The sequence below is a fragment of the Anser brachyrhynchus genome, assembly GCF_964034855.1.
Source record: "Anser brachyrhynchus genome assembly, chromosome: 6".
NCBI classification, from domain to species: domain Eukaryota; kingdom Metazoa; phylum Chordata; class Aves; order Anseriformes; family Anatidae; genus Anser; species Anser brachyrhynchus.
This window is the reverse complement of record NC_137700.1, coordinates 12,222,442-12,510,799: the sequence shown is the minus strand read 5'-3', so window position 1 is coordinate 12,510,799 and position 288,358 is coordinate 12,222,442. Positions and strand designations below refer to the sequence as shown.

Sequence of the window (288,358 nt, the reverse complement as noted above, 5' to 3'; positions counted from 1 at the left end):
CATTACTCTGACAATCACTGGGCATGCTGACACCTATAAAGTAGAATAGAAAAGGAAAGTTTCTTTCTAACTATAGAAAACTGCACTTAGCTCTGTCAGCTTCATTACACTAAAGCGTTAGCAATGTTTTTTCACTTCTTTGCTTCAGAACAGCAACAGAATTTGTGCACCTCACTACACGGCCAAAGGACCTTCAGCTCAAATTAAAGTTCAGTCATATGCACAATTGAAGTTTGGCATTTTATAAGCTAAGAGTTCCTTCTGTTCCAGTTAACGAAGGCTAACTGGTCTTTGTCTCAAAGAGCTGGCAGACATCAGGAAGTCCCTGGCGAACTGGGTCAAGATCCCTTTTTGAGCAAACCCCTTGAACTGGTTCCATTTGCCACCCTCTTACCTCCGTCAGCTTTCTAGACTAAACTGGATTACCATGATCTTCTCAGACTAACATGTGACATCTGACCTAGAAACAAAGCCTTTCTGTCAGAGGAGGTTACTGTGCAACATGCAACTTACCTCAAAACAAACACGTTCAATTAGGCTAGAAGCTCCCACATCGTTACAGCATTTTGACCTGTGGATTGTTCTGCTGGGTACTCAACAGAAACCAAGGAAGTGTCTATCCTTCTTCATCTATCTCCCGAAAACAGAAAAAGTATAGTTTGACTTTCAATTTCTGCAAAATACCCAGAGTAGTCACGTGGTTTGTTGACATTGACCTCCTGCACACTCTTGCTTAATCCCTTCCAGAATATCCCAAAACAAATACAATACACACAGAAAGGGACAGGTTAAAAAAAAAAAAAAAAAAACACAGAAAGGGACAGGTAAAGAAACCGGAGCACGGTGATAGTATTATTGGCCAAACGTATTTCTTTTGTTCTAGATGCATTAACTTTAATTCTTCCTCAAGCCTTGTTTGCCTCGGGAAAGCTCCAAGAAACAAGTTTCTCAGCTTCTGAAAACCCTGGAGACTTCTCCCAACACTTTCACCTTTCTGAATCTGCTTCAAAATGAACAGGATTTTCTGAGCTCACCCCCTGCTTATCTGATTTTAAAAGTATATTTCACAGTTCTCAGCACCTTCAAATCTACATTTTCCTTTGCTTTGGAAATCATTTTCTGCCACCTAGTCACTTTTGAGCCATAACACTTTAAAAGTGCATTATTAAACTACAGCAAGACTTGCACAGAATCCTGCGTTAGACCAGAGCAGTACCAAGACTGCATCTTCTGCGCAAGTAGTTTCTTTTGCTATTGAAGAGTTTGGGGATTAGTTTCCTGTAGTGGCACAAATCCTTTGTTGCCTTTACATTCACACTTCAGTGACAAAGACTAAGATTTTAAATGTCTCCCGATGATGCTTTTCTTTTCAGCTGATGCGGCTGAAATCTTGGGCCAAGATCCCATGCTGCTCAACAGACTTGTGCAGTGGTGTGATGTTAAGGACCATGCCGGCGTTCGTGGAGAAGCAAATCGGCTGCTAGCATCAATCTTGCGTCACAACAGATCCCAAGTACGAGTAATTGGTCTGATGTTTCAACCTTACTGGTCTCCTATATTTTTAAAGCTTGCCCATATAGCTAGGGGTTAAATGTTAAACTGTATGTACAGCTATATAATTAAAAACAGGAAAGTTTTGGTAAAATGCCTCTAGTCTGCCTCAGTACTGATTGAAGAGAGGGGAGTAGGAAAGCAGTGCTAACTAGGTATCACACTGAAACAAGCAACCTACTGTCACTTGTTGACTTACCTACTGTCACTTGTTGACTTTTACCCCGCTTAAGGCTTGACAAATGCTAGGCAGGTAAAGCTTTTCTATTTCCATAAACAAATTAGTTTCAATCATAAAATTAAAATGATAAAAGATAACCCAGACCTATCCTGCATGCCAATCTCTCAGGAGTTCCGAAGAGCTCACTTATCTACCTACTGATGGATGAATCCAGTGTGATCTGGATCTGCCGGCATATTATATTAGAACAGGCTTCTGTTTTTTGCAAATCATGCCATTATACACAGAAATCCCAAATGTGCTTTACTCTGAAGTTTCGATGGAGTAGATACTATCTGCAAAGGCTTTGACAGAGTAAAACCAAACCTTTGCTGGTTTGAAGACTTAAATGAAAAATCAAAGTTCAAACTAAAATTCTTAAGAGACCACATATACACCTGCACAAACACCTTATACACATAATTGTAAGTACCAATATTCCAAGTAAATTAGACCAGCCTTAAGCAGACACATATGACTAGTGCCAAAAAGAGTTCTCTAGTCCCAGGATACATTCATTGCAAATACCATCAGCTTGTATTGCAGCATGCAAATCATTTCCATCTATTCAGAGACTGAAGAGAGTGCAATCTCATTTCCCTTTTCATTCTACTTCATTCATAGCTCAGATTTCAATCTGTGATATTTTACCTTTGCTTTAACAGGAAGTGGTCAAAGCAGTGCAGGAGGCACAAGGAGTAAAACTTCTGGTTTCCATGACTACAAGTGAACATGCTGCCCTGCAGAATGAAGCTCTGAATGCCTTGGCGATAGCATCTGCTATTGATCTAGGTATTTTTCACCTAAAAGTGTTTATTAATATGAAGATCTTGCACAGTTAAGAAACACTCATGCTGTTAATTTCATATGCAAGAAAAGAAATACTCATGCTGTTAATTTCATGTACAAGAAAAGAAATACTCATGCTGTTAATTTCATGTACAAGAAAAAGCATTATGGTCTAGATTTAGCTCTTAATCACCAAATAAAGGAAGTGACCCATCCAGAAAACAAGACCCCCAGAATTCAGGAATTGCCTGTTTTTTTGGCCAAGTAAAATAATCAGGTTGTGTGGACAGGCACAGTCTGCTGAGTGCTGTACGACCCTAGAAACCTACAGAAACACAAAATGGAAATAATGATGAGGGCTAGAGAAAATGACGAGAAAAGGTTTAAATGTAGACAGAATTAGACAGGGGCAAGCTATGGACTTGAATGGTCAGTGACGACTGTAAATAGAGGAAATAACATTCAGAAGACAGCCACTTGAATGAAGTAAAAAAAAAAAAAGCATAGAAAAAAGGACCTTATGGAACATGCAAATGAAACAGATAAGAATAAATGCTGTAACTACTTCTAGTGAGCTAGATTTTCAGAGATAGAGTACAACTTCTTTTCAGGTTTGTCCTGTATGGATTTTTAAATATGATCAGTCAATCTCAATTTATTACAATAAAAACAGCCACCACAAATTTACACACATCAAAAGAAACTGCAAGTCAACTTTAAGTTTGGATTTTTTTTTATATCAACAAGAAAGCAAGACAGGGAAGAGCCCATTTTCATGCTTAGCCCACAATTAAGCCTTTCACACTCATGTGTGCAACTCATTTAAATGACCTAGCTCTGATCATTAATACTTTAATCTATTATGGGTTTATTTTGTAGTGTGTATGTTATAGAGGGTTCCATCTTACAGAATGAGGCTACTGAAAAAAACACTCTATAGGAAATCATACAGAAAACCCCCAGTATAGACAAGATGCTCAAGTCATCCTTGTATAAGTAACTCATTTTAAATGAAGCCAGTCAGGAATTTTATTTAAAAGAGAAAAGCATGTTCACTCTTTGTAACCTTCTTTCCACCCTCTTTTTACATAAAAGCTCAGGTATTTGTTTACTTTTTTTTCAGATACCCTTGAAGCATCCTTTAAGGAATCACAGCTAGTACAAAGCTTACACAGACTTCTACAAGATGATAATACAACTCCTGAGGTTAAATATAATTCAATGGGTCTTTTGTGCAGTCTTCTTAATTCAGGTAACCTCATTTTAAGTAGTCTGTGATGAAAGGATGGATGTTTGTGATGAAAACATGCATTTTATGTCACTGAAACGTACCACTTGTGATGCTGCAGCCAGTGAACAGTAAAGATTAAAGAGGTTCATTCTTTACTTATCAGTAAAAATCCCACTCATGTGTTTTCTTCAGGAAAAGTAGCTTAAACCATTAGCTAAGTAAATTAAAAAAAATCTTTATTTCCAGTGACAGTCAGTGGCATAATCAAGTCCTGAAAAGCAAAATCAGAGCCTTAAAATATAAGCATCTTTGTCCAAACTCACCACATACAATTGTCTGGCAGTCCCAGGCTTTGCCTATACCATAGCATTTTTGTGCTCAAAGAAATAACCTGTCTGCATCATCTTACACAGGCAAGCACACATTTGTTCTGCCTATGCTTTGGGCAAACCAGAGCTGAGATAAAACAGCATCTTTAACAGTGCTGGATTAAATGCATAGCAACTTTTAGTAAAATGTCTGAAGGATCTGATTTCAGTTTCTCTCTCTCTGTGGCTAGGGAGGATTTAAAATTCTTCCTGCAAGATCAGACTGCTCCTGTAAGCACAGTGTGGCCTCACACAACAACTCACCATGTCTTTATACATAAACAATGGTTACCAAAAGCAATGACTGTGCTTAGGCAAAGACAAGAGAGCTGCTTTTCAAATCCTGGAGCTGCCCTTTATTGGCAGGCAAGCTGGATTTTGCTGTGCACTCCACTTTTTCCCCTTGTAGTCACAGGTATCTCACAGGGCTAAGCACTTACATCCTTCAGTGCAACTGTGCAGTATTCACACAACAAATCTATCTGTAAGACTTCTGCCAGAGGTGTACTTCATGAAAGGCTAACAAGGCATACAGGCAAAAAAGCTGGAGCACACACAGCCTATATTATATTTTCAAAGTACTTTTCTTTTGTTCAATCAGTTCTTGGAAGACAAATGGAGAAGAAAAAAGTCTTAACCTGTTCAACATTTTCAAAGGGTTAAAGAATACCTATCGAGAAAAACACATTTAAGTAATATTAGGGAAAAATTCGTACAGTGAGGGTGGCGAAATGCTGGAACAGGCTGCCCACAGAGATGGTTGATGCCCCAGGTCTGTCAGTGTTCAAGAGGTGTTTGGATAAGGCCCTAAATAATATGCTTTAACTTTCAGTTAGCCCTCAAGAGTTTAGGCAGTTGGACTAGATGATCTTCGAAAATCCCTTCCAACTGAACTAGTCTACTGTAAAGCAGGTCATTTTACACAGCAAATGCTCCAAATCTGTATGTTGCAACAACTGTCAGGAGCCATTATGCCATGGCATGTTACTAAAAGTCAGCATTTAATCTCCCATTCAGGTGATCTGAGACAAGAAATAGAAGAGGACAAGATTAAAGAAACCCTCGAACAACTCTGCAGTCACAGCAATGCAAATGTGGTCAAGGAAGCTGCTGCAACGTTACAGGTTTTGAAGGGAGAGCCACCCCACTAGCCCCTCTCCCAACCCAGAGCAACCTGTGCTGCTGCTGAGGCAAATGCAATAAAATGCCAGCTCGGCCAACGCTACCTTGCATTTGTCATGCTGCTGCACAACCAATGCTATTAAAGCCCAGGTACAGCTCCTGCTTTTAAAACTATGCATACAAAAATCTGGCCTACAGATACCTGTACCACTGCTGCTCTTTACTGAGCTACTAACACACTGCAGTAGGAATAAATCCTGTCAAACAAGTGGTCTTAGAAAACATTATCTGAGAGGCAACAGGTAATTACCATCTATAATACATATAAGCTGCTTGGTTTTGACAAATCAGGGAATCAATTGCAACTTTAATTTCTCGAAATCAATAGGACTTTAAAATCGCTGTAAAAACCTAAAGCTTGTATCATGCAACCCAAAACAACAGAGCTTTCAATTAAATGTGAGCTGTTGATTAAATAATACAAAGGGCTAATTGGACCAGTTCAACTCCTGCACACTGTGAATTAATCTGTGTACCCAGCTGTTAACTGGAAATTTCAGAACTCCCCATAAAACTGTACCTTTAAACCACCTTCCCCTCCCCTTCCACATTTTAATTTCTGCTTTTATAGCTCATCATGGAGTTTATGCCTGCTAATATCACAATCTATATTGCTAAGCATCTGAGGTCTCATCCTACATGCAGAGTTGCGGCTATTGAAACTGGGTATGATTTGCTGTAGAACCAACTTTTCCAGTAAACTGCAGTTAATGTCCAGACAGTACTTGGACAAGATACAAATTAAAGCTAGTTAGAAGTGACAGGTGGGCACGTGTGAAGATTTGAAGGTGGCCAGCGTTTCATTATGCCATCTCCAGTAAGAGAACCTAGGCTTAACTACAAATAATTAAAAATTATAGTAAAACAAATGTCTCTGAACATTTCTGTAAGAATTGTTCATGTTTAAAAAGTCACCTGATTACAAATATAGTAAGACCAGGATCTACTCCACAGCTTGTCCTTACAGGAACTTTCTGAAGTAGCTGCAAGTACGTTGAAGAGTCACCTTGCCAAGATCCAGGTGACTGAATTCACAACGTGGTAGTGGTGGAAACTGAAAAGCTAGGGAACAACGACTTTTTTAATCCAGCAGTAACACACTGTCTGTGGAAAAACGTTACAACATTTGTTCCTGTAAAAGCTTTCACACTTGGAAAACTCATTACCACTATTTAGTCCACTATATTTGTAACTGATCCATGCCACCAGATACCACTTCCAGGAGTACCGAGAAAGGGAACTTCACAAAACCATCCCAGACAAGTCACGCGGTAACAAGCAAGTTTTTGATTACATAGTGAGAAAAGAAAAACTAGATCTGAACTGTGTCCAGTTTCATCTAGCTTTAAGTATACAGCAATATGGGCATCCTACATCTCTCCAGTGTCAAAATAAAACAGCTTCATCCAATCTCAATTTGAGAATAAGATATGTGCTCGTGCCTAAACCAGGTATTAGGATGAAATATAACAGGGTATATACACACACACACCCTCCAAACAGCTGCATCTGAGTTGTCCTATTTATCAAAAATGATCCAGCCTTAACATTCTACAGTATCTATTCTATATATTATTTTAGAATAATATAGCCATTATCTACTGTCTAAATATTTTTCTGACCTTACTAAAATTCAAAGCAGTTTTTTTTTTAATGCAGTAAAGAAGAAATGTTAAAATTGTCAAAGAAGCAGATACAAACTGATTTATGTAAGCCTCATGTTCAAGCCTGTTACTTTCCCCTTCTGTACTCAGTAATTTCAGAATCATTGCTCAGACATGATAAACCAGATTGTAAATCACAGGAGTGGTAATTGGGCAACAGCAGTCACAATGCAAACAGTTTCAACTTTTTGGATATCCATAGACAGCATCAATATTTCTCTTCATAGTAGCTTTCACATTACACTTTTTTTGTGGCTTTCCATTAACAATTATGAGAAAAGCACCTTTCTCTTATCTATTATTCATCAGCCAAGACTGAAAAATCAAGAATCAGGTAGGTTCAGCAAGAAAACACACAAGTATTAGCAGACCTTTACCATTTCCGTAGTTATCCACAAACTGCAGTCTCAGTAGCCAGTCTAAACCTCAGAGAGGGAAACACTAGTAACTGGAAACAAGTCTTAGAACACAAACTCCACCAGTAAAAAACATTCGTTTTATTTAATCAAATAAGGCTTGAGAAGAAACATATACTGAAAGTCACTCAGAAAAGCCATATCAGAAGAAGAGCCAGAACCTCCGCTTCCACTGGCTAAACAACATTCAAGCTGAATGATAACCCACAGGCAGTAAGGGAAGGAAGAGGAAAGGATGGAATGGGGAGACAAAAAAAACAAGGCAATGCTAACTATAAACCATTTGCTGCATCAACCTCAACTTACTTGAGGTATAAATCTATCCACATGGCACTGTACAAAAGTCACCAGAACTAAAGACCCCCAAGAAGAAATATTCAGACTTCCAGGAGGCAACTGAAGCTCCTTTGGTCACTCTTTTCAGAGCTCATATTCATCCTCCTCCTCACATACAGGCTAGCTGTGTCCAAACGCAGATGTAACAGAAACAAAATAGCATATGCACAGTCAAAACATACTGAGAAATAAATACATTGCTTCACAGAAATAAATTGTGCTCGTTTCTGAGAAATAAATGATCACACTGATTGAAAGGTTTCCTTCTCAGTCCAGTTAATCAAGCCTGATCTTGTATTTAATATCTTCATTAGAAAACTTGTTTCCATTGTAGTGTTTGTGGAGATGTTCCAACTGCAACCAATGAAATCTCAACATCAATTTATCAAACCTCTCCTTGTGAAATTGTTGAATTGCTTCTTCAGGGCTTTAGAGCAGGCTCACACCCAACTACTTATTCTGACAAGACTTGTTTAAACCATAAGCTAAAGCTTTAGGCATGAAGTCACTGCAGGTCCACAGAGAAGGTGCTAAATATAACTTTAAGTAGAAAGCGGTAAGAAAGTATTCCCATTCCAAGTCTGAAATTACACTACCACTTGTACCACCTTTGAGGGTGTACTTCAAAGTGCCTAGGTGTAAACCAGCCTAGAGCCCCAGGGTTTTAAAAATGATACTGAAAAAACACAGAGAAGTTTATCCACAGTGAAAAGAGGAGTAAGTTCATGAATGTAAAGATCCTCAAATAGGTTGAACTTGCTCTCTTGAATTCTGTTCCAAATCACTGGAGTATTGATACAAAGCTGGTGTTAACATGGCCAAGGCCGATAAGAACAAGCTGTGGAAAGACAACACTTTAATTAAATTCTGTTTTGCATACAAACAATACTTCAAAAAAGAAACCAAGTATTCATTTGTCTTCAGGCAACTTGGCAAGACCGGCAGACAGGGGAAGTCTGATCAGTGACACCGGCCCTTGGTGGCAGCTAATTTCAGTGCATGAACTCCACTGATGTCATTGAAGCCATGATGATTTTCACCAAGTGTTGAAATGACTTCCCAGCACTAGGAGCTTTGTGTCACCAAAATGGCAAAGCAAAACATACTGCCTAGATGAAAATTTCAATTGAATGTTTCACAAACAAAGTTACATAGAAGATGCATCTTTCTTCCATTTTACATACATCAGATTATTATACATAACAAAGTAAGCTAGTTGATGAGGTGTTGTAAAAGTTTCAAGCACCAGAGTTGAAAGCAAAGGTTACTGGACACTGCTTTGTTGCTTGCAAAGTAGCAGTAACAGCAGCAAATTTTTGGCTGCTCCTAGTGGACTGGATTCAACAAACAGGTAGTACAGACATCAGATTCAATGCTCTACAGAAGAAATGTCTCTTGCTCTCTCCTTCAGCGATCTACTGCTATTTTTCCCTTGTTGCATATCAACCAAAGATAAAAAAAAATCACAGTGCACTTCTATAGATTTTACTTTCAGGTTTTTTAGAAGAATAATAGCAGACTGTTCTCTGCTCTTCTAAGGAAGTCAGCCATCCTTAGACAAGCTTCCTTTTCCTGTTGTGTCTCAATCACTGGCCAGAAAAAGAACTATGAAAGCTGCACTGAAATATACATGAAAAGTACAGCACTGTCTGTGAAGTGTTTCACAGACTAAGAGCTAGAAGAACATCTGGGCAATCAATACAGACACAAAGATTCTTACTGTAGATCAGTTTTTGCCAGTGAAATGTTCGTTAATACATGCATAATACATTAAAAAAAGGACTTGAGAGAGATTTAGAAGTTTGACTTTCCATGAAGGCCATGTACTTTGGAAATACAAGTATTAAATCCTTCACACAGACTACATGTAGTAAAATATCATTAAAAAAATATATACTTCTCTAAAAATTTACACTCAGGCACTGTAAAAAAAAGTTTGCTCTCCCTGAAAAAACAGGTGTCACTGGAAGCAGTAAACAATGTTTACTTGAAAACATGTTTCACATGGCCCAGAGTAAAACAGACAACTACAACTACTTCCAAGTTTTCAGTCACATACAAGTCTTTTACAGATAAAAAATCTACTATGTCAAGCATAGCAATACTTTTGCAGCCACTGCAGTCCTAATCCAAAGACTTTCAGAGAAGATTGGACTTTTTACTGAATTTCAGATCGACCCACAGGAAGGAAGGGCAGGAAGAAGAGTTCGGTTTTCTTCTAGTAAAAAAAAAAAAAATCATTTCAGCAGGAGTAGTTCAGTTTGATACAGTAAATTACTGTGAAGAAATGGTTCCAGTCAGCATATTGTGACTGACATTTTAACCCTGTATGAGAACACAAACAGAACTGACAATTTCATAGCTTTGTAGAAGACTTACAAAAAAATCAAAAATTGATATTCCACTAAAATGCATATTTTCTTATTAAAAAACAGATTTCAGTAATGATTAATGCTGAATTTGAATGTTTCTCATCAGTCTTGATAATAGCAATTAGGACTTGAGAGGAGCAGCAGAGCAGATGTGAAAGAAACTAGAGGAAGGGTAAAAAACCATCCAAAGTTAGCACAGAATGCTTGCTACCGACTGCATTTCAAGATCTTTGCAGGCAGTACTTTTCAAAGATATTACTAATCAATAAAAGCTAGCCATTTTGAAAGAGTTTTTTTCTTTTTATATAAATAAAGACTATTTACAATTTTTCAGTCAGGAAGCAGCATTAGGGATTCACGCTCCCTTGCCTGAAACAGAGATTTCTAACTTATAATGCTGTAGAGAGTTGGATTTTGCCTCTCTTAAGAAAACACTTGCATTTTCATAACTGCTTGGGTTACTCAAACTCTGATGGTGAACACAAGTTTCTACTCCTAAGACATCTACGTCACTCCCAGTCAAACAGAAATACCCCCTATTTCTGCACAACCGAGAATTAAAAAGCTAGAAAATCAGTGACTTTTTCTTCAGTTTCCAATGCCACGATGATTATGGTTGCTGGTATCTTGCCAAGCTGACCAGATGAATCTACTGCAGAGATTAAAAATATTTTCAAGGTTCTTAAAAGAGATCAGCAGGCCTTCTGAAGAGATTACAGCATTAAGACTGATGACAGTTGGGAGACAAAACAGAAAAATCTTCATGGTAATTCTTCATGGAAGGAGTTCACAGCAGTTTAATTTCTCCTTGCTACGAGTCTAAAAACAGTTCAGCCAATGACTTGGGAAAGTCCCTTTTTTCCTCACCACAGATCAATTCTGGTGCACTGAGTTGTCTCATTAGAAAAAAAAGGTAGACCGGTGTGTTTGGAGATTCTTTTTTGTATCAGCTTCTAACAAAAACCATGAGCAGGGTAAGATCCACATAAGGCCTTTAATACCAGGAGCATTTCACGGTCTGCGCATTTTTTTCCACCTTGGTGTCTGATTGAAAATAGTAAAATATACTTTTTGCAACACATTTGCTTTAGTATTCAGAAGGCATTACCTGCCTTTACAGCTTCAATATCAGAAATCAATGTCCTGGCTAGGAAAATCCCAAAAATCTAAAAAGAAAAAAAAAAAAACCAGCTGTGAGATGAAATACTTGCAATGTAGAGTCTGCAAGAAGTCTCTAAAGATTAGTGCAGAACAGGAACCTGCGTATTTGTTTCTATTTCTCTGCACTGAAGTCAATGCAACTCGTAAGAATAAAGATATACATTGATAAAGCACTTGCAAGCTCAGATACCATTTCATAGCCAGGATCATGTGTTGGAGCATAGCTATTACTACACAGTAGTACAAACAGCCGAATCTAGCACAAAGTACAACTGATGAGTAAAAGACGTTTTCATGTGACACTTCAGGAACATGCAAAATAGTATTAGACTTCTAGATGTCCTAAAGTTGGAAGAAATCCATTTTGCCAAGTTTACTTATAGCACTCACACTTACATACTGCTAAAATTACAAGTCTGAAGCATTTTAATTCATTCCATAACTTTGGTTAAGCCAAGTTACTATTCATATTTAAAATACTTAAGAATTCCACTTTCACAATTGTATACTCCACGTCAGAAACAACAGTTAGAGAAGTCCCAGATCCTTCTGAGATATTTAACAGCTTTGAAATTATAACATTCACTCAAGTTCTCTGGGAAATTTTCCTTCACAAACTGAAAATAAATTCAGAACTCGGTATACTTCTTAAAACATTCTTAGGAAAACAACAAAATACTGTGAAGTTCTGGAAAAGCCAGAAGATTCATTTTAGAAGGAGACAATGTGTCTCACTCCTAGTCATACCACAAAAAAGATTAATGCACAAGATAAACTAAATTTAAAAATAATACTGAAATACGCAAAGGGTGTCAGAGAGACTCAGGACACAAATAGGAACAACAATATCAAATGACTCTCAACACTGTCAAAAGTTTAGATTTTCTATCTTGAACCTCCTCTCCTCCTAACTGAAGGTGTTATTCTCAGGACAGCATCTCTCTATGAAAGCACTGGAAGCACTACTAATAGATACTGATAAACTATCAAAAAAGCAACAGAGGGCAGTATTGCCATGGCTGGAAAAAGGTATTTTGCCAGCACTATGTTCAACATATTTTCAGTTAAACTGAAAAGATTTTGTAGCGGATTTACAACTCTTATTTCCCACTTAAGTAAAGCAGTACCACACAAAAGCAACTTAGGCAAGTATACACAACTGCCACAATGAAAGCAGGATCCACCTTGAAAGAATTTTCATTCGATATGTTTTACTGAGGATTTCAATTCATTTTCTTTGACATACCAAGAATAGAAGAGGTACTGCAAGAAGTTTCAGCAACTCCATCTACTACTGCTACTGTCGCATCTGCAACCTGTTCACCAGCTTTCCTTCTCTTCTACTCTTGAGATTTTTGTGCTGTATGCTACAGTATTCTGAATAGCATTCTTAGCATGAAAGACGGAATTGGATTTCAGTCTTTTGTATTTGCACTAGAAGGCAGAAGTTATGATCTACTGAAATACATTACCATAAGATCTCCTGTCCCTCACGATATGTTGAAATGTGAGAGATGCATATAATTTTACATATAAAAATAATAGCATGTTGCCATGTTAATATATAATAAAATATATCATTATAATGTTTCAGAACCAACCTAAATGATTCTGTGATAATATAAAAATATGATACATTTACAATACAGTACAGTGGCCTTCATTTCTTTGAGAAGTAATTTTGCCTGAAGGAAATCAATTGATCTCATAATTTTACATTAAGACCCCACCTCTATAAAATACCCGCCCCCCCCCTTTCGCCCCCCCCCCCCTTTTTTTTTTTTCAATAGTGTTATCATACCTAAAAACATCCACCATGTCAAAATATTTACTGTCTCCCACCATAATTACTTTTACCCTCAGTGGATAACTTGAAACTTAGGGAAAAAAAAAACAAAAAAACTAACCTGCAGCAGTGAGATAGCTATGAAGACACCTGCAACAATGTAGATATTTCGGGGCAACCAAGCTTCCAGAGCAAGAATACAGCCTTTTATGAAAATCTGATCGTCCCATTGACTCTTGCTCTGCAAGAGAAGAAGAACTCAAGAACATCACTTTTCTGCTCAAGTTTATTATAACAACTCTCGGTCACATGAAGGGATATAGTAAAATTATGATTGGTCATTTACACAGTAATATTTTTAACCAGATTCCAGAAATACATGAAATACAGAAATACATATGCCCAAATTAACTCAAGGAATGTCAGGACATTCATATTAGTAACTTCCTGAAAATCCTACTATTAGAATACTTTAGAATTCGTAGAGAACGCAATTCAGAATTAGGATATTAGAACTAATACCTGAGACATTTGAAATGCAGGTCTTACCCCTTTTTGAAGCAGACTTTTTCTCTTTTTCCACCTTCCCACAGTACAAAGCAAAATCTCTACCATACTCTACTTGTAGCAGGATGTAGCACGGCTGATAAGCTCCCAGAATTTTGAACTGACTTATATATTAGCAATTCCACTGTTTTCATTATTTTGTCCATGCAGACACGGAACAGCAAAACAGCAAGATTCCAGCACCTTACCTTCTTTCTGACATCATAGCCACACTGTGTATTCACAACTTTTTGCTGCAAAACAAAGATTAAAAATATATCAGTTGAATTATACTTTCCTCTGTTCACATGAAGTCTTCCTGTCTTTTAAATTCACAAAAGAATCAGAACTGTCAAAACCAGCCATTTTAAAAAGCATTTTAGTAAAAAAATAAATAAAAAAACACCACCACCACCACCACCAACAACAACAAAAGCATTAGCAGAACACACCGGGGAAGTATAACAGCAAAGTATATATATTAGCAGAAAACATCCTCCACTAAAAATCCCGGCTTCTCCTGTTGCTTGGCTTTCATCCAGCAACGACTATTCAACACAAAGCATTAACAACTATACTGACAGCCTTCAGATAAGACATCTGCATTTCCAAGATCAAATTCATTTTATCTATTTCACATAACACCTAAACATTGAGATAAGAATAAAGGTATTACACTGATTTATTTACACCTGCAGTGGAGGAATGTGTCTTACAACTCCTTCATTTCACAGTGCTATCCTTATCAGTCAATACAAGTAACAGATAGCTGCAAGCTACTTGACCTCCCTTATGGTTGATAAATGAAAGTCTCACATAACCCAGCTCCAAGATAAAACTACTGAAGATGACAAAACGTTCCTGTTGTAAATTTCAAACAGAAACACAACAAACACCTTCCAGATCCCAACCACACGCAACCTAACAACAGCATTAAGCTCACGAGATGCAAATACATTCCTTTTAAGACATTTTTGTTTTTCCTTTGTATTAGAGTTATGAAAACCTATTTACTACACAATTATAGAATATTTCATATTAAGCATAGTGAGTTATATTAAAATGCTAGCAGTAGAATCTCAGATTAAAAAGATTTGAAGACACCCACGTCTCCTTAAATACAGCACCAACAACAGAAAAACTGCAGTGAAATAGCACTGCTCTAAATTACGATAAAAAATTACTGGGGAATCTGAACTTGGAATATTTTCCAAACAAAATCTTCCCTTGGATGATTTCCAAGGAAATCAAAAGCCTTAGCATAACCTACCAATAGTTACCTGCTGAACAAGGATTGCTGGATCGACCTTCTGAGCTACAAATGCTACAAAGCATTTTTCATCCATTACATCCATACAAAGCATTTTGCATCCATTAGCAGGTACCTCCCTACTTTTGCTTCTACTGCAAGGGTCAGGTTCCCAGAGTTTAATAAGCCGATCCAAACAATGAGTACCTGAATCTTGCCAAAACCAAAGAATTGACTCAGACACCTTAAACTGAGTTTGTGCATGAGCACTTTACTAGTTGCTGATAACTAAAGTCATCAGCAAATGGAGTTACTCCTACTTGTCTGGCAAAGGGGTGCTGTACAGTAATTCTAACCTGGGCAAGTGTACTGCTTAGACCATAGATAACATGCTTAAGAATTCAAGGCACTGGGAATAAAAAAGTATCAACAGCCAATGATTGCAGATTTAAGCCATACAAAAATAGCTTCTGAATTCCTGGTGGCAGACAATACATTTTCAGTTGTGTAATGGGTTGGCACATTAAGACTCTAAAAATGATGGAAGAGAAACAAAGGAATTTGGCTACCAAGATAGTAATTTGTGATCATTTAAAAGACCTCTTAAAGCCCTAGGCATCACACTATATTCAGGAAGCGCTTCCTTTCATAACTCTTCAACAACAGCAATACAAAGCTGTTATATATACAAATAAATACAAATACAAAGCCAGGAAAACAACTTACAGCAGGATCAGGTATACAACAGGAAAAAGGAACACCACACTTCTCACGACTTTTGCTTTCACTGCTGCAATTAAAGTATATGTTGAAGTCCCAGTCATCTGGACCTTGGGCACCACAGCAGTGGTTCTGCAACAGATAAACAAATGCTTAACACTTGGAGACATTTTATAGACAATTTATCCACTGAACAGCTCTCTGGAATGATATTTGGTCATCATCACCCCTTTCTTAAGGCTGCAAGGAATCAATAGCAACACCAGAGTAAAAAAAAAAATGAATAATCGATACTGTGGCTCTATGAAATCAAAGAAATGCATTTGGCATAATGCTCTTGGAAATACATGTCAACACAATGAGAAATTATCATAAAAATTGTCACTTTAAATGTAATTACCCAATGCAAATCTGTGTACATCCATAAACAGTGCAACAAAATAGGTCACATGGATGCCTTGTTCCTCACTACTTCCACATCAACCAAAACTGAAAGTTATAGAAAAGTTTCTCTAAATATGTGATTTGACCCTTAAATCTTCATAAATCAACAAATTTTCTCCTTGTTTACTCTGAAAGAGATCAAAATATTCATGAATACTTGCTTTCTTTTAAATTAGAAGATTTTCATACCCAAATTAACTGATACATTGTTAGTTCAATGGTTGGTCAGCTCTAGAATTGTTTCACACAAGTTTCTTAACCTAAAGAGTGTAATTTAATTACCATAATTACAGGTTAGGGAATCCAAATATTTCAAAGAATGTTTAATTCCTGAAACTGATGAAAGTTAGTTTCTCATTAAGTTATGCTTTGCAGTTTACCAGCCTGGTTACTTAAGGGTGTAAATCTTTCGCCATAATGTATACTTAATATGTTATATCAAACATTTTCCCGGTACCTCATGAAATTCCCTCCTCTCTTAGGACATCGCTAGTATCTGTAACATCTCTTCTCTGCCCACTGCTCATCGTCACACAACTTGTATTGACCTTTCTGTGAGACTGCCAAAACTTGAGTGAGTCAGTAAATGGATTCAGAAGTTACCAAGTGGTGACAGACACAGACGTGAACAGAGCAGAACTGTGTGCACCTACTTTTCAAAGGAAATATGACAAAAAGGAGCTGAACAGAATAGTCAGAATTGAAAAAACAATGTTAGGTCACATGCGTTTATAGTGAAGATGAAGAACGGGTTAATTTTTATCTTTCTAGTCCCTCCTCCCTCACTCACCTCCACCACTAAAAGGCCACACAACCACTAAACATGCTGATCTACTTTAGTAAGATAGAGGCTATGAGGACACTTACAGGCGTGAAAGTAAGGTAATTAGCCAGAGTAAGGAGCAGCCTACAGAAAGCTTTCTGGGTCCCAAGACACAACCCATGAAAGTCCCTAGAAAATGGATTTCAGTGAGGCACTTAAATATAGTGGTGCACTTTATCATTGAGCCCTTGCAAAGCTACACTTACTAATCAGTGTTGAATACCTTTTCCTCGGTACTTTCAGGTACAAATCAATGACAGGCTGATTCAGAGATTCTGATCTTTGTTTTTTCAGGTTTCTTCGATCATTAACAAGGCTAGTATGCTCCGTTTAGAAAGTTCAGCCTTTTAGTTTCATTGAAAAGTACTTAACTGGAGTTCAAATGTAAATCAGCTTAGCACGTTTCCCTGGGAGACTGCAATGAAACTAACCAGAAAAACAGAAAGAGTAACAACAGCATAGACAAAATTGAGACAGTTACTGGTGTTAAAAGTGGCCAGGATCATCTCTGGTGCCCTTGGCCATAAAGCAAATAGCACTGAAAGCCATCCAGGCAGCTTAGTAAGAGGATAGTTTCATGTACAATATTAACGCACGCAAGAGTGAATTAACAGGATAAATAAAGCTGCTGGCAATATATAACAGTTCAAACTGACATCCAGTCTAAAACCAGGGTTTGCTATCAAACCAAGCTGTGAGCACATATTTAACCATGATCTCCTATGAAAAAAGAAAAAAGACATAAACAACCTTTTTTAAAGGGGAAAATATATATAAAAAACCATCTTTTTACCTCTTTATAAAGTACTCACATATGTATTCTGTTTCTCTCCATATATATAGATACAAATAAATAAATAAATAAAATCAGAAGAGTTGCCCTCACTGGTTGTTTCTTGAGGAAGACTGGAAAAAGAAGCTAACTGAAAGCCACCAGGCCCTTACCAGCACAGGCCTTGCTATCTCCTGGTATACATCATTGTCTTTTAGTAACTGTGTATTTTAGGACCACAAGGGCATAAAACTGTTTCTGTCTTCCTTGACTGCATGTACTAGCTTCTCCCAGTTAACAAAAATCCTCTTTTGCTTCAAGATGAGGTGCTTCTCAGAAAACAAAAGACTCTCTTACTATATCCCTGTACAAGACTGCAGTGCCTCCTAAAACAAGAGTGCAGACAATCTAGTCAATAGTTCATTTGCACAACTTTTCCAGGGTGAGCAGTTTTTGTTGCTCAGTTTTTACTTCACCTGGTGCAACACTGATCAGAACAGGGGAACAAAAGTCAAGGTCAAAAGGCAGGTGGATGCTTGGTAAGTTCCCACACATGCACTTAGAAGGGCACTGTGTCTCAGCAGTCTTGCCTCTCTGATGCTTTCAATACAGAAACAGCAAAACTGCATTTCTGTCACATGGCACTACTATCTACAGGGTTTTATAAATCTGTAGAAACTACTTGCAATGCTGTAGAACACAAAGAGGATGACTGCCGTATCTACGTATTCTCTTAGAACACACAGGAAAAGTGACAGGATATGAACTTACTATTTTCTGTAGCGAATCAATGAGGTTCTGGAGGTCAATATCATCTCGGTAGGACTTAATGTTATTCTCAAAGAACTCCTTGACTCTGTCCCTCACCCAGTCCTGGAACAAGACAGCCAGAACTGCCACTGCCAGCTCCAACAGAAATATAAACACAATTGTTCCACAAAACTGTGAAAGAAAAAAGTCACAAATTAGAGAATAACTCTTTTGAATACATCCCCATTCCAACTCCATAGCTTCTTGGACAGTTCCCATTTTTATATATATTTTTTCCAGCTTAACTGTTTCTAAATCTAAAGCAGGAAAACCTCAATACAAAAACAAATGCTTAAGAGATTTCACAGTAGTCACTCAAGTTCCCAAGTTTTGTCCACTAAATATTTAGAAGAGATTAAGCTTTTAAGGGATTTTGTTCTCCCCAAGCCACAATATGATCTCCTTTCAGTAACTCCCAACTATGTTCCAGCACATCATATTTTGTGATACTATATATCCAATGTTAGATTCTGAAATACATACCATAAAAGCATCACTGCAATAGCTGGATGAGGAAAGCCAGACACATCTTCCAGGAGCAGGGAGGAAATAATTAGGTTTAAACCTACACTGCTTTTAATACCGTTCATTCATCACAGATGCTTGTCAGGGCAGTAAGTTCACCACATATGTTGTCACAAACTAAATGCTGTAAATTAATTTTCATCTGTCCCCCAGGTTCTTCACCCATCATTTCCTACTTTCACATACGTAATAATTCCCTCCTATAACAGTGATACTTACAAACTTCAGAAGGCAGATGTTTTCTCTCAGTGCTCCTACACAACCAGCAAATCCCAAAGTAAACATCACTATTCCCACCACTAAGACAAGCACCACTGGGTCCAGACCATGAAGACCGGTCACTTTTGTTAGATCAGACAACACACCCTGAAAAACAGGATAACAGAAAGATGACCACTATATACATTTTTCATTTAACATTCCTTCTGAATTGCCACGATTTTTACATGATTCCAAATGAACTGGTTGCAAATCCTTGAGCTTCCAAACAGTAACCCACTCAGACAAGTTTGGTCACAGAAGCATTATTGATAATACCAGTTTTCTTCACACCAGCAAAGGAAGTATTAACGCAAACTGAAAGCTATTAATTCTTTTAATAAGCAAATCCAATACAGTATAAACTTTTCAGATTACATTCTCCTACGTCTATCTGCCAAACAAGCTTCCACAAGATGGTGCCAAAAGCTCAGTACTATCACTGAGTATTCACCTAATTTCAAGGCAAAAGGACCAATTATTTATATTAATTTGAAATGCCTCGATCAGGAGAAGACCAAAGTCATTAAAAATAAAAAATCTTTCCAATCCTGATGTTTAGGTGGCAGATAGGGAGAGAGAACACTAACCACAAAGAAGGATACGGATGATGTAAGGGAGAGAAACAGGATTTTGATTTAGTTTTCAAGTGAAACAGATTTTTTCTTTTCACCATTTTAGTTATTACTGAGTAGTCTTTCAAGGGCTTCTCCAAAGCCTTCCCCCCAAAAAAGCAGAAATATAGTTTAAGCATTCCTTTCTCACCACAAATAAAATCCTCACAACAACAGAAGTTATCCTCTTCCAACAGGACACTTGCAATATACTTAATTTAACAGCAATGTTTTATTTTTTCTTCACTATCTGGAAATGCCTCTTATCTGTATAGCAATCTTACCTATTAAGCCTGTCCACCCAGATCTTAGGACAGAATTTCTGAGTCTATGTAAGTGTAATGCTAATACAACAAAGCAGTCATCTTTTCAAAATTATTTTAAGTTATATACCAGCTACTGTTATAATCCCATCAAATACATATAACACAAGACTTTACAAACACTTTACAATTACGTATTTACCTAACAAAAATACTGTATTGGAAATAAAGCATTAAAAGAAAATGTTTACATGGAGAAAAACTTCATCAGCTGATGAAAAGACACTGGTTAGCAGTACTCTAGTGATACGCATGAGTTTGTCTTCTTTCATAGTGTGGTTTACAACAGATCTTATTAGAGCCGTTAATTTAGTGATAGCAAGAAATAGGGACCTGGTGTTCGTGTTTTGCTTTGCTTTTTGTTCGTTTTTAAATCAAAACTGACTGAAGAGACAAAAAAGTAATTAAACAGTAGAGTTCAGGAATGCCTTGCCACTGGCTGGTGACTGAGTTGAAATATCCTATTAAGAATTGGTCATGGTTTATAGATTTCCCAGTATTCAAAAAGTCCTGGGAAGCAAAGGCATTTCTAGTCAGCGTCATCAGTGGCATTGTCATCCTTACAAACTGAGACCTCAAAGCTAGCTACCACGCTTGGTCTAGTGGGTAAACCGGAGTGCCACCTAATCAAACTCTGGCCTCAAAAACCCTTGTCTCAGACACTGCAAACAGGGAAGATGCCAAGACGAATTCAGTATCTTTGTACAAGCAGTAAGCTATGAAACTAGTCACACGAACATGAATAGGATGCTCAAAATTTCACAGCTGTTTCCAGCTATCTCCTTCCCACACCCAAACTCAAGCTTTTCTCAGACAATCTCACTTGTCCAAGCAACATCTTTTGTAGGAAAACTTCCTCTGATCAAAGGATGTTATGAAGAAAAGTAGGCAGGAACTGGGCTCTATTATTCACCCTCAGATGTTGGTTCACAAGTCCTCATATTCACATTTGATGTTTACAACGTTCTCTTTTCAAAAGAGCGGGGGGGTGCTAACAAAAGATGTTAAGTAAAAAATCCTGAAGGAAGAAAGGAAGTCAACAAGAAAAGTAATTCAAGGATTTAATTCAAGGATTTTCCAAAGACAAAATTTTTCAAAAGTTCAAAGACACTATCTTACCTCACTCATGTCTCTAAGGATGGTTCTGCCTGTATCATCTGACTTTCCCCTCTCTCCCCACCAACAATCAGGATTCCAAGATATCACCGATATTAAGACAGGCCAAAGAACTGAACTTGTGGAATTATTTATTTTCAAGGAAAAAGTAAATTCTTTCAATAAGCAGGTAGTTCAGCCTCCCCTTCTTCCCTGACCACAAGGCTGTTATTCCTACCTTGATTTACTTGAAATAAGACATCAGAAGTAGAGCTGAATTGCCTTTTTTCCAAAGAAATTCCAGGGCTGAATTTTGTATATTAAACAATGACACATCAAGTTTCATTAGAAGTGACATCTGGTACTAGTGCAACAAGCAAGCGGTTGCAAAAATTGGTACTTATAAAGCCCTTTGCAGAACAGGCCACCCTTCCCAATAACATCTAGATTTCTTACAGGTTCTTTTCTCATGCAGTGCTCATTCTAAATGTGTGCACATCAACAGAGACAGGAAACTGAGGCATACAGAAATATGACCACTGACCACTTGCTGAGGTCAGTGTCAAGAAAATTGAAAAATAAAACAGTCTTTAAGTCTTCTCAGTCATTTTTAACAGTGAATTAGGAGTTCAATTGTACATGCTTTGTTTTCCATTTCTTTTCACATTTGTAAGTGCTATACCTCCATCTCAATTGAAATACATCAGCAACAGAGGGCAAATATTGATTGCCTTGAAAAAACTTTAATACAGCCCACTAAAAGATGCCAAAACAGTTACAGTCTTGAGGTACATTAGTACAGAAGTTACGAAACATCCGACAAGGACAGCTGATTTTCTTACACTTACATTAGTTGGGCATTGATTGTCACCGTAACACTGTCACTGACTTACAACACAAGCTATGAGCATACCTTTAAACAGTTTACATGCGTACAGATGCACAGAGATCAGCAGACGAAAGAATAAGTAACCTATAATCATAGAATAAGTTGCATTAGGCTCCACTGTAGCAGGCGGGTCTTTTCCAAAAGTGGACATGGTATTTCAGTTGCAGTCCCCAGAGTAACAAGCGCTGTTGGAAGTCTCCTCCCCCGGCCACTAGCCACATCAGTGCTAATACAGCCCAGCACTCAGATGGCCTCCTTTGATATGCAGGCAGGCTGCTGACTGATACTCAACTTAATGAGCAGCCCAAGGTTTCTTCCACACAGAACTGCCTTCCAGGCAGTGAGCCCCCACCCAGCCTCTACTAATGCATGAGATTACTCCACCCTCGGCATGGGATTTTAAAAAAAATGAAAGTGCAAAAATAAACTTTCACAAAGTTCCCATCAACTCATTTTTCCAGGCTCTCAAAGTCCCTCTAAGCAACAGCCCTGCTTTCCAGCAGACTGCTCCCTTTCCCTTTATCAGTCATGAATTTGCTGGAATGAAGTCAGGCTGACTTGTCTCCAATTCCCCAGATATTCCTTTGTGTCCTTCTTGAAATGGTTTTATTGAAAAAAATTCAGACATGATGACTGTGTTATTTTGATTTTATTAGCAGTTTATTGCAGTGACACTCATTTCCTCTTAATGATTTTTGCAATGCTTCTTGGACACGGTACGAACATTGATCCAGTTTTTATTGTGTAGACTTAATTTTGTGCAGAAACTTTTACATGACTGTTTGGAATAGCAAAGCACATGTAAAGATGATAAGAATAGGCCAATTAGATCAAAAAACTTGAGACTGTATTAGACTCATCAGCAAACAGATAATGCAAATCAGGGTGGTAACTTATTTTTCTTAAGTTACTTTCAACACTTGACACAAAACACCATTCTTCTTTTGATATATTATCAGCTCAGAGACATACACAGGACTTAAATCCAGAAAAAAAGAACACAAATTAATCTGAATTGTAGTCATACTGGAAAAGATGACAAAAGAATGAACAAAGCAGTTAAAGGGACCCAATGTACTTCATGCTGCACTAAGAGACAGGATGTTTAAAGTTCTCCCACCACCTTTAGTTTATCTTTGGGTTTACCACTGCAGCACAGCTTCTGGAATGTTTTTCTTTTACTTCCCATCTATTGTTCACTGAGACTTATCTGCAAACACACAGATCCACACAGGCACATACAAAGACTATGACTTTGTGGCACTAATATGAAAGTGTCCACATAGAAAACTGGCATGAAAAATAACATACTGATTTCATGAGCCATTCAGAAGTCTAAAACCACAGGAAAAGCTTTCAAGCACTTATTTACAAAACAGAACAGACAACAAAAACAGTTCAGGCAAAATTTAAGAAAAAACAGGAAAAGTCAACAATTTTACTGAAAGTAAAAGCATTACTAATGTTAGCATACCATAAAGGACATTTGGCAAATGGAGCTAGTCGCTTCCAATCCCAGATATCATATGCACTTCTCCACAGAAGAGTTTGTACAGAGGAGATTGTAGGAACATGAGAATACAAACTGAAGACAAGTTTGACACCTTCCGTAAAACGCCTTCCATAAAGGATTGGAAACAAAATCCCTTTATAACAGAATAGGAGGTAAACGCATTTGTGCATGGAGTCAGTCTGCTTATTATGTATCAGTGATATAGCTGTGAGGATGTGTGCATACACACTGGGAGAGAGGAGGAGAATAAATGCATCGGCATTAAAATCATCATAAAACTTGAACTTCCAAGAAGTGGGGAAATCCCAGAACCTCACTATATGTGGACAGTTTCTCTATACAAGTGCTCTAAGGCAATGTTACACTACATAGGTAATGGAAGTGTACCTCCTCAGCAGCACAACTCAGTGAGGGCATCTGCCCTCTTCTGTTAATTAAAATGCAGATTAAGTCTTCCAGCCATTGTCACTTTTTCCGTACTGCATGCAGTTACAAAGCCATGCTTTTACATTTGTAACAATGGAGTGATCCATTCACTTCCATGCCTACACTGCCTCTTCTCTTGTGAGATGAGAGTTCAGTAGGTACATGCCTGCAGGCTTCCTCTGACTGAGGAAGTTCTTCAGCTGAAAGAAACCTTACCAAAATAAGCGTTACTTGGCTGGATCGTGTTCCCCAATTTTGTTCCTCTACATGGTCATACAATCACTTCTGCAACTCCACAGGGAGTAAAGTAAAAGATAACAGACGGACTTCAGATGGAAATACTTCAGAAATATGATCCCAGAGATGCATTCTAATTTTTTATATATATAAAACTTTTACATTCCTTTCAACACTATTCATTTCAAATAAAAGGAGGTGGGGAGAGAAGTGTATTTTAGAAAACATGTTTTCAAGAGAGAACCATTCCATAAAGACTATTCATAAAGATTATTCATAAAGATTAAAATCTTTAGTTCTCTTCAACCCTACTCTTACAAGTCTACAAAGAGGTCTAAACATTCAGGACACAGCTTAATACCCAATCGTGGGCAAAAATGAAACTCCAACTAACTTCAGTTTAGATCATCTGAACATGGTCCTGAGCTCTGATGCTACATTTAGTTCTTGGTGCTTCGTATCTACCCTTACCTTTTCACTCCATGCCCAAAGTCCAGCTGCGAGGAACGCCACACCAGCTAGCTAAAGAAAAAAAAAAGAACATTAGATCTAATCAGCGAGAAAACACATTCTCAAACACTTAGCCAGTAGCACTGTTGCTCAAGTAGAATAAATATTGTCTGCAATCCCAGATAATAGTAATGGGGCGTTCTTCCACATGAGTCGCTCTTAGAAAGAAAACCTAGAATACTTTTCTTCTATAAAATTCCTGCATTGTACGAACTACTTTTTGACAGTATTTTAATTTGATTATTCATGATTATTTGAGAGGGATACATTAGATTCCGAAATATTTAATGCACTTTGAGGTCATTCTGTATTTAGTCATGTTATAGTACCACTCCCAGACAGCAGGCATGCTTAACTTTCCATAACTTTGGTGTCAAGACTCAGATTAGACTCTTCCCTAATTACATACAATTTCTCATCTTTTTGCCTTGTTTGAGCCCTTTTGAATTAAGTTGAAGCAATGGTCAATTCACTTACTTTCAATAAGCAACAAATCTAATGCATAATACACAAACTCCACACCAATTCACATGCTTGCATAATAAATACTTCTGAATTATATTCATCCAAATTAAATGAGATCCTTGTCCTAATCTTGTATTCCATTTCTCCATTCTCAGGCAGTTTGTTTTTAATATCCAATTTCAGCAATCAAGCTAAAATGACCTCTACACACTGAGGGCCATCATCACCCTCCACCCAATCAATTACTTAAAATGGCATTCTGGCTCGAAACACCCATGTATCGAGTCCACTGTAACCATATGAACAACCGAGGTTACTCCCCCCACACACACACACACACCAACCAAGCCTACGTGAGCATGACAAGTAAATCCCTTTAAAACACCCTGAAAAGGGGATCCTTTCTGCTAGGAAAGGCAGTGCCTCCCATGAACTGAATGTGCATTATAAACAATTTCCTCTAGCACAAGCAAGAAGCAAAAAAATGGGACCCTCCTCCCCTCACACAACAAAGTATGTCTAGGTTTGAAGTGCTGCTGGGTTCACTGTCTGCTGCCTCTAAACTGCATTCGGGGTAAATAAAGCTTCTCTGAGTGCTCCATCAGGAGGTGGGGGAAAAGAAAGCCAGGAGGGCTACACGTGTCATCATCCATGCCATTCTGTAAAGATTACAGAAATGAAACAACTCTGTCTGTGCATGCAGTAAGCCATATGGTGGCGCTTAAGCACACAGATGAACAAACCAAACCCACAACTAATACGCAGGAAGAGTTACAACTAGGCAAAGCAGTGCTAAGTAAGTTAAATTTCCAGATGTTGCTTAATAAATGTCCTCTTCAGACTGGCTCTCTTTCATAATAATTACCCTCCTAAATAACCTGGAATGGATTCTTATCAAGTACATTTTCACTAGCATGCTTCATTCTCATTTCAACACAAACATTGCTCTCTTTTTACAGAGTGTTCAGTTTCACAAAACACTATTTTTGCAGAATTATTTCCGTGAGCACCCATGCAAACTGCAAGTGAAACTGAGTTTATCAGCAGAAATATAAGCTTGGTCTCACAGAATTAACACGGGTAAATCTAAAACTCAATCCAACTAAGATATAAGTGATTCAGAATTCTCACCGGAAGCAGCCAAAGTACAAAAAGTTCCTTTAGCAAAAAACAGTCAAGTATGACATTTTTGCTGAAGGAACAAAGACACCGGCTTCCATATTTATAGGTGAGATTACTTACTTGCAAATAGGTTGTCTTTGTAAAACAGTGGTTACTTACCCAAGTGAGATTTCTTTGATTTAAGTACCATGTGCAAGGTACTTAAAGTATCCCACTGAAAACTGTTGTAAGAGATCATGGCAACAAAAAAGTTAGCACAATCAAGTATACTCAATACGGAACTCTACAGAGAATTAGCCCGAGGAAGATATCCTCTCTGCTACTCTTGCACAAGGAGGCATTCAAGTGACTGCTGTGGGGCAGACCAGGGAATGGATCCAGCTTGAGCTGAAAAGAGTTTTAACCTTCATCAGCTCACTGAGCAGGCCACATGAATGGGAGATCAGGCAGCTGAGAAGTAGCAATGCTAACTTAAAGTGTTCCCGGGGGAGAGTGAGCAAGCCAGCTAGTTCAAAAGAGAAGCATGTAGAAGTTTGCCTTTCACTAGTATCTGAATAACTTTTAAGCAAGAAAAATGACTAGACTACCCAACTCACTTGTGTCGTTGAGTCACTTATGAGATATGATGCATAAAAGGTTGGATGGAAACATACACAAAGCAACTCGACTGTACCCCTTTGAACAGGAAACTAAATTAACAACCAGCGTTTGATCATTTCCTGCTTTAGAACTGAAAACTCCACAGCATGAACACACCGCATTGAGCTTTAAGCTCTGCTCACAACAGGTAGAATACTGACGCCAGGTCCCAGACACCAGACAGACAACCACTTACCTTAAACACTACCTGCTCCCAAGCACCCTTTGAATTCCTTTAACTATGCTATGAGGATCACCTACAAACAGAGAACTTAGCATCTGGTTTGTTTCTCCTATCGAGGTTGTAGCTGAACACAGCTCCAGCAGTAGGACCCTTGCACACAAACTGCGTCAGCCTGTTTCAAGGTCCAATTAGAAGTTATGGGAATGTATTCCCATTGAATTCAGTTTCAGCACACACAAAATGTTACTCTTAAGAAAAACACTTTCTCCAGCCCCTGGCAAATAGTATTTGACATCATAGCTCCACCCACATCGGACTAATCTGCAGCCTACAGCCCTTCCTTCCTTCCTATCCTTGTCTCTTTCCAGACTTTTCCTCTTGGGGTCAAGAAACAACCTGATGGTGGATTCTTTCCTCTTCCTGGCACAACCCTGCTGTTTTAGGTGTTCCTGAAATACAGCATAAGCTGCAAAAGCCAAGAAAGCCTGATATAGCTTAGTTGTTCTCTTACTTTTCAAAAATAAACTCTGGAAAATAATTTCAAGCATAAGAGATTTTTTTTGCCCATCATCTTCACGTTCAGCACAAGGCCACTACAAGTCTCCTATAGTACGAGTGAAAACTTTTTCCCCCCACCCAAAACCCTTAAGAACCAGAAACAAACAAAGCTACAGAGAATTAGAAGATAAAATCAAGATGACAGCAACTGAAACCTATTTCACTCTCTCCCTTCAATTCATTAGAGGGGCAATGAGTTTACACACAGCCTAAATGGCTTCAGAAGACAAAACCACATAATCCTTCACTCAAATAGCCACATCCTGGCCAACGTATAATCCTTGGGCTGCCCCAAAGAGACTTCAGCTGCAGACAGAAAAGCAACTAAGGCACTTCCTTTTACTCCAGAGGCCTTCTAAAGCAAAAGCCAAAGGCTCAGAGCAGCACCGCACAAGGCAGGGCCCCACCCGCCCCGCTGACTCCTCCGGCTCCCACAGCACCACTCAGGCTCGCCTTGCAGAATGACTAAGCACAGCAAGGTGCCAGAACCAGGCCCTTCCTCTCTTACAGCCTTCAATCTTTTAATTTCATTACCCCAAATGAAGCTACGTGGGGGGGAAGAAGGGGGGCGCCAAAAGCAGCTTTGAAGCTCAGCAGGAGGTCTGGCCTTGCTGCATGCAGTAGGGTGGTTTGACCAAATCTTCTGAGCATCCACTGCAGGGCTATCCTAATGGTTGCAATCCTGCCTCAACACTACTCAAAGGAGTGTATTTGGAGAAGTTGGATCTTATTAGCATGCTTAAAAGACAAGAAAACAAAGGAACTGCACATTAAACTCATGTCCAAGACCAAGCCTCCTTGTGACCTCCACTCCCTTTCTTAGAAGGGAAACCAAAGCACAAAGCATAGAGAAATGATTCTGGAAGCCAGTCAGACACAACTCCAGACCAGCAGAACTAAGGCTCTACTCTCAAGTTGTCCGTGTGGAAAAAAACACACACTTTCAAATACAGATTTCTAAAGGATGACAAAGCTGTGACCTTGCCATTATTACAATACTGTAACAGAATCATATTTGCCCCCTTTAAGTTCGGTATTTTTCTACTCTCATCTACATGAAATGAATTTGAAACATGACAAACTGAAGAAAAACAATCACCCACTGAAAAGCCTACATATTCTGTAAACTAAGACACCATATACTTTAAAGTTCACCAAGTTCACTTTTATTTTGAGCTACAACAGGGAAGGCAGAGGTACTGCATCTTTAGCAAGCACAACAGAAAAACAAATGCAATTTATCTATATTTACATGCAGATTATCTGGTTCATGAATAAACTGTCACGAGTTGAGACACTGGTGAGCTAGCATCATACCTCCGATAACAACTTAAATGGACAAAAAGGCTGTCCACGTGGCCGAGGTGTCATCTCTCATGCCCATTAGAGTGGCCACTCTCATTCTGGGGAAAAAAAAAAACTCACATGGAACTGACAGGATTTAAAAATATTGTGGCCAAAAAGCTGAATTTGGGATCAATTTCAAAATCCAGCTCCAGCTTGTAGTAACAAACCATCTGCCAGCAGAAAAGCTGGACCACCTCTTTCAGCCCCAGCCTGAGGCACTAGATTCAGCAGGGCTCCTGGGCCCAGCTGTGCACCTGATCCAGTGCAGCTGTGCTGCAACCACAGCATGCAACTTTAACAGCCCACCTGATGGAGCATTCACATCTTTCATTCCAGCAAGCAGATTTGAGCAGTTTACCCATGAGTGCCCATGCACCTGTCCTGCAAATCAAAAAATCTTGATCAAGAATAGCACTGCCTCCTTAAATGCTGGTTTTAATGTACAGTTACATTTCCCTTCTGATTTTTTTCTTTAGCCCACTCAGTTCTTTTAAGGCACATAGAAGCTTATTTACTTTGTTCTACACAGCACTGATTTGTCCGATTAAATGCATTGTTAGACTAGTCATCTCAACCAGCTTGATGTCATAGACTCTTGAACTACTGCATCAGCTAAGATTCATGCACTTGCTTATAAGAGTGTCTACCCTCCCACTCAATGTTTTTACATAGCCTGTTCTACAACTACAGCTGCCGCACTTGCTGCACTTACCAAAAGAGTTGTAGTTACACATAATTTACCAGGTCAGCCTGATGATAACTTCTCAGCAGAAGCTTTAGACCATTCACTGAGCAAGCTACCAAGACTACTAATACCTGCAGAAGAACAATTCTTCCAGAAAAAAAAAAAAAATCAATGGAAACCCACAAACTGTATTTCAAGTTCTCAACTTTTTTTGCATCTCTCAAAAAGATTCTCTATGGAAAAGAAAAATCTTTGGAATTTCATCATTAATTTTAAGAGAATACAATCAATATTCGAAAACTTGAAAATTTCTTAGGAAATAAAAAAATGAACTCCTGCAAAAAAGCAGAGACAAATGACTGATAGCATTCCCAATAAAGACAAAATAATTTTAGCTCTTCAAAGACTGTTTACCCAAACATTACTTCATTATTTATTTGCCAGAAAGGAAGAGGTCTAGCACAAACTTAATACATTCAGGGACAACAAAAAAATAATCTGTCCATTTCTCACATCTCTCACACTATCTGTTACTGAATGGATGCTCTTCTACAAAGTGGTTTCTCTGAAAACCAGAACTTCAAAGAACACAGCCAAATACTATTTCTCATACAGCGTTCTGCTACAGATACATGGGAGTTGTGCTATATAAAAAAGGTAAAATAAGGACAGAGCTGGTGGCATGAGGACTTAAGTTATGACACCTGAAGCTATGATAAAAATACTCAAATGATATGGGAAAAAATATTGCTTATGTTCAAACATTTGCTCTATGGCAATACTGTGGACAAGTAACACCACACACCTCTTTTCTGCCCTGTTAGCCACACAAGCCCCTAAGGGCTTAATGCTCCAGTATCACATTAAAACAGTGCACTAGTAAGCAAGTTGTGACAGTAGCAGAGTTCTGTGGTTTCCAACAGCATCCAGACGTTTCAGTCTCAGAATTAACCTAGCCCTCTAATATTTTTATTAGGCTGACTAAAGACAGCAGAAAATTCATGAGTAAGAAGCTCACGAGATTCCTGGCTTTCTTCTTTGAGCAGTGATCCCCTATGCTAAGGATCTTGCTTTGAACAGAAGACTAAGTCAGATGATCTCCAGAAGATCCATTCAAACTAGACTTTTCTACGATTCTAAATTAATTCAGAGTTTTGCCCATCACATATGCGTCTTTCAAAAAGGCTCATTCTTTTTATACTACCAAAGCAGCCAAAATGCACAAAAATGCTAATCCAGTTTACCAGAACTTTGTGGGTTAATCAAGCAAACCACCGAGTCATTATTGACAAGTATGAACAAGATTCTGTTGTCTGTAGCTTACATTCAGACTTTTTCCTCTGAAGTTAATACAGACAGATTTAGTCGTAACTATCTAGATCTTTAATTTTAGGGTCTAGGAAGATGGGGTGGTTTGATGAACAGTGTCAAAAAAATCAGAATTTATATAGTCTGCTCTAGCACAAGTACTGATCTCAGACAAGTCAGGATGAAAAGAATCAATTTTTACTCAACTTAAACAAGATGTTTCAACCACATACCATTATTTGATTCTTACTATCTGACCCTTCTGGCTTTGACAAAAATAGACATATTTAGAGGAGACTATCCAGACTATACAAGCATTTCAGCTCTGAATGAAAACATTTAACCCAAGCTGCTAGCATTGGGCAAAGTCCTTGTATCTGCACTTCATCGTGACTACCTATGCCTTACCATGACTTCAGCTTCCATTACTTCAGGTGTGATCTCCTAATACCTGACCTACGCATTCTGAAAAGAATTTAAAGGTTTAACTGATCAGTACCTTTGCCTTCACCACCCCTCAGAGAATACTATTTCTAATGCAAGGCTATATACTGATCTTTGAACAGCTGCCTTTCCTAAGGTAGGTGTTTTGGTCATCTTGACCATCATACTCATCTAAATCCACACACCTGATTTTGCATTCTTTGAATTAACAGTAAACAAACATTAGAGGCAAGCTAGTCCCTAATCAAGTATTTAAAGATGGCATCAGACAGTTTTGTTGTCCTGGAAGCATAACCTTCAAGATCCTGATTACATTCTAGTGCCCCAGAAATGTGTTAACAACCGGCAACTCCTTCCTTCTCTTCTGCACACTGTACTTATATCTGCACCACTCCAACACAAAGATCAAAGAAGATCTGAAGAGATATATTTGAAGACACTTATTTTAAAAAGGGAAGCAACCTAACATGCTACTTAAGTGCACTTAAAGACAGATTTAACCTTTGCCCAAACACACAACCAGTATTTAATGGCCTCCATCATCCAAAAGACAGAGGCCTTGTCATCAACAGCAGAGACTACTTTGTTTTGACAAATCCTTAAAGCAGATCTTTCCCTTCTGCATAAAAAAGACAATTTTCTCTGCTTCACTCATTTATCTTCAGTCCAATAGTAGGAGAGAAGGAAGACTGAGAAATTAGTATCCATATCATTTTCAATAATAATGACTTTTGTACATGGGTACTTTTGTACAGTTGCTTCTGCAACTTCAGAACACCAGGGACATATACTATAGATCAGCTTCCTGGTTTCAGTTAAAGATTTTAGACAGTTCTTGAATGGAAGTGCAGGAAATTAATGAAATTGAGGTACTCCCAAACTATTTCAGTTTCTACATTTTGTACTCACCCAGAAGACAATGTTGTAGCTGAAGAGCAGGTATTTGTACCAACAGCTGACCTCTGCATTAGAATATCGGTAATAGTGCATCTTCTATAACACAGCGCCTGCATAGAAGAGAAAAAAATTAAAAGAATCAGTCAAAGATTTTAAGAACAAAGGATTTTTTCCAGATCTTTCACTCTGTTAAGAAAGGACTATAGTAACCTATACCACATGTCACTCGGAAGTATGTTCAAAGTCAACTCACAAACTTTTGCTTACCCCAAACTCCTTTTAAGTATTTATTGCTTAATAACTTTATCTTCTTTAAGTGCACTAACATGGTAACAGGGAGGGACACCCAAAAAGGAAACTGGCTATATGACTGCCCTTAGATCTGCATCAGCTTTCTCACTCCCTCAAAGCCATTTTATCTACACAGATAGCTGCCTGGACTTTTGCAAAAAGTCTAAACACACCCTGTGGATTTTACATCCAACACCCCAGAGCTAGCAATCTGTTACAAGTGGTTACCTGGAAAACTTCAGTGTCTATGCTGCTAAATGCAACAGGGAGTTGTATTCCTTTTCGTATTTTAATGTTTCTTTATCAAAACAGTACACCACAAGAGGTTTTATTCTTAAGAACAAAAGCCACACCATCAGACAGCTGATTTGCTCTGCCGAGTTCTGTTTTCATGTTTTGTTATATGTGTGAGAGAGATAAGGTTCAACTGCAATTGTTGCTCAAACATTTCAGAGAACTAAATAAAGCTTTTTGTATTGTAGCTAACCCACTTCTGCAGAAATGCCATGTATAGAAAAACAGAGGACAAGCTCTTAAGATGAAAGCTTGGAAAGACAAAGCACTCACCCACCCAGCCAAGTTTCAGAGAACTGACCACACAACAAGCACTGCCTACAACAGACCTCATGCAGCAGCTCCAGATTTCAACCCTCCGTGCACTTGAGACAAATGTTTTCCTCCCATAAGGCATTTAGGAAATGCCTGCAACAGAAGCAAGCAGAGAGAATTTTCCAAACACCTCATCACTAAGAAACAGACTTCAAGGACTATGCTGACCTGGGCATCCACAGACAGCATGCAAAAACTAAGCCTAGCTAGCAAAGTCTGAAAAAGTGCCATGGAACGGTTAGCTGCAGATCATCACTGCATCCACAGTTATAGGAAGGCAAATACATTTCTTTTAGAAAGCAATCTGTAACTGGGTGTAAAAAAAAAAAATCCCACCAAAAGAGCAGGGAGAGAAACAAATACCCATCAGCTTTGAGAATCCCATTCAACAGAAGCTAAAGTAAGTTCTTCATTGTAAGTACACTACTGATCATTTTCCAGGACAACTATGAATTACTACAATCAGCATCATCTTGGAAGAACTTGTTTTTGAAATCTCATGACAGGCATTTCAAATCTTGCTTTACGCTTTTCCCTGAAGCTAAAGCCACACATACACAGATAGGACACATGACAGACATCTTCCGCCCAGGAAACTATGCACAGGGATCCCAGGTAGACTTTGATTTTCTTTCCAGAGTTCTCCCTGTCCCAGGCTTGGCTTCCACCTGCAATCAGACCAAGTCCTTGCATGGTCTAGACATGTTCGCCTCCTTTTTAACACCAACCAGAAAGTTTCTTGGTGGCCTAACCAGGAGATAGTTATCAGAAATGCAGAAACAGTGCAGAAAATCTAAAGAGAACATTTCAGTAAACACTCCATACTTTTACAAAGTTATGGGAAAAAAAATAACTGGAAAGTCAGGTGACCTGGTACAGCAAGTAAGACTGAAAGATTTGTGCACAATTTCTGCTTTTTCCAACCCAAGACAGCTGCATGTACATAAATTTTCAGATCCTACTGAAAATTGGCAGGTGTTATACTAGTTACACCGATCCACTTGATTGGAAATTGATTAATTTATATATAATAAAGCCAGACATCACCTAAGTAAACTTTAAGATTATGATACCTATGCAGGTTGTTTTAGACACATTATCCACAGGCAATTCTAGACAGCATCTTGAAAGACCCTTCAGCAACAAAATACTCTCTGCTCCCTCTTTCATATAAAACTCCAAGTTTGAAACACCTTGGTTAAGGCACAAAAGTTCTCTTGGTTGAAACGAACGTCACATGAATGCAGAAATATGCACGCTACCAGAAGTGCATTGCACTGGGCAGAGGAGCCCTTGTCCAGCAGTCGGGATGACTGCCTGACAACCTCACCGGAGAGAAGCAAGAGCTCAAAAGAGCCAGCATGTGGTACAGCTCAGATAAGTAATGTTCACAGTCTTAAAATCCTATTGTTATGACAGGAGGGCTGTCTTGAGAAAGCTGTACGGGTTCTGCATCAGTACTTTTTCACCTTTCCTTAAGATGAAACTGGTACTGCTGAATCCCAATTCCTACCTCTCCCTAAATCAATGCTGGGTTCACAGTAGCTGTGAAATATTTTATCCACTCTCTCAGAGCCTCCATGGATTCTCAGGGTAATTAACAGCAACATCCTCAAAAGCTTATCAATTTGTTACTGTTAAAAAAAGAAGCACAAATACAGATGAGGAAGAGAATTTTGGTATCACCATGTTTTTATATCATCATGTACAAGACTACTTGATGTAGCCTTTTAAATTGGAGGACTAGTGAAGAAAGCTTGCTTGAAAGCTACTATAAGAAGTTGAGAAACCTCCATATGAGATGGAATAAAACTGAGTTTAAATAAGATCTAAAACATTTTTTGCCGTGAACAGCTCTAATAAAGAGACTGAATGTGCACAATGAACTACTAAGCTGGTTACAGAGAAACAGCAGAAAGATTAAAGGACATATTGCACATTCTTACATAAACAATACCTGCAAAATTTCTCAGGCTAGAGTATGAAAATTCACTGTTAGAACCTTAGCTTGTTATTTCCATACTACAAAAGTTGAATCCCACTCAGTTTTAATCAAATACTGACAACAAGTTTTGCTGTCCAAAAACTCATCCTATTACTAGTTTTTATGGTCACGGCTTATTTATAACGAAAACCCAACAACTACAAAGAGACACCAGCTAACACACACAACCTTTGTACTTTAATAATGGAAGTGTTACTTTATGGCAGTATGGGCAGTAACTGGAAATTACTTCTCTAAATGTAACCCGGTCACACACATAAGCTGAGTTTTGCAACACACAAGATATAGACAGTTCCATTTCCTCATGCCCTACTTCAACTTCACTTACTGACATTTTCACCCCATCCAGCTTCACAGACAGTATTTATGCATCTTACAATTACAAGACATTGCAAAGAAAACTTGTTTGGACACAACTTTCTTAACATGCTTTTCTAAGCGTGCTACTGAGAGAACACTAGAGAAGGACCAAACAGTTGATTTTCCCAGCTTTGATTCCCTTAGAGTAAGTACATAGCTACATCTCTAGCTCTAAATGGCAACTCATATTTTAACAATCTAGGTTCGTACACTTGAACAAGTCAGCAAGTGTGATGGATCTGGGGAAGAGAGGGAGAAGAGAAGATGCTAGGACACAGCAGCAGAACCTCACTAATCTGAGCCGTGTTCAAGTCTCCGTTTGCCCCAGCACATATCACACAGCATACAGGACACAGCAAAGTGCCTCACATCACTACATTCCTTAAAAACGGGGTTCAGCTACACAAACTAAGAGCCTGAAAGTACAACCTGAAGCAGAAAGGCAAGCACAGCAATTCAGGAACCAAAATACAAGCGCAGTCTGAAGTCTTACTTTCTGTTAGGTTGCCCTCTTTGACACAAACTTGCATCCAATTATTCAAGTCCCAGCTGCAGAGGAACTCCGCACCAGAAGCATCAGAAGTGTCCTTACTGATAAGCACTGTTGCCTGCTTAAGTCATCACTCTGACCAACAACTTGTAACACATCTCTCTGCATTTCCCCATACAACTGTGGAGGCGCCCCAGCCATACCCATCACAGGACTGTCACAGGATGAAAAAGGAAAGTTATTTTTTTTATCTGCTCTTTATTTTCTTAATGCTCTGAAATGGCGGGGGTCCTGTACAACCAGCATGGGTTCTTTGTTGCAAGAAGCTGTTGTAGGACAGCACGTGGTTCCAGAGACAGATGTTTCCTCCTGAAATACCTATACTGAGAGCAGATTTGACTTACTGCTTTTGTTTCTCCACATCCAGAGCCTTTTGGTTCTTCTTGACAGACCACCAAACGCTATATGGAGAAGTATGGTCACTACTGATGTGGGACTGACATTCTGGCATGCGACATCTGAAGTGTAGTTATGTTTGACTGTTTTTTCCCCAACCCTACAAATAAAGAGGCCAAACAACCCACTCAAAGCCACACAGCCACCTTTCCCATGTTTATACTAAAAATGGTTGTGTTTCCTAGTGTAGGAAGCATCTGTTAACAGATAAAAATCTGCTACCTCCATACTTCATGTACTTTGCATCACAGGCTACATAACTATGGTTAGCAATACTACAAACTTGGAAGCTTCAGGCAGTCTGTAGGCAGCACTTACTAGTCACTTTCTCTACTGCATTTCTGACAAAGCAAGGCACTTTGTCTCAGCTGGCAGTTATCACCCACTCATGGCAACAGGAATTTCTAAAAATTAAATATAGAGCACAGCTGCTTTGGTAGAATTTATAACTTTGTTTACAGCTTTAACAAGGAAAAGAAGTTGTTGTTCATCAAGTGAATGCTGCCATTTCAAAAGCATTTCTACACCCACTCTTCCACTCTTACTTTCCAAATGCTAGAGCAGTGACACTCACAGTCTATAGATTTAAATCCTTACAAAACAAAGCTGTGATATATTAAACAATCTCTTGTGGATACGCAAGGAAATCCTCAAAGATACCAATCTAGAACAGGAACAACTGGAACACTAATGTGCATCTCTAAGTCTAGGTCCACAAACTCTTTTGAACCTCAAGAGGCATTATAGCTTTACCACGCAGACCTAAGCCACGCTCATGTTTCAGTTAAAGCCAGTGCTGCCACCGCACCAATTCCTCCTTCCCTGCCCCATCTTACAATCCACAGCCATTCGTCATCCTACTCAGCACAAGGGGACAGTCATACAGCGAATTGCCCAGCAAGTCAACCCCGCAATTTTGTCAAACACGATAAGAAAGCAGAGTTGAGCCTCCCAACCCACCTTGCCAGAGCCACACGGACACCAGCAGTGGACGCAGTCAGGTGGCAGCATGAGGACAAGGCTGGGAGGCCAGAAGCAGTGCCAGCTCCCGAGTGTGCTCAAGGAAATTCAGTACCACTGAAATGCTTTCTACGCCAGCGTCGCAGACAACACAACACAAGGCTAACACATGGAAACGGATGAAGCTGGGGGACACCGTACAGAAGTGAGGCAGGAGAAAAAAAATTTTGTAAGCTGCTGGTCGTTCCCTCCCCAACCCATCATCCACTAATACAAAGTATTGGGTCCACATGAACCTGGTGAAGGAAACGGACACCACCACAAGCACAGCACACAGAGGAGTGGGAAGAATTTTTTACAATATAGCAAGAGATGCACGTTGGCCTATTGCTTCTTTAGGTGTGCCTGCTTAACTCCACTACACCATCAACACCAACTGCCTAACACCAACTGCCTAACAAAAACATTACTTCATTCATTCTGGTCACTGTTATTACAAATAAGCATCATTCTTTTGGAGGTGCTCACTTAATAGTTTTTTGTGGTTGGGTTGTTTGTTTGTTGGCATGCATGCTTGTGAGTGAAGTGGAAAGACAGACATGTCCCTGACCAGGAGCAGCTCAGACTTTCTTTGGGCCTTTCTGAAAAGGGCACAACCAGGAAGCACCTACAGACTGCTCTTTTCAGAGAAACTGACCACAGCAAGTCATAATGATCAGTACAGTATCAGGTGCTGGGTGTCAAATCTTCACGCGTAAGGACTGAGTTTGGGGAACAAAAAGAAGAAAACCTGATTGGATTTACAGCTCTTACACATGTTAATCTGTCTCTGGAATGGGAGATAGCAGCACTTCTGATGATTCAGGAACTCTGTAAGGCTGTGTCATCTTCGTTTAGTAATTTTGTTTCCGAGGAACTCTTACAAGGGCCTCTAAAGGAATACACACTTCTCTTAAGGAGCAAGGGTATATAAGGGTATAGTATATTTATTTCCACTGCAATCCAAAAGAGCAGAGAAACATCTGCTCATTCTTAGAAGAAACCTGAAGATTATTCAGCAAAAAGGTTTTTTTTTTTTTTAATTTTTTTTTAACCTGAAAGACTCATTATGCAAGGCAGACATGGCTAATAGGTTATCCCTCTCTTACTAGAGAAATAATGGCCAGAAACAAATCTTTGAAGTTAATGGAAAATACGACCAAAGCCAGACAGATTTCTCAAAACATCATCTTCTGGGGCTCTTACTTCTGTAGTATGCTGGAGGGTCAAAGTCCTCACACTGTTTGAAGAACATTTCTGGCCCAACTTGTTCCAGCGCAAACTCTACACAACAATCCTCAGAACTGACCCAATCCCCTCTAAGATGGGAAGAGCTTCAGCTTCCAGTGACCAGGCTTTATTCACTGCAGCACAAACTGCAACTTAGGAAAACTTGTAAGGAACAGCTATCAGTGTTCCCAAACCCAAAACAAAGCAGCAGCAATTCAGAAGAGCCCCACAGAAGCTCTACAGACCGCTGACATTATGCACCTGCTTACGGCGAAACCAGCTACTTTTATGTGGACAAGTTGAATCAGAAATACCATGTGAAAGTACTCTGAACTCAGACTGACATTCAGAATACAGACACCTTGAATTCTGAAAATATACACGAGCATTAAGGAATATAATCTGATAACCTCTTCCGAACTGCCCATTTGACTAAAAAGCCACCAAATCTTCAGCACAAAAGCACTGCATTGCACAACTGCAATTCAAGAAGCCATTCAAGCTATTACTCACAGGATATTAGATCTACTTATTTTCTTAACCTAACAAAAATACAGGAAAGGAAGACTTGAAGAGGGCACACAGAATTAGCAGTCACTCCTGCAGCAATCAAAGACCACGAACAGAGGACAAGAGCACTTATAACAATTACTTCTCACAACTCTTCACACAAGCTACCAAAAGATACAGTCAGCTGGTCCTGCTTACACACTAGTCAGATCTTTATTCCCACTTAGCTACAAAAGCTACTAGTAATTCTAAAAAGCAAGCCACACACATGCAAAAACAGCTCCAGAAATTTCACATTTTTTCATTACCAAAAACTAAGCCCTAGTCAGAATGGGAACTAACACCACCACAGAACACAAGCATTGACTATGAAAATTCAATCTGCAAATATTTTCACCTACTGACGCTGAGGAGACAGAGGTACAACTCAACTCTGCCATGTACTGAATTTTACCAGGTTTATGGTATTTCTACTCTGCTGACTTCAGGTTTGCTACAGTAGTAAGTGAACAGATAGAAACTGTCTGCTCCAACGTGCAGCAGCCCTTGACAAGGAACACCAACTACAGTGGCACCTCTGACCCTGCTGAGGAGCAATCTGCTCAGAGTAGCTGACTGCACATAAAGCGTGTATTCTGTATGCTGACTTAAAGCAAGGGACAGCAGGGGAAGCAGAAAGAGAAAGAAACATCACAAGTAAAATGAGTCCAAAAGTCAGTGATTTTCTGAACACAGGCAGGAGAAAGTGAAGGATCTTTTCATAAGCTGTCAGGCCCTCTATTAATATTTGAGAATTGCAAACAACAGCAAGAGTATAAGATTTAGGCTTCACTGACCTTATTTTCTAAAGCACTATGGAATAATCCATGTTCCCATAAGTTAAAACTCAGAGTGATTACTAGGAAAAATTAAATCAACACTAGACACTTACCACAGCTCAATGAATGGCTCATTAACCCCTTGGAAGTGTTTGGAATAATCTTTCATTCCCAAGAAAAAAAAAAAACTATTACAGTTTCACCAGAACAGAAGCTTGCCTGCATGTTGTAACTTTAGCATTTAGAAACAAACCACAAGCTATGGTTGCCTTTTTCACTTCACAGAAAGCTCAGATGTTGGGAAACACACAAGTGTGTCACTCATTCTGACCAGGAGTTTATTCACTTCAGGGAGCAAAGCCTGTCAGAACAAGTAGCCAGAACAACTTTAGCAGACCAAAACCCCTCAGCTGCTTTCTCCCACCTCTTCTGAGCGCAGACATATCCACTCCCTATAACATTAACAGTAGCGGGGCAAAACTCAGTCTCAAATTAAAACCACCATATAATTTGATTTTTTTCCCTTGCAACAGAAGGTTTTGGAGTCTTGCAAAGCAAGCATTTTCGTTGAGGAGCCAAAACTGCCAGCATGAGGAATAATTTTCTTTAGTTATCCAACAGTAGAACATATTCCACAGACACCGCCTGCTCCTTCCCATACCTCCATACAGACCACAAGGCTTCAAGAACAAAACGGGTCCTCCACTTGCTGTACCACTTTATATCATAAGTCACAACTTGGAAAAGACAGGAAGCTGCCAACTTGCTTTGCTGACACATCTGCTCTTTCTTCAGAGGACAACATCCTAAACTTTTAGACATGTTGTGGCTTTCCTCCACTTCAGGAATGCCACTTGTTCTAGCCTCCTGTTACATTTCAGCCAAAAAGGATATCCCTTCATTTTCCTTTTTTTTCCTCCCCCACAGAGAAAAACAGGAGACTGATTATAGTAATACACACTAAAGGAATGACTAGCATATAATTTTTTTTATTCCTAAAAGTATGCCTTGCTTTGGGTATAACATGCAGTCTGTTTATGTCTGCATCATATTCTTAGCCTTTATACTGAATGTTCCTATATATTTTAACAATTTAAACAAGATCTCAAAAAGCAATGAGCTTGCAGAGAAGTGAACACACCTATCTGTGTGATACTAGTTACACTCACCATTTGTTCTGCTTAAGCAATGCTGCGTCCGCATCAGAGACACGATGTGGAGCTGAAGCAACTGAAGACTCAATTTTTCTCCCTTCCCACCCCCATAAGTAACAGTACTCCCGCTTTCAAATCCAGGAGGAACACGCACTCCTAACACACAGCCTCCCAGCACCATGGGATCCACCCTACCTGCGTCTGCAGCCCATTCACACGAAGCTCCCTGACTGTCATTGCCCTCCCCGCATGGCACACAAGCTGCGCTCAGCCCACACTTCGGAGAACCTTGTTTTTAAGTGCCAACCAGGATGATCGCAGGCTTGGGGAGCACAGGAAAAAATAGCTCTTTGTGGCCACGCAGACAGCTCAACAATGGTACAGTAATTGTTCTGCCTACCAACTGACTTTCTGGGAAAGAAAGGCACTTGTGTGACTTTCAGAACAGGACTAGCATGCGAACCTCTACGCAGGAAAATATTAGAGAAGTGACAAAACAACATTCAAACACCTTGTCAGCCTAACCACTGTCAGCTCTTCAGGAGACCACGTGGCTCAGCCCAAAGAAGCAAATGCTTCAGGAGATGTGGCAGATAGGTTTGCATAGCACCCTGCACACGCTACCACAAGGCAAGGAGAAAGAAGAAAGACCAAAGCTGCTCCAGGCTGCTAAGCCAGGGCTTGAAATGCTCCAGCCCTTCCCCCAGTAGCCAGTGCTCGCACAGGGTCATGAGAAACCGTCAATTGTTTGCTGGAAGACTCGCGTCCTCCCCAGGGGAAGGAGGAAAAACAAGCTCTGCACCTCGTGAGGGGCTCGCCAAGAACAACATGGTGTAGCAGAGATCACGGCAACAGAGGCTACGCAGCCATGCTGTCGGCGCTCTGTCACGCACAGACTTTGTTCTCTGCAAGCAGCAAATGGCAAAGACACCAGCACAGTGAGAAGGTGCAGAAGTGAGACACAACAGCCTCACCTGGGCCTTTAATCAAAGGAGAAAACAGATACCTCTAGGGGAAAAAAAAAGTAAGAACACAGGAAACTGCCATCTTAACATGCTGACAGCACTGCTGCTTACACAAGCAGCCCAGAGGAAAAAGAAGCACTAAAGACACCTTCCCTTCCCGTTTGTCCCAGCTGGACAAATCTTACAGTTGAACTCCCTCCTGCCCTGCAGAAGCAAATCGCTGCTGTGACCACTTTGTCCAAATACCCTTCACAGTCTCACACCTTGCAAAGTCACCTCATGCTCTTCTGGGGGTCGTCTCACTAATTCCCTATCTATTAGTTTCAAATCACACAACTTTTTAAGCAAGCCTTCTTCCTCTACAGGCTGGCCACGCAGACATACTGAAATAACAGGCAGGGTGAAAAGCTTTTCTGTTTCGTACCCTTTGTTATATATAGCTTTACCACTGTGTTCATTTTCATAACACCAAGCACTTCCCTGAGTACCATTTAATAACAAATTGTTGGGGGGGGGGGGGGGGCAGGGGGAGGAAATGAGTATCAAGGCCATGAGCTCCTTATCCTGGCAATCAGATGCCTGCTGTCATGAAAGTGACCGAAGTCCAACAACTCTGATGTCTTCCTTCAGATGTAAGTTACCTGAGGCTGCTCCCTTTACTCTCTGTTCAGGGGTTCCCAGATACCAGAATACATGTCACAGCACGGATTTTATATCCCAAAGCAAGGGCAGCCAACCCTTGCTACGCAGAACAAAACACTTTTTGAAATATTAAAATTTTCAGCTGCCTCTAAACACTGTGCTTCACTCTGCTTCCTGCAGCTGCTGCCACACTTAGAAAATGCTTTCCAGACAGATACAAATATCAAATATTTAATCTCTGGGCAACAAAACAAAAACCTTTAGAACAGGAAGACTGCTGGAAAGGGCTTTTGGGTGACAGGAACAAATTTGGTTTTGTAAACTACCAACTTGTCTGAAACAATCAAGCCAAATTAAAAACACATGAAAGCCAAAAGCTCACATTCACAAATGCTCAGCAAGCACCGTTAGCACCAAAGAAGAACTCCAACCCCATCCCGGGGCTTCAGCACAGGTTTTCAGAACGAAGACTCCTTGTTCAATTTGTTAGAACTGCCTGCTCTCAACACTGAGAGTGCACAGCTTCTTGCAATACCAGGGAAATCTGGTGAATGCGTGCCTACCCCACAGAATGAGAGGTAGCAAGGCCCTACCTTTCTTATGCCTTTGCCTTGGACATTCAGCTTCACAATGAAGATAGCCCCAGAACTTTCAGGTTTTGCACAGGCTGCTGTAAAGACAGGTACGCAGAAATAGCTCTAAGAAAATACATAAGACGACATTCCAGATAAGAACAGAAATCCACACATATCATGTATGAGGTTTACTAAAAGGAAAAGGAAAAACTGCTGTTTCTTTGCTCCCCAAAAGGAAGAGAGACAGGAAACGCTGAAACAGAACAAGTGCTGGTCCTCACTTCCAACCAAGGGCTGAGGCACAATTTGAGCCACGTAGGACATTTCCTCTTGCATTCAGCACATTTTATTTTCCTTTACTCCAAGTTTTCTGCAACAGATGATAACAGAACTCGAGAGGCGGTGTTCTGCCCAGTCTTTCACAATCTTCTTTCAAAGAAGGCTTCATTTCCAAGATTTGCGCAAACAAGGTCAGCAAAAGCCTGGTCATTCAATTCAGTAGTTTCAACTGCAAACAATGGAATCCCTTATCCTGTCAATATCGAGGATCACTATTTTCTGCAGGTTAAATCCTTTCTCTGTAATCCCCACCTGTGACATGCCTAAAATAGCAGAATTAACCCAACAACAATTTTTCAACTCACTGACCATACTGAAGACAGCTTTTGTTCAGTCATCCAGAGAAGCTGTTTTACAATGCAAAAAACTAAGACACAAGACCTTCAATTATATTTAATTACACAGTGGCTGTTTCAAAATGAAGTTGTGTGAACCTACAACACTTAAGGTTTTTTCCTCCCTCCTTTTCCTGAGCTAAGATCTGCTAAGCTAAAATCATATTTCAGTCATTTTGAGGGGACCTACACTATAAAACTTTAAAACCCCCACAAAACAAACCTCAATCTGCTTTACTCTGAAGATCTCCCACATTGCTTTTAACATTTCCTTGACTGGATGCTTTTGGCTGAGCATGAGCCAAAGGACAAAGGACAAGGACATGGCTCCTGCCCGAGCAGCGCTGGGGCTGGAAGGCTGCAGCAGTACCCTCCAGCAACACAACACCACTACAGCTCCAGAAGAGCCCTAAATTTTGGGGTCACGTAATACCAGGGAGAAAGACTCCTCTTTTGGAGGTATCATCAGGAGCCACCTGGAAGAGAACTGTTCCTCAGTTCCTTCACCTGCTCTTCCCACAGCAGCATTCCGCAATATTTATGCCAAACTAAAGAAAACTCATTTGTGCATTTGATTTATTGTTGGTACAGTGGAAAAGCTTAACAAAGGCACACAACAACCATAGTACATTCATAGATTTTGTGAATTGGACTGTTAGTAGCCTTGAAAATATACCACAGATGCCAAAATACAAAAAGTACAGAGGCCTCTTCTACCAGGAATGGGACGTTTTGACCCAGGAAGCCACAGTGCAAAGCAGCATGGCACAAAAAGCCCACAAGTAAAAACATTCTTGAATCACATGTGAGCTAGGCATAAGAGTCTCCTTTGTCTCATGTCTGAAGCTCACATATTTCACCATACCCCACCCAAGTGGATTTTTTTTTTTTTAAATCGCATAGAGCACAGATCAGACAAAGAACACCAGATTTCAGTGACTTGGGTTTAGTCCTAGACCTTACCCTTTAGCAAGGCCTTGCCAACCCATGAGTGAGACCATAAACAACAACAAAAATAACTAGCATGCAACTTATTTTTCAACAGATGCATTTACAATCTTTTGGGAAGCTATTTCTAAAAATTGCTGTTTCAGTGGCACTATGATTTTGAACATGAAAGTCTTTTAAGGATAGAGAACATCATCATGTTCTTTGCTCCCCCAAGGACAGAGCTAGAAGAACATGGCACCCTTAAAAGTATTTTCTTGCAGCATCATTAGCCAGAGGATACAGAACACCGTTCCAAGAACACACGTCCTGGATTTGTTTTAAAAAAATACACAATACCTGCTAAATAGTTCCTTCCCACCCAGCTCACTCCTACTTCACACCAGGGAATAGACCCAAACTCCCACCTGACCTCTCCTCTCCCACACAACCCCCCTGTCAAGCAGATGGCAGTACTATCTCAAACACCATCCACACCTCAGTATTTAAAGTCTCACACATTTATTGTTAGTATAAAGTTGCTCAGGAAGTCACATGCCTAGCTCACTGATGGAGATAGCTGGAAAGGAAATCAGCATCCCACTGAGCATTTATAAAAAATATATACCCTGTGTTTCCATCCTCAAAGAGCTGGTTTCCTTGCATTTTATCCAAAGCTCTAGGTCACAAGTTTCATGCCCCCTTGCAGAAGGAGGAAAAAAAGTGGTACTGGAAAAATCTGATCCTGCCAGATATCTTAAAATAGCCTCCCCACCACCACTTTTGAAGGCCTACCAAGGAAAGAGAAATACCAACACAAGTAACTTATCTTACTTTTAATTTATTATTTCTTAATTATTATTATTACTACTCAGAAAGGCTCCAAATGAAACCGCCTTAAGTACAAACTGAGTACAGGAGGTGAAGTTTGCCATATACTTAACAACCTTAGCCTTATGCAGACGCTTTGAAAGCGTAAAAATTCTCGTTTGTTGCACACACGGAAACAGGCCAGTGTTAGTTAGGCAGGTACAACACCACGGGGTTTGCTCTCTGCATCGTTCCAAGCCTCCTCCAGTCCAACTTAAACCCTCTCCCTAGAAAGGCAGGCAAACGCGCAAGAGCCGTGTCTCCCCTAAAAAGAGGGGAGGTTCGCACACAGAGAGGGATAAGTCCACACAAGCCACGCATAACGTGGTAGCTTGGCAGCAGCGCTCTGCAGCAGAAACACCCCGGAATAGGAGCCCGAGGTGGCTCCCCGGGGACCCTGGTGGCTCCCCGGGGACCCTGGTGGCTGTGGGGCGGCCCGGGCAGCGGGGCTCGCCGCCCACCATCTTGGGCGCGACGCGGGCCTCACCTGCAGCGCCGCGGGGAGCCGCCCGGCGGGCGGCCCAAGGCCAAGGGGAAAGCCGGGCGGGCCCGGATCCGGCCCGGGGGGGCGCTCAGGGCCCTGCGATTCCCGGCGGCACCTCGCCGCGGAAACAACTTCAAGCCGGCTCCCGGAGGAAGCCTGCCTCCTCCCTCCCTCCCTCCCGAGCCCCCGCCGCGGCGCCTTGAGCACGCCCGAAATGGCTGCCCGCTGCCGGGAGCGGTGAGCCCCTCGTCCCCAGTCGCGCTCCGAAACGCCACAATTTTAATGGGAAAAGGGGATTAGGGAGAGAGCAGCCGTGCAGCCCGCACGCTGCCCCGGCCGGGGGTCGGGACTCACCCGGGGCAGCAGCCTGCTCGCCAAGTTTCGCGAAGTTGGGAGGAGGGCGAGGCGGCGGCCGGCGAGCTCCAGGGTGCCTCGGCTAGTCCATGGGCACGGTGCGGAGACGCTGCCCGCCACAGCCACCACCGCCACGGGAGCCGCTCGGCGGAGCCGCACCGAGCCGCCCCACTCGCCGCCGGTTCCCGGTGCCGAGGCGGCGCGGAAATGCGCTGCCAGGCCACGCCTGCTCCTCGCACACGCAGCCGCCCTCCACACAAAGGAAGCCGTCCCCGCTGCCTGCGGGCTTGTCGCTGCCCCGAGCTTCCACCGGCCTCCAGGCGGATCCGTGCCCTCTCCCCAGCCGCCGGGGGAGCCCCGATTCAGGCGCCCCCTGCGACAACCGCCGAGGCCGGGCGGGGGCTGCGAGCGACACGGCTCCGCCCCGCCCTAGCGACCACCCCTCAGAGCCCCGCTGGAGGAAGCCCCGTGCTCTCAGCTTGATAATAATAAATATCATTATTTCAGACGATTTTTTAGCCGAGATGGCTGCGGGGCCGCCCTGCGGAAGAGGTTCAGAAAACCGCGAGCTCGGCGGCGGGCCGGGACAGGTCGCTGCAAGGGGCGGCCTCCCTTCCACCACCCTCCCCTCAGGCTTTCGTAACCACAGCGAGCGTGAGGCAATTTCGGGGCAGAACCCTACAAGCACAACCCGAGCGCTACCTAGAAAACCAGAAGCTGAAGGAAAAATAAGCAAATAAAGCTACCCGCAAGAGTGTTTTGAGTCGTCAAGCGTCCCGGGGTTTTTAATCTTTGCTGATGAGGCCCCGGGAAGGCAGGCGTGAGGGGAAGGAGTGGCTGACTCATGGTTTTTAAACCCCTGTGGTGAGCAAGTCAGAGCTCTCACCTGAGGCGGTTGCCACCTGGAAGGTGGGGAAATATCCTGCCTCTTCCATCGACTGCCTACCTCCCCAGGCCAGATCTGGCCACCGGTCAGCCGTCCAAACTGATCCTTGTGTGGAGCAGTCCCTGGACATTGCTGTTACCTGATGGTTACCTCAGCTTTTCTTGTCCCCATCTGTGTTTTGCATCTTGGCCTCCCTGGCCTCCCAAATAATGGGAGAAAGGCAGTCCTGGCCTCATGCGTAGATCAAAGGCAGTAAGGACTGCTCTGTAAAAGGGTTTCAGGAAGCAGGCTGCGTGTGTTGGAGGGCATACACTGAATAAAAGCCACAAGGCCCAGAACACAGACAGAAAACCTAGGCTTTCCTCTGGGGTAGCTCTTTGTACCCCAGTTTCTAGCTTAGATCCAAACTCCCACACACTTCTGCTCTGTGCCTTAAGATCTCCTTAACACAAGGAAAGGTCACCTTTGTTCTCTTCCTCATAGATAGAGCAAAACTATTTTCTTCAGTGCCTCACAAACTATGAAAATACATTGGTGTGCAATAAGGCGAGGCTAAGGGGGGTAGCTCAGCACCAGAGGCACTAGTACAGGCCTTCTCGTATTCTCTATGCTTCATCTGCCTCAGGGCTTGGAGTTCGGGGCTTAATTATTTCCCCAGATCAGCAGCAAGTGCTCCTCACAGAGATGGCAGTAATCTCACCAAGTGTTCAGCTAAACGCCAAAAGGAAGATTTGAGTGAATAAATTGGGTGAGTTTGGTTCTTCTCATCTGCGCAAGGCCAAGGCCGAGAACCAAAACCATGCTAGAGTTAAAAAGCTGTAGATGCGTAACTCCTGTCACACATACCTGTCTGAAACCTAAGTGCAGGTGCACCTCTGGTGGCATCGCCAAGATTCCTTCTCACCCCCTATATGCAACTGCAAAGAAATTCAAAGAAATGTAAATACAGAGGTTTTGATTGTGTCTTCAAAACTTCAAAACAAGAGATTGCATTTGTGAATGTCTTAGGTGCAGGCATTGTGAATGCTGGCTTACGCCAAAGGCATGAAAGACTGAACCCTTCCAGGGCCACAGCCAGGCTCAGCTATCCCCTGTCCCTCAGGCAGATACCATTTCAGGGATCCCATCTGGGACTGGAGAAAGGCATCTTTAATTCTACAGATGAACTTAAAGATTGTTGCATGCTAGTAGCTTCACTATAGTCTCTACTGCTTGCAGGCTTCCCCAAGCTTGCTCAAGGATTTTAGAAATCAAAGTAAAAAGGAATTGACAGATAAAGCTGAAAGAAAATGCTAGAGGAAGAATCACCTGAATGTTAGGGATGATCTAGGTGAAGAAGAGGAACGATGAAGGGTCATTGGATTATCAGGTAATGAAAAGAGGTAGAAGAGATCCTTTCCTCACCTCAGAAGCTATTCCAGTCACCTCGCGGAGCACTGAGCCACATCTCTGGTGACATCCAGAGCCAAGGCAGACGGCTCCAGTATGCTGCCAGCATAAGAGATGAGAAGACAGAGCGAGCAATAGTAACTGCTAAGGCTCAATGGGGGGGACAGCTTTAGGGTATACAGACTGTGGAATGAGGAAGGGGATCCCTGTCAGTAAAATAAGAATCTCCTGCAATTGAAAACAGTCTTGCAAACTGGTCAGTACTAGCAAATTGGAAGAATTTTAAAAGGCAGTCACTTCAGCAGAAGAGAGTGTAATAGCACTGCAGGAATGAAAATGAAAAATCTGATTTTTTACTGAACTCGTGCAGGCTCATGTTCATGCATAATTTGTCATTGCAGTTTCCTCTGGCCACTACAAACATTTCCTGAACTTAATGAATGATGCATTATGAGGAGTAGCTGGTGGAAAATGACAAGACTGGAGCTATTCAGCAATTCCGTACGTATTCCATTGTATATGATCAGCTTTTTCATTACCATCAAGCACAATTTTTCAGTGGAAGAAGTTTCTATTTATGCAGGAAGGTTTCTCGGAATCAGAGTTAAATTTGGAATTTGTGTGTGGTTTTGATAATTACGAGGTTAAGAGAGAGGGGGCTGTGGGGAAAAAAAAACACAGAATCATAGAATATCCCGAGTTGCAAGGGACCCATAAGGATCATCGAGTCCAACTCCTGGCACCACACAGCTACTGGGAAACTGTAAACAGCTTCAGATACTAAGAAATCAATAGCTGAACCTAAAAGAGGAAGTCGAAATAACCTGGGAAAAACCTTTATAAAATTTACGAGATCCGTTAGAAAAAGGAAAAATTTGCACGGAGTTATTCAGATATCAAATAAAATCAGAGTGGTTTAGACTGAACCGGTGATTTAACTTCATCCGTCATTTCTCCACAGCGTTCTCCATCTTCCCAGCGCCCTCTGCTGCTACCAAGTGGTTATTGCACCTGTCTACTCCAGCTCCTTCAAGTAAGAAGCCACTCACTCACTGGCAGCATGTGAAGTTAATACTGCCGAAGCATAAAACATTGGTGAGGATTACAGTGAGTCTGCTAATAATTTATTCTCTCCACATTCATTTAGAAACATTTATATGCCGCAAACTCCACCATTCATCACAGTATAGCTTTCCTTTAACATTTTTAAAAGGTTAAAGGTCCACACAAGTGAAAAGATTGCAAGAATAGATGTCTTTTCTAACAGCTTTCTTCTAGCCTAATGGGGACCTACAGTGTCCAGTTTCTGGCGTCTTTGTTATGCAAATCTTTTACTGCAGAAAAAAATCGGGTTTACTGCTGACCTTCGTTTTGGCTAGGGAAGCAGTGACATCCAGTGGCTTAGGGATAAAAAGAGCTTTTCTCATTCTTTTATTTCTGTCAAAGTGCATCACAGGAAACACATCAGAAAATGGCAGGGATCCCTTGGCATTCCCTTCTCGTTGTGGATATTTGCAAATGACACCAATTCCAGGCAGTTTGACAGCCGTGGGAATGGATAGCCCACACAGGGAAACAAATATGCAGAACAGGAAACAAATAGAAAACACCCTCTGAGACAGACCATCATTCTCACGAATTTAAAAGGACACTGCAGACAGGAAACATAATTGGCATTTTAAAAAGTTCAAGTAAAATGCACCTTCCTATATTAGACCTACCCCCCAGCTTACAGCATTTTCCTTCTCGTAATGTTTTTCTTCTAATATAGTTTCTGTCCTGAACAAAAAGATGAATGGCAGGCTTTCAGAGAAATGAACAAGGGGAAGGTGACTGAAGAAAAATGACTATATGGGAGTTTTGTTGCTCGTGCCCAGGATAAACAATTTTTCAATTAGTGTTTCCACCATTAAGAGTTTCCAGTAACCAACTAGGTATTCAACCTAGATGGTATATTTGATGCACTGACAAGTGACTTATTTTGTTAAATTAAGAAAAAATCAAAACATTATATATGTATAGGGAACTGAGCCAGCAGAGGTAGCTGTTGGCACAACAAAATCAACAACCATTAAAAATATTTTTTAGTGAACACTATACATTTAAAGAAGAAAATGTTTTCTTAAACTAGATATTCAGACCTTGCAGAGTCTCCATCGCTGGAAATACAGATAAAACTTACCTGTTCCTCTTTTATTATTTTGCTTTTTTATTTCTTTGAGACTGCCCATTTCAAACCCCTATTAACAGCTCCTAGGCACCACATATCTTCCATCCTCTCCACGTGTATTCTGTCAACACAAAGTTCAGAAAGGATGAGGCAACTCGAAGTAATCCCAAGGTTGGCTTAAATACATATATATATATACAGTTTATCAAGTAATTATTCTTCTGAACATTTTCAAATATCATTTAGACCTTTTGCAGCTCCAAATTTGAGTTGATCTCCAAAAGATGGGGTTAGAGAACTTTGAAATGTGGGTAAATTTACATAACTTTCAAATCAGTACACTGTCCCTTTAGCTGTTTACATGAGCTGTCACTGTGAACAGTGGCAAAAGGCACTCTCCCAGATCTGGAGGTCTCGTGTGGTTACTGTACACATGCCTTTGCTGAAGCTGACAGACCACAGAGAACTTGCAGACTCTGCAAGTATTTTAATAATAATCCTCAAAAAGACTCCATGGGTCTTCCCAAAAACATTTCTATGCTAAGTTGCACATTTCATCATGTTGTAGCATCAGTGATGTATTATGCTTAACAGCCACTGTACTTCAACTAAACAGTCTAAATGCTGGACATAATGGCTTCCTAACTCTATTTCCAGGATCACAAAACACTGGCCCTTTTGGTAGGATAACAGCAGGGCTGCAACCCCATGGCATCCTTCTCAGCGTGATCAAGGGCCTTGTGGAGTCAGAGTGGGTGGAATTCAATTGCACATCCACAAAATCATAAGTAGATGCTCTTTAAGTTTAGCAAGTTCTAAAGGCACTTCACTTTATCTTACATTTCTTGGAATTTATCTGGCTTTCAGCCCATAGTCCAAGGACTGTTTACGTATTTCAAATTTCATGTTTATGTGAAATGCATAAACAGCCCTTGGAACAAGGCCTGAAATCCAGATCTCTGAGATCAGTACCTTTTTGCCTATATTTGTGCAAGCTCTGTCCCCTGCAAATGGCAAAGCCTTACAGGTCCCACTGCAAGTAAAACAAAAGTCAGAACAGGAGTTGTGATCTAGAAGTCTCCTTCTACTACAAGTAAAATCTTTCTTAGTAGTAACATTGTGCATCTCTAAGCAGCAGTAGTTCCTAACCTTTCTAGCATCTCTTCTGTGTCTCCTACCCCTTGCACACCAAAGTAACAATATGTATACTGAAAACAAGTGTCAAACAAGCACTCATGTTATGGGTACTCCTTTTCAGTGATAAAAAAACAGGGCAAAAAGCCCGCAGACAATTCTTCATTTCTTGAAGCAAATTCTTGGCAGTTTTCTGGCTGCTCTGGATCCCATTCAGAGGAGCTAACCTCCACTTCATCATTTTGTACCTCACTCTTTTTGACACCATCATAAGCAACAGCTACCTAAAACCTAAAAACTAGGACCATGCTTTTGGCTTTTACACCAAAGATGTGAGAGCACAGTTGATTTAGATTTCTCGAAAAAAGAGAAAATCAAAAATCAAAACCTCACAAGATGGACTCTAGTCCCATCTTTTAGCCTTTTGAACACCTTCCTCTACCCAAACATTAAATGAAAAAGGAATGACTACAAGGGGGTTAGGAATCTGAAGTTTACTATACTGCTGTTATTATAATGCTGTACTTCCCTAACAGGGAAAATTGTCTTGGTATTTGCTCCTGCATACTAGTAATGTGTTATTATTTACATAGAAAAACGTTCTTTACCAATATCAGATACCTTTATACAACACCAGGGCACTTTTTTACTTAAGTAGCTAAACCAAGTAAATCAGCATACTTGAGAATATGTGCATTAGCATTTAGCTGAATTTTCTGAAACAAAGGTTGGAAGAGATAGACGAGTGATGTTAACCCTGCAAGGAGGCTGGATGGAGTTATCCTTGTTTGCTGCCAGGGCTCATTAGCTCTAGTTCACCACTGATCTTAGGGGCATAATTACCCAGGCAGCTCAGAACATGGTCAGAGACAATACATGGTTCTCTGCCCCATCTATGAATCCTAGGAGAGCATTTATGAAGTCCGTATCATGCAGTGAATTTGCTAAGCAATCAGCAAAATAGACTTTGCTGCCCTCTACCCTGCAAACTCCTGCTTCTTCCTCCTCTAAAAACAGTCCACCACAAATTTCAGCTGATAGTAAGCATACATGTCCAATTTGCATTTAGTCTTCAAATAAAACTTGAACATACAAATCACTCAAAATCCTTGCTGCTAAGTGCTGTTTCAGGCAATACCAAACAACAGACAACAAAGAGCATAAATATTTGCAGTTAAAATTAGGTCTGTCTGGACAGAAATATTTAAAAGTCAGGATTTCATTAATAATGATGAAATTTCAAAACTTGTGTAACTGATTTAACACAGACCAATGCCAGTCCTCAGTGTTTGTGAAGTTCTAGTTTTTGCCTTCTAGGTTTCATATAGCCAGTATTACTATCCCCGAGGCAACAGCACAAAGCTGCATCAGGGAACGTTCAGGCTAGATGTTAGGAAAAGGTTCTTCACTCAGAGGGGTGTCAGGCACTGGAACAGGCTCCCCAGGGCAGTGGTCATGGCACTGAGCCTGCTTTTGGACAGCGCTCTCAGACACATGGTCTGTGTGGAGCCAGGAGTTGGCCTCAATGATCCTTGTGGGTCCCTTCCAACTTGGGATAAGTCTATGATTCTAGTCTCCTAGAAACACAGACATGGTTAAATGTAAATGAAAAACAAAAACAAAAAACAAAGTGAAGACATTTCATCTACATAAAATTTTATTATCATTCAAACTCTGCATATACGCCATTTCTCCAGCCTTAGCAAAGCTCCCCTAGGTAGACAGGCTTTCAGTCAACTGTCTCTGACTGAAAACATCTAGGCTACGTCAGATTTTAGACCCAGCCTTTCATTAATACAGTCAGACACAAAAGGCCAGCTGAAACCCTGACCACCTGAAAGGCTGCAAAGCAACAACAACAAGGAAGGTTTTCATCAATTATTACATTTGAATAGAGAATCTTTCCTCTGTGCTGATCACTAAATAGTTAACAGGCGATTGAACTGCACGTTCAAGAAACAGATGCATTCTACATTTCAAGCTGTGATCAGAAAAACGTGCAACTATTTTTCTGCTTCTGAAGCTTGTGGTTTTATCTTCTCAGCAGCTTCAAGGACAGATGGAAGGCTGACTTTGTCACCAAATTCTTTCTCACGATGTTCCAGTAGAACACCCTAGTCAAAGACAAAAAAGAGAAATTCATACACTAATCCTGGTCTCTCTACAGGAGATCAACTGACCAGCAACTGAATAATGACAGAAAATAAACCTCTGGGCTCCCAGGAGGCATGAAAGCCTCCTAGATGGTTTGCAGTACCTGTCTTCCTGCCCCAATCACATATACACCTCCCAGGGTGAATCCTTCGCCTTCCAGGTTACCGCTATAGCCATTTTTCCAAGCACGGAAGAAATTTTGCCAGACTCCAAAGCGGAAGAGGCCCGACATCATCATTTTTCTCCTTCGTGGACCATAGAAGCTTCTCTGCAATGAGAAAAAAATCTCAAAGTGAAAAGGACTTTTCCTCCCAAATGAAAATCGGGATAACAGACAACCCGGTATCCAAGAAGGGCTGTAACACAGAAAAGATGAAAAGGCAGAACTCAAAAGCTATTTCACCTGAACTAATCTCTTTAACACATGAATGCTTGTGTCCAGACATCCAATCACTGTTACTGCCACCCTTCATGAGTTGCTTTTTTTCAAATGATCCACAGCTATTTAAGCACCACAGACATCTACATCCACATTGCTGAGAACAAGGGTGCTTTGTGATAAACATTTTTTCTTATTTCTGAAGTGTAGCAATATAAGTGTTGGTCAAGAGGTAACAGTGGTGCCAAGTCATGAAACTTTAACAGCCATCTGCTTAGTTTGCCTTTTTTAAAAATTGTTTCCTTCAAACAGGCACAATGGGGAAGGAAAGCAAATATACCTTTTAGTTGATTTTGAATATTAGGTATTCTTTTTTCTTCAAAAGCCAAGTGATTTTTAAATGGGTCTTTTGAGTTAAAGAGTAAGAAGATCCCTGGTTTTGTAGGACAGACTGGCAATACAGCACCTGTCTATGTACTGGGACAAGCCGCATACCACAATGTTGAATTACTTGCATCTTTCACCTTCAGACCTTGAGTCATACATTATAAACATCAACAAGTTACACAGCCAGTGGAAGAAAGTAATAAATATTAATAGGCTATATTGTTTATCTGTTAAAGGGGAGAAATAATCCTGCAAAAACATTATCAGTGCATAGCTACAGAGCGGTTTGTAAGCTGAGCAGGTTATATATAGAAAAGCAGAGCTAATTAACTTCTTAAACTACAATGCTACTAAATGCTTTTTCATTAAGAACACGTTCTATCTATATCATACAAGCTCTTCAAAGAGGACATCCATAAGGTTGTTTTTAAGCAACGTCCCCTGTCCCCCGCCAAAAACCAACGCACTGACTTCATTATACCTTTTCATCCAGAAAGATTTCTCCTTTGAAATAATGCTGAAAATCCTCCACTTCAGTCCCTATCTTCTCTTTCACAACTGCATAGAGAGGGACACCCAGCTTGGACAGCTGAGGTTTCAGAGAGGAAAGCTCAGAAGCCTCCTAAAAAAAAAAAAGGAACAAACATTTCAGGAAGTTAGTTAGAAGTTGGAAGCTAGAAAGCTTCACCTTGAATTCCAGAGCATCAGAAACACATACATTCTAGCTTGAAGTGCAAAACAAAAACAGACCTATGAATCAGACATTTAAGCTAGCTCTACTGCTAGGCAAGTCTTTATTGTGCTTACTGGAATTTTCTTCCCTAGGCAGGGAAAGAGACTTTTGGATCGTTCACTGGATAAAATATTAAAATCCTGGACAATACAGTTTTAATTCAAAGTATAGATTGCCTTGCTTGTGCCGGGGCTTCAACTATTTTTAAGTATTTACAGAACAGTGAAGAGATACTACCTGCATATCACTTAACTTTCCCAGGCCAGAATTTCACATCCTTTCACACCAAAGCAGGGAAACACATCATTATGAGCCTTTATGCAAAGCACTTGAGGGCTCCATGCAGAAGTATAATAAGCAAGTCTAGAGTTAAGTAGTGGAGTGAAAATGCACTCTCTGTCCTAGATCCCCCTGTGAAAACGATCAGGTCACTTCTTCATATACCTTCAGTATCTCAGAAGCAATAGCACTTTTTGTAGTGTGTAAGCACATAACGGTGTCAGCAGTCATCTGCTGACTTTTTTGTTCTGAAGGAACCCCAGCTCTCAGTTTGAACAGCAGCCTCCAAGGTTTCTCCAATGGAGGAAGGTCGTTTTTTTATTGCACAAAACTCCCAGAAAGAACTCCACGCAACAACAAAAAAGACCATTTACATCAACACCCTCAGCCAACTAATGAAATGCCTTAACTCAAAGGTTTGTAGGATATCTAGAACTTACAAGTACCAAGGAACACACAGATAGGGGTTAACAGAGAAGACAAAAGACATTAGAGAAAGACACCAGTACGTAAAAGGGTAGGCAGAACATTCCAGTTCACTACTCTTGATCTTTTTCAGAGGAAATGAGGAAGGATGAATCAGCATCACAAGCAAACAGTGAATAGTAAAGTGTGAGACTTAAAGGATCATAGCTTAGGCTTGTTAGAACTTTCCCCTCTTTTCTGATCTTAAAGACTTGCTAATTATTTTCTGTTTTCCTCAAACAAAATGCTTTATGATCCTCCTAGAAGGGAGGTTAATAGCAATTTTATCTGGATTTATACAGTTCAAAATTCTCACAATAAACAAAACAAAAATCTGTATTGTGACATAAGTGTACATGTCTGAAAAAATGATGTTCCAGGCTAGGGAAGTAGGGCTCCCTGTAGGATCAGAAATCACCATCTCTAGCGAGATAAAGATACCATGAAACCCTGATTATCCTTTTGTGTTTTGGAGAAAGGCATTTCAGCAATTTAGTGTGGGGGGCAGCGGGGGATGTGTCTCCTTCATTTACAGGGAAGGGAGAGAGCAAAAACAAAGTAAAGACATAGTTAAGTTTTAAAATGATATAGCAACAGGAAGCAAAACAGCCTCTTTTTGTGGGCAAATTACAGCATATAACAGCTGTATAGTTACTGTCCTTATTGTGGAGCTGCGACCATTCCATCCAGTCCATGAAACTGTTTTTCTTGCATTTGTTAAAAACAGACAAGCGCACCCTGGCAGAATACTTCCTCCCTCCATCAGGGCAAGGACAAGTTATAAGATCAATTTCCATTTTGTTTTGTCTCTCTCCTAGTTCAGCTATGGCTCTTCTGCTACTTTAGACTGCTTGAGTTGCATTTCACCTACAATATTTAGCAAGCCCATGGAACTTCTGCAACGGCTGAAGCACTGGATCACTACATGGCTGGATCCAGACTATGAGTAGTAGAGCTACTGTACTGTTGAACATATGCTATTGTAATAATAAAAAAGCAATCTGATGATTTAGGATAGAGATGATAAAGATAAATGACTCCCTATTTAAGTCTACAGCCCTCAGAATTTCTCAAAGGTACAAAGAAATAATTTCAGTAGGATTTGTGACATTACTTTGCAGTGGATTAATGGAAACGTCCTCACCACTGGTACCAGCTCAGTGATCGATAAAGTAGTATGGTCATTTTTCAAACCCATCTCTGTGTCCAGGGACATACACGTACCTTCTTGGTGCAGTCAACAAGGGCAAAGTTCGACATCCTTTCCAAAGCGTAAGATAGTGGGAAACAACTGTAGTTTGTCTCTTGCAAAAAAATAAAAACCTACAGCCTCCAGATGAACAGATATGGCAAGTCACCTGTATCGAACTATTCTAGCAGCTCAAAAGCAGTGACAATGGGGAAAGAAGTAGTTTACATACTATGGAGAAACCTTGATAAATAAACAAGGACAACTTTCTCAGGAGAAAGGCAAGAGTGAACTCACAAAATGATTTGAGTATACAGCAATCCAAAGTAACTTTAGTTTAGAGAATTTAAAATCTTTTTCAAACATTTTCACCTTTAAAATACAAAACAATTATTTGTCATAATTAGCTGAGCAGTACAGTGACTGCCTCTGTTAAGAGTTCGAAGTTTTGAACCAAAAGAAATAGAAAATTAAAATTTCTCCCTTCCTATTTTTTTCCTGCATGAAAAAAAAATCAGTTCTTTAAAATGGTCTCTTTACTACAACTTAGGAAGTTAGCTTTAAAAATAAAAACAACCAACCATTAATGAATTCCCATCTGACTCTATCCAAAAGTCACAGAGACAGGCACCCAGCACATTTTCTTCCTGCCTACACTACACCTGTTCAGAGAACAGAGTACTTTAATCTCTAACCTTTCTTAAGTCCTACACATACTTAAGTGGTTATTACTGATGGGAGCAGATCCTTTAATTAAGCGGTTACAATATAAATTACCCCATTTTATGGAGTAGTGAGTAACAACATAATAGCTATTTTCCCCCATAGCTATGAGAAAAATAATGGCCAAGGCGCAAGTTATGGCTGTTTCCAGGCACATTTTACATTCAAATTGCATTTCAAGTGTCGCCTCTCACCTCCAGCCAAGATGCCTAATGCCAACTTAAGGATCTCAATCTTGTTTCTCAACCCACCTTGTTATGAACCAGTACCAGTTTGCATACAGAGTCTGTGACGAAACATGGAGTTTCTGCAACAGACTTCTGCAAACAGTCTCTTTCAGACTCCTTACCTTCCTGCCTCCCCTTCAGCACCCAGAACAGTGAGGGACTCCCCTTTATATGCCCTCTTTTTTTTTTTTCCCCGATGAGCTTTATCTGATGAATTTCTTCCAGTCCTATCTTTGTCTGTTTTTGACTAGAGATTACCTGGCTCACAGGATTTATTTTGGGGATATGGAATATGACTATCTCATAAGACTCATTACTAACTGTATTTTGGGTAGTCTCCACTTCTAATTACTGTGGGCTAGATCCCTGGCAGATGTAAAAACATCAGGCACCAGTTGCCGTCAAAAGGAAAATACTCAGGACCTAGACTACACAAACTTGCTGCAAAGAAAACTGAAACTAAGTATGCTGTTAGCTGGTGACCGTTTGTGCTAGAAAACAAGAAACTTTCAGAAACTCCAGATGTATCTGATGACTGTCCCATTCATCCCCTCCCTTTATTTAAGGGAAATATATGCAAGTAGAGCTTAATTGCTCTTAATTGATCCCCAAACCCAACAAGTACCTCTCTGCACAAAAATCATCCAGGTCTTCGCACAGCCATGATCACTGCACCGTTCTTCTTCCATAGTTCTCCTGCTTTGAAAGTTCTTTGTTCTGTTTATACAGGAGAAATAGCATCAGCAATAATTATCAACCACTCTTATTTATAATGATTAATGCTTTGAAGACTAACATAAAGCACTGCAGAGAATTCCACATTCAAATACAGTTATATTACAGAAATTTTCTATGTGCCTAACAGAATATTACATGCTTTATTGATTTTTTTGGTGTGTGTCATGGTTCACCAACTGAATTACAATTTAAAATAGACCTTTCAGATAGACAATTTAAAATAGACCTTTCAGATAGACAATTTAAAATAGACCTTTCAATTGTAGCTGGTTTTCTTTCACCAGAATCATCTGCTAGCGAGGATACCCAACTACTTCCTGTAACTAGGAAAGACTAAGAAAAACTGTCTAGATTCCTAATGTGACCTGTGTGAAATCTTCTATCCCCTACAGAAAACCTCCAGTTAGGGAACATTAATCCTTCTAAACATACTTCACTCTTCTTCAGTGCTTCCAGCCCAAGCCTTACAGAGGGGTTCTTATATAAGCCCACTTATCAAAGAATGAGGGCTCAAACATCCAGAGTCTTACCTGATCCCAAAGTTTTTAGCTCAATCTCCTCCAAAAACTCCAAAGTAGCCTTTTCTGGCTTGGACAAAAATAAGTCTGTGTTAGCAAGGACAATCCCTGTTACAGCTGCACCAATGGCTCCAAGACCAACAGACCACAAGCCCATGGTGAAGATTCCAAAGTCAGGTAAAAAGGACATCTCTGGAACAGGAAACAAGAAAGCAGCTCTAACACTGAACACTGATGATGCCATACAAGGAGGAAATGGATTAAAACAACAACTAAAAACTCACATGGATATTTTGGGGTTGACTGAAGATGATCTGTATGTCTATTAGTGTCCTGACCTGGGTTTCAGGTTTCATCACAGTTCTGCTCCTGGCCCACATCAAAAACATCAGAAGGTAATCTTACCTTTTTCTGGTACCAGATTGGCAAGAACATTAGTGATTGAAGTCCTCAAAATACAATGGGGAGGAATGGGACAGAAGCATATGTGGGTAATACGGAACCTTTAATAAGATGGTCTCTATGTTAGCCAGTACCTTCAATTATTACAGTAGGACAGTGGTTTCTTTTTTTTAAAAAGTGTTTGTAAACTTATTTTTTCCTATTTTAAACAGTGCATTTTACAAACATACCACAGAAGACTTTAAAAAACCTCTGTGCAGCTCAGCATAACTGGTAATCTTTCCTGTTCCCTACAGTTACACACTACAACCAAAGCAGGCACAGGGCCAAAATTAGAGCTCAGAAGGTGTCCCTGCACACAAAAACATGTAGACTTGCAACCTTTTTATTAGGCACAGCGATCCTACATTACAGACATGTTCTGGACAGCACCTTTTATATGCAGACCAACTTCCCGCTCTTTCTAAAGCGGATCATGTAGAAATCTCATCAGGAACAAACAAGTTAAACTCACACCCATCAGTTAGAACGGATAACTTTGCAAGAGAAGCCCTTACATGTGCTGGCTCGTGATTTAAAAGCACAAATGCTGCTTGTTATTACCAGTGATTGGTTTGGTAGCTTTTTTTTTTTTAAAAAAAAACAAAACGAGCAGCCATGCTTCTCACAAAAGCCTTCGAAACTCAGTCCTGACCCTTGCACAAGTTTCACAAGCCTGGAGAGGGCTGACAGCCACCTTCCAGTGAGGCAGTATCAGTTCTGCGGTGCAGGAACGCAAGCTTAGTCCTGCCTAGGGGTCAGAATTCAAGATCCAACTACAAGCAATAACTGGTACAAAAGTCACTGAATTTTGGCAGTATAAGAAGTCACTGCCTGTCCACATCACAGCAGTTATGTGTTATAAAGGGCTGCAGATTTATTTCCTAAGTCACCCAACTTCAGTATTGCACAAATATTTTCCAGAGCCATCTGCAAAACCCCATTCCTTGATATACTGCTTTGCTGAGCATTACTGCCTGTATATATAGTTCTGTTCAGAAGAGATTTTCTTCCCCATAAATACAGGAAAAATATCACTGTTTTGAATTGCGACTAGCAGAGAGACACGCATCATCTTTATCTCCACAGCTACCTTTTGTGTCAGAGACACATTGCCCAGAATTTTCCAGGAAAAAATCTCCTTAAAGACTATTTCCATCCTTAAAGCTAGTTCCAGAATAATACTGATGATCAAATGCAACCAACTACCAATCTGCAGAAATCGTTAGAAACACTGAATAAAGTTTTATTTTGTTTTGCTTCTAACACCATACTTGGTGCCAAGGAAGACCTTATCGCAGTATCTAGAAACGTGAGCAATCCAAGATCCTGAGCAGGAAACAAGGGCAGTTTACACAAACATACTGCAGATAAGAGAACTTATTCTACCCAATTTCACCGCTTATTTCTAACACAGGGAACCCTTCCTTGTCCTTAGCTCCTTTGCCTACATAAGTTTTTCAGGCATAAAGTCATACTGTAACAACAACGTGTTGATATCTGCCTGTAACTCGTATCAGAGACCATTCTGACCCCAGCCTTTGGAATGACCAAAATGGAAAGTGTGCTGCTGTAACGCACCAGAATCCTTGCGTTAAAACTTAAAATCTCCTTGGCATACCCAAAAGGCTAGAGCCCTGTTCTCTCCCAGCATTGGTTGTCCAACTATTCCTTCCAAACTTCTCTGACCAAGACCTGTTTTTCCTCTTCATTCTTAGATACGAGAAGAGAGGGCAATAAATACCAAGCACTATTGCCATGCACGTTTCATTTGTATACTAAAATGCTGCCAAGTTGTTGGCAATTGACAAACAAGCAACTTCTCACACAGCTTTTCATTTCCGTTAGCGTTATTGTCATTGTTAGCATTATTAGCATTGCTGAAAGCCAGCTCCACTATTATTTTACATCCACTCAGTTGTAGCCGCGGTAAAGAGATTGTTAATCTTAGCTCATCTCTTCAGTCTAATTGGGCACAGCTCAATGACAAAAGAAAATGTACTAAATGCGCCAATCTTTTGCTATTTCACTAAGCAGGGACACGGGAGAAGCGGCTCTACAGGGATACCGAAATCCCCCCCTGCCAAGCAAGCACCACAGTGAGCCGCTCTGAACAATCCACACGGGAAAGAGCAGCAGGGGTTATTAGAAACCCGCTGCCCAGGCAGCTGGAGCCCCGACACATCCCTTGCACCGCTCTGCAAGCGAGGAGCCCACAGCACCACCAGCAGGGCGGGGCCAGCCACCAGCTTCCCCCCTCCTGGGGTGCAGCTTCCGAAGCAGCAGGTAACCCCAATTCCCCACCATCCCTCCGGCCCGACCACCACCCGGCGGGAGGGCAGGACGGGGCTCCCCAGGACCCCCCCAAGCCCCCCGTGTGCGCACTCACCCGGGGAGCCTCCGCGGCGGCCGGGGGGAGCTGGGGGCGCTCCGCCGCCGCAGCCGCCGCCACCCGCAGCACTGAGCGCCGCAGTCGCCCGGCGGCGGGTAGGAAAGAGCAGAGCTGCCCAATCCGCTGCCAGATCGCTTGGAGAGAGCACAACCGGCCCCCCCCCCCCCTTTTTTTTTTTTTTAAACTGAACCCATGCTTACCCTCTTCATAGGGAGGGTGGGTGTAAGGAACAGGAGGGAGTGCAAGCTTTCTTGAGGCTGAGAACGCCGTGCTAAGCTCTAAATTCTGAAGTGGGGGTTTTGTTTGTTTGGATTTTTTTTTCCTGTAGAACCATGCATTTTTACAATAAATATTTTGCTTATATTTCAGTCCATTCTACTTCAACACTCCCCAACCCTCCAGCACACCCAAACAACACAAACTGCTCTAGAAACAATTAAACCATCACACTGTTGGAAACAAGCTTCAATAGAGAGGCTATACTGGTGAATTAACTCGGTGTTAATGTAGTTTACCAGCACGTTACCAGCTTTCACGGTAACATCCCTTCACCGAAGAGCATTATTTTCTCTGCAACTATCAGACCAGCACACTCTCAACTCTGCTAACTTCTCCAGGTCTCAAAACCTCCAGAAGTGGATGCGCACTTCTCTTTACAGAGATGAGAGACTAAAGAGGGGGGAAAAAAGGGGAAAAACATCTTTTTGTGTGTTTTTGTGGTGGCCACAAGAGATCTCCAAGATAACAGTGACTTGTTTTCTGGTCTGTCAGTACTCAGCTAACCAAAATTTAAACAAGCTAAGTCTTAATCCTGCTCTAAGTGCCAGTTGATGGTCTTCACTTGTGTCAAGACAACCAATTAAAACATGGCTCTCTAGATGCCTCATTTCCCTCCCACCCACAACTAGAGAAAAAAATGTCATTAAGAAGATAGCTATCCTTAAACATTTATTTTAGCAGTGTAAACAGGACCCATTGCAGCTGTGACAAAAAATACTGGAAAGTCCGTGTATTCGAGTTGTCAGTAAAAGTCATGGTAGCACAGACTATCCTGCATACTTTTCTTAAGAATACAGCTGAGCAGAAGTGGAAACATTCAACCAGCACCGTCACAAGCCAGACCGCACTAGTACATAGCCCCTAGCCTAATGTCTTTCACCAGTTGTTTTTGGCCACTGCTTTTTCATCCCTTCTCTTCCCTCCCATCTTGAGCCTAAAAATCTTTCAGAGCTTTGTCACAACTTGCATATCTCAAACACAAATTGAGCTGATGATTTTTTATGAAACATTCTCCCCACAAATGAGTCATCAGGTTGCAAATATCTTTGTAATTAACTCCTTTTAAAGAAAATTTACAATTCACAATAACCCGGTGACATGCTCATCGGAATTTGATGAGCTTTTAAATACCCTTAAGGATTGCAAAATAGAGCAACCTATCTCACTTCAAAATCAGCTCTGCTTTACCCAGGGATTGGACTAGAGAACCTCCAGAGGTCCCTGCCAACCTACATCAGTCACCCTTTAAGCACCAAAATCAATGAACAAAGCAACCTCCTAACATTTTTGAAGGCAAGGATGTTTTTTTTTTTTCCCCAACTTTCCCCCCTTCTTCCTTTCTTTTCTTTCTGTCATTGTAAAGATCCTGCAAGAAATCATTCCTTGTGTCAACAGCAGCTGTCACCTTTTCAGGCTTCTTCCCAGCCTGCCCATTTCATTACCGATCTCAGCACAACATTGCACTGGGTCCCAGCTGAAGAAAAAATCACTGTGTCAAGCAAGCAAACCATACTCCTTCGAGAGCAAGTTGTTAGACCATATAACCTGCCCCATTCTGAGAACATTTTAAAGAAATCCAACATCTCGACTACACTTTCCTTTTGAGCAAGGGAGAGCTCTCATGCTCTTTCGAAATCTTCCATCTTGTGAGGGGCATTCAGAGGGAGCTCAATGTTGGCTCTGGGATGACAAATCTCTGCTCAAGCAGCGAACTAGAGACGCCACGCAGATGGGAGGCAGCACTGGAGCACAGTCCCACAGAAGCACCATGTGAGGATACTACAGGCTGAATTTGCTGCTGGGGGCCACAGCTGGAGAGCCGCATACTACGGGAGGCTGCAGAGGTGGGGAATGCCACCAGCCCCGCCGGCTGCACACCACTGCTCAGCAAACCCACAGCGCACGCTGCACGCCTGGCAAAGGGGTTCTCGGGTTTGAACCCTGCAGTAAATACTAAATATTAAGTTACATTTCCCCCCTTTTTCGCCTTCGTAGGCCTTAACTGTATTTTAACCTTCACGCTCCTCACGTTACAAGGAAATTGTAATTACTCGTTGCTGAAAGCACGACCACAGGCTAACCGACAGCAGCTCCCACTCCAGCCCAGGGGCAGCGGCACCGCGCTGCCGGCAGCACGGGCGGTGCCGTGCGAGCACCTCCCCGCGCCCCCGGAGCGGGTCAGGCAGCCCCGGGGACAGCCCGCAGGGACGCCCCGGGCATTTCCGAGCCTGCGCAGGGCGAGCAGGCCGGGCACCGAAGCCGTCGCCGCCCCGCCGTGCCTACTTACGGGCAGCCCGCGCCTCGCCGCCGCCGGGCACGGGGCGGGCAGCGCCGCGCCGCGGGCCCCGTCTCGGTCCCCGACCCCCCGGCGGCAGCAGCGGGGCCGAGGGCACAAGGCAGCGGCCAACCCCACGCGCGCCCCCGAAGGCCCCGTGCCCGCGCTCCCGCCGCCAGGCCCCGCCCGTAACCACCCCTTCTCCTCGCTCGGATCGTGGCCGAGCCGAGGGGGTCTGTCCCCCACGACATAAGCATTAGGTGCTGTGTTTAAATGCTCGGGAGGCGGACGGACTGCGGGTGAAGCCCGCGGGCCACGGAGGCAGTGACCTTACCATGGGAGCAGTACGATTAATGAGGCACTTAGAGGGCCTCGATAGCTAGATATAAATATACCGCGCTCAAGAACAGACTTGCTCAGATAAGCCAGCCAGTAACAACATGTCACAACACCACTTAGCGAACGCACTCTTCAGTTGCTCGTGGTCATTAGGCACCACTCCAGTCAGCAGCCCTGAGGACTTGCCTTTGCTGTCCTGGGACTATTTCCTGAGGGTTCTCGTTAACCTGGTAAAACAAGAAAGTACTAACGATGGCAGCACAGCCTGGCCTGTAATACAGCAGCACTTCAGGAGAATGGACTTAATCCCTCCATGGACGGTACCAGAGGGTCTACGTGCCAAATGATCAAAAGTCACCGTTTCTCAGCATGTTCCAAAGTCATCCTAACCCAGCAGCTTCTCTTACCTGGGAGTTGCCAGACAGACGCATGCAACTTACCCCTTGTTGATGGTTTCTGGAAATGCTAACTGTATTTATCATCAGTGCAAAGCTTGGCTTTATGAGGAACCTCACACAAACCAAGGTCCCTGCTAACTGGAGGCAACAGCACTGCCACAGTCCTGACCTAGCACAGACCGAGCTGTGCTCACTGGGATGCACCAGGAGCCACCACCCAACATCCACCTGAGCACCCTGGGGTGCTGCCACAGAGGTGTGCTGTGTCTCAGCCCTGCTCCTACAGCACAGCGCCACTGGACAGCAGCACTCAGCCCTCCTGCCCCATCACATCGCCCTGCTTAATGGAGTCACTCAGACACATCTATCAGCAATTTAAGAAAGAACCTAAGGAAAATTCGAGGTGGGAACAGCATTACCAGACTGCCTGAGAGCAAGCACTAGGGAGTCTGGTAGGACTGCAGGGTTTGGGGTTGCTTAATTTCCTCAGAAATGCAAAGAACTTGTATTTGCAAAATAACAGCAAGTAATCTCAATGATAAATTTCAGCGAAGGCACTCTACTTTGTCTCCTTAACAAGCACAGGAAGGTTCTCTGTAAACACTAAACATAATATGCTGAAATGGCTTTCTTGCTCTTTGTGAAAAAGAATCAGCACTAAAATATATGCATCTTTGTCACTGTGACACAGCACTCTTTGGGAAAACAGCATTATGACAAAAAGTGTGATGGACAAATTTGGTCAACCATCATCATATAATTAAAACCCTAGATTCTGCAGGCTGTCAGCATTCCTTTCTTCTGAATTTTATAATGGCCGTAGCTCCAGCTGTCAACATTTGGCAATGGTAGAATTGTAGCTCCCACTATTTTTGTTGCCATGCAACACAAGCTTTTTTTTCTTAATGATCCTTCTGCACATTACACCTCTAACAGTCTGGCAGCTGGCCTCTATTTAGAGAATAGAGGGAATTTGGGGAATAGCTGGCCTCAAGGAAAAAGAGCTATCACAAGATGAAAGCATCTTATTCTTTTCTCCAAGTAGAAGTCCCTGACAAGCAGTTGCAATAAGCAGTTAATCAGAGAAGTGACTCTGACTTCATTTATCCTTATTATAACAAGAAAACACAATGCAGAAAAATCTAAGCCCGCACACCTGGGATTAATCCAGGAAAATCTTCCTGCTTTAGTTTATAAAGCAGTGAACCCCTTGAATGCATGCACACTTCTAGTAGATACAGAACTCAAATATAAAGAGCATCATGAGAATACTTTAATCTAGCATTCTCTAAATTTCCAGACGCTCGCATTCCAGGAAAAGTTACTGTGTTGTGTGAGTGGAGTTAAAGCGGCAATTCTTTGTCCTCATTAGATAGCACTGCCTTCATTACTTTAGAAAGGTAGTGGGGTTTTGGCAGGAAAGCTGAATGGGAAGTTAACTTTGTTTCTGTCTTTCCCTCTCAATAATTTAGTTTGTCCATACAACTATTCAGATGTTAATTGCGCATTTTTCCTGTAAATGAAAGAAGTCTGACACACACTGAAAGAATATTTCACAGAGCAATAGGCACCAACATTTTCTAGTTCTTGGGTACTGAATAATGCTCTTAAAAAGCACATACTCTTCCTGCTTTCATAATTCACTTGCATAGCAGTTATACAGCAGAATGAGTACCATTCTGCAAACCGTGTATGTAATTAAGTTTCACTAGCATGCCAGTACATAAGTCATCTGGCATGCACTGTATCAGTATGCTAAAACATGATCCTAGCATTACGAAACTTTCAATTCATGTACAGAATGACAAAGCTGTGTGCTACTTCAGAAGTTAATTATTTCTGTTTCTTGTTGGTTCATGCTTCTATAGATCAGCTTTAGATTAAGGGCGTTGTTAGATAAAATGCGTTATATAAAAGACCTTTTCTATCAGGAAATACGGGATCTCAGAAGCAATGGGGTAACAGCAGTGGGCAGGATCTAGGTCCTATGACTCTGGAAGGATTTCCAGACTAATTAAGTCTGGACCAACATGCACGTGTACAAAAATACAGCTTGAACTTTTCACCCATTTCCTTCTGAGGGCATATCTACACAGATGCTGACACAGGTTTCAAACAGACCAGGCAGTAGTCATCTCACTTGGAGGATGTACATACTGACACAGTGCTTGCTTTCAACCTCATCCTGATTCTTGGGAAAGAAAAACAATCTATCAACAGCCTGGACACAGACCAGAGTTATCTCAAGTTAGATCAGGGCATGGTAGTCACTGAATAAACCACAGGACCTGCAGGTCTTTTGAATGTTTCATTCAGATGAGCACTTCATATTGGGAAAAAAAAAGAAGAGACTGGTGCAACACCATCCATCTGGACAAGAACAGGAAGAAAGAATTAGTAAGTCTTCTTAAAGGGTACACAGATGCATATACAAATCTCTTTTGGCAACAGCCTAATAAACACTGAATCACAGAAAAGCCTATCAGTTACTACAATAGGTAACCAACGCCTCTGGAAAAAGCTGATGAGGTCATTAAACCTTCTGTGTTTTTCAGTCCAGTAACTTCACACCAGACTGACTTTGCATTGATCCCCTTTTTATATCACCTTTTTTCAAAAACAAGTTTTCTTTAAGGTATGATGTTTTACATAATTACCATTCATGAAGCTCCCTCCACTTTCTACTTGTTTACTGTGTTGGCTCCAGCTAGCTTTATGAGTACTGAGATGCTCTGTTGTAAGGGTAACCTCCTGAACAAACATTAACCTTTCAAACACAAGCTCAGAAGCAACAGATACAGGAGTCACCTGCTCCCACAAAAGCAGGCACTCATGGGAACAAAGAGGAGCATTCAATCGATCCAGTAACTCAGGCATTGTGAGGCACACAGTTGAAACAGTCAAATACAGTAATAAGGAATTACAGAATTTATGACTGAGAAAGAAGTAAAGCACCAAAAACATCAGTTAAGTTCACCTACTAAGGAAAAATCTTCCTTAAACTTAAGTATTACAGAAGATGTGAAGATACAGTGAAACAGTTTCAATACTGGCAAAATCATTGCCTCAGTGGAGAACCCATCCTATGCTATGAATAGGACAATCCGTTGCTCATACAAATATACTTGCGAGCTTACATGAAATATATGTGCCTTTTTTTTTTTTGCATTGCTTAGTATAATTAAAGCAAAATTGAATCTAGGTGGTCTTGGTCTGTAGTTTACTTATCTTGTTTACTTAAGTGCTACCTGTACTATGTTTGTTACATTTTTAAAGTCTTCTCACATTAGGTAGGACACTGAGGTCAAGTAAAAATTGGTTATTACCTGCTACTCTGGTTATGAGAACAGCGATCAAGCTTCAGGCCCTACAGGCAAAAACAAGCTCTTGAGCATCCCAAAATACCCACACTGATACCACTGAAAAGGCAATAACTCCGTATTTGAGAGATCAAGGCATTGGAGGAAAATAGTTATTCTACAGCAGTCCTGGTTAACTGCCCACTACTATCTAATTTTTGTTAAAATCCCAACACTCAAAACTGTTTCTGTGCTTTCTCTTTCAAGTTGTTGGGACAAAATTGACAGGTTTCATCCTTTACTATAAACCTCAAAAGTCTAATAACCTTGCAATCTATACAAGTCATTAGTAAGGCCAAGGCTGCTTCTAATACTAATAGATCTAAAAGTGCCCTACATTGTCCTTAAGACAGCTCATTTCAACATTCAGTCAATTTATTTCACAAAGTTGGTTCCATATACCTAGCAATAGTAGTATAATTTCTTTTAATATATGCACTTACACAAAGCTTGGAGGTGGCCAATTTGTAAGATTTAATATAATCTGTTGATTTAGCTGTTATCAAAAATTGTTCAAGAACTAAAGAACAGAATGGGGCTTTCTATAAGAAATCTAGGCTTCTCCAGTAGCAAATGAGCTGCTCTTAATATTTAAAATCTGGGACAAAATTTCCATGACCTCTTCTGTTAAATAAGATCTAGGTTAGAAAAGCAAAACAAACCTACTATGAAAAGCTTTGATGTCAATCTGGGTCATTTTGACAGAACTTGGCTAGGAATCAAATAAACATCCCAGCAAGCCTCAGCCGTAACTCCTAGTTGTAAGGTAGCAATGATCAGGGTGCAGTAAACTTCTCATCCTGAAGAGGTACAGCCACACATTAACCATAGCCTTAGAGGTAAGCTCTTAATCTTCTTATCACACTGAACTATTTGTATGTGCAACTTTTTTTCTGCTAAAGCAAAACAAGCGTGTTTTATTCTCACACTTTGTTTCAACACTGCGAGTCTGTATTTTATATCAGCAATTATCCTTTGTCTCCACACAACACATCAACATAGACAAGGTCACAAACTACCTATTTCTAATGTATTCTTTCCATTGTGAACTTTTAAAGTGGTTGTGCTCATCTTTGGGAATGTGCTGTGTCTACTGAGATCTACAAAGTTTAATTTTCTTTGGTAACTTTCACTACAACAACTTGAAAGAAAAGCAATATAGCTAAGCACACAATGTCCATTCATCCAGCATCTTAAATGACTTTAAATGACAACTTAAATTGACAGGGATGTATATCATGCATAAAAATTAAACAGGAAAATGTTCCACTAAACAACATACATTTCACATCCACAGCATTTCTTCTGGTAGATTCAGTTTTTTTAAAAATGTGCATTCATACACCTTTAACAGGGATGTGAAGAACTTCCTGCAACATTTCCAGCAGAATATGTAATTAAACATCAGGCTTTCCTCATAGATCCAAGCTATTTAGTATGTTACTCTCTCTGATGATAAGGGTTTAGTCACTGATCCAGAACTTAAAAATTCAAACAGACTGTATATTGTCCTGCCAATATTCAGTAGTGGCCTGAACATTTTGTTCATAAGGTAAATCTGGTCAACTGTAGCCATTGCTTTAAGGAATGTATACAGCTTTCTTTCCTGATTAAAAAAGCCAATACTGTCTTCTTTAGAAACGTTTATTTGCTTTAAACATTTTTCCTCCTATATCCACTGCATTACTGCTTAAATTCAGTCTTAAGTGCAGCAAATACTAAGAATAGTTGGTAATAGGGGTAAAATTCAGGTACTTGGGGACACACCATTTTACTGGATTAAAAACAGGCATAATTTTAATGGATTTGTTTTTGTTTGCTGATCTTGATTTAGCCAGGGTTATATTTGGGTAATAACCAGTTGGCAGCGAGACAGAACAATGGGTGGTGTGAAATAGAGCACTAATGATGGAGAACATTTTCAAGGTCACCAGTTGCTATGCTGCACCACAAAAGCAGCATTTTAAAAGTCATGGGTTGTTCATTTATCATGCAGGTTATACTTAAAACTCAGATTTCTGGGAGGGAGGGAAGTTGCTTAGACAGGTAAAAAAGGTAAGACTAATCGCATTTCAAGCCACAACTCTTCAGGAAGTGATCTACGACATTCCCAATTCTTGTGGTTTTACCATTTTGATCCAAGAACATTCACATAGAAAAGCAGCAGTTAGCTCCCTGAAATGTGATTTGGCACATGCTTTTCTTATGACTCCTATTTTTCTAATAACAGACCACTCCCATGGGCTTTGGTTAGCTTAAGTTGAGAAAACACCAGGGAAGAACAATTACCAAAATCCTTATTAAATTACAGCATCTCTTCATGCATAGCATGAGACATTTATAAGCCTAAAAGGATTTATGGGATGTAAGTCTTCTTAGCTAGGAGAAAAGGAAACAGGTGAAGATAGAGAGACACATAAAAAGACCTACCAAGCCATGTAATAAGTACCCTAAATGCTAAATAGGGAGGGCAGTGAAGCAAAGAATTCTGAATTGTAGCCATTAGACCCAAACACCATTAGAGTTGGGTTTTTACTGAATCAGGGGAAGCCCTGGTTAAGCATGAGTCAGAGATGTGGCTCTGAACTGAAGGCATTTCTTAAAGAGCAAGATGCTAAAGAAAACCACATCATCAAAAACCATGGACTGAACTTGGATGAGATAGAGTAGGAAAAATGTTTCAATTTGGAATTAAGTTTTAAGGCTTACTCAAATTGTTTAATCATTTTTTTTCCTGGTATCTTAACTATTGCTTATCAAGCATTCAGTTTAAGAACATCTAAGTAATTGCTTAAACAGCTACCTTCACTGCTGTAGTTCATTTAGTGAATAGACAAGTTTTTCTCCCACAGGAAGCAGGTGTCAGTAATCCCCCCTCCATTACTCCAGGGATCTTTTCTCAAAAGGTCAGGAGCAACCTACTCATACAATAAAATACACTGACATATCCTTCCTAGAACAGCATTTCCTCTATATGCATGTGAAGAACTATTACACAATGAAGCCTAATATAGCTTTATCTGGAGATGCTGATTTTGTCAAACATGAAGCAAAGATGAATCAAATCTTTGTGATGTAACTAAACAAATCTAAAATGTCTAGAATTGAGAAATACATGGCTCTTCCTCCAGTGATCTTCAGTTCAACTCTAAAAAGCACTAATAAAGGAGTCCTAAGTGACTTCAAACAGCACTGCCATTAAGTATATTTTTAGCTCCATTACACCATCAAGTTTCAAGCCATCAGGTTTCCCGAATGTTTGCACTGAAGCTATATCCTAATACTATTCCCTTAAGATTGTTAGCATGGTTATCTTTAGGGAAAGTGGCAATGCCACTGTGATGATACATTGTCTTATCTGATCACTTGCCTCAACTACCCTGTATTTACTTGTGGTACACCCTACAATTACTTTCTTCTATTTCTCCACCTGTGTTTTTATTCCCAAGTTCTGTACGAATATTAAATAATCAACTCATCACTATATAAATAAAGCACCTGATCAGAACAAATGACTTACAGGATGCTTTCAGCTACCCCCAAGTAAACATGTACTGTTTGAAGCTCTAATACTAACAAGTAAAAACAAATATATGCAGTTTATAAATCAACCTTTTTTTAAATGGAAGACTTGGAATTACACCTCAAAACTCAACTAACAGAAGCTTTTATAGACTCTCTCCGCATTCTCTCCACATCAGTCAAAATTTACAACAGGCAGGGTTTCATAATCACAGAAGTAATCCTACATAAGGCAGGACCAGCTGAGTAGATACAAGTAATTGAACAACAACAAAAAGTCTAGGACTTCATTTGGAATATCACTTTTAATATAAATATTTTGTATACAAAAATAACCAAAACACCCTGTAGTTATCTCAAATCCTCAAGTTGTTGTCTACTCAATTTCCTGATAGTTTGGCAAGCGCTTGTTTTCTCTGCTCTGAAGTCATATACTCACAGGCTTCTAAAATATTTACTATAATTAAAGTCTGTTGAACTGTTTTTGCTTTTACCCATATTCTTCCATTCATTCCCAGCACCAGCTCAAATGGGTACAACTGTGACAACTCCTGAATTATTTCACATTTGGGAGCCAAGAGCCTGTAAATAAGATTAAAAAAGAAAGGAAAATGTAAGCAGTGCATTATTTCAGTCAGTAACTAAGCCGCAGCACTGGTATTATGGGAGCTATTATAACTACTCCAAAAGGTAAGATGATCCAGTTGCGTATCCATCCAAAATAGTCATACAATATCAGATTTTTCATTTTCCTCTGAAAATATATGCACTTAAAATACAGCACTTGTGAATTTATTGCTGTTTTTCTAACTAGATTCAGAAGAGTTACCTGAAAAATTTAAAGTAAATTGTTTCTTTTATAATAATTCTATAACTCTAAGTTCTAAAACTACTGTTTGACAAAGCAACATTTTGAAGTGCTGTTACTTACTAGTTTAACACCAGAGGTAAAGATTTTTCCAAACAACAATTCCCTTCTCCTCCTTCAGGAGGCAATACTAACACAATTAGATAGAGACCATTTTAGTTTTATATCATAACACATCTCACATTCAAATCAAGCTTCAATAAGCTTTTTCAAAGAGAAAAACATATCAAGAGTAAACAGTAATATACTGTTATTTCTTTACTCACATATATAGATGATGGGCCACAAACCAAATCATTTACAAAACCCAGATATGAAATAGCTACTTCGCATTTCTAGATTGCTTTTCCAAAGAACAGTCCCCCTACCACCTACCTTAATCACCAAAACAACACAGCTTGACTATCATTTACCTGTATCAGCTGGTACTTTCAGATAGTCACAGAAATCTTGTATTTACCACAGCATTAACCTAAGTAACTCCAAAGTTTGAAATACATTTCAAAGACTGAAGTGTTTCCTGGGTTAACATATCAGTTTTAAATGAAAATTCTACTTTTTTTTGTATCTGTATCCATATTTCAAGGTAACATTTTTCTTTGGAAATTATAAAATAAAGCATATTGATGTGAGAAGATCCCTTTACTTAGCGGGGGACGTAAATTTAGCTGACAGTTCTCTCATTAATCAGAAAACGAATTTTCATTTAAGCTTCAAGACAGTAGGTACATACTGAAACCACACCTTGAATGTTTGATTCCCTCAGGGATGGTTGTATTTTCTATACTGCCTTGGCAGCCGCGTTTTTTTTTTTTTAAAAAAACAGGTTACAACACAATATGGAAGAGCATCTGGATTTCTTCAGGGGGAAAAAATGTGTTATATCTGACTCAAAATACATGCATCTTCCATCCAGTAAAACTAGTATAAATGCACTAGAACAACTACGACTCATATCCTGATTATTGGTTAGTCCATACTTCTCAGAGTATAAATAATTGTGCATGTTCTACCTAAAACTACAACCTTACACATTAAGGGTGACTAGTTTTCTTGGTACTTACTTTCTTATCAGACCTAAGGAAACTTTAAAGAGGAATCCATCTTCTCCAATTACTCCCATGCCACTTGCTCTTCCACTGCTGTCTATACAGACCATCTCTGGTTCCATGTCTTTATTTGCTACAAGGAACTGACCATAAATAAGGTCTCCCACCTAAACCAAAGAGTGTCAGAAAGCAAAAACTATTACAGATGATCATACTGCACATTCATAAGAAATATTCTATTTATAAAGATCCTCCAGGATGACACAAAATAGTTGCAAAATATTGGTAAAAAAAATGAGTAGAAGTTTTTATTCTCTTCTACTAAAGACAACTTTCCATATGAACAATAATATTGTATCACTACTAGAATCTAAAAGACGTTTACAAAAAATACAGTATTTTATTTTATAGAGGTATTCTTCTTTTCTGTTTTGAAATACCAAGCATGAGTTCATCTCCTCCAGGACTTTAAGGATGTTAAAAGTCAAGTCTAAGCAGCTTACTCTTGTAACTGTTTATCAGGACCACAAGAAAGCCACACCAGCTTATTTTGTTTCCCTTTACAGTCCATTTTTACATGCTGGCGATGGTATTTCAGCTGAATGCAGAAGCAGTGACACGCACGTGCCATCTTTTCAGCGGTGTTATGAAACCACCCGTTTTCTCCCAGTATCAGCGTTAAGAGCTCGTTTTACAACCTCAGAGTGCCCCCTTCGGGTGAACATTACCGCACGACCAGCATCTACCGCTGGCAGCATTATGGAAGAGATAATAACAAAGCAACGTTTTTCTTTTGCCGCCCGGCTGACCCGGGCACCCCTGGGCGAGGAGGAGCGGTGCCGCCCCGCGGGCGCTACCTGCACGTTGGGCCGGTTCCTTTTGGTCGCTCCCTCGAAGGCCAGGTAGGACAGCGAGGCCTGCTCGCTCCCGCCGACGTCCAGCCTGAAGACGTCCCCCGCCCTGGCGGTCACGATGCCGATCACCTGGTCGCCCTTCACCGGCACGTACTGCGGGCAGCGACACGCGGCTCAGCCGGGGCCCAGCCGGGCCCCGCAGCAGCCCCTCGGGAGGGGCCGGCCGAGCCCTCCCCGCCGCCCCCCGTCCCCTACCCGCTTCTGCTGCGAGTCCACCCAGTAGGCGCCTCCGGCCGTCGCCCCGCCGCCGCCGCCCGGCTGGCGGTGCCGCAGCAGCCCGCACTTGGTCACCAGCAGCCCGGCCGCGCAGCGCCGCAGGCCGGGCCCGCACAGCAGCCGGCCCCGCGGGGCCGCCCCGGAGTCCAGCGGCAGCTGCTCGGCGTCGTGCTCGGGGCGGGCGGGCAGCAGCAGCACGTCGCCCGGCAGCACCACCTGCCCCACGCGAGCCTCCGCCGCCATCTTGCCGCTGCCCGCCGCCATCTTGCCGCCCTGCGCCATCGCCGCCGGGCCCCTCCTCCGATCGCCGGCCTCCCGCCGGCTACGTGCGCGCCGCCGCGTGGCGGGCGGCGTTGCTTAGTGACGCGGCGGCACGCGCTGCGGCCGGGCCGTTGCGACCGTTCGGGCCGCTGGGGTGCGAGGGTGGCGGCCGGGGGCAGCGGGCACAGGCCGTGGGCAGGGGACTGGCAGCCGGGGCCGGTCCGCAGGGGCAGTCCCGGGATGGAGCTTGGGGAAGGAAAGGAAGGCCCCGGGCTGCGCTTATATGAAGCCGGGGGGCAGCGGGTGTGGGTGGGGGCCGCAGGTGAGGGCGCTCAGGGCACTTGAGGTGCACCTGAGGGCCTGTCTGGGCGCCCACCCTGACAGCCCGCCGCCCCCTCCCGGCCTACCACCTTATTTCCAAGCAGTTTTTTAATGCTACGTGCCTAAACAGTGAGTGGGGGCACACAAAACTAAGCACTTTTCTCTGCCGTGCTTATTACAGTTGATCTATCATTCGAACGTTTAAGAACTAAATCAATATTAAATGTAAATAACTTCCTCTATTAACTGCCCGATTAAATTAGCTATAATAAAATAAGAGGAGTAATGTCATATCCAGTATTTGGTACCTGAGTCGATACTTCTTAAAAACCCTAATTTAATTCTGACATTGATGACTAATGTATGTCTGTTTGTTGTTAGTAGATCTGAATGGAGTCTCAATATCTGAAGAGATGCCTGGGAAGTTGCCTGAAAAAGGGACTGGCAGAGGTTGTAGAGCATCGGCCAGCAGACCCAATAGAGTATCTGGCACATTGGATTTATAATTACAAGAGAATCTTAGATGAAGAAAAAAAGGTGGATATATAGTGGATAAATAGGAAATGAAATGAAGAATATCAGATCATGTTTAGAGATAAATCACAAAAAGTTTAAGAAATTGTGTAATATAAGTTATGGGAAAGATGTTGAACAAATATTTTATGACAATATATTTGAAGGCTCTTTAATCTCTGTGTTTTTTAACTGATTCCGTGTTACCTCTGAAATAGAGAATGTTGGAGAGGATTGAGCTGAAAAAAGAACGGGAGGCAGCCCTGGAAGAACTTGAAATGTTAAGAAAAATGAAGGAGGAAGAGATGATGATTCAGCAGAAACTCGAAGAGCAACATCAGGTTAATAATATTAATAATAGATAATTATAAAAGCATATGATGTTGTAGAAACTTGTACTACTCAGTATGCCTTTATTCTCTGTATACTGATTTTGAGAAAAAGGTAACTAACATAAAACAAGTATTTAAACCTCACTTTTCTAAATAATAAATGAAATGACCAGTAAGCAAGTGGGAAGAAAAACTTACCTGTGATGTGGTAAGATGTAACCAAAAAAATGAAGGCATGTAAAGTAAAGAGGAAATACCTTATGACTTATGTGAGAAATAACTTAAAATAAGCAGACTGTCTTCTGTAGTTAGTTATGAACAAGAGGTGGTGTAAATAAAGCTAGAATTCAGTACAAAAACTTTTGACAGGCCTGCAAGGAGGCCTAGGAGTAATAACCACTCATTGTCGCAAGATATTTCAATGTAGTATCAGTAAGGCAAAAATGGTAATGAGAATGTATACACAATTATTGATTCCTGAAAATAGTTGGGAATCAATTAATCAATATTGCATATTTAAGCAGCAGAGGGCCCTGATTCTGTCCTTAGCTATTTGAGCATTCTGCTGACATAGCAGTTTAAATCCTATACTATGTGGACTTGAAATATGAGAACTAAAGACGACATCTGTGTTTGAAGTTGTCCTTCATGGATGAGGGTTGTGAATATGACCACTTGTGTCAGACAGCATGCATGCAAGAGCCTCAGTTGTGCATGCTGCTGTGTTAATGTAGATATTATTTACTGGATTTTTTTTTTAATTGGCTCACTTTCACGTGATCAAATCAAAAGTGTGATCTAAAATGTAAGCTAATCATATTAAGCGCAGTTTTACTAATTTGGAAACCAAAAGTTTTGTGCTAAGTGAGTAATTTTAAATAGTATAAACGAAGAATGCTCATACTAGACATGTTTTTTAACCCAATTCACAATTTTGATTTTGGTTATGTACTCAGGCTTGTTTTGATTGTATGCACCAAAAAGGCACGTGGAAACCAGTTGCTACGACATGACAATGTTTGTACTAACTGTTCACAAAATGCTACAGCAAGCAGTATTCTCTAGGCCCTAGTGTTTGTTGAATGTGAATGCTCAGATTATTTGGTTTCTAAAGTCCTGATGTAATAGGGCTTGCAAAGAGTCAACACATTATATTAGATATTTCCAACTGGAAAATGTAAAGGTTGATGAAGATGGTTAATCTAAATAGCTTATCATTTTTATTCATAAATTTGATTCTATATGATTCATCTGTGAGATGAAGTCAGATGATGGTGAGAGGACTTTATATTATTAACATAAAATTGTGTTTCATGCCTTTTTTTTATGTGTTTTATGCCTTTTTTAATATTTCAACCATGAAATACATTGGAAGCAATGGGGTGGGGAAAATGGACATGTATTTTTTTCCTGCTAATTTGTCCCTTCATTAAATGACTGCAGAGGGAGTTGGAAGAAGAACAGGCGAAGCTGGAGCTGCAGAATGAAGAAGACAAGATGCAGTTGCAGCAGAAGGATCAAGAGGTTTAAACCAAAGCTTAATCAACGGTTTAAAAATGCTGTTAATCAGATGTCTTTTCTAGATGCAGTCACTAGAGACAAAACACAAGGCAGAAACCCGGGGTTGTTGTATTAAAACAAATTAAAAAGAAAAAAAGTGAAAATTGGGGAAGAATGTCTAACCCCTTGCTTCCAGTCTGTGTTTTATACTTGAATTTTCATCTGTTGTATTAGGTTTCTTTAGTTTATGTTCAGAACAGAGCATAAATTTATTGCAAAATCTGGCTTAAGTTTGGCTTAACTTTTGTGAGAAAGTGTTATAACATAAACATGTCTAATTTAAATATTTATACAATAATGTTTTACTGTGTGGCAATGCCAAGTCATTTGCTGTACCTGGGAAAGGGACTATGGCTGGAATTGAGATGTCTTTTAGTTCTAAGATCCTTGTGGTTCCCAGGTATTTATGCTAACAGGAGTGCGTATACAGAGGTCTATGTAAATATATTGTCATATAATGCTATTTCAGTTAATAATATAGACGGATATTTGCCATAGTTAACTCAGTAAAGCTTTCAAATCTGAAACACTTCTTAAATTTACAGGGACAGCAACATTTTAGAGATATACATGTTTTTAGAGCACTGTTGAATTACTGATAGTGCATAATTGTAGAAAAATGACTGTGAATGTGACAGGGAAAACTGAATATAGAGAAATTTAAACCAAAAATTCCTGTTATTTAAAAAATGATAAAAATAGTATAGACAAGCATGGAGTGACCCCATTGACTAACACATTTGTGTAGCATGCATCTGAAATATTCTCTTTATATTAATACATAAAGTCATTTTAGCATATCTGAAGTATTCACTGTAGATAATTACTCATGACATGGAATACTTTTAACTGAAAACACATTTTCATTACCACAGGGAAGTGAAAAGACGATTGCTGAACTTACAGATAGACCTGGAGCACCTAATTTGACCACAGTTGAGGAGCTAGACGAGAGTGGACAGTTTGAGGTAAGTGTTTAGAAAGAATGAGGAGACTATAAATTATTAATTTTAAGGATTTGCTTATCTGTATTGACATACCAAAAGCTAAGACTGTTCTAGTTAAAGCTGTGCTGTTTCTCTCCTATGATCTTAAGGGATGGTATTTTGGCCATAATATTCAAACTGTCCTTAGCCTGTTGCCTGGTTTGTGTTAAGGCATTCTAAAAGTCTCTCTGCATTGGCTGGCGAAATCCTCAAGATTTGAGATGCATGCCCTTTTGGATTCAGATGTGCTACAAATGAAAGTATGAATATTCTCAAAGAAGAGGCAGCCTTCTTTTGCCATGTGAACAGATAGTCATACAGGACATGCACTAAATCATGAAACATGACTCACATTTGAGTGAAGTTATTTGTATTTTTCTGAGTGGTTCTGATTGTTGGTGCAGCAGAATGCAGTCTTGTGCAGAGATATCTGAGCAACTGTTTAACGAAAAAGACCAGGTACTAAGAGTGCACAGTGCTCATTGTGGCAAAGACCCACTGAGATTCTGGTTGTCCGAGCCCCATGCCGGTATGACTACTGCTTTCAGTACTACAGCTGTGACTGAAGTGTGATATACAGGCAACTTCCACGGCTGTATTTTTTTTTTCCTGTTTGTACTTTTATCCAGAGAACTGAGAGGACATCAGTCAACCTTCATTTATTGTAAGTCATGGCAGTACATTTAACAGTTGATGCCAACTCGTGTGAAATCTTCCACTTTATGTGCATTCACTGTAGATAAAAATATTGTTACGTCTGTCTTTTTTTCAGTTAAGAGTATTCCAAGTGGTGTTATTTGAGATTTTGGTAGATTTCCTTTTTCCTGTATTAGCCTTACTGATTTGCTCACTTGATTTCTGACATCAGTAGTACAATTCGAGCTCAGAACTTAAAATTGTGGTATTAATATGCTTTATGTTTAGGGTTACTTTAGTGAAAAACAGTGTTATAAGTGTTTTCCAAATATAATTGTGAATATATCTATGAATATACTTAGGGCCAGTTGTTCACAGTTACTTTGATATTGCCAAGAGGTAAATCTGATGAGTTCTCAAGGTCTTGTCTAGTCCTAATTTTTATAATTTTCTGACAATTGAATATTAAAAACTATTCATGAGGCTTCAGGCATATTTTATGTGTCCTTAAATAAGTGAATTGCAAAACCAGAAGTGCAAATGAGTACTAAACTTACTTGCTGCTTCTCGTATGTATCCTCTTCAGTTTTCATGCCTAATGTGGTTTAAAGTTGGATTATGTAGTCCTTTGATGATGTTATTTCAGCTTTTCCAGTGATACATTTGTTGTATTGAAATACAAATCAAGGACAGATCAATAAAATGAAAATATATACACCTGTACTGCTGAAACTGTTCTGTTCTCAGAATCATAATGCTTCATCCAGACTTACTGGATCTTATAATAAAAGTCAGGTGATTGTTTAATCTTTTTTTTTTTTCTTTTTACGAAATTCAGTTAATGCTGGCAACTGATAGACTGACAGAACTTTTTGTGTTCTTTTTAGACTGCAACAGATGTCATGGCAGAATCAGAACAAGAAAATTCCCAACCGATCTGAAAGCAGTAAATATATTTTCTATTCATTGCTTGCTGATCAACTTTCTATTCATTGATTGCTGAAGGGCAATGCCTTAATTTATGTATTTTATATATAGAACTGATTTGTATACCTGTTATTTCAGTTTCCTTGCTTTCTGGGTGTATGAAGTCTGTTAGTTCTGGCATGCCATGCTACATTTTTGCTCTTAAACCAGAGTAGCTGTCATGGATGACTTGAAGGAATAAAACTGGAGTTGTGATGAAAGCAGCAAATATATTTTTTACTTACTGCCCACTGATTCTTGGAGAGTAACAACTTAAAATTCATATGGATTTTACAGATATAATTCATGTATCAAGGTTGTTTTGGAGTAAGGGCAACAATATGATAATTTGAATCAATAATAAAGAAAAGCGAAAGATCAAAAAAACTTTACAAGAATTTGAAAGGTTTCTGATATTAAGAAAGCATGATATATATATATGTCAGGAGATGGAGAGTTCTATACATCAAACTAAACGCAAAAATTTAGTCAGAGGATTTATGCCATCTAGAAGTAACCTTCTCACTCAGTAGACAGGTGTACTAAAAGACCTTCTGCGTCTAACATAGAAATCATGAGGTACTTTTTTAACTCCAGGTGTTTGCTCTGGAGTTTAGATAAACCTTTCTGGTTATTGTGTGATATTAGGTGAGCTACAAGTGTCTGCATGTCCATTTTGGTTAATCGGGTCTTAAAATAATCTTCTGCATTTATCTTGAATTTGCAAGTCAATAAACTATGTCTGTGTTGATTATCTTTGCTAAATACCATTATTGGATTTCAAAGCTTCACATCTAAAATTTTGGAAGAATATTTAATATTTTCCATATCTATTTAAAAATCATTCTTATATCCCTTAAAAATTGCATTAATTCTTATCACAATTTTCTGTAATCACTGATACCTTGGTACAGGTTGTAAAGAATGTTTCATGTCTATTCATTATAAATGGAAAACACACCAGCCTTGAGAAATCCTCTGCTTCTTGGTTTAAAAGTGTCTTCATATCTCAGTGTCTTCTAATAGCACGGGTTACTGGACAATTAACATTAGGATATTGCCAGTATTGTATGATGGGATACTCTTTGTTACGAATTCAGTGCGTAGATAATGTATTTGCCATTCTTCAAGTGTGGGATGAAAGATTTTTTTGGGTAGTTTCACTTTAATTCATTTATATTATAGCTAGCTTTAAGATCTTTCTCTTTGGAAAATATTAAAAATAGGTATACCCAATAGGCAAAGGTCAATCGTGTAATAAATAAGGTCAAACATGTAATAAATATTTTTCTGCTCTAAATAACTTGTTCTGTTCATGCAGCTCATACTAGGCAGAACCCTTTCAATTTTTTAAAAGGTGTGCACTGTTATTTTTAATATAGTAATATATAGCTTTTTCCTTACATATAATAAAGTTGTTGGCCATTATTTAAAAAAATGCTATCACTCTCTTTATTGTCACATTGTTTTTATTGCAGACGCTGTTAATTGTTTATATGCCTTTTATGACATATATTTTCCCAAAAGGGAAAAATGGCATTACCCAGGTATAAATATTTACAAATGTTGATTTAATTTAACAAACTTAACAAAAATTAAACAAATTTAACCAAAAATCTTGTTATTTAGATATGTTGACTATGAAAATTTCAGCCTTCACATTTAGTTAGGACATATGCTTAAGTTATAAGACAGGATTTTAAACATGCTAGTAAATAATTCTAATTACTAATTCCAACAAGTGGCTTTCATTGTCTATTTTTTCATAACATTTGTGTCTTCCTTTTATTTGGTTATATGTGTGTCCACTAGAGTGCATCCTTAAAAAAAACAACAGAGGTGGCTGTGCCTGTTACAAACCATGATTATTTGTCATTTTATTTCATCTTGTTTTAATTGTGACTTTTTCTTTGTGATCTTTCCATTGCTATTTCTCATTTTGAGAATTTGAATTTTCAAATGGAAACTTTTATCAGAAAATTCCTTTAGCAAGGGTCAAAATAAAAAGGCAGATTCCAGTTTACTTATTCCTTTGCTGTTATATTAATCTGATCACGTACATCAAGTACATAAGAAGAAATAAGGTGTTCAAATATCGTTCAAGAGAATTCCCATTGTTCAGAATCTGATGTGCACAGACCTAGTCCACTGATTGCCTCCTGCAGCTTTATAGGAATTCTTATCTTAGATATGGGATCAGAGGGTAAAGTATTGTTGGTTCAATACTTTCTTAAGGTGCAAAACAGTTATAGGTAACTTGGAAATGTTACTGTAGTATACAACAGGGATGACTTCTGCTTAGTTGTCTAAGCTGGGATGGAAATGAAGACAGCTTAAAATCACTGCCTTCTCTTTCTGTACTTCAGTCTTTGGAGTATAGCTAGAATAGAGCCTGGAACAGGAGGAGACAAGGAGGAAGATACCGTTCCATTGTTACTGCAGATGATGTGATTCCAGAAATGTTAGTACAACTTAACTTTTGCATAAAATCTAAGGGTGTATATTGAAAAAACAAAACAAACAAACAAACAAACAAAAACCAACAACCTGCAATTACCTAAGTTAAGCTACAGCTTTCTTTTCCATCAGAGGCAGATAATAGAAAATGTTGGTGAAAATATCATAATAAATACTGACAGAAGATTTACGAAATTATACATTTTCCTTTCTTCAGACCAGGAACAGACTTTTTTGGTCTGTTAAAAGACCCCAAGTACAGATTCTCCAGAGAATGTGCTGATAGTGATGTACCCAATCACAGCTGTTCTCATTCCAGCAATACTCGAGCATAAGGATGCAAACAGATAAGAAGCCCAAAATAGGACAAAATGAATCAGTTTAACTACCAGTTATTTCATAAAGATGGAAATTCAGCTCTGCTATGCGAGAAACTTCTGCTGGAAGGAAAAATATATGTTGCAGCAAGTACATTTTTAGGTTATCATTTAACAGAGTAGGCTTTATTAAGTAAACAGTCCTCTTTCTTTTGATGGGTGATTTTCCTTCATAGTCTAAGTTCTAAAGAAACTGATCCTTTTGTAAGCAATAGCTTTTCACAGCAACTTGCTAATGGCAGTGAGAGTTGGATGAATTAGTTGGGATTAAATGTAAAATTGATTTCCTCTGAACTTTGCTAATACAGTTTACTTACATTTGAAGTCAGCTATTATTTGTTTTACTTCTGTGAAGTTTTCCTGTTCTTAGGTTAGTTAAAGAACAGTGTTGTCTACTGACTACAGCTAGAAGAGAGAGGCTAATCCTGATTTTACTGATATGGACTGATGCAAATTTTAAAATATCTTACCAGCTTGTTTGATTATTTTATTTTATTTTATTTTATTTTATTTTATTTTATTTTATTTTATTTTATTTTATTTTATTTATTTTATTTATTTTATTTTTTAGGTTTGTTTGGTTTCTGGCATTACCATTATCACTCATGCAGTCTTTGTGCTGTATACTTGTGTATTTGTTTCAATTCAGATGGTGGAAGAAACTACACTATTATAAACTTTTATGTAGATATTATTGGGCTAGTACTAGTGGAAGAAAGGCAAGATAGAGGAAGATACCATTTGAGATGTCACAGTGTAGCGAACTTTTTTAAGAAGCAGAGGGCTTTGATTCACGGAACTTGAGAGCTCTCAGTTGAATATCCAGCTTAAATACTCTGGATCTTCTCTGTTAACCTGTGTATTCATCATTATCATAAACCAATATCAGTGTTTATTGTAGATCTGAATTGCTGGGGTTTATACCAAGTTTTCTTTGAAATTTTTCTAGAAGATGCTACGTCATGAATGATTATATCCATTAAGGCCCTTTACTGGAGATACTCAGTGCTTCCATTTTATCCTCAGTTATATGGCACCTAAAGTCAATGGCTATTTTGAAAAAAAATTGGGACCACTAGTTTCTTAGAATAGTCCTTTGACTGTTTGAACATGAGTTCATGAGGGTGAGGTTGAAAAACAAACAAAAAAAACCACCACCACCACCAACAAAATGACTATATTAAGCCATTTGCCATTTTATTGTTAATACCAAGTGTGGTTGTATTATTACCCAAAAGTAGAGCAACAGACAAACAGTCTAGTAATTTAACAAGTAGAGAAGGCTCAGCATTGGTTTCTTGCTAGTTAATCTTATTCAAGCTGTTATTTATTAAAAAGGATGTTTTGGTGTTTCTGTAGTGACACAGAAACATATACCACACTAAAAATCGAAACTATTCTTCCCCATCAGTTTCGCATCTGGCATATTTTAAAATTTCAAACATACTTTAAACAACTATATGAAGTTTGGGCTCGATTTAGAATAAACGTTCAATATGAAACATTCAATATGAGACATACCATATGAAAGTTATCTGAATTACCTTACCCTCTCTAAAGAATATTTAGAAGGTTTTGGAGTCTTTTAACAAACTCTCGAAGGAGATTTTGCCACTTTTTGCATGTAGTCATTCCTGGATATAATAATTGGAGATGATATTATTAAGGATTTTTTTCCCCATAATCTTGGGAAAGTGGGTGTGAAAAACGTACTATTTTAGTTTGATGTAAAACCCATGGGCGTTTGAGTTCAGCAAATGTTTCTTTGGACAAAATAAATGATTTTACTCAGTGGTTTGTCTATAATTTAGATGTGATCTTGCAGATTCCAGATAAAAGCAGTAGCTTTTTCTGGGGGAGGAGGAAGTATGTCTGAACTTGATCAAATGTCTACTTCTTTTTAATGAGCTGAATCAAATTTCCAGCTCTGTAATAAATAGAGCTGATTTTTTTGTTGTTGATTGAAAAAAAAAAAAAAAACAAAGCAAAATATATACATATTTTTTGTTGTTGCACTGGGGAAGTAGTCTTTTAAGGATCTCAATTTTGTTCTCACCGAATTTGCTGAAAAAGCTCTGGTTGAAATCATTAGTAAGAGGGTTGTGCTCTCTACTAATGTAAGTTTGAATTCTACCTCTGAGAACTCATCTCTTCCTTATTAAACTTTTACTATACTTAATTTTAGAACGAGAAAATTGATTGATTCAAACTATGTGTAGGGGAAGACACTGCAGAAGAGAAAAGATTCATTGTGGCAAGGAGGGTGGGAGAGAGGGAACATTCTGACAATAAATCTTTCCCATTGCAGCAGCAGGGCACTGCAGCTCCCCTTTGCTCAGTTTCAAGTCACATTCCTGGGAGTGTGTTGGGCTTCTCCAATCATTCTGCTCCATTTCTACCCCACCTCCCGAATGTAGTTTCTTCCAGAAATGACTGGCTGCATGCAGACACACCTGTATTTGGTTCATTATTATCTTAAGCAATTTTGGTTTTGCCACTGATGTGTTTAGTAGATAAGTTTAAAAAGTGCTATTTATTTAACCGATAATTGTAACCCTGGAAACAGGATCTGTTGTTTGTTTCATTGTAAACCTAGCTGCACTGAAAAGTTACCCTTAGGCACTGACAGCTGAAAATTTCTAAAGCTGGGACTGCTGTGAAGTTCTGAGGCAGCTGTTCTTCAACATTTTTTCAGTGCTCATATGTGTCTATATAAGTCGAGTCTATAGAAAAAATGTATCACTATTATTTTTCTCCCAATGGCTTGAGCTATGTGTTACTGTGTTTGCTTGTATTTTAAAACTATTCAGGCAAGTTTCTCTACAAGAACTGTAAGTCATCCTTCTGAAACATTGTCTATTCTTATCTCAATAGAGCGTGTTTCTAAAGACATTAAATATATTTAGAATTGAGGTTTTCATCATTGCTCAGACTTAGGCCATAGGTAACATTCTCCTTACCCTTCTTTTGTGACTTTTCTGATTTTTTATTTCTTTTGTCTATCACCTGGAAACTCATCACAGTTACATGATAAATGAATTTGTCTTAGAATTTTTCTAAGCTTTGCTTGGCACAAAAAATCAAGAGAGTACAGACAGACCTGTATGTTCCTAAATATTTGGGCTGACTCCTGAAATACAGCAGAGAACTGTCAAGGCAGTTTTCCGTTTTTTGCTGCATTTTCTTCAGATATTCTTCAAATGACAAACAGCAGCTACAACTGTTGCCATGCTATTCTGTGACTACAAGAACGTTGCCACCTGTACACATAGAGGCTCTTGCAGCTGAGAGCAGTACACCAATACTACCTTTTAAATTTCTTTTATTTTGCAAAGACCATGTAAACTTTAAAAGAAAAAATCCACTGACTATTCTGTGTTTTGCTTTGTTTGGGAGGATAAGTAATTCGTATTTATTAAGATAAAATTTTATTACTTGTAGTATTTCAGTGTTGTGAACTGTAAACATAAAACCTTCAGTTTTGAATAGGTTCAAATATATGTGAATTCAAAATCTGGAAATGAATTTTGAGTTCTAATTTTCTGTCTGTGTAAAGAATACTTCATTTTCTAAAGAGATATGTCTGTGCTTACTGAACTTATTGGCAAGTCTCTCACTTGAGTCCTGGTAAAACATTTGTGCCAGTTGTGTGAGAATGTGTGCATGTGTCTTAAAAATAATTATACATTGCAATCGCTTTGCTGACCTTACTTCTAAAGGCTTACAGAATCACAGTGACATATTTTGTGGTACTGCAGAGGTGGAGAGGTAATGAAATAGAACTGATCAACCAAAACCTCTGAATGCCTCCTTCTTTGACCATTGCTGTTGGGATTCTAAGGCATTGATAGCAATTGGGAAGTAGTTAATAATAAACTACAATATGGGCATAGTATTAATTTTCTCATTAGCCAGGATTTCTAGAGGTACAGAAAAGAACATGTCTTTGAGGAGTTGGTTTATGATGGATGCCAATTTCAGTATTAATTTTCAAAAGAAAATACCTTCTGCCTAAGAGACAGAATTAATGGTGTGAATTTGGGAATTTAAGCACTCCTAATACAAAACTATTTGTATGAAGAGCTGGAAGGGATAAAAAGTCAAGAGATGAGAAAATATTAGAAGAAGGAGATATACCTAAGAGCAGTTCTTGCACTTGTTTAGTGCTGAGAACTACAACCCTTGTAGGGTAACGTTCAGCTTGGTAAAGAGTGTAGCTGCTAGATTTTTCCTTCTCCTTCCCTGCCTAACAGAGCTGCAGGCTTCAGTTTCCTTTTACAGGGCTGTAACTGAGTCTGCTTCCTTGAGAAGATGTAGTGTCACTGGTCCGTTGTGTGGAGTAATGTGATTTTGGAGTAATGTGATGAGCATGAACTGAATACATTGCAGAAATTTTAAAAAAAAATCAATCCTTAAGAACTACATTCTGAAGTTTATAGCCTTAATTTACACTGTGAACACTGACACCAGATCATAGTCAGGTTTATTTTGGTTAGTTTTAGTCCTTGTATGTTTCAGTACAACAGGAAAGGTGTGACATTTGTAGTCCTGACATTTGTCTTTGTTAAAAATGTTCCTGTTGTTAAGGATCGAAGCAAGAGGTCATTACACCTCACAAGTCCCACTTTACTTTTCAGGCAGACCATCTGGCAGAAAGCTAAAATCTGTCCTCACAAAAAAAAAAAAAAAAAAAAAAAGATAGTTACACATCTTCTAGCAGGGGTGTCTGGGTTGGTTTAGCATTCTTTGGTGGTTCTGCTGTATTTTCCAATAGAGAATGACTAGGGTGTCAGTCACAAAGAACATGAGGAGTAAGAAACCACTGCATGTACATATTTTTGTAACTAATAATTTTGGAATGATTAATAAATTATTTTTTTTTTATACTTTTCAACTTTGGTAATCCTACATGTGACTTATTAAAAATTTCTTTTTAAAAGGATATTACTGACATTTCACTCATGATAAGCATTCTGTTGCAAAAATAATAGCATAGAGAATATGACTCAGTTGTGCACTCAGCACACCTGTAGCTCAGAGCCTACTTGTTATAAGCACCTTCGGCTCATATATCTCATTTCTGTGTATTGTCATGATTAAGTGCTTCCAACCAAATTGTGATGAAAAAATACTTGTTTAGAAATGGAGAAAAAGGAAAAATTTCTCACGCTGTAGAAAAAAATGTGTGCATATATATTTACATTTAATCATATGAAAAAAATGTAGAGACCTCTTAACCTTTATCATTCCTTTCTAGTTGGCTATGAAACATTTTTTAGCCTAATTATTTTAATAATTTTTGGAAAACAAAACAAACGGGGGAGGTGGCTGGCTGATTCCTTGCACTGCACATGTTATGAGTTCTTGCTGCCATACCCCAGAGTTTCTTCTCAATACAGTATTTCAAAACTAATTCAAAAAACTGCAAGTCAGCCTTTCTGGAATGCAATTTAAAATGCCAATAGCATACAGTAATAGATGTTGGGCTTTATTTGTCTTGTCTTGAGAAATCAATTTTATTTATTTATTTACAAATCTGAAATATACTGAAAAAAATCCTGAGACTTGTAGTCTGTAAAACACCGGGCATTATAACAAAACTGTGAGATGGCAACTATGTCTATAAGCCTGAAGATATTATGGTGGTATTGAATTTTTCCATTCTATATTCCATCTATAAATAGTAATCCATAGAAATTTTTATGTGCTCCGGTTACTGTATGTATTTTTGTCTAGTACCGTTTATGCTCTTGTGTTGGTTGATGTTACGTGCCCTTCATCCATTAGTGTTCTCTGGTTAAGCACACATCTAAGAACATTTTGGCTGTGTTTTATTTAAGACTTGTTTATTTGAAACTGCTAAATGACTAGTTGGAGTGAAGTCTTTCAGACATAGATGAAAGATAATGATGTTTGCTGTCTGATAATATATTTGTCCAGCTCAAGTATGTGAAATTGCTACTTGAATGGCAGCCTTCCCTGGATGAACCAACTGGTGACAAGGTCAGGTTGGGGGTGTTTCTGAAAGACGTAACCAATCAGATTATGTACATAATCGGCACATCCCAGAGCAGTGGTAGTGCATTTGAGCTCTGTAGCAATGATGGTGGGAGTATTTCTGGAAACTTGTGAATAACCTCCACGGATAGGAGTAATGACTAACAAAGTTGTTGGTTGTATGTTGTATCTTTTTTCTCCAGATATCCATATAAGCCTAATTCTGGAGTTTACAGCATCGTGCAGTCATTTTCAGTCATGCAAAATTAAAGTAAAATTCTGCTATGCATTATTGACTAGATTAATACTGAGTATACAAGTAAATGTGTTTGCCTGGATCAAGCAATTTCCAGTATGCAAATATTTTCATTGTGAGCATAAATGAGCTACATCTGCAAATATTGGCTCTTGGGACTGTGTAGGTCAGGCTGATGATTGGACTTGATGATCTTGAAATTCTTTTCCAACGTAGATGATTCTATGATTCTATACACTGTGCGTATAGGGCAAGTATATATGAAGATTTTTGATTATTAAATGGTTAAGAAAAGTAATTTTAGTCCTATACCACATGAAAGAAAGGTTCCCTCTTGCATTATATATCTAGAAGAAATAAAAAGCATCTGAATTTAACCTAATGTTCTTTGTCAGGAAGCCAGAACTTAGGGATTCCACAACTATGTTCCTGCAAATAGGTTCCTGCAACCTCACTTCATGTACTAGAGTCAATATTTGTTTCAAAGTCCAAAGACCACCTGTACTGTAAACATCTGTGAACGACTGCAGCAAAAACTGTTGGGTAATGGCTATTTGAATGTATCAGTCTGTTTCCTAAGGTACTGAGGAAATCCTAATGGTTTACACCAATAATGTCGTAAGACATGTAAATGCAGACTGTACAGATCCCGAGCTGCTAGAAGACTGCTGTGTTACCCTAGCCAAATTGTTTTTGAGATAAAGATCTGTGGCTGTAATGGGATTTAGTCTGGACAGGTGATTAGACCTGTCATTAACAACAAGGAGTCCTAACTATTTGCTCAGAAAGGAACTGCGGCTCTGTGTGTGTCTGATGTATGATCACACTCCTTGCAGTTGAACTTAAGGGTTGTGCTTTGTTACGCAGCAAATGACAGTCTTTCCCAACTTACCATGACAACTGGAAAAAACATCCAAGGAAAATACATAGATGGCTTTTTGTAAGGTTTGAGGGAGACCATTTATAATTTAAGAATTTGCCATTCCTGTCCAGGACATAACTTTAACAATGAATGGGTTAAATTATTAAATTTATCATATATATCATAAGCAAAATCCTGAGTTATATGTTATCATGTTTGCAAACTAAAAAAAAGGCTTTTTGCTACATGAGTTGATGATGAAATAGGGCTCCATTCTATCTCATCATTTATGGAGGACCCTTAGAGGGTTTATGATTCTGTTGTAGCAGGCCTTTATATAAGGACGTAACACAAGCAAATGCTTTAATAGGAAAAAATGACAAAGACAGAACTATTATATACCAGGATGGTTTAATGCTGTTTAAGCAATAACATATTAAAAAAAAAAAAAAAAAAGATGTAAGTGAAACCTTAAACTTCAATTACTGTTGTTATTTTTCTACCTTTTCTGGTACACCAATTCTAATTTATGAAGACTGATTTAGGAAAAAAACAAGCAATTTTTTGTTATTTAACATTATTATGCAAGAAACTGAGGTGTCTATCTAAGGGCTGTTAAAAATGCCTGACTTTGTAAACATGTACTTAATTTACAGACCCTTGAGGAATGATCTCAGGTTTTAGACATAAACGGCTAGGACTTTTATTAAAAAAATCAACAGAAAACAAAGTAGTATTCAATTCTCCATAGTGGCATGGTTCTGGGGAAATAATGCTCCCATTGAAATTGCAATCAAGACTACATTTGACTTTAATAAAAGCAAAATTTAATCTCCAAAGTAACTTTAATTATTTCATAAGAAGCACCTCAGAGTTGCTACTTCATGGCCCTGGCACACATTACTTAATGACATTATGCTGAGCAACCTGCTTAGGTGGGTCCTGTTTTGAGCAGGGTGTTGGACTAGAGACCTCAACCTTTCTGTGATTCAGTGATGTGTCAGAGTAGAAAATTCAAGGTCAAACATGTGCAAAGAGGACAAGCACATAACGATACGTGCAAAATTAATTATTTTCTTTCTTATTAATAGTGGAAGAATCTGAAAAGACTTCTTTGGAAGCAGGGAGGAAGGTAGATGGGAGACAGCAGAGAATCTCTCTGAAGCTGAAATAACTGTGGATTAAGTCAGATAGAACACACAGTACGAATTTACTGTGAATTGGTATTGACTCAAAAATTTAGAAAAAGGCTCAAGGATGAAATCAAAAATGAATTGCTCATGGTGGTGTGCAGAGTTTGCAGGAGGTCCCGGACTCCAGAGTGAGAAGGAGAAGGGTGGTATGAAAGAATAAATGCTAGGTGATAAACATTCATCACAGAATACATAACATTTCCTTTCTTTGTGCAATCACTTTTTTTTTTCTGTCCCATAATATTTGATTTTGCCCTGAAAGGTTATGGGTCAGTGAAATTTTACACCTGCATGTCTGAGAGGCCTTGAGTCAGAATTTTCAGGTAATAATAGTTAGAGGTGAGAGTTTTGAAGCAGGTGGGAGTTCTGTGTTGAGTTCCCAATATACAGGCTCTATTGCTTTGCTTGTCATTCTTCATGCTAAAGAAATAAACCCAACTAAACAAATCTTCCTTATGTTAACTTCAAAAACTAAATACCCCCCCCAGCTTCCTTAACACAAAATATACAAGATAAATCTTTTTGTCAACAAATCAAAATGCCCTCAAAGACATCCCATGAGGCTTCCATAATTTAATGCTTATTTCTAATACGAAAAAAGATGACCTACAATAACTTCTTGAAAACACACTGTTTGTATTAATATTAAATACTTATTCTAAACAGCACTGATGAAACTGGTATTAGAATTATTTCCATAAACAGTTAGAAGACATATTTCTACATTTTCCACATAAGTGGAATTTATTTCTACATGTTCCACATATGTTAGGAGTAATTTCCTTGCATGATTTTGTAAAGTGAGAATAAAATAGCAAGATAAGAAACTTAACTGTTAGTCTGCTAAACAGTTAACATCTTATCTGATGATAAAGTTGAGAGAACAAAACAAAAGTATTTGGGAAAACACTTTCATATGTGTTATTTGTATTCATGAGGTATTCCTGTGTATTGTTAAAAGTTAAGCATGAGTTTTGGTCCTTTAATGATAACAGAAGTGTAGTTATCATGAAGTGTATGCTCTCTACAAATTGATTTGTTTTTCAGTGCTTTTGAAAGTTGTGGTGAGAGAGCCAATTGCAGAGCTTAAAGAATGGTTTTCCCATGCCTGATTCTTATCATGTAGGAGACCTGAGGAGTTCTTGACATAATTTCCTCATTACTCAAAAGGAGTTACCTAAAAGTTGCCACTGCAGTGAAATGGTACGAGCAAATTGAGTCTAAACCTGTACTGCTTCACCTGTACAGTGAAAATATGATTTTTTTGCAGGTAAAGTAAGGATGTCCAGTTCTTAAGGACAGCTACCTTCTTCCTTTCCATTCTGTTGTGGTAGTTTGGAAGTGTTTTATATCTAAGCTCATTTTTCATTTCTACAGATATCATTCATTCAGGTAGGCTCCATTCTCAGTGTTTTATAACATAAATAGGACATCAGTAGAGATATGTAGGGAGAAAGAAAAGAGTAAAAAGAGTAAGCAAAGGGAAAAAAAAAAGAAATGTGTCTTAAATAACCAAAAGGATGTAAGCAAGACAAGATGAGGGGAGGGGAACAAAGGATAAAAGCTGATAAGGGCAGGAGAGGAGAAGGTGAGCAAGTAAAATGAACTGATGAGACTATGTCATGAAAGGTCTAGGGTCAAGGCGATTTATCAGTCATATCTGTCTAGAGAATCAGCAGCATCAATAGCAGTCATTCATAAAATTCTTTTCTAAGTTACTTCTTGTTCACTTCGTTACTTCCAGGGCTTTCTCAAGGCTGCCATAAAACCGTGCCTTCCGACAGCTGACAAATGTTTTATGAACTAGAAGAGGGGTAGTTTTGCAGAACTGCTATGAGTAAAGGTAACAAGAACATGGAATGGTTCCAAACAGATTACAATTAATAGAAAGAGTTGCATTGCTATTCCAGTGATTGGGATTGTCATTACTGTCAACATGAATAAATACTGAGAGTATTAGACATTGTAATTTTTACATTACAGTTGTCTTGTCTTTAGCCTCATTTCAAAGCGCAGGAGTCATACAGCTTCAGAGGATTTTGCCTTTAGGTATCTTTTGAGTAAAGGTCACAGAATATAGTCTAAATATACTTAAAACAGTGATGGATAATAATAGGATTTATAAGAAGATTTGCAGAGAAACTAACTTTCTTAGGGCTCAGTACCACAAAGCTGTTCAGTATTGCAGTAAAGTTAATAGAAATTCTGGAAGCCTGTTACGCTAATAGATGAGTCACTATCTGTAAAATGGAATAGGGAAAAATGCTTATATCAATCATTATTTTACTATTTTTTTTTTGGCATAGACAGGAGATATACACATGATGGTAGAGCTCTATCTTACCTTTTTACAAATATTTAACAAGTCAAATTGTCTGCGAAGAGAAGCCAAATTAAACATTACCTAACCCTACACTGGTTTAGAGTCCTGGAAGATGTCCTGGAAAAGAACATGCTGAGGTGCTTCATGGCCATAAAGCAAACGTGTTGCTTTTGATAGTAAAACCACACCTGGAAGCAGTTCAAACTGGAGGTTTTACACAAGTTATGTGAAATGCAACTGCACAGCATTTCTAAAATACTATTAGCAGAGAGGCTATTGTAATGAAGGGTGACCCTCCAAAGGTCTCAAGGACAGATGCATTTAACTAGGCAGAAATGAGTTCAAAAGGAAGAACTGCAAAGGTAAAATAAACAGGGACTGCAGACTCATTACTTGTATGTCAAATTACTTGCACTCTTCAGCATTTTAAGAACTTGCGATTTTTATTTTTAAATAAGGTTATATGAGAGGAATAAGGTTGTGTGAGAGGCCTGTTCCTACATTTTGCTTAAGTGTTACCTTAAAAAAAAAAAAGGTCTAGTCCCAAACTACATTTTCTGTCCTTAAGTGGCATTGAAAAACAAGAAAAAGCAAAAACAGAAGCAAGAGAGAGTGGAAGTTACAGACTGAGTATTCAATCTTGTCTGCTTTTGCTGGAGGATTGCTTGTAGAATTAGAATGAGAACTCTTATGTGTACAAAATGAGTTTTTGTCAGAGGTGTTTCATCCGTTCCCCTCATGTCTTTCTGTGTTTCCATGGAGAAAAGCATTTGCATTTAAGAATGAATGATTATCACTGACATTATTTTACTTTAAAAGTTAATATAATTTTTTAATGTTACTGATTAACTAGAGTTAATATAAGTAGTTACTCTTTGGTCTTCTTCTTTTTTTTTTTTTTTTTAATTCCATTTTTCTAGGTGTTATTAATGCAGAATTTATTCAGACTGAGATAGAATCCTAGAGTCAGTGGGGTGATGACAGTTTACTCCAGAGAAAGCTATGCCTCATAACATGTGTCCGGTATGTGAATTCTGCATCATTAATTGCAACCAGTGCTTTTCATTCTCTGGCATGAATTCTGTGTACAAGAATACCAAGAGGTTGGTTTTTTGAAACAAACTATTCCATGTCAATGGTCATTAGAAGGGGGCCAGTGCTACAGCAGATTACTGGGGAACATTCACAGAAGTTGATCATTATTTTCAGGAATGTTGGCAGAAAGTGAAAATTGTAATGAATTCTTACATTAATATGTAACAACGCAGAAATATGAGTCCAAGGGACTAGTCTTTTAGAATAATACTGACAAAGAGTTTGAAGTAAACTAAGTTTTTAAACTGAAGAGCAGTAAGGATGTCATTGCTGTCAAAATTGCAGGGGCTATGGTACAAGCAGCATGTTATTTGTTCCAATCCAACCATCAGGTACTTTAACATCTGAGTGAATGATTAAGAGAGTATGATTCAGTGTTCATTGAAGTAAAGGGAGAATTTGATTTTGGTAGATCAATGGTTCGGTCTGAGGTTGAGACTAGAATGATTTCTGTAAATGAATTAAGAATAGTTAAACTTGTTTTGTTTTGTTTTAATGGTGCTGGGCATTTTCTGGGTCTGCCTCATGTAGATATTTGCACTTTTTTTTTTTTTTTTTGTATACAAGCTTACACAAAATGCTATCTGTCTTCATACCTGTCATACCATCAGCATATTCCAAATACTAGCCATCTGACTGAAGACATTTTTAGTAGTGGAACTGAATACTGAGTACCCAATTGTGGCAGTTAGTGTATTTCTGTGTAATGTCAGATTGTAATATGAGGATATGATTCTCAAAAAGAAAGTTAAGATGGATCTTAATTAACAGAAAAGAGGATGAATGAAAAGGAAGGCTAAAGTTGAAGGCAGAGGTCTGCATAAATGAGAAATTTGTCGTGTGCTATATCTTATCAGGTGTCTCTCGTCTCAAATGTGCAAGAGTAATGAATGAAAATGAAAAAAGTATTTCAGGAGAGAATGCTACGTTTCAAGAGATGAAAAGGGAAAAGTAAAATACAGTTACATAATGCAGAACAAACTTCTCCCAGTCTTTTGCTACAAAAGACGTGCATTTGCAGATCTTTTATCTATCCCTGTAAAACCACAACACACGGTTGGAAACACAACACAGATCCCAGAATAAGGGGAGACACAAACTGAAGAAGCAGATAAACTGAACTGTCAACAGTACTCCTGGATTACTTCATTCTCATTAGAGTTCCTATGCTATCCAATCTTGCATGGGTTGAATCTAGAATGTTGCCAAGAACAAAGTTAATTAGTGAAATATCCCCAAATTAACTAACTCCCCTACCAAGAAATGGGCTCTTCCATTTTCCTCACATGATTATCTGGGCACTTTCACTTTTCCATATATAGGAGCAGCCCAGGGACTGACAGATCAGGCTAGGTAGGGATACAGACTTCAGGCACATGCATACTCCTTGCATGCATGCACAGATACAAGCCCATGCTGAATTCACACGCTGAAATTCAAGTTAGTGTTACAGGTAGCAAGTGAAGACGGTGACAGTCCTGCTAATAAAGAACCTTCACCTTTAACAGAAGGCACTAAAAGTAGAACTCTTCAACCACATTTTAAAATAATCCACCTGGAAAAGCATCACAACCATGAATGGGCCAGTGGATGGTTTATGTGATTACACGCTGGATGATGAAGGGGCTTTCATGTTCACATCGGAGTCAGTAGGAGAAGGACATCCAGGTAAGAAGCCCACTGTGGCAAATACATAAAAGAAAAAGTATTTTCATTTTAACATTTTAAAAGCCTGAAGAAGTCTTAGAAAGAAGTTTTAGAAGCCTGAGGAAGTTTTAAAAGCCTGTTGTTAGTCTTATAGAAAGTCTTTGTAACAGTGATTTTTACATTATTTCCATTGGACCTTTTCTACATAGTGTATAAAACTGCTATAGCCAGCAGTAACTGCTATAACTAGAGAACTGCTACAACTAGGGTGCTTCCAACAGGACTTCATGTGCCTTTGCTGGGTGTGGGTTACAGTGGGGAGGGCAGTGGGGTTCATGGTTGCTACTCCTTCCTTATCATCTGATTTTTTTTTTTTCAGTAACACTGTGGAGACACTACTGTATCTGACAGTTCTGTATCTCTGATAGACTAGAATTTCACATATGGATAAGAGTGCATAGCTTGCTTCTCAAGTTCCATATCCTTAGGGGTCCTGTGAAACTGCCTTATATATGCTATGCTCTAAAACTGTCACCTATGACAGGAATATCTATGAGCAGGCTATTTTAAAGCATTTAAAAATCAGTGGTCCCACCAGCTGCATGTGGCAAAGTCACTGATAGATTTCCCCCCATTTCATCATCTGTGTATAAATGCAACGTATGGAATTGCTTAAGCAAATAGCAGACAGTTATTTGCTAAAATTTATGTATGGTCAGCAGAGCTGAGTTTGATTTTATAGAAAACAAATATTCATCTACCCTAAGCATGTACCTTTTGTCAACAAGTGTTCCCCCAAATGAATCCAAGGGACAATAAACTCTTTGATGTCCTGAAAAGCGTATTTATTTTAGAACGCAATTTGGCATCCTGTACTTTGTGCAAGGTTTTTTTTCAGATATGTACTCAGGTAATGTAAGTAAAGCATAAATGGTTGATGACATAGAGAACAAAACCATCAGAAGCGAGAATTTTATATCGATAATTCTGGTAGTCCTCTATAATATTAATTATTAGTGCAGGTCAAATCCATGGCTGATGCAATTGAGTCCATTGCTGTCAATTTCAAGGCAGCTACATCAGGTTAAGCCAGTTGGGGTTCTTTCTGATGTAACACCATCAGAAAATGACAACCATATTCAGTCCTTGGGACACAGGTCCCGTCTCAAATTTGTGTATAATTACATCCAGCAGCTGTAGAACAACATAGTTTCATGGAAAAAATAACATTATCCCGTAAGGTGATTTTAAATTGAACAATGATATTTCTGAAGATGACAGGTCACAACTGATACTACTCTCATCGTTTTCTAATCCCCTTGGGGCAACAATAGGTAAGTCTCAGAACAGGAAGAGATGTAATCCAACTTAGTCCCCAGGTTTAGCTTTGTCCCTTAGTTTCCTTTTCTTAACCAGTTCTCTTTTCGTTTTGTTTCTTGTTTTAGAATTTGACCTACTTTTCAGTTGTTATTCACATTGCCTTCTTTATTTCCAAAAACCCTATTGGCTCTCAGTAAGCCTTCTTTTAAGTCCTGTTAGCATTGTCCATCTCTGAAATGGATGTACATTTGAGAAAATGTTATCACTTGTTAGATTTGTATGCAGCATCTCATCTGGCAGAGCATGCCAGATCTCCGGGTATTTTGAGATTTATAGACCCAAGAGATTGGTTGAAGGAGTGGAAAGTTGAAATTTATTGGACTTTTTCAATTCTGTGATGCTTGTATTTTTCTAAGCAGCATAGGTCTTGATATAGAATACTGAAAACCCAAGCACCCATGACAAAAGAAAGAACCAAATCAAGTGAGAATAGGATGACAGTAAATAACTCTGGGTGGTCCTGCAAATTCTTTTTCCTGAACACAATCCGGCAATGGGTCTTAATGGTCTCATAGACGTGTCTAGTTTCTGACAGCAAATTGTCCTTTACTTCCTGGCCAAACCACCTTTTTCCTGGCTATGGTTTTACTCTAAAAGTGTAGACATGCCATTAGCTTTTTATCACCCAGGAAAATCTTGGCTGTTTCTTAAAACTGGGACCAGCGTCTGAGGCTTGGGCTAGTTGGGCTTTTGATGTTATCAGTAGCGCTAAACTTCTATTGTGAGTTTTGAGCTCCTCTGTTTCATATCAAATGGATAATTTGCGTGTTCTTGATTACTTCCCTTCTGTATGTGATAGTATAATTTTGCTAGAGGGCATTATGTGAAGTAAAGATCCTGAACCAGATCCTTGTCTGGTGGAAATTTGAATTGTTCTGATTATATTAGTTGAGGATTGAATGCACTCGTGTAGTCTTCCTTCATAATAAACAAAGCAGGGGAAATTACATACTTATTTATTTGAGTATATAAAGCTGCCTTGTATCTGTGCAGTACTTTAAAGCTTTGTGTAATTAAGAAGCTCAGATTCCATAGAAGCAAGTAATAGCTGGCAATAATTATCATATAGGCGTTACCAATGCTCTCCAAAGAAACCCAGAGAACTCTGTTTATCCCATCTTCTCAGTCCCACTTCTTCAAAACAATGTGGGTATAAAGTTTTGGACTCCCTTCCAGAAGGTCTTTAAACTTGGCATTTAGTAGGGTGAATTCCAATCTCTCGGAAGATTTACATATAACCTCCTTCTTTTTAATATAATAAAAACACATGAATAACACGTTTTTTTTCTTAGCTTTTTTTGGTCATTGTTCCATTTTGCTTCATCCAGAAATGTCTGTCCATGCTGCACAGTGGTTTCATTGTGCTTTGAAAGACATTGTGTGTTACTCTGATCCACAATGTCTTAGAGGTGCCAAACTGCTTAGAATTAATTCCTTCCCCTTTCTGGTGTGGCATCAGGTGGACTTCCCTGCAAACCGAATGTCATTCAGTTTTCCAGTAAGTATCAAGGAATCTCTTTTAAAATATGGGAAAAAAACATCTGCTAAAAGCACCTTCAGACTTTCAACTATGTTAAAAACATGCTTGTCTTCTGGATGTCCACAGAAGAAAAATTACACCCACACACCCCCAGGAAAACAAACCAGAACAAAAAACAAAAACAGAATATGCAGATCTTCCCAGCCAGTTGATGCTTGCATGTCTGATGTCTAACATTATATATACTTAATATATGTAATTGTTCTGTAAACTGCACAAAGAGAACATGTAAGATAAGCTGTTTAAACAGTGCAGTGTTAACACTGAAGTGCCACTGCCATTTTCAATTAGCACTCCTGAAGAGTGCTTTTAAATAGCAGTCCTTTTAAATAGGAAAAATGTAATACAGCACAATTCAGCTATATGAAGTCCTTCCAGTGAAACTTTTTTTGTTTGGAATGTTTATTTTTCGATGAAGTGTTCAAGATAAGTATCTATGGTTATTAACGGTTCATTTTTCATAAGAAAACTGAGAATTGCTCAGTTTCTCATATTTTGAGTGCATAATTTCACCTCCAAGTGCTGTTGACATAAATAAGGTATCCTTAAAAATAGTGCTACCCAAAGTGATTTTGATCACAGGTTTTTAAGAAAATAAACTTTACCTTTTGAAATGTTTAATGTTTATTATATTTACTGCACGATCAAAGCCAGAAGTGTGGTAGTACCTGTTTGCGGTTTCAAAGGGTGGAGCTTTTTGAATTAAATTTTTGGTTGCTACTGTTGTTCATAGATTTTATTTTTGATGCATGCGTGGGGAGATCCCAAGAACTTGCAGATATAACTGATTTTAGTTACAGAACATATAATTTTTAAGGATATAGCACTACTAACTGTTATGCTCTTAATGTAGTCTAGATTCACATAATAAACCTACAACCAACTATGCAGAAAGATGTTTGAAGATCCTCCTAATTTGTGGAGATCACCTTTGTTGTTGAATACCTCCTTTACTTCATAATTTGACAACTGGGCATTTTAATAGGGTTTATCATCAGCTCTCCTAGACTCATTCATTCCTTTTATAGTTAACAGGAGCAAGTTTTATGGACAGTTGGCATGTCTGCCATAAGGCTAGCTCTGTGGCATGGTTGGATTTCTTAATAAGAATTGATGGTTTTCTAATACTTTCCTGTTCGTTCAAGAAATCCTTAGACTAGACATTGCTTTTTCAATATTTATCTTACTGGATAGTAATTCACTTTGTAAGGATATGCATGAACTGCATTCTTACCTATTGTAATCAATGTTTTAGATGATAATGCCTCACCAGAAGTTATCCCTTATGCCTTCCCTGTGTTTTTTCTTTTTTTTCTTTTTTAAAGATAATAATAGACATATTCTGTCATATGTAGCAGCTATGAGAGAAATGGGACAGTTGAGATGAGGAATTTAAATAACAGAATGAAAGGCGCACAAAGCCTGCTAAGTATTGCTAAATATAGAAATGCCTGGTTTTATTTTCTATTAGAGACCTTTCCTAATAGACAGACCTTCAGTATGATGCATTAAGCAGCTGATCATCCTTCTAGATTTCTCTTTCTGGTTTTGATATTTGTGTCTGTATTTGTCAACAAAGGTGTCTAGTTGCACCAGGATTCAGATCTTGCACCAGCAATCAGATCATGCATGAATTATCAAACTCATTTGTCTGAGCCTATTTTAATCCAAATTGGTTATTTTCAGTGATTGAAATTGTCACATAGATTTTAAAGACCAGAAGGTCTTCTGATATATAATCCACACTGAACTTTATACACAAATAATGAAATTTCATGTAAGAATTCTTCAAACATATTATTAAACTATGGCTGAGTTTCATTCTTACTTTTAAAAAGATTTCAAAAGTAAGTTTTGAAGGAATAAGGGATCCTGCAGAATTCTAGATGGATTTGACTTTTTGAATCTTCATCTTTCTCTATTTTCAAGCTATCAAGTGTAGTTACATTATTGCCCATCAGACAGAAACTTTTCCCTCAGTATACTATCTTTCAGGTTTTTAGAGACTGTGACCCAGTACTGTTATTTCCTCAAGTAGGTTACCTTTCCTTCAGCCTTTCAAAACTAGATTGATCTTGATTAATTTCATCCTTTAAGGCACACTTTTCTGATTTTGAGATGTTTTTCTCAGTCTGTCCTAAAAACCTCCCAATAGCTTCTTATAAGTCCCCTTCAAATAAGGGGGCTTATAAAAAAGGTGGGAAGCAACTCTTTGCTCAATCGAATAATGACAGGATGAAGGGGAAAGGTTTCAAACTAAAAGAGGGGGGATTTAGATTGGAGGTTAGGAGGGAATTCTTCACTCAGAGGGTGGTGAGGCACTGGAACAGGTTGCCCAGAGAGGTTGTGGATGCCCCATCCCTGGAGGTGTTCAAGACCAGAGGTTAGATGAGGCCCTGAGCAACATGATCTAGTGGGTGGCATCCCTGCCTATGGCAGGGGGGGTGGAACTAGATGATCATTGAGGTCCCTTCCAACCCAAGCCATTCTATGATTCCATGATCTTTAAATACCACCACCAAAATCGAGTATTCCTGGAGCAGTCTCGCTGATTCTATTATATGAAGATAATTCCATTTTTGTGGCTGACTCCTCATCTGGCTTACTATCATGAGCTTCTCAGAGTAACACTTCGCTAAGATAAGAGTCTCCAATTCTGTGAAAGTAGACTATATTCTTTGTTCTCAAATGTTTGATGTGCTATTTCGTTGTGAGGGAAACAGAAAAGCTGCCTTTTTTTTTTTTTTTTAACCAATAACATGAAGTAGTGTAGATACTAATGATGTACTTCGTGAAAAAAAAAAAAAAGGCATGAAAACATCTTGCTACATGCACTTGCTGATTTTACTGCCTACTAATGCTCCCTTGAGACATTTTCAGGGAAGTTTTAGTTAAGAAATTAATTTCAACCTGCAAAATCTACGTAGGGTTCTTTGTACTGGATAGGCGCCATAAAGAAGAATGGGGACAAATTAGTAATGGGATTACTTGTGTTCCTCTTGAGTGTTTTGGAAAGTCTGCATATAATAAATGTTATATTACATACAGGCAACTTTTACTAGTATGGGACATTGACATCTAATGCAGATGAGACATGCTTCATGTAGGACAAGAACAGGATAAATTTTTTTATGCCATAGAAACTTTGCATGATGAAAAAAGACTGTACAGCAGTCTTAATCACTTGGAGTTTACTGCAGGGCATTGGACATGCACTAAGAAGGTCATCCTGTCCCAGTTGCTCTGCTGTCCCACCCAGGTAATCAAAACTTATGTATTTTCATCTTTTTTTTTTTTTTTTTGCTTTTCTGCTTGAAAATATGGCTTTATTGTCTAGTACAAAATTGAAAATGTGAAGAGAGCAAGCAGAGATACATTTTAATCAAAGTCCTGCTACCTTTGTCCCCAGTCTTGCTAAACAAGGTTCATTTGGAATTCCAACTAAATTGCAAGAATGGTATCTGATTCCTGTTTGGTAATAATTGTCCCAAATTTAGTAATCCACATACAGTCCTTGTGAGGCTGAATGTTCCACTGCAGGCTACATTTGCTAAACATATTTTGTGTTCATTCTTTTCATATCAAAGTGGTTAATATAGGAGATGAGTGTCAGAGTCAGATTAGTTATCTAGTTTCTGATTTTGTCCCTCTTATCTAAATGTACACCTTCCTTATGAGATACCAGAGAATTTATTTTGACTTGAGATTAAATGTAGAAAAACTCAAATGCCATAAACATGGCTTTCCAACAGATTGGGTTGCAAATGGCAAAGAAGAAGATGTTTATTTTGCCACACAGCATGTTATGGCAACACCTAAACATTGTATGCAATAATAGACATTTTTTTTTAGAAGAACAAAATTAAAATATATAAGAAATATTACAATTTTTAGGTGATATGCATTGTTATGGATGCTGCTCTTTTGTGTTCATTAGATTAGCTACATTATTTGATAAAGATTCATTATTCATTAAAAAGGTAAGAAGAAGAAAAAAAAAAAAGAAACAGAAAAGATAAACCTGAGATGAAACCTTTGTAGTTGGAATGTCACTGAGGATATACTCAACATTTACCTCAGGCAGACATTAGTTGGTAGCCCCTTCTTGTTTCCGTGTTTGCTCCTCACTCACCCATCTCAAGTGGGATGCAGAGATTAAGAGCAGATGACATTGCAGGATGGTGGGAAGCAGTGAGAAGAAGCAAACCTGAAACAGGTGCTTGACACTGAGCTGTGTATTATGTGTAGTGATTTAAACTATTAATCAGGCTTTATCAGCTGTGTAACTCAGGTAGAGTCTAACTTTCTGCTGGGGAGATGGAAGTTAGTGGTGGAATATTACCTTCTTGTTAGCATACTGCTGTGGCAGACAAGGAGAAGGCAAGGAGTAGAACGTTACCTCAGCCTCTCAGGTAATTCTATGCATAACATACTTGTTTCACACTGATGTGCAGAAAATTACAGGTGAGGTTGTAGTCAGTTTACACCAATAAGTAAAAGTTTCATCTATCTATTGGTTTTGCTTGCAGGATGTTGCATGTGACTTTTTTATCTAGTTTGCTTAAATACTTCAGTAGTAAGCAATAAAAGAATTCCTTACTAAAGCACTTACCTACTCAAATGGATGCAAACAGTCTACATTTTGTATTAAGTACCCTGGTTTGAATAACAACTTTGATGTCTTGCAGATAAAATCTGTGATCAAATCAGTGATGCTGTACTAGATGCCCATCTCAAGCAGGACCCAAACGCCAAGGTTGCTTGTGGTAAGTTGTTTGCTCGTTTGCTTTAAGTCATTACCCAGTCACTGTTCTTTTATTTTTGATATATGTGCAGAGAGCATGAAGGTGTCATGTGCTAACTCATTTTACTCTCAAAAAATATGTAAAAATTAAAAGTCTTCAAGAGAAGGAGAGACAAGAAGGAACAGAAGTTTTTACAAAGGCTGAAGCCTGGGCAGGTAGCAGAAGGATAAAATACTACAGAAGGACAGACAAGATTGTTGATTTTGTGTGTTGACTGAATATTCTGAGAAACAGATTGTATTTCATCATGGTGGATTTTTTAAAGAGTATTTGTATGTTGTTAAAAAGTACATTTTGTATGTTGTTGAAAAGTACATTTACTATATTTAATAAAGTCCTCATTTTTCAGTGTTAGACCCTGTAACTGCTTGTTTTCTTGATACCTCTTCAGACAGAGTTGTACCATCAACCCTCAGCTCATTTTCCTAGTTCATTTAACTAAACCCCATCGTCAAATTCTTCCTCCTTGGACTGAAGGCATGTTTTCAAAATAGATAATCACTGGAGAATTATTTAGCCTCAGAATATATCTTAGAGTGATTAAAGATTAAGTGGATTTAAAAATCACAGTTTAATACTACATTTCCCTAAACGACTCTGCATATCACTGAATCATGAAAGAAATTGGTTGTGGAAGGAGCTAGTATTGCCAAAGATATGACTGAAAAGTACGAATACTGTATATATCCAGTATATTTCTCTAAATCACCATCATCACAAACGTAGTTGTTTGTCTTAGTGGGCTGGTTATTCTGCTACTTTAATCCTATTTCCATCTCCCTTTTCAGAGACAGTATGTAAAACAGGGATGGTGTTGCTCTGTGGGGAGATCACATCTCTTGCTATTGTGGATTATCAACGAGTTGTCCGAGATGCAATTAGACACATTGGCTATGACGATTCAGCTAAAGGTTGGTGGAAAATCTTAAGAACTCCTTGAAGAGCAAGCAGTAGGCAACTGCAGACCAGGTCTGTCAGCACTTCCATAAGTGGGCTTTAGTAAGCCTGATAAAAACTGAATATCCTGTGTGAAAGCTGCTTATGTGGTGCTACGTGATACGCTTTCTGGCTTTATCCCTGTAAGTAGAAAAAAACATCATATATTAGTTAAAACTGAAAAGGAGAAGGCAGAATCCACTTTTATCCATGAACGTGAGCCACAGAATCTACCACTAACCCAAACCTGGGAGAACATGAATCTGTTATTTAGCAAGCTGATTAATGCATTTTGGTCAGAAAGAGAGGGACGAAGAAAGTTAGTTCATTTTGTTTTATCATTACGTATTTGCACTGCAGTAGCATCCAGAATTTTCAGGCAGAGAGCAGGTATTCACTGTACAAGGTTCTCTATTAGCTCTGAACAAACTCCTAGGCTGAGCAGTCCAGGTCAGGTTTGTGCGTTGTATAAATGACAGAAAAGACAAAATGATTTATATATCAGACACATTCCATCATCTGATTTGCCATATATCTCTTTATACACTATGGGTGTTCCAAAGATGCTGTTAACAATAATTACATCTTTTAAGGGCTTTTATTTAAAAACAGTTTTTTTCCTGCAATCCTTCAATAGCTATCAAATTTCCAGGGAGAATGTAGTGGGAGAATATTACAGCAACACATCTGCAAGTTACCTCTATTATGACATAGCAGCAGGGCTTTCAGAACATACTGTCAAATCCATTACTTTGTAAATCTGATTTTTACCTTAACAGCCTAATGATAAGGGCAGATGCAGTGACCCAGTAAAAAACACCTGCTATGCAGAAGTACACAAAAGGGTAAACCAATTGCACACAGACATATTGTTTACTTCTCTATTTAGCCTACTTAAAAGAGGGTGATGAGGATTCTTCAAATGGATCATACGCATATGGACGTGTATGTATGTTTTATTGGATGAACATGAGTTTAGTTAGCAGTTAGCAGTAGTTACAGTTTTAGAAAATGCTGGATTTGGAGAGATGCAAATTACTCTTGATATACCTAGTGAAAGGTGGAAAATTTTGCCACAATCATATGCAAGTCTTTGAATTTATTTTTTAAATCTTCCTTTTGGTCTTTGAAATTAATGTGAAGTCATTTCCTACTTCCAGATTTTCTGTGAGACTCAAATCCTATTTTTTTTTTTCTCTGTCTATGGCTCTCACACGAATTCCCATAAGAGATTTAGGTGCTTACTCTACATGTATTACAAATAATGTATCAGGGAGCAGATCCTTCAGTTGCTGTAAACAGCAGCTCATAAGAATTTGTAAAAAAAGGCTTTCAACATTGTTTATTTAGGACAGGCTCCCAAAGAGTCAATTTTTTTAAAAACTAGTTTTCTCCAGTTAGCATTTCCTAACCTGAGTTGGCTTGCCAATAGGGTGCCAATGCAAGAGAAAACAAACAGTAACAATCAATAAAGGCGACCCTGTATACCCTATCACCTCCTCAAAAGAATGAAAGTGTTGTATTGACAACAATTTAACAAGAAATAGTAGTTAGGTTGTGAATTCTGGATGTGGTATCCTTCAGAATGAAAAATGTGTTGTATGGTTACATATTACTTTCCTTAATTGTAACAGAAGAAAATAATTTGCCACTGTTCTTTTTTCTAAATAGGCTTTGACTACAAGACTTGTAATGTTTTAGTGGCACTGGAACAGCAGTCACCTGATATTGCCCAGGGCGTTCATCTGCACAGGGATGAAGAAGATGTTGGTGCTGGAGATCAGGTACACATGACATCACACCTGAAACATTAAAGCTGTTTGAATGGAAAGAGCTTACCCCATATCATTGCCCAGTTTTCTAAAACAAAGCCCATCTGAAGATTTGCACACTTCCATCTTGGGCTAGCCCAGAATAAAAAACATATCTTTATTAAAACAGTTGGAAGTTGTTTGAAGGCAGGCTTTTAAGTGGTGTTTGTCATGATACTCCACAGAAGTCAGGAGAGCTCTGTCAGTTTGTACTAGCTCGGAATGTGTCCTTCAGAAATTAACAATTTTTTTTTGCTTATGTTTTTCATGTTTTTGTTAAGGAGTTTTAGATTCCTCAGACCATTCATCTTGCAGCCCGATTTGTTTTGTACGATGGAATAAACAAAAGATCTTACCGCTTTCACAGAGCTCTTGAGATTTTACACAGCAAAAAATTAGGCGATGCTTCAACTGTCTGCAGCATTAGTACAATGAAGGCAAATATGCCAGAGTACTTTTAATTCTCCTTTATTTCCCAGAGGCAGAGATCTGTTTTATTATAGTAGGTGTTCCACATAATTAAGGCTGTCCAAGCTGTGTTTCTGTGAGCTAAATAACACATGTAGATAATTAGTGTGTGTTCCCAAGAGAAAGATGCTAACATAAAAACTCCATAACCTGACTGATGCCTGTATGAATGAGTTTAACATTTACAGTAGTTATCATTAGTAGTAATATCTAGTTTATAACAATGTTTTTGAGAACCATAAATGGAGATATCAGAGTCCAGGAGCCAAGCTAATATTGTTCAAATAACCCTTGAGGACTAAATTAAAATGTTTTTATGCTGTCATGGGGACATAATACTACATAAGATGAAAAGACACCTGACTTTCTTTGGCACTTTCATGGTCTCCATTCCTGTTGAATATCTACCTCTCTTTATTATTTTTACATCACAACATATGCTGGGTGAGGAGAAAGAAAATCCTACTAAGTGCTTAACAGATGATAATGTGATGCAGGGAATGTGACTGCATAATAGTAGAAGCTGTGACTAGAAGCATGCGGTATTGCAAATCTCAGGCAGGTACCTTAACTGTTGAATAGTACTTCTTTTATGCAACATCCAAATTCCATTCCACTGAAATGTCAGATGTGAGCTGCAGTAGAAGTTAGTGGCAGTATTCATACATAAAAGCCTCTACAACCTTTCCAGACCAGGAAGAACACCTTTTGTATGACAGAATAGCCCTGATATTGTTTTGCTCAAACAGATCTTTTCTTGATGAAACTTTTTTCAGAGAAACTTCTCAGTCTTTGTCCACATTTCTAGCCCAACATGGAAATGTTCAGGCCCTCAGTAAAAAATTCTTGGAATGCGGTTTGTTTCTCATTACACTGTAGCATGCTGGAGCCTGATCCCAGTTTAGGCTTCTTGGACTGTAATGTAAAAAGTAGAAAGTAAACCTGAGGGTACTGTTTACTTTTTGTTTCAGATGAAATCTCATAGCCTTTGGTTGTGGTGCTTTTTAACGGTAATTGAAGTATCTCTTCTCCTCCTATAGGGTTTGATGTTTGGTTATGCAACGGATGAGACAGAGGAATGTATGCCTCTAACAATTATTCTTGCTCATAAACTGAATGCCAGGTTAGCAGAGCTGAGGCGCAATGGAGAGCTTCCTTGGCTGAGGCCTGACTCTAAGACACAGGTAAATATTGCCATCATGCTGGTTTCTCTCTTTTACCAACAGAGTAGAAATCCAGTCACTTATGGATAGTCCAGGTCATTGAAAACTATCACTTTTTACTTTTGCAAAATGTTATATGTTTTTAAAGAAAAAATCAATGGTGTTTAGAGTATCAGGATTGCTACTGTATAAGCTACAAGTAGCAGATAAAGAACTTGCAGACTTATGATAGTCTCTTTGACTGTTGGAAAATGGTTAACCTGTATCAGAGTGCTAGATGCATTAACCATATATGGGTGATGGAATATTTAACCCTTTAGATCTAAATGCTCGGTGCTGGTTGAAAAAGTGACAGGAAATTTGAAGGATTTATTTGTATTTAGGGATTTAGACTGGCCTTTTTTGAAGATGCACTAAGAATGTAAATTTTTGAGGCTTGGGAGTTTAGCTAGAAATCCCAACCGAAAGGCGCATTGTGGACAGTTTCATAGAAAACCAAATTGTCAATATTGGGTCTTTTTTTCCTCACCACTGCAAAAATGAAGAATGAAGAAGTAGGGTTCATCCCATGGCAACAAGGTGGGCAGTGATCATTATAATATCAACATTGACATTCTGCTGCAGTTTTTCTCATGGAATAGCATAGCATGAGGTTTGATGTATATGTAGCTACAATTTATGGTAACTTTGGATTGCCTTTTTTCCCCCCCCCTTCTCCCTGCTCTATTCAGGTCACTGTTCAGTATATCCAGGAGAATGGAGCAGTCATCCCAGTGCGCGTTCATACCATTGTGATATCCGTACAACATGATGAAACCATTTCTCTGGAGAATATGCGCAAAACCCTTAAGGATCGTGTAATTCAAGCTGTTGTCCCTGCAAAATACTTGGATGAGAGAACTATTTATCACCTTCAGCCTAGTGGACGTTTTGTTATTGGAGGACCTCAGGTTTGTATCATATTATTTTGTTGTTTTTATCAGCTTGTCATTGTCAGTGGGTGTGTGCCTTAACAGAAATGCTCAGCTCGTCTGGCACATCAGTCCTAAGTTGTGAGAAGCAACCAGCTTATCCCTATAATTTTGTGTGTCATTGGTATTCTAGACTATGGACAAATGGAAAGCCAAACTTGAGCTGTAACTTCTAGAAAATCAACCTGTGGCAATCATGGCTGCATGCCAAGCAGAAGGCTACACATACGAAATTCTTCAGCTGTGCACTGAATTGCACCCATTAAAAAATGCAAGGCTTTGAGGTGTGCACTAAACTGCACAAATTTTAAAATATAGTATAATTACCTGTAAGTCAACCAGCAATACCTTTCCTACTCTTGTGGTGGAACTGTATTGCTTATGTTTGCATGTACAAACATAGGCATGTTGCAGCGTATGTCTGCAGCTTTTTAAGCCTGGGATAAGTTTCCTTAGTGTGGGTCAATCTGCTTGTGTGTCCCTGGCCTTACAGCCGCTATCATCACCGGACTTGCACAATTTACGATGTGTTGCAGCAATCAGAAAATTACTGTTTCTTTCCTTGTCTGTTATGTCTTGAACTTTCTGAGTACCACTAAGTTTTATTTTTAATAAAGCAAGCTATGGAAGGCTGTCTTAAACTGCAGCTCCATTCATCTAAGGAAGACGTGTACCTCACTTGGGGATTTTCACCTTATGTTTCCAAGCATAGTAGCCCCTTGAATTCTGGCTGTGCCATAGTCAGTCATTTTGCTGCTATCACCATTTTCCCAAAAGCAACACCTGCTGGTAGTATAAGGACGTCACAACTCATTGCGACAACTCAAGTGACTTCCACACAATTTATTTGTGCTCTTCAGCCCCTTTAAACAGAAATGTGCTTTTTTTCTTTTCACCTGTCCATTTCTCTTCCTCTCACTCACTTCTGCTGTCAAGTCATAAGGGCACACAAGGTATTCCCACTGCACCTGTCTGTGCCATATTCAGAAATTAAGGTTTGAGTCAAACAGAAGAACCCCAGGAGGACAGGGTCTTTTAGGCAAGCTCAGCTATCTGCAATTCAGATTTTCATCTCACTGTTTTCTTAGCAGAATGGGACAAACAGTGCCAAAGGTTTTATTCTGTGTATATGCTCAGTCTTTCTAAGAAAAACTTTGTCTTTCCACTTGTGTTTGCTATGCAAACATTCCAGCAGTTGAATTTTACTGGCATGATATTCTGTAGAAAAAGAATTTTAAACCTGCCCACACAGGTGGGAACTGAATGTCAAATTTGACTAGGTTTCCATTCACACCAGAACACTTAAGAATTTATTAAATAAGGGGTCAGACAATTAGTCAGGTAGTGATCAGCTAACCAAGATCGAATTAAAATATCAAATACTTATAAGGAGCAATCAAGATAGCTGCGCAGGTGGCTAGAAGGTTGTCTGTGTTTCCTTATTTAATATCTTACAATTTTTGTATATAAGTATCTGTTCTAATGTTTCCTTCTCAGTTACGTTTAACGGCATTTACTCCATACCTGTTCTGTATCGTTTGCATAAGAGTGTAAATATTTTGAAGCTGGAAATGTGTTTTTAGCATATACTTGTATGGCAGTCTCTGTAATGATACTGCACCAGAAGTGCTGAGTGCTAGCCTCCATGTAGTGGTGTATAAGGTAGCACTGGCATACCTTAAATTAAAGAAAAAGACTTAATGTACACACAACTTCAGATTTTGGCCAAAAGATATGAAAGCCTCATCTATTTTTTTTAGCCCAACATAAAATCTCTCAGTGGTTCATATATGGCATGTATTTTGTTAGCAATGTTCTGTATTCGGTTTGGTTGTGGTAGATAGATTGCATTTAAACCAAGGCTCCCATATTGTTCCCATATTTTTGAAGCAGGCCCTGAATGCTCTAGCTATCTAGGTGTAAAGCTTTTTGGTTGGCTACCAAACACTAGTCATGAATGGCTTATTTTACGAATCTGGCTTTAAAGAGCATTTATAGCCACTGTTGCAGCTCAGTGAGACGAGTTAATTCCTTCAGCTATCCCACAACAATCTATAAGTGGAGAACTTATATATGCATTGTCTTCTGAGGGCTGCATAGTCTTGTTTGAGAGTTATAATAAAGTGGATTGTAAAATGGCCCAATTCTTTTACTGATTCAGGGTGACGCTGGTGTTACTGGTCGAAAGATCATTGTGGATACTTACGGTGGCTGGGGAGCCCATGGAGGCGGTGCCTTTTCTGGAAAAGACTATACAAAGGTGGACCGATCAGCAGCATATGCAGCCCGTTGGGTGGCCAAGTCCCTTGTGAAAGCTGGGCTCTGTCGCCGTGTTCTGGTTCAGGTATGTTTTGTTCTGAATGTTGGTTTTCTCCAAAAGATAGATCATTTTCAGCTTTACCTTGAACAAATGTCGTACAAGACACTGTACTAGAAGCTGTCTTGCTGTTGGATTTGGGGCTGAAGAAAGAAAGATGTTGATGTGCTTGGTTCAAGACCGCTGTAATGTGGCTAATAGCGCATCGGCTTCTTGAAGCTGGGACATTTTACTTAGCTTTCATTTTATCGGCTGTTTTTCTAGACACTTCCTGAGCCCTTAACCCTCTGACACTTACTGTCATGAACGTGGGATGACTAGATAATGAAGAGGAAATTTGTCCAGAGACATCAGTATTTTCAAAGGTTTCTTTTTTTTTCTTTTTTTTTCTTTTTTTTCTTTTTTTTTCGTTTTTTTTTCTTTTTTTTTTTTCCTACAAATACAGATTATACAATTATACAATTACAGGACATGAAGCAGAGGCCTTTGGTTTCCTCAGAAGGATCAGGAATGAGTGCTTTGGTCTCTTGCATTCTCTTGCCCAGCAAAGTGCCATACTTGATAATTGCATTGTATTTTTGCTGTAGGTGTCTTATGCCATTGGAGTAGCTCAACCACTGTCCATTTCACTATTCACATATGGAACTTCACAAAGAACAGAGAAAGAACTGCTGGACATTGTGCACAAAAACTTTGATCTTCGGCCTGGAGTCATTGTCAGGTATGGAATCACATATATATGTAAATATCTTGGCGATCACATCTTAGAACTGATTACTTGAAAAACCATTAGATGTTACAATTTAATAATTAGCCTCTTAAGCTAGCATGGAATTGTTCTATGCGCTACAAAAGAGACTTTTTGTCAGACTTCATAGTTGATAGTTTTTATGGATCCACCAGTGTGCCATATCTTTAAAGATGACAGCTGTTTTCCAGTTTCATACACTTTCAGCCTTTGGCCTTATATAGTCTACAGAATTGAAATGAATAATTTTTTTATTCCAAGAATTTTAACTTTGTTGTGAAAAAGAAATATGTTTTGTTTTATGAAAGGAAATAAAGATACTTATTTTCCATTAAAATTCATAATTCTTGTAGCCCTAAAGTACTTCATGTTTAAGTTTTGTTGTCAGTTTTATAATTCCTATTTGAACATGTTCACCAGTGTGTTTGCATCTCCAGAAAATGCCTCCTAGATTGAGGGCGTGAAATGGGTATCAACATCAGGATTTTATTGATAAATACCATGATTATCATAATGTGAAGAATTTTCTCATCTTTTTTATTATTCACAGGGACTTAGACCTAAAAAAGCCCATTTACCAGAAAACTGCATGTTATGGTCACTTTGGAAGAAATGAATTCTCATGGGAAGTGCCTAAAAAACTTGTATTTTGACACTTGCTCTCTATGTTTAAAAACACCAAGGAAGAGAAGTCCACTAATGTGAGGATGCTTCCAAAAATCAAATCCGACCGCTTTGTATTCAAGAAATGGAATTTTAGATTTTAAATGGAGAGAAAGAAAAGGATATTTTCTTGGAAATTAATTTTTTTAACCCTCAGTGTCTTTCATTATCTAAGATATAAAAGACAGAGTCTTTTTTAATCAGTATAAGACAACAAAATGCAGTTTACTTTTTATTGCTGCTCTGTTGGTTCTTTTGATAAAGGCAAAGTATGACTCAGGTACTCAAACCAATGGCTGAACCTCAAACCTTTCATGGGCAAAGGAAAGGATGACTTTCCCAACTCTGACTAATGGTCAGCAGATCTCTTGCTTCTAATTAGACAGTGGGAAATCCTGGGGTCCAATTTCCTTACTGGAGTTAGCATTGCATGCAACTGGGGGTTGCTTTGATGGGAGAAGGCTGGATGTCACATAACTGTATCTCGGCCTCATCTGTAGAAGATGTTAACATATACATAATATTTAAATCTTCTTCACTGGGTATGTGCTGTTACTGTTGTGTTTCAATTACCTGTGTTTTTGAAACGTGTTCTCCTATAAAACAATCATACAATAAAATGCTCTTTCCTACCACATATGCCTCTTTTTTCCTGTTTTTAATGTTACAGTATAATGGTTGGCTCCACTTAGCCTCTTTTACTCTTGTAGGATTGTAGTTTATTAACAAAATTGAATTTTAGTATATTTTGGAATTGTGATATAAAGTTATTTTTCACTATATGTGATAATTGGTTAGTCTTTCTGATTAATAGAAACTTGGTGAAAATGTATTAGATTTTTAACTCGTATGTTTGCACTTGACAGTATTCTCTCCCTTACTTTTTACTCCCAAATATTAGGTTACGTTTATTGTATTGCTTACTAGGTTTTATGTGATTTTGAAATAAAATAAAGTGAATAGAAATAATTGCAAAAGCATTAAAAAAAAGTATATTGTGAGGTTAAAATTTGGACCACTGCCCTGTCCAGCAGTCTCTCACCGAAGAACTAGCCGCTAGATGGCTGTGTGTCCCTCTGCAGCTGAGGGAGCAAGTCTGCAGAAGGTATGTCCCCATTTGTGCCCGTGCTCGGCTGCTCGGTCCTGGTACCAGTACACTTACTCCTGCTGGAGATGGTGATGCCTCGCCTCTTACCAGCTTTAGATAACCAGTGTATATGGTGAGTTAGTTAGGTCACTTAACCTTAGCTTTATGGTTTGGTTTAAGCAGAAGCCTGTTAGCTCTTCTACACTGAAGTCCTGCCACCCCACGTTTCTCTCCAAATTCACTGTCTTTGTATAGTGTCACCAAAACAGATGTTGAGGTGGAGAGTGCCTGACTGATGATCATTAAAGAAAAGCTGCCATTTTCTCCTTTCAGTCCGTCACAAACATAACTTTGTCTGATCAAGCCAGAAGCTTTTCCACTTTATTAATTATACTAATGTGCTATATGAACTGTGAGTTGAGCAGAACAAGTAATAGGTTTAGGTGTAGCATCTGATCTCCTTGGGACTTAGAACATTAATCAGACCTGTGGACACATTTTGGCAGAAAAATATGTTAATGTACAGCTGCACCTTAAATAATTGTCAAAAATTTCCCAGGGACTATTTCCCAGCTGCATATTGTTCATCATGCAAGGAAAAAGATTGTTGTGTGTGTCAGCCTCAAAAATATAAATTGTTTGGGTCCAGGTCCGATCGGTCTGCCTAGAAACATAAACTTTGGCCTTCAGTATTAAAAAGCTGTTTTGCTAATGAACTTTTACCTATCAGTAATGTATACAGGGACTTTTTACTAATTAATGAGGATGTCCCTATTCATGCTGCTACAGAACTATTTTGTGGAAGCGTGTTATGGTTCAACTTACAACCCTTTATCAAGACTTCCCTGAGATGAAAGGAAAACCTATCTTTGTCAGGGCAATGGAGGCCCTGCTGTTGGCTTCGCTGGGCCAGGATCTCCTGGTCATAACAGGTTATACTGCAACTAGCAGAAGCAAGCAAACAAACACAAAAAGACACCTGAAAGAGTGCTGTAAAAATAAATGTGTTGCGTAACATGACATGAAAGCAGAACATCCCCGTCTCAACAAAAACAAACACCTGCAGACAAAACGAACAGTTCTACTCTGACGGTAACAAGAACAACCATTAATAAATTTGGTGCGTTTCTTAAATGTGCATGCATTCCTAGGATAGGTGATGTAAAGCATAAAACATATGAACCATAGGTTCTATATATGCTATAGGAGTCCCAAGAACAGACTCCTTGTCTGGGGGCTGGGATGTGTGGGCGGGCTGGCCTGGTGGCCCCGCAAGGCCAGGCAGTGGGGTGATGGTGCATGTGACAGGCGGCCTTTCAGGCGTGACACCAGAACCTGCCTTTTACAAACGGGGTCAGTCACATCTCCAGCATGTGAGCAGTGCCCAGATACTGAGTTAACCCACTAGTAAAGGATAGAAATGATCTAACTTGTGTGGCAATTTTGCTAGCTATTCAGCTTGTCCTATGACTAGATATGTGTGTGAAGTTCCTGGGCCCCTTGAAAAGTACAAACTACAAATGGATATGCCATGCTACTGATGATAGGATATACACAGGGAGTAGGTTCGTGTTCTCAGGACTTTTTTTCTTCTTCCTTTTTTTTTTTTTTTTTCTGCTAGAGTTGCTGCTTTGTTTAATTTGTATTTAATAACCTAGAAACTGGAAAACATAACTTGCCCTCTTTACTAAGTAGCTGAACTCTGGATGTTACAGGATAACAGCGTGCATCCCCTTGATCCAAATACATGTAGCCGTTATCTGTTGTTCTGAGCTTTCTCTTGTAGACTGAGATACAGGTTCGGGCCCTTTCAGCCTACCAACGTTGTCTATATGAATGTGCACGTGTGTGTGACAGACAAACACAGATGGATAGAGTGAGAGAGAAGGAGAGCGAGAGCAAGAGCATTCAGGAGAGTGCATAGAGTGAATCTGTTTACAATACAACATTAATTAATCTGAACATTTCCCAATGGGGCTGGCAGCAGCCACAGGGAAGCCAGCCCACCCCAGCAGTAAGGAGCACCTCCCCTTGCCCTCCCCAGCCTCCTCTGGCAGACTGTCCAGCGGCTTCCCAGCAAGTTAGGCAATGCCTGCGTCCCCCATCCCATCATAGTGTCCTATCACACCACTGCCTGGTGCCCGGCGTGGTGCAAACCGGCTGCCCAGCCAAACGCAGCCCCGTGCCTGGCACCAGCACTTCAGCTTCTAGGCTCCACAAGCAACGGGTAGCCAGGCCCTGATCTACCACAGCAAAAATGCGGTTCGGCTCCTGCCTGCTCTGGGGAACACTGCTTTTTGTAAGTTTAACAGAGTTTCTTACAGGTAAGATAATGCTGTTCTTAAATATGAATTGCAATTACCTAAAAAATGACTATCTTAATGAAATGAGGCATCCCACTTGGGAACCCAGGCCTGGGTAGCCACACATAGGCAATCAAATTGTAAACTATTTAGGGTAAATCGATACTTGCAGGGTTTATTCACATTTGAGCCCTGATTGCTACAGATATACAAGGTAGCACTAGCACTGCAGCACAGTGGCACAATTCCCATAGACAAGTACTGGTTTTTGAGCTTTGGGGTTTGTGTGTGTGTGTGCCGGAGGGGATCATTAACCAACTATGTACATGCTTCTCTGTTTGTCTTTTAGATTTTTCTGGAATTGGAGTTTTTGCCAGTCCAAGTGACTGCAAAAGTGCAACCATAGATGACGTGAATAAGTGTCTTGAGGTAAGAGGCTGGCTGTACTGTCCAAACCTGGAGAGGTAGCACACACCTTTTGCTGGTAGTGGGAACAGCAGGGCCCTGCCGGGAATGCACGCACAGTGGGACACGAGCATGCTTGCTTTGGCACTCCTGTCCCACTTGGTGGGAGGGGAGGGAGAATACAGGCATTTGACCTGCTGTGTCTTTGACCCTGTTACTGCTAGTCAAAAGCCTTATAGATGTATTTTGCAGTTTTGCTTTGCTCCACATATACAAAGGTGCTCGCACACAAACAGCCATCTCTTTTACCTCACATGTATAAAGTTTTCAACTCCACCTTCAAATATAGCATTAAATATTTTAAATATAAGTAAAGCTAGTTAACTGAAAGCCTCTGCTTTATGACTTTTTGCCCCTACCTTCTATGGACTAGGTATACCATAAGGGAGTGACCAGGCAGCAACCCTAGAAAATGGTAGAAATGGTATTTCTTTGCCACATATGTGTGATTGATGTCCATCGCTTTCACCAATGTCTCTTAAAGCTTCAAGACTAAGAACCAGAGTTACCTATTGCTGATGAGTGCTTCAGCATCTGGTAGTGAGAATTGCACTGTCCCTTTTTCCTGTGTCTGAGTTCAAAGTAATTGGTATCTGTCATAGTGATGGCAGACACTTGTGTTTTGGTTGTGGAGTTTACCACAGTTTTTAACTATCCACATATGTGCGTAGGCATATACATATGGAGAGGAATATATATATTCATATCCATGTAGAGCAACTGCTAGATAAAAATACAGAAACTTATTTGTTTACACACATTCACAAATATCTACATTTACACACATGCACACACAGAAAGCCTGTGAGATGCCAGCATTCACAGACAAGAATGGCAAACCAATGTTTTATACAGAAAGAAGACACACACAGCTGTTTACAATTATATATTTTCACACACAGAAGAAAAACCATCCATACCAGTCCTCTCTCTCAAGCCCAGTAAAATGGAAAAACCCTCTCGCTCTTTTCCTAAATCAATTCCCAGGCTTTTCCTTCTCAGCTTATCCTTTTTTCCTCTCTATCTCCATAGAAATATTCAGAATGCTTCCCTGAAATGGTCAAAAAAGGTGGACACGATTCCCTCAATCGCCTCATCTGGATGCTGCAAGAAAGTCTTGATATTCTGCGACCTAGTCAAGACAAATGTGAGACCCCTACAGTAGACATGTTCCTCTTTGTTGGGTGTTGAAAAAAGCAGCAGTAGAGAAGCCACAAGATTATTTTTTTTAACCTGCAATCAGAATGAGCTAAGTGCCCGCACTTCCTGAGGGACCAAAAAAAAAAAATTAAAAAAAAAAAAAAATCTCAACAAGAAGCCAGCAAGTAAGGTTGCTCAGCCACTGCTCTGGCAGACAGCTGGGAGGCACGGCAGTGTCTGTGCACAGCCCAGCTGAGCTGCTGAGCTGCCTCGCAGAGGTGGTGGGGCCTTGGGGTGGGCTTTTCAGTCATATTTTCCCAAGAAATACTTGGATAGTTTTACCCACAACAGTACTGAATGTCGGTGCTGTGATGAATGCCACTTTGATTCACTTTTAAGGCATAACTGGGGCTGGCGGGGACTTTGATGTCACAGTGACAAGTGATGGAAAAATTGGGTGTTGCAAAAAGAAAAAAAATAGGGCTTTAAGCAAACAAAAATGCTTACTTTGCCGAAGTCAGGTAGAGGGGAATTTGCTACCCAGCAAAGGTCAATGATCATGCATATAGTTTGCTTGGGAAGAGACTGTTATACTCATTTTCACTTGAATGTGTTTTTCTTCTTTCTATTTTCTTACTCCATCTGAAAGTTTGCAAGCATTCACCCCAATGCCCACAGCCTCTGGCCCCTAAGAACGGTGGGCTGGTGTGTGTCACCATCGACAGTGTTGAGTACTGCAAACCCATGTGCAACAAGGTAATAGTCACGGTTCACTGCTACTAGGTTGCTGGCTTTATTCATTAATTTACAAGTGCTTATTGTGTAATGCATCATTTTTCTTGGTACACTTTTTCTGCCCTTGGACAGGGAGAGGGTGTAGTGTTTGTATTGATCTTCACTGGCTGAATGTTTCTTCGTTTACGGTTACTGTGATGTATCCTAAGACACACCTGTTTTTCCCATCCTTGTTTCCCAAGGGTTATGACTTCCAGTTCCTCAGAAGAAGCAGGCTGTATGAAACCTGTGGCAACATCACTGGGTTTTCCTGGACGACTCAGATGGTTGGGGGGCAAACACTGGCTGTTTGCGAGCGTGAGTAGTTCTCAAACATCTGGGCAGAGGGATGGAGGATCAGCCTGTTTTGTTTTAAAAAGGGCGGCAAGAAATACAGCCTTGGCACGTATGAGGCTGTGAGGGCTGATGCTGGGCCAGCAAACTGCTGCACCAGAAAGCAAGTTAGTTTTAAAACTACCACAAAGGCCTGTGCTGATGAGCACTGCTATTTCAGGTTGGCTTAGCAAATAGGGCTTGCATGGCTTAGGATGTGGGATGGTGCACTTTTTTTAACTGAAAGCATTTATCGTCTTGCTACAAAACCTACACTGCCCAGTGGCTGTGTGACCAGCTGGATTGGCAGTGGCAGCACACAGCTGCAGTTTATCTTGCAAGTGTACTCGAAGAGCTTCAGTAAAACTGGCCAGCACCTGCAGTATTCACTGTATGTGCACACAATAAAACCCAGCTGCTGTCCCTCAGCCAGCAACACCACCATTTCATGTGGCAGCCCAAGGGTTTAAGAATGCTCCCATTGCTTCCAGCAAGCAGTCTGGGACCATCTGAATCCGTCATTATTTCCTTAATTTAAAAATAAACATGCATGCACATACTCAAAAATATGAACCTCTCTCTCCCCTATGGTTAATGAAAAATACTTGACTGTTGACTGTGTCTTGTAGCTAGAGCAGTTGTGTTTCCCAAGGCTTAACAAAACAATCATACAGTCACTTTATGCCAGGTTGAAGACTTCAGTCTGGAAAATGGGAACGCTGGAGCTTGTTTAAAGATTGGGACAAATATGCCTGGGTTTAGCTATGTAACTCAGCTGCTTCTTTTGTTGTTGGCTTTGATCTTTCCAGCCTCGGAGACGGCCGTGAGTGGAGCTGATTCTGCCTATTTCCCTGCCAACAGCAGCTGCCTGCACACATTAGCCTTCTCTGAGCCCGAGCAGCTGAACATTTTCCTCAAAGAACTTGCTGAGCAAGGCGTAGACATCTCCAACCATGACAAGCAGGCGGACTGTCTTATGTGTGGTTACTAGCACCGAGGATGGCAGACCCAAAACGCTTGTGCCACCAACCAAGTGGCTGTCTACGGTCGGACATGGGTATTTTGATGACAGAAGCAGAGCAGTGAAATCCCTGCTAAGGCCTGCAAACATACAGCTTGTATTTCATTAGAAGGTTAGCAATCATAGTCACCATTTGACCTCAGCTCTTGGGTAGAGGCTACATAGGCTAAAACTAATCACATAGCTCACAGTGGGGGCATTTCAAAGAAAGAAGATCACTTTTTTAAGCCTTAAATTTGTCTAAGCGGAATTATAAAAGAATTACAGTTGCTTAATGGATGTGGTCATTAGTTAAACACAGTAATTGTTTTCAGAAATCACTTTCTGTCAAGGTCCGTCTTTATGATGAAAGGGCCATACAGTGACTTACTTTCACCATTGCCAATCAATCACTGTTGTTTCTCTGGTGACCATTAAAGCAATGCAAGTCACAACAGCTGTGCCTGCAGGGTAACTCTTTATTCACACACCTGTGTACTTGGGGGTGAAATCAGACCTTGCATACAGGTACTCAGGGTGCTGTGGTTCACATGAGCTACAAACCCAAAGCTCTGTAGTTTGTTGGGAGACAGTTCAAATGTCTCTCACTTCGTAGTTATGAGCTTATGGATGTCCCACAGAAGTACATACCCTTAGGTAGAGTTCAGTGCACATCTAGCACTCCAAAAGTGCCCTGTGTGGTTGCTGTAACTAGATAATACAGCAAAAAAGTCATAGCATTTCAGGCCAGCACAAAATGCGAGAAATGGGATTGCCCTAAACTGATGAGCATTGATTGCCATAAACTATCTGATATTTTCATCATATCTTCTTAGGCAGAGGTTGTGGTTTCTGCAAGCTGTGGCTTAACTTCAGAGGAGGAATACAAAAGCAGATGACGTCTGGCTGATAATATGGTTGGGACAGGCTGTATATAGGGTAGAGCTCTAGGGCTTTGGACTGAGTGCAGGGCTGACTGGCTAAGATGCTCTGGTGTCAGCATAGTAGTGCTGGGGCAGCTCCTGGCCCTAGCCCAAGATTTCCAGAACTTCTGACTAGTCACCCTCTCCAGTATCCCCCCTCTTGATGAACAAAAATCCAAGTGATATTTTTTTGTCATTGATTCTTTCCAAGAAATATAAAGCCTCTTGTTCTTTCTCCTATCCATATCCTTCTATGAGCGCTCCCTCTTTTACACCACCTCGTATACCCCCGTGCTTGTGTGTACACTGGAAACCCAAAGCCAGAGAGTAAGAAGCATAAAGAGCAGCAAACTCTGGTTGTTGGCTGCCTGGCATGTACTGTGAGTGAAGGCCAAGACAACACAGCACTGGCAATCCAGTTTATTTGTGGAGCTGTTGCTACAGAACAGACGTGTATGTGAATTATGATGAAATCTAAACAGAAAGCTTAGTTATTGCTTGCTCGGTCTGCAGTGGAATCCAAGCTTGGGGTTTTGTTTTAATTTTCTTCTGTTGAGCAAACACTGAAGCCATGGATCTGAAGACAGCCAGCTCATCTGTTTGTGTTTTCTTTCTCTTCTTTACCTTTTCCCTATTCTTGTGAATCTCTCAGATACAGTGGTTACACTGTACATGATGTGTAATTGACCTTTACCTCATTAATCAGTTAAATGATTCAGATATATAACATTATTTAAGAAAAATTACACACTACCTTTCAGGTTTAGAATCCAGTCATTACAAGCAAAGAAAAAAAATCAGTTGCCTTTGGGCCCAGAACCAGCCAGTCATATGACTATTTGTTAACGCAGCAATTACACCAATGAAGGGATGACTTGGCTGCTTTGCCTGCATATGAACTATAAGGCAGTAACTTAAGTAGTCACTGTGTTGGTGAGAAAAATGCTGTAGTCTTAAAGAAAAGCAAATGTTTTTCAATCATGGGTGAGTTTGTTTATTTTTGGCAAAGAAATCATGAACAAAAATGAAGTTATAATGTCCTTGAGTCTTTCATTTCCAGCCAATTCATTATCAGCTGATACTCAAATGCAATATCTATCTGAAGCACTGAGTGCTTTCCATTATCGTTTTTCTATTGGTACTGAAAATATTTTTCTGTGAGTTATATTGAGCTATTCTAGTGACTTTCCAAACCATCTAACAAAAGAAAAGAAACACAACATCGGATTTTATGAGGAAATCAAGCCCATTGCTCTTGTAAAGTAACAGAAACTGTTAAATCTGTGCATCAGAAATCCTACTAATGGGCTTCACATAATGTGGAAGAAATAGGCTGGAAGGCTTTAATTTGATATTGCATGAATTGGATATTAAGCTGAAAATTATTTTTGTTATAAACTTGCAGAGAAGCTGTTTTGTTCTATTCCCACCATCCAAGTTATTATTTATATATGAGAAAGGGCAGTTGAACCAATAAGCCTATATGACACAGTTAAAAACTAAAGTAAATTTAATCACATTATTTCCCAGAGTAAATTTGCATAATGTAATTCAGGCAAATAGTTGCTCTTTGTTTGCATTAACTTCAAGTTGCCGTCTGGCCAGGCATGTCTGAGCATTGGGCTATGCCTCCTGCTCCTGCCCCAGCCCCTGGATGGGGAGGGCTTTGTGTTCTGACACAGGATTTAGCAAAGAGAAGAAAATTCATATAGAAGAAAAGAAACAAGCCAAAAAAAAAAAAAAAAAAAGAAAAAAAGAAAAAAAAAAGAAGTAAGTTTTCAGATCAGACAAAAGAAGCACAAGATACTTATTTATTGCACCATTGTCTGTTTTTTAGGTTTCACAGTACAAACTACAAAACCTGCTCCCCAGACTACACTGCTTGCTCTTGATATGTCCACAACTTGTCAGTCATCTCAGTCAAAGGCTTTGGCAATATTTACCATGTAACTATAGAGAGGCAGGCTTTACTGGTATTAGTTAAGGGAATACAATTCTGAACTGTGCTTTCTTCTCTTTCAGTCCTGTTTTCGGTCCATTATAATGCAAGAGAAGAAGTTAATCTAGGAACCAAGTGACCAATAGTGATTACAATGTAGACCAGAAAATGGAAGGCAAAGTGCTGAGAACTGTAGTAAAGGAAGACAAATTTCTACACATCCTCTTTTTACAGGAACTTAGCAGCAACGGAGTGGGAAAAGCATCACTTTGGGATAGATCCTAGGTAGTAACTGGTCCTGTGAAATCTCATAGTTTTGAAGCGTCCTATAAAGGGATGCCTGGCTGGCTCACACAGAGCCTTGCAGCGAGATCTGAGGCACACGCTTCATTCTCCAGATCACCACTGCTGCGGGGGGCAGGACCATAAGGAAGCTCATGATCAGTACTGTAGCAAAAATGACCAGCAGTATTTCCCATGGTGCCAGGATTGTTTCCACCACCTTTTCCTCCATGTCAAGAGTTGGAAGCTGTAAAGCAAAAAGCACACCACATTACTTTCTTGCAAATATGACTGTATAGATGTGTTTGTTTTACCTAGCAAAGGGATAGGAAACAGAGGTGTGAAGTCAGATTCATGATGTGTCAGGCGGTCAAACAATGCCTGTGCTGGATGGCATTATAGAAATGGCAGCTCTAGCACTTTTCAATCTAGTTCTTAATTTCATTTCTCAGAGTGGAGCACTGGTTTTGTTCTTGTGTGTTTTCCCATCAGCATGTGATGGGGAAAGTTAAAGTGTGTCACTGGGGGGGGGGGTCATCTTCCACATACGGACCACAGTTAGCAGATTAAAGACGTTACTGCTTTAGAAATGAATATTGGTAGTCACTTTTTGATATTTATCTAACAAATACATTGCCCACCAAGTAGGCAAATCAACCTGATGTTAGTGAGTAGAGCTGATAAAGTGTCTGAGGAGAAGGAGAGGGAGAGGAGGTGGGAGACAAATTGTGTTTCTCTGTGTTAAAGACTGGCTCACACGAGGACTGGTTCCAACTGGCATCAAGATGACACACCACCAGGGAGTACTTTTCTAGAAACCTTTTCTCAGGACCTGTCTTTTGCCAGCTGTCCAGCAGAGTGTTCTCTGGGGAAGGAATTTCAAATGGCTTTCCAGCATTTTAAGCTTTTGTTTTCCTGGTTTAGTTTAGTCCAACTTTAGATAAAACCCAACTGACTAGCTGGACCACGCTTTTTTGCACATCAAGTAGAGTAATATGTGAGTCAGCACAATTGACCTGCTAAACAAAATGGACGCCCTCTTGGTCTTGGAGAGTTGGGGAGTTTCACCTCACAGAGACGTTCACCTCTGTCACTTGTTAAGCCTTGTCGTGAGGAATAAGCCCACTTTCCTTGGCTGCAGGCCCCAGAAGAGTGCTCGCTCTCTCTTTTTCTTGTCACCCTTTGTTCCCTCAAGAGCTGCTGTGGAGGAGCAGCCTGCCCTTCCCTTGTGTCTCAGTGGCAGTGGCTGACTTTGGTGTAAGACACCATACCGGCACATGCCCCACAAGGCCGTGCCTGACCCTAGTGCAAGCCTTTGCCAACAGCCTGTTCAAATGGTGTTGGTAAGAACAGCCCCCCCCCCCCCCCCCCCCCCCCCCCCCAACCTGGAGCACCACCACACAAAGTTATGCTGACATCTACCAAAGCTAAAGCTGAGGATAAGAGGATATGATGATGGAAGGAAGGGTACTCTGTGAGTCATTTGCCATCAGGTATTTTATTTTATTTATTTTATTTTATATAATTTTATATATTTTTTATTTTTATTTTTTTACTTTATTTTTTTTTCTTTTCCTACAACGTAGGCTTTAGAAACTGTGTTTGTCAGAGAACTGCAGTGGATGCTCAGTAAAGAATTATGTGTTTTATGAATGACTGCAGATATATTTTAATGAAACCGTTAAGTCTGTATAAAATTAATTTCTGTTTGAAATACTTTTTATTGAACACACGTGAAGAGGCTTAGCAGTCAGGCCGTGGCATGTACTTGCAGAGCAGAAGCAGAGCTAATGTCTCACGACTTTAGTACCATAAAGTAGAAGTAAAAGCAGAGCAGTTAGGAAGGGGTTAGATCACATTTGTTTTGAGGCAAGGAGAAAGGACCGTTTACAGGTGTGCCCTAGTTCATCAAGGGCTGGCTGCAGCGCCTCAGCACAGGCTGAACGCCACACACCTGAACGCCATGATGCATATAAAAGGGGCGGCTGGGGGCAGCAGGGCTTTCCCAGAGCCCCTTGCCAGTATTGCCTGGGAGGAGGTTTCCTGAGGGATAGTGGTGCAGCCTGGGCTTCTCTGGAGGACGTCCAAGGTTTGTCTTTGGCTATTCAAAGTGGGGATATGGGGGGGGGGGGGGGGGTTCAGTCATTGAATCCTGATCCTTACAAGAAGAATAAGACGTAAGCAGGACTGAAGAAATATATTTATTTGGAAGAATTAGAAAAAAACGTGTATTTGGAAATTAACGAGCTGCCAACAATTTTGTACCTGGCTTAAAAGTGTTAAAATCACGCACAGTTAGGAGCATTGTACTGAGGTCTGTAAGGAGAAGCATCAGATATCTAATACCAAACCCTGGAGGGTTTGTTTGCGTGATGATGTTCCTTAACAAAGGCTAGCAGCCTGTTAGGCAGACTCTAGCTGGAGCTTTGCTGGGCTGCTAAACATGCAGGACTCTGTTACTTTGAGTCAAGCTTTTGCTCTCTGGTGTCAATGTTTTTGTACCTATGCTCTCTCCATTTGAGGTACCAGCTCAATCTTTTTTTGAGGGAAAGAGAGAGGCTTAGCAGAAAACCTGTTCTCCTTCCAGACTCAGCTGTGTCTGTGCCTGCCCTGCAGCAGTGCCGAGACCTTTCCAGAAACTTGAACGCTTGAAAGCTCATGTTAGGTTTTACGCTTCAGATTAATGCCCACTCCTACAAACTGGAGAATGCGATGGAGGGTATGGGTGAAGCTCCCCTAGCTCAGTGCCTGAGGCATGTGTGAGGCCTCCCCACCAGCCAAGCACATACCCGTGGCAGGATGGCTCTGGAATGCCACTCACCAGGCCTGTTCCCCGTGACACTCTCACCTTTCTTATGGCATGAGATTTTTCTTCTTCCCTCTGTGGGTGTGTGAAGGTAAGTGTGTGTGAGACCACTTACTCCAGGGGAGGCAGCTGTGGGAGAAGGGCTGCTCAGGGAGCTGCCCTGTACTGCTTTGTTGCTGACACAGCTGCATGGGTAGTATCAGAGGTGGGCCTTCTGTCCTCTGTCCAGTTGTCCTTGTCCATTGATGAATTCTTTAAATACCTTAATTTCTGACCTTGTGGTCTCTCTTTTTCTCCCTCAGGCATTTTCTGTCAATGTCTTGCTGCTTCTGTTTCTGTCTCTAGGTTTCGTTTTGATTCCTGCTGTTTATTTCACTCTTTTCCTCATTCCCCTCTTTCAGTTCTTCTGTTTAGACAGGCTATTATTCAGTTGTTGTCTGCATGGGAAACCCCCTGTCCTCACTTTCTGTGATGCTGCTCCCTCATCAGCAGATGGTGAAGGGAGAACATCCACTTAGAGTGCTCAGTGGGCCTCACACAGCAGGCTTGAGGTGATGAGGGTGGAGAGACCACCCCTTTCTGTAAATGCTGGCTGTTTGAGGAGGTCACACCAGTTAAACTGGCAAAAAAACAACTTTCAGTAATCTTCAGTTGGATTATATCACATTGTGTGGGAAAGAGATGGCATCCTGGATGATGGGAGTGAAGGTAGGCTCTGCTCTCTTCCTCTACTGAGAAAATAAGATGGGGTGTACTTCAGCACATGGGCAGTAGAAGCACCAGAGGAAGGCACCCTCTGCTTAGTCCCTTGCTGAAGATGACCTTGTTATGCTTGGATAAGTTGCTTGGATATGGTTGCTGTGTTGCAGTAGTGCCCCTGGCAGTAATGCAAAGGTCAGAAAAAACCCTATGCAAGTCTGTGGGAGAAAAAACACTCACTGGGAGGAGTCAGCTTTAGTTGGCCCTTCTGAGGAATGGAAATGCTCTGCAGGCAGAAAACAGTGGTGAGGATGATATAGCAGAGGCAACTGCACATGCACCCCTTTGGTCTTTTGGGGACTGAATAGGTCAGGAACTGTTCCTGACCCTCACTATATGATGAGTGGGACATGCCATACATCAGTATTACTCTTTGACATACCTTTCAGTAAGATGCCTTATAAATAAGTTAATTTTATGACTGGAACATGTCCCAAATGCAAATAGTCTGAAAAATAAGTCTGTTAGTCTGCATTGCTGAGCAATTAGCAGGCACTGAAGCTGGAGGCCATGACCTTCCTAAATGTTGCCTATCAGTGTCAGCTGGCCTGTTTCATTCAGTGCAGCTGCATAAGATCTGGAGCTGCTGCTGAGATAATGAGGTGTTTGTCACATTGTCAGTACTTGATGCACACAAGCTGTGTGGTTAAATCTTCCCAAACAGCCAGTAACCCTACTAACTTTCTAAACCTCTCAGGTTTGATTATAGGAGGGTATGAATGAAGAAAAATCAAAATAATGGTCAACCAAGATGTTGCTCTAGAAATATGTAAGCACTGCTGAGTTTCTTTCAGAATAAATACACAGCCACTGGAGCTCTGCAAGCTCTTTATCAACTAAAATCCTCATCAGTAAACATATCAAATCTGGTGTCTAAACCACAAATTATTTTGCAGTGAAGGATGCTCTAGATTATCCCCCAAATTTAACAGCTCTCCAGAAGAGCAAAGGCCTCTGTGATGGCTGGAGATAAATGCAATAAATGGAATGTAATAAATGACTTCTTTGGAGAAGCATACAATGACGAGGACATTTGAGAAGGAAAAATAATAAATTAATAATTAATATTAATAAAAAGTGGGGGGTTTCTGGTTGCACCCTCCATTGCCAGCATTTCACTTAAGATTTGTCTGAAGCTACGTACTAAAGATTTTCTTCTGAGCTACAAATGATGGAAGACCTCTCTGGACACTAAAGAAGGGGTTTTCTGAGTACAGTTGACAGACTTCTTTCTTAGAAAAATCATAATTCTATTCTCACACCCTTACACCCAAAACAGAATTATAACCTTGTGACAAGTCTGGAAATGAAGCTGGTATGCTTCATTAATTGTTTAATGCAATCTAAAGTAGGTCTTGTAAAACGCATCTTAAATAGCGGATTGCTTTGCTGCTGCCCTTATCTTAACACAGATCTGTTTATGAATGGTAATGTCTTTAAGATGATGGCGCACTCCTCTTGCAGAGGACTACAGGAGCAGGAAACAAAGACTTGCATTATGGTACATTTAGGTGATGCACTTGTCTGCCAGCCTACAGCCTGCTACAACACAAAAGCCAGAAACTATTTTGTCTGCTTGATTTGAAGCTTTTACTTATGATTCTTGGGGGGGGGAATCCATGTAATCTATTCTTTGACAAAGGCTGCTCTCTTCCAGTGAGGTGGATGGGCAGGGTCTGCTGAGACAGCTGTCTGGTGGCTTCTGCCCTGCAACTAATCTGCAGTCTTTCCCCACCAGCTGAAACTATTCAAGAGTGCTTGTCCTGCCTGCTGCAGGCATTGCTGTAATGAGTGTTATCTTTGATTTCAGCTGCAATGAACCTGTGTTTAAAAACAGCTATTTTTCCTCTGCTGATCTTGCATTTTCTCCAAGTTATTCATGAATATCTTTCCTAGGCTTAGTTCTCAAAAAAAATGAAAAACCTGATGAAAATCCAAATGTACTTATCTGCCTATCACAACTGGGGTGGTGTGGGGAGTTACTCTTCCTCAGTGCGATGAGGCCAAATGGTGAAGATTTCAACACAGTTATACAAAAAAGGCTGATTTACTAACTACAGAACTAGTGTTAAAGCTTTCACATAGCCTTCATAAGCTCATGGGATCACTGTAACATGAGAATGTCCCCGAGCGAGATGCTTGTGGGAGGTGGTGGCCTCCCAGTCTGTTACTTGCTCTCAGTTGTGGGTCCTCTGAAGATGCTTTGCATGGGGTGGAAAGATGATCTGGTATGTGAATTGGCATCAGAAATATCTATTTATATAACTCATCCTCCTCCAAACTTCAGAATACTTGACTATCTTGTAATATTTTTTCTCTCTACTTGGAAGGGTCACAAATCTAGTACTGCTGACCAACATCTACGTACAGAGAAAGCAAGTTTTAAACTCTTTGGGAGCCTTGTAAAGCTGTAAGTGCAGCCACCAAAAGGCAGAATGGATCAAAGCCTACAGGGCCTGTTTTGTATCATCAAATTGAGTTATATTCTCTTGTTTCTATCAGGCTATTCTCTTCAGTAACTACAGCTTTCAGTGTCAACCAAAAAGCATCTGAGTAAAAGACAGCTGGAGTTGAAGAAGAATGTGGACAAAGGCTGTTTGCCTTCCCTCATCTTGAATTCTAACAGAAAAGCTGCAGTTTCTCATCTTCCCTAACACAGTATTTCAGGTTTAAGCACATATTTACAGGGTTTTAGAAAGAACCAGTTCTCTGTAAATCCTGTGACTCTTGTATGATTGCTGGAGGTAAATAACCTCAGGCAGGGGGGAACCTCTGTGCTTGCAACAACAGAAATTCCCGACTGGTGAGCTACTCAGTGCTCCTTTTACAGAGTAAAACCCTTGTTGCTAAATATTTGTAAAGCAAGCATAAACATGCCTCAAGCTGACACTTGCTTAGAGGCTTATGTGACCGAGTATTTATGGAAGCACATCAAGGAAATTAGACCCTTGACTGATGTCCAAACAGGTGAATTCAGTGTTTAATTTTGTGCTGGGTGGCCTGCTCTAAGATTCCTGTTTCTAATGTTACTGGAAACTCTTGGCAGCAGCACTGGGGTTCTACCCCAATGTCACTTGTGAAGACCTGGCTGCATCAAAGAATGCCAGAAGTTTTCTATAAAGACTCTAGGCCACTATTGCACTGTTCACTAATACCTGAGGATCAGTCATTCCCTTTTCCTTCCCCATCCCAATGGGCATAGTCCTATGGTGTATAAGCTTGGATTTTCATTGTTATGGAAACACACTAAAACTAGAGCAGACAGTAAAAAAGGAACTATGAAGTGTAGTTGTATGACAGCTTTTGGGAATACCTTGGTCACGCTCCACTTTGTGTAAGTAAACAGGGCAAGCCCTACTTCTGCAGTGCTTGATTCCTAGTCTGTCTTCCTGGCAGAGATAAATACTATCAAACTGAATGAAAAAACAGGACTGACAGTACTAAGCAAAAAGGTAGATGAAATGTTAAAGACCGAATATTAGTTATTTCCTTACACCTACATTTGTTATTTTAGCATGTTGGCAGTCCTGCTAAAATACACCAATTCAGAATATCAGATAAAACCAGATATGTGGTATTGTGTTTCCGGTTTCGTGTGTAACAGGGCCTGCAGCTCTTTGTGGGAGGGGTTTTACAACTTAGATGTGAGAGCTACCTAGCTAGATGCATGGATTAACTGTTGCTTTAGCACAGCTGGAGCTGCAGAAGGCTTCCTGTTTTGCAGATGTGAACACTTCTTCTAAGCAAGTACTTGTTTTAATGGAAAAACAAGTCAAAAGGGCTAAACCTGCAACAATGAACTTGTTCTGCTTGCTGCTCTTCCTCACTCACTGATCAAAACCTTTAGACTTCAAGTGGAGCAAGTGAGTATTACCGTGTGCTGATTCTTGACCATAGCTGCCAGCTCCCCATCAACATTTAAAGATTATACACGTTTACACAATTTTTTGGAGAGGCCATCGCTGCTGCAGTGCCCCTAGTCTGCCTTGTAACAGTGTGTGGCAGCAGAAAGGTGAATCTCTATGCTAATTTTCTGACCTGAAGCCAGAGGTAGCAAAGAGTAGGAATGTGAAAAGTTCTGAAACCTGGGGTTCTTGCACACTGATAAACTAGAAATGAGGGTGATGGTCAAGAAAACTATCACTGCAAAAGTGTCACTTAAAGCTCCTGTAAAATCCAGAAACCAAATCCATCGATTTAGTAGCTTAGAGAAAAGGCCGTATTTCAACTGTATAAAACCTCAAAAATCAAACTACACTCATCCCTAAAGGTCCTACGCTTTCAAACGAAGAGTGTTCTGAAAATGTACCGAATCATAAAATTAAAAGAAATCTCTCTGAATTGGCATGTATTACAGATTTGCCTCTACAAGTAACAACTGAATGAAGTGCTAATTATAACAAATACTTAGGCATTCATTTTTAAAAGGATTTCAACCTTTCCACAGCATGCTGTAATTTAGTCTGATTAAAGTAAAACCAATCTAGCATTGTGAGTAAAGTCACTAAATACAAATGTAGTTGAAAAAAATCTTAAAATGAGATTTGGCTACAAAAATCTAATCTAACTTATAAAATCTTAGACATGATGAAGACAGAGCTTATTTAATAACACAAAAGCAGCTCAGAACACTGGGATTTGGCTGACGGTGCCTTTAGTTGCAGTACATTTCACCTTATTTTTCTAGAAAACAGGTAACTAAAATGAAAGTTAAAATAAAACAGAAGACTGTCTTTTAAAATATGTATGAATTGCTTTGGACATGCAAGTTCTATTTTTTTCTATATTTCACCTAGCAAGGCGTTTTTCGTCTTAGTTCCTGGCATGTTTGTTAGTTTTTTACTCTTAAAAGTACAGCGGAGGGCTATATACACCTGTATGCCAAACAGACATTGCCTATCCTCAAATGTTTAAATGCTTTTGGAGGGACTCATACAAGCTCAAGGTCTGCTAACTTTAAAAGGAAAATAAAGCATTGCCTTATGCAGTGCACTTGCTGACATAATCAACTATTTAGCAAACTGACTCTTTCGATATTAGCGAGCTTAATATTAAATACATGAATAGAAACTTTACATTTTGACTACGTGAAAAAAGTTCTAACTTTGCCTGAGGTGTGATGCAGATGAAGCAACAAATTTGAGTGATCCTGTAGGAATTTAGCTTTTTTCCATCCACTCTTACCTTGTTAGTGTCCCCAAGGTGCGTTGCAAGTCTCGCTGATGAAACTGAGTAGGTTTGTCTGGGCATCCATCCTCCGTCCAGCAGCCTGAGCGTGCACTGGAGCTGTGCTAAACCTGCTGGGGATCGTGAGGGCAGCGGGCCCCTGAGCCGAGGTGCGCAGCGGTGCACAGGTACTTGTTTGTACAGTGGTGCCTGCACCACCTCCCACTTGCTGGTTCTTAAAGTGGCACAATCCTTTTCAAAGTGAGGGCGAAGCAGTTCTGCCTTGACCATGGTTTGCTCAGGACCAGTAAAACAACACCCCGCTTGTTCACTTGTGCTCGAGCTGCTTTAGGAGACAGTCGCTTGTGATAAGTGATGGCTCTTTTTCTGCCCGGAAACCACTTGAGCTTTCTCTGTAAAAATCATATTTACTCATAGTCAATATTCTGATAATAACCAGTCAGAAGCTGAGTTATTAAGTGAGAGTACAGGAAGCCTTCAGAGTATGAAGGCTGACAGCCCCTAAGGTTGTTGCAGATTCAGGGGGTTCAGCTGCCCAACTCCCAACAATGTAGTTTGGTTCAACGCTTGCTACTTGTGAGCTTAACTTTAAGTATTTGAATAATCATGGCCGTGTTATCTATTACGGGGAGTAAGAAGCACATGGAAACCCCTTCAGGGTTGCTGTGCAATTCAGGCTCTACTCCACACTGGTGTGGAGGTGGCCTTGCATAGCCCCTAAGAACTGACCCTCTTACCTGTACGCAGTGCCCCAGAGTCATGACCATCACCTTTGGAAGTGGTGCTCTCCACTGGCTGAGATATTTGAAGCACACCAGTTTGGCTTGTCAGCATGCTGGGCGGTGTTGTTGTACACCCACAAGTGCTGGTACATTCACATAAGGCACAGCTGGTGTTCAAGGTTAGAATTGAGCAGATTAGGTTTTTAAAATATTTTCACAAAAGTTTCAGAAAATAACATTGAATAATCATTAATGATTGTTCTAGCCTTGGGCATTTTCTGCCTTTCTACAAATCAAAGGATTCTGTGCTGCCCTCTCAGTCAGATTTTGGAAATGAATGAAATAGGTGTCCAAATGCTGTATGGACTGGGTTTTCAGGTCGGGATCGCTGGTTCCAGACCTGTCTGCTGTTGGCAGGGTTACTGGAGGGACTGAAATGAAGCAGAGTAAGAAGTATTTGCTTCGGTTGAGGTTTTACATCCTCATCTGGTACCACAAGTAGAGTGAGTGGACAGGGTTAGCATCTGTAGCTGCAGGGTAACACTAAGTACCTTACCCTCTCCCTGGGGAGTCCACGGGGGAAAATGCCCAAATATTGGGCAAACATTTCTGCAATGGCACATGTTTGCTAGACACCCATTTTCTTTTACGTACTTGCATTTTTTTCTGATTTTGAAATGGTTCTGTAACCCCTGTAGATAAGCAAGGAGATGTTCTGATACTGAAGCTTAAGTTTCCAAGATAGGAGACATAAAATAAAAACTTACCATGTCTTTAAATGTTGGTGGGGGTCAAACTTCATTCTTAGGCTGATGTTAATCGTTGTAAGCTTCCTAAACTGTATTGAAATACGATGAGTGGAAAACTACTGCACGAGGTGATGCCTGTGCTCCTGTTTCCTTGTACTTGTGGCAGAGGTAGTTTCACAACAGGAGTCACGCAAGGCTGAAGGCTGTGGGCGGGTGAGCTGGTGGGTGCAGACATTTACTGGTAAACTGTAAAACATTTCTGAGTAAGAATATAGTTTGAAAGTGAAACAGTGCCTGCAAACTCTTGATTCCCCATTTTCCCTCGGCATACCTGTTTCAAACTGGGTTAGCATAGCAACATAATAATCTACCTAGACCTAATATGAAAGGATTCAATGTTTTATGTTGTGATTGTGATGCCCAGAAACAGTGCTCTAGTTAACAGCTTGTGGATCTTATCGCATGCTAAACAGATGTGTTGGATAAATGGAGGACTTTGCTCTAAAAACATTTCTTTTTATAGGTTTGGATAACTTTACCATTCCAGGAACAGGGAAGCAGTCCTATTTTGTATGCATTGTTGTGATGAAGAATCTGAATATTACCAGAGTGAATAATTAGGTACCTTGTGGAAGCAAACCACCTGCAGACACTAAATTGTTCAAGCAGAAAGGTGTCTTGGTCTTACATTGGTCCTGTAGTGTTAATCATCTGAAGTAAATACCTGTAAGATAAATTGCTTGGTTTGCAGAGAATAACAGCAAGAGTGATTCGCAGGCCATGACAACAAGCAAAGAGCTGAACAGAGGCCAGGAAGATTGGTATCTTTCCACAGAGCAGGTGGTGAGAATGTGTACCCAAATATTCCAGTAATTGAACTTAAGCCAGCTCAGCAATGCCGTGCACAGCCAGTTGCTGCTCTGGAATTGCAGGGATGTGCATGGCTATGGGGCTGCAAGCAGACCCCTCTCTGGCCCCAGCATTTGCACCAGTTGGGGGCTTGCCTTCCTCCCCCCACTTACCTTTATATGTTGATGGTTTGGCCTCCCCGTCACCCAGGGGGAATGAGGAGCTGGTCTGGCTCTACGCCTGCATGTTTCCTTGGTCGGCTCCCTGTGACCAAGCTGGGACTAAGAAAGCTCATGTGAGTGGGTGCAGCTGATAGTGAGGCGTTTGGCCTGGTGTGTATGGAGGTGTGCCTAAATGGTCAGCCAGCCTTTGCTCAATGTATCTGTGGAGCTTATGCAGAGCCTATGGTGTCTAAGCTATGCTGGAGTCAACTGCCCAAGAGGAAGGAAAAAAATTCACAGACATCTCTGGGTGCATCTGTTGTACTGCCCAGCTCTATCTTTGATCTTGGGAATGCCCAACTTTGGTTGGTGATTGGACCCCAGCAGCAAAGCTATTAAAAAAGCTTTGTTTTAAACAATAAATAAGCTTGAACAGGAGGGGACAAGCTCTGAGTGGTTTCTACAATGAGCACGGAATACAGGTGGCTTCCAAAACCCACATTTCCACTGGACTTAGCCCCAGGGAAATCCTGCTCAAGATTTGTACAGCTCTGAAAATGCCAGTGGTGCCTAGAAATCAGCACTGGGTATCTGAACCCATCTACCTTTTGGCTGAAATAAATTGACATTCCCATGGCTCTACTGATCTCACCAAACTCCATGGGCACTGTATCATCTTGTCTCCTGTGCATTTTCTTCCACACCACGTCCCACATGGCATGAGATGTTGGTCTTCTCATCCTGCTAACATTGTGTCAAGAAAGCCATTGGGAGTTGCTAGAGGTGCTCAAGCCAGGTGGCTTCTGGCCACTGCTTTTCAGGTATATGAGGATTAAAGACCTGCTGGTTCTAAAGCTTTCCCATGGGAAACGTTAAGATGGGTGAGACTCTCTTGTGGTAAGGTAGGTTTGGTGAGGGAAATCTGGGAACTAAGGGGATCAAAATACAACTTTAAGGCTCGTGGTTACAGAGGGATTGGAAGCTTTTGTAGCTGCAAGTCACTAGGTATGTGCTCAAGAGATCTACTTTTTTCTCTTGTAAAAAGTCAGCAGTTGAAGAGAGCATAGGAACACATGGGCAGTCTTACTGAGAGAGTCAGTGGCATTGGACAATCAGTAAGAGAGCAGACAAAATGGTCACTGCTCTCATTATAATGAGTCTCTTTATGGATGGTATTAGTTCAAAAGCCAGATCAGGCTGGGAAAGTAACTTTTATTTTTTCATGCTGTTATCTTAGTTCACTAGCTACAAATGAAGAAACAAGGGATGGGAAAAACAATTCCAGGGACCCTGCCAGACAGCAGCAGGAGGGAGCACTAGAACTGGCAGACAATAAGGCGATTCTGGTTGCACTTTTTGTTATTCCAAGTACCATCAGTGTACATCTCCACGCACTCCTCTTCCCCTTTGCCAGAAGGCTCGTTTGGATGCCAGTTGGTATAGCTCAGTTCAGCACCATCCAGGAACTGGAATTTGCCTGGAATTAGAGATTCCTTTATCCCTAGGTAGGCGTACTTATTGAACTGTTTCACAAAGTACAGAATGGCATCATTCTCGCCTGCGTTCCTTGGAGTGGCAATAGAACCCCCAGCCTCTCCACATTTTTTCACTGTAGCGTGGAAATCGGCTGTTTTCCCACTGGTAGCAAATATTTTTCCTTCAGATGCTGTTATTATTCCTTCCAAGTGGAGGACTGCAAGAACAGGTGGAAGCTGTTAATCTTTTGTGCATTGCTTTGTAGTTATTTTGCTGCCAACTGTAATTCCCACTGCCTATTTTCCTCCATAACTTTAAGTTAAACCCAGAAATAATTAAAGGAGAGGAAAGCTTAAAATCAAAGATTAAAAATAGAGAAAAGAGACAACCCCTAAAAGCTGTATCTTTACATTTAGATAAAGTATGCTATTATTCCCTCTGAGTCTAGCTCTACTGCACAAGCCTTTTGTGATGACTTGCAGAATATAGAGATAGTTGTCAGCCCTTGAGCGAGTAGGATCTTAGATATGATCTGTTTGTGGATGTTTTGGTATTTTTTTTTTTAGTATTCAGTTTCTATTAGGGACATGACAGATGCCCATGGAGCACTTTTGCATAGGCAGAGATTTTAGTCCAAGTTGGATTTGTTTGCAGCCATACTTCAGGGCTGTTAGCTAGGCATCTCTCCCTAGTTACAGAAAACTAATGCCCCCTGCCCCCAGTTTGTCAGTTATCACTCTATCTGCCACCAAACAAAACATAAATGTAATGAAAACTCTGAAAATTCTGCCTTTTCCTGAGAAGCCATTTTGTTGCTCATCTTCTTTATGTCCCCTAATCAAGCTACAGCAGAAAATAAAGGTAGATAAATTACCTCTTTCAAGTTTGGAAATCCGATCTTCTAACTGAAGGATAACATCTCCCATTTCTTTGCCAGGAAGTGACTTGAAGCCTAAAAACAAAATCAGATTATGCACTTTGTTTCGCAGTTTAAATCTTGGCTTTTAAGATAAAGCAGAGGTAATTGTGTGAAATTAAGATCAATCCTTGCAACTTGACCTGTTAGTTCATTGTTGTGTTTTAAATAAGGGATTATTTCATACATTAATATTTTTGATTATAAGGAACAAATTCATGGCAACTACTTGCAGAGATGCTTATGGAAAACGTGATTTAACGGGCTGGGTTAGTCTTTAATCTACAAATGTTTGAGACGGTCCAGGCAAAAGACTGGCAATTGCGCAGTGGGTTTGTTTGATTTTTTTTTTTAATGGTATTTTGGGACTGTTGACAGAATTCTTCAGGCTCTTCAAGCACTTATTCACAGTTCCAACCTAACACCTGGCAACAAGTTTTTAGTGCCCTGTTACGGAAAATGATAACCTTTTCTTGATGTGAACTGAGCCACTGAGTCATTAAGTAGGAGAGTTTTAAACATCTTGCTTCATACAGGAAATTAATAAAGATCTGATTATTTTTCATCAAGTAGAACCCACATCAATTCACATAACATAGCACTGGGTTTATGAAGCATAAAGATGGAACACAACAGTATATGTAAATACAAAAGGAGCTGGTAACTACAGGTACCTGATATAAAGCCTTCAGCTATCCCATTTTCTGGTAAGATCCTGAAACCGGGCACTGGAAACTTGTGTGCTGGGTTACCTCGAGCACAGTAGGGGAGCAGGAAAAGAGCCACTGCTAACATTCTGTGGAACATCTGTGGTGACAGCATTATTCAAAGCCAAATATAAAACAGTCTGGTTTACTCTCCTGTCTAGAGTCCTGTTAAAAAAAGAAAGTTTCAGAACTTTGTCTGGATTTGAAGTTTCTACTAAGATACCCTCAGTGAAATGAATGTGATTAATAGTTGTAAAGCTATGTTACTTAAGAGGTATAGAACAACAACAACAAAAAAATCTTGTCCCTCAACCCATTTTTATACAGCAGATACTATCATATGCCACTTTTCCCATGGAACAAGCTATAATTCCAGTGTTAATCTTACAGAAGAGCAACAGACATATGCTTTAGTAAGAAAGAAACAGGTTAAGGCAAACTGGGACACTCTTTCTTTATCAATTTAAGAGGGAAACAATTATTAATATTCACCTGTTAAAGTATCTTCACTGCAGGATATATCCTCTGTCACAGTATGCTAAAGTTTAAATAAAAATGTTGAGATGCAGATATCTAAACCAGAGAGGTTTGTGAACAGCTTGAGAGAATTAAACACATTTTGAAGAGAAACCTCTTTAAGGATGTTTAACTTACCTGACAGCTCCTATAAGAAATAGGAAAGGCACATTAAATAGTCTAATTTATAGGGTGTGTAACTTGAGATTCATCTTATCTATGGGAAATATCAAGAGTGTGTCATATGATATGAATTTGCACAGGAATAGAAATTTCATGACCTTTAATTTGAATGATAGGGGTTTTTCTTCAAGAGGTGAACACTTGAAATGTGAGTACAAAATTTGAGGGTACTTTGACTTGTAGAAACACCTTCCGCATGTTAGAAAAAATGGAGTACAACAAGCAATTTCTCAATACTTATCTGAAATACTTGATATTTCCACAGAATTGCTGTGTAAATGTTAAATTGCAAATGTCAGTTAAGATAAGCCAAAATAAGGAGTTTACCTGAAGCATAATATTCATCAGGAACACCCCTACAACGTTGTCACTTTCAACATCACAATAAGTCCTCTGTCTGTAATTATTGAAGACATGTAACTAAATAGAATCAAACAGTAGCAACAAAGCCAGAAGACAATAGTACATCACAGACTTAAATAAATAACCTACAGATTACTCTAGGGGAAGTTTATATATTACAAATAACAATTCTACTGTACTATGTAAGTAAGTCATAGTTTTATCCGACAGCAAAATCACCTTTGAGTGAGGAAAAAGCTGCTCTGTATCATTCCTGTAATTACAGAAGCCTCAAGGCACGGAGCCTCACTGAAATGGAAAATGTTGCCATGCATTTCTAAGTTAGTCTCAGCTAAGAGTTGTTTCCATCTAACTGGGACTTGTAGGAATGGAGTTTCAGGCTGTGTTCCAGTTCAAATGAATAGGTGGGATCACAGCATCCTTGTGTCAGGACAGCATCCTGATGTTGCATGAAGGCTAACAGCTAAATCGGCTGAGGAATGGGTGCTTTGAGGTTAGACAAGGAACGCGAGCAATATCCATACTGGCCTAAGATGCTACTCCATTGAAGCAAGCCTAGATCACCTCTGTAGGTATCCTGTACCCTGCACCCTCACAGGGTGTTACCACAGCAGCTAAGGTGGGGTCCTTTGCCATTGGTGTCATACCCACAGAGGCCTGATTAATTCCCTGCATTGTTTATCGAGTGCCCTGGAAAAGGCACCAGTCCTGTGAAAAATAAATATGCAATACCAGTTGTATGTGGGCCAATTTAAATTTGCATAAGTAAACTTTGCTTAAATTTTCATGCTAAAACTTGAAGTTCCTAACTTTTGAGTGTTTGATTTGGTCCTCTTAACGTTTTTTGGCTGAGGTTTTCTAATTGTTTCATGAAACAAACAGATTGTGAGGCAGTTACGTGGGGTCCAGATATGCCCTAGCAAAAGACACTGGCAGAACCTGGGTGTTTGCATCTATGGTGGGAATGACTTCAGCATTTCAGCTGCATCTGGCAGAAACTGTGGATTAGGCAGGTGTGAGAAGGGCTTGGCCTCTGTTAGTGAGTTTCATGTGCTGACTGATGGCCTGGGAAACCGAAGTCTCTCTGTACACTTCCTTCCAAGAAGAACTGATGTGGATTTGATAAATTGTAAACTTTTCTCCTCTCAATTTTCATCAGCATATTGATAAGATGGAACAAGCTAAAATACTTTAAAATATTTGCATTTCTACTGCACTTGTTAATGCTTAATAGAATAATGTAATATTCTTTATAATTATTTTAACTTGTAATCTATTATTTATAAGCTTTTTTTATTTTTAATCACAGAAACTCAACCAGGTTCAAGGATATGGGCCTCACTGAGGAGAAATAATTTTTGAATACTGAGAACTTTTCTTCAGTGTTTCTGCATCTATTGTTGAGAGGCTTTATAATTCCAGTGCTAGCGAAGCAAATTAAGGAGAATGACAGCTTAGTGTTATAAAATGTAGGTAGGTAAATAAAACATGCTGAGGACAGAAGTCTCTCAACACATCTTCCTTAGGTGCTTCAAGAAATACAGACACTGGAAATGAATTTTAGGTTATGAAAGTGGGTACATGTTCCTTCCATGAGCCTGTTTGTTAGCATTTCTTCTATATATTTAACCTCCTGAAAGGTGTGCGTATATATATATTTCCTTCATGGTGCTAGTCATACCATAGATAACTTTAAATTCTCTCCTTATTCTCTCAGCTTGTATTTAAATGATTCCAACCCTGTTTATATATATATTTTCTGTTTACCCTGCTTTTGTGCTGTTCTGCTGCTGTTCCCATCCTATCTCACCACCACCTGGTCCTGTACTTTCTGCATGTCCTTTTCTATGTGTCCTTGTCAGACTGCCCCCTTATGCCTGGGAGTAACAGGAGGAGCACAGCACATGTGGGATCTAGCATCTCCCCTCCCAGTGCTGGTGTCTGGCAGTGCTTCTCAGAGGAGAACTGAGGCTATTCTTGCTGAGCTTTAAAACCATGGAGCAAAGAATTCAGCAACATATGAACGCCTGAGAGGACAGCCTTCAACCTGGCATTTTGTTGAAGTTACAAGCAGCATTTTAGAGCAGAAAGTCTTAATTTTACCCGTAGACAGCATGATCAGTGTTTGTAAATGCAACCGCCATCTTGCTCTGCTGACCCAAGTCACATGTGGAGGATCCAAGTGGAGGTCACTGCGTGTCTCCGGTTTGTCACTTTGTGCAGCTCAGCTGAGAAACAGAGGAAGAAGTAGTTCTGTGTTTATAACAGGTAGAAAGCGAAACAATATCTCTTCAATGGTTCTTACTAGCAAAATAGCTTTCTAATGAGAGCAAGAAAAAGACCTCAAGTTTATGAAATAGTTGAAAGTATTTTTTCCATATATGCTGCAGTTGTCCACCATTATCTGCACAAGAATGTTCAGTTGTTCACTACTGTCCTTATGACCATAACTGCAAACACTGAAACTTCAAGGGTTAAGGTGCTCTTGGCTCCTGGGCCACAAGGGAAGACATGGGTGAAGGTTTCACTCCAGGCTTCACCTGGCTTATCACCCTTGAGCCAAATGCCACCAAACCCTAGTTTCCTAACAAGTACTTCAACTCAAATCCAAGTCCCCTTATTTTTGAAAGGTTCTACTCTAATTTCCAAACATCCTGTATTGATCATGCTTTAAACCCAGGTCTGTTTGTGCAACTGTAAGTTAATGCAATTTTAAATAGTAGCCTTCAACTTCAGATAATGAAAGTTACTTGCAATCTGACTCTCTTCAAGGTCTAAATAAACGTGTGTTACACCATTACACAATGCACTCAAGAACATTGTTTTCCTCTAGTTTAGAAGAGTTGTAGAAGGGCCATTAGCCTTTCCACCTCTTTTCAGTGTGGTTGCAAAACCAGCTAACAAATATCCTGGCAGCAAATATTTCTTCTCCTGCTTACACTCATTGTTCTAAGGAAAAGCTGTAAATAAATGTAAAATGTATGACTAACTTTTACCTTGTATTTGTAGCAGTGGTAGGATATTGCAGCATTAGGTACTGGTGTTTTTCCACCATGTATGGTCTCCTAGAAAAGAACAGAGGAATAATATAATTAAACTTAAAAATAAAAAGTATAAGGGAGGTACTGGTCAGTCTCTACAAGATAAGGTAGCCCTACCACCCTATGTCATGTCCTGTCAGTTACCGTACTCACAAAGTCAAATTTGAGCTCAAGTTTCTGATGAACAAAGGGACTTGTTTTCATCAGCTTTTCCAGAAAAATCAGGAAGCCACTAAAAGATGTTTATTTGTTGTAATCTAAGGTCAATTTCTTTACCTGTGGTAGGGATTTGTGGAGGAGTGGAGGGAGGTAATAATATTTCTAAGATGAAGCATCTATTAAATTACACAGTTATTAGAGGATATCACTCTAGATCAGAGATCCCCTCTGAAATTAATATCCATCATTTTTATGGCCAGACAACCCCCCCAATGTTAATTACATACTGTAATTAATAACAATTGTATTAAACCTATTATATGATACACAACCCTCTTGCTTCAGAAGATACTGAATTTTTGTGACCTTTTAACTTTCACTAAGATCTCGATTTTCAAAATCTGCTTTTATAACATTTGCAAAGTGAAAATATTTTCTGAATTGCAAGATCCTACTGTTAGATTGCTTATCTGTTATTACAAATAATAAAGACAAAAAAAAAACACTAAAAAACTTAAAAATGAAAAAGACTAACCTGGATTTTTCTGGGTCTCCTCACTATATACCACTGATACAATAATGAACAGGGACAATTTATTGCATTCCTTCTTTTGCCCGGCCTCCTCTCTCTTCATTAAAAACAAACAAACAAAATTTTCCATTAATACACGTAAATGCAAAAGTTGGATCTCTCACAAAAAAATAGACCAATTAAAAAAAACAAAAACAAAGAAATTGAAAGCATTTTAAACGTTATTTGAGAGTTTAAATTGATACGGTTACACACACATACACAAAATGCTAGCTAAAAGAACAAGATAGTCTGGGGATGCTTTTCTGCAGAATAGAAAATACCAATCATGTAACCTTCTACTGAATATGTACACCAGTAGTTAAAAATTGTTATACCTTCACCAGGCTTTTAATTAATTACTACACATGAATCCCATGAGATACAAATGAATTACAAATAGATCTGTAGAATATGGCTTTTACTGGGGAATTATTTCTTCTAGGCATGGTGGGTGACACTGGATTGTGTATTTTCTGAAGCTCATGATAGGAGATAAATGTCCATGCAAAAGAACATGGACACCATTGTTTAACAAGAAGACAGGAAACTAGCAGATGTTTCCTTGATATCTTCAGATTTACGCATGAGCAGTAAGTTGAGACTTTGGGCACAGAAAAAGGAGGGCCACCTCAGAATGGCATAAGAGGAAGGGTAGAGTATAGAAAGAGAAGAGCTGAGTATGACATTATAGGGAGAGAGTTTTTATGAAAATAACTGAAAATTGTTGTTTGCTTACCTGAATTGTTTCTGTTCTTGGAGTGAACCATAGACATTAACGTGCTGTCTAGCAGTTCTTTGACTTGATGAGTTTTCATTTTTAAACAACATGCGTGTGTTTGGTTGGGTTTTTCTAATACTAATGGCTTAAGCAGAAAGAAATTGTACTCGGCAACCTAGCTTAGATGCTTTGCTTTTGGATGTAGTAAAAATTAGCTTTTGACACAAAAAATGTTGTGTTTTTTGACTGGATAAAAAGCACTTAAGTGTCTTGAAGTATAAATCTGTTTACAGATAGATGATATATTATGATAAGTCATTTGGAAGATTTTACATATTAATGATTTTAGTAAGAACCTTTTATAATCATATTGTAAACATAGATGTGATGGGAATAAATCATTGATTAACCAAAGGAATAGGATACTCTAAAGATAGTTGGAGGTCTATGTAAATTAATTTGTGAATTTGTTTCAGATAATAAATTAGCTTGTTGGTAAAGTGATTTTTATTTTGGGGTTTCTCCAACATGATGTTGTTTTATGCCATTTAATCATCTCACTTTAACAAAAAACCTGTATGTTTGAAATACAAAAATTGTTAACAAGGTTTACTTGTTAAAATATTAATTATTACAATTCAAGAAGTAGAGGTAGTTTTAAGTAAACCTTAAAAATTTCTCTGGCAGATGCAGTGCAACATGTCAGAGTCAAACCTAAGAAAAGTAAAAGGTATTACTTTAGTCTTACCTTTTCTCAAGGTAACCTGAAAGTGAGATTTTTTTGTCGCGGCATGATCTATTCCCTTCCCATTTGAAAATTTTGGTGAAAATGGCATTATTGTCATAGGTTTCCAAGGAAGCTATTGTGTAAAGCAGTTTCAGACTTTGAAATCTATCCAGCTTGCTACTGGGCATACTTTTCCCATTTCCACAACCCTGTCCATTCTCAGATCAGTTGAAGTGTTGTGTGTGATGCTGAATGTGAACCGTCTGCTGCCAAAAGTATTCCCTCATCTTCTGTGTCTGAACATCCTAAAGCTTTTCTGCTCGACAGGGCTTGAAATGACCACATGGACAGATCCCATTTCTTCCCCAGGCAGGCTAAGGACAAGAGATGACAATGCCCAGAGTTAAGTCTAGGTTCAGACGGTCTCCCTGCACAGAGCCAGTTGTGGGGGAAGAGGAGAAGGAAAAGGGTAGTATAAAGTAAAAGTTTTTATGCCTGCGTTTTAAATTCAGTACTTTCGTTTCTCCCTCAGGTTGAGAGAAAATGAGCCCACAATGAGAATGAGCCCAGGACTTCCCCACTGCAAGGTGAGTGAGTGACAATTTGCTACTCATGGTCTTTGACTGAGATTCTACTGCCCAAATCAGCTACTCAAACTGAGTGGCAGTGGAAGTACTTTCTGAAAAGACTGTTCTGGATCTTAGGGGTTTTGAGTCATAGTCTGACTTTGTGGTTTCAGCAGAAAAATAGCTTTTCTTTGACTTGATTGAACTTCCAATCTTACCTCCACCCCCAAGATAGTGTGTGCTTTGTCAGTGGTTTGGGAGATGGACAGGCAGCCTTCTGCAGCGGTCATAGTTTCATGAGAGAATGTGATATTTTAGCAAAAAATGCAATATTTAATATTTTATATACATTTTATATGTTTATGAGGATCAAAAACAATGTTTATCAGTGTTTTATAGTTTCTGATTTAACTAAGAAAATTAATTGCAACTGGCACTGTAAATTTTTTTTGTAAAGAAAGTTAAATGCGGATGCTAAACATATCAATGCGTGCTTCAATATGACACAGTGCAAGCCCTATAATTCTAGGAGATAGGCAAATCCCAACACCTTAATTGCTCCAGTAAAATCAGCCTCTGTTCATCTCCTTTAACACAGAAATTACTAAATACTTAGAAATGCTTCCATTATGAAGCCAAAGGCAATTTTTAACCAATATCTGAAGCCAAACCTTGGAATTTTCCTCTAGTCTTCACAAAGACCCAGTGCACACAGACAGTCTGTTGTGACCATTGAATTCTGAGCTGTTCCCAACCCTCCAAAATAGAGAGAAACATATCAACTTAGGCACATTTTAATTAAGTTAATCACCTTCTACATTTGGAATTTTCTTAAGGATAAAAATATAGCATAATATGATTCGTTTAGATTTTCTGAGATAGAACAATATCAGAAATTGCATAAACGTGAAGCGTAGGTTGTTTCATTGTCTCCATACTCTCAGGTGCCTGAAACATCATTCTTTAAAATTCACAGATTGTGAGGCGATACTGGTTGCATTTTCTGTCATTCCAGTTCCCATTGGTGTGCATCTCTACACATTTTTCTGTCCCTTTGCCATTAGGCTCATATTGGTGCCAATTGGTGTAATTCAGAGGTGTGCCATTCATATACTCAAATTGTCCTGAAGTCTCACTCTCTTTAATGCCCAAATAAGCATAACTGTTATACTGTTCCACAATCGCCATAATAGCTTTGTTCTCCTCCTTATTCATGGGAGTTGCAAGAGTTCCTCCAGTCTTTTCACAGGATTCTAGAGCAGATGAAAATATCACTTTCTTCCCATTGCTGGCAAGTATTTTCTGTCCTGCTTTTGTTATTTTCCCATTCAAAGTAAGCGCTAAAACACAAAAAGAAAAGAGCTAGTTAGCTTTCTTATTTCTTGTGGCATATTAATGAGAAAGCAAAGACAGAAATCAAGATGATGAAGAGGAAATTAAAAGTTGTAATAGGAACAGAGGAGGGAATGGATGAGGGCAAGAATGAAAGTGAAGGGAGGAATAAAGATATTCAGAGTTTTACGAGTTCAATAGGTGTCCAATAAGTATATTGCTATGCTGCTTCTGACCACAGATGGTCTCCTCCAAGACAAGGATGTCATGCTAACAGTTACTATGTACAGTATCATCTCTAATAGCTGTGTGTTCTCCCTAAAGAGGATCAATTTTGTTTCAAATTTGAGCAAAGGAAACATAGAGAAATGATCATTGTTTTTGTGAACTCAGTACACAAAACTTTTTCTACCATCTTTAATAACTTCATTGCTGGTACATAGAAATGCTAGCAATAGGGTACAAGGCTGAGAAGTTCCAATGAATCCATGTAGAAAGTGCAACATCATTTGCAATATATATATATATATATGTGTGTGTGTGTGTATATAAACCAAATCCAAAAAAAAACCCACCATTAAGTGTTCCTGAGAACTCTGCATTTTATTCTCCTACTAAGAAAGTACCTTTCTTTACTTTGGTTCTTATCTCATGTTCACTACTGGAGTATACTTAAGTATATCTTGTCTTACAGTTGAAACATGAATGACTTTGTAAAATCCAAAGTATTATTCCAGGTTGTCTCATGAACAACCTTTATGTTACTTACTGGACATCTATTTGTACTGAGCATTATTATAGCATCTAAGTAAATTCAACTAATTCTGAACGATCTTAATAGATAACTAACTGCACAATTATTGTTTTAAAGATAACATAGAAAAACCAGATCTTATTCTATGCTGTCAATAGTGGGAGTAAGGATTTTAAGATTTAGCTCTAGTCAACCTCTCTGAAGCCAAAAATTAGTATGTGGCAATACAGAAAATGAACACAGGCCCTACAGTATTCCTAGAACAGCTCATTGGTGTCTCACATCAAGTTCTAGTTTTGGAATATAGGACCATTTTTCAAGTGTGATTTCTTTTCTACAAGTCTCAGTTCTATAATTAATTTTGCCCATTACATTTGAAAATGATTGATAGCTGAAAAAGTAAAAATGGAAAAATTACCTCCTTCAAGTCTGGAAAGTCGTTGTCTGAAATTCTCTAAAACATTGCTGAATTCAGTGTCAAGCGAAATAGGTAGACCTAAACAGAGAAACAGAAGTTATATAAGCAAGAAAAACTAGGTTCTGCTGATAGGAACTATTAATTGGATAAGACATAGCTATTTTCCAAAACTAGCTAGTGCATGATGTATTTTAACATTGCATGGGGTAAAACAAATATTTCCCAATACTTTGTCACTTTTTTGCTAATCTGTATTAAACAAACAAAAAAATAAATCCCTCTGAAATGCTCATAAATTCACTTCTGCATAGAGAAGGCCTAATAAAACTACAAAAGAAATACCTTTTTTTTTTTTTTTAATCTAGCTTGAGGTCTTATGTGTGTCATGCCTATGAAAGTGTAAAGATCATAAGATAAAGTATTTGCCTATGTCTTTGCCAGGGATAATTTTTCATTCTCATAATTGTTACTGAACAGGCACAAGAGATATTTTTGAGAGGGAGCAATTCCTGTGGCATTAAACAAAATTCAGCCTATATAATTTTCTTTTTATTCTGCTGAATGGATGCTTTGTGTATTTACAGTGGGATCTTATTTTAATTGGAACTGTAAATGCTGATATAGGTGGGTTTCCACATAGGTGGAGTGAAATACAGAGTCCATCCAGCACTGGATGTTTAAGATGGGAACTGACTGTACAGGTAGAAACTTATTTCATACCAATTTCCACTGGTAACAAAGGTCCTACATGTAGTACAAAATTACTGATATGCTTCTGTGATGGTGTTCCCATTATTCACAACTGAAACTAATGGGAATGTAGAAGCATGAAAGATGTTGCATCTGAGTTGCAGTGTTCCAACACTTATATGCTGTGCTTCACAGCCAGTGAAAAATAACATTACACCCAATAGAGAGAGTTATTTGTCTGACAAAACATTATATAGAGATCAGCCTTTTTCACTTGGTATTGCAATATCCCCTTTTTCTCATTTTTTACCTTGCAGCCCCGTGGGCACTTGAGGTTCAGGAAGCCTTTCTCTTCCAAAAGGCCACATTGGGCCTAGAACAGGTTCTGGAAAAGAGAAGCATAATTATATATATATAATCTATATAATGGGTGCATATTTGGGGAATTTCAGTATACGATAGAACTTAAATGTAACAAATTGCAGTTTGAGATTATGAATAACTTTGTTAGCATTTTAACCCTGATAATGGACCTGGAGAAAATATTTCCATATAGAAATAAAATTACCCAGTGCGAATTATATGCCTTACCAGACTACTTTTGCACATACCATCTTTGAATACTATAGAAACATACTAGGCACCTTTTAATTACACTTTAAAATGCATATCAGGATAACATTTTATTTATAAAAAAGAAGAAAAAGAAAGCTTCTATGCTTTTGTTATGTAATATGTAGCACTGGAAAGGCAATATGAACTAGAAAGGTTTATTTACTTGTTTGTATGTATTTCTATGTTTAAGTATTGATAAACTGCATTTCCCCTCTTCTCCCAGAAGAGAGACGAGCGCTAGCTTTTAGAAAAAAATTAAACTGACCATTTACTCCATTTGTTCTTTCCCTCTTCTGCCTACCACGACCACTTCCTTGAGGACACGTCCTTCTATGTTAGCTGCTTTTATTCATTCAGCCTTCATGACAAGGATTTTTTCCCCAAATTATGTTTGTTGCAGGCTGAAAGTATGGGCCAAAAGGTCAGGTAGAAAATCTCTCTCTGTATTTATTGGAACTGGAAATACGTAGACATTTAAATAAACCTACTATTGCCTTATTTTGTCTGAATGAAAAGACATCATAAAGAGTTTTTTTCCTTACTGAAGACTTACAGTTAGTACATATGTATTACAATGAAGACGATCACTATTCTTACTTAGTAGTTGAAGTAGTCCACCAACTCCAGGGATATCGGATAGCTCAGGAAGTCCTGGACAGTTGAATGCATGGCAAGGCACTAGCAAAGCAGCTGCTGCTGTGAGCATGCAGAATGAGTAAGACATCATGGTTGTCCAGGGCAGCTGTAAGAAAATGCACATATTAGTCAGGCAGTGATTCTGTAAGAAATGTAGGCATTGGCTTATATCATTGATTTTTTTTTGTCTCTTCTTGAAATTTGCATTCTTGCCTTGTTCAAATAAGGTGTAGTTTGAGGTATAAGACTCGTTTTGCTACCATTGCATAGCTTATACACAAAATTGTTTCTAGACTGATACAGATTGCTATACTTATGTCTCCACTATTCCCAAAGGTGTAACTGTCATTCTGTAATATCTTCTTTTTTTGATATCACTGACTATTTGTAGGATTAATCCTTGAGAAACGAGCTCAGATATAAAACTGATCAAGCTTAAGACATTACTTGTCTGTTAGGCCTATAATCATTCAATGAAACATAGCCGTATATGCCACCAACCTGAAAGGTGCAATCTGTTACAGTGGTTCTTGTGATATTTTGGAGCTAGTTAGCAATCTCTTTAAGCACAATATTGTTTAGGGACATTTATTTGAAATAAGTTTTACACAAGGGAAAAGTTTCATAGCTCTAGTGACATTCCTATCTTGTTTTGAACAAAATTCCACAAGCTTAAAAATGTCAGTTAGTCTTGCAGAAAATTCATGTTTGCTGGTTGGCAACAGGCCCATTCATCATATTTCAGCTTATTTCACCTTTCAGGTGTAACATTAAGTAGGGTTATAATCTTGGTGCTGAGATATGAGTAAAAAGCACTCTGAAATTACAGACAATGGCTTTACAATGCAGCTGCTGGGTATGCAGCATTGTCTAATGCTGTGTGGTTATAAAACCTGAAATGATGAAATATAAGACACCATGGCATGGAGATATCCAGTTATTATATGAAAAGCAGAATCAGAATCTCAGTTTATTATTAGCACCATTTATTAAATGGATAGTCTAAAACTGGATTGAGCTTTAAAAATAAGAAATATGGCTTCATCTGCAGGACTGACTTTATTGTAAAAGGCTTTTGACATTATCCTAGATCTGCATCAATAGTGATTATATTTAAGGGCAAAGCCCACTTGTTCATCTAGAGGCATGTCTAATTAAACTCAGCTCAATGGGACATGCCCCCAAACATAATATTTATGTCATAAATTTCAGCCTTAAGATGCATATAGAACTGTTTGAGCAATACTGTCTGTCTCTCATTGCCAGGAATATCCATCCTAATGAGTACATTTCAAATCCACCTGAGAACATACATGCAACATTAAAAGCACTGTTAAGTTGCATGTATTGAATCTGAGGTGGGATTCCTCCTGGGAATACCAGCTGCTTTAGGCTTTTTTTTTTGTGGTTGGAACTAGATGATCTTTAAGGTTCCTTCCAACCTGAGCCATTCTATGACTCCACAGAGCAGATTATTAAAGTCCTTATCAGAAGCCTACCTTAGGTGGCTAGGCATACTTATGTCCCTGAGATAAGGAAATGCAATTACAACAGGTACATTTCCTCTGGTGCTGATCATTCAGGGAATTACATTTAAATGGGCTATTGCACCCAGCTCATAATTGGATCATGATGCAGAGTCAGAGTTCTGATTAGTTAAATAACAAAATGGAAAAACAGTTCTTTGGTTTTAATCCAGTTTGAATGACCTTCATCTGTAACTACAATCTGGTGTCCTACAGGCATCTCTGCATCTCGTAAAATTACTAACATAAGAAAAGTGAAAAACTAAACAAAACCAAACAAAAACCCACCACCTATTAAAGGGAAATTTAATTTTAAAATAAATATGACCACAGAAATGAAAAGGAACAGGTTTGCCTTCTACCTGAAGTTCCTTGTGATTTATGAGAAGCAAATTCAACTTACCTTTCTGCTTCAAAGTGAAATGAAAGAGCAGCTTTCACAAGTCCCCTTTATATAGTGTGGTGCTTGTTAAATGACACTGCTGAAGTGGAGACTGGATAATCAGGGCACAAATGAGACTTTTTAGTTTTGCTTAAACACTTTTTATGCGAATACTGAGAACAATTTTAAGGGTTGATAAATTTAACTTTCTATTCTTATAAAAATAAAAGTTCTATATAAAAAGTTCAATTTTCTATTTTTAATGGAGAAAAAGCAATTAATCTAACAGATAACTCCAGATTTGTACACCCATGCAAAAGTTATAAAAATATAAAGAAACCTTCAATTAATCTAATTACTGCAAAGATATTATTACAATTGTTTTTCTTACCTGAAAAAAGAGCAGAAATGACATGTGGCCATGTTTTAACAAACAAGTTGAAGAGTTTTTAGTGTCCTTTTCTTTCCTTTAAAAAAAAAAAAAGCTTATAAAAGATCTATGTTTAAGTCTTTCCTGATATGCAGCAAAGGTTTGAATGCAGGTTAGTCATTTTTATAAAACCTCTAATCCCACTGGTTGAAATTATGGTAGACGAAAAAAACTGCTGTTAAGTGTATAAAATGTAGGTTAGATAGTACCCAGTAGGTAAAATGACTTGCTTGTGAATGCTGCTGTGGTTTGTGAATGGCACAGATATAGGGCAATTCAGCACAAGACATTGGCAGTTCTGTTTCTGAATGGCTGCAGACCTCTGGGGTACCTACAGCTCTGAGAAATTTGTGTAGCTGCAAGATAAGATTAAACTCAATGAATCTAGATTTTGTAAAGCAATATTTTAAATGATAAAGTGCCCAAGTTCTTGGGAATCTAACTTACCAGAACACGATCTCGTATAGATCCAGTTTCCAGGCAACTACAACAGTTGTAGTGGTTAATACTGATCTGTGGTGCTACCCACATACATCTCCATGCATATGCATGCAATTTTAATATATGAACAACTTTATAAATCTTTGCAGGTTAGTGCTACTTTTTCCACCGAACAGTTTGTACTTCACAAAATTAAATACAGAATTTCAAAATTAAGCAGGGAAGTCAATGAGACCCCCCCACCAGGTACACACCATCTCTGTTCATTCAGGAAAGCGTGGCATAAGCAAAACAAGGTCTGTAATGGCATAAGATGTATAAAAAAATGACAAATTTTGTACCCCCCCTCCCCCAATTAATATGAATTTCAGAACAATTCTTCTACAATGAGCCAGATTGTGCTTGCACAAATAAGCTGATAAGACATTGAAACATCATCCACCATGAATGATTACTTAGTCATTAGATTTACTTTGTGAAGTAACAGAGAATTAAGCAAAATAAATACACTGAAGAATAAGGCGGAAAGAAAGTAAATATTTTTTTTTTCAGCAACCTGGCAACCTGTAGAATAGCTAAAAGGCTCAGTATTCTGAAATCTACAGGTAAGCTTATGTGGCAATGGCTGAAGATTTTTAACAGGGTAACACCCACAAAACTCAGCCAGCATACCTGAGTGATTTCAGTGGAACCCGGATACTAAATCCTTCTTTCTGTCTTAAATAGAACAATAAGATTCCTTCTGAGGTCCCCTAACACAAGAATTATGCTGCATTTTTGATGCCAGAAAATAAACCTAAGCCCCACAAAGGCCTGTTCAACTGTTAGCAAAGGAGAATTTTGAAAAAAGATGGAATATGATTTTTAAAGATGCTGTGTATCCGGAAAGACTGCTGCTTCTTATAGCAGCAGTTCATTCAACCCTCAAAAAAAAGCAGTTTGACAACTAATAACTTCTAAGGTGCTTTCGAAAGCAAAACAAATTTCTTTTAGATAGCCTTCAAACCTCTAATTTTCTGAAAACAAGGTGAACTCTCCATTTTGCTCAGTTCACTGTTTTGAAAGGAGCTGATTACTAACGATGTTATCATAGCCTGATCTACATAAAGCTATACAGCACTCTTTCACATAAAACAATGTTGTGTAGCCATGCTAGTTTATTTTAGCAACCTGTGAGACATTAATCTTAAATGTGTTACTGTGCTGCAAGCTCCTGATATCAGCTGTCTTAGCTTGTCCTTGGCACAGCATCTGCATGGCAAGCAGGTATGGTCAATTCTCCATCTTCACCCTGTTCAAAGCAACATTCACGCTTGATATTTGTCTAGTATTTTCTCTGCAACCTATCTGCTCTGCTGCTACTGATCTTAAAATAGGCCAGACTTAGGTGCCCAAACCCAGTTTAAGACTCGTTAGTTATCAACTTAGGCCCGCATCAGAAATACAGGAACTAAACCTACGCCACCTACTAAGTAATGAAACAGTCCAATGGGTAAGTGCTCCCTGCTCCCCAGCTGCGGCAAGTCCAAACAATAAACAGGGGAAGGTCAACCGTATCCTTGTCTTTGGAAAATAAGAAACACTGATAAAATCATATTTATACTAGTTTACAGTGCATTGATATAGAAACAGGATGAAAAAAGTAGAGATTACGGTACCTTACTATACCTCTAGTAAGGAAATAATCCAAATTCTGCTGCTGGTAGGGCTTAAAACGTATCATTGCTGTGTACTCTAGCCTCATGCCACTTTAATTGGAAGATAAGCATCTCAGATGTAGAATGTAATTGCTGATGAGACGTATTTATATTTATAAACACAGTATCACAGACATGCTGTCATCTTAATAATACACTGTCATCTGGGGGGATGGATCCCAGGGCAGAGATTTCTAGGTCCAAGTGTGTAAGCAGGTGGATGAAGGAGGAGAGTGAACTGCTGAATACAGATAATGAGGTTCCTAAAGATAGGACAGTAGCCATAGGGAGCAGAGCTTGGGTGAGTGGGTTTTAAGAGCTGGTTTCATCAGAGTATACCAACAGGCCTTGCCTAGCACTGTGCTTGTAAATTAGAAAAAACTTTAGCTTAAGACAAAAAAGAATGCCTTTAAGCAATTTGATGAAGAAAAAAAGTGTCATCCCTTTCAATCTATTTTCTGTTCTAGGAAAAGTAAATTGAACCTGTATTATCAAGGAAAGGGGCGTCTGGGTTTTCTACAGCTTTTGTGAAAAAAAGCAGGCACAGTTCTTTCCAGTAAAAAAGTATATAACCTTAAAACTATGTTAACAGAAGAAACACTTGACCTTTGTTTTCAGATTATACCTGGTTGCTTCTTTCTCATACACCTGAAGCCACTGATTTAAACTACAGATTCAAAGCCAGCATACTAGAGAACATCAATAGTTCCTCAGTAAGTTGCAATAATTGACTTTATTCCCTGGAAAAAAATAATTAAGTAGTCTGGGGGAAAGGCACACTAACGATGTATTAGAGCTTATTTCTTTGTCCATGACGTGGGAGGTGATAGCCTTTAAGGCCTCCTCTGCCTCCAGAAGGAACATGTTTTAAGAGGCTGTACTCAATGTAAAAGTTGGAACACGTAGAAATACACCTGCAATATGGGTCAAAATTTGGAGCTTTTTAGAGCTACAGGAAATTGAGAGAATGGCTAAAGAATATTTAAGAACAGTTAGGAAATGGCAAATCATCCTTTTATTTTGATCCTCAGTAGCAGATAAAACTCTGACATAGTCATTTCATGGTAGAGACTGAGGTGCCAAGAAACTAGGCACAAGAATAAAGCGATGAGTCAAAAAGCTAAGTTATGAAGAACCAAGGGAAACGAGGCTGCCTTCTGCTCTGACTATTGGGTCCCTATCATGATGGCATGAGCTAAGTCTGAGGAGTCCTATTCCTGAAATAACAGTCCTGAGCCTGAGGACTTTTAATGGACAAATTCCTATAGATATCAAAAGGAATTTCTCTCAGGAACAAGCAGAGAAGGACTCTCAGGCCTAGCCCATGCTACGTACAGATTTATGTTTTGGAATACGATGTCTGAACCTTCAACAGTTACTGAGACCTTACACGTAACCTTTTGGCCATTTTCCACAAGCCAGACCAGGGAGTACACAAATCAGGAAGAACAGGGATGTAAGAAAACACCTATCACAAAGGCAACCTGAAAAGTATTTAAACATCAAGTTGATTTTCTCCTGATCTTCTGAAAAAGTGTTTATAGGAACTTATCAATATCTACAGAAATAAAGCCTCCAGAACTAGCACTTAAATAACTAAATTTTATGAAGAGCACATATGTAAACAGCAGGGACTATATATATATATATATATGTATATTTTAAAATGTAGATTTCATGTTAATTTGTGTGGGAATACTAATTCCCGGAGAATAGTGGAGCTACAACTTCTTGTAGTTGAAACAAACAAAAGTCCTGTACGAAGAATAGACAAAATGCCTGAAAACAACTATTGCTCATCATTCCTGCAGCCTCACCTTCCTCACCTGTGATCACTGATCAGGTTTTGCAGTTAGTATGACAAAATGTCATTAATGATTAGGCAGGACACATACTCTCCCCTTCTCCCTTACTATATTCTTTCTCCAAGTTTAGTAAAAAATTAACTGTCCAATCTATAAGTCAGCTTCTGTCTTGTCCCTTCACAAGCAAACAAGCAAAACCCCAGAAATGATCTCACTCAGACGTCACAACCTAACAATGATTTCTTGAAAGTCTGTACCTTTAGAGTTTCTGTAGCTGTGAAACAGGTAGCTTAGAGAGGTGCAATCCCTAAGATCATTGTGGAAGCCAGCTTTTCTTTTTTAATCTCAAAGTATCAGTTTTCTGTCCCATAGGCCATATTACTAGCTTTGTAATTCCTCCTTGCATCTTCCTTGCTAAGCATATAACCCTGCTTTGGGAATACTGCACAACGCTATGGGAGATGATTCCTAATACTTGTTCAACAACACGACAGAAATACCCACTGCAATGACAATCAGTAGTGTCATGATGGAATAAATATTGTCTGTCTTTACTGGAAATAATACAAAGAATAAATAATCACAGGGCTGTTTTGTCATGTTGTGTTCCCATGGAGATGAACTATACCTCCTCTAAAAAGAGGTAATAAGAAGCATTTTTTGCTTGAACAGCCACTGGCCAAGATTGCCTTGGAAACATATGCTCGTAATTCATATCTTGTTCTTATAAGCAGCCACCTGGCCCTTGTTGTCAATTTAAAATAAAGATAATCTAGTCTGCAGATAGCAAGAAAAAAACAAACCTTTTTAAGCTGTTGTTATGCTATTATTGCTGGGAAATGGCTCATTTAATGTCTCACTGATAAGTGTTACAACATATATATCCAAAAGCACTGCCAAAATTTTATTTGTGATTGAAAGTCAAAGTCCTTGGGAGAAACGTGTTGTTGAAAACACATGGCAGAAAATACAGAATTATAAGTGAAAATAATAAACTCACCAAGCTGCTGTTCAGGTCTGACGGTCACAGTAAAATGAAGCTGCTTTGCACCTTACTGAGGGGATCCCAACCGATAATGAATTTCCAGGAAATGCCACATTTCATGGTTGTTATCTTGTTATAAGCTGAAAACAAAGACAAAATAAGTATTACAGATGCTCATTTTTGCACAGAACTTTTTAGGAGACTGAACACAAAACTGTATGTTTTAGCTAATTGTGTTGTTTGATGCATATAGCATTTAATATATTGAATCTGTTTCATTTGTAACAGTACATTTTAGACTCTCATTAGTGCACAAGTATAGAGGGACACTTGTTATCTTTGTGATAGGTGATAGATATTAAGGCACGTCATCATCTCATTTTCCAAGAAACACAGAGCTATGGAGCACCTTACCAGGCTGGTGACACACAGCTCTGAGTCCCTCCAGTGCCTGCAAGTCAGCGTGGTGGCTTTGTGCTTCACCTCTGGAGGACCAGATCTCACTACCCAGAGGCAGGAGGGATGTGACAGTGGCAGCAAGTGATGCTTTGGGGCCCCATCACTTCCTGCCTTGGAGCAGTACTGTAACAGTGCAGGCACATGGCCCTACTTATAATGACTGTATCTTCCACTGATAAATCCCTGGCAGCTCCAAACCAGCCATGCTGGGTGCTGCTGGCAGCACAGCCAGAGCTGTGTGATGCCAAGGAAAGGCCGTGGACTTAAGTGCCCAAGGAAGCATGTTAATTTCCTCATCTTTTACTAGTACTTGAGCTGACCTGAAACTATGTAAGAAACAGTTATTAGAGAGACTTCAGTGTAGAAATATTCTTGGAAAATTCCTCTAAAGGATGAAGAGAAAATAAAGGCTTAGCTACAGACATATATTTATTAAAACCCTTTTTCTTTCACCCTGAGCATCCCCTGACTGTAGCTGGTTATCCAGGACACAATAATCTGGAGCCAAAGTACTATAGAGAGTTATTTTGTATTTTTTGCAGTAATTTTGTTTATTACTAAGTTTTAAAAAATCTTAGACTAAAAGGGTTATTGATAGAAAGGTGCTTATAGTTTTATTCTTTAATTACAAGCCAATTTCTTTGCTGAGTTCTCTGAAAGCTTTTGCAAGCTAAACTCTTAATGAAAATAAACATAGTTTGTTGAAATGCTATTTTGCTATATAGTGAGATTTGACCAAAACTATTCATATACAAACAGAGATAATAAAGAGGATGCAATTGTAAAAGTAAATAGGTTGAAAATGAGCAGATTCTCTCAAGAAAAGTATAGCTATTTAAAGACCAAAGTATCTTTGTTTGCAATACCTGTTACATTACTTCAGCATATGTTTTGAGATGCTCCCTGAAGAGTGAGGAATCACATTTTCACCACCTAGACATAAAAACAGCAAAAATTGAGCACAGAACTCTTCACATCCTAAATAGAAGCTTAAAACCTATGCCTGATGCCCTAATAAGAAATGTGACCTCTCCAAGCAAACATTTGCCATGCTTACATCCTTAGATCATCATTGCTAAAGCTATACTGTTGCTATACCATTCTGATTATTATTCTGTTATTATAATCTTGGCTATACTGAGGTCTTTTGTTCTGATTGTAAAATGTTAACACCGATCCCCAAAATCAGAAAGATTAACGCAATGAACCATATATATCCATTCATTCATGAGGATTAGAAGACTGCTGCAATGTAACTGAAATTGAAGCAGATGAAACTACAGCATTTTAAACAGCATTGCATCATCCAGTAGTATTTTTTCTTTGCTTGCTTCTATGAATATTTCAGTAAAATATCTACAAGGAACAGAGCAAAACAGTGGCAAGTTCTTGAATTTTTAGATTTTAACCATAAAAATATATTTTTTATACTGAACAGAATGATTCAGGTCATACTATATAAGGTAGGAATATGCAAATTACTTTGAGTCTAAAATGAAACAGCGCACTTCTAAAAATGTAATTTTCAGTGACCTTCAAAGGCAATTGGATACTTAACTGCCCTTTAGAAACTTCCTTGGGCATATAAGTTGAGAAGAAAGGAAAAACTCAGAGGATGAAGCTTTGAGAAATCAGTGGGAGGAAATTCTTTCCTCTAATCAGATATTGAGAGGGAAAAAAGGTGGGCTATTCAATCGCTGGTCGGGATAACAGACACTACTGTTAGTGTTTTCCTTACGCTGCGGCACAAGCCATTGCAACCTTTAGCACAAACTGCATTAAGAAATACATACCCATCTGTTTTATTTCGGCTGTGCAGTATATTTTCTTTTTTAGCTAGCTAATTAAAACCCCCTGGAGTTCATCTAAGTAGACAAAAAACAAGGAACAGATGAAGACCAGCGAAATAGAAAGAAAACAAAAGGGAACAAACAGAGTCCTAAAACCTCAGATTCTCTCTGGAGAGAAATGGGAGATCTGAATACTGCTCGAGGCCAGTACAATTCAAACTGAAACAGTTTAGTAGGTTCTTAAAACACAGCAGATTTAGCTTGCGTGACAAATCAGAGAGAATGTTTAATAACCTTGAGAACTGTAATAACCATGAGTGCCAACTACTTAACTAATAAAGTATAATTTTGTTATTCCATGAGGGTCACTTCTTACAATCTTTATAGCAGCCTTATATGAGATTTTGAAGATTAAATATTGTTTTTCTTAGTAAAACAAGGGAAACTTTATGAAATTATTAATAACCATCTGAGCTACCTGTTGATTTTTTTAAATTTGTTTTGGCGTTCACTGCTTTGAGGAATCATTCTGTGAGTTTGGCATGGAGAAGTCCAGCCCCCATGTGTTTAAGCAGCTCACCACCTGGCTAAGGAGCAGTTGTCCTGTTCTTACTGGCCAACCCGAACTACAGCCCGGCCTAGAGATTTCAGATCCATTCTGCAAAGCGTGACAAATGTATACATACCTGTACAATAGACTGCATATATCTCCATACCTTTTCCATCTGAAAGGCAAAACACAAAGAGCAAGTTCTGCTCATTGTCTCTCAGCTCCTGAAGTGCCATACCATGCAGCCACATAACCATTATCTTGTTCAAATATTATCTCTGCAGCAGTGACTATAAAAGATGTTACAGATTGCTGGCCTATCCATGCTATTCAGGAAATATAAACAGCAGCACAGCTATGGGTACCTTTGTTCATTGGCTGTTTTATTCCCATTCATTTTAGCAGATATGTGAACTTTCTAACATGTGCTGAATTCAATCAAGCCTTTTCACGTCGCAAGTACAGTGAGGTTTACCTGAAGTCTAGACCAATATTGTCAGATACATACACAAAATCACTGAGGCAGCTGTTGTCCTGTTAATAATATTTTCAATTCTTTTGCCTTTTTCCACATCTCTCCCATCTCCTGAAGTCCTCAGTGGTTTTTCACATCTATCAGCAGCCAAATATTTGCTTGTTTTCTGAATATTCTTCTGTATGCTCACGAGAGGGAAGCAGGTTGTAGTATTGCCTCTGTAAAAGCAAGCTATGATATCTTATAACCTCTGGTTTGTGAGGGAATGCACTCCAACAGAGCTATCTGGAACATCAGCAGCTGGCAGGCAGGAAAATAGTTGTCAGGAGTGGGTACCTACAAAAGAGTGCTTCAAATATGCTTGTTAGTAGTCTCATTGCTTGTCTGTCTTACCAGACTGTCTCAGGGGATCAAGCTAGAAAAATAGGTATAGCACAGGGTTTTCATAACTGTGCCTTTTCAGAGTGTGTTCACACGCCCTCGGGGCTAGACTGTGCAGTTGCAGCTGTGTGCACTTTGCACAAAGGAAGAAATACCTTGGGACTGAAGAGAGGGTGCAGCCCCTAGGCATGAGGGCTTAATGGCACTCTGCAGGGGCTTAGCCTCCTCCCTGTGACTCAGTCCTGCGCAGAGCCCAGCCTACTGAGTACACCGAGTGCCGCTTTCAAACGGCCAGTCCATTTCCACTGTTACCTTGGGCAATCATCTAAAGCTGAAGTGGATTTTTAAGTATTAACTTCTAAAAATTAGTATTCAAAACCTGCAGAGAACAATCGTACTTCTTGCAGTACCAGTGTTACCATGCAAGCGGTACACTGCATTTCTTTCCACCTTTTATGTTCTTTTATCTTTCCAAAATAACATACTGTGCCACTGTAACAGAGATAAATGATTCAAACTATTACACTTTCCTACAACTCACACAATTTCCTAGAATAAATGCTAAATTCAGAATTATTCTGAGAGCATTAGACAAAGATAAACTTCAGGGCTGCAGCATACAAAACCAGTGGAGAGCTCCCAGTAACTTGAGACAAAGGGTAGTATACAATATTCAGTGAACTAACACATAATACACTTAAGCACTATAGACACATCAGAAACATTTCTTTAATAGCTTTTACAACTGCTGTTGCGCAAAGAGCTGGCAGCTTTTCTTGCCACGCTATTCCTGACACTTAATCCCTATTTGTTAAAAATACAGATTCTGCCTTAATTACAGACTTTAAAACATGATATTAAAAGGCAATAAATATTTTCACCTCATTTGTAGAACTTTTCAATTGAAAGGCTTTTAAGCTTTGGTAGCTTCTTTTTTCTCTCTCTCTCTTATTTTTTTTCTCCCCACTGTTAAGTATGCAAGCTAGAGATGGTCTTTACTTTTGAAAAGGAAAGGTGCAATTCTCCAGATGCTGGCAATTGCAACTCTAAACTAAATAACAGGTACTAGAAGCAGTACTAGAATAACAGCACACAGAGGGCAATCTGGGGCTTCAAGATAATATTTGCTTTACTAGTTTTTGATGCACAAATACATGATTTACTTAGCAGGATTAGGAAGTAGTATTAATACCCCTTGTTTTCATCGTAGCTGGTAACAAAAGGTAAAATGGTAAAGAGGTTTAAAAAAGCATCCTTTTTTCCTCCTCCTTTTCTCTTTTCCTATCTTTGCCTTGCTTTCGTAGATACATATAGCTGTTTAGCAAGGGTAGAGACTGCATGAGGGGGATAGAAGGGTTAAAATGTTTTGGTCTGTAAGCAAAGCAGCATTGTGCAAACTGCTTCTCAGTGGGATACCCTTGCACAGGTGCCATTGGATCCATAAAGTGCAAGGTAGGAGATAATGAAGTACTCATTATTATGCTACTCAAGAGGTTTCAAGATTTCCAAGTAAATTTCAACTGCTGTGGCCACCTCAGTTTGTAGTAGTTGAACATCCCTTGTTTACATCAAAAACATGGTTGGGAATAATTTTTGAGGTGGCTGGAAGCACGCAGAGCCTTTTCTTGTGTACATCTCAAGCACAAGGTTAAGGTGGCCAAGAGCAGTAGTCCACCAAGTGCAGATGGGAGAGGGGGGAAAGGTGCAGAGCTCTGACCCCAAGAAAGCACAGAAAGCCTGATGGGAAAAGCTGCAAGGTGACAGCAGGACCCTGGTTTACTCCCTCCTTACCCTTCTCATTTCCTTGATGGGAACATCTCTGAACGTTTTTCAAGTACAGGCTCTCTGCAATTAGACACCTAAATGTGGGTTGACTACTTCTGTCATGTTTTGTAAACAGTCCAGGGTAAATTCCAGCTGCCTGAAGTTTTGTCTGTACTCAAACTCTCCAGGACTGGAGGAGGATGCCAGCCAGTTACACGCTGTGGAGTTTTCCTCCCGCTGCAAAGCCGCCTTGTGCAGGATTAATGCACAAACTCAGCTCTGTGGGACAAACTGTGCTGCTAGCTTTAGACATAAACAAACCAGAAAAAAAACAGAGGGCCAGGAAACAGGCTTCGCACCAGTCTGCCCTGCAGCACTGATATAAACAGCTCAAGCTACCAATGCCTGAAACATCACTAGGGTCACAGACCATAAAAAGGGGATGTTAACTGCAGGTGCCTGAGGATAAGATCATTCACTAGAGTGAATACAAAGGATCCAGTGCTGCTGCAACTGCTGAGAGGTTTGGCAGAGAGTTTAAAAGAGATTTGAAACTGCACTTAGGTTTCCAGACTCTCCTGCATTACTTCTTTTCTTGGATGTTATTGGCCAAACTACAATCCAAGAATTATTTTTCTTTCCTTATGTTGGCAAGCCCTAGGCTAAAGAGCCATATTGATAGTACGAAAGCCACAGGCTTCCCGGCATAACTCTTCTCTGCACATTTCACACAAGAAGGTGATGCCTTCTTCCATAGCAGGAAACAAGCCAAAGGATAAGGCATGTTTCTCCTCTGCTCTGAGCATAAATTATCCACTCCTCCCCCACATTTATAGTTTATGATTAAAAAGGAAAGCAGTAAGTACAAGTTGCTACTGATTGAAATAGTTTCCTGTTTCCATCTTGTAGTTCCCACAGAAAATTGCCACTTGAAAAATGAAAAGAAGGAAAAGAGCTTTTCAGAAAGCATGTTTTTTCACAGGTGACAGGATAGCTTTTCCTAAGCCTATACTTAGCCTAAAATTGTGCTATGTTTTAGAAAGATAAGCCCAGCAGCTGATTAACAAATGCTACTCTCATCTTGAATTACTTAGAAGCTCTGTAGAGGTCATATTAGCACCAAATGAGATGGTTCTAATCAGGGGCATAACAGCAAATACAGATTGGTTTCTAATTAATGCAAAATTAAGTGGTCATCGGGGATGCTGATTTAAGCCTCTAGAAAAACAATTTCAAACTCCCTTTTTGCTGTTCAGCATCTATTAAAGAACAGTGTTCCTAAAGAAAGAATGGTGTCCCTAACATGGGTGGTGAGAAAGGTCGGAACTGAGGGCACATCTGAGAGTATCTCACTGAGTTTAAAAGCTTCAAATAATATAACTTAAGCCAAAGAACTCAATGACTCAAAAATGGTCTGAATAGATGTTTACTTCAAGCAACAAATTCAAAAACTACATCTCAGACTTCCTATACACATTCTCCTGAAGGCTATATACACCTCTCACATACACAACCTAGTAATAAGGACAGTTATCTAATAACTTTGGACCGTATGCAACTGAGCCTACCTACAACATGAATATTCACCCTCTCCACTTCAATGAACTTCTTGAGTATTTTTAGCATAAAAATATTTTTGCACTTACCTGAAAACAGTTTTTCAGTCTGTAGAGATCCCATCTGAATAACATGTAGTGCTGTCCAAATGCAAATAATCAATATAAGGTTAGAAGAAGCTTCATAAAATTCAAACAAGTGTATTAGAAATTCAATGGGCAAAATCATGTAAAAATTAGTCTAAATTACATTTCAGAGCTGGACTCGAGACATTTAATGACATGGAAATTAGGAATAGTATATCTAAAAAATTTCTGTTGAAAGACAGCTTTCATTCATTTAGAACATATTTGTTTTAAAATCACTGTGTGCAATGAAATATCAAATATGTATCTACAAGCACTATCTACAGTTCTACAAGCAAGTGTATCTAACAAGCACTACTATATGTATTCCTGTCATTACTCTCCTAACTGTTACAGATCCCAAAAGCTTATATTGACATCCTATAATAGTTCGACTCAGTATGATTGAAGCTGTAGATGCAGTCTAAAAGAGGAATGCTGATGTCGCATTAATATTTTGCCACTTCATTTCTAGCATTGTGAAGCAAGATCAATTTTTTGAAATGACAAAATGAATGAAGTACAAGTGCCATAATAGATATAGCTGGTAACATGTAATTTGCAGGTTTTAATCTTTCCTCACTGTGATTACCTTTGGGCATCTGTTATTAGGTGCTACGTAGCTGATCTTCATGGAGGACAACTTGATGGTTTAGGTGACTGACAGTGGGAAAACAGAGCCATTCACATCTGCAAAATACTACATTAAATCCTTTTAAAATTCACAGATAAGACATTGTAATTCATTGGCTGGCCTACTGGAGGCATTGCTCTTAGTTCAGCTTTAAATGAAATGGTCACAAAACATAGCACAGTGTTTGTGGAGATAATCTCAAAGCAGACTTGCTTATTCTTTACAAGTAAATGCACTGGAGGCTGAATTACCACCGATCCTTACACCTAGAAGCACAACAGGACCATATTTAACTCTCTAGAATGTCTCTTTTTTGTCCTAAATTAACCCAAATCTGACTTTGAAATACTGTACCTTATCCTGCATTTTCATGTAATAAATATTGATTAAAATCTCCAGGCACAATTTTAAAAGTTCCTGTTTTCATAGCTGCAGGATGCCAATTAATGAAGGAAAGGAATGCAGTTCACTTGAGAAACTGCAGAGATACATTGCCAGTAATGACAAGGAAAATATACAGATCAGCAGATATATCATACTCTAGAAAATACATAACCTTTAACAATTGCAGTAATTGTTTTTCCTTTGTACTTACATATCCTGGTACAGATAAAGAACTGTCATTACTTACAAAGGTTGACACAAAATTAGGCAATGAAAATAATAGCTGTAAAACAGATGAGCAGATGAAGTAGATGGATACTGCCTAAAATGTCTCTCTTGGAACACAGCATTAGACTGTTTTAACTTTGGAGGTGTCTTAAACTAAGCTCAGTTAAGACCGTATTTTACACTTGACAACTCCTGGAGAATATATTAGAGCCTCAGTTTCTTCATGCTCCGTACAGAGCCTCTGTCTAGAGCAGGGTGTGAGCTTAGTCTCTGACTACATAAAAAGCTCTACTCCCTATTGCTGGCACAACACAGTTACACAACAACAGTTAAATATATTACCATAACGACAGACTACAGCAATACTTTCCATTTCAGTTGTGAAGGCTGACTGAGTAATCTAGGTGCTGTCTATTGCAGCATTTGAATTCGCCTCAACAAAACTGCAAACACACACACACGTGTAAAGACGACCTGTCTCCTGCGTGCAGGGAGCACAGCCAGGGCCTTCTAGACACACTTCAGGGGAAGGCTCTTGGTCACCTAGTAGGTCACCGTACTTCTCATAGAAGCACAAGGTGGAAAAGGTGGAAACAGTGGTGGAAGGTGGAAAAGTTATAAAGATAGGAATTAAAAACAGACTTGTGGAACAGAGACAGAGAGGAATAAGATGGGTCTTCTGTGAAGGCACAGTTCCAAATCATCTGCCTCATTAGCTGTAGACAGACACTTTTGTTTTATCAGCAGGAGAACACACCAATTATTATTTCCAACACTGGGCTGCTGTCTGCTTTGTAGACTCCAAAGAGAAACACAGAGAAAAAAATAGACGTGCACTTTTCTTCTCAGACTCTGAGGAAACCACATTCCCATGTGTGATGATAATATGGCCCAGATCAAGACATGGTCTTTGAACCACAATTCCACATACGAATGCCTGCTTGATTGATGCATTTTGCTTGGAATGTATGTTTGCAATGGAGCAGAAATACCATTTATTAGCTTTATCACTTAATAATAATCATTAGTTTAAAAATTGCCCATTATATTCCATAAACTAGTTTTAAATGCTCTATCTTAACTAAATTTCCATGTTTTTAAAAATGAGTTCCATGGTTTACATGTGTAAAATTTATTTTGGCTCACATTTTAAGTTCAACAACTCATGAAGTACAGATTAAGCTAACAGGTCAGACTGTGCTAGGCCACGAACTGGAAAACACATTTCAAATGTTAGTAGGCACCCTGTCCAGGGGATCATATTAGAGCTGGTGTGGAGTTCAGCCCTCCAGAAGCCTATATGAACGTAAGATCCCCAGCAGCCTATGTGGTAAGCACAAATTAATTCATAGTGATTGAACAAACAAGTCTATTTCATTAGGAGATTCAAAACTGAATGTCAAGAAAATGATTATAAATACATGCAGGTTCTGATTTTTCCAGGCCAAAAATGGTAACAAACTTCTATATCAACCAACTTCTATATCAACTGAGAACAAAAATGTTGGTTTTCTTAGATTTGTCAGCTCAAGATTTCACAGATAATTAAGGCCTGTGTATTTGAACAGTCCACATCATTCCATTTTCCAGATTCTTGTATTACCACACAGTCTTCATTTCTTAGATTATTTGGTTCTCCAGTATTCCATTTTGAGTAAGTTACAGCCCCTCCGCTCAGGTACACAAACCTGCCCTCAGTCTGTGCATCAGATATCCCTATATGAGCTTGCCTTGCAGGTCTCAGTAAGTCTTTTAAAGCTGTATTCTCAGCATCATTCCTAGGAGAAGCAAGCGTACTTCCAGCTCTCGCACAAAGGGATTTTCCATTTTCAAAAGTATCTTGGTTTCCAGTTGAGACAAACATTTTTTTACCAATGCTTCTGATGTTCTTTAAAATCAAAGCTAGAAACAAAAATGAACACCAAACAGACTTATACTATAAATTGAGGATGGTATAATTATATAACTATAATTATATAACTGTAGTTATTTTCCATAATATCACAGTTGTACTTTGCAAATAGTTAACGCCAGTTATAAACAGACTACTCATTGCAGTAGTAGGCAGAATCCAAAGGAAGTCAAACAAAATAAATATCTGCAAATAGCAAATCTGTGCTTTAAGAAAACCGGATTTTCACAAGACCTGGATCACGAGTCCTGTTTTAATATTTTTTGTTCCCAGTTCATGCATTATTACGGTTCTTGAATCAGGAACTTAAGGAACTCGTGCTCTAACGTAAATCACAAGCATGACAAAATAGCTCGCCAGGTTTCAATGCAAAAAACCAGAGATCAATTAAAATTCATGAAGAGGAACCGAGCTGCAATTAGGAGATCTTCTGTACCCATCAGCTTTATCACAGAAATTCATGGTATCACACAAAATAAAGCTGAAAGACTGTAATGAAATTCAGGGTTTAAAGCAATAGAGCAGAAAGAGGAGACACAGGGACAGCTTTAGCAAGTCTGTACAACCGAATATTTGTCCTGAAAATTTAAATAATCTCAGGAGAGATAGGAATCTGTAGCTCACACACCTGTCAGGTTTTCATGAAAAACCAATGGAAAGTGAGGCTTTTGATCATTTAGTAGATAAAACAGGGCTTGCAATAACTCTTTTGAAACGCAGTTGCTGTCTGTAACAGGCAAGTTATTTTAACTTATTGTCTCAAACATGTTTCCAGGAGCAGTGTGAAGTCCGTCCACCACCTTATAACAACTATACAAAAAATGTGACATATGCATAGTTAAATTTTCCCTGATACTGTGAGAATGGTTACAGCGCAATGCTCCTGTGGGCAAGGGAACCTCTGCTCACCTCCTGTTTTAGATACCCTTTTCTAGGGCATTGATATACAAGCACAGGAGAAAACGGAGATGGCTGAAGGGATTACTGCTACCAGCTGTTCAGCCTCTCCACGTTCTGCAGCTTCTTACCCCAGTTTCAGGTTACCATCAGCCTTTTCACACAACTATGGCTTCAAAGTTGTGCTTTCTGCAGGGAAGACATCCCCCTTGGAAGGATGATCAGAGCTACATGACTTGCCTCTGCTGATGCTTATGCTGTGCTAAATTGTAGACTGTGCCACTTCCTTCCAAATTAACCTAAGAACAGTAATGGACCCTGTGCCTTTCCTACTGCGGCATTTGTACCAGTATAGTAATGCAAGGATGAGACATTCTTTGAAAATTTTCACACAGTATCTCTTGAGAGATTACTTACAGCCAGGCTTACACAGACAGCATCCCAACCCCTGTCTACTCATAGAAAACTGTCTAGAACTGAGGCAGTGAGAGAGAGATAACACATCACTTAAAGCACAAATGACCACAGAACATTAGCCGGTCCCGCAGTTCATGTAACAAAGCCCCTGAGCTGTATGTTGGCAAAGAGATCCTTGAAGTTTGGCAGGTCAGTTCAGGAAGGATGTAAAGTATGCAGTGAGAAAGCATTTAAGTAATGACCATCTCCCATGAGCAACACAAGAGAAAATTGCAATATTTGTTTCAACCTACTGTTTTCAGTTCCTTCTCCAGCACAAGCATGCCCATCATATCACAAAGCCAAAAAGAAAACTAAAGAATGATTGTATCTTACCATTTTTGTATCTATTTAATTCATCTTCCAAAACCTTGAGTTTTGTTTCCAAAGCAGTTACTTGTCTCTGCAGGCCATCGGTTGCTACAACTAGAAGTTTATGGTATTATTTAGTAATTTATATTAAAACGACTACACAGCTACTGTCTTTGATGTAATGTGATGCCATGTGAGAGAACTGTTTGTTTTCCAGAGCAGAAACCACAGGCCACATTGCAGATTTGTTCCCTGGGAAACTGTGCCACTGGGAGAGCCGCATCCCTTAGTGCGATGGATGCTTGGGTGAACTTTGAATTCTCAGGGTTGACAAGGTCATTCCCTATACAGCTGGAAAAGCCCAGTTCTCAAAGGCAAAACACACGTGTAAACATTTTAAATGAATTAAATGTAAAGCAGAAAACGCACGATCAGTCAAAGAATGAAAGGAAAAATGCTGTTTATAATGTGAGCCAGAGGGTTTGTTTTTTCATTCACAGACAATAAAGTAATGACTCATTCCAGGCACTTTTTTCCCCAGTTATATTGGGCAACTCATCTCCTAAGTAACAGACAGTTTATCTTTCTGCTCTTCACACTTGTGTGAATCACACCTTCCCTCAAATGATGTTATAAGAATATCAGACATTAACACAAATATTTTAAGGAAAATATAATAAAAAATTGAAAACTAGATTATAGAAACATGAGAATTTCATTTCTTACTTCCTTGTTCTCCTTTTTGTCCTTTCTCTCCTCGTGGTCCTACATCTCCTTTCATTCCAGGAGGTCCTGCTTTTCCAGGAAAACCCTGCAGACCTCTCAATCCTTCTCCTAGAGTTTGATTTAAAAGAAAATGGTTTTATTGTTTTCTGAGACAATTCTCCCACCATGTTTTCTTACTGCTTGGAGGGAATGCCAAACACAGGAGTAGTTTAACAACAAGCAATGGTGTGCAGAAGGCACAAAGAGACAGAAGACACTCCTAGGAAGATAGGTTGCAAGGTCCAGCTGAGAATAGGGGATAAAATGGAATATGTTTGGGAAAAAACAGTTAATGTTGATAAATAAGCAGGAAACAGATGATGTGGGTAGGGCCATCTGTCAGTTTTCCTCTTCAAGGAAGCTTTTCAAGAGCAAAGTAAAGCCCCTACATTCTCACCTAGCAGCCACAGAAATAATGCAGAGCATAAGATAACTTCTTGGTCACCCATGATTTCTTAATACTCACTTGTTATTTTAAATTTTTATGAAGCACCGTAAGATGCATCTGCACTTTATTCTTGATGAACTTGTTCTGAGAAATATTCAATATTTGAGTTTTGTATACAAGACACAAAACTAGCCTCAAATTCAAAGTGACAGCTTTTCATAGAAACAATGGAGGCTGGGTATTCATTTTCTATGGAGATTAAAAAAACAAAACCACAATAAGATAGATGTTATCTCAAAAGAATAATAATATACAATATGCAGCTTGAACATCAAGGAAGCAAAAAATAGAGCATGGCCAGGAGTCCTAACTCAGTGGAAAGGAGGGGAATGTGGCATCTAGCAACATCCCCAAGGGACTACAGCACTATATTAACTTGTAATTGTCATCAATAACATTTCAATTCGTCTTTGTCCGAATCTTTAAATCTTTCATTATGGGTCAAATACTACCCTCACCTCTACCAGAAAATTGTTCCTGTGGAAATAATCATTTGCTAGGAACATATTTACCATTACTACACCATTACTTCAATGAAAAATCACTTCGATGGAAAATTCCTTACTACATCTATTTATGACAATGAAAGTCCAATGAAATAAACACTTGTTATTGCAGAGGTACACATGGTCTAAAACCAGCCACACACAATATCACAATATAAAATCACAATATATTATCTAGAAAATGAGCTAAATCATAATAAAGGTTAAGGATACCTCTGAAACAGTTATTTAAACAGGTAGTGCTGGATTTACTTATTTCAACTATGAAATTGCAGAGGGCAATCTGAGGATATGTGGCACTGAAAATGTGTATACAGAATATCAATATACACCACTGAAATTTTATGTCTTAGATCATATGCAGTGGTATTGGTACTGATGAGAGTTTGCTTTGATGTTGAAAAGCAATTATCTAATGCCAACCTCTGTGGTAAGCACCTGACAACACAGGATATGGTAAGAAAGCATACAACTCTGTATGTACTTATTAAATGTTTGGACTGAAATGATGTGGCATCTTGGGAGAGCTGGTGACTTGGTTCTATTGTGTGACAGATAGCACTTGCTGATCTGTTTGTTGTTTGCAGCAATTGTTTGACAAATCATGTCTTGGGGGAATTCAGTTGTTGGGACTTAGTGAGTTTGAAGCAATCCAATTATGATCATCAGATTAGTAGCCAACTCTAGCAAGCATGATTTCTGGTTTTGAGAGCCGGCCCCTGGAAAGGAAAAGCAGACATAATTTAGTATGGTATTGTAGGAAACTCTGTAAGTGGTTCAGAGTACAAATGGTACATTCAGATCAAAATCTCATTGCATCTCTGTTTTATGGGCTGTTGCGAAAATGTGGTTTTTATTTATTTATTATTATTATTACTCATTTCTTAAAAGCCAGGTATCCAGACTAGAATTATAAATGCAGAAAGTGCTTTATAGATAGCTTCCTGCAATTGTACAGAACCTACATAAGGTTAATGGGACAAAAAAAGGAGAAACGTTAAAAAAGAAAAATGAAGGAATGGAAGAAGTATAAAATAAGACTAAAGAGATGATAAAGAGTGTTAAAAATGAAGTATTGCTAAATGCTCATAGCTCTGTACCTGGGTCTCCCTTTTCACCTTTGGGACCATCTCTTCCATCTCTGCCTGGTAAACCATTGACCGCAGGAGCACTGCACTGAATTACCGGGCAGGAATACCTATTCTCTTCAGGTTTATCTGTGTTAACTGCACTTGTTAACATCATCGGTGAAATCCAAAGTACCAGGGCACTGAAAGGCTGAAGGAGAGTCATTGCTAGGTCCACAGATCTGCAAAAAATAAGGCAGATTCATACCACAAATTTCTCCATTTACATCATTTTAAAGGGTTGCCTAGCGAAGAGTTGCCTACAATGCTCAGAAAATATACTTGTCTTCAGTCAAAAGACCAAGAACAGGGGATAGTGCCTGAACCATTTCATGTATAAAAAACAGAAGAGAAGCAGCCAAGCTCATAAGAATCTGAAAATCTCAAGGTGTAATGAAAATACCTAATAGAAACAGTCATCCATCTCACATGCTGCAAATCCACTCTAATGTTTTCTTCATTGTATATGTAAACTTAAAACATTTCTCTTTATGCCAAACGAGTCACACACAATTACAGTTTGGGACAAATCCTAAACTCTCCAACTATTGCATCTCTGCAGGGATGCTTCTGTTCACAGCTATCAGGATGTCTAAATCTATTACTGATTAATCTATTTCTCTTAATAACGTCTTCACTGCCAGCAAACATCCACAGCTTAACAGGACAAAAATTTCATGTGTGTTTAAGTAGTTATGATCTGATTGCCTCCCAGTTTCTCCTTTCACACCTTGTACATTAATAAGATACATTTCTTTCTCAGTATTACACCTTAGAGTTGAAGTTCTCTTGGATTCCAGATCTGCAATACTTTGCTGCCCTCTCTGAGCAGAATAGTAACAGGCAATAACATCATGCTCTGCATGATGTTTCGACAAGTTGCACCACTGTAATTATCCTCCATTTTAATATGATAGCCAAATTCGATGCAATCACGTCCTATGCATTTTGTGTTTAACTGAAAACCAACCAACCAACAACAAAAAAACAAAAACCCTACGGCAAACACAAGCTGACAAACTTTTATAGTAAATGAGTGCTAAGTCAATTGACTTTATTTTCTCCCAGTTCTATCAGTCAATTTAAAATAGCAAACAAGTTTAAGGAAGTTCTGCTAGGTTAACAGAGATTAGGGTAAGGAATCAAATCCAGCATGAATATTGGTAATAATGTCAATTATTTCTCTTTAGTTTAAGCTTCAGGAAAAATTTCCCATGGAGAGCAGACTCCCTAGTCATGTTTTATCTGATAAAGTACAATGCAAAGCGTAATCACTAGCATATTAATTACTGTGAGAACATTATCATTAGAAAAGAAAAAGCAGAGCTTAAGAAGCACTACTTTTCTGTATACTTCTCTGTGCTGCTACTTTTAGGCTCAGATCAAAATCTGGAGCAATGGCCTATTATAAAATAAAATATGGTAAAGTATTTAGATGGTCGATATAACAAAGCTAGAATCTTAGTTTATATTTTTTAGCCAGCTTCATGAATGAAGCCAGTTCTTGTCATCCCTCTATGGGTTTCTTTCTGCTGGATTTTTATACTATGTTAATTATCCAGTACCAGGGAAGTTGATATCACTGCAGTCTCCCATGAACTCAGTAAGAAAAAAATACTAATAATGGTCCAATAAAAGAAAAATTGAAAACAAAATGCTAAGCTCACAGAAAAGTGCTTTCCCTAGAGAGAATCCCTCTCATACAGATCTTTGTTGTTTTTGCCTACTAACCTGCCCAACCTATGTCCTTCCTACAACCTATTTACCTCCCAGGTTTTCCAAGTTGACCACCCCATTTCTTTATTCTAGGAGATACAAAGTGCCTGTTTACCTTTGTGAAATTGGAGGCAGGGTTTCCTAGAAGCTAAGTCACTTCCCAAATAGATTAATGATAGTTTGCACCAACAGTAGTTTAGTTAAAAATGCAAAATGTTCCAAATTTCTCTGAAAAATCTAAGGGAGATAAAATAGGAAAAACAGATTTTGCAATCCATATTTAGATTTAGAGGAGATGGAGAATCCTGCATGTAGGATCATACTAAGTGTGGGTGTAACGACACTCCTTGGGTCCCGAGGCTTACACAGTTGCAGAATTTCTCAGCAGAGAGATTAAAATCAGACTCTGAAAGATGTCATGAAAATTCTTTTATATTTAGGAAGCTAGTTAGCTCTGGAGTAGATATAGGAGATACTATTTCAAGATATAAATCTCAGGAAATTCTTCCATTCCTCCATAAAAGGTGCTTTAGGACATGATTCACCCAATGCAGGTAAACAGTGGGGAATGGATCGTGGAAAAGGCAGCTAGGAGTCATTGCTCCAGTCCTAGTCAAAGCAGTAACAGCTCTGAGCCATCAGCCCCAAAATCTGAGTTTGACAGCACAGGACAGCCTTATTAAGTCAATCACTGGGAAACTGTTCCTCAAAAGTATATATTACATTTATAGGGGCCAGAAATTAAACTGACAGATCACATATTGCTAACATTCCTCCTCAATAGCTTGTCATGCACTGGTAGGGCAGCCAACAGAACTCCTTTCTAAGCAGCATGTCTGTACCTGCAAGGGTTGCAGGGCCTCAGTATGGTCAAATAGTTATCAGAGCAAAAGAGAGCTGTACTTACCAGCACCTTTACCTGATCAGTACACAGTGAAACTCTTATCACTCTGTTGGCTTTCCTGACAGCCAGCGTGACAGAACGTAGTAGAGAAGAACTGGAAAAGACACTTGCTGGATTTTTATCTTGGGGACAAGCCTGCCAAGAGGAAAAAAATCCCTTACATTTCTACTAAAAGCTGTAATTTTGTGCTTTATTTTGGGAAGAGGTGGCTTACTGGCTTATCTCTGTCTTGCACAACACTAGTGATTGCCTACTTCAACCTTACCACCCTATTTACGTGTCATTGCATATGACATTCTGGGATTAAGCCCTTTGATCTTTGCATGGCCTTGGAGAGATATTGACTGTGTTACAGTACAACCAACCAACCAACAAAAAATCAGAATACCTGCAGGTACCAAACATTTTGACTGCAAGATGTTTCCCCTTTATTCAGTCAATGGTTTAATTTTCAAATTGGTGATGAGGCTAAAATTCTCAGTAGAGCTTGCATGTCCATCCAATTATGGTACTATTGTGTAGACATGAAACATACTGTAGCAAAAATAGTGTGTCTGGGGGGATATTGCCATGGGTAGCTCTGCAAAATGAGTAACAAAATACAGTTTTGAGGAAGAGATGTCTCTGGCACCTCTGCTTGCAGAAAATTTCCTTACCTTGTGTGAGGAAGCCCTGTTTGACATCTCCAGCTGCAAAAATCAAATCAAAATCTCCATACCTGCAGCAGCAGGAGTGATTTTGTTCCTAAGGTCCTGTTTCTGGGGCTGATATTCTCCGATGTGATTGAGTCAGATACAGATGTTGTAGCCTGTCAGGCTGCATCTCTATCTTTTCTGTTCAGGAGCTAGAATAAATTTAGTGTCAGTAAAAATAAAATGAAAACATCAAATCAGAGCAGTGCTGTTTTTCAGATGTGATTTGCTAAAATCATTATAGACCCAATACCATTAAACAGGAGTTTGGAATTAGAGATGTATTTCTTTAAAAAGGAAGCTGGAATTTCCATACCAACCTTTGCTATTTTGGCTAAGAGCCTGAATGTGGTACCCATTTGCTGCCAACATGTGACATCCAAGGTTCATGTTGTCACCTTGTAACCCATGAAAACATCTGTTTTATTTTTCTGGTTTATTTATCCCTGTTGCAATTCTCTGAAGGTCCCTTGCCTGCAGAAGTGGAAGCATGTGGTAGATAGGGTTCTTAGCAATTTCCCTACTCCCAGTTCTCACCTGCTCAGAACAACAAACAGTATCATGTGAAGCATCTTTTTGAACTGTAGTTTATCACACAGGAGAAATGTTACTAAGCTGTACCACAACAGCATGTTTATGCACTATCCAAGCCTACGGGACTATTGTAAATTCCTGCATTTAGTGACAAATAAAAATCATAAGGGCAAGCGGTTCATTATTCAAAATTATTAGAAGGTTTTCTTCATGGAATTTGTCATTTCATTTTCTATCGCCTTATTTGTATACAGACTTCCCTTCCTCCAGAATTGAGTACTCAGCTCCTCACTATTTAGATGCTTGAATGTATCTTCTTTCTGTATATCATTCTTTGTGGGAATGGTCTTTTCTTATGTCTGTCTGCTCTTTGATGTATGGTGCTGCTCTCTGCAAATTTCCTTGGAGAAGCAAACAGCCCAGCACGTGAGAACACTTGGCTTTTGAAGTTTAAAGTTGACTTTGGAGCCATCAGTTTTGAGTGCTCTTCACCAGCAGCAATATCATATGGGAATAACAGAAGTGGGAGCTATATCCAATTATTTTCATCACAGCATAGCAAGGGTGACAGCTTCTAGAGGCTTGCAAAGGAATATATGGCTAAAGCAGTGGATAGAAACGCACAGCCAGCTCATTGATTCACTTTGATGTCAGACCAACAGCGTGCTCTTATCTCCAAACCAGGAGCTTAAAAAGTATTTCAAACTTTTCATGGAGAAAACTAGAGGCAGGATTAAAGAGTTCTGAAGAACAAGACTCTAGGAATAACCTTGTTTCAGAAAAACCTCAGACCAGGCATTACGGAGCACAACTCTTAATAGGTGCTCATACAGAGAGCTTAATTAAAGCCCTTAGAAAGATGTAAAGTGGAAGCTGTCCTGTGCAGGATCTTCTTCTTCTGAATTAGTAGTGATTTATCCCTTGCCTGTGTAACCTACCATGCATCCGTACTTCTGCACAGCAAGAAGGATGGAGCAGAGCCGAAGCTCTTAGTCTATTTCTTTTCACTTGTCAGCCAGCCCCAAAGACTATGTGGATGAATAGTTGTTTCCCGTGTTGGTCCACCACCTCGAGTCATTCCTCACTAATGGTAAAATCTTTGGATGTTCTGTGCCCACTCTATGTATTAAGAGCAAGGTAAAATTATCAATTGTCATGAGAGACGGAAATTTCTATAGCAGGACACACTAGGAACAATGCCACAGCAATTAACACAGATAAGTAGGAATAGGAATAATATTGTGATTAAAATTGTAGTCTCACCCTTTGTTCACTGTAGCAGTTAGTATAAGTATCAACATGTAGAAAAGTCCGAGTTCATGTTACTGGAGTCTGTCTATAAAAATAGAGACCTAAAAAAGTCATTCCCAGCAAGTTTCCAGTGGGTGTTAATGATAACCAGATATTCCTTTATTTATTTTTCTATCATGGGCCAAGTAGCCAGGAAACTAGGTACAAAACTGATAGCAACTCCTCCTCCCTTAAACTTTAAATGATTGCATTTTAGTCTGGACCTATGCTTATAAACCAAAAACTACTTCTGTTTTTTTGTTTTTGTTTTTTAAATTAAAAACAGACTCTATAGAGATGCTGGTCTATAGTTCAAAGTTAGCAAGACTGAACATAGTCTTTAGAGAAGCAGTAAGACAGTAAGATGAATCTGAAGCAGACCAGACAAAAACAAACAATTTTCTTCACTTAGAGGAAGTTCAGGTGTGTTTGAGGTTTCAGACAAAGTTCACAATTCACATAGCACCTCCTCACACAGGGAACAGATTGCTAAGAACACACATACTGAGTGCCTCCTTTTCTTTTGAATATTAGCTGCTTAAGCTTCCATCTACCTGAGCTAAAAAGCATCCACGCTTTTACAGCTCATAAAATATCATGTCTAATTTCCAGATTTTCACTTTACTTACAAAAGATGATGTAGAATGCCACTCCTGTAAGATGAGTTGCTCAGTTTGTTAATTGATAAGTCAAGTAAAGAATTCTGGACGTTTTTCTCTGTACTGAAAGAAAAACTTGTCAAACACAGGCCTCTCCAAGCACATGACAGATGAAACTCACATACTGTTGAAGTATCAGAAGCCGTAAATACATTTTACTTCTCAATTTAAGTGCACATTGAGAAAGATTTTGTGACAATTTAGATAAAAATCCAGATATAATTTCACATAGATTTGCTAGCACACAATAGTGTCTGGTTGTACTGAAAATTCTTTAATATGCACAGTAAAGCTTGCAAAGCATGGGGAAGTTACTGAGATTAGACACTCAGGGATGTGTCTTAGGTGTGATTATGAGATCAATTAAATACTTTTCCTGTTTCAGCAGGATCTTGCCTTTCTGTCTTTTAATGATTCTAGAAACGAGTCAGTCATTAGCAGGATTTTCAGGACTTGCATTTGCACAGCTGATCCAGAAGTCTACGACAAGGGAGAACAAGAGAGGTTAACCACTCAACTGAAAGCACAGTCGATAATGAATAAAGTGGCCAGGAAGTGACCTCTGGTGGACAGCAACAAGAGTGTTAAATATGCATATGTACTCGGGAGAGTAGCTTATTCATTTAACTACTTTACATCCACTGACTTGAATATCATCTAATATTATACCATAATCAAACTTTCTCCTTAAACCAGAATCATTTAATGCAAAAATTGGAAACCAATACCAGAATGGTCAAGTTTTGAATCATAAACTTTAGGAACCTCTGTATCAAAAAGGATTATTGACTTTGCATATAGTAACACTATACTTTTAATAAAGTGAACCAAAGGCAATCTTTCAGGTGATATAAAATTACAAGCAATTTCAAAGGGAACAGGGTCCTCTTTTGAAGGCATGCCAGTAATTCTACAAAGCACATGCTTTTCACAGACAGGGTGAGGTGGTGGAATCTGCCACTTTCAGCACACGCAAGGTGCTGATCACAGCCTCTGTACTAAATCATGAAAACTTTTATAGCTATGCACTAAAATACAGAACATCCCTAAAGACCTCATCTATTCCCAACTAAATGTTGCTGAAGAGAATTGTAAGCTTTGGAATTCCTTTTGATATTTTGGGGCCCATATTTGCAGAGTGCATGCACATTCCGAGAGACCGTGAACTTTGTGCAGATCTATGTGAGATTGCAAGCTCCCTCTTGGTGGTTAGAGTCACTTGCCCTTCCTACTGTTTCTCAGTTTCCACCTGGAAACTCCAAGAGCTTCTCGCATGGGTCTAACAGTAAATACTGGAGAAGGTTTGCTGTATAGAAATAACACAGTGGAATTGTTCCCAAGGAAAACCAGTCTGTCTTGGCAACGGTTGTCCTGGCAACAAAGTCTCCTAGCAGAGGATCATGGCCACTGATCCACAGAAAGTGATCCATGAGTCATTTTTCTCAGGGCTGGGGAACAGAGCTGAGAGCCCCCCACCATTTGGCTTTTCCCCCAGCTCACGTTGTGAGGAGCTCCTACGAGCCAAAGAAGTTAACTGGAATTCTGCCTTTCGACCATGGATCCAGAGCATACTAATTACAAGGCATATTAATAGGCAGCACCCTTACAGGCAATTTTTTTTTTTTTTTTTAGCTAGTCATGTTAAGAAGTGGCTTAGCTCTCCAGTAGGAGACAAAAATTGCACTGGAAAATAACTTTCAAGTGTAAGTAAAGACAGCCACGACAGTACTAAGCAAAGCACAGATAAAAGTAGCAGAACACGTTTCTGTCTAAGATCTTCAGAAGTTCATGTGAAAGCTTTGAAGAGCTGCACAGCTTTCAAAGGAAGGCTGCACTGCACTTGTAGCTGCACAGCCCCAGACCTGAGCCCAGCCGAAGATGAGGGCATGCATCAGACGCACATCAGGGAGCTAGAACCGTGAGCTCTTACCTTAGACAGTGCTTCCACGCTCAGCTCTCCCTGGCTGCGCGTTATGACTTGATTGCTCTTGATTGCTGAAGTGGCATTACTGCAAGTCTGTATCACTCCAGGACAAAGCATGTGCGATGTTAATCACAGCTCTTTCCCCAGCATAGCATATAGCTAGCACTCATTGATTAAACGAACAAGGGGTTGAGCAGTGAGCAGAAACTTCCACTACCATGATTTGAAACCGATACGTTATAAGAATCAGGAGAACTACCTGGGTCCATTCGGGCTCAAAAGGTCCATCACAAGGGTGAGGATGAGCAGGGCTGCACCAGGATGCCCGGGTCCAGAATCAGCAGGGCTTCCAGCCATTTCTCAGAAACGGATCTGAAAGAAACATTCCTGTTTCAGAAAACATGACTTTTTAATAAAAGCATTTTGTTCTGGGATATTTCTCACAGTTCATTCTACTTCTTTTATATGAACTATGCCAAACTATGCATATGATTATTAAGTCATGAATATTTGGACACATGGCATTTTCATATAAGAGGAATGCACAAGAGTTTATTAGATGATAATGCAGCCATTGCATGAACTAATCTTTGCAGAAAAAGATTTGAAGCAGAATAACTTTTTTTTCCAGCAGTTTACACTTCTTTTTCCATTACCTGCACAGTAAATGTTTCAGGAGGCTGTTAGGCAGGTGGACTAACAGAGACTGTCAAGGAGGGAGAAAAAAGCACCTGTGGCAATAAATCATACGGACTGAAAACTGCATAGAAAATACTTGGAGCTATGTAAAATCCCATTTCTAACCTAAACTAGTAAACAACTTGAAAAAATGAGCGCAGACATAAAAATTATGAACTGACTACAAATCAGCTGCAAACACATTAAAGGCCTGTATTTGTTCGAATACATTATTCATAATGAATAATTTGAGCAGTAGTTGTATGCAATTTATGTTGTATAAACTTAAGTAAATACTTGTAACCAAAAGCTGATTTAAGGAATTAATGAGCAATCTCTAAATAAAATTCTATTACTAAATAACTCCCTCCCCAAGTTGCAAAGCCATATGTTTCCTTCGGCATGTATTCCAATATTTCTATGAGCAGCTAAGCCTTGTAATGTTGGGATACTGACAGTTTATGCCTGATGAAGCTTTTGCTAAACAGGGGAAGAAACAATTGTTTTTGAGAAGTCCTTAAAGTATTTAAGGTTCAACAGCAACACCACCTGTACATAGGTTTACTGTATGTAGTTACATTTCTAATCAACGATCAATTTTTTAACAATTTTTGGTAAAGGAATAGAAGGATTTTTTTTGCCTCTACCAAAGCACTTCCACTGACCTCCTGCGCTCGTTTAGACATGAAACATAGAAATGAACATCTCAGGTGTTGCAATACAGTGTAGCATGTCTGCACAGTCTGAATTGATGTACCACACTGGCACATCAGTTGTGCTTTTTAGTGACTATAAGCAATTAAGAAATTCACATTTCACATGTCTTTTAGTCAGCTGTGTCAAAATCTTTTCCTACACACCATGACACGCTAATGTCATTTTAACTTTCAACAAGAAAACAGCTAAGTACTATTACCAGTTAGATACACATGCAAACAATAAGCACAACTTCACCAAAGACTTCTTTCTACACCCAGGATCTCCTTCCCCTGTCAACTCTTCCTTCCCATCACTACCTGGCAAAATATCTCTAATATGGGTACAAAAAAAAGCATGTCCACATACCTGAGGGACTGTGCTTACATCTCAGTCCACAGCTTTGAACTCAGTGATGGCTTCAGAGAAGAATAACTGGATTTGATTTGCACAAACTTCACACACTTCTGCACTAATTCTGGACTAAATTTGAATATTAGGTCAAACGCAAACAAGTCGTGCTAAAGCAATATCAACAGAGGCATTAGTAAACCAGGTGGTTTTGAACTGTTGGAGATAATGAAGAATGTATACAAATGAACCCACCCTCCAGCTATTACACCCCCAAATTGTTATCCAAACAGAGGGAAGAACTTCTGTGGCTTTAACAGTTAGGTGAGTTCTTACCAACAGTTGAGACACTGTAGAGCTTCCTATCGACTTTTTGGACTGTGGATTAAACACATACCAGTGATAATGTTGAACTAAACAACAAATCAAACATCTAACATTTGCACAGAAATGAAAGACCTACAATAACTCTAGTGCAGTATTTTGTATTACCTACTTTCCACTAATATTTTACCAGCTCTCTCATATTCACTTTGTCACGCAAATGGTACAAATAACTTCCTTTTATGTTTTCATTTATCTTCTGTTTCAAAAGCAGTTTTAGGGTTCTGAATAGCTTTGGAATAGACTCACAGCTTGTCACAGGGCAGATGCCATTTTGCAGGTTGAGCCTGTTTAGAGAAACACTCCAAGCTTTACTCCCTTGTTTGAGATGCATCCAGAGGTTGCTATGTAGCAGATGGGCAGTTAGGCAGAACAAGCTCTTCCTCCTCAGTGCCTCCTCTAGATCTGACTCTTGAATGCAAGGGCAACATTGCTGAAGTGCCTTTTGTAAATGACATGCACAATTACCCAACATTGTAGAATAAACCCAAATATATATATTTTTTAACCCCCTCCACAATGCAACTAGTTTATAGCAGCAACTAAACAACTAGCTGTTGTCATTAGTCTTTGATAGCACTGCTACTCAAATATCAAAGTTGTTTCATTTCTATAAAATGTGTCTTAGCATTTGAAAAATATTTGGTAATGAATTGTAACTGGTCTTAAAAGTTGCCAAAAATATGGAAGTTAACAAGATTTTTTGAAGCCAGGATTCTGAAACACTAGATTTTTCTAAAGAGAGTGAGCCAAAGATGTGTTGATACAATGAGAGATGCAAAAATGGGTTTGTTTGTTTATTATGACAGAGCTCCTTAGCTCTCAAGTACTTCTTGGTCACATCCCATCAAACGGGAATTTTGCAGCTCCAGTATAATAATAACTATTATTCTGTTAGTCACTTACCTCATATAGTCCGAATAACATTTACGTGACTAGTAGTTTGAACAGAATCTTCAGTGTAAATTGATGTATATATTAGAACAGAAAAAGTACTCCCTGTGAGCTGGCACAGACTTTTTTCTGTTAGTAATTGCTGCAGCAGACAAGCAATGGCTGCACTCTAGAGCCCCTTTCCACTAAAGCCTGAAGACATTCGTAATCTTTTCGAAAAGCCTGGTACCCCAAAGTTTTCATTGACCTCAATAAGAGCTGTAGGTTTCCAGAATTTTTTAAAACATACCTATTATTTTTAAATCCTAATTTTAATGTATTAGTTTAAATAGCATGTGTAAATGCAGAAATAATTCTGAAAGATGTGGAATAGATCCCCAGCACCTCCATACATACAAGAGAAGCCCTTAAAAACAACCATCTGTTTCCCCCAATGTTTTCTAACCTGTGTTTAGATAATCATAGGAGACTTCACAGCTCTTCATACATAACTGTGAAATGACTACTAAATGACAGATAATATAAATGACTACTAAAATGATAGACTACTAAATGATAGGTCATGGGAAGATTTATTGTTGCTAATGTCACCTTGCTGTAAGAGGGAATGTTCATTTTCTTTCAGTGAGTCACTACACAGCAGATGTTGTCTGTTTGTCTAACAGTGATAAGGAGGGCAGGACACAAGAAAATTAATTTCCACTGATGACAAAACAAATGATGGAAGAAAGTCATGTGGTTGACAAACTGCAGTATGACATCCAAGCAGGAATGCTAAAACACTGATGATGCAAGTAAAACCATAATATCATTTATGCAATACAGTCCAAAATGTTACTTAAATCTGATACACAGACAATATATTAAGTAACATGTACATTTATACCAAGTGACAAATAACCCAGGTACAGATAGATTAGAGGCAGAAGTTTTAACAGGATCCACCTTTCCACTTATGCATTTGTGCGTTGTTCTCTTTTTACCACTCTATTTATTTCTACTAATTCCCTGTCCGAGTTATAGGATTTTATTACATACATGCCTAAGCATTTCTTCTGCCTGTATAGCATTTATTGCAGGCAATGGTCTCGTTATGCCTACCTGCTACTTATTCTATAGCACTGGTCTCTGCTGACTTCCTTAGAAAAGCAAGCAGCTCAGCAGCTTGGCAATGAGGAGCTTTTGAAGTCTCAAGTCACCTTCAAAAAAATGGTTTTGAATATTTTTCCACTGGCAATCATGTCTTTTGGGAGCAGGAGAATAAGGAGGACCCAGAAGCACAATACATCTAAATTACTGTCAGCACAGCATAGCAGAGTGGCAGCCTCTAGGAGCCTGCTGAGCAAGGCCACGCTATTTCCCTGAGTGACCCACATGTGAAAGCACTGCATACAAATCCACAGCCAATTTGCCAATTTACTTTGATGTCAGTTCAGCTGAGTACTGCTATTCCAAATGAAAAGTTTAAATGGGTTTCCAGCTCTGTAGTTCTCTGAAAAGGGGATCAGGATCAAAGGGGTCCTGGAACAAGAAACCCGTTGAGATGGCCTTTAGATCATGGTGTTAGTAAGATCCTGGAGAATGACTTCAGCCAGATCTCAGAGGAATCTGTTTTAACTCTGAGAAATGCAATTTCTTGAAGGAATATTGTATTTCTTGTATGAAGTAATTGGCCGTGGTTTATGCCACCAGCATATCACCCACCACCTGCTGTGTGATAGTTTGGCCGCACAGCTCAGCTGTGGACAAAACAAAGCCTGCACCCTTTCAGATGCCCACATCAATTGCAAACCACATCTCTGAATCTAATTCACCTATATGATGAAGTGACTAATGGAAACTGCTGCACCTCTGCTACGCCAGCTTCTCCTACCTAAACAAGGACCTTATCTGCAACTCTCACCCTGGAAAGTGCACATTTTTTCCCTACTTTTATGACATGTTTGTTTACTCTGCAAGGCTTCTGTCTATAATTGTAAGCTACTCCTTTTATTTGTTTTTTGATTCCTTTAAGAAAAGGATGAACTATGCCACTCAGTTCTCATAAAGTCTTTAAATGTTGTCCTGTTTGGACCACACAGCCCATATTTCCCATGATCTTTAAGATTTCATGATCCAATGAGTTGAATCAAAGAAGCTGAAGAGAGTGAGATGAAGAGAAACAGTGCAAATAAAGCAAGTCTATACCATGATTTCATAGTATTGCAAACATTTGCATATTGCTCGCAAAACCACTAGACAAAGGCCATAACAACTAAAAGGAAACCCTAATCTTTTACTACAGGTGTAACGCACAAGATTGAACTTTACGGAACTTAAATGGAATTCCAGAATACATATATTCATACTCAATATATTTAAAATTTTCAGATGTTTGCGTTTATATCGTTTTTGAATAAATTGCTATAATTAACAGAGTAATGGCTTTTTAAGTCTTCCTTTTGGTTTTAGTAAGATTACTTAAATGGAAATGAGACATTGTTTTCTCTGCAAGTTTGCCCAATCAGGCTTTGTAAAATTATGTGATGGGAGGAGATACAATAATGAAAAGCTTTCTGTGCTATGCAGTGGATTTCTTCTTTAAGAGTGGGATAATTTAGACAGTAGTCAACTTTCCATGTAGACTGAGCAACTGCACTGACCTAGATATACTGGAAGTAAATTAATTACAATTTCAGGAGAAAATGCGGTCTCTTTTGAATCTCAAATCATCACTAAACCCTAATACTTCATTCATTAAGAGGGATTTCTCTGGTAAATAGCAACTGCTATGCGTTACTGTTTGAAATCACAAACTTCACTGCCGTACTTAATCTCAGAATATATTGGATTTATTGGAAAATGTGAAGCAATGATATTCTATTTATAGCAGTGCCATGATGATGAATGAGCACTACCTTAAGGTAAAATAATTATGGTGAGTTAATACTGCCTTATTAGAAACATGTCTAGACTTCGTCTTTATTACTAGCTAAGCTGGAAGGCTCCTCTGGCTGGGAAATTGCCACTGTTTTATCTTGGTCTCCCTATCTTTCTGTAGTATCCTGCTTGCCATCTCTGCTGCTCTGAGGAATTCTGTAAGGAACAGAAATGCAAATCATTACTTTCTCATATTTGCATAGAATGGCAATTAATTGCTCTTGACAATGACATTTCTAAAGAGGAAAATGTGGAAAGCAAGAGAAAAATATATTATTCAAATATCTGGCCTGAGAAAATGATGGCAAGAAAAGAAGTGTGTGCCAGTATGGCATATTTGCCAAAAGCTTCATCTGGGAGACATTTCTGCCATCCTCTCCAGGCTGCTTACATGGAAACTATGACAAGTACCAGTGCAAAGCCATAGAGAAACTCTAGGTATCTGATAGAAAACTACATTAGAAAACATCTTGAAAAGACACTGATATTCAGAAGCAACAACAAAAAGTTTTGCCAAGACTCGGGTAGAGTATATACTTACGGAAGACTTTTTTTTGTAAAGACTAATAAAGCGATTGTTTTGCTGGACAGAAGGGGCAAACCTGCCTTGCTTTGTGCCACTGCAGCTCTGGTGCTGATGCATAAGGCTGCCTGTTTGTGACTAGCGTGGATCCCTTCTCTTCCATTATGTCCTTTTCAGCTGCCTGCTAACACAGATGAGCAAATAAGTCACTATCAGTATCGAAAGGATGAGGAAAGGACAGAAGGCCTTGCTTGCTTCAATTGGAAAGGTTTAAATTTTTCTGCCTAAGTAACTTCAGTAAGATATAAAAGCGTACTGCCTTAACGATCTGCCCTAAAGGCGGTAGTCTTCTATCCTTCCTTCAGGCAGAGATGGATTGTATGACCTTTCACAACCTTTAAGCAGCCCTTTCTTCTATACTGTTGTTTTTTCATTGGTTTAATGCCTTAATAGTATTTTCTTGTGAGCAGCTTCATTTTATGAGTACTCATTCTCTTATGACACATACATTTGCGTTCATTACCATTTTTTCTTAACTTGGTAGTGAGAAATTTTCAGACCTTCTCTAAAGTTAAAATTAAATTTCTTTCCTCCAGCCATCTTGAAACATCAGATTTCTGCAGAATTTAACAGGAGTTAGAATGATGCTTCCAATAGGTCCAGGCACATTTAGTTTTGCATATCAAATCATTTTAGTTTTAATATAAGCATTTTAAATTGCCTTAATAATACTTCTTCAACTTTAAGCCATAGATGAAAATAATGTCATTTTTTCTTTACAATATTTTGAGTGTGCTTGGTAAGGATGTTAGCTAAGTATGCTCAGATAGCTAATGAATTCCTTCCTCATTACTAGCACCAACTTCTATTGGAAATAGTTCTTATGCCTACATAATTTCCTTTATTTTGGCCTTTCTTCTTGTTGATATGGAAAAAGAAAAAAATGACATTCTTATAGAGGTTTCCAGCTTTAGTTTAAAATATTGAGCTGTGCTATATATTACACACCTCCATATTTTGCTTAAAAAAAAAAAAAATGGTATGAAGGATTCTTCAGAAAAAATTCTGAAGCAACTCCATCAGGAACAGACTTCATTCACTGTCAGACCAGAATGGATTTAGATATGGTAACCGAAAACTGAAAGCTCCGTAATCATACTAAATCAGAAGATTTTATAAACCTTCAGAATAGCTATGCTCGCAAGTCTTCTAAACATACTCTGCAGGGTGAGCAGAACTGTACTAAACGTTAGTTTAGTGAAGAACAGTTGAACATAGTTGCGAGCAAGACAGATTGGAGAAAGATTTTTTTTTTGTACCTGGATGCCCTCCTGTCCCCCATTTCCTCTTTCTGTCTTTGCAACGCTGGAGCTGTTGCCAGGAGCTCTCATTCCCGGGGTTGACGTACTCGGCTTGGACGCAGCAGCACTGCTCCATCATCTGGTCTGGAAGAGGTAGTGAAAGAGCTGTTAGCTCTCCTCAGCTGCTCATGCTCTGTAATACATCTATACTAAATCAAGTTGCCTTGATTACCACTTTTTTTTTTTTTTTTTGCTGCCGTTTAATACATAGCATGAATAATGAATACTCCCAGTCAGCTCTTAAATAAACCCCTTAAGAAAGAAGCACTTAAAAAAAATTAATTTCAAAAATCACTTAAAATTTGGAAAGCCAAAGTGGCAAACTGAGGTTTTATTTCACCATCCTGTCAGAGCCTTGGCACATATGTACTCCCAGATGCATTCCTCCTCGCTCATAGTTGGGGGTGTGCAATGCCCCCTGAAAATAACAGGCCTTAGAAACGGGGCAGGTATCCAACATGCTTGGAAGCCTCTATTTCTCAAGTGTTAGGTGACGGGCTTGGCAAGGGCTAAAAAGCCTGGTAATTATGGGGGTATTTCTGGTAAGCCATTAAAACTGCAAAATTCAGCCCTTGTAATTCCATATCTTTATATTCCATTTTGCTGTTTCACTCGTTAACTGTAGCAAATGCCCAATCTGAGCTCACAGTTGCTCTGAATTCATGGAGTTTGTTCAAACAGAACTGCACTAACATCCAACTTAGTGAACTTAGATCTTTGTATTCAGCAGCCAAGAAACATGCATACTGGATCTATCAAATATACATTTATCTACCCGGCTGAGAAAAAGGTAGATACACACAGATAAGCTGTGTTGTAAGTATAACACCAATGTAACCCAAGGCCAGAATTATGAAATCTCAACAATAAGAGGTAGCACATCAATATATCCTCTGTAAAACAGGAGATCATAAATATGGTTTGCCTCATACACATTTAATGTAGTGCTATATGTTATGTTAAACTCAGAATCATTTTAGTAGACCTATTATCAGAAAGTCATCTACATAAATGCAGACTGAATTAAAAATAAATAAATGCCACCTTTTCTGAATGCAGCTTCATTGATAAATGACAAAATGAAAACTAGAGGCAGAGAGAGCACTTGGTTATTTACTCTGTAATTTTTGTTGCTTTGCAGAAGTCTTAGCAGAGCTAATTTTGGAGTTCAACCTTCCATTAGCCTGCTAAACATTTAGTGAAATGATCTAAAATCTCTCCCTATGCCACTTTACTTTAGATACATTTAAATAATTAATCTAAAAGAATAATCTAAAAATGGTAAACAATTACACTGTAGCAGCAAGAGAATTTCAGCTGATAGCTAATTAACTGATATGGCTACTATCTGGCATAATAGAAATCAAATGTAGATTATTTTCTGACTTCCAGAGTACTTAAAAATAACAGAAACAATGAGCAAGTTACTGCAAGCTAATGCTTAAGCCCATGCAAAGTCTACATTGAAGATTGTGATCAAAAGTCTAATAAAAGCAATGAAAATATTTCCACAGACCATAACGTCTCTGAATCATGCCTCTGTCAAAGTTAATTTGCATCATGTTGAACTTAGCAGTAAATCCAAAATCTGAAATTCAAACAGGAAGGATTTTTTTCTGTGCTATATTGAACTGACTTCATATTCTTCCAATCGCATCTGGAATTCCCACTGTTCTTTCCCCATACCCAGTTGTCATTTTACCGGCTACTGTAGGATATCGAGATCTAATTATGGGCTGCTGTGGAAGATGTTCCACAGAGGTTCCCATTTCTGTAAGGCTTATTGAAGATTCAGGCGTAGATCAGATTTTATACTCCTTCTATTCCTTCCTTACATTATTCTCATATCTGATTTAAATTTAAGATCATTTTTCTTTCCATGGACAGTATTTTTTAATAATACTTGAGGAATTTCTAATTCTGCTAAAAAAACGCTGAAAGATTCTTTGCAAACCTCCAGACAATCTTGAAGTAGGCTAATGTTCTAATAAGAGAGTATACTCTGAATTTATCACCTGTTATGCCAGTTATAAATTCACTGACATTAAAGAAACAATGAGGAGAATCTAATCTAAAGAAATGTGGAATGGAATGGTTCTGTTCAGTTCAGTGGAAAGGGGCCTTTGGAGGTCACCGAGTCCAACTGCCTGACCACTTTGGGGCTCACTAGAAGTTACTGAGGGCAATGTCCTAATGCGCCTTGAACACTGGCAGGCATGGGGCACCAGCCACCTCGCTGGGCAGCCTGCTCCAGCCTTTGGCCACCCTCACAGGAAAGCAATGCCCCCTCCTGCCCAGCCTGAGCTCCCCCATCGCAGCTTGGTGCCACTGGTGCTCAGGGAGCAGAGCCCGGCACCTGCCTATGCACGAGATTGCCTCTCAGCCTCTTCTCCTCCAGGCTGGGCACCCCGAGCCTCCTCAGCCTCTCCTCACAGCACGTGCCCTCCTGCCCTTGGCTGGCTCTGTTGCCCTCCTCTGGGGAGGAATTCAACAAGGTCCTTTCAAGGACCTTAACATCCTTTTCATACTGCGGAGCCCAGAACTACACACAGTATTCGGAGGTGAGGCTGCACAAACGCTAAACATAATGGGAAAATCACCTCTTTTGCCCATCTGGCTCTACTGTATTTAATGTGTCCCAAATGTACTTCAGCATCTAAGCAGCTAACACACAGCTACAACACCACCATTACAGCAATGTTGAAGCCTAGTGCTTACCTTAGTTTAGCAGCAGGCAGGCAGGCACTGAAACTCTGGCAGCTTTACATTTTTCAGAAAAGGTTCTCAAAAGTCTGCAAAAAAAATTCCAGACACACACACAAGGGGCAGCTTCAGTCCTCTTTCCCCTGAGAGCATCACAAACTTGGGTATGTTACCCCTAACCTTACACCTGTGCACTTTGGTGGTACTCCATGCTGTCCGAGCTCGTGCCTTCAGCTGCAGCCCCATGGTGAGCCCAGCTCAGGCTGAGCAGGGCTCTGCTGGAGTCCCAGCTCAGAAGCCCTTGTTCCCCTAAGCCAACTCTAGGCATAGGTATCCTGGTCTGTAGTGTACCTAGCTTCTACCTGGATCTTGAACATTGCTTTTGCTTTTTGTTCCAGGACTTTAACATTTAAAGGTTTAAGGGTTACAGTTTAAAGGTATCCAAATCTTTCATTCTTGAGCAATCATTTAAAACAGACTTACAGCACTACATGATATAAAACAGTAGTTCTTTGGATCAACTAAAAAAAGAGGTTAGAGCGATGAATAAACAGTAAATAAATAATTATACGTCCTGATCCATCTTTTCTCCTTTAAGGACATCCATACTATTCCTTCATTTTAGAAGTATTATACATGTACTTGGTTCCTATTTTTGGAAAGTCTGTGTTGGAGTAGAGCTAGCTGTTATTATTTAGAGATTGCACCAGAAGAGGAGGATGTGAAACTGGTGGTAGCAGTACCATGCAACTGCTCACCAGCTCAGTTGTAATCACGGGATCTTGATGCCAAGTAAGGTACGTATTTTTCAGTACTATAAAAAGCCTCAAGGCATGCTAAACATCTACAACAGAACTTATTTGCATAAATACATGCATACAAAAATTTCAGTATTCATAAAGACGTTTTTAATCTTTAGTCTTTCAGACAGGTCTTTTTAAATCAAAAATGTTCAAACAGTTCCTCGCGCTTGAACATTCCTTACTTCATGTCCATACAAAGAGTCAATTTGTTGAACTTGCCCTCTAAGGCATTTAGAAATTGTACTAAAATATCTGTACACTTTACATTCCAGTGCTCCTACTGAAGTCCTGCCATTTTTGTGCTACAGAGCTATTTGTGCAACTACAATATTTAGGTAGGCAATGACTTTAAGAAAAGGAATTGCTGTATTTGCAACCTCATGTTCATGCTTTAAAACTACTATTCTTGCAATATTTCACTCTGCAATCAAAACTGCACCCCTGTCACACCAATAATTTTGCTCATTTATGCCTCAAGTTTCCTGCATTAACAGCATAAATTTAGAGCTGTATTTTTGCTGCTCTCAGGAGAGCATAAAAAAGAGCTCCACATTTAATATCTAAAAGGCAAATGCATTAAGGAAATGAAACTTTGGCAATTTATGTATTGCTTCATCCTGAAAGAACAGAATTAAAAGATACCTAATGGACATCAGTCCCTTTGCAATTATGTTTCAGATAAAACCTTCCCTTAGAATCTGGCACATTAGACATATACATTTATACACATATACTATTGATTAGGAGACAAGAGCTTTGGTTTCTTAGCTGTGCCAGTTTACAGTAAACAGGAGTGGCACCTACCATTCTTAAATGTAGTTCATACTGTGAACTGAATTAAATGTAATTTAAATTATTATAATAAATTATAATAAATATATTATTACTAAATTATGCTACTAAGGTGATGAAATAAAATAAATGAGTTAGATCATCATATGCAGTGAGCGAATACTAACAACGGGAGTTATATTGATTACAATATCTGGGAATCTACAACACAAGATTAATACATCAGACAAATGTTCTTCAAACAAATTTTCTTGCAAATTCCTGTTCATCATCTTTTCAAACTTCAGTCATTGGCTTCTGTTTGTTTTTCACTGTTACCTGCCAAACACATGTGCCAAGTTCTGGTTATCTGGGCTTAGTTTTACAGATAGAGCAAGAGAGGGGCAAAAGAGTCATGCAGGATAACTTGAATATTAATTTTCACATGGAAAAGTTACTTAGACTGAGATTTTTGGATGTTGAACTTGTTTACTATACAATACAGAGCAAGGCTATCATATACTCTTGAAACCTTTACCTTAAATTAATTTAATACACCTCCAGCACAAATATATACCAAATCTAGAAAATACGGATTTCACAAAACCATTTTATTTAAAGAGTTAATCAAGTAAACTTGCCTAGAACATGAAAACTATGCTGGGGCTATCAGTAACCAAAAGCTCTATCTGCACAAAGAGCAAAGAAAAATCCACACTGAGAAAAATACTTCTCTGAGAGAGTGGAAAATCTCATTTTAAATACCTAAATACATTGTGATTTTTGGCATGAAAAGAAACAGAGAATTGCCCAAAGTAAGGGCAACATCAGGTCAGAGAGAAAATACAATATAAAGCAATTAACTACAGAGAAGCATACAATTAAAGTTTACTCTTTGGGGACATGCCCTGATCAGAAACAAGTTCAGAAAGGCCTAAGGATAAAAATTATGCATAGTTACATGTGTAAATATATATACACATATATATATATTATATATATATATTATATTATTATATATATATTATATATATATATAAGCAAATTGTTAGAAGGCTTATGCTTTTAAAGACTCATTAATCTGACCCAGAATGACCCATAATCCTTGGGTCATTCAGCATCTTTATCTCCTGCAGTTTATAAACTCTGTCACGATCGCCTCCTCTCTAGTCGAGGCCCCAGACTCAACAAAATCCTTTCCACTGAACCCTTTCTGTTGTTTCTTTTTCCCCCTCACATTTGCTTGAACTACCCCCTTACTCCATGTAGCCTGAACAGGGTTGATACATTGCAGCATTTTATTCAACCTTTTTCAAGTAATAGATATGACATTGCTGACTTTATTCAAAATTGCATGTGCTCAGTTACCCAACAAGGTCATGCTTCCCACAGATATTTCGGCAGTTAGTGAAACATTTGTTATGATTCAGTCAGTTCTAGCCTCAAGGTTTTACTCGCTGGACAGAGAAGCTTGCTCAGTATTTCTATAACACTTTATCACATGTGGCTTTTCATCTCAAAAAAAAAAAAAAGAAAAAAAAAGGGACAGAATTCATCTTTTGATCTTAATACATCATTTTTTTCCCCATGGTTGCAAGTTAAGAGAAGTCCTAATGATATATGATGGACCATTAACTACAAAAAGTCACCACCAGGGTTCCATTTCAAGCCAAAACTGAAGAGATCAAGTGGATAAACTTATCCCCCAGGTGAAACACTTCAGTAAAAATGACTAGAAGCAGCGTATTCTGCTGCTTAAACATCTGATGACTGTAACTTCCATCTGTGCCTTGCTGAATTCTGGCAGCAGGCAGGATTATTTAGTCTATTATTGTTCAGCCAGCGGGAAGACTTTATTATGGCAGGAAATGTGGGACAGATTTCTCAAATGAAGGCAGCTCTCAGAACAAATTAGTAACTGAAGAAATAGGACTCCACTAGAATGATCTGATGACCTGCTTATCTATAGGCAAGCTAGGCATCAAACAAAAATTGGAGTGACTTGTGATGGAGGATATTTAGATTTTGATTCAGCACACATCACTACCTCTGCAATCAATTGTGGAATATTATTTAATGTACTGAGTAAAATTAAGCTTTTCCTTTTTAATAAATGAGAAAGGTGTTTCTACTGTCATATGATAAGAGTAGAGATGAATTAAACTTCAATTCTTTACTTAAATTAATGAATTAAACCTTACTTATAGTGAAGTTTATTCTAACAAAAGCATTATATGGAATAAAATGTTCGTACTTACCTGGTATGCCATGGAACAGCAGCTCTAAATCCTTTTTTTTGAATATGTTAGCTTGTATTTTGTTATTTCAACAGAAATATGCTTTAGACATATTTTAATAGTTGGAGATTGTACAGGGCACTTAAGTATAAGCAAGCAAAAATTTCATCATTTAACCATGTCCTTTAATTACAGGATTAATCTTCAGAGCCTTGTGGAGTACATCTGCAAAGTCTCAGAGAGAATAAAAGGATTACAGAGGATAAAAACCACACACAACACTAAAGGTACCAGTTGTATAAGTGAGCGGTGATAATCAAAAGATGCACATACACTAAGGCTATATTTATACACATAGATTACACAGCATATGGATGAAGGAACCACTATTCTTCTGTCCCTTTATACCTGCAAAACATATTGAGACAAATGTTTATGCAAGGCTGTTTTCATATTTTAAAATCAGCTCTTTCCTAAAACTGGGTGTTATGTATCACTTACAGTCAATCTCAGAAGGGGAGCTTCAGTGTATGATACGATTGTTCTCAATTACAGTTCTTTATCCAATGGATTCTGAAAGTGGAAACTTCTGGTTTACTGTAGTCTCCCCCCACAATGTTATTAGACTATTAAGTTAAAATATCTTCCTTTTCAGTCACTGTTTTCATGAGCTCTCCTAGATGACCACTACAGAGGTATACTTGCTTCAGCTTCAGAAAAGCTTAAGGTTACATGTGATTAAGAATCAGTCCTCATTCATGCTCATCTTGGCCTCTGGGAATTGCCAGATATGCTCCAGAATAATTTATTTAAATTATCATCATGTGAATTAAAGTTGTGAATGTATCTGAAAATACATTTTTACTAGCAGGTGAAAGATGTCAGTCCCTTCCTGCTTTTTATACCTATCTGATAAAGCTAGTCACCGTTAGTCACCGTGTTTTGTTCCCCAAAATATTTAAGATAAAGATAGTATCCCAGTTGAATAGTGTCAGCTTTCCTCATAATATTAATTTAAATTATTAAAATTATTTAAATTATTAGAACCTCATAATATTAATTTAAAAATTAAAATATTTTTCTTAAAACATTTTCTATGATTTAGACATATAAACCTCCACAGTGCTCTGAAGTCCAAATTTCACTGTTAAATGCACCACACTACGGAAGAAATCTTGGAAAAAAATCAGTGTAGGAAGGTGAATGGATCTGAATAGGAAGGTTAAGCTTCAAGAGAAGCTTGAGAGATACAGCCAGGCTAGGCAGGAGAGAATACTTTGTATGTAAAACACCACTACCTGCTTGCTTTTTATTAACACTAGTGAAAGGAGAGGTAGCAACATCCTCAGGCATCCTTGAGCACAGCAAAAGGCTGCTGTCTGGAGCCCGAACTCCTTCCACAGCTGTGCTGCAGACTCCAAATGCCCTGAGGAGGACCAGTAACTACCTAGCAAAAAATATTACAAGCGCTGTTTAGCTCTACTGAAATAAACAACTATGTGTTCACTGCATCCCCACATCAGTGTTCCAGTTGCTCAAATGTGAGGAGACACAAACATATCAGAAGGACATTTGCTAAAAACTGAGACCAACCAACCCTCTGGGTAGGGAAACTAATCAAGGAAAATAATTACTTTTATCAATTCCTTGAAACGCAAATCCAACAGATCTGCTCTGCTATGACATTATTGTTATGTAGGATTTCCTGGCTGACAAAATAATCACATCCATTAAAAGATAACCAGTGTCTGACTGAGAATGAAGAATGTGTTGGACTCAATCTCTCCTTGGAGACCTTTCATGTACTTTTGCTGTTCTACTTCAAATCCTACCTGACGGCATGCAATCTAGCAGAAGCCAAAAAGGTCAAATTACTGCCCTTGTAGGAATTCCCTTAATCATGTCCTAATATTCTGTGTTTGTTTAAACACAAAAATAAGATGTTCAGTTTTTATATGGTTCTTTCTTTTCTACATTCTCCTCTTAGCTTCAGTTTGGAATGAGATGCCTGTTAAGAAGGTGGAGTCTCTGAAGTGGTAACAAAACATTCTCCCTGGTTCTCTGAGTAGCATTTCAAATGCTACTAAGATGTAAGCCTGTCCCCAGTCTCTAGATCTGTCTTCTAGCCAAACTTTTGGAGCAGAAAATAACCTGATAAAAAATTAGCAAGCTCTCATTGCAAATGCACTCTTTTCCCTAATATTTGTTCTCTTATTTTTTCATTGCCAGACAAAATAAAAACCTAAATACATTTCTATGATTATGAGGACTCAAACAAATAACAGCGCTAATCATATGCTAAGTGGCAATTTTGTAAATTCTGAGTATAGTTCAAGTAATACCAATCTAACTGAGAGCATTACATAGCCATAAAAGTAATATGAAGCTAAGTTTTATAATTTAGTTGCCATTTACATACATTACTTCCAATATTAGAAAACAAATTTGTAGCTCAAACTGTCTTCCTCAGATGCATTTAAAGTATATGAGATTAAAGAAGCTGTAGTTTAAATTACTGTAATGCAATTATCACAGATTATTACTTGTACCCCAAAAATGGAATTTGAATTGAATTTGGGATTGGTTTGGAGAGAAATGGTACTGCTGCCAAATTTTAGCCATCTTTCTAGCCACTTAGACAACAAGGTCACCTTCTACTTCTTATTGTCTTATATTTAAGGAAAGCAATAAATTAAACTAGAAAACTGAAGTACTCATAAAACTGAAGGGAAACGTGAATGCTTTTGCATCTAAAACTGCATATACACATTCACAAACAAAACCTACTAAAGAACTATGGATGACTTTATTCTAAACAAAAAATGCTTTTCCTTAACCACTTTTGACTTTTCACCAATAATTTTCCATATGGTTTCAAGGCCAACTAACAAATACAAATATTCTATTAACAATGGAATAACAGTATACTATGCTTTCATCCAAAAGCACTTCACGTTCTTGCTCCTATACACTCTTATCTAAAATTCTACGTAACATTTCTCCTTTCAGTTGTGTTCAGTAAAATAAATGTGTGTACAAACACACAGTAATGTCATGTAGATAGACAAACGTAGAGTGGCTGGAAAAATAAGAGAGGGTCTGGTATCACTTGGAAGGAACCTCATCTACTGCACTAGAATCTGTTAATCAGTTCAGTGAGAACCATAGAGCAACTCTGTAGAGGGAGACGTTTCAGAGCCTGGCATCCTCTATCTAATGTGCTCTTGTTCTATTAAACCTTGTCTTTATGTTGCTACTTTATTTTCTAACTTGCATACACAGATGATCATGGACAGGAGAGATATCAAAATATCAAGAAAAAGCAGGAAATTGGTATTAACTGTAAAGCACAAGGGTATATTACTTCATATCTAAATCCCTCACTATCTTGACAGAAAAATAAATTGTCTTGTATTTTGGAGCCAAGCATGTTTAAAGGATGAGCTCCAGGTCACTGAGAAAAGAGAAAGGGAGAAAATTAAATCTCTAATGCAAGCATAAGTTATTTTATTGACACTCTTGTTTACCAGTAGTGCCTGAAGTTAAGCATGCTGGGACATAAACTGGATAAATGGTTGGTTAAAAAAGGAAAAATTTTGATTTCTATGTATCGAGTAACCTAAATATCACTTGCTGACAATCAAGTTAAAATACCAAAACGTTTTCTAGCATGTTTTTCTTTTACTTGCCAGTATTCTCTACAGTTTCTTCAGTTATATGGTCTTGGGGTACTGTCCATGTTTTTCCACTATTTTTCCCTTCTACAGGCTTGTGCAGGCTGCAATGCTCTCCTTGTGTGCTTTTCCCATGCTCTTCCTCAGCCTAGTTTAATATTAAACACAGGAATTATGTATCTCTCACTTTTTCCCTTTGAATCAATTAATCTCATAGTAAGCACCTGAGGAAAAAAAGTACAGAAAAACACACGTATAAAATTAATATGAATTTCTGATACGTAATTTATGAGTTTTTTTTTCCAAAAAGTATCTAATTGCCTCTTGAATTTAAATGTACATTTAAATAACATACAACATAACAACTCCTATTTCAGATAAAAGTTTTAGCAACAAACCTGCCTACTACTGCATTGTGCTCGGACCTGTTGCACTTTTTGTATGCTTCCACAGCCCGCGGTGGCAGTAGTCTGAAATAGCTTCTAAAGGCTGGGCGCCTGCTAAGGTGCTGGAAGAACAGATTAACATAGGTGTGATCAAAACAGATCGATGCTGTTGTGGCACTCTGCAGACACCCACTTGGGAAGCAGGAGATGAGAAGGGAAGCAATGCTGATCTGCAGGCTGGAGCTGTGGCATCCCTTGAGTGTGGCTGGCCAGTGAGTAAGCTCTTCAGATACGGGCAAAGTACTGCATTTAAGCGGTGCAAAGCACTGTTTCGGTTTGCTTCATAACTCCTGCGGCTGTTATCAACCACCACCAGGGAAAACTGGCTGGGAAGGAAGATAAAAACCAACGTTAAGGGAGAATAAGGGAGTTTACTAAGGGAGAATAAGCTGCACCGAAAGCAAACGTTCCCATTTCTGTGGCACAGGCAAAACTGGCAGCTCACAGCCTTGCAGCTCAGGCAGCCCAGCAGCCGGGAGCCACGCTGCAGGCAGGTGGGGGAGCGCCAGACCCAGTGCCACAGCCCCAGGCCGCTGCCATTTGTCAGCAGGAGCTGTGGTCAGGCCTGCAGGGGCCTTGCCACTGTGCCAACTTCTTGCCGAGTGGCGGTGCTATGTTAAGGCCCCACGTGGGGAGCCACAGTGTACGAGAAGCCCCAGCGTTTCCCTCTGGCCTGGGCCAGTAGCAGCTGCACTGAATGCGCTTCCCTGCCTGGTCACAGGCCGATTCCCTGCAGGCGATGCACAGCCTGTCGCCCCCGCTGGCGCCTTAGGCACAGCCAGGCCTCAGTGATGGGGTTGGAAGGCACTGGGGATCCTCCCTCAGCTTGCTAACGTGCCGATTTCTGGGCCCCAAACCACACAGAGCTTTCCCGTCTCACCTGTAGGAACGGAAGTCACAGACCACCTATGGCAATGTCCTGCCTACACCGCTGTTTCCTCGCATGCAGTTATGCTGCTGGCGCAAAGATTTTATTCCAGAGCCAGGTGTGGCTGTTTTGCATCAGAGTCAAAACACATTGCTGGGGACAGGGCAAAGCTTTTCTTCCCCACATGTATCTCCCTCCTTTGATGCTACCGAGCACATCAGTCTCTAGCCCCACTGTTCCTGTGAAAAGTCCTTTTGGTACATTTCAGTTGGAGTTTCTGACAGAACATTATGGTCTCTCTGGAGGAGTGTCTTACATCTGAATCACTAAGCTGAACATGATACACATTCAGCTACCCCATTTCTTCTTAAGATCCAAATGTAACTAGATTCCACGCAAGCCCATTGCTCGTGTGTGCTGTAAATCACCAACCTCAGCAAAGCTGAGTCATAAAACTGTAACTTAAGAGGAAGAAACATTCCTTATGGCAACAAAATGCTATCGCATCTGATGACTCCTACACTTTCCTTCTCTTATGCTGTCTTTATTCTGTCATGTTCAGTAGATAATTAATTAGAAGATAGGAATTAATGTCTTTCCTCTCTAAGCAGTACTTTTGTATGAATTTTAATCATAATGTAGCACGGAGCTCCATATCCCATCTCACATGCAGCTGAACGCTATGTTGTTACACCTAAGGCCTAATCCCTTTTCTGTGTAAGTAACAGATAGATGTTTTTAACCTATTTGCATTCGTCATAATTGTGGTTTGAGTCCGGAGAAAACTGATTACACTGCCTGCTTTGTTTGGGCAATTCCAGGAAATTAATATGTGCTAAGCTGTTTCTCTAGATACTGCAGACTTGTGTTAGCTGCTACAGTTACTGAGCAAATATAAAATATGCTCCCTGGCAATGCAAAGACACCTATGGCCTTCACCACTGCCTGCTTCTACTTTGATATCCAAAGCCAGATGAGGACACATCGTGATCTTAGGTTGCAAACAGCCATCTAACTCAGTGCTACTTACTGCAGCCGATGCAAACCCATTCATAGATGTGGAACCAATCCCAGCTTGGCTGCACCTGATCATTAATCTTGACACAGCATGAGGGAAACTGTCTGCCCTACCCAAATAAACTAATGACAATGCCATGTATCACCTGGATATTGCCCCCTATCCGTGTAGCACAGTGCTCTCCAAAGAGATCTACATATTTTATTACAAAGATATTTGACAAAAACAAATTGAGAGAAAATACAAAACTGTCTATATGACAGGGAGTCTAGTTAATGCACCTCTCTGATCATATATATGAAAGAATTTTCACTTAAATCATCTTGTATTTCCTTTAAAACAGTACTTCAACGATTCTTTCTTGGCCCTTCTGCGCATTGCAAATAATTTCCAAGGTAATTCTTTTTCCATGCAAGTATTAGTAATACAGCTAATGAAGCCAGTTTCCCAACATGATGCTTGGCATATGTAGGGGAACTTCTCATCTGGAGATGATGTACAGAACATTGCAGCCTCTGGCAGGCTGTCTGTAGGATGCAGGCACACAGCTACAACTGTGACATCAGGGCCAGACAAAAGAACGTCGTCATTGTCAGGCTCTGGGTTCTTCTGACTCACCACAATCACTGGTGGTCCAGAAAGAGTAGGGGATGTCCAGATAAAAAACAAAGGAAGCCCAGCAGCTGAAAGCAGGGATAAGAAATCCAGAAATATAACTGCAATATATAGAAATATATCCTTCTGAACCACTTACACTGGGCATGCTGCCTAGGTCACATCTACTACAATATCTTACGGTAGTTGCAGCTTTTCGAGTAGACATTTTTCAACTAGCTGCAGCAGTGCTAGCTGTCTGCATCATTCTTATTTTCGTTGTTCTCCTTTGAAATAGTTCATCATGGCTTTAACATCTTGCCTGCTAATGCAGAAGAATTGCGGACTACTAGGAAAAGAGAGAGTATGCATGCACCAGACCTGCAGGAATTTCCCCATCCACAGTCATTAGGAAAAAGAACAGATATGAGTCTTTCTCAATAATTTCATTAATCACATTTCAAGCTTTTATTTACATTGGAAATTGATATAAAATGCACCTCATTTATTCTTATGTAGTTTTGTGCATTTGTATTGCCACAAGCATTTTCTTCTACCCTTGTAATGAAATCTTTAGTTATGGTTTTTTTTTTTTTTTTTTTTTTTTTGGGCGGTGGGGGAGGTTGTGGCCATGTAAAAATGAGACATGAGTGAAACTGTAAGTTCCAGAAGCCTGATTTTGCTCCTGTTTTCCTGATTTGTACAAACTGCCAGGCTTTCACAACAGATAAAAATTCCTTGTTTTTCAATTCTGCTCTGTCAGACACTCACATCCATGATACTGATCTCAGTGCCACAAGAGAAAACTCTAACTAGATTACTGACATAATGGAAGTACTGTAATACCTACAAAGTAGTAAATAAAAACAGAATCTGGCCTGCAGCTCATACCTTAACATGCATAAAATTTTTATTTCATTTCAATTCCATACTTTTTTTCTTCTTCCCCAGCACTTTCAAAAATTTATTTTGGAATTGAAACCTTCCAGGCTGGAATGAGTGTTTTTTTAAGTGAGAAAAATCCATTTGGCTGCCTTCCAGTTAGATAAAGCTAAAAGATGATTTTTACTGACTTAAAAAAAAAAAAAAATGCACATGCTTTTACTTCCACAGACATCATCCAAATTACTTTAATTCATGAAATTTAACAACTGAATATTTTTTGCATTCGAAGTTCAATCATCATGACACAATTGAAAAAATGTTTGCATGTGAAAAATGGTTTGTTTACATGTCTTTTAAGATAAGAAAAGATTCCAAATTTAGAAAAAAACATGTATTCTATCAATAATTCAAGAAATACTGTGTCAGTTTTTTTTTTTTTTTTTTTTTTTTTTGTGATCCCTCTCCCCCATCCCATTTTTTTTGGATAGAAACACATGCAGATGGGGAAGAATTTATTTCATTTTTTTTTCCAAGATGTCTTTTGAAGGATCATGTCTTGTACCAAGTGCTTTTTATCCATTGTATTGGGAGTAAGATCAGATCTAAATTGTATTCTGCTTCCATGATGACTGATGTGTATAAATATTCATGAGTTAACACCTGCAGTTGGCTATTTTCTAAAAGCTGTGCAACTGTTATTGCAGTTGTAGCTGTGGACTGTAACATCTCATTTGAATTCATGAGACTTGTTATACATTTTAAAATATATATGAAGTGATATTAAAGTCTAATGAAGAACAAGAACCCCATCTGCTACCTGCAACCTAGTAATACCTGCATAACATAACAGAGGGAAACAGTAATGCAAGCAGTGAAGATGGAAACTTGTTTGTTTATTAAAACTTCAAATTTGTTTTGATTATTCGTTCTAATCTCTGTTGGTAAAAATTATGTTCCAAAGTGGCATCTTTCCAGATCTCTGTAGAGATCTTTGAGTTTTAGCCCACTAAAAGTTTGGCAGAGAATCTAGCTGCCAAATTTTTCATAAAGAAGAAAACGACTTAAATTCTGTAACAACAGCCTATTTGATATTCATCTTTGCTCACACATGAGACTCTCTTGAGGATGTATGCATACTTGTTTCTACAGACTGCAAGACAAATTAATTTAAGGTTTTCAACTGAGCTTTGTGTCAAGAGAATTGCAGGGACAAAAATGTTATTACTTTAAAAGTTACACTACCTGGAAAGATGTAAGATGTTCTTCTTCTTAATACAAAACAACATAGTTTTTTCTCATTTGCCAATACCTTTCTGAAGTGATTTTCCCCAAGTTTCCATCACTAGTTATTTTTGAGCTCAGACAGGAAAGATTGAAAAGTGACTTCCAGGAGGCTGTGAAGATTCAGAGTTCAGAATATGACGACATTCTTGGTAGGATCCTGGTATCCGCTGCCTAGGGATAATAAGCACCATAACATACCTTTAAAACACTTTTCTTTTTTTGCTCTTTACAATTAGATTTATGGTGAAGGGAGGAGCAGGCGTGTTTTCCACTGACATCAGCAAGGCTGACATTTCATGCCCTGCCTGGTCCTGGTCACTGGCATCATTTACTGTAGTATGTAAACATCTCATAGCTTGAAAAAACTAACCAACCCATTCCCAGAATATTTTTAGTATAATGAGATGTCACTATATCTAGTTTACCAAGAACACAAGTATTTAAAGAGTTTCCAAGAAGCCTGGAGAGTAACTGAAGAAGTTTGGCTGTGGGTTGAGATTAAGTCCCAGGAAAGCGCTCAACCTCTGTGGTTTTGTATAGGTAGCTAATATAAGTGTGCCATACTTACCTAACCAGGATATTTGTATTTGCTGTAGTATAAATTGATGGCATTATCCAGTGGCCTGAACCTCATGTTCAAGACTGTATTTGTAATGCAATGCCAGTGTTATACCTATACATCTTTATGAACAGGACCGGTGATCACACTAGACTTGCAGGAGCAGCAAAACTCTAGTTGCAAGAGGGATATGACAGCACTCTGCAGTGCCTCATGATCCCCAAAGGGATCATAAACCCAGCACAGATTTGGAGTTCTGTACACTAACAAAGCTGTTTAAGCTATTTAAACTCAAGTCCGTTCCAGCAGTCTTGGTCACCATTTCTGATTATTTTCTTAAACTTCAAACTATGCTAGAATAGGGCTAACTGCCCATTTATTAGTAACTTGTGCAGCCTGTAGTAATTCTGATCCTATAACACTGAAAAGTCAGAAACTGAGAAAACACTGAGAGAATACCTTTTAAATATATGTATATATATATGTATCGGTCGAACAGGGTAACAGAAAAGGGCATATTTTTCAGTTAAACTCCAGTTTCTCAGATGATAGATGACAACCAGCATTTTAACCTAAGAGCTTCTCAAGCCTGAAATGTCATTTTCCTTCTCAGCTGTCCTTGCCCACATGCTTTCAGGTGAAAATGGAAGAATCTGTCATACATCAGAAAAGTAGTTGCTTGCTAGTTGTATTCATAGTCACTAAAGGCAAGAATATTTAAAAAGCTTATAAGAAAGATTATTTTATAGGAACTCATTTATGCAAACTTTTGTGCTGTTCACATAAAACCTACGCACATTCACAAACATTCATTATCACCTATTAGATAAACATTAAAAATAAACACAATCTAGTAAGAATATTACAGGGCAGAAGTCTCAGACATCACCAACAGAACAATGACACAGAGCCCTAATGCTTTTAGGTAATATTCAATTGTGTCTTAGAAAAGTCAGATTTGGCTGAAATTGGATTTTACGTGTTAACTGCTTAAATCACTTTTGAAAAAAAACCATACCATCCTAGAGTACTAAAAACTGACAGAATCCCATCTCATTTGTGGTCTTATTTTTTTTTAAATACCCTATCAGTATACAAATTGCACTCAGAGTACCGCCAATCACTTCATTTTGATGCATGATTCAGGACTTCGCATATAATTACAGCTTTGGTTTTCTGTGGTTCCTAAGCAGACTTCTAAAGGAAACTGGGAAAAAAAAAAAAAGAACATACAAGAAATTGCAGGCTATATGTTTTTTAAAATCCTACAGGCATCTAAGGAAAAACTTTGCAGAACAATCTCTTAATAGCATTTAGTTATCAGAAGGCAGACAGACAGAAAGCCATTGGAAAAAGTATCTTGATCTTGAAATGATCATATAATTTCAGCATCAAAGGGAGTAAATTCTGACTTCAACACATGAAAACACATAAACACATTGCATAAAATATTTTACTGTATAATATCAAGGTGCCAATCTAAAGAGTATTGAACAATCAGTGGCATTTTCTTTGTGTGTATCTAACCCCAAATTCATCTGAAATTTAGTATCAGGTGTCTGGGGGAGAATGAGCTCACTAAGGGACTATGACTAGGCCTGTGCAGATTCATCACCACATTCTCTGTCAAAGAGAATGAAAACACAGGACTCAAGCCTGGTCCTCAATGATCACAATTTCCTTATAGGTAGGGTCAAGCATTTTCTGTGTTTCTTAAACTAAAAGAACAAAATGCAAACAGGAGGAGAAGAACTTCAAAGATTTCTTCTTTCTTCATTCCGAAGAAAAGCTGTAGGGGGAGGAAAGGATACAAGAGCAAAAATCCAGAGAAGTATGGAAAGGATGGGGTAATGAGGAGTTAGCATGGACAGACATAGACAACATTCACTGCGTAGACTTCTGGAAGAAAAAGGATTTTTTTAATATTTAATTTTTAAGTGTAGCTTAAAACCAAAATATGTTAATGATCTATACTAAAAATCTTCTATTTTCCATAGATACACCAAGCTTCTTTACTAGAGACATTTCTAAACTGTTTATATTGGCCCCTTGTGACAGTCTCCAACATGCACAATAATTACAGCATTTCTGTCTCCATATCACTGAAAATATGCAATCATCTACATCATTTCCCTTGAAAGATGCATTTAAATGCTCCAGTGGTGCCACACACAGCTTTCTACACTGCCTTTCACCCAGCAGCTGCAGCACAGGAAGAACAGGTCTCTCCAGAAGGAGGAAGAGGAGGCAGCAGCAATGCTGACTTGTTAAAATCCCTGTCACTAGCACAGAAGAAAAATTTCTGCTCTGTTAATAGAAATCTGAGTGCTTTACAAATGGCACAACAGATGCAGTGCACCAATGGAAATGATGTAGACAGTGATGCTGCAAAAGCTCTTCAGGCAGAAACACAGTTGTCATGGGCTGAACAAGTCTCGCACACACGTTGCCACAGGAATAATTTTAGGAACAATTGGTGGGGCCCTAAGGTAACCCCCCTGCTCTTTCTGAAGAATTCCTTGGGGTTTTAATTTCCAGATGGAGAAACCATAGAGCTGAGTTCATCATGTCATCTACAGGATGACATCTCCCACGATGCAATACCCCCTGTCACTGAAATACAGTGCCAAGCATTGGGTATGAGCCTAGTACATGAGGTAGAAATGGAAACCACAGCCTTCTGCTGCAGAGATGCAGGCCAATAGTTGAGTCATCTCAGGAGCTTCATCTAAATCCTTATACACTGTTTTTTACATTAGAAAATTGATGAACTGATACAAACGTGTGCTGCCAGGACTCTGCCATTCAGGTGGAAGGAAGGGAGTAAAGAGAACAAACACTGAAGTGTTCAGGCAGAGTTTTCTGATGAACAGTATGCTCCTCATGCATTCCTGGCAGCATACAAGACTATATCGTAATTAAAACTATGCAAAAAATAATTCAAGATTAAAAATGCAGGGAAACAAACAAACAAAAATCAATGCTACCTGAAAGGCAGATCAAAACCTTGCCTTGACAAACAGGTTGGCAAAGGGACAGCTGGCCGAGAATTCATTTACAATTAATCTGTACTAGACATACTGTTTAGCTGCATTATCTGATTCTACCTCATCTTCTGACTCAAGGCCTCATTTGTTATGTCCTGTCTTTTAGTCTCGAAATACAATGGCAAAGTGATTGCTTGTGATTTTACGCTTTTCTGTGCCCAGCACAATGAGACTGCTCAACTGCTCCAAAGAGCTATGATGAGAAAAGAAAGTCCAAAGCCTCCAAGGAAAGCACTATAAAACATCTTATGCTAGAGCATCACTTTTTCAATATTATATATTTTAAATTGCCTTAGATTTTCTTGAAGTAAAAAAAATTAGACACATTGAGACAAGAAATTATCAGATGCATTTCATCCAGTTAAAATATTCAAGAGCCATTTGGAACTGTACTAGTCCACTGTGATTCAAAATGCTAAATGCTTCATCAAATACTACCAGATAGGAGGATTTCAGTAGCAATTTGTGACTATGAAGGTGAAGTAGTTGCACAGTGGGCTTCTATAACAGCATATAATCTTCTTAACTCTAAAAGAGGAACCTCAGTTTGACACTTACTTGGCTTCCCGCAGACAGCCTGTGTGTCTGGGATGCTTTATGCCTTTCAGACTCATTAGAAACTCTATTAGGGCTCACTATAAATAAAGTGGAGCCTTCTCACTGCAACAAGTTTCAAAAAGGAAAGAGAACATTTACAGAAGAAGAAATTAACTTGGACAGTTCTCTCTTTTGCTTTTTCTTCATTCACTTTTAGGCAATTATACATGTATGAAAATACCTAAACCCCTTGAATCCAGGTTCTTCTGTTGCTTAATTCAGGTGTGAAGTCATAATTCTGTGCTTGCAACATCATGAGCTCTCTGGAAATAACTGCCATTTTACAAAATCAGCAGTTTAGAATTGTTCTGCAGAACAAACGAAGAAGAAAAAGGATCCAACCCTATGTGACACTATATGCCTAGTGCAAGAGTGAAAGTCCAGTTATTATTCCATAACTATAAAGTGTTTGGGTTTATTGTAGTAAAATTACAAGAACCAAAGGATCAATACTGAGAAATATCGTTTTGTCTAAGAGGAAAAAATAGCTTCCAAACAAACATAAGATGACGATTCTATCAAGCTTCATTTATTTATACACACACACACACATAGAGGAACACACAGCCCTTCTTTCCTATAAAATGTCTCCCAAATCATATCTCAGCATTATTTTCATTTTAGAAGGAAATACTGATTAAACTCTGTCTGGGGACAAGAATATAAAGAACTGCTATAGACTTTTATATTGAATGGAGCTGCAATTTCAAATGAGAGGAAATTCCTTTCAGGCTCTGCCTAAGAAGTGGCCTTAGCACTTCTAAGACCACGTGGCAAGCCAAATAAAATAAAAATTGTCTGGTAAAATTAGAATGATATTGATAGACTATATGTTGTAATTTCCCAATATAATTGCATTTATGTAGGAGGGGGTCTCTTGACTGTGAGCTACATGTCAGGTTTGCTCCTTCCTCATCGCTTGCCAGGATATTAGAGGGACAGAAATAATGACTGAAGATTCACAAAGACTGGGCTTACAGCAAGGATGATCAGCCTCAGCTCAGGAAACCGCTCAGTCTTCTGAGACTGGAGCTGTGAAGCCACCCCTGACTGGGCATGGCTGGTGGGCAAACTCTCCCCTAACATCAGTCTGGGTTTCTTTCCTCAGTAACTCTGAGGCCACTTGATATTATATTATCACACGTGGATAGTAACAGAGGAAACACTTGCTTCCTGCAATGGCTAGATGATACCACTTAGAGAATGCTTTATGCCAAAAATAGATAAAACATTAAAATAAAATCCTTTCTGCTGTCAAACATTTTGGCACTGCAATATAGAACATACAGCCAGTGTTGAACAGGAATTGGGGTTGCAACAAAGCAAGGAAGTCTTTAATGAGACTTCCTTTTGGGAAAAAGTTTTGCGTGTGCTTAGACAGCTAATGACAAATTACTAAAATTTTTATTTAAGAAGAATCTCACTGAAACACTTTCCCCTTTGGCGTACTCTTTTCAGCAGGCTCAAGAGATGCCAGACAAACATATCTCCAGACCTTTAACTGTACATAGAGTCTAGCTAACATAAAGATAACTGGGAGTTAAAACATGCAGTTAATGTCTCAGATAGCGGGAAGCTTTCAGGACAGGAAGATTAGCATCTGACAGCATAAAGAGTTATGATGACAAGACACTGCAATAAAATACTGTTAGAATAGCAACTAACCTTCTGCAAAAGTGATAAGACATGAATAATAAAATTAAACAGATGAAGGAAACTAACACAAAAGGAAAGATGAAATGATTTTGAATCCCTGCTTATACTGCAACATTATTTCTTCAGAAGCTTTATGTCAATAGCAGACCTCAACTGTTTAAAATAAATGACTGCAGTGGTATGGAAGACAATGAGAAGAGGATAATTAACCTGCTGACAATACAATGATAAATTAAAAACAAAACAAAACAAAACACATTCAGCTCATTTAAAACCTGTAAGTTTGAGGGCAGTCTCAGGAGCATGTTGGAAGATGTTACAGTCAGAGTCCTATATGAGTGATAGAAGATATCATATAAATATATATATATAAATATGATGTCTTCTACCACAAAGAGGTAAGGATCACACTTGTCAAGCAAACAGCATGTTGAACCCTCGGAGAAAAGGAAAATGAAGCCACTGTTCACAGAGAACACTAAAAATTGATACACAAACCTGCAGTCCATCCACATCTGCAAATGCTTCTACCATCCTTCCAAGAGATACGTATGGGGATATAATCCTGGTCAGCATTTTCTGTAATAAACTGTAATGAAAAATAAGAATAAGTTTATTCTTTGATTTCAAAAGCTCTAGCATCTGATGAATGAAATCCAATTTCATTAAAGTCAAAAGCAAACCTCTACTTGTTTCAAAGAGCAAAATTTCACTGAGTGATATCGTAAAATACAAAAAATGCAACAGGAACATTCCTTACTGTTTAATTATTTTTAGTCCTAATCAATTACCATAAATTTGCACAAAAAACAATACTCATTCTAGCCCCTAGAAGTTTTGGTGTCTTCACTGAATTCACTGGGACAGTGAACTTGAAGATTTATTTACAACTGCGGATATCCAATCTAATCTTAATTAAAAGTGGTTAAAAATAATAATAGAAATAAATATACGTCCCAAGTATATTCTGCCAGATGAAGAGAAACAAACTGTGTAATGAAAATCAGAATTAAAATAAAATCCTGTTTGCTCAGGTTTTATTGTAATGCACCTGCACGCTTGGTGATTTTTCATAGTTCCCCTCTTCTACTACTAATATTGCATTTTCGTGTCTGGAAAGCAAATTACCTCTTTTTGGGAGGAGCTCTTGTTCTTTGCTGATGATATCTAAGATCATGCTCGGCAACACACAGAAGCTGTGAGATTTCATTGAGATGATCAACATCTCCGACTTCCAGTGGAACAGCACATATAATCTTCTAACTGAAAATCTGGTAAAAGGCAAAAATACTTGCCCCTGCAAGGGCAAGTTTCCAGGTCTTTTTCTTTGTTGCCATTGTTTTTTTCCTATGAAAAAATGAAACTACAGAAATGTTAATTTCACTTTAAAAGCCGTTACTAAAATTTTCACTTTAAATATGAAAATAATTAGTAAGAGATAAATGCACTTATTGTGGTTAATATATAACCCAGCCAGATTCTACTTCTAAAAGTTCAGCTTGAACCCCAGCTCTACTGGGATCAGGAAACAAAATGGGCTCAAAGTGAAGCAAAGAGCATTCAGACTAAAAAGACATAGAGAGATTGAAGAGTGAGATGAAAGGAGGAGGGAGGAATGGCATTTTGTTAAAAAAAAACAAAACACAATATACTTACCAGCCTGAACTGTGCTACACCTGATGCAAAGTCTCCTTTGCTGTATATAGGTTTTGCTGTGAGCCCAGTAAAAATACGGAGTGGGTTGAAATAGCTACTGTTTTAGGATTCATCCTCCCCAATGTACTGCTGGGAAAACTTGGCGAGTGTCTCAGAAATGTCTTTAAGAATTCTGGAAACCACAATACAAGCAGCAAGTATTCCTTCCTTCCCTTCATAAAATGCTGAAATCTGAAGCTGAAATGGTCAGTTCAAATCCCTGATATTGACACCCATTATCTCACTACTTTTGACAAGATAAAATTGAAGAAACCAAAAGAAGTTAGCTGAGACTCAAGGATGCTTAGTTTCAGAATTTCAGTAAATTATTTTGTTTATTCTTTATTTTGAAAGTGGACTGGCCTTCCTGAGTGTCTGGACATGGACAGGAACACTTCACAAAAGAGCAAAAAGAGCAGGACACATATAAAAATAAAAACATAAAAAAACAAACAACAAAAAAAACCTATACCAACCAACCAAATAATAAAAAAAATAACAAAACACAAACTTAAAATTTAAGCTTACAGTTTATTTTCAAAAAAGTTCTCTGTGATCACTTTTGCACATAAACAGAGTTGCTCTTGTATTCATAGAACTTCTTAAAGTCCACAGATAGGTCCTCAGTATGATTCTATAAGTTATGAGATTCTATAAAATTCTAAGATTCTATAAGATACGATTCCATAAGTTACACTGAAATTGTGTGGATTTTAAACTACAAATCACTATAGATCCAAAAGTTCTTATTCAAAGTGGGCATCATCCACTTTTCTTCCAATTAATCATCTGTTTTCTCTAACAGCTGTTTTTCTTGCTGTTTCGTCTACTGTTCTGTGAATATATGCTTATTCATACTCAGTGTACTTAAAGTTACTTACACTACCTTCTGCAGAGACAGATCAAATAATTTAACTTCAAAGACCTTTCAGTCATCTCGGTCCATAATGGGGAGTGATCTCACATGACCCAGATGACAGTGACATGAAATAAGAGCAATGTCCAGAGACTGTGAATGGTGTGATAGCAGATATTTTTCATATAAATCACAACGAAACACAACAACAAAAAACTCAAGAGTATATGGAAGGAAAAGAATAAATGATTCACAGGGAGGAACTTCACACGTGCATGATCATGCTATGGACAAGCCTACTTCCAGTGACATTAACGGAAATCTTGTTCTTGGCTTTACCTTAATCCACACAGTACGTTCATCTTTCTGCTCAGCCTAACGCTAGATGTGAAGCCAAGCTATACCAATCATCTCACACAACAGATGCCAAGATCAGATTGTCAACAGTATACCAAGACTCAGATCATGAACACTGTCACCTTAGTGTGGTCCTGGATTTACATATCTTAAGCATTCACCCAGATTCACACACAAGCATCCCAGCTTGGCATAACTTCGAGTCTGAGTTCATGAAGATTCAGTATTTGGACAGGAGGCAGCAAAGAGCAGTTTCTGAAATTGTGCTTTGGCCGTTGCAGCCTGTGCTAGCATGCTGGGCCTGCTCAGGGCAGGCTTAGCAGGGATTTGGGTGCCACTGTAATGGGATGAAAGCACCGTGCAGCTGCATCTGTGGAAGGAGAGGAGGGAGCGTGCCCTTTCTGCCTCAGCTCTCTCACTGCACCTCGCTGTGGCCTCTTTGACAGGCGTAGCACGTGCTAATTCATCAAAGGAGGCTTCACACTTCCCACATTTCAGGCAGGACATGGCTGGGTGAGGAGCACAGCTTACCACGTTGTCATTTGGATGTGCCTATTGTCAATGCATTTCCCTTACTGAACAACCGCCTGCTCTCTGCTGGGGCATTTCACACTCTTACCTTAACAGCTTTGGTCTGCTTTCATGTGCTCTTCCCCAGACAGGTATCAGATGAAGAGCGACTAGCTGTTGGCATCTCACATCTCAAGACATCCCATGGACAGACTTTCCATGTTTTAGCTCTGTCAAGCTTGCTAAGCCTCACAGCCAGGCTAAAAATAGAAGGGAAAATTCTCTTGATTTCAGGTATAACGTGGTTTGCCGCATAAGATCAACTATTCTCTCCTTTCCTAAGCAACCCTGTACATGCACAGCGGGTGTTTAGTCATTCTCGATGGAAAGGCACTCTGCACAGCCTGTCTAAAGTAACTGGGCTGCGGGGCAGAGGAGCTGCTGCAGGTGGACCTCAGCCTGGGGCCGTACAGACGGCCAAGCCTGGGCAGAAGCAGCTGCTAGTTGTCATCGGGATGTGACCCTCTCTCTGCTTGCCTCAGTCTCTCAGTCCCTGATGGCAGCATAAATGATGACAGAAGTGAGCAGAAAGCTTTTTATCCATTGATATATAATACTGCACCTACCAGTCCCTGTACATTGCTTAGGAGTGAACAAGAAAATGAAAAAAAAGAAAAAAGTCTAATGGTCTACAAATAATGTTCCACATGAACGATTTACTTTTCTTTTCCCCTCTCCAGAAAATAATAGTGAGCATTTCAGAAATGTTTTCAATTGCTGTGTTTCCTGTATAACACACGTATCTGAAAGGGGATGAATTGCAATAATATAATAAACAGTTCATAGGAATACACATATTACAGTTTTGCAGCTCTCTTGTGAATTGAATGGATTCCTGTAAGATTTTGTTTAAAAACAAGTAGCATGATTACAGTGGAAAATAATACAAGCCCTAGATAATTATAACATATGTCTGAAATATTAACGCTACACCAAAATCTTCCCTTCCCCAACTACTTTTCCTTAGTGAGCAGGTGTGGATCGGGTGTGGATTAGGTAGATTACCTGGCTTAAACCGAGGTTCTACTTCGAGCTGTTGTCAGCAAGAAAAGCAGAAAATGCCCAGGACAACAGAATTGCTGGGACTATAGTGCCCGCTCGATGGAGTGGCCCATTAGTGCTGAAACATTACCCACTTCTGATGGCAATCAGGCTGTACCTGATAATTACTCATACAGACGGCTTTCATGTTGGCTTTTGCTACTCGATTTAATTAGATATACATAGCACTTATGAAAAGATTGTTAGAGGAAAACAGGAAAGGAGCTGATAAAACAAACAGAGTTTGTAAATATTTTTTTAGTTATAACTCACATTGGCATCACAATTTTTGTATGTGCATGTGAGATAGGCATCCAAGGTGGCAAAAAAGGAGACAAAAAGGAAAAACAAAAAATAGTTAAAAGCACTAAAAAGGAGAAAAAAAAAAGAAAGAAGCAACAGGATAGAAAAAGAATAGCTTTAATTTCATTGTATTATGCCATTTATGTCCTTTTTCTTCTCCTCACTTGTAACCTTTTAGAGGGAATCATTCATAGCTGTACAGATCTTTGGTAAATACTTCCATCTTTGTATCACAGAGAACCCATACGACACAGTCTCCCTGCCTCATTTTCACACATTCCCTGAATCACCAGATGAAAAGCACAAAACTTTAAAAAAAAAAAAAAAAAAGTGTGATTCCCACCACGGTAAGAAAGTATCACAGGACCTCTAACATTACAGTTGTTACAGCTGCAAGTTACTGCTGTCTGATTACATATTCAATAGAAAACAACAATAAAAAGCAGTTTTATGTGGCTTAGGTGCAGTTTCCGCTTTATATTTAGGCATGAAGGCTTTTCAGCTGTTTCTCATCAACTCAGAAATAGTATGTCCTAAAGACTGACAGTTTTCAGTGGAATATAATGCACACCAAGATTATTTACATTTCCAAAGCACCATAATACCGTGCTGAAAATAAAGCCAGGCAGAAGTAATAATGTTAAATACAGCTTACTACAAAGATAGGAAATAATTTTCAGTTTTATTAGTAATACCTCTGAGGATTTGTACCAGAAAATTACTGGTAGGAAAGGACAAAACTGCTGATATATCGCAGCACCAGATTTGTGTTAGTTCATGAAATATGTTTGGTAACCATGGGTACTAAACAATTTCATGAGGACTTCAGATAATCTAGGAACTATAAATAGATTTGGAAACAAAGTAGGAGCTTAACTGTAGTATACATGGGAAGCACAATGTTATTCATAACAGAATTCATTTCTTTGTGCTCCAACAAGCACTTTAAGGTATTTATGACAATGCCACCATCTCTTTTCTTGTCTTTCTTCTTTTCTAGCCTTCCCTCCCCATCTCCCGTGACTCAATCAAGCTGAACTTGGGTGATAATGAACAGGGCAGTAATCATAAGCTCTCACTCAATTACATTTAATTTTTAGAGAAAAGAATGCAGAACAATGCATACTAGCCAACACAGAGAAAAATTAACCAAGTGAAAGATGTGAGGAATATTAGTCAAAACTCGACGAAGACTACTACTCAAACACAATTATAAATATTCCTTCAATGTTAACTTTTTTAAACCTCTTTGCACACTTGCCTTCAATAAAAAAAATAAAAAAAGAAAAAAGAAAAAAAAAAGGCAGAAGAACTGAATATATTCTGGAGAGAAACGCATAAATATAGTGGGGTTCTCCACAATTCAGGGAGCTGTCAATGTGCAGATAACTCAGTTAATCATATCATCTAAGTCACGGTATAAGCTGCTTCAAAACAAAGCTATCAATAAACTAGGTTCGGTATTTCAGGTTCTGAGGAAAGCTTAGAAATTTATGATAATATAAAGACCTTCAACAGAATAGGGTCTGCTATAATTACTTGGAGTAATAATGCAATGGGACTTCAGCCACAAGTCACAGTTCAAGTTAGCATATTTCATCATCTGTTAATCGGATCACTCTGGGCTCTGAAGGCTGCGGCTAGGCTGGGTGAAAGAACTGGCAGCAAAGCCTGCAGTGAAGACAAAGGCTGGGAGCACACCCAGCCAAGTTTAAGCAAATGCTCCAGCAGTTTTTCCTCTGTCAAACTAATTCATGGGTGCTCAGCTTTTAATGGGAAAATCTTAATGAATTTAACACAAATGGCTCTTTTTCTAAAGGCTAACTAGCATATGGATTTATACTTATATAGCTGGAGCTAATTATAGATTTTTTTTCATGCTTTTTGGCTACCCTTATCATTAAAGTGGAAAAATATGTACAATACAACATTAAGGCAATGAAATGTTTTTCTCATCCTAGCAAGAAGTCTCAGTTACTTGATTTCTCATTTTAAAATAAAAGTCACCAGTAATCTTTGCCAGCACTGACTGGCCACAGTCAACTGCTTAGCTAATAGCTAATCATTTTAATCGTCTAAAGAGGATTTTCATTAGTTACCTATGGGTATTTAAAAAGTTTTAATTGTTGAGTGTTTAAACTTGCACACCACACTCTTTGAGAGATTGGACAATGTCCCAGGGAGCCTGGGGACCCGATCTGCACACTGGGGTTCTCCAGCCTCAGCACGATGGCACCGTGCCAAGCTGGCAGGTCTGCGCAGAGCCCCTCCAAACCGCCAGAATAAATACGCTCCCACTGGGCTGGCCTCTACTGAGGGAGGCTGGTGATCTGCGAGGAGAGACACAGCGAGAGCTCTGAGATGGGGAAGGCCAGGAGGACCACTGCCATCCCGCTCCAGAGATGACTGGGGTCATTCCCAGCAGCATTCACGCTTTCCCATATGTGCCTATGACTGCATTTTAGATCATTAGACAGAAATTATTTTTTTTTCATGCGTGAAAAAAAATGAAAATGATCATGATCATAAAAAGAAACCTTATGTGAACAAATGTGTTAAAGCAAAACTTTCCTTTTTCTTAGTTTACTCCAAAATTGTGCTTGACTTCACATTCATTAGTAGGTATACTCACAGACATGTTAGACATTCAAGCTAATACTGCAGTCTAATCGAGCTTCAGGAGTGAAGCCCAGTGTAACAGAATGTTCTCACTTGTATACCTTTCAGCAGAAACATGACCATTTATGGATGAATTCAGGCACACTAGAAAAAAAAGAAATCAAAGCTTTAACCTGTATTGTTTTTTCAGTACTCCCTAGAGAAAGAAATCCATGCCAATTATCCCACCAGGTAGTACTTTCTTCAGTGAGTTAGAATCTTAATGGAACCATAAATCAGGCTTTCCTTGGGGAAGGAATGGAAACTTCATTAATTCGTATCATTTGCAGATGTGGCCACCCACTAAAATGGTTGGCTACCATGTGTTTTGCTTCTCAGAAGTGGAGGAGTCAAAGACCTATCACAAAGCACAAAGATGACCAAACGTTTGGAAACTTATAAACATAAGCAGAATGTTACTTGCAAACAATACATAAGCAAAATGATACATATATCTACCTACCTGATAGTGGGTGTGTATACATCCCGGGGAGATATAAGACATATTTTATCCTTCTGTTAGCAACTCTCTTTTTCAACATCAGCTATAAGTATCAGCTTCCAGAAATGGCAGTGGTAGTTGAAAGTACAGTAGGAATTAATGTCTCTTCAGTTCAGGCCATTTTTCTTTCTTCAGGAGCTACCATGAAATCCTTTTGTAAGTTTTACCCTGGCTGAAATAAAGTCTAGAGTTCTTATTAGTTGCTAGAATGAAGTAAGCAACTTAACTCTTTCTCTGCTTCTCCAATAAGGTCACATCACAAAAAAAAAAGATAGAATAAAAGCAATTGTATTTCATCTAAACATAAAGTATGGGACAGAAATGATAATTATACAAGGAATATGTGATGATGATTCATGTACTAGATCTGTAATTGGTTAAGATGAAAATATACCACCATTATCATCACTTGTATTGAAGGAGCTCTAGTTCATGGAAAAAAATATTCTCTTATTCTGTCTATAAATTTAAGTATTTTTTTTAAATAGGCAATAATTACACCAGGAGAAGATTTTAAATTCTTAACTACTTTTTTGTAAGTCTATGTTGCTAATACTATCTAAACACTGTAGTTATTTTTCTAGCAATAACCTGTTTGAGTCTCACAACAAACCAACAATGCTCTCAATTTACAATATGCTCAGCATCTCTGAAGACTTAAAAGAGATTCTGAAAATCCTGTGAAAGTTCACTATGGAATAAATATCTTAACGTGACCTTATTAAGCAAATCAGCTATTGGAAAAATTGTTACCTTCTTCTCCAACTGCATTCATCTGCAGAGTCCTGCACATGCTTACAGTAGTCAATACAGGACAGTTACATCATTAACAATCAGAGAGGAATAAAAAGCTTTATTCTCATCCATTGAATAACTCGTGTTCTTTCAACATAATTTAATGGAAAGGGCATCTGAAAATATGTAGATCAGGATTAAGATCTGTGCCAAACTGCTCTCTGGGACATGTGAAATAGAACGTGAAAATTCAATCTCAAAGTTTGTCAGTCATTATCATCCTTTGCGTCTGTTTTGTCTTTTCTAAGGGACAAACACAAATTCCACCACCACTCTATTAACTTCCTACTGCCTGCTTAAAGGGTGAATTACTCGAAGGCTGAAGCCTCCTCCTGTTACCGTGGTTAGCAAAGTTTCCTACCTGATGAATCAGGTTCCAGTCAGGATATCTCAAGCTGCTGCTACTAGTAATTATGTTTTCTTTCCTCTCTGTTGTTATTCAAACAACAACAAAATATTTTCTATTTTGGAACAATCTTGACTTCCATCCTCTGAGGAGTGTCCTAGGACTTAGCCCCTCCTTGCCTGCTCTTCCTTGCACCTGACAGATGCTTTCATTTACTCCATCCTACTCTGTAATTCCAAATTCTACAGAAAAAAAATGGTTCTGACAGTGGAGGAAAATGAGCTACCAAACAGAGGACACAGAGGACACCTTCCAGTCTGACATCCCAAGGGAGCGGCCCTACCTTGCAGGAACCGTGTAACAGGCAGACTGAATCTGATAGACTGAACAGGTACAAATCAGCTGTACAAAACACACTTCCAGTGGTTTGAAGAACCACCAGAATCCCTAAACACAGGTAAGCAACTCTGAAATGAACACAATGTTTTCTTTCTGCTTCTGGAAAACTGTTGGTGAAAAATAGCACCACCAGCAGGACAGCCCTGCTTCTCTGCACTTTATTATTTTTTTTTCTTTTAAATAATAAAAGAGACCATTCTTTTCACAGAAACCAAACTGCAGCTTCAATCCAGGGTAAATGCATGGCTGGACCAAACTACAAAGTTATTGATGAAAAACCACATAAAAGAGGTCATTCCTATGTTAGAATTCTAACTAGGCTGTAGTGAAACTGCTAGAGCAAAATTGTGATAACATCACATGGCATCTTGGCCATTGTGTACGCTTTGCAATTGTTCATTTTTAAAAGCATACTGCCAATCCCAGCTGGGAGTACACACAAATATTTACCTAACATAATAGTGCAACAACTCGCAGAGATGAAATAAGCTTGAATGGCAAGTTCAAGTTGCCTGCCTGCGTCTCCCCTTGTGTGGTTCCTCCACAGTACATAAACGCTGTCAAGCATTTTCCTTGGCTTCTTTAAAATTAGCAACAATTATACTTAGCTTTTAAAGTAAAACAAACCTTTTAATCATGACAGGATTTAATTAAATCCATCTTATTTAAAGTAACAGCCCCCGGGGCAGGAAGGGAAAGGCATGAAAAGGTGAAGAATCAATGAGTAACACAGGACATTAATAAAACTCAGACTAGAATGAAATGTTGATTCCTCTGCATATTTTCCAGAGAAACTTTCCAATTTTGTGAGGACTTTCTTGAAAATTGCTTTTCACTAACTATCTCTCATATCTCATAGGGTTTCTGTTTTAAGGCTGTGTGATAAGAAGAATGTTACGGGAGCATTCTAGGTATACAGGACGTAATTGGGTGCTCAAATTGGTTTCGCAGTTAATTAAACCATTAGAACTGTGAAAATAATTCCTTTTTTTTTTTTTCCCACACCCAGTAAGAGGAATGCAAAGCTTAGAGAATGGAGTATAATGAAATTCTCTGTGAAACAAACACCTCACAGGTATTTTATGTCTTTTTTTTATTTCTGGGGTGTTTTTTTTTTTCATTTAAAGCAATATTTATACTTCTAATTTTTAAAAATAAAGAAAACCACAAGATCTTGTTTAATTGTTTTGTTTACACAATTCAAAGGGAAATAGCTTGAACTTAGGTTTTTAAGTTTGGCAGGCATGAAATAATTTTTAACTATCTTAATGTAAAAATCTAGGTAGATTAACTTCAGTAGAATAACCAGTGCTGAGCAAATTGCATTTCTGAGTTGACAACAGGGATAACAAGACAGAAACCCCAATAATTTTGGAACCTCATAAGGAATTCATTTTCTCCACAAAGTTAAGAGATCACTGAGAACAGAAGTGAGGCAGAGAATTGCTGAACTCCTCTGTTTCTAGGACAGCTGTTACAACATGAAATGATTCTATAAGATAAACTCCCAGGAAACTCTGATTTTATGAGTTAGGGTCTTCATTGTTCATGCTATATCCAAATTATTGAGGTCTATGTATTGTGACAAAAGATGGGCCTCTTTTTGCCTTCTGTTGACTGACAATACAGACATTTTTCATCAACAGAAAGCAACGGAGAAATGAACACTTGAACATTTTTAGGAACACATCACAGGATTTCCTGGAGTTTCAGAATTCCTGCCTGATATCCAAAATATCAAAGAAAGTGGTTCTCAAGCAGACAGATATGAGAAGCCTCTACAACGATAATGCTGCTGCCCATCTGCCTACTGAAAATGAAATCTATTTATGGCCTCACAGTACAGGCACACAAAATTGCTATGACTTTTGAAAACCTTGGCCAGCTGAATTGCTCCAAACCTGTCCTTCACTAGATGTGCTGTTATATTTTTGTTATAATGTTAAAACAACACTGTCATTTCCTTAGAATAACCAATACTGTAATTTGCAAAACCAAGATGATGGGAATAGATCAAGTCAAGAGTTATTTTGGCTTAAAACTTAAATGTCTGATGAACTGGGTGAGACAATCACAGAAAACTACTGCATAACAATTGTGGGAACACAAAGGGTTGTTTGAGGATTTCTAAACTGCAAAGGCAACAAAGCGTAAGATGGAGGGAGATCAGATCTGGGAAACTATGCAGCTGTTGGTATGTTAAGGTCTTAAAGTTCTGTAAATTACAAAAGTGACATGGAAAAATCAGTAAGATTTGATGGTCATAAGAAGAACTGGGCAGACCAACCCTACCTTTCCCAAATTCCTAATAAAATAATCCTAATAAATCTTAAAAAAAAATGTTATTAGATGATCATTGTATTCCAAAAGCAACAGTCTAATGAAAACCAACATTTTGGAACATCATATATGCCACTGTATATTATTATTTCACTGTTGCTAAAATACAGAGTTTAAGGTGACATTAGCAGCAGACTGATTTAATATCCATTTAGAAGGCAAATATGCAATTTTAATTCCATTTACTTTTGCTGTGCTTTTTAAACTCAGCTCTGACAGAAAGGAAGTCAGACATCTGGATAAATGAGATAGGTTGATTGAATATTGATAAGCCGATTTTTAATTTATCAAGGTTATCTAGAGGTGCTAACCTGGTGCCACATACTAACAAGAAATATCAACACACTAAATGATGTGTGCAGTGAAATATTTCTTTGGGGGAAACAGCTCTGGATGGGCTGGGATTCTTAAAATTAGAACCTTGCAGTGGGGATAGAAAGTGACTTCCTGAGGGGAAATTAAAAGCAGGTGAGAAGTGTGACAGAGAGACAGAGATGAATAGGTGGCAAATTTTATACTTTGCTCAGACTGCAACATAAAAGCCACATCAAATCAGTACAGATGAGAGAGAAAGAAAGAGAGAGAACTACCTTTGTGAAAAGTACAGTTAACATGACACAAAAAATGCTAATGTTTCACTTTTCCAAATTTTCACAGCAGGGCAGGTAATCATTACAGACCTTACAGTGCACTCTGCATTGTCACAATCCGCAAAGCTTGGCAGCCGCCCACGGAAGACCACGTCCAAACAGCTGAGAGCGGGTGAGCAAGCATTGTTCTTCAGTCTCAGGGATTCAGAGCAGAGCACAGCACATTGCAGCAAGAATAATGTCACAGGAATATGCAAGACTGTGGGGAAAAAAAAAGCACAGATTGGCCCACAGAAGAATTTCAATAAAATGGAATTTTGTAGTAGCATGGGAGCAATCTCAGATATGTGCATATTTGTTTTCATTAGAGAGAAGTCATTAGAATATTTCATTTCATAAATTTGTTGATACTTTAAAAGCAACGTGAGACTCTCAAGTAAACATCACTGTGGGCAGAAAAGAGCAGAAATAAAGCTTTTCTTCAGGATTTTTTCTTGTGAATCTAGAAGTACTGAAACCTTACTTCAGAACTTCAGTCAGAATAAGAAAATAAAAAAAGAGAATTTTGATGCATGGAAAGAAACTGCTTTGAAACACTACTTCCTTCAAATTCTAATGGTTCCTCAAATACTTGTCAATAATCTTATCTCATAGTTTCAAAATTTATAAGAGAATAATAATTTCTTAGAAGACAATTAGCCTACATGGTCATGTTTGCTTGATAGTTAAAATCAAATAACACAGGCACATGACTGTAGCTGCAACCTGCCTCCCAGCTGGAACTAAATCAGCTTGTCACATTTGGACATATTTTGCTATGGGTGGAGTTACAGTCAAGATAATTTTATTTTCATGTGTTTTAGCTCCTGCCCACTCTCTACTATGTCAGCAGTAAGTAGCATAACTGTGGCATCTCACACTCCCCCTGAGTGGTGCCAGCTGAGACGGCCGCAGTAGCAGTGTCTCGGTGTTGACTGCTGGCAACGTAGCTCTAGGCGTGGGGTTTCTACCATAGCTATGTTAGGATGCGACTTCACAGATCACTTTCTTGTTGCTGTCCTGCATGAAAGAAACTGAGGTATTCAATGAAAATTTCCTGTCGTTACTCATCTTTACGTCTTTTCCAATTTTGCAAGACCTTACTTACTGCAATCTTTCACCTGTATTCGTAACAGTGTGGGACATACAGATTGAAATAGGATTCCCCCTAACTCAAACCAGAAGTGTCTCCTTCCATCAATTCCCCAAACACTTTTCCCTAATAGTCTCTCAAAGTTTCATAGTTTGTAGCAGATAAATGCTGTAGCTGTTTTACATTTCAGAGACAGACACAAAAGTGTTCTTACAGCTTTTTCCCCCAGATAGAAACACAATTAAGTAGAGAGCCCATGCATCTCCCTGTCACATGTATCATTCTAGTCTCATGCTTTTCATCTGTTCACTGTTCTACACGCTTCTGTGATTTTTCTCCTGTATGAAACAAATTACCCCCTGGTTTGTGTTTAAACACTTATGTGTTTAGTTCTTCTTAAAGTTTTTCTTAATTCTTTACTTATTTAAAATAATACCTCTAGACTTTGTTAGATTGCTTATCTAAGGAGATCCCATCTTCATTACAAAGACAATTTCTTTTACACCCTATATATTTGCATTTGATCTGTACAGAGTAGAATTCTCTCCTTCATGACTTTACAGTTGTTTACAACTGAGCACAAGCTATATCAATAGTTCATGGTTTGTCCCCCTTTTAGGACAGCTTGCCACCAGCTGCACATTTTGGCCTGCCATTTGTAAAATCTGCTTCCCCCCCCACACACACACTTTTTTTTTCCTTTTCATTTTTGGGGACCCATTTAATAGAACTGTCTGAAATGAAAATGATTCATTGAAAAGGTAGCTTCAGGACCTGTCTTAGCACCTACCTATATACTCCACCATTTCCCAAGTGACAACTTGATCAGAAGCATGTTATTATTTCTAAAAGCTTACCTTCATGTCTGCATATAAGGTCGTATTTCTTATTTGTTCTGAAAATACTGGTGTTTCAGATTGTTACAAGGTTTCCCCAGCAATAAAGAAATAATCCAGGGTGTTTGCTGTAAAATAAAGCAGAATAAAGTGAAATAAAATATATAAAAACATAAATTCATACATCTGAGAACACAGGCAAATATGCTAATAAATGTGTAGTGTTTAGATCTACACATTTGAGACAGATTCTGATTTTTTGCATTCAATGCACTGTAAATGAATCAAAGCCAATATAAAGGAGTAAATCACTACTACACTTGAATAAAGGTAACTAACTCCTGATAAAGAAATTGTTTCAGAATTATTCTAGATTCCAAAAATTATTTCACGCTGCCATAGTTTTTCTGTGCTTGTAAAACATATATGATTTTATCACTGCAGCTGAGATTCTTCATGATTATAAGTTTTTACTAGTCACATTCCTCTCAATGACAACACAAAGGAGCAAGGGGAAGCTGGAACTGATAAGGACATAGTCTGAATTTGACCTCTTTTGAATGACCCATGCTACTGTCTTGCTTCAATTCCTCTTGCCTCTTAGAGGCTATCAATTGGAAATAGAAATCTGAAATATTAAACTGATAATGCGCAACTTTAATTTATTTCAGACATTATCATACTGTATCAATTTGCACAGCTCTGAGAATCAGTCTCTGTGAATTAATGATGCATCTCCATATCTGCATGGGAAAGATAGAGGGCTGTGACAACGTTTACATCTGATACTATTAGAGTCTCTTCAATGATAATCATTAACAAGTCCATTAATGAGAATATATTTCCCTGAGGCACTATGGCCATTTGGCACTGTAATCTAAATCTATAGTCTCCAGAAACTCTATTCAGAAGGCAATGAAGTAAGTCCCTGAACTATATAAAGGTTATCAGTCAAATTGTCTCACTGAGAAAAAAATATGACAGAGACTTCATTCAATATTGGCAGTATAGAAGATTAAAATGTACAATTGTCTGTTTTTGTAAACCAATAACTATTAGAAACGCAGTGAAAAGCTAAATCCTGTATTCCAAAGGCTTTGAATAACCAAGCAACAAATACTCAGATCCTTAACTTTTAAAAGGTTATATTTAACTGGAGTAACAATGGTAAGAAACTCATCACACTGATTATTTTAAAAATCTAATAATAATGACAGACTTGTTAGAGCACAAATCCTGTTGGCCTGAAATCTGTACCATAACTTATTTAGATAGACTGAATTAAGAGCTACTGCAATATGCATTTCCTTATTGCTCAGCAGATGAAACAAGGGTTCAAGGAACAGAATAATTACTTTCATTCCATTTTTTTCCCCTTTAAATAAAAATACAAACCTCTTTCTATCCGCTTTGAAACCGGTTTCACCTAAAACAAAGTGATAATCATTCCCCCTACAATGTGTATCTAAGTTGACAGCTTCACAAGAAACGAATATTATGGGCAAAAATAGACAGCTGTTCCCAAGTCCTAATATTTACTGAAAGAAAGAAAGTGGGTGGGCATCATTGCTGCAATCTCTCACTCTACAACTTTAAAGCAAACAGAATTGCAGACTCCTGGACAATACTCTTGGCATCCTTCACCTATGTTAAATGAAAAGCTTGCTGGAGTCAAGAAAATGGAAGTCTTCCTTTAAACCTGCATTACTGAAGAGGATTTTTCTTAAACCACCACAATATCACATCCAGTTATTCTCATTAAAAGTCTCTTCGTGAAGGCACAATTTCCCTGAATGTCAGTATTATGTAAAGTAAAATAAATTATTCCCAAAATATAAAGAAAGTACAGTTTGGTGTACTAAAGTTATGGGTAATCATTCCTGGAAAATATAACCTAATCAGTATCTCTACAGCCTCTAAGATGTCTGCTGAACAAGTCTCATATTTCCACAGATCTGCCCTGATCCTGAAGGATTTTGCTTTTGTGGATAAATATCAATTTATCTTGAAAGTATTACAGAAGGTGAAAGACAACTAGCAATAAATTATTATTTTTTTGATTATATTGCAATACAAATGTAAACAATTTCCTCAAGAGTTAGCACTGATCATCTGTTATTTTTGGGATTATCAAACTATTTTTTTTCCCAGCAATAAAATCTATTGATTTAGAAGCCGATTGTGTTTTTCACTCCATGTATCATGAGGAGATCCTGTACGGAGATTGACTGTTAGCACAGAATTGAATACTAATGTCTTTTCATACTTTTATTGTATTCATGGTGATCCCTATCCTTTGTTAACATACTGACATGAGAAATAAAATAAATGTGGAGGAGATTGAATCCTACACCTGTTTAATGTGAGATTCTTAATTTTTTTGTGTGTAGCTGCTGTGAGAAACAGAGGAATGAACTAGACAAGCCTTCAGTTTAATCCAGTGTAGAAAATTCTGTCTCTGTAAGCAATACCCAGTTTAGAAAAGCCTTAAACATCATCTGTTTCCTTGTAGGTCTCTCTCAGACAAGTTGGGTAATTACGTACTCGGCTTGTGTCTTTCTTCAGTTTCTTTAGCTATGTTACAATTTCAAGGTTAATTTCCTAGAGTGAAAAACATGCTTTAAAATTTCATGTATCATATACTGCTCTTAGCTGTAAGGGAAACGTTAAGACCATCAAACTTCAAAAGCTGTTATTACTTTCTAAGAATCTAACATTTAAAAACAGAACTTGAAATTTCAAATAACAAATAAGTTATAATTTACTCAGTGAACATCAAGGTCAGATCTAAGGAACTGCTTGTGAAATGTTACATTTAGAAATGTAAAGCAAGTCTTGTATTATAAAATACAATGAAGTGTTTTAAAATCCAAATCCCTCCACTCTCTCAAAAGGAGCGGATTATTTTTTCCTGGAAATAAGCACACTGCTAGATTCAGACAACGTTTGCCAAATCTGAGTCTGGATTAATGTTTCAATGTGAAGACATAATACCTTGGAAAGAGAAAACAAACATAATGAACCTGACAAGAACAGCAGTGCACACAAGGGTTAGCCATGGGAACAAGAAATGTACCAAAATTAATCACTTCTAGAAAAGTGCAACTTCTTCATGATCATCTTAAGCAGTTGCCAATGATGAGGACAACTTTCAACATTAAGCAACATAGTAGATAGGCTTTAAAAAAAATAATAATGCAAAGAGATTAAAGAATGGCGATAGGTCTCCTCATATTCAGCTGAAGCAATAAATAGTGATGAATTTTCTGAAACACTGAGAAGCATGCGTCAGCACACAAAGGTACTTGAACCGTATTTGTGGCAATTCAAAAGAAAACTTGAAATCAAATTTCCCAGCAAAATGTTTCTTTCCCAGTATATTCAACCACCTGGGGTGTTCTAACAGTGTTGCTCTCATCCTTTGTCGCACTGGCTGAGCAAAATGTCTGGCAGAGTTCTACATCAACACTTCTGCAAATGGAGTTGAATTCAAATTCTTAACAAAAGTATTTGAAAAATACTCAATAGATTTTCACTATCCCTATTGTTTCTTATTTTTTTCTGATATACAGAGCAGTACTTGCTTTTCTTAAACAATCAACTGATTTTTTTTTTTTTAAACTGGCTCACAGGAACTTCAGCAAACTACTGTATCTGTTGTCTCAAGTAGGTGCTTACTATTTATGTATGAACATTAATTTGGCACCTTCAAATTTAAAAAGAGACATAACTTAAGATTAATTGAATCATCTTTACAAGTTAATTTCTCTAATGTTTTACATACAGTGCAGCATTACAGTCTCCAAATTCTATTTCAAGCAGGGTATTAAGAGTTGCCTGCTTTTGTGATCCATTATATTCTGCTTTAAAGTATACTAATGCACAACTTGCACTACTGAATTGTCTCCTTGAGGTTTGGCATCTGCTTAACATGGCCATCTCTGGCAGGAACATGGCTTCCATGGTAATAAAGTAGCAGAGAGATTTCTAATTACCTCTGGATAGCTAACCTTCATTATTGTTCCATGACTCCACTGAGTCAGTGTTCCTGGAAATCACTCATCACAGGTGATGCCTCCAAACAGGCTGACTCTGCAAGACAGGAAAAAAGTCGTTTTAATGACTTAAAAATAATAATCAGAAATATACAGAGAGATGAAATGGAAAAGGAGAAAGAAAACACTGTTATGCAATGATATGAAGATTAAAACAAAGAAAAATAGGAGACAACAGAAAAAGATAAAGTGGGAAAGTAAGACTAGGTAGAAGGCAGCAGAATGGGAAGAAAGCTCAGGGACAAATGTCAGAATAACTGCTCTTGCTTCTCCATACACAGAGAAGTTGTATGTCAAGTATCTCAGTCTAGGTACATATACAGACTAATGTCAGTTTGCTGTACAGTATCTGTCTCTCTAGTCTTCTGGGGTAATTTCACAAGTCAGGCTCAAGCTCTTCCAAAAAGGTTACAAACTGAAGGGTACACCAATTTCTATGGACAACTGCTCCCTGAACTGTGTAGTTTTATAAGAAAAACAAACAAAACAAAAATCTGACCCTAGATTGGCCTTTCTGGGTCTCCAAACACACTTCTGTGCAAATCACATGGCAGCCCACTTTTGGGAGAGAAGTTGACAGTTGCTGGCAGTTCACAGTCTCAAAAAAAGCTTTTAATAACTTGTTCACTTCACTGTATCTGACTATAAACAAACCTTTTGTTATCTTCTAAAATACCAGTTGTACCGGGAGTACACAGAGCTTCAGAAAGGATTATATTTATCAAGACTGTTGCTGCAAATATTACTTTTACAGTCTCAAATGTCATCTTCAAATCTAAACACCTGCAAGTCTCTGATATGGCCACATCAATTCTGATTGGATCACCCAGTAACAAACCATCAAGTCTTGCTGGTTTTGTGGTTGTGTGCCCTTACCTTTTTTTCCTTTCTGTAGTCTGCAACAGCTTTCTGGGAATGTATTATTCCTTGGGAAATTTAAAATCTGCACTGGGCTTTTCAATGAAAGAAAATATTCACCAGCTTTATAAACAGTAAAAAGTGCTGTAAACATATTCACAGAAATGAAATGGAGCAGTTTTCTTATCGGTTTCAATGTAAATAACACAGTACGAGACATGCAGAACTGACTGCAGATCCATGTTTTGTTATGCTGTTGGCATATACATGATGCTTTGTACTTAGGAAAAACTGATGTTGCAAATGCTGTTTGACTGACCAAGTCATGAAGAAAAAATAATTTTATCATTTGTGCCCTGGTTTATTGTGGTAGCATCTGATTAAATAGTGGTCTAAAACCATAGCTTCCCATAATCTCACAACCACCACAGAGTACGTATAACCTTTTTAAACTTCAGAGTTGCCGCTGATGTTTAGACAAGTATTATTCCAGTTAAAATATTTGCCTTCCAAAATTATTTTCACAGTAATTCTTCAGTGAATTTTGGATACTTATGATCATTCATGTTTCCAAGTTTCAAGTGTGATTCGAAGTTACCTGCCATGGAGAGAAAAATCTTCATCCCTGATACTAGTGCCATACAGAGAACATGGGGACAAAGAAACATCAGACAGCAGAAACCTTTCTGCCAGACTGTGAGATAGGAAGACTCATACCGATTGTCACTCCTGAACCAAAACCTAAGCCGAGACTTGCTTTTATCTATATATTTTAGTTTTGGGAAACTGTAGAGAAAAAATGAAGTAGGACTGCATGAAAGTCTCCTGAGATTATCAGATATTCAGGACCTTGCAATGGAAGAAGGGTTGAGAGTAGGACTAGGGTACAAATTTGGATCTTAGAACGGCACTCCAAACATTTTGTTCAAAGTACTTTCTTTAGAGAGTCAGCCAATTTTTCCATCTTTTACTATTTTTAATTACTCGACTAATGCAAGAACTGACTCCCAAATAGGACAAAAATGTGTGTTCCAACAAAACAAGGCATTTTCTAAAACTACTTATGCCTTTTTGAAAGGAAAGGAATTTCAGAGGTCTTCTGAGATGAGAACTAACTAATTTTTAAATAAGCTCATTTAAGTTTCTTATACAATGCCTTGTCTAGAATTACTTGAATCTTTAGCTTCATCCTAGCAACCAATTGCAGCCCCAAAATAACTTTGTAGATTGTCCTCCCCTAGGTAGTTTTGAGTCTTTTGAAATAACAAGTACCATGTTGCACAATTACAAGGGATAATTTGGTAGTACAGAGAATATAATCGCACAGTATTTCATAACTGAGTCATCCCAGAGACAGAAATTAAAAGTAGAAACAAAAAATAAATTGATTGTAAGCTTAAAATATTCTGGCCAATAAATGCAAGCATCCAACATACTTCACATGTATGTGCTACAAGTAGCTCTGGGTGAATTATGCAGCACCTGGTAAATACTGTTAATTTACTTGCATCTAAGTTAATTACAGATTCCAACAAGCAATCAGATATGATTAAATTACTTTTTGGGAAATGATCAAATGGTTCAGGCTGAAGGAAGACAGCTTAAAATAGACCTTGAAAGGTAGCACTAATTAGGCAAACTCTTAATTCTTCTTATTTTTCAGCTTCAGAATTTTCTTCAGCTTCAGGGACAAATTTTCCTTTCAGAGCACCATGTGAAAAACAGCTGTAATCATTGCAGGGCTTGTACAGGTAAACTGAAAGCAGAATTTTAATCTCCCATGGAGAATTTCTTTTGACCTCCTTTATACTCCAAAAAGTATTTGACAAAACAAAACAAAACAAAAAAACACAAGCTTTGAGAAAAAACATCTACCTGTTCTTACTGAGCTTTCATAGTGACTTATGACAACTGGTCCAGATGCTGTGGTGAATTCACACATCAACTTTCTTCTTTAGAAAGATATTAAAGGTAGGGACTATTGGAATATTCTGAAAGCAAGAGGTGGAAGAAAACAGCTAAGCAAGCAGCATTACTTGAGAAGAGATAATAAGTAGGGAGAGGAAGGAGATGGGAGGTCAGGAACTCTCTGGAGTCATTTGGGAAGCTATTTTCAATAAAGCAATATGCAGAATGATTAATATCACCCAGAATATAAATGATCTTATATCTGTCTCTGACATCGTCTCTCAATGAGGCCCATTTTCCATTTTGATTAGAAGTTACCTGTTCCTCCCTGACTTCCTTAATGCTCTTCCCTTTCTCACCTATTCTTGGAACTGTCATATTTTCACTTTTTTCACTGCACCAAAATATGCCTCCTTCAGTAACCTCAAAGCACCTTCCTTCTGCCTCTTGTTTCCATTTCTAATCACACTAGAGACTTCAGTTAGTCCAAAAAACAAACAAACAAAAAAACCCCACAACCATAGTTTTCAACATACAAATCTTACCCACAGAAACATTTTACATTTACATTTTACAGAAACAAATTACAACCACCTCCATCTTCTGCAGTAAAAAGAAAAACCTCTGTACCTACATCACCAGGAAACTGCCTTATTAAAGATCATGGGGTAGCAAATGTGTTTTTAAGTGTCACTAATGATAGCAAAAGATAACTTTATACACCCAAGTACAGCCATTCTGTAATAACCACTATTAACAATAATTGCCACATTTTTCCTGTTTGATACATTAGGTCATTGCATAAAGACAAGTGACATGTGCCTTATGGATAGGTAAATCTCAGTTTATATTCAGGATATACCTAATACCATGCAACCTTTCAATCTTTTATAATTGCCAGGAAAGTAAAAGGCATATTTCAAACCTCCAAAAATGCCCAAACTTGTTTTATGATCAAGAATACTGTGTACATGGTGCAAGCTGAACACTTAGAGATATAGCCAAATACATGTTTTGTTTTTAATAATGTACTAGTAATAGTTTTTCCATTCTTCTCTCTCAACAGAATAAAACCGTTTTACCACACCAATACTTTATCCTGAATGGGAGTACATATAGTTTAACATAAATAACTGAGAAATGTTAAAATTATACTGAAAATCTCAGGTTTTATGAATGGTTCTGGCTACAGCTCAGGCTTTTGGAAAACACCAGCAACAAGTTCATTTACTCAAGAGTATATTTTCCCACCTGTAGCATACTATTTGTTCACCAATTTTGTATTACTGAGCCCCAGAGTGCAGCACTTCAGATGAAGACAGAAAGGACAAAGTGTGGGTGGATAGACATAAAGTGTTTATATATGCCAGGCTGTCTGATCAAAAAAAAAAAAAAAAAGGAATTACTCATAAACGGGACTTCTGAGACAAGTATTAGACACAACTTTGCCTCCTAATTCTGTGAAAATTCAAGAGAGCCTCCACTCCACTGCAGGTAGAACTAGCCTAAGTAGCAAATTAGAACTTCTTTTTTTCCGTTCTTCTGTTTTTCATGACTCATCTGGCATTGGTAGAGGGCTTAGTCTTGCAAGACGCATCTTTAGTTGTGAACTTCAGTATGACAGATCAAGGTCTGCTGCTGCTACATTTAGCAAGATCAGTTCCTTAATGTAACTGATATGCTGGAGGAGAATGTAGAGTTGCTCCCAGAGGACCCTTGTGAAATTAATCCACCAGACTGAGGGAAGAACGGATAGTCTCCCTGTCTTAGGTGGAGTCAAATCCCTTTGGACACCCTTGAATCTTTTCGGTAAAAAGCACTTCTAAGTCCCAGGAATATAAAAGTACTTCTGAAGATCTTACTGTATTTTTCTTTTTAACAGACTGGTTACATCAAAATGCCAATATTTATAAAGAAATTGCCAGTTAAAGAAAAATTGCGAATATCACAGAAGAATCTTCGATCCCATACCTGCCTAAACAACCAGAGGTACTGAATATGTTCTATGACTAATAAACTGATAATAAGCACATATTTTGATACTAATAAGGAGCTCCCCATATCTAATATAAACTTCTATATTTTCATGTATAATCATATATTGAAATATACATTGGTATATATATCGATAGATTTATATATGCCAGTTCCCCTTCTGTATAATATATATACATATGTGTATAGACACACATTTAAAAATGTTACACACATGCAGAGATACAAACAAATGCAAATAAATAGAGGCTCTATTACAATGGAGTAAACCAGTTGACTTTTGTGCCTACTGCACCAGTCCTCAACTGTGAACGTCTACATCTTCCTCCTTTTCCCAGGGACCCCCATGTCATACAAGTTTTGCACTCCGTTTCCATCTTTAAAACAAATTTCACCTGAAAGAGGCATCAGTACAACTTTCGGTCACACATTATTTCCGTAGCTCCACCTGATCACCACACTTTCACTGTCTGAAGCATTATCATTTAACCCTTAAACTAAACAGCTACTAAGCTCTTTGGGCTTTGGAAGATGCCTGTTTACACACCCAGAAATAAATCTTAAAAAATAAATAAGTAAAATAAAATAAAATAAAATAAAATAACACATGGTAGGACTGATGAGAACAGCAACAGCTGTAGATGTGCAGGGGCATGAACACTACCACCACAGGGAAGTGAATCAAATTAATAATTTGTTCATTTGGGGGAATTAAGTTGATTTTTTAAATCACCTCTTCTTTTAAATACCATTATTCCACCTTCATAAGAACTACAGCATACATCTGTGCGCACACAGGTGAAAGTGTTAAGCGTGTGTATTTCTCACTTGTTTTGAAGCTGAAATTCACATCTTTGTTTTAAAGGGCACTACACATCAAAGTATTACATAATTTGACTATGATTTCTTCCAGAAATAACTTTTGCTGTCAGTTAACACCCACTGAACACTATGGAAATTCAAAGAAAAACAACCTGGGAACATTGCAGCTGACCCATAAACAAGCCCATTTGATACGTGTGCCTTTTCTCTCAATAAACAACTCAGCCACAGGAAAGTTACCATGGAGAAAGGTACAAATTTTGGAAAATTAAGATAATCTCTGAGAATGACTGATACTCTTTTAATGAAACTGATGTTACAAGATACCTCTTACTTTACAGCAGTGGCTTTTGAGCCACTTGTTCATAGCTAAGCTTCAAAGATGCATTGAAGTCAGTTAACAGGTACCAGAGATGCACCAGAAACAGACTTAAAATAATAACAATATAAAAATAAATAAATAAATACATATATATATATAATTAATTGTATCTTATTCCGCACCACAGACTTAATATTTCTTGGCTGCAACTTCCTATCTTTCCCATGATACCCTTAAGTCTGTCTCTGGTGAAAACATCACCAAGAAGTGCACTTTTGATCTGGAAGCACTTGATGTCTTTAAGCAAGATTTTTTTTTCCAGAGGTTAGAGAGATTGGAAAGATTCCTAGCTGAATCATCGTACACATCCAGACCAGGACAACAACAACTAATGGAAATCTGGTGACCAGGACTATAACAAAGTTGGTTGTTGGGTCTGTACCTGCAATGGGTTTGCAGTTAACAGAAAGACAGTAATTGAACAGGGCTAAGAGCTGTTCTCAGCTCTGAGCCTTTCCTTCAACTTTATTTACAAAGAACAAAGGCAGAACAAAGAAGAAAACCTTGAAAGATTTTCTTTTAACCTGACTTAAACCAGGTTTTGCAACAAAGCCTCTACAGTTGCTATTCTAGTGGTTTTCTTGAACCCTGAATGCATGCTTTGAAAGCTGAGATAAATATCTGTACCTTTTTTTTTTTTTTCCTCCTCTGTGCAATTTGTATTCAACAGAGTAACCAGAATCTGCTTTCTTGAAAAATATCTGATCTTCAAGTAGGGGACAATTCATTTGACACAAGGCAATCCGCCAGCGATTCTTCAGTCAATCACACAGATAGCCCACCTTCCTGTTGTGCTATGATAATGCTGAACTACAATTTTAGGCTTTTTTTTTCTTTTTTTCTTTTAAATGGTGAATTTATGTTACTATGAATGCAAAAATGGTACTCTAGCTTTCATTTCAGAAGACGCTGGCTATTCTAAACACTAAAACCATTCAAACCAGCTGCTGTTTGGTCAGACCTGCATGTTTCTGTGCTGAGTTTTCCTGAAGCACCTTCTCTCTTACTACTTGCTTATTTGAACATACATTTCATCTGAATTTTAGAAACACAAACTAAAATACATACGCCTTTTTTATTTTTCAAATATATCCCTAAATTAGGCTATACTAATTAAAGTAAAAATAACTTTGTAAAAATCCATTTAAGAGTGATGTCTAACAAATAAATGTAGCAGAAAGTTGGGGTTCAATTATACATGCATCGCCTATTAAATTACAAAACCATCTCAGTAATGTTCAAATCGTGTTTACATTGGTTTAATACCATTTATTCTGGGGATAATATAACAACATCAAGATTACCCTGATTAATTAAAACCATCACTAAAGTGAATTTTAAATTTTCTTAGCATGGTTTCATTTAGAAAAGCTTTATCCCCATTATACAGGCAATATTATCAGTATAGTTCTTTGCTCATACGTACACCATTAGTATCCTCAGAGATCATTCAAGAACGTCCCTAAATATAGGAATAAAGAAAATTTTTTAGACAAAGAGGGATGTAGGAAAGGACTGTCTGGTGTCCCACGGCAGAAGGGTGTTTTAACCCACAAAACAAAACCAGAGAGCAAGTTTCAGTTCCTTGATTCTGTGTGACGCTGAGAAATTGTTTGGTCTTAGCACAGCCCAGTTTACTAACTTTAAAAGAAAAAAAGTAACAAAATCACTTCAGCTCTCATCTATCAATCTATACACTTAGACTTTTTGATTGAGTTATAAAAGAGTTTATCTGAAATTCACTCATAAAAAAAAAAAAATACTATCACCAGCTAGTGAGCTCCATCTATGCCATAGCATAGCAACGGAAGAATTAAACTGTTAATCAATAGTAGATATTGATTTATTTATGTAGCATCAAACCAAAAATAATCTCCTTAGATGCACAGGCACTGCTTCCTGAATTCCTCCTTATTTGTACTGCCAAAGACAAAACCAGCTATTTAGATCTGTGCTGCAGCAGCAAACTCAGTTCACATCTGTATTTTCTTTCTAAAATACTTACATCACTGAGATTTATGCCTTTCCTGAATTCTTTCTAATGTTATCCAATTAGCCAACAATGCAAAGTAATCCTCAGGCAAAACTGAAAGAACACACAAGGGTCCAAATGACTGGAGTTTATGATAAAATCAGATGGATATCAAGACTCTTATGCCACTTAAACACTGATACAGTGAAACTGCAGAAATAAAAACAGGAAAAAATAAACCTCACATGACAAATGGAGAAAAGGAAGAGAGGTGAAAAATGCATCTGTGAGAAACTGAAATGGACAAATAAAGTTGTGGATTAAAGAAACATGAAGACTATGAATATGATCTAACAAGGTCTTTATCAGCAGAAAGGACCAACTGACACTATGCACAGTGGTCATTCCACTTTTTTTTTTTTAAATAAATAAATAAGTTCTAAATTTATTTTGAACATTATTTTTGTTCTAAATAGGCCAAGTATACTTTTAGTCATTTTTGCCCAAAGAAATGCTCAGTTCACAGTTATGTATGTCTGGTTTTAGTCACTCACCAATATCTGGCTAAGCGGTTCCCTGTTCTTTTCCACCCTTTTCATGTCACAAGAAACCATCTGTGGGAGATGTGGTCCTTATTTTAATGCTGATTGTTGGTTGCATCCTCTTGATTGCTTAATCTTCTGGTAAATCAGAGTAAATAAAGATTGTTATTTCCTCTGACAGTCAAGGCAGGCCCATAAGTGACAATTAACAGGCCTCTAGGCATGTCTATAAATACCTGAAGGGAGAATGCAAAGAAGATGAAGCCAGGCCCTTTTCAGTGGTGCCCAGTGCTGGGACAAGAGGGAATGGGCACAAACTAGAAGACAGGAGGTTCCCTCTGAACACCAGGAAGCACTTCGGTGCTGCACGGGAGACAGAGCACTGACACAGGTTGCCCACAGAAGGTGTGGAGTTGATGGAGATCTTTGGAGATCTTCAAAATCCCTCAAAATGCCTGAGCAGGAAGGAGGACTGGACCAGGTGGCCTCCAGAGGTCCCTCCCAGCCTCAACCATTCTGTGACTCTGTGATGTGTTGACCTGGAAATCAATTATCGTAACCTGTGACCAAGCCGCTATCTGCTTAGCATTTTCAGACCTCCTTCTCAATCTCAGTCTTTACCATGAATGGAAATTAATGCTCAGAATAATGATTCCATATTTAAAAGGAACATTCAAGTTAGGATGTTTCGTAGCAAGATAGTACTATGTCATAAAAATCCACACCAAAATTGTGTGCGTTTTCAAGTTCAAAAACTGAATTACTTTCAAAGCAGTGAAAACTTCTGTAGTGAATGACATGTACAAAAGGCAAAAATCCTACATAGTTGATTTAAAAAGCAAAATATATCTCTTGCTTAAAATCAAAGTGAAATGAAAGATTTGTTGATGTACCCTATCATCCAGAACTTGCTTCCTCCACATGACAGTACTAAGCTAAGAACAAAAGTTTGACACAAATGTGGTTAGCAAATTTACTGGCACATCCACTCAAAACACATAAAACACATACTGCTGGGCTTGACGTCAAAAAGTTATAAATCAACTCAACACAGAAAAAAGCTGGAGGAATCTGACGTCAGACGAAAAAGTCCATCAGTAACTTAGAAGCCTGGTTTCAGCCACTTGCACATGCACGGATTACACTACCATCTGTGAATGACATGCATGCTGACACTGTACAGTGGTCTGGGCTTTTAACCTGCTTATCTAGCCAGCCAAAAGCAGTTTTCTGTCTCCAGCTAGGTCAGCTACTATTTATGAATATTTTAATTCTCATTAAAAATACATCACTTCTACCCTGCACTTATGGCTTTACAGGGTTGCTTGAGGCACATGTACAAGCTACCTAATTCCTCTGAAGAGTTGCTACCAATTCTGATTTTAAGACTTACAGTTTTGGTCTATTTACTGGATATGTTGCGGGTATACTTGGTCATTCACAAAATGAGCCTGATAGGCTATACCTTCCTGTAAATTTTGTGCAAGAACATTTCTTTCTGTTGAATTTATTAACATGACTCACCATCTTTTCTCTCTGAAGAGCAGACCATGATTCTTGAGGGATCCCTATCCCAGTCCCAGCTCTTGTATTTCTTTGGAAGAAAGAAAGTGGTTTCATCTCTGTCCTAGGACAAAGGATCTTTGAAACCTTTCTCTCTTCCTCCACATCATCACTTGCACCCACCCCAACTCATCTCCTATATTATCACTGGCTCCCAAAGGCTGACTCCTGGTCTTATCAAACCTCAGCAGCCCACCTTTCCTTTAAGCTCCTTTTCTCAGCCACCTTGTACAGTCTCTCCTTGACATATTGTCTTTCTTTCTTCCTTCCTTTTAGTTCAAAGGGCTCTTTGCCTAGCAAATCTCCGCACTTGCACCTGTACAGTATTTTTGCACAAGCCATACAACCTGAATAAAGGAATAATTTAAAACACACTAGAAAATAAGAATGGCAGCTGTGCTATGTGCCAATTAACTTATAATGGGGTTCTTCAGAGCTGAAAGCTAAATGAAAAACTTAACATGAGAAAAAAAAATAGTAGCAAACAGTACCAAAAAGATCTATCTTATGCTGTATTAAAAAGACGATACACATCCTCTAACATATTAATTTTAAAATGCTGATGATTGTATAAGACTTATTGCACAGTGTTGACTTCAAGAGTTGAAACATGCTATTAACATGAAAAAATGTGATTGAGAAAGTAATTCAGAATCCTCAATCATTTAATAGATGTGTATATCAGTCTTTTCCATTCCCTCACTTTTACATTAGCATTTACCCAATTGCTTCACCTCACAAGATAGACAGTGGGTCAGAGAGTGTAGAAGTGAAAGCAATCTAATTTCAAAAGTATCTGCTATTCCCTTATGATTCTTAATTTGTCTTTTATTCTACTGAGCAGATAATTAAAAGAGCTTCATGAAATAAAATTGGCAGACAGCTTGCACAACCAAGATAAATCACCATTGTTACATCCTAACACATTATAAAGACACAAATAGTATGGAAATATTCCAAAGCGATGACATAGGAACAATTGACTGACTGAGATCCACCCAGTTTTTCTGCTGAAGTCTTTTATCCAAGAATATACTTTAAATTATTAAGCTATCTGAGTTCTTTCCTTAGACATTCAGTGCCTGTTCTTAAGTACTATCACACTGAAGAAATTCAGTAAAATACCACTGGTCTTGACCTTTTATTAACTTTGGTTCTCTACCCCTACTTTCTAGGATGGATAAGTTCAGCTTGCACTACAGTGGCTGTTTCACTCCTACCTGTGCAATACCTTTGTTTTCCTTTTTCATGACTTGTGCACCTTTTTATTATACTGTTGAAAGAATACTTTTTTTTCCCCTTGAAAAAAATAAAATAAAACAAACAAACAAATATTCATCTTAATTCATCAGTTTCTCCATCACACACAAAGCAGTGAAAAGAAGTAACTGTTATAAACTGGTTGTACCTAGATTGTACATTTTTTTTTTGTTTTTGTAAAAAGATAAGAGCACGGAAATTGATTAACACTGCAACATACCAATAGAGCTGGTGTGTGCCTTGAAACACTTGCATGAATTACTAATGGAAAAATAATTCTATCTCCCCCGTGCCACTCCTGTCCTTCCCAGCTTTGTTCTCCCTTAAAATCATATGCTTCTCACTCAGGTGTTTTGGACTGCTGGAAGGTAGTAAAGAGCTGAGGATTGCTTCATTTCTTCTTGCAGATAAGTGTGGTACTGAGGAAAATGAAGTGAAATAGAGGGCCTCCGCTCCAAAATGGCGAGGAACTGCTTCCTTCTCACAGCAACTCAAGAAGATGTCCCAGATGGATGAAGAGTCCCCTTCTGTAAATCCAGCCTATGCTGTCTGAGTGGAGACAGCATAGCTCAGCCCCACTGCTTCAGCTCCCCAGCAGGTACCCACAAAGGGTGGAGGCAGGAGCACAGAGGGAGTTGTGATCACCCCCAAGTTATGGAAATGGAGAAGAAAGAAAAGAACACTGTTTCCCAGGAAGAAGTGGGAATGTGCACAACACATGGCTGTCTCACACTGACCTCTCCTTTAGCCCGTGGAAGACGTTTACCTTGTTAAATATCAACAGACCAAGACTAGCTTTCACTCGTAATGCAGTGAAATACTGATGTCAATAACTGGATTCAAAGTATGTGAAATGTACTTCTCTGTGCTCCTTAATAAGCCTGACTTTTTACAGCTGACCTACAGAAAGGTCCCAGAGCTCCATACCGATTAGTCTGCAGACTACATACTCGAAACACCTCTGCTGTCAGCAGAAAGCTAACAACTTTCTATCTAGTCATCTCAAAAGCAAAGCATATTTCTTCCTCGCAGCCAGCTGAAAACATTTAATGCTTTGACCTCCAGAAAACACACTGCAAGATTACTCCCAAAATTACAAGACGGGTGTAGTTAGAAAGCTAATGGACTGCCACTGTCTCGACTGCGGGGACAACAGGACTCTTCCCTCCCAGAGCTGTGGATCTGCTCTTGCATGGTACAGCAACAGCTACATGGCTGCTTGCTTACAACTGCAGCAGTTCCTGTGGCAACCATTGCTTCATATTTTGTCACAGAAAATCCATAAATAGATGCCATTGTGATACACAGGATAAACTAAGTGGGTTAAAGATGATACAGCACATTAGATTTACATGCGTTAGAGTGACATCTGACTAGATGTCATCTATGAAAGTTTCATATTATAGCATAAAAATACATGCTAGAGTGTTAATAGAATAATGAATGATGGAAGATTCACTGTAGGGCAACTGTAAGGGAAAGACTATTAGATATTTAGTCATTACCAATGGACTTGATTGTTTATACACACCGTTTCCCCCCAGTTTCAAATGGGCAGGTTTGCACATCCCTGAATTCCCAACAACTGCTGCTCATATGCCTCCGTGTGGGCAGAATCAGGAATACAGCCAAGAACTAAATGAGCAGGAGGAAAAAAGGCTATATTCCTACTGCTGGAGGGGACCCACAAATGCACTGGGGCACTGGAGGAGCCGGGCAGTGCTGCTCTGGGCAGGCACTGGCAGCCACTCCCGCCCGGGCTCTCAGCCTGGCACCTGCAACAAAACACAAGGTTCCCACCTGCTCAGAAATAAGAATCACTGGACCACACGACCTCGTCCCCACGGTGCAGCACTTTTAAGTGATTCCCAATTGCCACTAGCGGCAGATAGGGCTGCCTTTGGCTTGCAGCCTCTGTGAGTCTGGCAGGTCTGGGTGCCTTGCCTGCCTCCTTTATGTGAAGCTTTTTCTGAAATACAGACAGGCAATGCCAGCTGAAGTTTGATTAAAGCCTGCCATATCAACCTTTTGCTGTCTTTGTGCAGGGCTGGAAGAAGGAGGGAGGGGGAAAATTCGGAAAGTTAGTTCCAAGTACATATTTTCTATGCAAATCTCATTTTTCTATAACTTTTAATGAGTTTTAAATAAACCTGTTATCAACAGGCATATTATGTGAATTAATACAGAGCACTAGAATGAAATGTAAAATGTGTTCAAAAAGATAAAACAGGGCAGTGTTATTGGCTGTCACTCGTTTCACTGAAATACTGCATTCCCTCTACTGTACCATCAAAAATCATCTTCTCATTACTTTTTATTTGCTTTACTTCCCTATAATACATTTACATAGAGAATAAAATGTCATAATTTTATGTGCTATGAATGGGACATAGATAACAAGGCAGGGAGAATGCCTTTGCACTTCATAAAGGACAGCTCAAAAATGATGTCTCTGAAGGAGGGAGTTTACTGCAGAATACATTCATCAAAAACAAGAGAGCAGCATCACGCTGGAGAGGAAGCGAGCAGGTCTGGGACATTTGTCTGGCTCTGGGCCAGATCTGCATCTCATTCATGCTGATGAAATTCAGAGCAACTGCACTTAACTAATTTTGTATCGCTTTACCCACAATCAAAATCTTGTTCAGAGACACAAGTTTCCAATCAAAATATATCGGCTTCTTTCCCCTGCGATGTGATCTACCAAAGACTACACTAGATATAGCGATACAGCCCAGTACTATCCTTTTCTATATAACCAAGTTGGCAACCAATTTAAGTTTCTTCTGTGAAAGCAAGGTGATACTCTTCCTAAATTTTTTCTAAGATATCAGAATGAGGTACAATACATTAGGTGTGTATTATTTTAAAAATATTTATCAACAGTTTTCAATAATACTATATAGCACCAACTGTAAATTCAAAGGTAATTTTACAAGACAGGATGAAAACAACAATGCCACTGTTATCAAAGCAACAATACTTTTGCAGAGTGTGCTATACAATCCTCAGTTACCCATCAGTTTCTGGATCTAACACTATATATGAAAGACAATGTTGCAAGATGTCATAATCTGATTTATGGATAAATTATTAATTGAATACAAAAAGTACAATGATGATTGAATTACATACCTGCATTCCTGTAGGAAGGAGTTGTCCATTCTGGAAAGATGGGAATCCAAACGTTCCTCCACAGTCCTAATCATAAGGAAATTGATACAAGCTTTATTTTACATTTGAATAATTTTTAAATAACTCCACTGTCCCAATGTATAGTAAGGCAACTTTACAAAAAAGTCCTTTTAGCTTAAGACAGAGTATCATGACAGAGGACTCCAGTGATTAAAAGGGTTGGACTTTAGTAGTACTACGTTTGCGCCTTGTCTAAGGGCAACACCACCTCTGCACTGAACGTGATTTTGAGGCAAGGCTTTCCGCTCTTAACAGTTGTGATCTCAAGATGAATTGCACAGTGAGTAACACCAAAAAATGAACTGCATGTGTTCTTTTCATTTGTTTCTACAAGCCACTCTTAGTCACACATCAATACAGATGAATACTAGACTGTCCATTGTGATCAATGCACAGATATCAATTCTGACCCATCTTACTAGACTTGCTATTTAAAGCATAAATGTTTGGATTCCTTCATTTCCCCAGTTACTATCAAGATAGTAAACCTTCCCCTTTTTAATTAGTAGCTACTGACTTGCAAAATTAAATCTTTATTCTCTGTTTATGCTTGGAGATCATTTGCATTCATGGTAACTCGCTAAGATAACACGGCAAAATGGGTATAGGGTCACTTCTTTCCTCAACTTGTGACTTTAATGTTTTCAATTTCATTAATTTAAAATGATACACACTCTAGGGTCAGAAGGTGCTGAATCAAATATCTTAGGAGTCAAATGTCTTCACGTCCACTCCAAATGAGTTCGACTCTGCAGAAATCCAGGTTGTGGAAGTTAACAAAAGTAAATAAATAAATAAAATAATCCAACAGGCATGCAAAAGGAAGGGCGGGTTAATATATATTTTCTCAATGAAATTCATAGATACCGAGGAATGAAGTAGCAAGACAGTTTTGTCAGTGCCCTGTCATTAACAAGTGGTTGTTGTTGTTTAAATACAGAAAATGAATCTAACTAGAATAACTAGAATCGAATCGCATTGAACATAAGGTCCATGGAAAAGTTTAAACATATGAATTTCATGCTTACATATCTTGGCCACCTTGTTCAGAAATACATTAAAATCTTATATTTATATTCAGGGACATAATGAATTAGAGATTTAAAATACTGTGAATTTTCACCTGAAAATTTGAACTTCTGTGACCTGATAAGTTTTTTTGTACAAACAAAGCAGCCAATCTGCACTATCTGTGGGAAGGAAGCAGGAAACAACCAAACATCAGCAAAATAACAATGTGTAAATGAACTGGCCCTGTGCAACTGGCAGAATGGGGCTTGACGACAAACTCAGCAGAGCGCAAGCCCGCAGACCCTAAGGAGCCCAGCAGCGCTGGGTATTCTCACACAAGCTAGTTAAGCAGATTGTGCTGTAACCCATCTTCTTACATCTCCTCCTTTCTCATCACTGGTGGGACTATTTTCCTAAAACTGCTTATTTGGATTGAATGTTCTCCTTTCCAGATGTGAAATCTCAAATGTATTTTATATGTTCTGAGGACCAAATACTTCTTTACTACTTGTTCCTGAGCTGGTCTGAATAGAGGACTGACTTCCAGGGGCCTGCCACTTTTCTTTTTTGCTTCTTCCTCCTATAGATGGCCAAGCTGTCAGTTTTGACTGCCTTGTCAGACAGTGAAGAATGGCTGCAGTTATCAAGAGAGCAATTACTTCAAACTAAGTTCACAGAAGTCAGTGGTCCTAGCTGACAACACAGATGGATGAAGTGAATGCACTGATAAAAAAGGTGGTCTTCAAACCATTCACAATATACTATGAGGGCTGGCGTATGCACGTACACCTACTTCATGGGAATATATCCATTTTTCCAACTTTTTAATTAGGAAGATATTTGCAGCCCTAGTTCTGCAGACTCATCTGACAGAAGAAATTCAAACTGAATGCTTGTTCAGGCAAAATTTTGTTATGCAAAATCTGTGCACAATTTTGTTCCCATTGCAGCACAGAGCTGATTAATATCAGAAGACTAAAAGATCCTATGGAACAGACCTCTCTTCAGGCCAACATCTGCATCTATGCCATCCAATTCAAAAGGCAGAGATGAGAATAGAATAACTCTAACCTCGATTGTCCAAGCTGCAGGAAAATGATTTGTTATGACTAGGGTATTAGGGACTTCATTAAAAATATTTTCCTGAACAAACACATTTATAATTTTTCTTGCCACATTCTCAGAAGCTTTGCTTCTTTCTTTCTTCTCTCGCTCTCTTGATTTCCAACTAGCATAGACATTTTGTACCTACCACAATGCGGAGGTTCGATTCACTAATGAGAATTCAGCTTTAATGCATTACCCTTTGCGCTCCATCACTGAGATTTTAAATCCCAGCTGGATGTTCATATTCATGATGAGACTGCAATTATTTCTGGATCTCTGTTGTACTAACATGGGAACTTCGCTTTCTGCAATAAGCAGAGAGGTTGTAAATTCTCCATGTATACGTGATTATCTGAGATGGTAAAAATCCAAGAGAATTTTCATTATCCATCACCCATGGGATCCAGAAAAACTGTGCTTTGTCTTCTAAAAAGATGTAAGAATCTACATTTATTTCTCAGAAACAGAAATATTCAGGTGAAGAACTTTTCTGTATACAACTCCTTGTATGTAATATTTTGCATGAGGGTTGTTTTCCAATTTAATTTCTGCAACATGGAACTTGCCTGGGTGACAATGAGACAGAGTTGCTCTGAGATTATTGTAATGACAATTCCCAGAGCCAAAAGGATAACTGATATCCTACACCTACTCTTGCTAATTGCTTTTACTTTGCTATCAAAACTGAGCTGTGTTTTAGTTTTCAGACCTCTTGGAATTAACTGTAACTGGAAATTAGAGTTGGCAAATATTGAAATTTGGATAATTAGATCGAGATTCTCAGGTTGAGAAGTTGAATTTAGGACTCTAGCTATGCCCAAACTACATTGGTGCTACACCCTCCGTACCCTTTAGTTCATGAAAGAGCTGAGGAGCCTGTAATGATGTGTCATGTAAAGGAACTGCTCAAATATTGGTTATTTGTAATCAGCCTGCATAAACGGAAGTCTGTAAAGAATCTGCCTTAATTATGCATCCAACAGTCACTGGTAGGTCAGCAGGTTTTAATCACAGAACTGATTGCCAACTCTTTTGTACCTGGTCCCTAATGAATTACACTATTACATGTTATTCCTCAAACTGGACAATATAGCAAATATACGTTTTTCATTTTGAGGATGTAATACACTTTATACCACGTCCCTACATGCCTCATTTTATAAAAAGAAAAACCACAGACTGTATATATTGCTTGTGATGAGAAGCTGACGCTTTTGCTTCATTAAAATATCCTTGCCAGAAAAGGAGAGCTAGGAGCAGAAGTACTCCAGCTATAGCAAGAACACAGAGTGCAAATCCAAAGAGGGCAGCAGCAATTACTATGCACAACACAAGGGCCAGTATCTTGTCAGAGCCCTGAATGCAGGTGATAAATTACATTAGCAGAGAGCTGAAAAATTGCCTTCTTAAAATACAGTAGTAACTAAAAAGGGAACTGATCCTAAGTAGATTAGATACAAACACAGCACTCTTTCTTTTTTCCTTTTTTTTTTTTTCCCTCCAAATTAATGATTATGGTGCAACACAACATTATGTCTATCATGCAGACCTGACTAGAAAGTCAAATGTTGCAGCTTTTTGCTGTCTAAAGTCAATAGCTGCAAAATATATTTGATTCGCTTCTCTCTGCCTAATACTTGCTTAGGGGACAGCCTTTATAATATTCTTAAATGTACCGGGGAGCTGAAAGGTTGCCGTGATTTAAGCTTCAGTCTCACACTTCCCCCAAAATGCAGTGAGACTGGCAAAACACCCCACCTTGCTTCTTCTCTCCCACACAAATCAATGCTTCATAGTTTGGTTCTCCTTCTCATTAAAGAACCACCCACCCTTCTTTCCTGCCTTTTATTTTCCTTTGTAGAACTAAGGTTTGCACTTGGCAGGTAACCAGGGTGACTCAGCACAAGAGTCCTGCAACACTTCTCAAGGTCTGTAATATGAACTCTGACGTCATTCCTGATAGACCCTCAGCAAAACCACCGGACCCTTCTGAGATGGGAAAATGGCACTCACTTGTCATGTAGAGCATTACAGACACAGGTTAAAGCCAGAATCCCAAAGTACCCAGTGCATAAGTCTGAGCTAATCTCTGGAACTAGCACTGTGGCTTAGGACCACTCCTCCTTCAAATATGCCTTCTGCTAGTGTATGATGTTCTGACCAAGGAAATCTGCAACTCATTTCCAGCAGGCTGTTTGTAGTTTTTCAGTAGACTGGTACCTCTATCTCCTGCTCTACAGCTTTCTTCATCCTATTACAGGTTCATAATATATCTTTGCCCAAATAATTTCTACATAAAGTTGCAGGTTTTTTGAGTGGACAGGAGTCACTCACCTGAAGTTCTTTTTTAGTAGTGGAGACGTATTTAGATCCAGCTAATTAGGAAATATGAAGAACTAAAATGCAACGACTATGTGAAAGAACTCTAAACACTCCTGTTGAAATTGGAACAATTACAAGAAGGCTATACATACATCATAGACACTTTGCTTGTGAACATATATATGCAGAGAGAAAAAGAAAGAAAAATTCTCTGATGCAGATAATCTCAAATAACTTTGCATTTCTTTAATATCCTAGAGCCTGTAAGAGGGGTAAACTCAGAATGCCTCCAATTTTGTCATGAATATTTCACACATCTCTAAGACTAACAACACTTATATACATCAGAGGGGTGCTGTGAGACTTAATTAATGTTTGCAAATCACTGTGAGATACAGGGATGAAAGGTGCTACAAAACAGCAATATCTCATTGGTAAAACTTTTAAGAACAAATCCTCAGCTGGAATTAATTGTCAGCTCCCCTCTAAAGCCACTGAAGCTATCCAATTTATAATAAACTCCTGCTCCTCAAATCAAAACAGTTTTTGTAAGAGGACAAATACCATTCTTATTAGAGTGATATCTGCAGAACAAAAGGCCAGCTTATCAGCATGCTTCCTGTACTCTGTTTCTGAATTTTAAGATATGCTTTACTTCTGACAAGTTCATTTCTTAAACTACAAAAAAGATATTTCTTTGTGTATTCTAAGCTAGTGTCTGACAACCCCAAAAATGAAATGCTGTAGGTGCTGACAAGTTATGTCTTGTTTTCTTAAATATCAAGTACAGATATAACAGTCACCATCTAAAACAGCTGAAGTTAAATAAAAGAGGCAGGCTTTTAGCCGGTGTGCAGGTGCAGTGCAGTGGGAAAGGGGTGGACCATGGAGGTGCTTTGGTCATGCCCACCTGGAACATCAGAATAGAGCTCTTCTATTCTATGTCTTTGTCAACGAACAATTTCCAATGCTCAGAAAAGACTCTGAAACTCACCCCGCAATTCCTCAGCTCTTATGTCTCATGCTTGCAGGTGCAAACGGTTTCCAGGGTGACACACATTCACAGGCTACAAGCCTCAAAATCATGTGCGATTTCTTACCATGTCTTGCGACAAGCTGCTACACCAGAAGCCAGGATTCCTTCTGTGAGAGCTCAAGTAATTAACCCACAAGGCATGCACTGAAAGAGCCTGTAATGGGAGTAAAGGATCAAAACCATGCTGGTTTCCTGCCCGTGTCTTTAATACCATCTGTCAGTATTGGCTATTATGGCTACTTTCTGAGGCCAGAGTGCTTTTAAAGAGTTGCAGTCCTCTGAACAACAGGGAGCACTTCTTGCTAAGCTCATCTGAGAATTTCCTAACGGTCATCTTTGTAACAGCTCACAAATATTTATTGACAACGTTTCTTAGCGCTCAGTTTCCCTCTCTCTCCATCTTCCCCTTGCCCCCCCCACTCCCAACCAGCAAGTACAATGCTTGCTTTCATATAATTACTTTTAAAGCTAAAAAAAACATAACCCAAAGTGCATTTAAGAGTTAAACACCAATCCTTGTATATAAAAACACCTGAAAAAATAAACGTAAGCAAGCAGGTGAACAAAGCATACCAGCCTGCTAAATCCATTCCTAAAGCTCTTTGAAGAGCTGTAAATCCCTCTTCGGGGACAAGGTTTGACAATCACATTCCAGTGATACCTATCACTACACCTGCCACCCTAAATTTTTCCTAGCTCCCTTGGCATTGCAGACTCACAAAATAAATATTGTTGCTATTTAGGAAAACCTATCTGTAATTACACTACACCTATGTGCATCCAAACTGACAGGATCTAGCAACACTCATGCACTTCAAAAGATTAAAATGATGAAATAATAAATAATTACATTTATATCCACTCTTCCTTAGAGGATCCCCAACCACTTTGTGAAAATAAGATTTAAGCATCACTGAGCCTCTCTGCAGTCACATTATTCTTGTTTTATCAGAGGGGGGAATGTACAAAAAGAATAAGGGTATTCCCTACAGTCGCATGGCTAGTCAGCTGCAGCACAGGGAATTTAATATACGGGATCTGAGTTTTAGTCAACTTTTCTGCTCCCTGATACAAGCACACTTTTCGAGTTACATAGCACTCTATGTACTGCCTTGTACATTTTCTTTTCAGTGGGGAGAATACCATCTATACATTTCAACTCATTACAGCACTGTTCTCAACTTCAAAGAAATTTGAGCATAATTAAGAGGTTTTCTTATAATGAAGGTGATTATAATAAAATGCAATGTAGCTGGGAGCCATGGGACAACAGTCTTATATCATTCTGTGGAGATTCGGTGGATTAAGAGAGACATACCAAATTACGATCACAAATGCAACTAATTAAAAAGAGAAGTACACTTACATCGTCTCATAAGACAATTATGCTAGAGGGACTCTCCTTTGGTGGAAATCATCTTATCACCATCTTCTTTTTCTCTTGAGAGACAAATGGTACAAAATGTTCATTTCATAGATATAAAGTAAGATAAATAATCAATAATCCCAATTATCACCAAAACATTTTTTTTTCCTTCTCAAGTTTACAAGCAGGAAAAGCACTGTAAAAGCCTAGCACAAAAACAGGATAAGATAGCTGCATTTTAATTTAGACTTTGACAAGTCTTAGCACAGATTGCTTGAATGATTCCTTCTGCTGAACAGGGACATATGCTGGCCAAGAGTCAGAGTGCCAAAACGCAGCCCTGAGAGGAGAAGACATAAAAATCCTTGCTGTGCCTCACTCAATGCTCCAGCTTGCTTTTCCCTTGCAGTTTTAAGTTCCCCTTCCTTGAAAGAAATAAAAGGAATAATATCGCAGTGCAGCATGCACTTGTGAAGGGAATGGGGAGGTTACAAAAAGAAAACTCATTCTGCTGTACTATATGAACAACTGGTAAAGTGTAAAGAAACCTAGTAGCAAAAATAACATCCTATTTGGAGAGACAGAGGGCGAAACAACAAACCTTACCTCTGAACTCCAGATCAAGCAAGGTTATTTGAATTTGACTTTTATCACAGAAAGATGAAACTCAAGATAGGAACGTGGACACTAGAGTATCTTTCAGAAAATCTGGGCAGAATTCCTAGAAAGCTTTTTTGTGGTTTGGAACAAAACTTAGCCAAGTTTTGAGCATTACTGAGGCCAGCCTGCATCCTGGGAGTGGAAACAAACAGTACTTTCAGAACGATGAGCCACTGCTAGGAAAGGTTCTGTAAGGGAAAGCACCATCAGACTATAAGCTTTTTCTGTGCAGTTCACACTAGATTCAAAAAGCTGAAGGAATCCATTTTGTAGGAAGCTGCAAGAACAAAGTGAGGGCTTTAAGCAAATAAATGTCAGATTCTTTTTAAATATTCCTTAATGTGCTCCAGTTACGCTGGACTCCTACATGATAACCTTTCAGCTTACAGACTTTACTTTTTCATTTACTTCTCATAGTCCTATTAGAAATAGTCTGTGGATTTGGAAGGAAACCACTATTTAAGATCAAAAAATGCCACGAACAAATCTAACAAACTCTTATTTCCCAATGAAACAAATCATCCCACAGCACAAACACAAAGAGGAGGCACAAAGTTTCAGGAAGTTGTTCTTAAAACTGAGAAGAGGACTCTGCTGGGGTATTTAAAAAAGTAACTCAATAGAGCTGAGGTTTCACCTTGTGCATATAAATTTATTTAAAACACTAACCAGTAAAGAACTTTAGAAAAAGGTATCAATCCCCAAAACAGGATGACATTTATAATTAAAATATCGCTAGCACATACTATATCATTTTTGCCCAGCAGACTTTTCCTGCGTCACTTTTAGAATGTCATTCATGTGTTTTAATACACTTTTTCTGGGAGAAATGATTTGGGATGAAAGAACAATACAATGATAATTTTAAGACAGTTTCATAACATCAGCCATTTCCGTCTATCAGGTTTCTGATCTCATGGACTACACATCCAGCTGTTCTCAGCTGGGACGATCTCTCAAACCATCAGAACTAGTCCCTGCTAGATAATGATCTGTCTTTGAGTCCCAGCAGAACAAAAGCCATGAACTGCAGAGAACAGCACCAGAACAGATCTGGCACCGAATGACCTGGGTTTAGCGAGGATTTTCTGACAGAGACTTCGGAGAGTCTGCTGGGCTGGTCGCGCGTAGGCCAGACTCAGGCAGCAGGAGGCATTCCCCAGCCCGCTTGTGGAACCACCCAGGGCTTGAACAAGCTGTATACACGTCCCGTGCCTTGACTTCTCTACCTAGAAAAAGAGGGCTGATAAGAGCATGTGCTGACTCAGTAGGAAGTAAATTCTAATCCACAGAAACACGCAGGAGGGACTGCCCATAACTCTTCCCTTCCCAAATAACAGGTGATAAAAAAAATGCAGTAATTATTTCAAGCAGCCTTAAAAATAACAAGAAACTTTCTTTCCATATCTTGTCTTTTCTTTGGGCAGCAGATGATTTCTCTGACTGACTGCTCTCTCTTAATATGTTTTCTACCCTAGTCAGTGATCCCTTCATTACTAGGTCAATTTGCAGTTTTAAATGAAAGACCTTAAAACACATTATGGGGAGGAAAAAAAAAGTACAGAAATGAAATCACTCTAACAACAAATCAGTTCAGATAACATCTGTAATATGGCCTTGATTTTGCAAATCACTTATGCATATATTTAACTTTAAATCCCCAAATTATCATATTAAAGCCAATGAGATCTTTACTTGCAGAAGCACTCTAGCAGATTAAGGGATTTATTGCAATTTGCATATGCCTCTTCATTTTTTAACAAATCAAATCTAGTATCTATATGTATAAAAAGAAAGAATGAAAGAAAGAAACACTCCATATGTAGCATTTGTGCCTAACATCAACCTTCACGTAAAAAAATAAATAAATCCACAGAACAGAAGAAAAGCATTGTGGTTGACTACATGGTTTGGAGATAAATATCCTACCAGTACCAGCAGTCAAATTAAGGGGCCAACGTTTCCCACAGCCACACGCACTGGATTTAAAAGCACAGAGAGTGAAACAGGTGTTTCCCAGGTGACTTTCACCCCTGGTGGAGCAGTGCTCCAAGCAAACCAAGCAGACCAAGGTCTGCTATTTATTTACTAGAGCACTGCAGTTCATGGCAGTATTGAATTATGCAGTCGAGTTCAATTTGACATTCACTATCAAATTACATCTTCGCTTCTATCATTTCTTCACTTCCATCTCCTAATCAGCACTCTTGGAGCTTATATTTATACATTTGATTACCTGCTCCCAAAGGGACCACTATGGCATTCACCATTTCAGCCTCACTCTTCTGATTTCTGCCTATTACTCCTCACTTGTTCTTGATGTCTTTGCCTCAGAATTAAATATGCCTCCTAATATTTGTGTCAGTGTATTTCAGCAGATCTCCCTTGAAAACTGCACGATGCTCAGCACTGAACCACTTGAGAGCTTTGCTCACTTATCCCCACTAACTGTCAGATTTGAAGGCTTTGATTCAAGGTTTTCATATTTGGCCAACTTCTCTTTCGTACAAAATGATTTGTGCAGCGTCTTCCTTCTCAGAAAAGAGGAAGCCTCTTTTTGCTTTCTCAAACCTCAACCCATGAGAGATGATTCTCCATGAATAATGCAGGACTATTAAAAACACTGAATTGCCACTTAAGAGGGCAATAGTTTTCCCATAAGGATCACTTTCATAGGTGAAGGAGAAAATTGTTTTGCTTCCTGGCTACTGAAAGAACTTGCTTTGGATGCATCGCCTAAATTTGCAACAGTTCAGGACACCCTGTAAATGCAAACTGGCTTGTGCATGTGGGTGGTTGCTGGGCTTGGTTTTTGTTTTGTTTTGGTTTTGTTTTTCCCTTAAATCTTCCAACAGCAAAGCTACCAGAAGTTTCAATTAAAATTGATCCACCTCTCTCTGGCTTATCTGCTTCTTCCCCCCCCCCCCCCCCCCCAAAACTTGCAGACAGGAAACAGATACTGTAGCAGTTAATTGTAAAATCTTACTCTATTAGACAGATCATAGAACATGGCAACTCAGTCAGTTTTATTACTCCATCTTAGGTTACCCACTTCTATCATTCAGAGCTATTTATAGCTGATTTTTTCATGGCAGAAGTTTGAAATTTCAGTAGCAAGCTGCATAGAAACAGATCCATCTCTGACAGCATGCATCCTTCTCAGCACCAAGATTAAAGATGTTTTGATGCCTAAAATATGCCTTGGAATTTTCTCAGCAGAAAGATTTCAGCAAGGGGAGTATGCAAGCAGCACAAAGCCCAATTGCCTGGGAGAAAAAGTGGAATTCTGAGGTTATATGCCCATTTGATATATAATCTCAAACAAGGAGCAATAGCAATCACGGAGGTGAAACATGTCATACCGCCTCCTCCAGTGCTCGCCATTCGTACCCAAAGAGGACATGAACTTCCTTATCAAACCTTAACGGTGCAGAAATTTCCCTGACTACAGCAGTCTACAGCACATTTTAATTTATTGCATTTAGGGCTATAAAACCATGTTTTACTACTGAAACTAATCGTGTCTGACACTTCCATCACATTAACACACATTAGGCGCCATGACCTTTGGACGATCAAGGAAGACCTAATTTAATAATTTAGAGACAGTGTGAGGCCTGAGTAGGTCCCAAAGGGGAAAGAAATGCAGTATGAAAAATGACGCTATTTCACTAGTGGGGATATTTGCTTACTAAATCTGCCAGACGAACTTTGGCAGCTACTTTACTGCAACATCTATGGGTCACATGCTGTAACTTGAAGTTCCCAAAGTACAATATATTCCTTATAATGCTGGATGTGTAATGCTCTGTCACATACCTTCTAAGTTCTCTGAAGAACAACCCGATTTTTCTTGCTAGACTCCAGGCTCACAACAGACAAATGTTTCTAAAACAGCAGCTGGAATAGCAAACAGGCCAACAACTGCAATTAAACAAAGGCATCCCTAATTCAGTTGGAGCTCACAGTACAAACTGTAGTAGTAAACCGTAGTAAATAGTGATAAAACAAACACTAACACTTCATATGGGCATTAGTTATTTAATTTCTAGCTATGGTTAGGGAAGGATGGGTAAAAATATGAGATAGAGGGGGATCTAGAAAGAAGAGACATACACTATACAGGGAAATGAAAAAGAAATAGATCAAAAAAGAAGGAACGTGATAGGGTAGTCGCACTGAATGCCACAACTGGATATCACCACTGACAGAATAAACCAACCAAATAATGAAGACAATTAAAATTCTTAAATGCTAAGTGACAGCTGTATATGTATGCAAAGTAACTGTTGCATAGATGTACATGCTACATTGCTGCAATATATTTACGTAAACTCCCACTGATTTCAGAAGATAACCTCCCTCTTGATAAGGCTATAAAATTTTAGATGTAAATTAGTAGAGGGGATCAACATTAAAAATATAATTTATTTTCTCCCCCTTCAGCAAATTTAGCACTTCTGAACTCCAGTAAGACAAACATGCCCCCAAAACCTACCCAAAAAGGTAAGACTGCAATTCTCAGGCAGTGCAGCCCGCTATTAATGGTTTTATAAGACCCATTTCATCTGGGATGAAAAGGATAAAAATACACGAGCAGGTAAAACACAGGGCTATTTTAGCTTCTGATTGAACCTATATGGACTTAATGAACCACGGACATCTTGATAAATACATAGCTTGAGAATGGCAACTTCTTGATACAAGATGTAATGTACCACATGGAATGTTGCACAGCACACACAGCCAGATAAACTTTTTCTTGTTAGAAAGAATTAAGCTTCATTCTAATGCACTAACAAGCACTTATTTACTTTCTGTATCAGCTGCAACATCAAGGCTCCTCTAAAGCAATTAGCAGATTGACAGGAAAGCAGTTACAGCCACTTTACAGGCACCGGACAGTATTTATACTTCTGTTTTTTTCACACCTTGAGAAGAGCGTCCTAGTTTTCCAATTTGCCTCTCCACACTTTCACAATTGTGTCATGCTTCTCTGTAACACAAGCAGTTTTGTTTTTGGCACAGATTTACCATCCTCAACATTTAGTGTACTTTCATGAACAATTTCAGTGCTAGTTAGGCTAGAATTTTTTGCCATTTCCTGCACAGCAATTCAACTCATCTTTGCTCGTGGTGTTTACTGAAACAGAGCTGCTAAGAAATCTTCATCTCTAAGAAGTGTTTTGTGGTGGTGTGAAGGGATGCAGGATGCATTGCCTGCCATTCTGCCTCTCAGCCCTGCACAGTCCCGGGTTAGGAGCAATGTGTCCACAGGCGGGTGGATTTGTTCCAAGGCCCCTCCACCTGCACTCTGAGATGCTGGATGCAGGCTCTGCCAGTTTCCCCTCTCTCCTTCTCCCTTCGCCAAGTTGTGTGGCTATTATTTGATCATTTATGCACACACTGGTGCTTTACAGAGAGAAGATAATCATAAATTAAGCTTTCTGTTTCATGGGATGCTGTCTGTTCTCTCTCATTTCTCACTGATGTGAAAACCTCTGATAAATTGCGGCTTAATTGCATCTTGACCAATTGGAGATTAGGAGTAGGCATGACATTTTCTAACTGCAGGCACAGGGTACTGCTTGCTGTCTCTTTATATGGCTTACACTAGGGCAGATTTACCATGGGACATACGGGAAGCACACACTCAGTTTTCACATAGCAGGTTCATATCTGCTACGATATGTGCTATGTCACTGCTCCGGCTAGGTACACACGTCATGACACACAAGAGGGTGTCCAGGTAGGAAGAGAATTGTTTCTGCAAGCTTCCCTTGCTGTTTGATGCTTATGTACTCACACCGTTGGTTTGGACGGTAATGCTACAGAATGATAAAAATACAGATAAAATATCCAACTTCTGTTATAAAAAATTAGTAAAGGTTTAGGTTGAAAAGCCCATTCTTTTGTCCCCCCCAAGCATTCACATGCTGACGGGGAGCTGCTGCTCTGCTGGGAATAGAATCATTAATTAAAGTGAAGCATAACTTTTCAGTTTTATAAAATTCCACTGGGAATGCAATTGTTATCCAAAGTGAAACAAAGTTTTCTGTGATATAAAAATCTGTTTTACGGATCTTCTTCAGTACCTCTGCTCTGGTCTTCCTAATGGACATCTCACATCAAAAAAAAAAAAAAAAAAAAAGGCCACAACAACCCACAATAACCATATGTACATATTCTTCTTTGCTCTTCCCTCTCAGAAGCGCTTCTTTTAATTTTTACATCTAAGAACTCAAATCATCTTTACTGATCAAAAATATGTAATTTAATCAGTCTTAAACCTCAACCTACTTTGGGCCCAGTTTGAGAAAGCATGTTAACATGCTAAAATCTGTCAAAAACGATACTCCCTTTTCAGCTGGTTGCTGAACCTAGTTGCTTTGCTTTTAATGAGGTAACACAACGTTAACATCCTTTCAAAAAGGATGTAGTAAAATTCAAAAAAAGCCTTATCGCTTGACGTTGCCTACTTGCTATTAAATGATCATTATTATAGAGAAGTCAAAGCACCTATCTAGCAGTGTCCATTTGATTGGAACTGTTTGCTTCTGTTTTGCTCTCAGATCTCTTTTCTGTTTTGGGACTTTTCTGTTTATCGCACGGGACATGGTGACACAGTGTACATCTTGACTCTGTGCAAAGTGCTCTTTGCTGCACAAGTACTCCCTGTCCTTGAATACTTGGGGATTAATAAATGTGACTTTTTTTTTTTTCATTCTGCTAAAATTACAGGGCTTGCCAGGACCAAAACCACTTTTCGTATATTTCAGCAAAGAGTCTCTGTTTAGCTCAGGCAGAAAATTATCAATATAAAATCATTACCGTTGGAGGGAAAAGAGGGAAAAAATTATAGGCTAAAATTCTTGAAACATACCTCTCTATCTTGAAGGGAAAATCTCATCCATAATTTAGACAACCAACTGAATAGAATGGCATCCTTCCTTGAAATGATTTTCACATGCTCTACTGCCTTACCTGCTTTTGATGTGATAATTAAGCTTAAAAGTGCTTACTACCCACCTTGAAAACAATGAGGGAAACTTTGGTCCTGCATATGTTATATGGAACAATTTGGAAAGAAGACGAAAAAGGAACGTGACATTTGGGGCCATTTTATATATTGGCAGCAGCAGATAAAAATATCTCGAAATTTTTTCATGTAGAATTGTGCAACATGAACTCTGACTTGCAGTTTACAATCTGCAGCTACGTTCACACCAAGCACTAATTAACTGCCCTCTAAAAATGCTGATATCAAGCATTTGGGGGGTAGGAGGGAGGTAGGAGGAAGGAAGAAAAACTTTGGAGACCAAACCAGTTCCATAAGTTTATCATTTTGGATTATTGCTTGAGATTTCATACAGCTAAAAATAGTCTAAAAGCACTACTGTCCTGCACTGCTATCCAGTTCTTACCATGGAAAGGCATCTTGTCTTGAAAAGATGCCAGCCAGCAAAAATTCCTGAGAAGCCACATAAGAAAAATAAATAAATAAATAAAAAGCAAATGGCACTATGTTTTTCCTCTATACCCCTCATAAATACTTCTGTCTTTTGGGAGTCCTAGGAAGACAGTCCCTGCAAGACACTGTGCACCTTGAGCACATGAAGTATTCTCAGAATTTCCTCCCTGTCGGTATACACGGATGCATATTCTCTTCCTCTTTCTTCACCATCTGTGAATCTGGGACAGAAATTCCTGCTGTATCTTCACTATAGAGATTATAGCCAGTAACAGCACCAGATGAGATGTACTACAGGTGCTGTTCCTAACCTCCATGGCTACTACCAAAAGCCAAATTTTAGTCTTTATCGCTTATAACCTTTCATACCAGCAACACAGAAGTAGGAATGACTTAGGCCACTTGCAAGTGTCACTCTCATACAAACAATTTATTTAAGAATATTCTTCACAGAGATGCTCCATAAAAACAAAAAATCATTGTGATTAAGTGACATTTTTCCACAGAATTTCAAGTATCAAAGTGCTTCTGCTTCACAGGCCAATTCACTCACCTCATTGGATACAACTCAGTAACTTCACCGATAACACATCGGACCAGCATTTGTATGCTCTTTTTCAACATGAAGACAGACGACAAGGAGAAACAAGTCTTCGACATTACCCTCCAAGGAATACTTGAAAAAATGCCCAAATAAATTTTATTCCAATGCCTTCTTTACTTTACCTGTGGCAATAGGAAATCAAACAATCAACTTACTGTTCAGAATCACAAACAGTATTTTACTTCATTTGTTTCAAATCTTAGGATTGTATTCATGGTTCTTCCTTAAAAAATGACCAGAGTAATTTGTTTGCATGAGAATCTTAGCTTCCACCATAAAACAAACAAACAAACAAAAAACTGTAGTGCTATGGAGAAAATCTGGAAAATTTAAAACCTTCATGATTCAAAACCCAAAATGTAAAAAGGAAATGAAGTTTAGATTAGTTTTATAAACAGCTAGCCTTCTGAGCTTACCTCATCAGATTTTAGTTTTAGTTGTTGAAAACACTTCTATCGACTTACCAAACTTCTTTAGAGCAAAATAACAGCAAGAGTCAAAGATATTTTTCAAAGATAAGGATACGTATCTACTAATAAACTCTGTTTCTTCACGGTCTTCAAATGCATCTTTCACATCAAATCAAGTTTCTATACATATGTATTTCTATTTCTTTTGAATTTTAGGCACTGATACACACTATGGTCTTGTGATATGGATAGTAATGAGAATTCTTCACAGAGCATTATTAAGCTTTGACACCAGAGAGCTGGATACACAGCATTCACAACAGAAATAAAACATCCTCCCAGAACTTTTGCCACAAAGATGCTATTACATTTTCCAAACTCAGACTTCTTTTTTCCTAAGGCAAAAATTTGTATATAGCTGTCTTGCAACATAGAAATGTTGTATTTTTTTTCAAAGGATTTATTGCAAAAATGTAGCAAAAGAATAAAATTTAGATAAGTATAAATATTTTGATTTTCTTCCCCACCATGAAAAACACCCCAGGAAAGGAAGAGTGTTATGCCCACACTTCTCCAGAACCAGGGATAAAGAAGTGTCCGTCATGCACTAAGTATGCTTGTTGCTTCCTTAATTCTGCAGTAGCACGACTGAGTCCAGTCTGTGTGAAAATGGGGAATTCCTCTCAACCTGGGAGGGATTTCTTCAAAAGTTTCAAACAAAAACTTGAGGCTAAAGAAAAAAAAAAACCTTTCTCCATGAAAGAAATCTCATGGGATTGCCTGATCTGTATTACACTGCCCTTTATTAAACACATTAGCTCTCATCAAATCTGTGTTCATTATTAAGAACAGAAAAACTGTACTGAGACATTTTAATCCTACTAAAGGGTGGAAAAGACATGGCTATACTAGAGACAGAAGAGGTTGTTCTGTCAAGCAGAGAGATGTCTGTTAAAACCAGGGCTCCAAAGAAACTAGCAATGGCAAACTGCACAAGTACCTTTGCAGGTCAGAATGAGCGAAGCCTGCTAGGACTGTTTGGTGCTGAGAGCATTGCAGTAAAAAACTTCTTCACAGGCAGCGTACATAGCAAATGGACAAAACAGAAGGAAAGATAGGAGTCTGACGGTTTCACTAAATCTAGCAGGTTTTTATGGAATGAACCAGAAACGCATGAAATTCAGCAGCTTGAGACAAAGCTGAGGCTTGCCACGTATGGAAAAGGTTGCCTGAGAAACCATGACTGGTGTCACAGGGTCTACAGGATGAAACCCTTTTTCTTTAAAGCTCTTTTTCTGTTGATCCCGTACCACCCCAGGGATGTTTCATTGTGGCAGGCTTCTGAGCTGCTCACACCACTTCTTATCAGGTACGGTCATAGAGCAAACGTCTCTGGATTTCACTCAACTAATAATGTTTTGTATATATATGCAATCATGTAGACAGCAAACAAAATCATTTTTTTTTAATGACTAAGCAACATAGTGGGTGCACAAAGTGTATTTCCAAGAAAATATTGTATGCTACAAATCACCGAAGCTGTAACTGCAGATGTGATTAGTTGTTTGGTACATGACAAAAATTAGATTCCAGATGTGAAATCCTGGAATCAAAGTCAGCTGTACTGCTAACTCCTCCCCATTTCTTACAGCCCTCCTCAGATCCTCCCCCATTATTTCTGCCTTTGTTATTTTTGATTTGATATGCAGAAGAGTTCCACGGACTCCCTTAAAACAATTACACTTTCTCCTTCTGCATTACCTTCTTTTTGGTAGGTTTCCAAGATGCTTTTTCCAGACACTCTACCACTTATCAAAATTTCAGAGAGAGAAATGAAAGGAAAAGAAGATACAGGAAGAAAAATATTTCCTTTCAGCAGAGATTTGAAGTGACAGTTGAAGGCAGAGCGGGCTGTCCCAGGAGCTCTCTAGAGAACCCCTGGGGGTGGTGAAGGGGCAGGGGCCATGCCAGTACCAGGTGAGCCCAATCAGGAAGGACAGTTTTCTTTGTCTCCAGGTAAGGCTTTGCTGCAGCACTGCTGCTACTGTGAATGCACTGCTAACCCTGACATACTCATATCACCCCATTTATCCCATGTAGCCAGAGGAGCATGAAGCTCACAGTAATTTGCTGAACGTTCCTTCAGTTTCTCAAGTGGGTTTTATCGCCAACAACGTGCCTGAACTATTGCCTCTTCCCAACCAAACCAGTTTAAAGCTGGATCCACTCCGCTGCAGTCACCGCAGTTTGGACAAGCCCTTAGAAATCCCACTGTGCAGAGCATGTGGAATACATCAGGGCTCTTTGTCAAGTCACATATTTCTGCTCTCATAAGCAGCAGCTTTGGCCTAAGGTATGTCCTAGAAGCGTAACTATTTCCAGTGAAATAAATCTACTACAAAGTGCTACAAATTAAAAGAAAAGTTTGGAGATCATATCAAACCGAGCAATTTCATTGGCCTTCCCGTCCTTCAGCAGTTGAAAAATAAGCAAGGAGCCAGAGAGTTACATCTGCATATCCCCAACACACAAAAAATACATCAACATAAGAGCTAACTGGAAGTTTTTCAGCTGAACATTATTTTTTATTATTATTATTTTTTAAATCAGAATGTGTCAGTTTGTTGAAACCTTAAACTTTTAATGAGAAAACATCAATTTCTGGCAAAAAATGTTCATGGGAGAAACTTCTCATGCCCCAGCTCCTGGGAGCTTGCACTGTGGTTTACTGAGCTGCTTTCACGCTCCAAGTATTTCTGTAGCTGGAACTCCTAGAAACGCCAAAGGCCTTCACTAGGAAACTTGCAGGCTCTTTCCTAGGAAAGCAGGAGATTTGTGGGATACTCTGAAGGCACCTGGAAGTACACAATCTTCTTTTGATTCTGAACTGTTGTTCTACTTACAAGACCATGGAATATTTTGAGAAAAAAAAAATTCTTTCTACATTTTCTCATACCATTTGAACAGTTTAATTTCTACCAATTGAACCTAATATTGAAGTAAAGTTAATTAGAGTCTAAAATCTGAAATGCCAGTTTTCATTGGCCTTAAAAACCCTTATGTTAAATTATGTTGAACGCAACAAAACACATAAGCACTTCAAGATCTGGCATGCTTAATACGAGTGTTATAGAGGGATTGCATAATGAATCTGTAAGAACAATTCTAAAAGTTTATTTCATGTTTCACAACACCAAGAAATCAAAAGCACCACCAAAAGAGCTGTTACTATGAAGTCTGCCTGAAAAATGCTTCCACCAAAGAGTATGCTTAGTGACCATGCCCAAAGGAAGGTGATTTGCCTGTCTCAGCACTAATTTCAAAGAAGAAATTTGCAAAAGCAGATCCCGAAGAGCCTTTGTGATCAGGGGAAGGTCAGCACCGTTTATTGAAAGTTCTGTATTTTTGTATTGGCACAAGAAGTACTCTTGGGCTTGAAGTAGTTTAAGTGAATCTCGGCTTAAGACACAGAGTCCAGACTTAATTTATTACTAATTCTCATGAGAAGGGCTTTTATGAGATAAACAGCCATTTGAAATGTTTTTCAGCTGGAATACACACCCTCTAGTTTCCTTTACTTTTCAGTTCACATATGTGGTTTTGTTTGTTTTGGTGCTACATATAATGCAACTTTCCCAGAGTTTGCTTCCTAAAGTAATCACGAATGCTGGCAGCCCAAGTGACAGAGCAGACAGCGCTCACTCTCCCCTCCTCTCAAAACAAAGCAAGAAACCAAAAAAACCCACCAGCTGATGTGGTACAAACTTAGGTTTTAAGACATTGCGAACCATTCCTGCATCTGACACTTTAATGGAAAATTTTAACAACCTGCTTTTACCGGACCCTGCTAGTAATGTTTTACCTAGCACATACCTGTGAATTACCACAATAGGTGGCAAAACTATGAAACCTACAGATGAAAGCAGTATCCTCAAGGCAAGAGGCCTTCCTTATCAGACCCACTATAGCACATATGTATGTGCAAGCACATTTGCTAGAGACCCTATTAATTAGCCCTGCCTGAGGACAGCAAATGGATGCTTTTCTGGGAGGATCAGGTTTGCTTCTGGGCGTTCAGTTCTTAGTAGCAAGTCCTAAGACTGCTCTGCTGTTTTATGGGCTCAGATCTGTTCGTGTTCCACACTAAGAAAAATGATCTAGAAAGGCACTCTAAGCAAACACATTTAACAATCTGTAAAAGCATTAAGTTCATCGCACTAATTCACTATCATTCATTCCAAATACTGTTGTGCAGTTATTTCGTGTTGTCGCCAAAGCCAGTGAGTAGCCAGTCAGTGCCACAGCAGCTGTTACAAAAATCACGACAAAAAAGAGGCTAGCCCACACTGCACCTCAGAGGCAGGGTGTGTGGGGAGCACACAGACACACAATTCATTCAGATGAAGGAAACATGAGCAAAAGCACATATAGATGTGACTTTTAATTCAGAAAATTATCAGTTACTCTGTCAGCTTTAAAGAAACCTGAATAAATAACAAAGAAAGCAAGCTCAATTTTGAAGTGGGAAAAAGGAATGGCAAGGCATAAATTAAAACCTGTATTACTATCAGCTACCCGCCAATGGAGAAATCCCAAGTGTTTTCTGTTTAGTATCGATGTAATTACTAAAATATGCATTGTTCTTTTCACATACAGCATATTTTCTTTTGTACTTTCCTTCAAGAGGGTCACCAAGATAATTTTTTAATTATTTAAGCAAGAACTTTAAATTCATAAAGGCTGTATTCCTCGAATGTTAATGCAAGATGCAAGACAGTCTCCACTCTTTTGACATAATGTGTTGCTTCTTACTTATAAGCAACTACTTTGTAATCAATTAATTGATTGTGTTTTAATTTGTCCCATTGCTGACTTGTAATGGTTAATAAATTCCCTCATCCCCCAGATCAACTAGTTATGGATCTTAAATGAGGAATCAGAACAGCAAAACTTAATCCATCTGTATATTCAGTAAGGCTAGAAATGTTATTAATATAATAATGGGAAGAAAGGAAAATGTACAGAAATTACTGCATTATAGTCACTCACTTGAAGAAAGTCCATTTACTCAAAGAGAACTGAAAAAGGGTTATAATCTTCAACGGGCAAAATTTACATTTTCACCAGTTAAGCAGTTTGAAAAAAAAAAAAAAAAAAGGCTTTAACATTCCTAAAATTTTGAACATTTACCAGATAAAGGACTTTCATAGTATGTATTCACATAAGACCAATCCAATTAAACTTTTAAATAAAATCCAATTTGTTGCAACTTGGTTGATTGGAACTATGAAGTGCTTATAAAGATGCACAGCAGGATGGTGGAATAATAAAAAAAAAAAGCCACATGCTTTACTGCAATATCTAGCACAACAAAACTAAGTCTGCTTACCCCTCCATATCTGTAGGAAGTACTGGGTGCCTTAATACAAATAACACCCTACAAACACCTCCATCTCCATGTGAGGTTCATCGGTATGCACCAGCTTATTACCTAATAAATCCAGCAAAAGCAGAATGCATCACCAAATTACAGTGCATTACACACCTCGTTACTGAATGTATGTTTGGATGATGATGGTTATCGATACCACCAGATTACACTACACGGGCTTTCCCATCACACCCCCCTGCTAATACTTGGTATTAAACATCACTAGTACTTCTTTTCTCAGGTTGATAGCTCGCACTAAGCCCGTATGAGTAGTACCAGGTAGCTGTTCCTGTTCTTGAAATACTGTAAACTGATGAGGTGCAGGAACATCACTAGCTACAACAATTATAATATCAATATCCTCTGCTATGCATTGCTTTACTTACAGTTGCCCATCCCAAATAAAAATATTTACAAGGCAATCTCAGCTTCATTTAAAAGAGTGGGTCGGGGAAGAAGTGTGTTCCAGAGAAATAACAGAGTGTGCACAGAGCAAGGTCTAAAGGCACTAAGAAGGAATTAAAAGAAAATAATAAAACTGAATAATTTTCAAGCCATTTACTGAGACCTGAGTGAGACTTTTTTCAGCATACTCTCTGATCAGAAATACTTCTTGAACGTTGATCATCCCCTTTGTTCCTAGTTTAAAGGAACAAAACTGTTGGAGAGAGAAAAAGAGAGGGCAGAAAAAACACACTGAGATGTTCCAACAGTGACAAATCCTTCAGTAACTCAAATAATGCTAAAACACACAACTAATTCGCTGGAAAAGTATGTACTGCAATTCTATGGAAACATCACGTGTGTCCACGTGGAAGAAGGCTGCAAAGCAGAGTGACAAACACTGGCATGCAGGAAAGACACATCTAGATAAATGGACTAGGCTGGGAGGAGATGCAGTGGTGGAATGCAGCTCCAGCAAATGCCTGCAACAATGTACGTAGGAAGAAACCAACGCAAAAGGACCCCATTTGCAAAGGCAGGCCCTAGGTGAGTTTCCCTCTGCATGGGAATTCGGGTAGTGCCGGAACACTTTCTTGCTTAGAGGTTGATTTCAAAATGTGTTGTACCAGAGAGTCCTTTCCATCTCTTGCACCTGTATTTGTCAGATGTGGTAATGAACAGTGAATGCCTGAAGCATTTAGCATTTCCCAGTGACAATAGTGACCTGGCAGTAATGTCACGTAAGTAAATGCAAAATCACATTACTTCCCCACATAGCAAGGGAGAGATGGAAGATAAAATGTGTACTTGGACAGGCTTACAAAGTTGGCAAGTGAGAATGAATGGATTAGACAAGAATAGAATACGTTCTCCGCTCCATTAAATCACACAGATGATTATTTAAAGTTAAAATATTCAAATGCCAGTTTGAAGCCATGGTAATACCTTGATTTCAGTATCAGGTAATGACTAAATTTCAGGAATATTGCACCATTTAGAAAGACTGCAAGACCTAACAATCAAAATAGACAAAGCATCAGTTCTTCTCATCCCAGAAGTCTCCAGGGCAATTGATTTTATTGGGGGGGGGGGGGGGGGGGGGGGGGGGGGCGCGATCTGACAGTGTGAAATAGCCCAAAACAGAACAATGTATTTTTTCAGAATTGCATTAGCTAGAGATGGACAGAAGAGAACTATAATTAGTGAACACAATTTAACATAGCTTAAAATGTTAAACCATTATTATGTACAGTTTTGCATTTACTCTGTATTTCTGATCTCCCCGTTACATATTTTACTAGACATAGAGATGCTCATATACATATGTGCACATTTTTCTTTTTGCAAATACCACCTCAAAACTGAAGCAGAAATAGAAATGGATTCTAATTTCCTTTTGCAAAAGCAGCAGGAATAATGCTTCTGAAAAAAACTAGCTCTCCAGCAGAGCTGTCCTCGCTCTGTACCTTGCTATTCCCATGACCTTCTATTTCGCTGGCAGTAACCTGCCACAGCATTCCTAACTCTGTAATTTGAAGCCATTGCAGTTCTCACAAGCAGACTTAGTATTGAAATTTTCTTAACAGCTCAAGTGGCATATCATGATCACCAAAGCCACTCTACCTTACTTTACTCAAGGTCCATTTATGCAGAGCTGACAGATATTTATTTCTAATGGACATTAGGGTGTACAACAATAGACCGAGGGTAACTGCACTGGCAGACTTCACAGGTTTTCAAGAAGATTCTCCTCTTTTCATGGTGCATCTTTTTTACCACAATGCTAGCACATAATGATAACAAAAATCTTCTTTCATCAAGCCATAGAGAAAAGTTTTCTCCAATAAGCGTCTTATGGAAGACGATAAAAACCCTGTCCTCCTTTTAAGAGTAGCTTCAGAGCTTCAGAAGCTACACAGCTCCTGAAACGTCCAGTGCTGCTGCTCCCCTCTCAGGATTTTTTTTTTTTTGATGCTATGGGTCCCACAACAATTTTCAATAATAGTAAAAATTCAAATCATCAGTCCTTATCTCATCTTTTCTGTTCACTAAGTCTAAAAGCATAAGATGCAATTTAAAAAGAAAGAAAACTAAACCCCTGAAGGTTGTTTTTAATTAAATTTAACTTTTAGAACTCTAGGTTTAATTCCACAGCATTTTACTGCATCCTTATGTGTAAATACATTTATTTCTGCATTTCAGGGAGGAAATACTTGTTGAAAATATTTTTTCCCCCACACTTGGATTAAAAGGTTACAGAAAAAACACTACAATTTTCCTACAGACTAATTGGTTTATACTCTGCATCTTTCCTACACAGACTACACAAAAATGTAGAACAAAAACTTTACGGGTATGTGCTCAACATGATTGCTATACTCAAGAGTGGTAAAGGCCAAAGTGAACTACTCAGCTACAGTCAGTGAAGCACCAGTAAAATCTTTCAGTGCTCCACACTGATGACCAGCATTCAGTTTGTACTACAGGCTTTGCAGAAAGACAACTTCACAAATGTTTAGAAGATCTTTTAACAGGCACTGAAATACTTCGTTCTTTCTCCTGTAGATAGAGGTGCAAGCTTCTTCTAAGTTGAATGGTATGGGGCTCAGAGAAAACTATAAAACCTACAAAAATCTTAAAATCTCTTTTGTACCAACAGCATCAGAAATCCTTAGACCTGTTATTACAGTTCTTTTCAATGCTAATAATAGGAGCTGCATCTCATTTGGGGGAGAAATCCAATTTTTCAGACTAAAACTTCCCAGGATCTTCTACCATGCAATAGAAAAACATCTCCTTTTCTGCATGATATAAGTCATTTGATTCATGGTACACATATACACCATTTTAAAAGGCTGTATTCTTGAAAATATGTTTGCTCCTTGCTACAATATTCCAGCATTAGTGAACTACCAGGCCCCATCCTACTGCACTGTATTTGTAGCTGCTCAGAAAGAGAGAAAAAGGAGAGAAAGAAAACTGGGTACATAAGGCATTCTATTTGTAACTGATGGATGTTATTTAACTATTGAAAATGTAGGGGAATCATTATTAAATTTGGACATTCTTCAGGGTGGAAATATTGTATCACAGAGAACATGTTTTTTACATCATCATTAATCAGGATCTATTGTGTCATTTTGAATTAAAAGCGATAGACTTTTTATTATCTCTTGTACATTTCATTGTTCCAAGAGTTATTGCTGGTGCATCAATGTAGAAGTTTTATTAAAGGTGAAAGTATGAACATTATAAATCTTTTGATTTCTGAAACATAATTAACTCATTCCCCTGCTAAAAAAAAAATAAAAAATCAAAGAACGGCATTCAGAGAAAAGATATACTGATGAACAAAACAGAATCTTCTTCTATATCCTATAAACATACACAGTAGTTCTAAGGTTTCAACAAATTTCAGTCGGCTAACTGCTATCTTTAAAAAATTTTCATAAAGTTACTCTAAAAATTTCTAGTATTCTTAAAGTATTCTTAAAGAGAAAGGGATATATAGAGAGAGGAAAAAAAAAACAAAACAAAACAAAACCACCACAGGATGATGCGCTATTTATTCCTTGCAATAAAAAAGGAAAGCAAAACCACCATTATTCCACATCTGACTTCATTAGTCCAATTCGGTTCTGCTTCCTAAGTGATCACAATCTTGGTCTACCGATGAGAAAGGGTTTTACTGCATAATTATTTGCTTTTGCCTACATCATTGGGCTCAATTTCTCCATTAGCACATTAGTGTGGGTTAAGATTTGCACTGCAGAAGAGATAACCCAATGAACATAAGGAAATCTGAATAGTTAATGACTTCTCCTTCGTATGCAGGCTATGATTTACATTAGTGTAACTCTTTAGCGACAAGCACCGATATTTCCCTTAGTGAAACTGCACTAAGAGGTAAAATGATGCAAAGGCCGGTACACTACCACCAATCTTTCTTGCTGTTAATCATCCAATTTGTTAATGTCTCACCCATTTTCACACTGGGAGCTCAGTTGTATAGTGAGATCAGCTTCAGGCAACTATTATTCTCAGGCATCCCAGATATTTTTCCTACTGTTACAAGTGTGTCTAAAAGCCCTCAAAAAGGGCTGTAGGCTCCTCTTTTTTAATAAGTATAACTTATAAGAATAGTTTAAATATTCCAGTATCTCATTGACCTAATGCTTTAGATCATTTGGGTAGCAAAAACATGATATAATGCTGAACAAATTCCACAACAGCTTTATGCCTGACCTGTCTAATGTTTGACAGAAAATGTTCACAACAAAACTAGCTTTCAACGCTTCTGACCATCTTTCATTTTGAAATGTTAACCTCACAACACAGTTTTGTTTAAGTGAATACAGATTATAAACAATACCGAAAGACTCTTCACAAAATGTGATTTCAGTAATTACAGGTGTAAAGTATCAGCTGCTGAAGGTACTCTGTCTCAGCCTACCGCTCTGAATCCAAGCTCAAAGTCCGTCCCTTTCAAAGGGGAGCTCATATAAGAGTAAAAAAGATATCAGACACTTCTATTTGGAGAAACCAGCCTGAGTCTCTACATGGAGCAAAGAACACACAGGACTTTCTGAAAATTTTGTACCTTTAAAATGCTCTTTTATTGGACACACAGGATGAAAGCAAACACATTCACAAAATCTTTGAAGTCCTCACTCTTGGATCTATAAAGACTCAGTATCATGAATATTTTTCCACAGTCCCAACCCCAGCTAAACCATGGCTTTAGTGCTTGGAATGTTTTAGGTACAGAAATGAAGCTAATATCTTTGCCATCTATCTCCACTCGAGAAGTTTTCCCTCCTGGTCTTAATCGGTATTCAGGACTAAAACAGGTACTTTGCAAAAGGACTCCCAAAACAACACAGGACATATCTACCCTTGTTCATCCTCCAGCCTGGGTGCAGCTAGATTAACACGTCTGCACACAAAAAGAGGGATGTCCTCTCTCAACACTTCAGCACGTAATTTGGTCCAGTTTCTAGTGAATGCGGTTGACTATTGGGATGACTTTATGTTGTGATATACATAGGACTTCCCAAAGAAATGCTACCAAAAAATGCAAAGCCCAGTCCTGCTAGATCACAAGCTTCCATCTCAAAGCTGAACAGCATAAATAAGACAGAGTAGGAAGCCTGCTGTCATTGCTATGGCATATTGTTCTTGAATAAAGAGATATCATTAGATTTCCAGTACCATAAAGCTTACATCTTTTATGAGGTAGAACACATAAATAAAGAAGATGCATCTCTCCTGTCTCAGAGAAGGGGAATTACTCAAAGACAGGCAGAGTATTATGATGACAGGATCATTTTCTCACAAGACTATTTTTTTCATTCATCTGGCCTATAGCATAGGGTCTTCAAAGTTCTCCATTGCTTTTTGGAACATCACCCATTCTAAAACTTATTTGCCCTGTAACCTCATATATGCCCTCAAATTAAGGAGTCAGGCAGAATATTTCATCTAAAGCATTGTAAAGCATTCTTCTCAGTCATATTTTTCTGGCTAAATTGTGCAATGTCTGGCTTTGGCATGACTCATATACACAACGCTCTGCAGTCTGTGTTTTAGCACTGCTGCTAAGACAATTACATAGGTACAATGCATCTCTCTAGCCTTGGATGAGATTGTGCTAAGAACAGGGAATTGAATTCTTCTCTGCTATCAGACGCTACTAACACACAAGTCAATGGCCCAAATAGCCTTAAATACAAGTGTTTTTGTCTTTTTTTCTTCCTCCGTACATAGTAGATTAGGAATGGAAATGTTCCTGTGTTACAGAATTACTTTATTGAGGGTGGAGAGATATTGACTAAATAACCCTTACCTATCTCATGCAGATTATTGGATTCTGAACATTTCCTGCTCCAAGCGTTAGTTTTTAAAATTGCAGAGCAAATTGCTTCCTTTAAACTCCACTTTTATATAAGAAATTGTATCGATTTGAGAGATTAAGCCATTAAAGCCTGAGTGGAAAGATTCACATAATGCCAAATACTGATATAAATGGCACAATTTACATAGCATAGGCAAAAACTAGCTAAAAGAGGTCAGTCACCTGCTGGAAAGCAAAAACCTTTAGGCTTCTGTTTATTAACCTATTGTTTATTTATACTAATGGTGGCTCACAATGGGCTTTGGCATCTACAAATGATTGCGTTTTGTCCCCATCCCACAGTGAGGAAAAAAACAAACAAACAACCTAACATCACTAAGAACTCCTCTCTTTCAATAGGCTCCCCTATATCTACCCAAACATAGGCTCTGCAGCACCTGTGAAATGTTTTTTAAACCTAGTGACTTCCTACTGATTTAGTAGAATTCATCACCAGAAGCCATTATAAACTCTTCTCATGCAGCTGTTCTGACGGAAGGACTGAACAGTTACAAAGGCAGGGAGAAATGCAGGAAGAAGTAGTGAAGGCGGACACTAGTTTAGTCTTGCCACTTGTGGCTGATAGCTTTATGCAACAATTAGCAGCAATGCACTTGCTCTAGTGTTTATATATGAGATATGAGTTATCTGCAGAGATAGGGTTTTTTTTCCATAAGGAGCCAGTATGCCTACCTAAAAGAAAATTTAATTTTATGTTGAAGGACAAACACAATAAGAGGTGTTTAATTTAAAACCTTCACTTTTCCCTCAACTACCAAGGCATAGCTTTGCACATAATAACGTAAAGAGATGAATGGTTTCTTCAATAAAAGAGGATTTAGAACAGAGTAGATATCATCTTTGCACACAGAAATAAGGGCGATAGTCTGGACCTATTTTACCTGGGGACCATAAATCCTCATGCTTTTGCGATACAACGCTTCTCTGAAAATTCTCAAGCCGAGGTACCGTTGCCCTCTCTTTCCACAAGTAAAACTACACAGTCACAATCGGTTTACATAAAGATGATATAGAAAACAATCAACAAATATATGACAATCTACAATGTAGCGATAAACTTGCCAAATGTGGAAGCTCAAAAATGTGTGTTTTGTTTGGAAAACAGAAGTATCTGAGAAATACTGCAGAACTAATTTGCAAAGTCATCATACACGAGAAAGGCAACAGATTCTGCTTTTGCATCTAACACCTAAATCGAGAAGAAAACCCTCATGCTCTGGGGCACATCTTCAGCAGGCGTAAGATAAGACAGCTAGAGGGCACTGGCACAGAGCTAACACCATTTTAACCCCACTGAGGATCCTGAATCCCCAAAATTCAGCCCTCTGCATCTGTTACTAAGAGACTTCCCACCAGTGCTCTGTGTATGTGCTCTATTCACAGTGCCAACAAAGCACCAAAATGTTATTCCAAAGGTTCTTCCAGCCCACAGATGACTTCCGCAAGACAAGCAGGAGTGTGCAGGGCTTGCTTTCTTTTGAAAGAGCTGTCAGCCAGCTGAGGAAACAGAACTGGTCCATGTGGATGCCAAAACCCCTGTTCTGGTTGACTGACCCTTCCCTGACCGGGAAGGAAGCATACACAGAGCTCCTGAACCCACCCAAAACAACTAACTCTTCTACAGCCCCCATGCCTTTCTCTTTCTTTCCCAGTCTGAGTGTCAAGGGGTATGCACACACAAGCCCCAGGGTCAAGCAGCAGACCAGGAGCCTCCCACTCCTCTCAGGGTTGCGCTTGGGGGAAAACCAAACTGCTTCGGAGCAGGCAACAACTCCTGCTGTGTTGACATGGCTGTAACAATGGTTGCGTAGGACCACACAGCTATAAATTGCTGAATTTTTCGTTCTGAAAGATAGCATTGCAATGTTTACCAAGTACTGAAAAAAAAACCACTAACCATTTTTTTCAGATGAAAGTCAACTTCATGGATTTCTTCAGTATCTTCCTCACACAACAATTAAAACAAACCAGAAAACTGCTTGCGTCTTTAAGCAAACTGCTGCGGGGGAGGAAGGGAAGAGGAAAAGTCATATAAACACTCTTTAAATGTTAATTCCAGAGTTTAATTGTAGCTCACTGCAAGCCTGTTAAACCCTGACTAAGTGCACCTGACAGACTGACAACAGCATAATGCTAATGCATGCCAGGGAAGAACAGTAATTAGCTTTTTTAAAAGGGTGAAGATTTGGGGGAAACTGCTAACAGAACAAAAGAAAATGGGAGAAATGGGAGGAGGGAGAAGAAAAGGAATTTTTTTTCCTGTTATACCTTTTTACATAATATGCAAATTTCTTTATAGAACTCTATGTGATAAAAATTCTGAAATAGCAAAAACCCAACGACAACAACAAAAACAACACCAGAAAAACCACCAAACAACAAAAAGCCACCAAAACCAACAAACAACCACCAAAACCAAAGCCACAGAACATCAAGACTACAGGGGAGGAGGCAAGGGCTGTTTACATTTTATATCTTTCATTTTCTGCAAGAACTGTGAACAAGCTAAGGCACCACTGAAATGGATGTTAGAAAAGACCTTGGAAAGAACGTTACTTGCTAGTCTGAAATTTCTGCCAACTCCATAGAACTGAGAACGTGTTCAGTAGATAACCTTATCCAATGTAACCCCTGTCTTTGCTGTGCACATCAGAACGACCATGTGTCTGGCAGTATCAATCTCATTGTTGGTAATCTCCCTCTCTAAACAGATGCATTACACTTCACTGGACATGCAAAGTTAAAATTTGTTCAATTCTAAACAAGGATCAGATCCCTTGTCCAGCATAGTGCTCCACAGCTTCAGAGTACAAAAGGCCTTGGGGGGTTAAGTTTTGATTTTTGAAACTATACTGCAAGTATATATAACACATTTACCTATACATTACATTTACCTATACATTTGGCCTAGTGTAATGCCAAAAAGATGGCAGATTTCAGTAGGAGCCTGAGCTAATCTTGTTAGGTAAAATTGTAAGTTTTAGTAAAACTTTTCCACTTTATCATTTTATTCAAAACTATGAATTGAGAATTCCATGCTATAAATCTGGCATTTCTTTTTCTTTCTTTCTCTATTGCCCTTTGCAGCATAGCCCTTAAGTAATATACTCCCAGACTATTTAACAATATGATAACTAACAAATAACAGTCCTGTGGAAATCAACACCACTTCTGAGATTCCTGACACAAAATGTCCTGTTGGTGCTGGGACTGAACTGTGTAAGGTGACGGCTCTGTTCTGCAGCAGCATGGCCATTGTCTAACAAAGACATCACTCTATGGAGAAGAAAAGCTCAGACAACATGTGGCAGTGAAGGAACTCCAAAACATTAATAAGCTGAGACCGTACGTAGAAAGCTGAGCCAGATGGGAATATCACTTCTCTTTCACTTACAGCAAACATTTTCTTAAGATCTTGAGGGCACGTATCTATGAAAAGCATATACACTATCCTAAACCACAGTGAACTGAGTACAAACTGTAGGTGTACTTTCACGTCTGCTTCCTTATTTAGCTACCTTTGTGACATAATCTAACCAATCTTTAAATTAAAACTAACGGAATTAGATTTCATTTTCATAAACATTTTTACTCTCATTTAAACTTGTTCCTAATTTCTACACATATCAAAACAAACTGCCAACAGTGCTGTTGTTTTTCAAGTTATTGGTCTTACAGACCTCTGTTGGTTCCCAGGCCCTGAGGTTTGGAAGCAAAACGATAGAGCAATTAGCTCCCATTTCGTTGGAAGTGTGTTTTGTGCACCTGGTGGGAGAGATGTCTCTTAAATGGCTGCCCCAGGAAAGGGGGAAAGTCCAAGAATTAAAGTGTCTCCACAGCAATAACTGTGCAAGCTGTTCCCTTGGCTCTGTGCTTGCTCTTTGTTAGAAATGACCTTGCAAAGGTGGCAAAGGCAGCAAGAGAACCCAAAGAAATGAAAACAAGCAAGGAAACAATTAGAAAGCAAGATGTTCTAGGAGATGGAATAAGAAGTGATCCTGAAGTCTCATGAAAGGCTTCCTCTTTTTTCAGTTTTCCCACTCCTCTCAGCCATCTAGTTTTATTTCAGTGTACTGTAGGGTATGAAATACCACTCTGAAATATCAGTTTCTTAATTTGTGATTTCTTTTATCAGTGAGTAATACATTGGAGTTTTGTGTGACATGCACTGCGTATTAAGAGACGCTTTTTTTGGTGAATGCAGGTATCCTCTCAGGCAGTAAATTGCAGCTATAAGTAGCGTTGTAGGGGACTGAGGCTGCCTTTTGTTGCTATAGAGAAATTTCCTCTAAGACTGATCCTTTCACTGTTGTACTGTTTGTGTCTTTAATGACCCACTGAAACTTGGAAGCATTTGTTCGCAGCTGCCTCTGTCCCCATGCTGGATCACTTCCACCATCTCCAGCTCCTCGCGGGTGGCTGTGGTAATTCGTTTGATTGCGCCAGCTTCCTCGCTGTGCTGCCATGTGGCTGTGTTAGAGCAGCCAGTGGCTGCTCTCTCACCTTTTCCAGTTACCGTTTGAGCCACCATGTGGCAAACTAGCAGGTAAGTAAGAGATGCAGTGCTGAGAAGCTTGCAGGACCAGGTCCTCTCCGAAGTACCTCGCTTTCCTAACAAAAGCGTGTGCAGCCACCCTCAGCTGGGGCTTGGAAGAGGCAGAGGTTTGCCGCGGGGTGGCCAGGCTGCCCACTGCTCCTTTTGTTCCTAGCTATTGTTCCTCACCATTATTACAATAATCCTCTCCAGATAGCGTTCAGTGCCCCATCCAAAGAGCCAGTAACCAGCTTCTATTTGTCACAGTCAGAGGCTCCGGTCAGCAGGGACACCCCACACCTCCAAATCCCATCTTTGCTGTAAATTGCAGATCACCACGGCAGACACAGCCATGTTTTGATCTGCAAACACAACCCTGATCCAGTCAGCTTTCTCCCGCCATGTGCTGTATTCGCACGCAAAGCCCCAAGCTGAGAAGTCTCACAATTTCTCATTTTCTGTTTGATTTTCCCATGACACCTGGGAGAACAGCCAGGGAAATCTAGCCAAATTTACCCGACCCGTAAGCGAACAGCACTGCAGAGTAGCGTAGATCTCCAAAACATGGCTAAGGACAACCCGTTACGGTTTTCTAAGCTTAAAAAAACTTATGACACTTCATCCTTTCTCTTCTCATTGAAGAATTCTGCCATTTCCTTTTAAATAAGCAGATCCCTTTCAAGAAGCTGACTTCTAGCTTTAATTTTGCAATGAGACAAACCTGATCCCAGGGTAATATACACCACATATTTATTCAGCTTTGTACTTTAAAGACCAGGAAGGAATACTGTAAAAAAAAGACACCAACCAGAAAGTGAATATTATCATACTTTGCCATGTAGGAAATCAAAGTTTATGCTTAAAAAGAATAATATTCTCTGGAGACAACAGACAAGGTAGATGAGAACATGCTCAGTTTTGGGGGAAGGCGTCTGCTAGGATCTTTTAATCACTCTGCCTTTCCTTAGTATTGCTATAATGCTCTGGTGCAATTTGCAGACAGTACTCAATCAGAAGGAGTTGTGAGCACCAGTCAGAGCAGAGAAGTAACAGTGACAGAGCCACAGGCAACAGTGGGCAGAAAATGACGGTGTGAGTTTCAATTTAGAAAAATGCAGATAAAAAACACCTCAGGAGACAGGATTCCACATGTGGCTGGCTGCTCCGTGGGTGGGAGAAATCTCAGAAATACGAACAAGAGAGAAGCGTGGGTGACAGATACACCCGTGTTGCAGCAATACCAAAGAACAACACAGGCTCAGTCCAGTTGTCCACAGAGTAAAATCTGCGAAGAAGTGCATCTCGGAGCACAGAAATGGTAACTGCCTGGCCTTTGGACAGCTCTCAGTGCATGCACGCTACAAAGAGCGAATTCAATGCAGGACATAATGTTAGCAGTAAGAGTGACAAATTGCATTGAGTTAAGACGAGCAGCAAAACAGATTACAGCACGGAAGAACTGATTTGCTAGGGAAAATTTATATAATTAAATATTTATTGGCCTGCCTAGCTGAAGCTGGTAACAGGACAGGAAGACATAACAGTCTGCCTGTTAATACCTGGAAGGCTATTAAAAACGGAAACAGAAGATGGATTATGCATGCCCAGGTCTGCAATGTGCTGATGCTTGGGATCAAGTTCTAGTACAAGATTTAAACATGGAGCCCTAGGCTGTTGCTCAGCAGGACAGCAAGAAGAAGTGAATGGTCTTACAGGGAGAACACCACAATTCTCAGCTTATCAAAAGTTTAAAACTAGCTTGGAGAAAATCTGAGCAAAGAGGGGTCCCACAATGGCACTGACATACTTAGCAGAGTTTTGCTAATTTGTAGTGAGCGGGGGTGACCGTGCTGTGGTGTGCTAGTTATGATGTTACAATATGTTTCTAAGGATCATATGGGACACACATTCGCTTAAATGCATACTTAAGACCCTTCACAGAAGCCTTAACGTGTAGTGATGGTTCCAGAGACACGGAGGTGCTCAGAAGCATAAATCAATTTGCTTGCTCAGCGTATAATAAACGTTGCCCAAATTACAGCAGTTAAGGTATTATTTACTTTAACCTGCAGCCTGTGAATCCTAACATCCTTAAGCTGTCAGCTGACAATATTATTTTGAAATATAAAGAAAAATACAAAAAGTTGTGATGTGTTTTATACAACAAAATAACCCAATGATCTGAACTTACGAAAAGTAAATGCATTAGCAGCAACCGAAAAGCATACTTTCATCCAAAGAGCCAAACGACTACTGTCATGATGAATTAAATCCTAGTTCAAACCAGTACAAACTTAAAGAACCATGAGCAAGGGAAAGGAGACTGTGAGGTGCCAAGGCGATAGACAAGAATGAAAGAAATTCACATGACATCTAGGGAACATATTCCAGGACTCCATTCCTTCTTATTTCATGTTTTGTTTCACCCTACAAGAACCTACACTTCCTTTCCTGATGCTGACTGTTTTTCCTTGTAACGTATTTCACCAATTCTGTGTAAAAAATATGATATTCTGCCTATCTCAACTGGTTAAATAAAAAAATTTTGCTCTCAACAAGATCAAGTGTTGGGACCTTAATTCAACCACTTGTGAAACCTCAACTTTTCCCTGTCCCCAAAAGGTGGCACATCAGGTCACATTGTTGGTTTAGTTGACCTGTTTGTGAGAGACCAACTGTGTGCACAGCATCACCCAAATCCCTTCCAGCAGGGAGATTGCTTACAATAGATTTAGTATTGTCAATACAGCTACTGACTGAAGCAAATGTAGTACAACTGCATATTTGTAAACCCACCATTGAATCTCTGATCAACTGATAGCCAATACAAGAAAAACAACTTTTCCATAAAACCTTCATCAAACATGTAATTCAACGTACTAAGGGTGCACAATTTAAACACTTCTGATACTGTATTCTGCAGTATTTCAACCCTTCAATCATGCTTACACTGAGCATGGTTTTCTTTAATAATTAGGTGTAGTGTCTCAAAGTATAAGACATATGGCTGACTTCCTAGGCTTCAGGTGAGAATCCACTGCCTTTAGACATAGGTCTTGGAGACAATAATCCAAAGAAATTTTGTTTGTTGGAAAATCTATCCAGGACTGATAATATTTAGCTATGATTCCCAAAACTTTCCGGGAGACTTAAATGCAATATCTGAGAAAATCAATGAGACCTGATGTTATCTTTAGAAATAAAAGGAGATATTTCTTTTTCTTATAAAAGATATTAAAAGCTTTTCTCTACCCCAAGAACTCTGATGATGTTAGCCATCACAAGTAACATGCCCTCCTAATGAGTTATATGTACTTCTGATCATCTTGCTCACTGTACAGGGGATAAATAATGTCCCAGGTTGTAATTTCCATTTTTAAAGGTTCCCCACAGATACATTCCTAAACCATCTGTTCGTTCCCTGGACCCAATGGAAATGGATGTCTGCACCGTGTGCTACCTGCTGGGCAAGGCTGACAGCTATCCTTGGCTTCACAGCACTGTGTTGGCCTCCCAAGAGAGGCATTTTTCGAGGAATTAATGACTGAGAGGAACTATTACAGAAAGCTATAAAATCATGAATAATATAGAGAAAGTGAGTAGGAAATGAATATTTACTGCTTCTCATAATATGAGACACGCAGGCAAATCAGTGCTAGGCAGCTGGCTAACACAAACAGAAGACAGCTCAAACAAGTATATTTTGAAGCTCACTATCACAACAGCACCAAGATCCAATATATAGATTGACCCAAAATGAAAGGTGAGAAATTCATGTAAAGCATGTCCAACAGTACCTGTAAAACCAATAACCTGAATTCATATCTGAATCCAACTCAGAACTGCATTATTGTTTCCGGACCTTCTTCTACCTTGCTTCCTCTTAAATCTTGACTGTATCTGTTTAGTTCTCCTCCTATACAACATCTTTCTCCTTTATCATCCTCTAAACCTTTTACATACTTAAGAATTTGCCTTTTGTTTATGCTGAATATCTGTAAAACATCATTTTCCTGACTCCAGTCATATCCATCCACCCTTGTGCTTTCACCTCACTATTCTTTTGCTTTGAATAAATTTGGTCACTAGACAGTTCAGCGCACTGAGGACAGGAAAGTGTACAAAGAGTATTAATTTGGCAGAAAATATTGTCATACAACTCTACTTGTGTCTTGATAAATAATGTCATTAAATCTGAAAATACCAAATGTTTTTAGCAATACATGTATGCAAATGAATCAAAAGAATGCCTATTGTAATTTATTAATTTGAATTCTTCAATCAGTCAGGATTTATTTCTGAGGAATACATTTTTTTTTTAATTGACATTTAAAAATTACAGTATATGTGTATTCCTAAGTGATACTAGAGCAACACCCCAATCTTTTTAAAACAAAGGTCATATTTATTTTCTTGCCTACGCCTAGCAATGCATTTCACTTCAATACGCAGCTATAAGACAAAGGCATAACTCCAGTTCGCGTTCCCATTAGCTGCAGATGCTGTTAGGTGAGTACCATCAAAAGATGAAATGAAGATGTTAGTGTTGCTAGACAACCAATTCTCCTTTTAACCCTACTGATGACTCAAGCTGAAAGAGCAAAGAGAAAAATTCACTGCTTCATCTTTGAAACCTCTTCAGATATATTTATGGTGACTTATATTATGCTATATCATGATTTTTCTATTTTTTAAGTAAAAAATAAAGACTCATGATCAGCTTAAGTTACACTACAGATTTGGTGCTTACAAATGAGAAGTTACACATAAGGTTCATTGTTAACAGAATAGTCCAGCTGGAAGAGACCTTCAAAGGTTATCTGGTCCAACTGCCTGACCACTTCGGGGCTCACCAAAAGTTACTGAAGGCAGTGTCCAAGTGCCCCTTGAACACTGGCAGGCACGAGGCACCAGCCACCTCGCTGGGCAGCCTGCTCCAGCCTTTCACCACCCTCATGGGAAAGAAATGCCCCCTCCTGACCAGCCTGAGCTCGGTGACGCCAGTGCCCAGGGAGCAGAGCCCAGCACCTTTCAAGGACCTTAACAGCTGTTTCGTGCTGCGGAGCCCAGAACTGCACACAGTAGTCAAGGTGAGGCTGCACCACCAATAAATATAGTGAGAGCATCACTTCCTCTACCCGGCTGGCTCTGCTGTGTTTAACACGTCCCTCAGTGCAGTTTGCCCTCCCGGCTGCCAGGGCACGCTGCTGGCTCATGGTGAGCCTGCTGTCACCAACACCCCCGGGTCCCTCCTGCTGAGTCCCTCATCCCAAAGTCTGTGCCTGTGTCCGGCACTGCTCCATCCCCAGGGCAGCACCCGGCATTCTCCTTTGTTGAACTTCATGCTGCTCCTGATCACCCTACTCTCCCATCTATCCAGATCCCTCCACAAGGCCTCTTGTCCCCCCAGGGAATCAACAGCACCTCCCAGTTTAACATCATCAGCAAACTTGCTGAGGATGCATTCCAATCCTGAATCCAGATCACTAATAAAACTATTGCACTGAAATTTTTCTTACTGTATTAAATTGATATAACAACAAGTAAAAGGTATTGGTTTTTAAAGCCATTTAAAATATATTTTTATTAAAACACAGATGGGACTTCTAAACATGTTTATTTTATATTTCTCTATATTTCCAACAAACTTGCTTGCTGTTTTTTTGTAGCAGCTCTTGGGAGTAGACTGGGAAGCATGAGGAATTCAAAGATAAATTGAAATCCTGATACTCTCCTAGGTCATCACATCTATCCCCAGCTCCCCTAAGATAAAAAGTGCTGATTGACAAACCAGGTACTTGAGAGCTGTAAATTTGTGAGGGTGGTCAAGATTATAATCACCATCTTCACTCATCCCCACTTGCGCCAAATTGCTACTGGTGCTATACACTGTATAATCATTTAAACAGGGGTAAATAGATCAAATAAACACATAGTCAAGGCAGGGAGAAAAATTTACACATACTGTACTATCACAAAATACATAGGTGTAGATTTTTTTAAAAATCTCAAATATAACACAATGAAAGCTCATATTTATATTCTTAAGGCTTACAGCTTACTTATTGTGCATGAGCAAGTGGAAAATCTTCAGCATTAAAGCTTAGCTTGATGTACTTCCTAATTTTTCTGGAGTACTCATCCAGAAAAGGATCTAACGGAAAATTAATCATATATTTATAACAGAGCTGCAGAAATCTTCAGCTCTTTACAGACTGCTGAAAATTGTTTAGAAGTATCCTTTTTGCTCCCGTCTCTATCAGAATAAATACATCCAAAAAAGATTTCATAGTTCACTTTTAACAACCCTTTTTTTTTCCCTGCTTATTCCAGACTTACATAAGTAATTTACTGATTTATGGTACTGAAAATATGTACAAACATCCCCTCTCCCATATATGCACACAAGGTAAACTATTTAGGTAGCTCAAATGCTAATATAGTCCAAGCGCTGTTTTAAACCTAGATTAAGCAGCAGGTTTAAAATCAAGCACATCAGTCTCCCTCAATCTAAGCCAACGACGGAATGAGGAGGATTTCTACCTCTTACTAAAAATGTGACTTGGAACTAACATGTTAATTTAGCAATTCAACATGCTAATAGCATGCCTTTTCCTACTGAACACTTGCATCCAAATTCACAACACAAAAAGCCAGAAATGCCACGTGAGCTATCAGAGAGAGGACGCCCTTCAACCAGCTCTTAGAGAAGTCAGTCCACAACAGCAAGAAACTTTCTTTTTGCTCTTTGGATTCTTTCCACTCTTTCAGTCAGAGACTGATTGGAAAAATGGTCAGCGTGGCTGCAGCAACTGCCTCATCCAGTCAACAAATTCTGTATTTCAGACAGAAAGAGTCAGGGCTCTCGGCTGCCTTGCCATGCCCACCCCAAAAGGTGATAGGAGAGCCGTGCATGCTCCAGAATAACATCCAAGAGATCAAGTGTTGCACAGGGCTTAGAAGTGAAGTGAAGTGAAGTGAAGTGAAGTGAAGTGAAGTGAAGTGAAGTGAAGTGAAGTGAAGTGAAGTGAAGTGAAGTGAAGTGAAGTGAAGTGAAGTGAAGTGAAGTGAAAAAATAGGTTTTGCACTTGTGCCATGCCTTTCCTGCACACTTTTTTTCCCCCATTCTCATTCTCACATTGAGAATGGATTTTTTTTTTTTTTTGGCATTTGCAGACTCAATCTAGCAAGATTTTATCATCCTTGCATCTCTTCTACCCCATGAAAACATTGAATGTTCACCTCTCCTGCTGCAGCATGCAAACTGACCCCAACAAACACTTTTGAAAAATAGATAGAAAAATATTTTCATCATGAAACAGTCCAAGCAAAATCAATTCTGCATGACCATGTTTATTAGGCACAGGGAAACTGAAAGCCTGTGGGTTTAATCTAAGAAATTATACACGCTCAAATGTGCATCTTGGATACTAAAGCAACTCTGGCAGAGTTTATAGCAAGAGTGTTGCAGAGCAAATCTTAAAGTTCTGTGCTCCTCTCTTTTTCCAGTGAAGAAGTGCTTTCAAATTAGAATCCCAGATCCATAATTTTAATACTTCATTGCAGTTTCCAGCCTATGCTACAGAGCAGTGCAAGTTTTTTTTTCAGAAAGTCAGCTAGGAAGGTTCCGGATTTCTGTTTGTGAAGACCTTTACTATACTTGGCACTACCACTCCAAGAACGGAGTCAAAAATTTCATCCTGCAGAGACACGCACAGAAAGAAGAGATGAGCAGAAGTCTGTGGCATAATTATCCATCTACTGAACCTCCAGTTTTTCTTTTCTTGTGGAAAAGGAGTGAAGTTTTTATTTTTCCAAACCAGAAAATAATTTTGAGAGGCCCTTTCCAGATCTAAATCCTGGCTCAGCCTAGGTCACCAGGAGCTTTGCCAAAAGCTTTAATAAAACTAGGTTTCCAGCTTTTGTTTTTAACTGATCTAATAGTGATAGCTAACAAGGGTCAGCTGTTGAACTGCATGACTGGGAGGATTAATATTCCAGTCTGTAGAAGGCTTAATCTCCTAAACACCAAATATAATTTTCTTTAAATATAAATTGCCCTTTCAGTTTGGAGAAAGGATTTAGATGTTAATTACTAGCCTCAATATTTTTCATAATTCACAAAGTAGCTACAGCTGCAACAGAATCTTTAGGAAAAACAAATACCCAAATAAGTGATGAATTACTGCAGTTACCCCCAAGAAGTGTGCCACATCTGGGGAACTCTTGGGTAAATAACCACATGTATTTGGAAATTTGTAACAACATGAACAGGAGCAATATTTATTGCAAATAGGAATCCCTAGCAATATATTAAAATGTGGAAAGATTTTCAAGAAAGTCAAGAATATTCTATATAGTTTTCATCATGTGAGAAAAATTCAAAGTTTCATCAAAAATTTTGGTCACCTTAAAAAATATGTAATTGCCAACCATATTCAGAAGTTTTATGCTATTTTGCTGATGAAGTGGCAGATACACATGGCTAAATATATATACACATGGTGGCTGATCTTTTGGCATAGGTTCTTCTATAGATAACACAAATTTTGGAACAAAGTCAACTTAATAAATGAGCAAACCAGAACTGTCTTTACCAGGTGACAGTATTAAAAATGAATGGAGCAGACAGGTATTGGACCAGGAGCAAAATAGAGGGCAGTAGAGTGAGGGAAACCTTGAAATCTCTGGTTTAAACAGGAAAAATACTGGAGCAGAAAGAAAAAATACTGAAGCAGAAGACCAAGACACCCCTCCACACACACACATAGCCCTTAGTCAAATGTGCTAATCGTCGAATTGAGAAATCTTCACACAGGAAACAAATGTCCACTTCTAAACTAAACATCATTTCTTGAAAAAATTAAATTGCATTTAACTGAGAAGTGGCACAGAACCAGGTGAACAACATGAGCATAAACTTGAGATAAAAGCAAAGGTTATAACTGAAATGTCAGGGACTAGAGCACAGCTTTGAGATCACATAGGCTTCCTGGATGTTTTGAATTAATGTGTCAAGGTAGAGGAAATAAAGAGCAAGGTTGGTAAACACTGTTTCAATTAATTTTAAAATGTTGTGCATTTTAAGTTGGTACAGGTCCTCTTTCTAAAAATGAACAGCAATATTTATTGCACTGGAAAATATGTCCCTATGCCCTGCTTTTCTCTAGAAAGGCCATTATCTACAAAATCTGAAATACTGATAATGTAGTATTAATATCAAGTTACATTAAAAAAAATAACATTTACTGTATTAAAATAAAAATTATGTTGTAGCCTAGAGAAATATCAGCTTGTTGGAAATTATAACCTAACATAAAAATAAAAAGCAGGATACTTTGGGGAAAAAAGATTTTTGATTATTCTTTGGAAAGGATATTTTTGGCTCTTTTTTTGAGCAAGAGAAATGAAACCTTAACTGTTGAGAAACTTTAGAATATCTCCTGAAATATACTTTCTGATAAGAAATTGCAGAATCATTTTTAATTCAGATGGACTGATTCTGGCATTCAATGAAAAAAAAAAAATCAGTTAAGTAAAAAGCAATGAACAGCAAAAGCAATGAATTCCCCCAAAGCCTCCACTGAAAGGGATTAAGCCACGCAAGACATTTAATTCACTTATTTTATTAAGTAAATTTACTTTTTTTAAGTAAATGGGTCACAGCTACTGGGGTCCTGCTCCCCCTGGCATGCTGACCAGGGCAGCTGGGGTGCATGGAGCTGAGCAGTGGGTTGCTGCCAGCCCTGGGGAGCAACACGGCCTGTGCTTGCTAGGTCCGCTACAAGACTGAATCACTGATAGGGATGTTTGCAGTAGTGCTGTGTATAAATATCTTCGGTAAGGGTATTAAGAGTGGTGTTAGGAAAGGCTTCTTAGTAACCACGTTTTGCCCATGGCTGCTAACAACTGGTTTATTGTCCCGGGTGTAGCTCTTTCTAAACAGTAAATTCCCCTGAGCATCTGCTGTCCGTTCCCTGCAAGCGAAAGACTTTCTGAGAACTGATCGATCCCAAAAGAAAAGCAATGAAATTCCAGCTTCAAAAAGGCCAAGTGAATAACCATTATTCTCAGCTATATATGGAATTAAAAATCCTACAAATCCAGCATTAACTACCTCTGTTAAGAACAAGCAATCCGTATTCATGCAGCTGCTATTTTTGACACAGCTGCAGTTATGGGACAAACTCAGGTAGTGGGACAGATATAGGGAACAGGCTGTAAATTCTCCAAAAGCCAAGACCAGAATTCAACCCAGAGTGAGGTCCAGTGCCTGGAAAGATCTCCAGCTTGGCCAGCTAGGATCACTCCTCAAGTAGCCCCAGTGCTAACCAACAGCTACTTTTGGCCCTACACAATGCCCAGATTAGGTTTTCTGGTCTTATTTGCACGATCGCCTCAATGTATGAAGGGCACAGGCAGGACAGAAGCAGACCTGGCAGATGCCACACCTGTTGGTAGTTTCTCACACTGGAAAAGAAAGTTAATTTTGTTTGTTTACTGCATTTTATCTGCAACAGCTATGGAAATACTAATATATATATATATATATATATAAGAAGATACGAATTTTTAAAATTATATCAAGAACATCCTAAGGATATCTGCTCAGATTTCAAGTTCTAGTGATAACATAGTTAACACAGGACTAGAGAAGATGCTCCAAGTTTCTCCCTTTAGTGAGATTATCTGGATTTATTTATTTATTTTTACCATTATTTATTTAAAATCTTACAATACTAATTAAAATATGGCTTGCAGTTTCTGCAGTGGGAAAACCAAAGCAAACAGCTGCAAACCTACTCAGCAGTCAGGAGAAACCATTTATATCTAGCACCCAAATATGCATGCCAGGAATACAGTCGTACTTAAGTCTCACCCACAATTAGATCAGAAAAGTAACTGGAAGAAGCAGTCAGGGTTTATCTAGCAGATGTACAGGTCTGGTCTTCCTGAATTTGGAAAGACTAACACTACCGCTTCCACTAGCTTAAATCTGTGAAAATTAAAAATGACATCCCAATGTCATAATTGGGCAAGGCTGAGAAAAGCCCACTCAGAATTGTCATTATTAATCAAGCTGTCACTCCCTGCACCCTACTCTCCATTTCTGTCATTATGTCTGATTAGAGCCCTGACACTACAAACCCTTTCTGACTGGCCTGTGCAACAGGCTGGTGTGAAACCTCTCCGCAAGACTCCCTGAATCACAGTAAAAATAGCTGCACTGCATTTGGTTTAAACACTTAATTGCATAATGTATTATTCATTTTGGCTGTTACTCATATTTATAATAGAGTCATTGGTTATTATAGCATATTTCAGAGGAAGAATATTAGAAAGACAGACAAAAAAAAAGCATTCTCCAAAATTCCCCCTTTATAAGACTCTTCTCCCATTCTTCTCCCATTTCGTCAAAACTAACCAGGTCAGCTGTAAATTTCTATGCCACATATCCTTCTGACATAGAGTTAATTTGTGTTTGTGCGGGTGTGCATGCATGTGCATACATGAAAAAAGGGGGAAATACATTTTTCCCATGGAAAAGGTAATACAGTTCTGTTGCAAACATATTTTAGCAGACCCAGGATGTAGACAAGTGACTTATGTTTTTAATTTGGAAGGGAATATGCTGCTTTGGTAAATGATGTCATGAACATTAACCCCCTATAAACCCTGCTGCTGTTCAGTTACCACAGCTCCCTTCGGGTCTGCACGTGCAGTTCCTGAGCTGGGCAGCACGTGTCGTTTTTCAGCCAGGCACTGCAGGGAACAGAATTCCTGTGTTTCCAGTGCTTTTACCTTTGGTGCTCACCAGGCCATTTGCTGTGCTTTCTGTAGGTTTCTGCATGTTATTAATAAGGCTAATCACAACAGCAGGAAATAAGCTGAGAAATGAAAGGAAAGCCAATGACTTCTAGAACAAAATGGAAGCAGTAAATTATTACACGGAATGGAGTACGTGGTGGAACCATAGACCAGTGATATTATTGCAACATAAGATACACACTGCAAAAGTCTGATTTCATTAATAAAATAAAAGTGCTTCATTTGCCACCGCTCATTTCAAAGCTACTGAGGACTTAAATCGAAATTATACTACATGCATACACTACCAAAAGAATACTCTTCATGCAACAAAGCTCTCATGGTGCAGAAGAACAAAGCTTTTCACTTTGCTAGTTTCAGATTGGATTTACTACCATATAAATCAAAACTAGAAGAAAGTGAATCATTCTAATTAAACAATTTATTGATCCATTTATATTGTTCCTAAAAGATATTTTAGGAGCATCTGCAAAGAAAATCTCTCAACACAAAAGTTTATTCAAGATTAGAAATGAACTTGTGAATTTACAATGAATAAAGATACCAAACAATTTTGACTTAAACCATAATGCAGAAAAATAAATGAATGTAAACTAATACAGATACAAGTTAATTAATGCAAACTATAGGGAAAAAAAAAGCCTTTTATTTATTTATCAGCCTTTTATTCTAATGTTTCAGCTGAGGAAGAAGTCAGCCAACCACTGCCTGAGGATTTAGAAATTTTTTTTTTGAATGGGAAAAGGATACCTACACTAAACATAACACACTCATAAACACTCATACAGCTAATGGAAAAGTTTTCTGAAAGTCACTTTGCTAAAAAAAAAAAAAAGGAAAAAAAGAAAAAAAGAAAAGAGAGGGACTACTGGTGTTGTTCAATACTCTCTCTTTAAAGCTCTAGGTTTTTAAAAACAAAACAAAACAACTTTTTCCCCCTGCCCATCCTTCCTATGTCAAGGAAGAGTGGCTGTGCTTTAGACAGGCTACTTCTCAATTGCTATTTATAATCCTAACATTTATTAGATTTAAAAACAAACAAACAAACAAACAAAAAAAAAAGACACTACTACTTGTGAGAGCTTCTTTTAATGAATACTTCTAAACTGGATTGTGGACTGTAGCAAGGAACAGATAGGTATGTCAATGTACAAAGTTTAAAATAGAATATTGCCTAGGAGACTCCAGCCAATGGTCCCATATTTCTGAGTTTTACATCATTTGCATCTCAATATCCTCACGGCATTTATTATTTGCTACCCTTATCAGCAGGTACTCACAGTGTCCAAACACACTGGTTTTCAAAACCTATGTTAAAAAATAAATAAATTAATTTAAAAAAAGACCACTGAAATCCACACTATAACGATAACACTCATTAGGAAGATGTTCGCTAATTTACAGTTGGAAGGCACCCAACTATGGGAAGATAAGGAAAAGGACACAAAATCTTTTAAGCAGTAAATATTTCAAATCTTTTGATAGTTGATAGGAGGCAGAAAGAGAAAAAAAATGTGACAATGGATGCTAGGATGATGGCTGAAAGGATACCAGAAGTTGGAAAGTGGAGGCAGGAAGAAGAAAGACCAAATTCACTCCAGTGAGAACAGAGAACTTTGTACTGTTACCAGAGAGACAAACAGAACCAGTATTTGTGTTGCTCTGGAAGACTAATTTTCCAGGTGGAAAAAAAAAAAAAAAAAGGCAGCTAATAGCAATAATCCAGGTATTAGTCAATGTCATAACCAACAAATTTCTTTGCCTTCTGTTAGACT

General features: G+C 38.8%; 12 protein-coding genes and 3 long non-coding RNA genes across 45 annotated transcripts in view; 7 read left to right on the top strand and 8 right to left on the bottom strand.

Annotated features, from left to right (window-relative positions):
- Positions 1-1,296, bottom strand: part of SH2D4B (SH2 domain containing 4B) — a 118,625-nt gene extending 117,329 nt beyond the window's left edge. For 3 of the 4 annotated variants that reach the window (XM_080596411.1, XM_080596409.1, XM_080596412.1), the window contains exon 1: positions 514-1,296. The gene's annotated coding sequence lies outside the window, so the exon portion shown is untranslated. The other variant, XM_080596410.1, reaches the window with a different exon arrangement.
- Positions 1-5,379, top strand: part of LOC308196808 (rap1 GTPase-GDP dissociation stimulator 1-like) — a 39,482-nt gene extending 34,103 nt beyond the window's left edge. For both annotated transcript variants that reach the window (XM_080596401.1, XM_080596402.1), the window contains exons 10-13: positions 1,374-1,513; positions 2,437-2,563; positions 3,684-3,812; positions 5,177-5,379. In XM_080596401.1, the coding sequence (XP_080452527.1) occupies positions 1,374-1,513; positions 2,437-2,563; positions 3,684-3,812; positions 5,177-5,310 (530 nt within the window). In that variant the 3' untranslated portion in view covers positions 5,311-5,379. The remainder of the gene's footprint in view (positions 1-1,373; positions 1,514-2,436; positions 2,564-3,683; positions 3,813-5,176) is intronic.
- A 2,108-nt stretch (positions 5,380-7,487) lies between these two features.
- Positions 7,488-47,741, bottom strand: TSPAN14 (tetraspanin 14). 5 transcript variants are annotated; one of them, XM_080596417.1, is made up of 11 exons: positions 46,893-47,102; positions 43,602-43,678; positions 32,492-32,589; positions 24,792-24,842; positions 19,185-19,331; positions 18,402-18,572; positions 15,598-15,723; positions 13,832-13,876; positions 13,198-13,317; positions 11,238-11,295; positions 7,488-8,595 (listed from the first exon to the last, which is right to left on the bottom strand). In XM_080596417.1, the coding sequence occupies exons 3-11, from the start codon at positions 32,570-32,572 to the stop codon at positions 8,567-8,569; spliced, it is 828 nt and encodes a 275-aa protein (XP_080452543.1). In that variant the 5' UTR covers positions 32,573-32,589; positions 43,602-43,678; positions 46,893-47,102; the 3' UTR covers positions 7,488-8,566. The 5 variants fall into 5 exon arrangements, with proteins under 5 accessions (XP_080452543.1, XP_080452544.1, XP_080452545.1 ...); XM_080596418.1 differs by having other exon boundaries at positions 43,602-43,675; XM_080596419.1 differs by lacking the exons at positions 43,602-43,678; positions 46,893-47,102 and adding an exon at positions 47,639-47,741.
- On the top strand, positions 46,542-63,087 carry LOC308196824. 4 transcript variants are annotated; one of them, XR_013952418.1, is made up of 4 exons: positions 46,542-46,775; positions 49,569-49,668; positions 50,129-50,262; positions 62,742-63,087. It is a non-coding gene; the product is annotated as an uncharacterized lncRNA (long non-coding RNA). The 4 variants fall into 4 exon arrangements; XR_013952421.1 differs by lacking the exon at positions 62,742-63,087 and adding an exon at positions 54,639-54,738; XR_013952419.1 differs by lacking the exon at positions 46,542-46,775 and adding an exon at positions 47,883-48,526.
- PRXL2A (peroxiredoxin like 2A) lies at positions 54,111-65,816 on the bottom strand. Of its 4 annotated transcripts, none has more exons than XM_080596441.1 (6): positions 65,663-65,816; positions 60,276-60,455; positions 59,633-59,724; positions 55,873-56,013; positions 54,729-54,893; positions 54,111-54,585 (listed from the first exon to the last, which is right to left on the bottom strand). In XM_080596441.1, the coding sequence occupies exons 2-6, from the start codon at positions 60,451-60,453 to the stop codon at positions 54,475-54,477; spliced, it is 687 nt and encodes a 228-aa protein (XP_080452567.1). In that variant the 5' UTR covers positions 60,454-60,455; positions 65,663-65,816; the 3' UTR covers positions 54,111-54,474. The 4 variants fall into 4 exon arrangements, with proteins under 4 accessions (XP_080452567.1, XP_080452568.1, XP_080452565.1 ...); XM_080596442.1 differs by lacking the exon at positions 65,663-65,816 and adding an exon at positions 65,427-65,449; XM_080596439.1 differs by lacking the exon at positions 65,663-65,816 and adding an exon at positions 63,094-63,251.
- A 7,738-nt stretch (positions 65,817-73,554) lies between these two features.
- Positions 73,555-76,598, bottom strand: EXOSC3 (exosome component 3). Its single transcript, XM_080596432.1, has 4 exons — positions 76,295-76,598; positions 76,043-76,192; positions 75,201-75,352; positions 73,555-73,850 (listed from the first exon to the last, which is right to left on the bottom strand). Exons 1-4 carry the CDS (start codon positions 76,595-76,597, stop codon positions 73,649-73,651), a joined length of 807 nt encoding a protein of 268 aa, XP_080452558.1. The 5' UTR covers position 76,598; the 3' UTR covers positions 73,555-73,648.
- On the top strand, positions 75,364-89,300 carry DYDC1 (DPY30 domain containing 1). Of its 6 annotated transcripts, XM_080596452.1 has the most exons (7): positions 76,674-76,808; positions 77,279-77,434; positions 77,629-77,751; positions 79,186-79,266; positions 80,178-80,270; positions 81,812-81,870; positions 84,257-89,300. In XM_080596452.1, the coding sequence occupies exons 2-6, from the start codon at positions 77,288-77,290 to the stop codon at positions 81,863-81,865; spliced, it is 498 nt and encodes a 165-aa protein (XP_080452578.1). In that variant the 5' UTR covers positions 76,674-76,808; positions 77,279-77,287; the 3' UTR covers positions 81,866-81,870; positions 84,257-89,300. The 6 variants fall into 6 exon arrangements, with proteins under 6 accessions (XP_080452581.1, XP_080452580.1, XP_080452579.1 ...); XM_080596455.1 differs by lacking the exons at positions 76,674-76,808; positions 84,257-89,300 and adding an exon at positions 75,364-76,087 and having other exon boundaries at positions 81,812-83,190; XM_080596454.1 differs by lacking the exons at positions 76,674-76,808; positions 84,257-89,300 and adding an exon at positions 75,365-76,087 and having other exon boundaries at positions 77,282-77,434; positions 81,812-83,190.
- Positions 89,301-97,740: 8,440 nt separating this feature from the next.
- Positions 97,741-115,534, top strand: MAT1A (methionine adenosyltransferase 1A). Of its 2 annotated transcripts, none has more exons than XM_080596414.1 (9): positions 97,741-98,118; positions 105,706-105,783; positions 106,611-106,733; positions 108,430-108,542; positions 110,078-110,221; positions 110,932-111,150; positions 113,333-113,515; positions 114,076-114,209; positions 114,787-115,534. In XM_080596414.1, the coding sequence occupies exons 1-9, from the start codon at positions 98,025-98,027 to the stop codon at positions 114,887-114,889; spliced, it is 1,191 nt and encodes a 396-aa protein (XP_080452540.1). In that variant the 5' UTR covers positions 97,741-98,024; the 3' UTR covers positions 114,890-115,534. The 2 variants fall into 2 exon arrangements, with proteins under 2 accessions (XP_080452540.1, XP_080452541.1); XM_080596415.1 differs by lacking the exon at positions 97,741-98,118 and adding an exon at positions 104,223-104,276.
- A 2,311-nt stretch (positions 115,535-117,845) lies between these two features.
- On the top strand, positions 117,846-122,459 carry LOC308196818 (uncharacterized protein). Its single transcript, XM_080596443.1, has 6 exons — positions 117,846-118,310; positions 118,639-118,718; positions 119,787-119,901; positions 120,544-120,650; positions 120,872-120,986; positions 121,811-122,459. Exons 1-6 carry the CDS (start codon positions 118,244-118,246, stop codon positions 121,990-121,992), a joined length of 666 nt encoding a protein of 221 aa, XP_080452569.1. The 5' UTR covers positions 117,846-118,243; the 3' UTR covers positions 121,993-122,459.
- A 2,939-nt stretch (positions 122,460-125,398) lies between these two features.
- LOC308196823 lies at positions 125,399-131,687 on the top strand. Its single transcript, XR_013952417.1, has 3 exons — positions 125,399-127,234; positions 131,041-131,120; positions 131,213-131,687. It is a non-coding gene; the product is annotated as an uncharacterized lncRNA (long non-coding RNA).
- A 131-nt stretch (positions 131,688-131,818) lies between these two features.
- On the top strand, positions 131,819-242,363 carry LOC308196822 (uncharacterized protein). 4 transcript variants are annotated; one of them, XM_080596457.1, is made up of 5 exons: positions 131,819-132,573; positions 146,291-146,345; positions 232,596-232,702; positions 233,622-233,781; positions 239,598-242,363. In XM_080596457.1, exons 2-5 carry the CDS (start codon positions 146,313-146,315, stop codon positions 239,619-239,621), a joined length of 324 nt encoding a protein of 107 aa, XP_080452583.1. In that variant the 5' UTR covers positions 131,819-132,573; positions 146,291-146,312; the 3' UTR covers positions 239,622-242,363. The 4 variants fall into 4 exon arrangements, 2 of the variants coding, with proteins under 2 accessions (XP_080452583.1, XP_080452582.1); XM_080596456.1 differs by lacking the exon at positions 131,819-132,573 and adding an exon at positions 135,390-135,589 and having other exon boundaries at positions 239,657-242,363; XR_013952415.1 differs by lacking the exon at positions 233,622-233,781 and having other exon boundaries at positions 239,657-242,363.
- Positions 137,571-140,154, bottom strand: LOC308196819 (pulmonary surfactant-associated protein A-like). 3 transcript variants are annotated; one of them, XM_080596445.1, is made up of 4 exons: positions 140,132-140,154; positions 139,445-139,642; positions 138,729-138,806; positions 137,571-138,071 (listed from the first exon to the last, which is right to left on the bottom strand). In XM_080596445.1, the coding sequence occupies exons 2-4, from the start codon at positions 139,590-139,592 to the stop codon at positions 137,695-137,697; spliced, it is 603 nt and encodes a 200-aa protein (XP_080452571.1). In that variant the 5' UTR covers positions 139,593-139,642; positions 140,132-140,154; the 3' UTR covers positions 137,571-137,694. The 3 variants fall into 3 exon arrangements, with proteins under 3 accessions (XP_080452571.1, XP_080452570.1, XP_080452572.1); XM_080596444.1 differs by having other exon boundaries at positions 139,970-140,138; XM_080596446.1 differs by having other exon boundaries at positions 139,445-139,577; positions 139,970-140,138.
- LOC308196825 lies at positions 140,687-144,515 on the bottom strand. The gene is made up of 3 exons (XR_013952422.1): positions 144,275-144,515; positions 143,536-143,604; positions 140,687-142,767 (listed from the first exon to the last, which is right to left on the bottom strand). It is a non-coding gene; the product is annotated as an uncharacterized lncRNA (long non-coding RNA).
- LOC308196816 (pulmonary surfactant-associated protein A-like) lies at positions 147,101-153,049 on the bottom strand. Of its 2 annotated transcripts, XM_080596438.1 has the most exons (5): positions 152,699-153,049; positions 150,731-150,875; positions 149,829-149,903; positions 148,829-148,906; positions 147,101-147,664 (listed from the first exon to the last, which is right to left on the bottom strand). In XM_080596438.1, the coding sequence occupies exons 2-5, from the start codon at positions 150,858-150,860 to the stop codon at positions 147,288-147,290; spliced, it is 660 nt and encodes a 219-aa protein (XP_080452564.1). In that variant the 5' UTR covers positions 150,861-150,875; positions 152,699-153,049; the 3' UTR covers positions 147,101-147,287. The 2 variants fall into 2 exon arrangements, with proteins under 2 accessions (XP_080452564.1, XP_080452563.1); XM_080596437.1 differs by having other exon boundaries at positions 150,731-153,049.
- SFTPD (surfactant protein D) lies at positions 158,050-195,829 on the bottom strand. 5 transcript variants are annotated; one of them, XR_013952414.1, is made up of 13 exons: positions 194,866-195,829; positions 191,049-191,122; positions 188,289-188,414; positions 176,144-187,153; positions 175,814-176,005; positions 175,429-175,560; positions 172,779-172,987; positions 170,686-170,793; positions 169,984-170,073; positions 165,729-168,284; positions 165,101-165,151; positions 159,361-161,527; positions 158,050-158,175 (listed from the first exon to the last, which is right to left on the bottom strand). XR_013952414.1 is itself a non-coding variant. In XM_080596433.1 (9 exons), the coding sequence occupies exons 6-9, from the start codon at positions 172,969-172,971 to the stop codon at positions 167,905-167,907; spliced, it is 771 nt and encodes a 256-aa protein (XP_080452559.1). In that variant the 5' UTR covers positions 172,972-172,987; positions 175,429-175,560; positions 175,814-176,005; positions 176,144-187,153; positions 188,289-188,414; positions 191,049-192,989; the 3' UTR covers positions 167,499-167,904. The 5 variants fall into 5 exon arrangements, 4 of the variants coding, with proteins under 4 accessions (XP_080452559.1, XP_080452560.1, XP_080452561.1 ...); XM_080596433.1 differs by lacking the exons at positions 158,050-158,175; positions 159,361-161,527; positions 165,101-165,151; positions 194,866-195,829 and having other exon boundaries at positions 167,499-168,284; positions 191,049-192,989; XM_080596434.1 differs by lacking the exons at positions 158,050-158,175; positions 159,361-161,527; positions 165,101-165,151; positions 191,049-191,122; positions 194,866-195,829 and adding an exon at positions 189,847-189,918 and having other exon boundaries at positions 167,499-168,284.
- Positions 242,364-288,358: the final 45,995 nt, after the last annotated feature.

Bases quoted from the DNA above. Each gene is read 5' to 3' on its own strand.
- MAT1A (XM_080596414.1), top strand. From the start codon at position 98,025: ATGAATGGGCCAGTGGATGGTTTATGTGATTACACGCTGGATGATGAA. The intron at 110,222-110,931 runs GTAAATATTGCC...TGCTCTATTCAG, and splicing joins GGCCTGACTCTAAGACACAG to GTCACTGTTCAGTATATCCA. The intron at 114,210-114,786 runs GTATGGAATCAC...TATTATTCACAG, and splicing joins CGGCCTGGAGTCATTGTCAG to GGACTTAGACCTAAAAAAGC.
- LOC308196818 (XM_080596443.1), top strand. From the start codon at position 118,244: ATGCGGTTCGGCTCCTGCCTGCTCTGGGGAACACTGCTTTTTGTAAGT. The intron at 118,311-118,638 runs GTAAGATAATGC...TTTGTCTTTTAG, and splicing joins TTTAACAGAGTTTCTTACAG to ATTTTTCTGGAATTGGAGTT. The intron at 120,987-121,810 runs GTGAGTAGTTCT...TGATCTTTCCAG, and splicing joins AACACTGGCTGTTTGCGAGC to CCTCGGAGACGGCCGTGAGT.
- TSPAN14 (XM_080596419.1), bottom strand. From the start codon at position 32,572: ATGCACTATTACCGATATTCTAATGCAGAGGTCAGCTGTTGGTACAAA. The intron at 24,843-32,491 runs GTGAGTACAAAA...TTTTTTCTTTAG, and splicing joins GCTACAACATTGTCTTCTGG to CTAGCTGGTGTGGCGTTCCT. The intron at 15,724-18,401 runs GTAAGTTCATAT...TATCTGTTGCAG, and splicing joins TTGATTCGCTACAGAAAATA to AACCACTGCTGTGGTGCCCA.
- LOC308196819 (XM_080596445.1), bottom strand. From the start codon at position 139,592: ATGCTGTCACCACAGATGTTCCACAGAATGTTAGCAGTGGCTCTTTTC. The intron at 138,807-139,444 runs GTACCTGTAGTT...TTTTGTTTTTAG, and splicing joins AGCTGAAGGCTTTATATCAG to GCTTCAAGTCACTTCCTGGC. The intron at 138,072-138,728 runs GTAATTTATCTA...CTGTTCTTGCAG, and splicing joins GATTTCCAAACTTGAAAGAG to TCCTCCACTTGGAAGGAATA.
- DYDC1 (XM_080596452.1), top strand. From the start codon at position 77,288: ATGGAGTCTCAATATCTGAAGAGATGCCTGGGAAGTTGCCTGAAAAAG. The intron at 77,435-77,628 runs GTGGATATATAG...CCTCTGAAATAG, and splicing joins TCTTAGATGAAGAAAAAAAG to AGAATGTTGGAGAGGATTGA. The intron at 77,752-79,185 runs GTTAATAATATT...AAATGACTGCAG, and splicing joins AACTCGAAGAGCAACATCAG to AGGGAGTTGGAAGAAGAACA.
- LOC308196822 (XM_080596456.1), top strand. From the start codon at position 146,313: ATGAGAATGAGCCCAGGACTTCCCCACTGCAAG. The intron at 146,346-232,595 runs GTGAGTGAGTGA...TCTTTTTAACAG, and splicing joins CAGGACTTCCCCACTGCAAG to ACTGGTTACATCAAAATGCC. The intron at 233,782-239,656 runs GTACAAATTTTG...TTCTTCTTGCAG, and splicing joins GAAAGTTACCATGGAGAAAG to ATAAGTGTGGTACTGAGGAA.
- EXOSC3 (XM_080596432.1), bottom strand. From the start codon at position 76,597: ATGGCGCAGGGCGGCAAGATGGCGGCGGGCAGCGGCAAGATGGCGGCG. The intron at 76,193-76,294 runs GTAGGGGACGGG...CGCTGCCCGCAG, and splicing joins TGGACTCGCAGCAGAAGCGG to TACGTGCCGGTGAAGGGCGA. The intron at 73,851-75,200 runs GTAAGTACCAAG...TCTTATTTACAG, and splicing joins TCCTTAGGTCTGATAAGAAA to GCTCTTGGCTCCCAAATGTG.
- LOC308196816 (XM_080596437.1), bottom strand. From the start codon at position 150,893: ATGTGCATTTTCTTACAGCTGCCCTGGACAACCATGATGTCTTACTCA. The intron at 148,907-149,828 runs GTAAAAAATGAG...TTCTCTGTTTAG, and splicing joins AGTGCCCACGGGGCTGCAAG to GTCTACCTATTTCGCTTGAC. The intron at 147,665-148,828 runs GTAATTTTTCCA...TTTGTGTTTTAG, and splicing joins ACTTTCCAGACTTGAAGGAG to CGCTTACTTTGAATGGGAAA.
- SFTPD (XM_080596433.1), bottom strand. From the start codon at position 172,971: ATGACTCTCCTTCAGCCTTTCAGTGCCCTGGTACTTTGGATTTCACCG. The intron at 170,074-170,685 runs GTAAGAAATGAA...ATAAACTTCTAG, and splicing joins ACAAAAAGGAGAACAAGGAA to TTGTAGCAACCGATGGCCTG. The intron at 168,285-169,983 runs GTAAGATACAAT...TTTTGTTTCTAG, and splicing joins ATTAAATAGATACAAAAATG to CTTTGATTTTAAAGAACATC.